This window comes from Oenanthe melanoleuca, chromosome 14, assembly GCF_029582105.1.
Source record: "Oenanthe melanoleuca isolate GR-GAL-2019-014 chromosome 14, OMel1.0, whole genome shotgun sequence".
Taxonomy (NCBI): domain Eukaryota; kingdom Metazoa; phylum Chordata; class Aves; order Passeriformes; family Muscicapidae; genus Oenanthe; species Oenanthe melanoleuca.
The window spans coordinates 2,087,047-2,321,600 of record NC_079348.1 but is presented as its reverse complement, the minus strand read 5'-3'; the positions used below and the strand labels follow the sequence as shown (position 1 = coordinate 2,321,600).

The 234,554-nt window shown below is 41.1% G+C and overlaps 12 protein-coding genes and 2 non-coding genes across 25 annotated transcripts; 4 read left to right on the top strand and 10 right to left on the bottom strand.

Moving 5' to 3' along the window:
* The first annotated feature begins 6,491 nt into the window (after positions 1 to 6,491).
* LOC130259143 (ras-related C3 botulinum toxin substrate 1) lies at positions 6,492 to 20,630 on the top strand. Its single transcript, XM_056503142.1, has 6 exons — positions 6,492 to 6,962; positions 13,120 to 13,191; positions 14,157 to 14,274; positions 18,006 to 18,068; positions 18,772 to 18,931; positions 19,091 to 20,630. The coding sequence occupies exons 1-6, from the start codon at positions 6,928 to 6,930 to the stop codon at positions 19,219 to 19,221; spliced, it is 579 nt and encodes a 192-aa protein (XP_056359117.1). The 5' UTR covers positions 6,492 to 6,927; the 3' UTR covers positions 19,222 to 20,630.
* A 475-nt stretch (positions 20,631 to 21,105) lies between these two features.
* LOC130259142 (diacylglycerol lipase-beta-like) lies at positions 21,106 to 33,373 on the bottom strand. Its single transcript, XM_056503141.1, has 15 exons — positions 33,144 to 33,373; positions 32,568 to 32,719; positions 30,236 to 30,410; positions 29,473 to 29,731; positions 29,272 to 29,397; positions 28,170 to 28,297; positions 27,125 to 27,251; positions 26,707 to 26,790; positions 26,181 to 26,258; positions 25,733 to 25,813; positions 25,517 to 25,644; positions 25,024 to 25,092; positions 24,856 to 24,928; positions 23,611 to 23,864; positions 21,106 to 22,187 (listed from the first exon to the last, which is right to left on the bottom strand). The coding sequence occupies exons 1-15, from the start codon at positions 33,236 to 33,238 to the stop codon at positions 21,995 to 21,997; spliced, it is 2,022 nt and encodes a 673-aa protein (XP_056359116.1). The 5' UTR covers positions 33,239 to 33,373; the 3' UTR covers positions 21,106 to 21,994.
* Positions 33,374 to 33,911: 538 nt separating this feature from the next.
* Positions 33,912 to 46,598, bottom strand: LOC130259148 (ER lumen protein-retaining receptor 2). The gene is made up of 5 exons (XM_056503155.1): positions 46,360 to 46,598; positions 39,715 to 39,815; positions 37,207 to 37,365; positions 35,903 to 36,155; positions 33,912 to 35,129 (listed from the first exon to the last, which is right to left on the bottom strand). Exons 1-5 carry the CDS (start codon positions 46,448 to 46,450, stop codon positions 35,095 to 35,097), a joined length of 639 nt encoding a protein of 212 aa, XP_056359130.1. The 5' UTR covers positions 46,451 to 46,598; the 3' UTR covers positions 33,912 to 35,094.
* An 8,583-nt stretch (positions 46,599 to 55,181) lies between these two features.
* Positions 55,182 to 87,360, bottom strand: OTOA (otoancorin). Its single transcript, XM_056503663.1, is given in 28 exon segments — positions 55,182 to 55,306; positions 55,892 to 56,084; positions 57,961 to 58,058; positions 59,036 to 59,172; positions 59,557 to 59,699; positions 61,121 to 61,276; positions 65,205 to 65,392; positions 68,815 to 68,944; positions 70,042 to 70,135; positions 71,541 to 71,731; positions 72,580 to 72,715; positions 73,955 to 74,028; positions 74,572 to 74,689; positions 75,057 to 75,112; positions 75,708 to 75,848; positions 76,157 to 76,324; positions 76,833 to 77,048; positions 77,411 to 77,534; positions 79,961 to 80,100; positions 80,556 to 80,662; positions 83,055 to 83,158; positions 83,358 to 83,593; positions 84,181 to 84,312; positions 85,730 to 85,817; positions 86,682 to 86,709; positions 86,803 to 86,833; positions 86,924 to 86,952; positions 87,282 to 87,360. Coding segments are annotated over 28 exon segments (3,462 nt in total).
* A 4,999-nt stretch (positions 87,361 to 92,359) lies between these two features.
* METTL9 (methyltransferase 9, His-X-His N1(pi)-histidine) lies at positions 92,360 to 109,409 on the bottom strand. The gene is made up of 5 exons (XM_056503517.1): positions 108,972 to 109,409; positions 106,412 to 106,602; positions 103,998 to 104,207; positions 103,410 to 103,594; positions 92,360 to 93,088 (listed from the first exon to the last, which is right to left on the bottom strand). Exons 1-5 carry the CDS (start codon positions 109,143 to 109,145, stop codon positions 92,883 to 92,885), a joined length of 966 nt encoding a protein of 321 aa, XP_056359492.1. The 5' UTR covers positions 109,146 to 109,409; the 3' UTR covers positions 92,360 to 92,882.
* Positions 93,120 to 100,164, top strand: IGSF6 (immunoglobulin superfamily member 6). The gene is made up of 6 exons (XM_056503518.1): positions 93,120 to 93,904; positions 95,496 to 95,843; positions 96,739 to 96,845; positions 97,894 to 97,947; positions 98,527 to 98,610; positions 99,717 to 100,164. The coding sequence occupies exons 1-6, from the start codon at positions 93,838 to 93,840 to the stop codon at positions 99,753 to 99,755; spliced, it is 699 nt and encodes a 232-aa protein (XP_056359493.1). The 5' UTR covers positions 93,120 to 93,837; the 3' UTR covers positions 99,756 to 100,164.
* A 2,974-nt stretch (positions 109,410 to 112,383) lies between the features above and the next one.
* Positions 112,384 to 130,265, bottom strand: LOC130259082 (transmembrane protein 180-like). 7 transcript variants are annotated; one of them, XM_056503031.1, is made up of 8 exons: positions 130,058 to 130,209; positions 129,271 to 129,298; positions 126,634 to 126,812; positions 124,451 to 125,185; positions 121,405 to 121,559; positions 119,989 to 120,072; positions 118,835 to 118,978; positions 112,510 to 114,520 (listed from the first exon to the last, which is right to left on the bottom strand). In XM_056503031.1, exons 1-8 carry the CDS (start codon positions 130,136 to 130,138, stop codon positions 114,391 to 114,393), a joined length of 1,536 nt encoding a protein of 511 aa, XP_056359006.1. In that variant the 5' UTR covers positions 130,139 to 130,209; the 3' UTR covers positions 112,510 to 114,390. The 7 variants fall into 7 exon arrangements, with proteins under 7 accessions (XP_056359002.1, XP_056359005.1, XP_056359006.1 ...); XM_056503027.1 differs by lacking the exon at positions 129,271 to 129,298 and having other exon boundaries at positions 112,384 to 114,523; positions 130,058 to 130,265; XM_056503030.1 differs by lacking the exon at positions 129,271 to 129,298 and having other exon boundaries at positions 112,384 to 114,520; positions 130,058 to 130,265.
* A 211-nt stretch (positions 130,266 to 130,476) lies between these two features.
* CDR2 (cerebellar degeneration related protein 2) lies at positions 130,477 to 145,839 on the top strand. The gene is made up of 5 exons (XM_056503035.1): positions 130,477 to 130,561; positions 135,628 to 135,740; positions 140,189 to 140,337; positions 140,520 to 140,684; positions 141,804 to 145,839. The coding sequence occupies exons 1-5, from the start codon at positions 130,483 to 130,485 to the stop codon at positions 142,669 to 142,671; spliced, it is 1,374 nt and encodes a 457-aa protein (XP_056359010.1). The 5' UTR covers positions 130,477 to 130,482; the 3' UTR covers positions 142,672 to 145,839.
* On the bottom strand, positions 145,358 to 173,252 carry POLR3E (RNA polymerase III subunit E). Its single transcript, XM_056503026.1, has 21 exons — positions 173,131 to 173,252; positions 169,052 to 169,133; positions 167,884 to 167,934; positions 167,129 to 167,206; positions 165,503 to 165,618; positions 165,143 to 165,225; positions 164,299 to 164,406; positions 163,801 to 163,850; positions 163,384 to 163,503; positions 162,761 to 162,846; positions 161,699 to 161,743; positions 161,523 to 161,614; positions 160,699 to 160,819; positions 158,993 to 159,074; positions 156,740 to 156,799; positions 155,625 to 155,782; positions 155,285 to 155,349; positions 153,313 to 153,809; positions 149,301 to 149,378; positions 148,365 to 148,490; positions 145,358 to 146,182 (listed from the first exon to the last, which is right to left on the bottom strand). The coding sequence occupies exons 2-21, from the start codon at positions 169,085 to 169,087 to the stop codon at positions 146,126 to 146,128; spliced, it is 2,109 nt and encodes a 702-aa protein (XP_056359001.1). The 5' UTR covers positions 169,088 to 169,133; positions 173,131 to 173,252; the 3' UTR covers positions 145,358 to 146,125.
* A 90-nt stretch (positions 173,253 to 173,342) lies between these two features.
* Positions 173,343 to 173,424, bottom strand: TRNAL-AAG (transfer RNA leucine (anticodon AAG)). The gene has a single exon. It is a non-coding gene; the product is annotated as a tRNA-Leu (tRNA).
* A 2,946-nt stretch (positions 173,425 to 176,370) lies between these two features.
* Positions 176,371 to 202,598, bottom strand: EEF2K (eukaryotic elongation factor 2 kinase). Of its 3 annotated transcripts, XM_056503436.1 has the most exons (19): positions 202,419 to 202,598; positions 198,165 to 198,489; positions 196,334 to 196,384; positions 194,538 to 194,638; positions 193,131 to 193,191; positions 192,265 to 192,302; positions 189,924 to 190,095; positions 188,673 to 188,822; positions 187,092 to 187,224; positions 186,304 to 186,431; positions 185,693 to 185,894; positions 185,370 to 185,422; positions 184,569 to 184,646; positions 183,725 to 183,787; positions 182,364 to 182,498; positions 181,225 to 181,413; positions 180,750 to 180,874; positions 179,996 to 180,174; positions 176,371 to 179,354 (listed from the first exon to the last, which is right to left on the bottom strand). In XM_056503436.1, exons 2-19 carry the CDS (start codon positions 198,405 to 198,407, stop codon positions 179,245 to 179,247), a joined length of 2,211 nt encoding a protein of 736 aa, XP_056359411.1. In that variant the 5' UTR covers positions 198,408 to 198,489; positions 202,419 to 202,598; the 3' UTR covers positions 176,371 to 179,244. The 3 variants fall into 3 exon arrangements, with proteins under 3 accessions (XP_056359411.1, XP_056359414.1, XP_056359412.1); XM_056503439.1 differs by lacking the exon at positions 183,725 to 183,787 and having other exon boundaries at positions 202,419 to 202,508; XM_056503437.1 differs by lacking the exon at positions 196,334 to 196,384 and having other exon boundaries at positions 202,419 to 202,506.
* Positions 202,599 to 206,465: 3,867 nt separating this feature from the next.
* TRNAL-UAG (transfer RNA leucine (anticodon UAG)) lies at positions 206,466 to 206,547 on the top strand. Its single transcript has one exon. It is a non-coding gene; the product is annotated as a tRNA-Leu (tRNA).
* An 861-nt stretch (positions 206,548 to 207,408) lies between these two features.
* On the bottom strand, positions 207,409 to 217,281 carry LOC130259335 (putative short-chain dehydrogenase/reductase family 42E member 2). 4 transcript variants are annotated; one of them, XM_056503550.1, is made up of 12 exons: positions 217,082 to 217,281; positions 216,300 to 216,687; positions 215,681 to 215,776; positions 214,662 to 214,719; positions 214,245 to 214,363; positions 213,376 to 213,451; positions 211,868 to 211,950; positions 210,499 to 210,636; positions 210,278 to 210,343; positions 209,582 to 209,645; positions 208,855 to 208,928; positions 207,409 to 208,287 (listed from the first exon to the last, which is right to left on the bottom strand). In XM_056503550.1, exons 2-12 carry the CDS (start codon positions 216,519 to 216,521, stop codon positions 208,039 to 208,041), a joined length of 1,245 nt encoding a protein of 414 aa, XP_056359525.1. In that variant the 5' UTR covers positions 216,522 to 216,687; positions 217,082 to 217,281; the 3' UTR covers positions 207,409 to 208,038. The 4 variants fall into 4 exon arrangements, with proteins under 4 accessions (XP_056359525.1, XP_056359527.1, XP_056359526.1 ...); XM_056503552.1 differs by having other exon boundaries at positions 217,202 to 217,275; XM_056503551.1 differs by having other exon boundaries at positions 217,115 to 217,272.
* A 1,395-nt stretch (positions 217,282 to 218,676) lies between these two features.
* On the bottom strand, positions 218,677 to 228,237 carry SDR42E2 (short chain dehydrogenase/reductase family 42E, member 2). The gene is made up of 11 exons (XM_056503549.1): positions 228,007 to 228,237; positions 225,867 to 225,962; positions 225,031 to 225,091; positions 223,877 to 223,995; positions 223,452 to 223,527; positions 222,985 to 223,067; positions 222,339 to 222,476; positions 221,228 to 221,293; positions 220,360 to 220,423; positions 219,977 to 220,050; positions 218,677 to 219,774 (listed from the first exon to the last, which is right to left on the bottom strand). Exons 1-11 carry the CDS (start codon positions 228,235 to 228,237, stop codon positions 219,571 to 219,573), a joined length of 1,212 nt encoding a protein of 403 aa, XP_056359524.1. The 3' UTR covers positions 218,677 to 219,570.
* Positions 228,238 to 234,554: the final 6,317 nt, after the last annotated feature.

The window sequence follows — 234,554 nt, the reverse complement described above, 5'->3', positions numbered from 1 at the left end:
CATGCTCAGTAACACCTGCACGGGGCATGGATGTAGAATCATAGGGTTGGAAGGACCTTTCAGACCACGGGCAGTGTCGCCTTCCTCTATCCCACATGGCTCCAAGCCTGTCCAACCCTTGACACTGCCAGGGCTGGGGCAGCTTCTCTAGGCCTCTGTGCCAGGGCCTCACCTGCCTCACATGGGGGAATTTTCTCCAAACATCTAAACCCACTCTCTTTCAGTGTGAAATGTCAATCATGGTTTCTGGGTTTGGTGCGTTTTATTGTGATTTTTGTTGTTTACACAGCCACATGAAGAATTCAGTGAGCCAGCTACTGTCACAAGGAAATGCTTTGCTTTGCCTTTCAAGCCAATACTTGAGTTACATAATGAATTAAAAATACACTGTTCAGGTCTGGGTTACACACAAAATTTTAAAAACATTTTGCAAACATTTTCTAGAAAGGTCTTCGAGATAAATTCCCATTATGACACTTTTCAGTGGCAAAAATGTCCCAAAATGAACAGTTGACCACTATAATTTTTGGACACAGCCCCATTTTTTTCCTCTTGAACTGTTCTTTCCAGTTTCCATTCAATCAGCTTCAATAATTGAAATGAAACAGAAAAATCAATAAATTGATCTAAACTTCTTATAAAATACTATTATATTGACAAAGAATCAAGCTGATGTACAAAGACAGGACAATTTCCAGAACAGCACATTTAGCAGCTTTCCATTATTAATTGGAAAAACATGTAGGATACAGAAAGGTTAAATCAGGAAGCTGATTAACTTTGTATTTACCAGTAGATGTCTGCCAGTCTCATTAGTTCTGGCTTATGTTGCACATTGCAACAGATGTGAGACAGTATCAATTTTTAAATCTTGATTAAGAGTAAATTACTTTCTACACTAAAATAGGCAATATAATTACAAAATTAGGTCATAATAACAAGTTAGCGTCAGTATTTATTTGGATCTAATGATTTCATTAAATAGTGAGATTGAAGAAACACTCTTTAGCTTTCCAACAAAGAAATTAGCAGATAATGCAATTCAATACCAATTGAAGAGATTTACCAGAGATTTTGTCACATGAAGGTTTGGAAATTAGCTAATTATTTTATAGTGAAACTAAACCTCAAAGCATCCCACTTCCTCTTTTGATTTCAGCTCTGTCATGGTGGTAAAATCATTTTCAGTTTAGCTAAAACACTGATTACTTTGGTATGCAGAAGTCCAAAACTATTGACATGCAATTTGCAGCCGATGCCTGTAGTGATTATTTTCCATCACTTAAATGCCATCATCTCACTTTTGCTTCTCAACCCTGACTTGTGTTTTTCTGTTTGGATCAGAGAACATATTTTCTAAACTGTTCATGTTTTATTTCATTTTACTTAAAATTTCTTCTCAGGTATTCAGATATTCCTCTATTCAAAGAAAAAACATTGTGAGTCAACATTTCTGAGGTATTACATTTTCAAAACATTTCTTTAATCTTTCTCATGGGGAATAAATCAAATATCTTATTTTGAGAAGTTTTCCTCTTCCCAAAATTATAACTTAGCATCTTATCTGTATAATATCACTGGGGAAAAAAACACTGTAGGTTTTAATACAATTTGTATATTCTATTTATGCTAAAATAAGCTATTTTGCATTTATTTGTTATATCTATTACTCTTAAAAGTTCTTCAGAATTTCCACAAATAATCCCAGTGAGTAATAGCTTCCAGAATATATCATCATTTTTTGACAATTGTCTTATTTCTGCAATAAATGTGCATTTCTGTTTCAAATGTTGGCCATGCTATATGATGAACCCCTGATTTTAATTTCCGGCTTTGATCTAATGTGTCATTTGAAGCTGTCTGGTTTTTGTCTTGCTTTCCACTCCAAGAGAAGCTGTTCAGTTGGATGTGAGTCACAGCTGTGCAGCATGACAGGGGGAAGTCAGCTCCTTCCCATTCCATCTGTTCTCAGACAAACCGACCACAGAAGGTTTGGTCCTTTTTTAGGTCCTAGCTCTGCTGAAGTCCATAAGTTTGTCTGCAAGTCTGGAGCAAAACAAACACTAAATCTTTCTAAGGAAAGCAGGGGCCAGATCACAGCTTGTGACTTTCAGTTTTATTCATGTGAAAAATGACTGGGCAATGGAAGGCAGCAAAACTAGTAATACCAAATGGGCTTATGTCATGGTTAAACCTTTATATCCTTTTTCTTGATATTTTAATGCTCATTTCTGTGAAATGCTTGATGTCAAGATAGGCAGAACTTGAGGGCACTTGCAGCTTACATGTGTGTGTGTTTCAGCAATGCCTCACTCAGGGCATGATGTGATGCCTATAAAAGGCTTATTCCAATATTTCTGCTGAGGGAGTTAGGATGATAGAGACACAGAGAGAAGTCTCAGGTCCTTGTTTATAAATATATAATGATGCCTCTATTCCAAAAAGCTCGCAGTCATATACAGGGATTACTGTTGTGTAGTCCCATGGTCTTCAACAACAGTGGAAGCACTGTCTGTTACTGCTTGCTAAACCTGAGGGTAGACATCAGTGAATGCAAAGCCTTATGTGGTTTTTGTAACTGAAATTCCTGAGAGAAGAAAGATTTGTCAGAAGCTACCTAAAGAAATACAGGACTTGTTTCTGTTTTATACATATACCAGAGACATCATCTATGCTAGAATCACATGAATAGGATGCTTTTATTTTACAATGCTTTATTAATAATGTAAAGATTTACATTATTTCATTTTATTTTCACGCTTCTTTAATCTGTTCTCTCTGATGCAGCAAATGCTGACATTTAAAAGTTGTGGTTCCTTTTTTATTGCTGGCTTTGGTTCCTCTAGAGCAGACTGACTGCTATATTTGAACAGCATACATATCACATGCAAGTACAGGGTTTTTTCAACACTCAGGAAGCTAATCATGCTAAAGCTGTTTGCCTGGAATATCTATCCATTACTTGTGGATTAGAATATTTTCTAATATTAATTTTATGTCAAGGTACCTCCCCAAGTTCCAAGTGAAGATAACTGAATTTCCTCCACAGCAATAGTGTCACTTTCCCCAATTAAAAATCTGTGGTCCATTAGCTTGACAAAGATATATCAACTAAAGAATTCAAACATCATTAAGCAAAAGACTTGGAATCTCAGGCAGCAACTGTTAAGTGAGAAGCTTTAAGTGGCAGTTACTGTCCAAACAGCTGGAACAAGTACTACTGTCTGGATTTAAAAACAGGGGGGCAGAGGGGCTCAGGGAGTGACAGGCCAGAAAGATGGATAACACCACAGCTGGAACTAGAGTCCAGGAAGGAATTTTGGATGCCCACTGCTGTCTGACATTGACTTTTTTCTACCAGTTACTGTGTACCTAATACTGCATCATTAAATTCCTTACTTTTGCCACTCAAATTAGGGCCAAGCCTTAATTACAATTCTAAAAGACAACTATGTCAGCTATTTTAAGATGAAAAAGCATCTGGAAACCCTGTTTTCTCTTGTAAGGTAAGTCTCTGCTTCTTGTGATGTTTGGGGGATTTTTGCTGCTGATTTTAAAATAAATTATCTAAAGAGAGAAGAGTGCAATATGCTGAAAACCTTATTCCACCCTCTGACACTTCACACCTTTGCTTCATGTAAAATTGGCTTTTGCACTTCAGTCCAAGGCCCAGTTTCCAGTGATTGTGAATTACAGTTACAGCTTTTTACCCTAAACCAGTTTTTCCACTATCGTTAAGGACAGAAGGTTCCTTTTGACCTCAATGCTGTACATGCTGAGTCCTGGAGGCAACTGAACAGAACTGCTGTCAGCAGGAGGTGTCATCTGTGAGAAAGGGAGCACACCTATGAATCACTGCCAGGTGTTCTGGTTGTTTCCCTGTTCAGAGTGTATACTGGGCCTTCTCTACTCCTGTGGCTTCATTAATGAGCTGTCAGTTACAGAGCACAGTAATAGTTGGGGATGAAAGATATAACAAAAGTGCAAATAATTATTGTCTCTCTAATGTTGATAGTCTGTGTCATGGTGAGTAGAACTTTCTAGACTTGCATCAGCGTCTAGATTTGCACCCTGCCACTCCCCATCCACAAAGGAGAATAATCCTGCCTCATTGCCAGCACACACACAATACACACATTCAGGCACTATCCCAAACAATCTTAAATAATGATTTCTTCTTGATGTCTAAGAAAAAGGCTCTCAACAATTGTAATGTGAGAGAAGACAAGGTGATAGAGCGTGGAATAATATTAAGACTGATCTAAGCCTCAGCTGTATGATTCATGGTTTTATCAGAGGTATGGAAAGATTTATAATGTGTTATTGTCACTGCCACTCGTTATTTACTTCCATCCTACTCCTCTGAGGTGCATTTGTAACTATTCTGTATACAACTCAGCACTGCAGTCATATGTATCAAACTGAGAATTCTAATAAGTTGTCTGTTGTTAACTTCTCACTCCTTTGCCTGTAAGCTTATTTTGTTAAACTAATGTTTCAAAGTATTCCGTATTGCTCTCTCTTCTCATTCTCAGGGGAAAATCCATACCTGCAAAGTGTTGAGTATTTGTAGCATGATGCGAGTTATCTTTTTCTCTTTAAAAACAAACACACTGCATCTAGGTAAACCAAATAGATGCAAAATAAAATAAAATGTAGCTGAACTATAATAATATTTCACAATAGAATATAACATCATATATTTTAAGGAGAATACACACAATTGTCTGCCAGGGCAAATAAAGCTACTGTAAGAGAAATATCAGGTATGATTTCAAATGCAAAATCTTAAAAAATTCCAAATGGCCTTTTTTATAACATTTGAGGAAATAAATATTCACAAATGTGTGGAGGACAATTGTCTAAATATGTTGCCATTATTATAATCTACCCAACCTGTAATATTGTTTTTAATGACTAACAGTAAATATTCATCTAGGCATTTTCTAATGTTGTCAATTATTTACCAAATTCAGTATAAAATTGTCAGTTTAAAACCTATTTAAACCATGCCCTGTGGTTTAACTTAAGTATTTTTGAGAGCACAAAATAATTGATCCCAAAACAATAGGGTGGATGAGCACTGAAAAGAACATATGTAAAAAGATAATGCTTCTCTCATGACAGGATCATAAAACAATTTGTGCTAAAGTGTTTTGTCTCTTACAGCCTTCATCCTTGTCTTTATGTGCTATTTTGTAATTATATTGTAAATGCTGTTGTACCTCTTTTTCATAGAAAAAGCTCTAATCATCCCTCTGTTATACACTGGATAAAAAAAGAAACAGTGAAGGAAGAGACAGGTGGTGGAAAATGAGAAGCAGTTTTACATGTCCCTCGAATCTCCCCATGTGGTGGGTCTGACACCAGTTAGACACTGGTGGTGCTGCTGTGTTCCTGTGCAGGATCCCAGAGGCCCAGGGGCTGCTGCAGCAGCCAGGAGCAGCAGGAGCGCAGAGATCCTGCAGGGATCCTGCCCCTCCCTCGGTCCTGCCCACACCTCCGCTCGCTGCGCTCCTGCTGGGCACAGAGCCGGTGCCAGCTCAATGGCAGCGCCAAAGGCTTGGCTTTAAAGATATTTAGCTTAAGTGACAACCCATTCCAGCTTCCATCTGTGTGAGGGAACACGGACATACAAGTGTTGCAAAAGTAGCCTTTCGGTTCACAGTGACAGGATTTCCTCTCTGATGGGAAATATCTGAGAATTATCTCTGCTTAATGAAAGAAAAATGAAAGGAAATGAAACTGTCTTGGAATGCTCTGCTCACTGATGAAGTTGCATTGTGTGGTATCAAAATAATTTAGAAATGTTCTGAAATTAAGAGAAGACCAAATCACTGGAAAACCACCCTCTATGGTGGTTTTGTTCATCCTCACTTTGCAGGATCAGTCTGTGCATGGGTCCCCTCTCCACACTTCCTTTAGGAGCAGATGGCAGTGCAAACAAAGGAACAGTGCTTCTGTGCATCAGCTCAACCAGGACATGCTCTGGCAAGTACAACTATGGCAAGAACTAATTGTAGAAATTAAGACTCTTGGGATCATCAGACCTTCTCTGCTTGACTTCTGATTCACTATTTCATGGAAATAACTGGTTTGCTTGAGGGAAAAAAGAAACCCAAAGCTCTGTGAGGCCTGACAATCTCTGAGTTGTCCCATCTTGAGAAGATTGGATATGTACTGATTTGATCTGATCTGAAACTTGCCAGCACAATTAATGTTACACACAGCTTATCACGAGGAGGAGGATAGTGTGAAGATCCACGGATGAAGTGAAACAATCTGGCTCTGCAGAGGTGGCACTGTGAGAGATGGTCCCATGGCACATGCCTGGCTGGGGAAAGTGGGCACCTGGCCACAGGAGCAGAGGGGGAACGTTGCGGTGACCCGAGTTACACGTGCTGAGTACGTCTGTGGGGTAAACACAACATTAACATGCTTAAGAGCTGCCAGGAATGAGGTTTCTCTATGACAGGTGCCAGGCGTGATAGACGGGACACATGGTGGTGTCAACGGCAGCTCTGTGTTCAAGAGCGACTCGTTAAGACGCGACAGGGCTGCTGTGGGACGATGCCCAGCCCCTTGTCCCTGACCGGGCTGCGGGCTTTTGCCAGCAGTGCCAGCGCCGCCATCCCCGCTCGGAACGGCTCCGCCTGAACACAGCACACACGGATCAAGGGCCGGGGCTGTGCTACTGACCCCGTGCAGGAGCGGGGCCCCGGCCCTGCGCCCGCTCCCGCCCCGAGCCGAGGCACCGCCCGCGACGCGGCCCCGGCGCGGCCCGGCCGGATGTGAGCGCGGCGCCGCTTCCTGCGCCCGCAGTCCGCCCTCTCCCTCCCCGCCTTGGGTGGTGCCGCTGCTTCGTCCCCGCTCCAGGCTCAGGGCGGAGGCGGCCGCCGCTCCCTGCTCCGCTCAGCAGCAGCCCCGATGCAGGCCATCAAGTGTGTGGTGGTGGGCGACGGGTAAGTCCGAGGGACCCTGGGCCGGGCCCGGCGCTCCGCCGCTCCGGGGGGATGTCGGGCCGCGGGGCGGGAGCGGCTCCGGGCCCCGCCGCGGGGTGTGGGCGATCCCGGCGCGGGCGCGGCCCGGCCTGAGGGAGCGGGGCTGGCCCGGAGCGGGGCCGGGGCCGGGCCGAGGCGGCGGCCGGGGCCAGGGGCGAGTGGGTGGGTGGCGGCCGCGGCTTCCTGCTGCTGGTGCTGCCGGACGGGGCGGGGAGCGCGGGCACGGCGGGCCCGGAGCGGGGTGTGCGGGGGTCGGCAGCCGTGCGCCTCCCCAGCCGAGCCCCCATCGCCGCGGGGCTGCTGCTGCGGGGCCGGGGCCGGGCTGGGACCGAGCGTTCCGCCTTGGTGCGGGCAGAAGCGGCCGCCTCAATGGACGGGGTGTGCTGGGCTGTCCGGGCCGCTCCCTGCACTGCCACTGCTTGCTGCTGTTCTTGCATCACCGGAGTCGTCCAAACGTGTTAAAATATTTGCTGCTGTTTTAATTATATGAGAAAATTAATACTGATTTAAATACTTTTTGTGAAAGTAACAAACTTACTGCCTTTTAAGAGATTGATTTTTGACGTCTGACTTTTGCAGTAAAACTGAGTGAAATATACTTAACTCCATGCAGATCATAAATGCTTTTGGGCAGAAACTGGTTTTTTGGCCGCAGACAACTGGTCTTGTAAGGCTCCTGTCTAAAGGAGACAGATAGGCCCTTGAAATACAAATAGTTAATGATATACTTGTCTGTGAAGAGCTCTTACACCTACAGTATCTTAATATGGTCTAACCTATATGTGAAACAAGTTGGGAATGCTGTTTAGAATTGAGTTAACCCATAAGTTTAGCAGTTGGATTTCAGTGTGAGGAGTGCTGGAATTGAGAAAAGAGTTTGTGTGTTTGGTATTTTTGAATATTCTCCATGATACTGTTCCCCTCAGCCCAGAGGGATTCTCTCTCTTACTCGATGTCAGAGCTCAGGGGAACATCACGGGCCAGCTGGAAAACAAGACTTGTCTTATGCAGTTTGAGTTTTTTTGGTTTTTTTGTTTTTTTTTTTCCTTTAGGAGAAACAAAAATCCCAGTGTAGACTGAGCATAATTGGTATCACAGCAAACTTCTGTAGATGACAGAGGAGTGAAGTGTAGCTAAATGGACTCACCACAGTGGTCTGTAATTTAACATGGTGCCTTAATTTTCAAGTTATTTGGTGGGAAGGAGTTGGTTTGTTGATTTGTTTTTAATGATGTAGAATTCCTTAAAAAGGCAGCTAAATATGGCTGAAAGATGAACCTTACATTGTGCCAAATTTGTTTTGACTTGCTGTGTAAGATTTGGAGTAATATGAACATGAAAGTGGTATCTCAATAAATCATTGTCATAGTAGTGTAATTCTTTGATACCAGATAGGATAACTGCGGACTGCTCTTTTGGTTATATTAAATTTAAACCAAACAAAATTGCTTTTTTAATATATATATATATATATATTTTTTTTTTTTTTTTTAATTTTTTTTTAAATTATCTGAACTCTGTATTTACAGTGCTGTAAATAAATGTGATGCATCATGTTTGGGTGGGGATAAGGCTCAGTCTACTTCCTCCTCTAGAAGTGAGAACTCAGCACAAACCAGCTGTATAATGTTCAGTAACACATTCAACAGAACAGTTCTTTGGGTCATTTGCTTTGTAAACCATCCCTCTTCCTAGCATTTTTGTTTTTCTTTGTCTTGGAAATGTAGGTGGTGTAGTTCTACCTGACTTTTCTACATATGTGTGAACAAAATACAGTAGTTTAATTTATTTTCCTTCCTCTTCAGTTAGAAGCAAATTTTTCTTAAGGTTCTTTTCAGATACTGTTGCTCATTTTTGGTAGCTTTGTATGAGAATGCTCTGTTCACTGTTTTGTTAAAATGTATTTAACTATTTGTGTTCCTTTGTGCTATTGATCCTTCAAGAGCTCCAGCATTGCAGGTATTCTAGGAAATGTCGTGTTTGGCTTAGATAAGGCCAAAGTTTTAGTGTTCCTGTAAAACAATGCAGGTTAAAGATTTGCTTATGTAATATAAAACTTGGGTATTGTTTTATGTACCCTCAACAAAGATCTGCTAGGAACAAAAATAAACAAAGCTTTAGAAGTACCTGTGGTTATTTTTAAAATTTGTTAATGAGGAGGCTGTTTCTCATATGTAACTCACGTTTTGTCTTTAGAGTTTTCATTACTGGATGTTTAGACAACTAGACTAGAAAAGTGTGGCATGTGTGCTAGTTTGGGCTATTGTATTTTCCTCTGGTTTTTTTTTTTTTTTTTTTTTTTTTTTTTTTTTTTTGGTTTTTTTTGTTTTTTTTTATTTCGCTGTGGGGATTGTTTGGGGGAAAATAAATGACAACTGTTGCTTTGAGCTGTCATGACAGAGAGCAGGAGGAATGTGCAGGACAGATGAAGAGCAGCCGCTGGAGTAACTGCAGGAATTGCTGTTGATTGACACTTGAGAACAAGCATTGGTGGAAGTTATTTTTAGCAGCTTTTGTTTTCACTCCAGAAAGGCAGCTGCTAAGTGGTACAAAATCTCCAGTGATGTTGTGTAAGGCCAGAAGAAGTTCTGTGTTTTGGAGAAATTACCAATTATTAGATGCCACAGAAGTTGTTGCACTTCATGCTCTTTTGTAGGCATCTTTTAATTGTGGCAATACTGTAAGAGCAGTAATTTAGGAATCCTTGTTTGAAATTTTTTTTTATCTGAGGCCTTGTCTGCTAAAGCTGTGCTTTTTTTTTGTGTGTGTATTTGCTTTGATGACTGGGAGAAGGGAAGGGCATGTGTAGGGGGATTGGCTTTTTACTGAGGGTAGTGCAGTGTTCATGTGAGACTCTGAGCACCTCGGGTCCCTCCCGTGCCGTCTGGAGAAAGTGCAGTGACGTGAAGTTTGGTAACTTGTGTTACTAAAAAAGTGATTTAAAAAGTAATTGTTTTATAAGTACTGAAGAGCATATTTGGGAGAGGGTGTGGCACAGTGAGTAATAGAGTTTATCTGAGAGCCTCATGTAGCTAAACCTCCTGTAGCAGCAGCACTGAACTCTTGATCTGAGGGTGGTACTAGGGAAATCTCAGTTACTCCAATGTCTCACCAAAGACCTGGGCTGTTGGGCATCATGTCTGCCAGAGAGTTTGCTCATGTGCATCAGAGAAAGAAAGAAATGGCTCAAGCAAAGCCTTTTGTGAGGGTTACCACCTGTTTGCAGGTAAAAAATGGCTCCAAGGAGCTCTACTGTGGGGAAATTTCATAAAACTTGTTAGCATAACTAAAGAGAAGATATGTTTTGTGTTTAGGAATCAATACATATGTGGTTATATAAATACATTGATTCCTGCGTGCTACTTGGAATCAAAAAGGGACTCAGTGCTGTCTTTTGTTAAGGTAGTTTTGTTAAGCATTTAAAGCTGGATTTCTGTAGGCCATGTTTTTAATGACAGTCAAATGTTGCTAGCTTTATTTATGTAATAGTGGGTGGACAGAGCTGTGATTAAGTAGTTGCTAGAAATCTTATGACTAATCTTGGTGTTATTTTAGATTCTTAGTCTCAGCCTTTATGTACAAGGATTTAAACTTTGCCAAGCAGTTGGAATTCTCTTTAGGGGAGTTGCTATATTACAGAAATTAGTAGTCTAAAAAGTTGATAAAGCACTTAGAGGATGTACTTTATAAAGGTAGGCATTAGTGTTTATTTTTAAGACTGGTGACCATGATGATCTGGTTTGTGTGGCAGTGAGCCAAAAGGCAAGGAAAGCAGGAAACCTGGATGGAGTAAGTCTGAAATGGGGTTGTTGAACGTGTTTTCTCTTGTTTAAATGACTCTGGCTGATTGGTGCTGCAGAAACACACTACAGGCACTTCTAAACTTGGAATGAATTCTCTCACCACCTTCCTGTGCTATTTTGATTAGCCAGAGCAGACCTGGGAGTTTCAGTGCAAGGTGGGCAGAGGAGCCTGGATTCATAGAACAGTTCTCGATCCACTGCTGAAAGTGTTGAGTTCAACTTTAATTTTGTGGAAGCTCAAATTACCTGTAATGATTTTAATGGAAGCTGAAGAGTCAGCCCAGACAGGTTCCAGAACGTGTCTGTGTGCCTCGAGAGATTTCCCAAAGCATTTGGCTGTTGCTCTGCCTGGGATCCTGAAGGTTTTCCCACCTGTCCTTTGTGAGCTGGCCCTGCACAGCCGGCTGTGTGGTGATGTGAGAGCAACTCAGCAGCACATCCAAACTGATCTAACTCATCAGCAGGCAGCTAAAATAGCAAGTTGTCCTTATGGGGGAGGAATAACTTTCCTTAACTCCTTGTTCTGGCTTGTTAGAATGCTAGTTCAGGATCTAAGATGGGATCTCCTCTTTTGACAGCTGTTGAACAGGTATCTGTGTGGTGAACTACTCCTTGATTGTTTCCCACACAAGTTTTTTTTAAGGGTAAATCCATCTACTTTTGAGCACAAGTATGTCTCAGACCTTTTACAACAAGGGAATGTTCAGAGATTGTCCTTAATGGGAACAGAATTAAATGCCTCCTTTCATGATGCTATTATAGCTTGGTAAAAAGAGTGTGTGCTGAAAGGAAAAATCCCTCAGACTATGTGAGGCTGGTGTCTTAGAAGCAGGTGTGAAAAGCAGGGTGGAAAACTGCATGGTATGATCAGGGTTGCAGCAGATAGGGTGTTATGCCAGGTATTGGCTCAGAAATGTAAAGCAAATTACAGTTAAAATGATATGGGGGACAAAATCCCAGATAATTTTGCACACTGAAGCATCTCTTCCATAGCTCAAGTGTTTCAGGTGCTTTCAGAAGCTGCTGTCAAATACCTTCTTGGGCTAATGCAGAGAGGAACTGCTTAAAGTTGAATGGAGGTACTTTAGTTCGAGATTGAGCTGTGACTTAGGGATATGACACAGCTTAAATTCACTTGTGAAAGATTTAGTTCAGGAGGCTCGTGAGTCAAACCTCACACTAATGGCACGATCATACTTGTAGGTGCAGCAGGATTTCAAAGTTGCTGCTGACTGGCTTTGAGCAAATCGCTGTAGTGATAAAACATCTGCAAGACAATGCAGTTTGCCCTGCCTGGGAGCAGGAGGGGGTCGGGCTGTGGGGCTGTCTGGCAGCGTCCTTGGAGGAGCCAGCGCACCCCTGGAATCTCTCACACTCTAAGGATTATGCACTGCAAGTGGGAAGCCTGCAAGGGAACCAGGCTGCAGTGTCACGAACACTCTTTGCAGAGGCTATTTTAAGAAAGAAATAAGGCCCAATCTCAAGTTTTCCAACACTTAATTGAAACTGTAACAAAAATTGAATGCTGTCCTTAATCATATGTTTGACTCCAGATAAGATGTGGGGAGGAGGGTGGAGAAGGGAACGAGCTGGCTGCCAGAGTTTTGAAGGGATCCTGGAACAAAGCCTTGTCCTGCCCTCATTTGAGGCTCCTGTGAATTAGATCAGTAGGAAGAGGTTTGGTGTTCCAAGTTTTCCACTACTGGAATGTAATTTATCTGTAAATCAGTTAATGAAATGTTTGAGTAGTGGGTGCACACATGTGGGGAGTCGCTTTGCAATAGCAGTAAATAATATGAGAGTTATCATTTGTATTCATTCCTTAAATACTCAAAAGTAATGATGTGTTGAGAAATTACACTTTTCAAGCTTTAACTTCACTTATATGCAAGTATACATTTTTCTGGAAAATATAAGAGTTTTGGAATTGTGTAAGGGTGTCTGGAAATTCTTCTCAGGTTTTTTTAATTTCAGCATTGGAAGAAGGCCATCTTTCTGAGTATTCAGTCAGGTGACTAGGGGATGTTAGTAGTCTAATTAATACATATGGATTTGTTGGGGGTTTTTGTGACTAAAAATGAGCAAAATTTGGTAATTTATCACTTCACAAAATGGATGTTTATACTAGGGTTTTTTTTATTGTCAGTAATTTTAAAGCTGCAGTCTGTCAGCTGTTTTCCTGCACAGTAATGACTGGAGATGTTCAGTTGTCCTTGGGTGTCTGGATGTAATTAGTCTTCTTCCTCCTACAAGGTATATTATTTCTCGTTATTCAAGATGAATGTGTTTTACATGTGAACTTTCTCTTTTTGCAGTGCTGTAGGTAAAACATGCCTACTCATCAGTTACACAACCAATGCATTTCCTGGAGAGTATATACCCACGGTGTAAGTACTTATAAAATCCAAAAAACTCATTTCTTCTTCAGCTTCTCAATGCCTACTGCCATTTCAGATTCCTTACCTGAATTGTTTGAATTGGCTGCAAGCACCCCTCAGGTGTCTGTAAGGAACACTTTGAGCTTTTGCTGCAGCACAGTCACACCAGTGCTTGCTGATGGTCCCTGAGTTTTGGCTCTCTGTACCCTTTGGGCCTGGCAGATTAGGGACTAACATTTGCTAACATTTTACCAGATGTTGTTCTCTTCCAAAATAGTGTGTTTCTGTCTCTAATGTCATTCATAATAAGCTGTCCCAAGGCTGAACAGCTTGTAAAACATTATATCATAGTCAGAAATAGTTGTCTTACATGGCTGGTGATTTTTTGTTTATTTGTTCCTTCCACTTTTTGTGCTACTGCCAATCCTGTGCTAAGCCAGCCACGGCTCTTTAGCTCCTCAGGCGAGACTGTGGAGACTCATTTATTCTGGTGCTTCCCTTTTTCTTTCACATAAGGATTTGTCAGTATCAGTATTAGTGCAGTTCTCTTTTCTAGGGCCTGCTGAGGGTGTTTTATACATATGCAGCTTCTTTGCCCTTTTTAGAGATGTCTCTCTATTTTCATCTGGTTATGGTGCTCTCTGAAGTATTGATGAGCTTTTCAGACAACAAAATACATTCTAGTGAGGTTTGCAGATGAGTTTTGTTACCTGTCCAAGGCCTTGTTGCCTTAGTTACTGTTGTTTCCTTTTTTTTGGTCTTAAATTCGAGTCTGTTGTGTATAATTTTTTATTCCATTACCCAATATCATGCTTGTTAGGGGAAGAACAACTTTGCTGTCTCTGGGGAGCTGGTGGATGCAATGAAAATATTCCCTTCCCCAGTTTTCCCAGTTTTTCGCTCTGTGAGGGAAAAATCCTCAAGTGCCTTATTTTACTGCAAGCTAATGCAGTTAACTCTCTCTTTATTTTTAGTTTTGACAACTACTCTGCCAATGTAATGGTTGATGGAAAACCGGTCAACCTGGGTTTGTGGGACACAGCTGGTCAAGAGGACTATGACAGACTACGTCCACTCTCCTACCCACAAACAGTAAGAGCTGCAGGGTGACACCAGGAGCAGTCTCTACAGCTTTGTCTAACATTAGCATTCTTCCTTTTCAACATATGGCCAACATTGTCACACCTGGAGCTGCATTTATTAGTAACAGTGACCTCTTTCATTTCATGTGCTGTAGCTGTAATTTATAATCTCTGGGGTGTGTGCAGTTGTAAAAAAGTTAAAATTTGCATGCCCTGTGTATTTGTGTGCACAAATACACTTGTGTTTGTACTTGCTGGGTTTTGTGTAGTTGGAGCCTCAGAATTGTCTAGAATGCTTGATTTAAAATTAAAAAAAACACTCCAAAACTATCTCAGAGTATCTTGGTGAATAGTCCCATCAGCTAGTCCATTTATTTTAATGTTAGCATGCCTGCCAAAGGCAGAGTTTGTTTTTGGTTTTAGGCGATGTTTGGCTGCAACCTGACACTGTCACTGCTAAGCACTTGATATTGTTTAGTCTATGTGAAGATGTTCTACATGTGAAAGAGGCAGCACTGAATGAAGAGATTATTGATATTGACAGAGGCTGTGGTGTCCCAGCTTTCCAATGTAGTTGAGCCCGTGGTTATTTTATTGCTTGCTGTAGTTTGTGCTGTGACATCAATACAAATGTGCTTGTCTTCTCCGTGTGCACCTGGTAAAGTCCTGCCTGCATCCTGCATCTTTCCATGTTCAAGGAAAACACTGAAGTGATCTACTCTCTTCTTTCTAGTGTGACTTCAGCTATAGTTAATCTTTGTAGAGGTGTTTTGTAATCTGTTTAGAGCAATGGCTCTTACCTGATGGAGCTGTGCTATGAGTAAAGAAACAGTAATTTGCAGGAGTTTTTTGGCACTGAATACTTTTGCTGTTGACTGTCAAATATGTTAAAATGCTAATAATGAAAAATGCAAAATTGTTTCACTCTACAGCATAACTGCTCTCTTGAATAATGTGAATCTTATTTAAGGAATTCTATTGCTATTTTCAGTAATCTGTCCTTTATTCACAATTTTCCTTAATTCACTGGTCACTAACTTACAGTCATTAGGCTTCCCCATCAGTTATGATACACAAGATTGATATGAATTTACCAGTTGTGGGCAACTGTAGTTGAAATCTCAGAAATACCTGTATATTTTAGAATGAGAGACAATTGAAAGCTGTTTTTCTCTAAGACTTAGATATTTATAGGATACTTCAAAGTTCAGTTTCGCTTAACATCATAAAAGTAAAAATATTTTCAAAAAAGTAGAGGAAGGTATGATGGAAGATCTCTAGTAGGGACAGAGTGTCTGTGACAAAGGGACAGAATGCACATGCATGTCTTCAGCCTGCTAAAATTGTGGCTTTCTGGTAGACTGCAAAATAATTCCATTGTCTGTGCAAGGATGTATGACTGTGCAGTACAGGTTTGGAGTACTTTCAGTCATTTGGATTGCTTTTTTGCAGCAGTAAATGAAACAGGGTGGTAAATCTTGAAGTGAAGAATTCTTCAGATTTCAGATTCATCACCCCCACAAAACTAACAAAAAGCACAGAGGAAGAGAACAGTGGTGCTGACGAAACCTGACTTTTTTTAGGATCTGTGTTCAGCCTCCCTTTTCCTTCACTTGCTATTTAAAACTCAGCCCCTGCATGTTCCTGTGGCCCTCCTTTCCCTGTTTGTGCACCTGAAGGATGTTGTGGGCGAGGTGAAAGCAGCAGGTGTTGGTTACTTGGGCAGCGTGTGCTGGGATCAGCCACCCAGCAGTTAACAGCTGGTAACTTCACAGTGAGGGCTTGGCATTAATTTGTAACTCTTTCTCATTCATGTTTTTATTTTATTCCTTAAAATATGCAGGAATTTAATATCTTCCTTAATGCATTTGAAACCTACTACTATTTCCAAATATTTGGGGAAGGAAAAAGTTGGGACAGAAATGGTGGTCAGGTCTGTTTCCTCAGGAGACCAAACCAAAGAGAAGTTGTTAGTTGGGTGCTTTTCAAGAGAGGGTTGATCTTGCAGGTTTCCCCTGACAGTGCAGAACTGGTTTCTGGGGAAGGCTGGTGTCTGCTCTGGGTGCTGTTGGTTGTGCTGAATTACAGGGCAGCGTCTCTCTTAAGAAGAAAATCCTCCTTGAGAATATCTGTGAGCAGAAATTGCTGACTGAAAACATTTCCCTTAAATCTGTTTGAGGAGTAACTTTATCTCCTACTGTTATTAGGTTGGAGGAACCAATGGTAAGAATATATCTTCCAGTCTGACAGATCAACCTATTGCCGTATGTAAAACTTTAAATAAACTTCAGTTCCAAGTTCTGTCATCTTGTCTTGCCTATGATAGTGATAAATTGGCCCCTATTTTTTGAACAAATACTTCTCTTGGAACTATTAAATTGCTAGATCTGAGAACTCTGTTACCAAATTTATATGAGTTGCTAAGATTAAATATTTTCTTGAAAACAAATAGCTTTTCCTACTAGTGTGCAAGACACCTGAGATCTTCCAGTAATTCCTTGTGGTTACACCAAATCTTTTGATCTCTGGAGCTAGTGGAGGACAGAGTCTCCTCAAGTGCAGCCCTTGAGTCCCCACAAACCTGCAGAATTGGAAAACAGAAGTAGTGGCCATAGTATCACGTTATTTGATGTTGTTTCTTTCTTCTTCTGGGACGCTGCTACGGAAACTGTTGGGGTGATGCATGAACAACTGGGTTGCAAGTGCTTAGCAGTGAGATGTCAGCTGCTGACCTAACAAAATGCCTTGAAATGCAGCACAATCAACTAACACACTGCAATGCCTGATTCTGTAGCACGTTTGGTACCAGAATAAGTACGGATGCAGAGGTAGGTTGGGGAAAGTTGGGCTTGTTCAGGAGACACCTACCAAGTTTTGGGTCATACAGCAAGTTTACATCAGCACAGACAGAGGAAATGAGTGTTCTGAATGCCTGAAGAGCTGGAGCTTGTCATCTATGAAACCTGAATTGTATCCTGTGGTTACTATAAACATGTGATCTGAAGTGTTTTTACCTGCTCTTACTCAGAATCTTTTGCCTTCAGTTGAAAAGAAAGATGTGCAAGATCCCTAAAAATGGCCATTTTTCTTTCTGCTTTTTCATTATTTAGAAAGGAAAGGGAGGAGCTTTGAGATTTTTAATGACCTTTTCAATCCTAATTTGGTTATAGAGAAGTTATAAAATGTTTTTTTTTACTGGCATTCAGTAGGAGTGAAGTTTTATAAAAAGTTCAACAAGCTGCTTGTGATTTGGGTATGGAAACAATAATTGTAGAAATTCTTGTGTGGGGTTTTTTTTTGTTTTTTTTTTTTTTTTTCATACCGTTGAAATTGGCCTTTGCAATTTAAGGCTACTTTAAAGTTGTGTATTAATTGTTAACACTTCGCAACATCCTGTGCTGATGAGGTCAGTGAAGAAGAAATGACATTTAGAGAAAAAAATCCTTGAAAGGCAGTGGTATTAGTGTCCTAGTTGCTGGCTACTGCAATAGCTGATTATAAATTTGACTGCATTCTATTTGTTATTTGTTTCCCCCTTTCTCTCTGGCTGCTTGCAGCTGCCTGGGAATGGATTTCCCACTGGGAAAGCTGCCTCTGATTGTCATGTGCAATGTGTAGCTGACCTTGCCTTTTGCAAGTCTGGTAGAGCTGGCAGTGTCATGGAGGCACTGGTGGTATTGGCCTGTTATCACACTCTGCAGTGGTTTCTGTTGGGCTGACCTCTGTCAACTTGTTTTGTAGGATGTCTTCTTAATCTGCTTTTCCCTCGTGAGCCCAGCTTCCTTTGAAAATGTCCGTGCTAAGGTAAGGATGAGCTGGTACCATTTTATTTCTGAATGTTCATCATACTGTTCACTTCACAGCAGAGCTTGGAAAATATTAGGTGCTTTTTTAAATTGTTTTTCCCACGTGCCCCATGAAATGCAGTTTGAAGAAGCAGAAATCCATTTGCCTAACTTGTGAGTCATGGAAGTTCAGGGCACATGACACACTTAAGTGCGAATTGTTCCTTGATGCATTGATAACAGTAATTTAAGTGTTCAGCCAGCAAGGTGCTGAGATCACAAACAGGAGCTTTCCTTTTAGTATAGTTTGAAACAAATGAGTTTTAAAACAAATGCATGTAAAAATTGGGTTGGTAGCACTTGTTCCTTGCATCAGCCATCCTTCTGCATGTGCTCTGTGACTGGGAGTATTCCCTCTCTTGACAACTCATCTGCAGAAGGAGGTGCCTCCATGGGGAAGGTGGGGTCAGGGCTCTTCTGGTGTGTGAGGAAAATACATCCCTTAATGGGCTACATTTTAAAATATATGGAAATAGCTGTTGGCTTCATTAACAGTGATGTGACTTTTCTAATCCTGCCCTGATGGGATCTGGATCGTCCCTCTACCCCGACTGACTGACTGACCAAAAGTGAAGGCCTGGGAGCCTTCAGATGTGCTGTTCCAGGGCCTTCAGGGAGCTCTGCCCCACACAAGAGACACCATTTTGTATTTGTCTTTGCAGTGGTACCCTGAGGTGCGGCACCACTGTCCCAACACCCCCATCATCCTCGTGGGCACCAAACTCGATCTGCGGGATGACAAGGACACGATTGAGAAGCTGAAGGAGAAGAAGCTGACTCCCATCACCTACCCCCAGGGCCTTGCCATGGCAAAAGAGATCGGTATGGCAGCAGCAGGGCTGTTGTGGGCTGGATCTAGGCTGTGTTTGTGGGAGACCTTGTACCTTAATTAAATGGAATGCCTGGCTTTTGTTGTGGGGCCAGCTGGGAGCAGTGCTGCTGGAGCTGTAACCTCTGTAACTGTGTCTCTGCTTCCCCCAGGCGCAGTGAAATATCTCGAATGCTCAGCACTTACGCAGCGAGGCCTCAAGACAGTGTTTGATGAAGCCATCCGAGCAGTGCTGTGCCCCCCTCCTGTAAAGAAGAGGAAGAGAAAATGTCTGCTGCTGTAAACGTTACCCTCCCCCACCCCATCAACCCTGTGCTTTGCTCAAACAATGGAGCATTCACATGCCAATTTTTTCTGTTATAAATTAGTTCTCTTCCATCAATTCTTGAATCAGTTGACAATTTCATGGTTTCATTTAAAGTCTGATTCTTACCTTGCATCCTTCTAAGAGTAAACTGAAAAGACACACCTATGTAAAGCCTTATTTTTAAAATCCTCTTCTTGCTCAACTAAATGTTGCCAAACTATCTGCTGAACTAAGCCGTATTGTTGTGCTACAAACACTAAACTGTTTTTTAAAGATTCTTCTTGAAAATGACTCTAATTTCTGGTAGGAAATGCAAAATCTCTTTCTAGTTTTTCACAGTAAGTAACAGTACCGGGGAATTAGCAGAACACTGCTCTAATGTGTTTTATTCTGAACTGTTTTCCCAGCGCAGCCGTTGCCTGTGGTGCCTCCAGCACCAGCTCTGGCAATGACTGACACCCCTGAGTCACAGTGTAAATGCTTTATCATTGGTAAGGGCTTGGTTGCAATCTAGTTCTTGCTGCTGTGATTGAAAAAAACCTATTCTTACTGAAGTGTATCTAGTCCTTTTGACAGCATTGTATTGTGATGAATAAGTGGAATATTGGGTTGGATCAGGAGATAGTGCCAGACAGTATTTTGACACTGTACAGCTGACTTACACTACACTGCCAGAGTAGCTCAGCATTTTCCCAGAGGTGCAGTGGTGGAGAGAGGTTGGTGTTCATGGGTAAATTCCTTTGAATTTCAAGTAGGGCATTCATGTAGGTACAATTCTGCATCAGTCATTCCCACTTTTATGTAGTAAATGCTTTTCTTGTAGAATCTCTTCTTACTGAGCAATATAACTTGTATTTTAAAACCTTCTGATTGATAGAAGTTAGCTTTTTTTTTTCTTTTTTTTTTTTTTTAGAGTAGAATGTTCAAGCATATCCTCATTTTCCTGTTATTTCTGACCCAGTAAGTTATGCTTTCTGAGGAGCTTTTAGTCTATTAACTAGGTGTAAAAATCATGTGAAGCAGCTTTACACATTTTAGTAATTTTTATATTTTAAACCTCTGTAACTGACAAACCTTTCAACCATCACTATCTGCAAGGTCCCCCCACTGTAACATGACTAATGCAGCCAAGTGTTCTTTCTGTCACTCCATGTGCAGCATCGATTGCGTAACAGTAACTTGGGTCTGTGAGGTTCTGTAATTAGTGCTAATGTTCTGTACCTTCCAAACTGGCAGGAATATAATGTTGAACTACACCCTTTCAACCACTAAAGCAAAATTTAAAAATAAAAGTTGCAAAATTGTGAAGTTTTTACATTGATCTTTTGCTAATGCAATTGGCAGTATGTTTTGCATGTATGACTTAATAAATCCTTGAATCACAAGTGTGGTAATGTTTGAGTTTCTGAGTGAGTCTCATTCTTGTGCCACTCTGAGCACACATTTTTGTTCCATGCCAGCAGCCCTGTGTGGCTTCTCAGGGGCAGTGTGCAAAGCCCAGGCTGGCAGTGCTGCTCTGAGAACCCAAACTAAACACAGCACTTGGCAACAGCTCTGCAGAGGCCCTGCTCTCAGGGCAGTTGTTACAGCTCCTGCTGTTGCCTGTGCACTGGTTAAAGCTGCCAACAGTGGGGGGCAGGTTCTCTGTTCCACTCCCCTCTATGCAAACAGAAATGCTTTTCCTCTGAACCGCTCACAGTTTGTGCTTAAATGCCCCAGATTCCAGGCTTTTATTGAAAGCCCTGCTCTGTGTGTTGCCTCCCCTCCTCCAGAGTGGCTGGTGCCCTGGGACCCACAGGCCTGGAAAGCAGCTCGGTCCCTGACTGACTTCTTTGCTCTGACAGCCAGCACTGGTACCTGTCATTGCACAGGAGCCACGTTTTTATTCTGTATTTAATTTTGTCTCCATATCGAGTATCACAGCAGGAACATCCACACAGTTAATTCTCAACCACATCATATTTTACTTACATCAATTTCTTTTAAATAAATGCTGCTGAGCCTTAAAAAGGAAAAAAAGAATTAAAATAGTTATACACTAGAAACAAGGAATCCACTTTTTAAAAATTGTTACAACTGGTTACACATTCTTGGCAGAATCAGAGTGGTGCTCACTAGCTGGAGCTAGAGCTGGTGACCAACATGATGCCATGGTCTGTATGGTATGTTTTTCCTTCTCATTAAGTTGTTTTAGTTTCAAATCAATAAAAGCAGTGATGTAGATCAACACATACAAAAGACAGGTAGATTAAAGAATATTGCACATGTATATCCAAGCAGCATTTAACCACAACAAGCCCTCCCCCACACCCCGGGATCCCAGCACAATCTGTAAGGAAACAGTGCAACGACCGAGGCGGATCGGGATCCAGCCCCGCCCGGCCGGGCTCCCTCGGCCGCAGCCCGGAGCTGCAGCGCCGCCCTCCCTCGGCTCTGCCGCGGCCCCACGTGCGGCCCCACACATTCACTTTGGTCAAGGGTTCGGCTGCTGCGCCAGCGCACACGGGCTCGGCTGGAGCTTCTCGTCCTGACCCGTTCTGGAAAAGCCCAGCCTTCAGCACAGAGACACAGTCTGTGCTCTCACCAGCACAACAGTCCCCGAGGTCACTGCAGAGGCACGGGCACTAAGACCCTTGTTCATTTTATGCAATGTGAGAAAAATACTGAAATCCACTTATGCATGAAAGTGGAATGTGTCCTGAATACCTGAAACCTGCAAAAAACCTCCCAGGCCGTCCTGGAGCTGTGGTTATACTGCACTGGGGTTGTATCCTCGCGTTTGACACGACAGACACGATCCATGTTCCTGAGACAAACTGTTCAGAGCTTTGAGCACAACATCTGGCATGTGGTCTGTGATCATCTTGGGACTTATTAAAATGCTGCTGAAGACGGTTTCGTTTGACCACCTTGCCGTATATTTAATATCTGAAGAACACAACCTAGGGAAAAAGCACACCAGAAATGCAATGGCTCTGTCAGAACTGCACAGACAACATGGAGACTGGACATGGCTCAGGGAGGAACTGGAACCCTCTCACAGCAGCAGGAGGGATCCCAGAGAGCTGCAGCTCTGCCCTTCAGCAAACAGCTGGAATTGCTGCCATGAAATGTCCCCAAGGGCAGAACTGCACCAAACTACCCTGTGCTTTAACAGGGAAAGGAGCCATCAAAATTCAAATAATCCTGCTCCCAAAACCACAGAATACAGCCTGAGCAAGGAGGGGGAGGGCATTAAACACTGCACACTCACATGGTAAATGTCAAATTTAGGGAGCAAGACACAGTGGTATCAATAGGAGACAGGCAATATATTTAATGCTGCACATAGGATGCACCATTCTTTAAAATTAAATCCCAAATACATTATGGGGGCTCTTGTGTGCTAGGTCTGCTTAGAAAAATCTCTCATTATTAACTGCTGTGCTGTGGAGTAAAAGACAGAAAAGAAATTAACTCAGTAAAGTAGAAAAGCAGCCATTGGGAAAACCTGTCCAGGTCAGAGGTGTTCAAGTACCTAACTTAGAAAACCAGTATTAAAATTGTTAGAAATTAAAGATGTGAAGCTTAAACAAGACACTGATCTTCTGAATGGGAGGAAAGAAGTTAATTTCTTCCCAAGTCTTTTCCTCTTTGTAAGGGACAAATGCAAGTTAGAAATGCCCTTATTTCGGTTTCAGAACATGAGAGGATATCAGGGCCTGCCTGGCTTATGGGCTGTTTCAGGTTGCTTTGTCTAAAAAAACCCAACATCAACAAAAAAACACACAAAAAAACCCCTGAACACAACATTGCCCCAACAAAGCCACAATTCTCACATTTCCAGCACTTTCAGCTTTCTGGTGTCTTTGTCTCAGCTTCCTGCATCCACAGAAAAGTGACAGGAAAAGCCACAGAATGTGTGGGCACACTCTGGGTGCTGGGACAGCTGCAGCTCTGGGTCAGCATTACAGGCACTGTTGCACATCTTTCTAATCACCAACACTCATGGCACTGCTCAGCAACAAGGTATTTTGTTAGCACTTCACCACTACCAGGACACTGCAGATCTGCAGTCTTGGGCAGAAACTGCAGCCTGGCAAAGCTGAACTTGCCAGTCTTGGTGTTTAAAGTCCTCATTCAGCAACTGCAATAAATGGGTGGGATCAGGCATAAAGAGAAAAGTGCTCAGGGCTTGAAGTGAAACAGAAGGAAGCTGGGAGGGACAGAATAGAAACTGAAAACTGGGCAATGTGCAACAGCCAAAAAACTGGGTACTGGAGATGCAGGTAAGTCACAAAGTTGGAAATGTGTACTTCAAAAGGGACAAGGAGCTGTAAGTAGATTTTAAGGAGACAGGAGAGTGGAATTCATCTTTCCACTTACCTCCTAGAGCTGCATTCTTCAATAATGTGGATAATCTTTCCAGGCAGGTACAGATGAGGATACTGAGGGGGTGAATTCAAGTGTGGCTCCTCCTCCAGGGCGTTGTAGGAAGGCGACCGATGAACCATCAGACTCTCCTCGGCCAGGAGGGGCTGGGTCAGGGCATCCTGGCTCCTCCCATCCAGCTCTGTTGGGAAGTCATCAGGATCTCCTCCAAACACCTCGTACCAACACCCCCTCAGCAAAATCTGGTACTGAAATCAGAGAGAAGAACAGTCCAATTGAGGTCTGGCATCTCTTCAAGTAACTTATTCTAGTTGTGTGCTTGCACACACTTCCTCTGAAAATACAATTAAAAGATAAAAGATTACTTTATGCACATGCTCCCCAAATTTTGTTTGGTAATTATCTCCTTCCTGAATTTTTCCCACAGTTACATTCATTTCAACAGTATGGATGCTAAGCCTTCATTAATACTACAGAAAACATTACTATCTTTATTAGCTGAATTACTCCATGTGGATTCTGCTCTGCAGGTTTAACTTTTCTTGCACCTGCAACTTCTAAATGTCCATTATCTTATTCTGGATTTATGATGTCACACAGACCCTCTGCTCATCCCTGGGACATCATGGAAGCCTTGTGGGTGTGGCAGATTCAGATGTTCAAAAATGGCAGTTCTGAATCTCTAAGCCACACCTCTGTATTCCCAGTACCATCCTGCTGACACCACACTGATCCAGCCTGTTCAAAACTGCTTCCCACTCACAGTAAAAAGAGGTAAAGAATTAACACTGTTACAGAGAAGTGCTTGCTTCCCAAATGAATTCTAACAGTAATATATAAGTAAAAATAATTTGTTCACCTCCTGGCAGTAGTTATTACACTATTAAAGGAAGTAATCTTACTGACTTTACACAATTTAGCTGTTCAGGGTTTTGATTTTTTCCCATTTTTTGCTTTTATCAGCAAACTAGCAAACAGATAATTTCAAGTCTTTGATGTTGTAAACTGGTATACTGGGAGGCTTACTGAATCCTAATTTCCAACAACACAACCTCACAGGACAGGAGAATAATACAAATGTCACTGAATTAAAAGCAAAAGATTTTGTTCTGAAACAGAATTTAAGCTCTCAGCTTTAAGATCAAAAATACACACACCAGCAGTTACTGCATTAAATTTGGGCATGGCATAACCCAGGTAACAATTCCACAATTTAAGCCAGGAACTGCACTTGGTTACCTTGGGTCTGTTGCAGTTTGCCACAATTCTCACTATTCTTCTCTTTAAATCCTCCATGTTGGGCATACTTAACCTGTTTAAACACACAGAACAAAGTGAAGCAAAGCCTCCCATTGTCTGCTATGAAACACATCTCAAAATATCAGTTTAAAAGTATTTTCATCTCACCTTGCAACAAGGTCTTTTCCAACAATGACTGAAACAATGAAATGCTTAGTGTAATCTGCAAGTGATTTGCTAAAAAGAAAAGAAAAAAGGCAGTTTAGATGCACTAAGGAGATAAAACTTTAGTTTTTGATGATCATTTATCGTAAAATACAAGTATGTGACAGCACCATTTGCAGTGAGTGCCTCAGTGGGTGTTCAGACCTCCTTGCTGAGGGTGACAGAGTACTTCAGTGTTGTGAGATGTCACAGGCAAGCAGACAATCAGGTCTGGAACATTTATTTTAAACTCTTATATACTGAATGACAGAATTCCCCAATGTGTTTCATTCTGCAATGCTCTGCCAAGACCTCGACTGTAACTCCAGATGGAGCAAATTAATTTGAGTGGAGAGTGGCATACAAACTCTTCCCACAGTCAGCCCACAGCTACCAACTAACACAGCTGGCAGCTGTCTTGACTTTTAGAGCTTAGACACAGAACCAAGTGTCTCACCTTAAGAGCCCTCCTGGGGGAGAGAAGGCATAACACCTCAGTGTGGGGAAGGAGTTCCTGAGCATGATGGCCAAGATAGAGGCTGTCCCACCACCCAAACTGTGACCAACGATCACAAGTCTGTATTCCTGCAGACAGAAAGACAAACTTAGATGGACACAGAAAAATCTGTGGGTCATTTTTCTGACAAATCAAATTATTTGGAAGGTAACTTACAGGAGCAATTGTGAAAGCCTGGTTTAAAATTCCATCGTTTATCAGTTTTCGATAGATGTAATTTGCAGCCTGAGTGATTCCCTACAAGAGAGCAGCTCAGGTTAGAAGGGTATCTCATCTGAGGTGTGATACATGTATAGTTTAAATACACCATCACAGCAAAACTTCTTTTTGCAAAGCTGGTCTTCTCCTGGACATCCTCCTGACAGAGGTCTGTATGTATTGTACATATGAGTTACAAAGGTTTTGGGGTATTTCATGAGGATATGAAGTCTGACAAGAGGATCAAATATTCTACCTTGCAGTGCAGTATTTGATACACCAAACACTCAAATAATTTGTGCAATCCCTCTGACAAGAAGAATATTCTTCTGTTTAACTAAGGATCCAGGTGTTTATAGCTTGCTGCTGCTGAGCTGATCTACAAAGAGCCACAGGCTGCACACACCTTATGCACAAACCCATTTTCCAGAACCTCCTCCAGGGTCAGGTCTTCGCAGTCTGCTGACAGATCAGTGAGAATGTCCTGTGAACAAAGCCTTGGTCAGAGCTCCCTGCAGGGCTGTGGGGCTCATGGCTTGTGCTCTGCTGCTCAGCCCTGTCACAGGGACATCACCAGCTGGCTGCCAGGTGTGTGAGCAGCACAACACATCCCACCACACAGCACCAACCCCAGCAAACACACAGCAACCACAGCTCCAGGCCTGGCAACTACTTCCAACTGCAGACACCCATTATAGATGCACTTCCACTCACAGTGACTTGAAATTACCCCTGCCTGTCCTCCCCTCTCTCTTCCAGTAGCACAGGGAATATTACTCATCCAAGGGCAGAGGGGCTTACAGCTTAAACCTGGAAGACTCCTATCTCTGAGTGGGTTATTTTAATATGTGTCAGTGTAACACAATTTCCACTAGGTACTGGGAGTTCACTCATTTCTATGAAGCTAATTATTGATATCAGGTGGATGATACCTCAAAAGACAAGGTTCCTCTCACTGCGACCACAATAGCTTCTTTTTTGTGATCCAAAGCAACAAAAAATGGAATCTCATAGATCTGGAGGAGAAAAATGTAATTAGTAAAGGCACCAAAGTTTTGTAAGGGCAAGCACTTGTTCTCACCTTCTGGAAGCTCTTAAAGAGCTCCATACTGTACTATGGAACGAAGCTGAATTGTCTCTTATTTAGTTAGTCTAAGTGCCCTTTTTCAATACTCAGATTTACATCAATGGTTTTGTGGCTGTTCTGTTAAATTAGAAAAGAAATCCAAACTGAATGTTTTCATTTGGCTTTGCATTCTTACACTTCATAAATACTGAAGGCAAACTTCACCCCTTGTTTTCCCTGAATTAGTCACTACAGCTTGCTGAATGCCTGTCCAGATTGTTTACCTTGTTATGAAAACTGATATGGATGAAATCTCTGTACTGCAGTCCTGTTATTTTTAGGATGGATCCAAAGTGAAAGTTATGACGATCACTGCCCGTTATATCAGAATCTGTTGGTCTGTTTCTGCAACTAACAAACACAGAAGAGAAAAAACTTTCATGTTTGGTTTCCTTTCAAGGAATCAAACTCAGTTAAATTTGCAGAGGGCCTTCTGCCAGGAATCAAAACTGCTTTCATTTTGCAATAGCACCAGTAAAAATTCTGATGCAAGATGTTGCCTCTGCCTTGTTATAGGATCATTGGCAGAGCAAACAGTGCAGTAAGATAAGAATTCTTAAGATTACAAGCCACTGAGATAAAATACAAACAAGGAAAAAGGAAATTCAACCTGCACAGCAATCTTATCCTCATGTTTTACCCACAGTATTATGTGATAATTTTTTCACCAAGGAATTTATATTTCAGTAGACTATGTGAACATTTAATATTAAGAATTACAAAAATAATTATTTCAGTCACAGGTATCAGTGATCACATAGAGTAATCCTGCCTAGCAATATGCAAAATTACATACTAACCATAAATATTTTTGAGTGAAGGGGTAAAAAGGAACAAAAAGGAGGCTGGAGGGACAGAGAACTTCTGCTAATTCCTTAGAACAGAGAAAACTATTGATAAACTTTTATTTCTATATGTAAATTTGTGCCCAAAAGGCACCTCTAAAAAGCCTCATTTTAAAACATGTTTTATTTAATTTGAATTCTGTGTCATTTTACTAAATGACTTTTTTTATCTCAATCACAAACTTTTCCCATGAAAAAAGCCAATCTGTGTGAGGGTAGAGAGACATTGGAATTTTGTTTCTCTGAAATTCTGAAAGATAACTCTAGCAGTCAAGCTCATGTACTCCCAAGAGTGATATAATTTCATGCAACAAAAATAATGCTATCATATCTCTATATATATATAATATAACTATTTTATTTCTGCTAAGACTAGTTAAATAGAAGGCAGCTATTTGTTTTTAAGCTCTTGGGTCAAACCTACCAGTCACCATTGAGCTTACAGAGTGCAGTATATGGGTTGGTGTACACGTAGTAGGGCCAGCCATAGGCAGCTGCAGCAAACAGCATGTAGTGAGCAGCATTCTCCAGCTCAACATCCAAATCATCCGTCTGGAAGCACACAGGGAAAGAGAAGGAAGCAGAGAAAGGGAGGAAGGTGTATTAGGCAGCCACAGAATAAAACTGAACACAGGCTAGTGAATATCAAGGCATGATGAAATACACACTACCCAAAAGGAAAACCTCAAGGTCTAAGAGGAACTAAAAATAGCCACTCTGTATTTCAGGAAAAAGTCTGTGTTTATTTATGTAACTACACAGCTCAAGGATCTTGAAAAGCACTCACTGAATCAGTTTCTTGCAATGCTGATACATTGATAAGCTCAATGCTGAAAACATTCACTCAAATATGTTACCTAAGGATGTCCAAGGGAAGGCTAAAGAGTCTGCAGCAGATCTCTCTGGTACAGACTTTTAAAGCACAACCCCATGACACTGGCTGGATTCAAAAGGAAGTTGACAGAGATGCAACTAGCTGAGGTACAACTACACACATCTATGAAACACAGGCTAAAACGAGGGGAAAAAATTTACAAAGGCACTTTTCCACTGAAGACCAGCAAAAACCAGTTAGCAAACTAACTCACCACCTGCAATCATTTAAAAGGTGCTATTTTTGCTTCTTACCTTGTCTGGGTATTTGCAGCAGACAAACAGCCCACAATACATACTAGAATATTACCTTCTCATTTCTATGTAAACAGCATGAAATTATCATTCTCCCTCTGTTCCCTTTCTCTCCCAACTGTTCAGTAATAATCAAATGTCCTAAATGGTTCCTTTTTTGCACTAAATTCCCCATTCAAAGTTCTACTCATGCAAAAGCAGAAAAATGTTTTTGGCCCCAAACTTGTTTTCACTGCATTTATTAATAACGTATATTGCTATGAATTTTAATTGCAGTGTTTAATTTTATTAGAAAAATAAACAAAACAAAAAAACCCTCCCCAGAAAGAAGTGTATTGCAATTTGATCTGGCACCATTTCCTAGAATTACACCAGTGGCTGCACCAACCCTATCTTACCACGAGAGAAGATGGAGAATGACACAGGACTTCTTCAGGCTCTTTGGGACAATTTTCCATTTTATCTTGCTCTTGATGGAGCAGAATCAAACCAGCTGCTATGTCACTTGGCACCAGATCAGTGTCCTGTACAAAGACATGGAAGATGTGAAACCATCCCACAGCTCAACGTGGCAATCACGAGCAGGGCTGTCCCCTTACTGAGAAGTAGCTGCGGAAGAGCTCGGCGATGCTGGTGAAGGCCACCCTGTGGTCATCATCCTGCACGATGCAGCAGCACAGCAGCCTGATCCTCTTCTCCCACACCCTGGTGGCAGAGCTCTTCACGTTGTACAGCAGCTGCCCCGACTGGCTGCTCTCCAGGTTGCGGCTCACACCGTCCAGGTAGAAAGTCTTCTTCCCCCCGAGGGGGTCAAAGACAATGACAACTCCAATGACGGTAAAGACGATGATAATCCAGCTGCCAGACAGGAGGGAGTGGGATAACAGACTGTGAAACCAGACACTTCTGACAAGTGTGCAAGAAATCCCAACTACAGATCTTGGCAGACTGAAACCCAAGCTGGGTATGGAATTCTGTATGGAGGCCTCTGCTGCTGTCCTGACGCTGCAGCTCTTTGGACTGTGCTTGCAATGCTCTGGGCACCAGAACAAGGCTTTGGCTCAGCTCACACAGGGCATCAAACCTGTAATCACAGCCCAGTGCTTTGGAAGCAGCAGCACAAAGGAGTGGCAGCTCCATTTTTCACCACCAGCTAAGTGATCAGGTTACTACTCTCTTCATATTTATCCAGTTTTCTACACTCCCATTGCCCCTCTTACCCTTTCTGACATTCACTTCCTTTCCTTCACTGCAGGACATGCTCTCTTTTCCAAGGCAAGCAGCTTTTTTAGGGAAGGATCCCAACTCGTTTTCCTTTTCCCATACACTGCCAAGCTCAGATTTGTGGGGAGGCACCTTTACCTTGCAATAACTGTCCCAATGACACCATTGATCACAGTCTTCTCACACTGCACGCTGTTGTCTGACACCCACACAGCTCCTACAACAGCCCAGATGAATTCAGGGAAATAGAGAAGCAGGCGAGTATAAAGTATTTTGGGAAGTGATTTTCTTGGGCCTGGATTAGAAATTGTTCCTGAAATTAGAAAGAGAGTTTTAAATAAGAACTGTTCACGAATGCACCTCGAGTACATGAAATCCTGTCTGGAAACAGGAACTTTCTGCATTTTACAGAAAGTAGGAAATGTAAGTGAAACTATGAAGTTCTTTCATACTAATGAAAAGCTATAATTGAAGCTAAGAAAAACAACAATGGATTTGTAGCTGTGATTCTTAGAATATATTCTGCTAAAACCCAAAACAACTCTAGCCAGAGACAGTTCTGCACTGAACTTGAGGCAGCAGTGCTGTGCCTCACGTAAGCCAAAGCTGCATCCAGGAGCACTGGCTCACCTACAGCTCCCTGTGACTCTTGGGGACTGCTTTTATTATTCCTTTTAGCTGGTTAATATTTCATTTTCAGATGCTATTTTGCTGGGCTACAATGAAGTTTTTTTAATAGAGTTACTAAATAATAACAGGAGAACAAAACCAGGACCATTACCAGGACAAACACTTCTCAGACTATTTTCTGTATTGTTAATTTACTAATAACCTCTCATTTTAGCACTCTAAGGCAATAAAAAAGGGAGTAACTTTTGGCCAGCTCATCTCCTTAAACCAGTCTGCTGATACCAGGGCAATGAGGTAGTGGGGTGTGCGTGCTCAGGTGTAGACAAGTAATTTGGAAAGGCTGCAGAAAAAAAACCAACTTTGGGAACTGCTCTCCAATTACAAAGTTACAGTTCACACCCAGTGATAAAACTGTTTCAAAAGCCCTTGATCCAGAGTTTTCTTTTTCCCATTCCCAGGTTGCAGCCTGTCCTGCAGCAGCGTGCTTGCTTACACAGACACAATTAGATGGAACTGTGTGTCCTCTAAACAACTTTTCCTTTCTCAGCACCACCCCAGGGTGTGAGGCTCCAGCCAGGTTTCCTGCTGGCATCACCAATCCTCAGGACAGCACAAGGGCTGCTGCAAGCACACCCAAACCCACACGTTCCAACCACAGTCCAACACACCTCAGTCTTTGTTTTCCTGGAGATCTAGCCTCAGAATTCTTCCATTTCTTAGTTACAGTGGCCTTATAGCTGTACTTTCATACTGAACAAGGTTCTTTTATCACTGCTATTTACAGTTACATCTCTCACCTCTGTAACTTTGGTTAGAGCCTGGTGCTGACAACACCAAGGACACGGGTTTGACCCCTCTATGGCCCATTCACTTAAGAGCTGGACTTGATGAGGACTGTGGGTCCCTACCAACCCAGACTATTCTGTGAAACTTTGATATAAACATCACAGTCTGGCTGATCTTACTTCTCCTCCTCTGCAAACTCTAAGAAAAACAGCAGTCAGATTCAAGGCCAAGATTACCATCCACACCTCTGCTCTGTCATAGTTTCTCTTCATGCACTCTTAAAATTTCTTAAAGGGAAAGAAGTATAAATACTTATTTACAGAAGCATAAACACTTATTTTCAGTGAGTCATGAGAACCAAGATATTAGAAACTGTGGAGTTTCATCTGTAATTCCAGAGCCCACATATATTTCAAATTAATCTTCTTAACATTACTTCGATGATCAGGTGCCTCACCAGAAAAAAGCTTTCCTAGCAATTTTAACCCAAAATGAACCATTTCTAAAAATAATTACAAGTTGCATTTGGGTCCTTACTTCTGTTCAGCCATTCATTTCAAGCTGTCCTGCTCTATTTAACAGTATTCATTTTCAGTTTCATGATGACATTTATACAATTCACTTTTCTGTGCGTTTTTCCCCAAGCAGCCCTCTGCAGCTAAGGGACTTTCACAAGACATGAATAAACCTGCTTATGCAAGGCAGAACTAACAGGATACTTCAAATGATTCTGAATACACTTCCCTAAATTCCTGTCAGAGAGGTGGAGCAGTGTTACATCAGAGATCGTGCACAGAGAGTTTTCAGGATGCTCTCATGGCAATGAACCATTAGCTGCACTAAGCTGCTCTATCTATTTATTATGTGAGGTTCCAGGCTAACAAAGGTAATACTATTAAAGCAAATATGTTAATACTGATGGAGTTTTTCAAGTCTGACTGCAATGAAAACAATTCAAATTTTTTGGTAGCTTTTAATGTCAGCTCCGGATTAAAAACACACATCTGTTACAATCCTACTAGATAAACACAAAACATAATTATTAACTATTTACCTTGCATACTGACGTATACAAGAGCAGACAATGCACATATTATGGAAGCCAGAAGAATGATGAGGCCGAGCAGGTAGCTGTGCAGCAATCCTCCCCCGGGACAATTAAACTGCCCCTTGTGAACCGTGTAAAGGACAAAAATCCCAATCCACCTGCCGGGAAGGGAGATAACAACAGTTACAGCAGGAAGGGAAAAGTGCCTTCTGCGAGGTGATCACCTGATCGGCAGCAGCGTCTTAATGAAAGCACTGCACAAAGATTACCACCGAGGGACCTGTTACATAAGGAAAGTGTCAGGATGAAAGCACTACACCAACACTCAGCAGGAATTACACTTCAGCCGAGTGCAGACCGAGCCTGCTGCTGCTCCCTCCCTCCCTCAGACCCCAGAGCACCGCGGCCGGAGGATACAAAGCAGTCACCGCATTAATTACGAAACCACACGAGCGCTACTCGCAGATTGAGCCCGGCGGGTGGCGGCGGCCCTGAGCGCAGCAGCACCGCGCAGGCACCGACAGCGCCCGGGCCGCGGGCACCGCTCACCCCGCCGGGCAGCGGCCCCGGGGCGCGCCTTACCACACCAGCCTGACGAACAGCTCGAAGGCTCCCGGCAGTACGAAGTCGTCGCTGCCGATGGCCCAGCGCCGGCCGAACAGCACGAGCCCCGGCATGCTGCGGGTCCCCCGGGGCCCCCGAGTCCCTCACACCCCGCGCTGCCCTCAGGCCTCACCGCCCGCCGGGGCGGGCACGGCCTCACGGTGCCGTGACGTCACCGGGCCAGCTCCGCCCTGTGCACATCGCCCCGCCCCGATCGGGCCGCGCATGCGCCTGAGGAGCCCCGCCCCCCGGGGCGCGCGCACGCGGCAGAAAAGGGCGGTGGCGCCCACAGCGCGTGCGCAGTGCGGCCCAGTGGGAGGGGGCGGCGTGGACCCGGATGTCAGTTCCCCGTGACGTCACGCCGCCCCGGAACAAGACTCCAACAAGGCCGCTGAATGACGTCACAGAGCGAGCAGCGGGCAGGGCGCTGCGCTCCCTCCGCCGTCCTGCACTGACCGAACCAGCCCTCGCTACCGAGATAACGACGGCAAATTAAACCGAAGATAAAACAAAACACATACAAGCACTGAACCCTCTGAACCAGGCTGAAGCCTTCAGCTCTTACCAGAGCAGAGCTCAGCCATCATTGCTTCCCTCAGTGATAATGCCCCTCAGAGCCTTAAAAACTTTTTATTTCAATACAGCAATGACATTAAGCAACTCATGCTCACCGCAACTTTTCATCCAGCCCCAGGCAAACAGAAAACTCTCACATTCAAGAAGGAAAAAAAGAAAAAAAACTCAAAATGTTTTCACCATTTCATAAAGTGTTTATTGAGGATGGTAACACAGGATAAATCATGCAACAGCTCAGTAAAAAAAGGGAATCATTTAAAGGATGAAGAATGGTAACTGGTGCTGCTGATTCCGAAAAGTTTATAAAAAAAATATTAATCGTCCAAAAGTGACATCGAAAACCACTTGAAGCTGAACATGGAAGTTGCTTATAAAGCATTCATTAATAAGAAAATGTAGATATTGTTTAAAATGATCACCCACAGATTTCTGTAATCAACAACTCACAAATGTCCCATTCCTACAGCTGTAATGGTGGAGCAGGGCTGGACATTCAAGATATTAAACCTTCTCTTCCTGAACAAACAGCACAGTCACAAGCATTTGCCACTAATTAACACAATTGCATCTCTTACCCCTCATGGCCTGGGCTGCCAAGTGCTTTCATTATTGGGAATATCTTCCCAGACACCATAGCAGAACAGGGAAGGGCCCGTCCTTGTGGCCTCAAGTGATTTCCTCACTGCCCTCTTGCCATCAGTCTGTTTTAGAAGGGGAACAACTACAAGATGTGACTGTTCCCCTCCTAGCACCAACACATGTTTTGAATAAGGAACTCCATGTCAGCAGATGGCACAAAGACTGGGCACCAGCACATCACATCAAACATCGGTGGTTTCAGATTTAGAGTTGACATATATTCGCCTTTTGGAAAAAAAAATAAATATAGTGGAATGAAAACTGAATCAAAGGGAAAGAACAGATAACTACCATCCATCAAGGATGCACATATTTGTGCACTGAAAAAAAAAAAAGAAAAAAAATCAGTCATTTCAAAGAAAATCTTGAAAATTAAAAAAAACGTTTGCACTTGTTCCTGGTCATAAACAATCTCACAAAAATCTCACTTTTGGAACTATTCCAATTGAAACCATACACTGAATTTATTAATACAGTATAAGTTTCTTTATGTAAAAAATCTTTATACATAGTAATAAAAAAGATAAAGGCAAGATGCATCAAACAGAAATCTGCTGGTTGTTTTTCCTCCGTTCTTACAGAGCCGCTGATGACTACCTGCACTATAAAGAGCTGTGTTTCTGACTTTCTGTCTCAAGCATCTTCACCTTTGCTTGTGATACGGATTGTTCTGTCCAAGCATCCAAAAGGACAGATGCTGGTGATGTTTTGGCACTTACGCTGGCAAACTGAGCTTCTTTCCCTTGAGAACTGCAAGGAAAAGCGGGAAAGAAAACAGTCAGCAAAGCAAAGTTGTGATGCAGGAAAAACAAACACTGTTAAAATGTCAAAGGGACCAAAACCTTTCACACCAAATGAGTCCACTGCAGACAATCCTCCCAGGCTGCCCTTCTCTCTTCAATACATACTGGTAAAACTAGAATTAACAATTCTAACCTTGCCCTCTTGTGGCACCCTGGAGTTTCCACTTTTCATCCTCATAGGACATACCAGCCCCTCATCACAGCCTCTAAAAGTTATGACTAAAATAATACAGCCCCATGCAGCTTTGTGGTTACATGATGGAAGGTGAAATGTGAGTAAGGGCAGAATTATTAATGCACCCAGCAGAAGTGCCTGCTTTTACACTCAGCATAAACAGAAACATCCAAAACACTTTCAACTCTTATGGTATTTAAATCACTGTAGGCATGGGACTTACATGTAACAGTGTACATGGTCAGGGGAAGCAGAAGGATCATGCTTATCCATGGAAGGCAACAACAATATATACTTAGCCATACTTAAGTTTTTCCAAAAGTTCATCAGACCACTTATAAATTTGCATTCTACACATCCCCCCCCAAAAAAACCCCTCAGAAATGCCCCACACTAGCAGGAAGTGTAGTTGATAAATTAAGGATATTTAAGAACTAATTTGCATACAGAATTAATGAGCTCGTAATGCTGATGTAGCAGATCCCTATGAACCTGTTTACTGCTACATTCCACAACCTGAAGCTGGAAGTTACTGCATTGCTTACCTTTTGTAACATACAAATAGAAGAAGTCACAGTACAGAACGGTCTGGACCACACCAGCAACAACAGCTATGAGGTCAAAAAATCCCTCAAAGTAGTAACGCCAAATCCAGTTGACTAAGTACAAGGCACGGTACAGACCCAAGAAGAAAAGATAGTGAGTAGTGATGGTCTCTGCTTCCCCAGTTTTGCTGATCATAAAAAGCTGAGGGAGAATAGCAACCGATTCAAGATAGATGGAGAAGGTCCACAGTATCTGAAAGGAAAAAGCCACAGGTATATCCAACAGTCTTACTGATAATAGCAGGACAGAAAACATTTGACTTGGCTTGACTTTTTACTCTCTAACAATGTTATGGATGAATTCCTATTCATACAGGTACAGCATTTTGGCAAACTTTCCCTGGTACAGGAAAAACTAAGTTGAAAGCTTCACAACCAAGCAGCAGATGGGAGGAGGGAACTCTCCTGGCAGACAGCAGACTCTCCAAACCAGATCTCTGCTGAGCTGGCACACACAGGTTTACTTGAGGGAACTTATGTGCAGCCAGTTCACATTAAAATGAAATGCAGCTTACAGAGTCCATGCTGAGAAAGCTGCAGGGAAGATGAAGTCTATTCCCTCCTCCTAATGTTCTTCCATTTTCTATCTATTTGATTAAGAGTGAGTTAACACAGAAAAAAAAATTTAAAATCTGTCTCAAAGTGTTGCAACTCAAATTACCGTATTCTACAATATCAATCCAAACATAAAATGCAGCTCAGCTGACGTAAGACAACCATGCAAAGTTACTTTCTTTTTTATAGGAAAAATTACCAGTTTGAACTGTCTATAATTACATTTTTAACATATTTTATCTGCAATTAAACACATAGCTGCATTTTAAATATAATGCAATTCCTTTTAATAGTCTAGATGATTTGCAATTCTATAGAATTAAGTAGCAGTATAATTCCTTTTGTTTTCACCAGGTGGCACCAACTATTCCCAAACTGCATTCCTAGGGATTTCTTTAACAAACAGAACAAAAGGAATTCTGAATTAATACAGCCATCAGAGTGTACTGGGAAAAACAGAGTCTTCTGCTTAATAAAATAATCAATGCTGGTAACAGTGCTGGTCTCCTGAGGTGCCTTAAATTTGCACAAACACCTGCATCACACAGATTCACCGAGGAAAGGATCAGCCTAAACCTACTAAACATAAGACACCCTTCAACCATTCACTGGTCAGGCTAAAAATGCTCATGCTAAGTATTTTAGGGGAAAAAAAAAAAAAAATCATCTCCTGCCCACAATCAACTCACCTCCAGTGGAGAGAAGTCATGATTGACAAGAAAAGAGAGCCCACCAACAGGAACTATCAGGAACTCCACTCGGAAGGTGTCATGGTTTCCATCGTAGGTGGCCTTGAACTTCATGTAGATCAGGTACACGGTGGCGTACGAGCAGGCGATGTAGATGAGCTGGGGGCAAGGAAAGAAACAACCCCAAAACAATCCACAGAGGCTCCAGGATTAAATCACACTCCCTGAATGAGCACTAAGAGGAGTAAGTGTGGCCTTTCTGATTCTTTGCACTGGCTTTGCAGGCTGTTGGGCTTTTGTCAGCAGAGTAGTAATTCCAAATCAGTGATTCTGGGCTCTGCTTGTTTTGTTGCTTTAAAGGAATCACATGCCCATGGTTGAAGTGACTGGCCAAAGGTGAAGACCCTTTCCAGAACTAAGGAAGTGACTGAAGAAGGAATGTTCTGCAACTGCAGGGGAAGCACTGGCCCCAAACATTTGGGTTAAAAATGTGCAGGTGCATACACACAGTAATAATGGAAGGGGCCTTTCTACATCCAAAAAACCCAGCATGGTGTGGTTCATGTGGAAATTAAAAAAAAATATTCAATAAGCCCCATTCAGACAACCATATCACAAACTGATTTGCTTTGGACCTTTAAACATCTCTAAAATCTGAGGACTGGCAATTGGACATTGTTCTTCACCAACCAAAACAAAACCTGCAGGACTAAGAAACTGAGAGAAGCAATGAACCAGAATTCAATTTGAGCTGATGTCTAACCATTTTGAATGGTTATGGCACAGCAGACTTTATAGCTATTCCCTGTGGAATAAGCAAAAAACTTCATTTTACAGGTGAGAAAACAGAACTAGAGAGAATCTAAGACTTTCTAAAGGTCAATCTGCCATCATCAGGACAGAGCTCATTGTCCTGGAGTCAATACAGTACAGCAGACTAGACAAATATTTCAGCTTCAGCCAGTTTCAGCACAAAGATTAAATGTTCCAAATCATTTATCACATTAAAAAGGGTTCTTTGCAACAGAGAAGTAACAGATTAAAAATCCCACTGTTTGCAGATGCTATCAATCACTGAATGCTCTGCTCACAAACACAAAATCCTACGAATACTGTATTAAGGAGCTCAGAATGCAGTGGCTCTGCTACACAAGCACCCCAGCTGAGCAGAGATAAAGAACCACAGCAGAGGATACAGGGAACCTTTACTATGAGTGTAAACTAATCACAGCAGGTGTGGTCATAGAAGACACTAAGGAAGTGTGAATGAATCCAAATTCCTTATATTACAGATTTCTTTGTCTCAAGAATCAACTTCTCAGCTAAAGTTCTCAACAATTGCAACATTATATACTCCTACATATATATAAATATAACACAAAATTGTGTTGGGACACTCAAGCAGCTTCATCTTGACACTGTAACAATGGGCTGAAAAGACAATTGCATCCAACAGTCTCTCTAAGCAGTAACCTTTGAAATTGAAATAGAGGCTACCATTTTGAAAGTATTTCCACATTCATTCCTTTTCTGATTAGGAGGGCTGCAGAACACAGATGTGGTCATGGCCCTGAATCAAAACCAATAAATAAATAAATGGCAAAAAACCCCTACCTGCTTCTTTAGTGCACCTGATGGTACTTTCCAATCAGGAATTACATATGGAAAAAGCTTCTGTTTCAAGAATATTTTATTTAATCCACTCTTCATCTACACTGTTAATATTAAAATTTAAGCACACACATTTTACTTGCTGGAAAGCAAGTGTGAGTTTAAGATACAAAATTTTTTTTTACAGTATTATTTTGCTAATTCTTCAGTACATTCTGCATTATTGATTATTTGGTCTTTCCCCTTGGCAAAGTTATGCTAGTCTCTAAATTAAACCTGAAAAACATCAAGAAAATCCAAGAATAAAGTAACTGGATTAAAAAAGTACACACATACTGCCCTCTCCCAGACTACTGCTTTATTTTCTTGTACTCAGCACCAGAAGTTGCAGGAATGAATAAGTAACAAACTCAAGTTCAGGCTCACTGACATTCAGTGGCCAAGTGACAGGGATATAACTCACAGAAGCTACATTCCTTAGAGTTTACTTTTGTCAGCTTTAGATCAGCCTCTGACCAGACAGTAGCTGCAATTCTGGCAGTGCATCCTGAATACTGATTTAGCTTGTGGTGTATCAAAGGAGATTTACTTGAGCTTTAATGTCTCAATTGAGAAACACCGTTTATTTGAGCCATTTTTCCAAATGTTTGTATTTTCAATAACCAAAATGCCACTTGTTCTAAATGTCACAGTCCTGATATAAACAGTTTTTTAAAACTGCATGTAGAGTACAGAGAAAAAAAGCAGGATTTTGAGTCCGTCTTCCACATTCTTTATCTAAAGCCCATCTAGAACTTGCTCTGTAACAACTGTGCCATTCAAAGTGGCTTTTATTAATGAAATTATGTACTCTGCATGCAACATCACTAGCTTTTCTAACTCTCCAGTATACTCTACCTTCATAGATGTGTTATACAATGAAATGAATGAAGTGAAGAGGTCCAGGTAACGGGTAGTGAAGACCAGTGCAAACAGAAGCTGGCTTTTCCCAGAAATACCTAAAGTGATAAAGGAAATAATTAATTATTTAGAAAGTGATGAGGTGCTTTGAAACACTTGATGTCTGGGATGAGAAAGGATATATCCTTTATTTTTAAGCAAGTTGATGATAAAATTAGTACAAATTCCAAGTTCTCAAGCTGCACAAACAGAATTTTAAGCCCATATAGCTCAGTAGTGTGAACATAAGTTACCCTGTACTGGAAGAGGTGCTGGCACTACACAAGGTTTAGAAGCTGCTCACAGCAGGTAGTAGCATCTCCAAAAATATCACCTGCAAGCTATGTGTTCTGTATTAACACTGGGCAAAACTGCACTAGCTTTCAGTTCTCAGAGTGCTGTCACATGCCTCAGTACAATCTTTAGATGCTGAATAGCTGGAAAGGTAGAAGGGCAATAGGCAGACTCAGTGACAAGCAGAAGGTATGCTGGCACCAATAATGGGATTTTAGAGGAATTAATAGATTTTAAAACACAAGGCAATTCAATACACAGACTCAATTTGCCACATGGTGAGAAAAACATCAAACAATCAAACCCATGTGTTATTATGTACTAAAACAAAATTTTAAAAAGAGAGGGAAGTGAGATAAAATGTCAGACATCTACACTGCATCTTCAAAGCAACTTTCGATTCTAGGTCAAAGCCCCAATGTCAAAACGTTTGTTTGTACTAAACTTCAAGCACTAGAGCACAGTTAGAAGCATAAAAGCTTTGCACAGTCAATCACTAAAAGCTTCCCAAGACTGAGGTGAAGCATTGCTCCATAATACTGATGTGGTGGTGTGTCACAGCAGGGGACAAAACAACCCACTCTGTGCCTCTATCTTGTTATTCCAATTATTCTTGTTTTCAGTCATCCAGGGTGAATATAATTGAATCTGTTCAGCTAAGCATGAAAGTCTCGTTCAAAAAACAAGAGGGAAAATACTCTGTAGGAGAGGGTTATGATGCAAGGCTGAAAATCTCTGTCCCTTTATACAGAGATATTTCTAGAAAAGCTTTTATTAACAGTGCCATAAAGCAATTAGGACAAGGCAATCTGCTATGGCCATTGAAGTCCTTTTTCACTCCAGCTTAAGGAACATGGAATAAACTGCTCCAGATGAAGGAATTGAATCTATGAAGTACAAGAATGGCTGAAAGAGTAACAATTAGAAAGGGTGGTGTTTGCAACTTTCATATGTGAAATGTCTGCAAGATGAGCCTGATGTGCCACCTACAGAACAACCCAAAAGCAGTACAGGGAATGTAAACCACCTCAAAACCTGCAGGCTGTAAAGCTGTAAAATACAAGCTGCAAGTATTACAAACAAAACACCCTCACTTCCCAGAAAAAAAAAAAAAAAAAAAAAGCCAACAAACAAAAACAACAAACCAAAAAAACAAAAACAAACAAACAAAAAAAACCCCACCAAAAACCCACAAACCAACCACCTCCCAAAATTTAGAAAAATATACATTTGACATTTCTTGAACTACAACCACATTGCATAGACAGCTGAAGCAGGACTCTGGGCTCATCCTAGGTGTGCCTGCTGGCATCACAACTTGATAATAAAACCCTCCAGCAAGCAAAGCTGTCCTAAGGTCAGAATCCACAGGACAAAAAAATCCACCTGGACAAATTACAGAACAGCATCACCCTACAGAATATAATTAAGCTAAATTATTTAGCATGCTATTTTCTTTTAGCAAATAACTGGGAACAGCAAAAAAAAAAAAAAAAAAAAAAAAAAAAAAAAAAAAAAAAAGAAAAAGAAAAGCATATGAGAGACATTAATTATTGATAAGAGCTATAAATCTGGATCTGGATATACTGTCATTAATACATATAATATACTTGACAAATTCTTCTAAGCCACTGCCAGTCTCACCTCCTTAACCCCAAAGTTGTAATTTTTATTAAGGCTTATTAAGGCTTTTCAATCTCATTGATTTTTGAATCTTTAGAATAGTTGCGAAATCCCACTCTTGACCCAAAAAGAAACTAATTTTCATGTTAAGTAGCCTAGACTAGGCAGGGTTTAAATTGTAAACCAAAGGCCCATGAAGGGACAGGCAAACTGGGAGAAACATCTAAACCATGAGCAAAAACAGGGTGAGAGAACAGGTAAACACACAGCTGTATGACTCTGATGCACTTCAAAACTTTAGGAAATGCATCAATACATCACAGCACTGACCCTGCCTCACTGCTGGGCAACCGCAATACACTGAGGCTACTGTGATGTTATTCTCATCCTTCTCCCTTTCCTTTTACTCCCACAAACACCAATTTGTTTTTGAACTAAATAAAAATGTTTTTATTTCTTCTTCCAAAGCTCTGGGCTTAAATTTGGAAGAGCCAAAGCTCTCAGTTTTGTTTCATCCTCACATGTGGAAAAACTTCAACCTCTGCACTCCAGCTTGGCTGAAAGCCACAACATGAAACTTTAATTCAGGTGATTTTCACAGCCAGGCAGGAGGGCAGAGCTGAAATTGCAGCATTTTTTTATCAACTTCATTTTGCTGTGGTGAGTCAGGTAAGGAGTAGCAGGCAGGAGCAGAGGCATTGAACTGTGGAGTGTGTACAGCACTTGCCAACTATGAACTGCACATCACAGCCATAAAAGCTACAAACAAAAGTCCTTCTAAGAAAGGTTGATCCATACTTTCCCATGGAAACTTCACAGACTTTTTAAAATAAAGTAGTTTAGTTCTGTACCAAGTCCACATCAGCCACAGAACCACTTCTTTGGTTCTGCTAACAAGTACCAGCATTAAGACTCCAGTGCTTCCAATTTAAAAACCCAAACTAATTTTAAAGACAAATTTTCCAACTGAGAAAGGAATACTTTCCTTCAAAGAGAGAGAAAAAATTTGAAAGCTACCTAAAGCAGCAGTTTTTGAGAAAATACAGACAAATTAGCAGCAGCCTATGGCAAAGTACTGTCAGAAGCCTTAATTTAGCATATTATCTAGTCCATAATAGACACATAGAATTGAATTACAGCTATATCACCTAGCAAAAGTACTACACATTTATTATCTACACTACTTTTTTAAGAGTATAAAGCATGTAATTTGACAGCACTGGAACTGCAGGTCACCTTTAACACTTGATAAATGGCACAGAGAAGTGGGAATCAATTTTCAGGCAGTAATTTGCACTGCAAACAATGTAATTTGACTTGAAATGGGTAAGAAAATACAGACTGAACAGCACAATGTTTGAAAGCACAGGATTCCTCAAGTCTCATGAATTTCCTAATTATGACAGGATGTCAATAATGGAGTTACCTTCTACATTCTCCACGGCTCTTCCTAATGATTTTTGAACTGTTATTTTGAGTGGCCAACATTTTTCCAAATTCTAAATTTGGAAACTCAAATAACCAGACATGCAAAAAAACCATTTCCCTGCCAGCTCCGAAATTTTTAAGTCATGATTTGGATTTGCTTTCTCCTTTGCTGTCTTTTCAACCAAGTGACTAACTAAGTAAGAAAAAAAAAAATTAAGTTTTTCAAACACAGAAAACACAGACTGTTCAAAGTGCAGATGAGCCTAGCCTTACCTATCTTCTTCAATTAGAGGAGTCACTTCTTAGGATAGAAAATGGGGACTATGTGTCTCCAAAAACAGCAGGTTGCAGCAGAGGTGCACAGGCTGTGTCCCTCATTTCCAGCTGCTTTTACAGGCCTCTGAGCTCTCATGGAACAAAGGCCTCACACACAGATGCAACCAGGAGAGGAGTCGGCACCATGTGCTTTGCCAGCTCTTCATGGATCACAGCCTGCAATCCAGTCAGCAGTTAGAAGCCCTTATTTATTTTCAAAGCCTCTACTGCTTCAAAAGTGCACAGTACAGTAGCAGCTGGTTTGCCCGTGTTTCCTTAGTCACCAATAACCACGAAGTGTAAGTTTATTTAATTTACAAATGGCTCTAATAACCATACACTGTAAAGAAATAGCAGAAAGCCCTCTAATAAAAGGCTCTTCATAGCTGCTCAACATTAACTGGTAACTACTTAGGGGTTATTATCATGTATGACTTTACAAACATATGCAAATGTATATTTACAAAGGTTTCATCAATAGAAATCCCAACTGACAACAATGAACCACTAGGAGGAATAGAATAGAGCCCCCAAAATAAAAGTCTTTGCTTGTGTTCCTTTGAGGTATTCATGTTTTTCTCATTCTAGAGAAATTCTCATTGTTAGGCTTCAAACACCAATATGAATCTGGATTTACTCCTGAGGACTCAGGCAGAACTAGAAAGCACCAAAGAAACAACTCCTGACAAACACATCCCTGCTTCTTTTTTTTTTCCTCAGGAAAATGAATTAAGCAAGTATTTTCTACTGAAAGAGCTCATGCATGTGTGTGTGTGTCCAGGGACGCTGGCTAATTTGGGAAAGGGTGAGCTCCATCACAATGTGATACAGGCCTGGGTTACTTTTCTGTCTTGGAGAAGGCTGTATCAATGATTGGTGTGAGCTTGCTTTCTTATGAATAAGCCCCTAGTATTACAGATTCTTAATCACAACTGGCTTAAGGAAAGCAACATCAGATCACTTTTTTAAACAGAAAAATGGGACCAGGTCACATTGTACTATACTGTGCAAATAACCTTACATCCAAAGGTCACTTACGGATCTCTTGGCTCAAACCCTATCTGAATTTCACCTTTGCAACAGAATTTCTCATTTTCTTCCTTCAGACAGTAAATGATATTCAGTCTTTAGATCATTAACCCTCCTGCTGTATGTAATCTCAACTGCATTTCTCAAACACAGGACTAAACTCTACACAAGAGCTGGAGGAGGCAAGGCCCTCTCCTGCCAGGTCCAGGCAGGATTCCTGTGATGCACTAGAGCCTGAGCCAGGTGAGTTCATCAGGAAGGTGCTCTTGTGCTCATGACCCCAGGAACAATAATTCTGCACTACCACTGAAAGCAGGCCATAGAGTTACTTCTTTTGTAAAGTTAAGAATAGTTTTTACTTAAAGTCTGTTAAAAAACCAAAGCTATTAGTTTATTTTTAAAAAACAAAACTATTAATTTACTTTTCTTTTGTGCTACCAAATGATTCACCAGTGATTTGACACAACAACATACAGAACCTGTACTTCCTCCTACCTGCAGTGTAAATCTCTTTCATTTCCCCATTCTCAGTTATTTCAGGGTACAACTTAAACTAATTCTTCATGCTTTTTAACTGAAAACTTTACAGATACATCTGTTCAACAGTGCTAACCCGGTATTTGAACATCAACACATGGTAAACTGATTTCAAGAACAACCACCCTCACTAAAGAAGGAGAAGCTCAGTGGAGAGAAGGCAAAGTCAAGTTCACAGTCAAATTCCTGTGCACAAATGCACCGGTATTCCCTGGTCCGATCCACATAACACACACCGCAAGCAAATGTCCATTTTGAATGACAACAACTCCCAGTTTTCTGCAAGAAATCAGCTACGCTGCAGTTATGGAACTGCCTGCAATTCCCTCCAACCACCACTCCGTACAGCCGAAGGGGGAAAGCCCGGCCCGGCCCGGGGAACTGCAGCGCGGCGCTCGGAGCGGGGCTCGCCCGGCCGGACCCGGCACCGCTCCCGCTGCCACGTCACACGGGCCCGCGGCTCCCGCCGGGAATCTCCCTCTGCCGCTTCCTACTGCCGGCTGGCCCTGCCGACAGCCCGAACAGCGGCACGAACACAGCTCGGCTCCTGCACAAAAGCCAAGGAGAGGGGGAGCGGGAGGCCACCGCGGAGGGAAGCGGAGAGCGGGGAAACTTCAGAGGTTGCGAACCGCGAGTCAGCACCGAACCGGCGCTGCCGAGCACACCGGCGGCACAGGCCCGGGCGCGGCCAGGGCAGGCGAGGGAAGGGATGGAGGGACAGAGGGATGAAGGCAGGGCGGCTGCCCGCCCCGCGGGGGACGAATTCCTCCCCCTCCTCCTCCAAACCGGCCTCCCCATTCATTCGCCTGCCGCCGGGCAGTTACATAAGGAAGGAGCGACCCTCTCGGACACAGCCGAAGCGGCGGTGCACAGGGATTAAAGTACAAATAATGGCAACCGCAACACTTCTCAGGGAATGGCAGCTCCCGCCGGCGCACCCCCACCCAGGAGCGGGGATGCGCCTCCTCCTTCCCCCTCTGCCGGCTGCTCGCCCGCTCCGCCAGCGCTGGATGTGGAGGGGGCCGAATCGCGGGGAGGTCAGGAGGAGGGCAGAGCCCCTTCCTCTGCACGGAGGGGAGCGACCATCCCTTTTCTCCTGCCCGGGTCGAGTTCTGCCCGCCCGCCCCGGCGGGGTCAATCCCCTCCCCGCCTTTCCCCGCTTCACCAGGGCCGCCTCCCGGGCCAGAGACAGGCGCGACCCCCCCACACCGCCCCGGCTCGCAGCGCTCTCCCCGGGCGCGGTCCTTCGGGGGCGATCACAGCACCCCGCGGCCCCGGCGAGCTCGGGGCGACGCCGCCCGGCCCCGGAGGGGCTCCCGCGGGGCTCCGCGGCCCGGAGCCGCCCGGCCGGTCCCGCCCCGCGGCCTCCGCACGCACCCGCGCAGGAGCGGCTCTTCCAGATCTTGAGCAGCAGGATGATGATGGCCGCCAGGTGGGACAAGTCCCCGGTGAGGCGGAAGATGTTCATGGCGGCGGCGGCGGCAGAGGCGGCGGCGCAGCCGGAGCCGGGGAGCGAAGATGGCGCAAGCTCAGCGGGCACCGAGCGACGTGGCCCGGGGACGTGGCCAGGCAGCCCCGCGCCGGTGCACGCCGGGAGCGGGGGGAGCGCCCGCCCCGCCCCGCCCCGCGCCGCCCTCACAGCGGGGCAGCCCGGCAGCTGCTGGCCCGTGCAGTGGAGGGGGCGGTAGCGGGACTCAGCCCTTGGGCGGCTGAGCAGCTGATCTGTATATGTATATTTAATAGCGAATATAATATATGTTATATGTATATTTTGTTATGTTTTGTAGGTCGTGTGAAAATATACATCAGCTGCTAGAGAGGGTCCAGCGGAGGCCATAAAGCTGATGAGGGGTCTGGAGTGTCTGTCTTAGGAGAGACCGTGAGGGCTGGGCCTTGTTAGTCTGGAGAAGAGAAGACTGAGGGGGAATCTTATCAATACATATACATACCTTAAAGGTGGGTGCCAGGAGGGTCCCAGAATCAAGGAATCACAGAACGGTTTGCGTGGGAAGGGACCTTAGGGATGATCTCCATCCATCCCCTGCCATGGGTAGGGATGTGACTCACAGACCAGGTTACTGAGGGCTCCGTGCAGCCTGGCCTGGAACACTCCCAGGGATGGAGCAGCCAAAGCCTCTCTGGGCAGCCTGTGCCAGGACGGTGCCAGACTCTTTCCCGTGGTGCCCAGTGACAGAGCAAGGAGCAATGGCCATAAACTAAACCACAATTAATTTCACCACGAGGAAGAACTTTTTTAAATTGAGGGTAGCAGAATACTGGGACAGGCTCTTCAGGGCAGTCAGGGATTCTCCCTCCCTGGAGACATTCCAAACCCATCTGGACACGTTCCTGTGTCACTCCTCCAGGTGACTCTGCCTTGGCAGGAGGATTGGACTGGGTGATCTCCAGAGGTCCCTTCCAACACTAACAATTCCATGATTCTGTGTAAACTTCCAAGAAGAAGAAAAAAAGGCAATTATTTCTTCAACAGTCATGCCTTGAAAGTCAGCACACTGCCACTTCAGAGTCCTGAATCCCTAAAACACGACATGGCTAGCATAGTTTAGTGGGCAGTTCAAAAGAAGCATCTCCTCTTAATAACTCTCCAATGTTATCTGCAAAAACTCCCAACAACCCAAACAATAGCAAAGAAAAGTAGGAATAGCTGCCCAGGAATAGGATTTCCAGTGGTTGTAGAAAATGGGTAACAGCTTATTCCAGGTGAACAGTGGTGCTTTGCTGGGTAGCTCATTTCTTTAAAATCTCTTGGTTTACATTGTTTCACAACCTGTTTAAGGAAATAGCATAAAAACTTAACTGTTACAGAATGATACACTGAAAAGTTCCCACAGCAGAAGGTTTGAAATTTATGAAAAGGATCCTAACTACAATCTTTAATTTTTCTGTTTAAAATGTGGCACAAACATTGAAAAAGTTTACATAATCCTGAAAAGAAGAGAGAACTCATTAGTACCTGCTATTATCTTTTTTAATAAGTACCTAGCAGTGTGGCAAAATCAAATTTACTTGTTTTCAGAGATTAGAAATCAAAGCCTATCCTCTTATAATACTGTGTTTACAAGTACAGCAATACAACTCCTTGACAAGGTCCATAGTATCTCTTTATCAGTTCCTCAGAGAAGAGGTTGTGTGTTGCATTTGAAAAGTTTTATAGATCTGAACTCTAACAGAATAATTATTTTAAACACATGTTGAATAATTTTTGGCATCAAATAATATTTGATGTAATCACCAGTGAGTTGCCTACTTGAGGATACATATTAAAAAGCTAGATATAGTACTTGGGGAATTTGTACTGAAGATGACAGCATTTGGTAGAATTCCCCAAATCTGTGGTACCAACTGCAACAGAAGGGGAGAAAGTGCAAATTCATAACTACAACATCAGCAGCTGCAGTGCTGAGGCACTTCTGTCACTGCACACACATGTGAGGTTTGGAAACAGACCTGTCTCAGAGCACTGGCTGGACCAGCCTGTTTGACACAGGCTTGATTGAAATATGTACATTTATTATGTCAGATCTCAACAGTTCTGAAAGTAGCTAATAAAAACACTGACAGATGCATATCTGGAATCTATTTGATAGATACATTAAAGGCAGAGAGCTGACATCCATTCTCTCAACCCCCTTCTCAGTTCATGCAGTATATATTCAAAACTTGTTTGTGATCTAAGTTGTTTTCTGACATCTGATTAAATGTTGAAACATGTCAGGCCCCAATTAAAGATGACCTAGGGCAGTTTCAGCCTGTGCATCAAACCAATGTGATTTTAACTATAGCGATGGCTGTTCCTTGATAAATCAATACAGTTCACTTCCATATACAATGGTTAAAAATTATTGAGAAAGCAGTACCAGAAAATATTCCTCTGCTGTATCTGTGACAAATTAGCATTTTCCACTGTTTTCATATTTCTCCTATAGGAATTTACTTTTGAATTCTCTCCTTTTCTCTTTGTCACTCAAAGAGAAGTTTATAGGTATTAGGTGAGATGTTGTTAAGTAAGGCTAATTATATCAGCTAAAACATTAGATAAATGTTACACTGTTGCCAGAAAAGCAAGAAATCCATCAATCACAATTTCTCCAGTTAATACTTCAAAGTTCAGTCACTTGGACTGTGAGCTCTGAACCTGCCTGTGTTCCTGCATCATCAGGGCAAGAAAATCCTCTCATTAATCCGGATTGGAAAAGCAGACTGATGCTGAACAGAAAGGGACAGGAAGAGACAGATGGACATTGGTTACTTTCTGCTCATTGCAGGAAAAAAAAAGTAAAATGCATTTTGTGGCTGTGTATTTTTGGGTACAAATAAAGAACCAGATGTGAATTTTGATAAAAATATCCTATGATGCAAAACTCCTACATATCCTGATGCCAGGCAAGGTCTGGTGGGGTTCTTTGAGGTAGTCTCATAATTTCTCTAAGGACTGAGTAGGTAGTTATGGAAAGATGGTCTGATAATGGATCACAGTTTTAACTAAGATATGAAATTAGGATATCTGGATAGTTCACAGGTCTGTTTTGCTGTCTGACAGGTTTGTTATTTATCTGTTATTTATCTCCAACAGCACGTTGCATAACAACACAAAAAATACTCTTTCTGAGGAGCAATTCCAAATGTTTGGGGTACAAATAAAAGATATTTAACTTATAGTGGAGTTTTTGTTTATTCTTTGCAGACCTGTCTTTTCTACCCAGTTTCCCTCCTGCCTTACTGGAAAAGGAAGTCAGATCCCTCCCCTCCAACAGCACTGGAGTAAACAGTCCCCAGGCCTGTCCCACATCATATGGCATGCATGAAAATATTTTGCTAATCAGGACTATATGTCCTGAGAGTTTTTAGCTCTCCTTATCCCATGTCTACAGGTTTTGCTTTAAAAAAACAAAAAACAACAAAAAACAACCCAAAACACACACACCAAAAAAACCCACAAACTTATCAAAAACATTTTCACTCAAATAAAGAGAACCTATTGCTTAAAGCTGTGTACCAGCCTGGAATATCAACTTTTTAGAGAAAAGAAGAAAAAAAAAAGAGGAAGGGATTATTTGAAAATTGATGTTTACTTCTAAGGAGGACAATATATGACAGGTGACCGAGGTGCTGCAGCTTGATGGCTGTTCCTCGACTGCCATGGGGGAACTGGCAGTGTCCCATTGGGAAGCAGTGCATGTATCTATAACCACAACACAGCATGAGCCAAAATACCAACGGTGCCCTATGGCCAGTTACCTGCTCAAGTGACACATTCCAGGTGACTGTTGATTCCTTGCTGTTTTCTGAGTGTCATTGGAATGACTCACTTCTCCCTTAGCCCCAGGTGCCTTTGGCTGGCACACTTGAGCAATGTCTCACAAGGGGAGCAGACAGTGGGACTCTGACAAGGTCCCAGCCTAATATGATGTGGCTGCAATTTGTGTTACTGGAAAGTAAATAAGGGGGTGATGATCCCTAGGCACAGCAGTGAAGTGATAAGCTAAATCTGCCATAATGCAGTACATAATTGCCTCTGGAATATTTGAGCAGATTATACAGAGGCATAAAGGGTTTATTAAAATTAAGGAAAGATGCCTTTTTTTTTTTTTTAAATAGCATCTTTAGAGGCTCACACTGAGGAGCTGGTTAGCTCTGATGTGACAGATTGAGATCACTGGGAGTCAAACATTCCATGCACTGTACAAAACCTGACAACAGCCATAATGCCAGCTTTAACAGGGACACAGACACTGTGGATGGGTAGTTGTTTTCTTCCTTTCAGGGACTTAGAGATACCACAGATGTGGCATTTATCTCAGTACCAGGTCATATTTTCTCTCCTGCTGATCCAGAACCAGTAGCCCTTTTCTCTTTTCTAAACACAATTCTGAACATAAAGGTATCAGGCACTGAGATAATAAGCCAACAAAAGTATTTCTTCCCATATGTTAACTCCTGAAGGAGTTCAATCACAGGAATGAGATGAAATTCTTCCTCTCACATACTGCTGGACAGGGTCACCTGTCACAGGGCTCAGAGCACTCAGAGGAGCCAGGCCTACACCAGAGTTGTGACTGTCAGCAGCTGGATGGCTGGATGCACATCCCACAGGATATATGGCACTGCCCAACAACCATCAGAGAAGTCACAAGTGGAGAGGAGAGCTGCAACTTTCATAATAAGCAAATAAAATTATTATCATGGTCTATATTCAATAGCAGATTTATGGAGGAATCCTATTTTTTTTTCTTTCTCAAAAATCTAAAAGAACTAAAAAGAATGTAGGAAAAATTAAGCTTGGTTTAAACAAATGTTACCCACATCTACTAACAGCAACATTTCTTTAAGAATCAAATTTTTATACCACATTTCTCTGTAGTTTATTCTTCCCAAAAAATCCTGATGATGCAAAAAGAGAGGGACTGTGGGACATTTTTCCCATGAATGCATTCCAGTGAAAGTGATCACGTGCATGTTGTATGCAATACACATCTGCAGAGAGGACAGATGCCTGCACTGAGGGCTTCTGTGGTTTGCTTCACGGAAGTGAAGAGCACACCTCTCAGTTTCCTCTGGCAGGGGCAGTGTGCAGGATTATGAATGGGCAGCAGGTCACACACAGATTACATACCATGCATACTTGTGCTCTCCATGCCTTTCTCCCCTTTCCATCTATTCTTCCCACAGAAATTTAGTTTCAACAGTTTTGATGGAGGTGTCTCAATGAATCCTAGATTTTGTAGAATGGGCTTTTCCATTGGTGACCTTTACAAGAGGTACACTGGCAGGAGTAAAATTGCTTTTCTGCAATGCTTGCCATCCAAGATGCTCACACCATCTCACGAACCAAACAGGATTTCCAATCTCACCATGCAATAAGTTCAACATGAAGTCAGTGCTCCACACTTACTCCTCCCACACTGCTCTTGTAAGAAATAGATAAGCATTTGACCAAACGTAAATGTAATGCCAAAGTTCTTAACATAATTATTAATTTAATAAAATATATAAATAATCAAGCAGTTTAGCTACTTAAAAGCACTTGTGCTTGAAAGAAATTACACCACAGATGGCACAAAACAAAGAGCTCACTCCTGCTCCAATTAAAAGCTAAACTCTGACTCACATAACTGCAAACAGAATCACTCCCAGGTATATTGACAGAAGAAGATCACTTTCAACTCATATAGATTTTTGAAGGGCTTGGTAGAGCTAAGTCATGTATCTGACCTAAGCAGCTGAACTGGAAATGCTGACTGTCTTCTTGACATGAAAACACTCTCCTGCATCTTCAGAAGTGCACACAGAATTCAAGTCACGCAATTTTTAGAAATCAAAAAGCCTTTTAGTATTTTCACATCTGAGTGAGGCAGAACTTTCTAATGTGAAAACACAGATAAATCTTTATAATGCATTTGATCCACTGAAGCATTTCTTGGTTTTAGTGGACATTTGCATGTATTTGCTGGGATTAATTAAACAAACTTCTTTCTATTTAAATATAAGTCTCAATCTCCTGTTCACATGCAGAAAAGGAAACACAGCTGGAGAAGCTGGAATCTTACCGTGAGGATTAGAGAAAAAAGTGCCAGGCAGTTTGCAGCAATCATAATTCTTAGCTTATAAAATGCACGTAGTATTATCTAGAACATTATATCACTCATGCCAGGGTTAGTTATAGGCAAAGGCAGCTCCCAAAGCAGAATATTGCTGAAGAGGGAAGAGGGAAAGGAGGGGGTGAGAAATGGCTCTCACTGCCTACTTTTCCAATAACAAAGCCCTGAGAATCAAGTTAGCCCCTGCTGCTGCAGGAATTACAGAATATATGGGACTATGGTAGGAACTGTTACTCCCAACTGCAGCAAGACCTCACATTCACCTTGCCCCAGCAGCAGCTGGGCTCTTCCCTCCCTCCCTCCCTCCCTCCCACTTCTATTGCTTCCCCCCTGAGAAAAATTTCAATTCTACTTTCAGGGCTGAGAAGCCAGATGTAATGTTTGCCATAAAGAAATACAAATTACAGTTTGAAGGGCATTTACTGCAGTACAGCCCTGAATAAAAAAGCTGAGCTTTTCAGTCCATGCATTGCCTTTTTAGTCCAGAAAAAATAAGACTTTTGCAATGGCAAAATGGAAAACTGTGCCATGTGCTCACGGCCTAAAATCATGTTGAACAACATCAAAATATATGTTCACATGCAGATGATTTTTAATATATCTTTTTTCCCCCGTTGTTTAAAATATTGAGGTGTGGCATGAGAAGCTAATATCAGACACTTAAGTCATATGCTGATAAAACACAGGAAAATACTTATGGTTTATAATTATGAGAAATTCCTTATTCTAGGTCTTGTGGAAGTCCTAGTAGTATGTAGGCCAAGTGAACAGTTTCCCCTTAGTGTTCCCAGGTGTACACTTCAATCCCATCTGGAATGAAAGGACTGTCTCTTGATGAACATAAGCAGGTTTCCATGGTGCATTTTGTCACATGAAATACTCATAGTATTGCCAATGCCCTCAGTGTCAACAGTTCTGTATTGAATACAAACAGCCACAGGGAAACGACGTTTTGTAGAGGTACTCAAATCCTAAGAGCCTGTTATCACTTCTTGTCTGAGCAGGATTTAAACCAGCAGACCTGAGATGAAGCTATTTTATTACAACAGCAGTGACTTTTAGTGCAGTTTCTACTACACCACACAGAAGGATAGCCCCTTTCCAGGGAATGTACACTTGAAGTAAAAGAAAACCCAGTAAAAGGACACAAGAGTGTGACCAAATTAGCCCATATAAAAAGCACTGGGTATCAGACATCAGCCTCCAAATAACAGTCCCCTGCTACCTGTCCCCCCTATAATTGAAGTTTCTACCTAACACACAATCCTACATTTCAGTGATTTTCTCATGAGACACATAAGCCATTTTTAAACTCAAAGTATTTGCAGGGATACTGCATTACTTTGTAATGGTAAAGCTATGGAAAGGAGACATTCTCACAGTAACAGCAGATGTGGGTCTTGCTTGTAAGAATTTAACCACTCTGCACTCAGAAATCTCAGAGCCTCTTGATTCTACTGTTCAAGCTGAGCTGACACTCTTTTATCTCTAGCATCTCTCTTGTTAACTCCAGGATACTGAAAATCAAAGCAAAGAAAAATATTAAATCTTTTGACATGCCTTGCTTTGCAATGTTAAAGACTAAGTAGAATACTTAAGCAATTAGTTTGCCTTAAGTTTTAAATTTGCCCCACTGGAATCTAAATTTCAAGCCCAGTGCTCTTCTTAAATATTAGCCTGTCAAAATGTTAAAATCCAATGCAAGTTAATGGCAATATTCTAAATAGAAGTGTTTGTGGAATAAAATCTTATAAAGAGCCTGGAACAGGCAAAACACAGAGTAAAACCAAGAACATTTTCCAAATAACAATGCAGTAATTGATTTGTGTTACATGGAGTTTTAAATATACCTTTGTTATGTTTGGCTCTACAATAAAGATAAGATAAAGTGTTTTGCCCTTGATTAGATTCAGAGATAGTCTAACCAAGGTACAAGGCACCTTTGTAATACAGAAAAATTATTCAAGAATTGTTATCTTTGTATTCAAAGCAGGAAGAGGGTCCCACAGTCCTTTTCTGTTACAAGTGATCTGTGCTTCTGTTATAAAGTTATCTCTAACTGAAAATATAACTTACCTCAAGCTCAACCCTTGAGGGTTCAGAAAGGCAGGTGCAGAGTAAACACAGCACACAGCCAGATGCCAAAGCCACTCAAACAAGGAGCACCTGGAAAGCAGAAGACTTTATTTCTTAGTGTCACGCTACTGCTTAGGCCTAGAACTTTTATCTACACCACCCAAAAGAGGTGCAGCAAATTCCAACAGTTGAATCCTAGTTATATTCAGCTCTCAAGAGATGTCACTTCCAGTTTAACATACACAGCTCCACAGAGAAGCATTTCATAGGGAGACAGGAACAACGGACAAGAAGCTCAAGAACTCAGGTGATCTTTACCTGGAAAACTCCTCCCTTTGGCAGACCTCCAGAAGGAACAGGTCATATCTGAGAGGCAGTGGGTTAAGAGCACTTCCCAGGTGCTTCTGGGAAGGTCTGCTCTAATTCCAGCAAGGGCATCATAGCAATTTAGTTCTGCTTACTCCTATTTCAGCACTTCAGCTTCCCTCTCTCTCCTCCTACAGCTTACATCTCACTGGTGTCACTAGAAGCAACAATATTTCCTGTTTGAAAGGAAAAAGTTCTCAACATTGTCTTGACTATGTGCAAACTCTCTCACTTTAACACATCCATTGACATTGCCAGTGTGGCTTGCCATTATAAGCTGAAATATGAAGAGATAAAAGATTAAACCACTGAAGTACAGGTACTAATAGGCTTTAATTCCAACTGGGTGGGAATGGCAGGAAAAAAATATTCAGTGGTCCTATAGTGGGATAAAGATGCTAATCCACCCCAGTACTACCTGCTTTCCCACTTGCAGCTCTGCAAACATTCTGCTGCACATAAAAGTTCTGACCTGAAGGTCCAGAGATGGAGACCCTTGCCTTAAATTTAGGCAAAGGATATGGGAAAGAAGGAGAGGGAAGAGCTCAGTGTTTCAGACTACCTTTTACACAAGCTAGTGCTTAGCACAGTGTAATGCTACTAGACAGCTGCTAATGCTAATCTGACAGTCTTCCTCCATTACTTTTTGCTGTGAGTAAATCCAGCATCCTCCTTGCTGCTTGTCTTGGTCAGGAATGTGATTTGAGGCATGACTACAGAAGTGGATTAGTAAATTCACTGTTACCCACCCTCAGAATAGAGACCCGACCCTGGTGCATGCTGTGAGACCTCACAACCCACTGCTGTGTGCCCTTCCCCTAGGCAGGAGCAGGGAGTACTCCACTCACTGCTCTGAGCTGGGGTTTGCCCCTCCTGGAGAGATCCTGCAGTGCTCTGTGTCCCTGGGCTGCTGCTCCTGGCTCCATCCAGTGCCAGCCCCAGGCTCTGGAGCTGTGCTGCATCCAGACGCTCCCGCTGCCATCCTGTGACCATGGCAGCGTTCTCAGGGCCCAGGTTTGCTATTTGTTCTGGGGACAATGCCTGGGAGGAACAAAAGAAAGAAAAATTGGTTTAGGCTGTCAATTATAGAAGGCAGGTAAGGAATCAGAAGTCAGCACTGCCTTGCATTTGGAATGAGGGACAGAAGCCTTCAACATTGTGTTGCTATAAAAGAGCTCAATAGAGCTTAAAAGAATCCTCTGTATTCATTTACTTCCCTGACCACTCATCTATCTGTCACCTTTCTCTTTGATGCTGGGAGCTGACAGCTTGAGATGCTTTCTATGTCAGCACTGTATTGTACATTTATTCAATATATTGTTGGAGTTTAATTTTCCAGCCATTTATTTTCTGATTTGTTCAAAGACTGATGATATTGTGCAACCTCCTGTGTTTTCATTTATTTCCTCTTATATCCTCTTATCTGCTCCCAAGCAACCTCACTTGAACTTACATTTGACCTTTGATTATAGTTAGCAGTAGAGCAATGAGATGAAAAGACCCCATGCTTTAATCTTATTATTAAATTTTCTCTTTTAGATTGAAAATCTTCCCAGTTTGTTCCTATTAAATTTAAAAATTAAACATGACAATCATAATCTTACAGTAATTATTGTAAATCACATAGCAATTAACCAGTTTGTAAAGCCTGCATTATTGGGCAGGCTGAATTGCTTTAGTTCTAGTTAACATTCTGCAGTCACAAGCACTTTAACCCTCCTACACATCAAGCTTTTTTTTCTTGCAACAATTCTGCATCCAGGTTCTACTTTGGAAAGACAAAATTCCCCTTGCAAGTAGGTCAGATGCTGGAGTAAACCCTTGCCCATTTTTCATTGTCTACCAAATGGTGTGCTGGTTTAAACGAAGCAAACTCATGGAAATCCCTACAGGTTCAGACACTTAGAATTGAGCATGTTCTTAACTCACTGGAAGTCCATAATACAATGTCATTTTTCATAAATCAAAATCTGAATAATTTATACAGCTGCAAAATGAGGCCATAAAAAACCTGTGCAAAACCAAAATCTTCTCTGAATCTTTCAAATTCAGAAAACTCTTCCAAAGAGGTGCCCTGCTTTTTGTCAATCACTTTTTGTAGTATCATTACTGCTCTTACTAACAAAAATGTTGTTTGATAGAAATTCTACAAGATGGTATAGAGCTCTTTTTCAAAGAAATCGTTTCTGAAGGACATTTGAGGCTTATCTGAACTGTCAGTGGTACTATGCACTAACAGTTAGTGCTCAAAGAGTTTTTTCATGGGAGCTGACACAGTTAACTCTCTGTTTAGCTCATCTGTCCATAAGTACACTGCTTGCCTGAGCATCTGAAAGAGACCAGCCCAGGCAGAGTATTAATCTTGTCACTAAGTCAAAGAAAGTCAGGGGCGATGATCTAAGGATCCCTGTTCTAATTTCTGGTCCACATTCAGCACTGCTGTAATTAGATGTAATTCCTTTCTGATCTGTATCTGCCTGCACAATCTGTTTTTCAGAGCTAACTCAGGAGAATGGTGCCAGATTTTAGGTTAATAAACCAGCTCTTGCACGGTCAGCAGAGAAATCTGTAGCTATTACAGCATCCTTGCAAATGTTAATAAACAAGAGACAAAAATTCAGATCTGAATAAAATGTTAGAAGTTACAGTGTCCATCTCCTGTTTTGTGACACTTGCTTTTTCTTTGGGATGCATTCTGAAGGATGAATAAAGGTTGTCTAGCATATTTCATAGGCATCACAAATACAGATGATACAGCTGAAAGTTAATGTTCCAGATCCTTGATGGCCTCTCACTTAACATACCACCAAAATTTTTTAGCAAAAAACCCAAAACCTATAAATTAGTGCTGCAGTTTATCTATACTAGAGGAAAAACAATAGAAATTTAGTAACTTCTTCAGTAATCAAGCTCTTACTTGGAAAATTTCAGGAGGTATACGTCTTACTGCTGATGGCTGGAAATATGGCATCAAGCTTTTATCAAAAGCTTTTAATTCATCCTCATTCAAGCCACCTAAAAAATACACATAATAGAAACAAAACTCAGTTAATGTTCTTTTTATTAAATTTATTTTCAAGGTAATATAAACTTTAAGCATTTATTAAAAATACATAATATATGGTTTATTCTAGGGTGTTATGTAAGAGAAAAGCTGGTTCTTTCTATGTTTTTTTTCTTTCATTATATTTCAGCATTACGAACCATCTGACCTTAACCATTGACATGGAATGTACTCTACCCAAATTACTTTATCTTGGAAAAGAGAATTATAAAAACCTATAAAATCATAAGCAATGTTATTAGAGAATACTCATTCACAGTCTCTTCTGATCCACGGTTAAGGAGCATAATCATGCAATGGGAGTGACTTCTTCACCACTTAGGTGGTTACAAAATTATTATATGTAATAAATCCCCAAATTATTACAGTTAATAATTCAGGGAATTATTGCCACAGGCATTTGGGATGCTAAAAATTATGAGAGTTCAATGTGCAGTTAAACGATAACAGGGAAAACAAATGCAGGAACAAAACTGGGAGTGACTTCTGGCTCAGGAGATCTCCAAGGCTGCAAGAGCACTCTGGAGAATCATCACTCCAGGCCAATCCTGCCCTTGTGCTCTTCCCTGGGCAGCCCACTCTTTCCAGGCAGGATGCTTGGGCAGCCAGAGCACAGCTCCTCCCACTACAGCCTGGTTCACAGAGAGTGACTGGGTCTGGAATCCTGATTGGTTTTGCCCTCCTTGATTTACCCTTTCCAGGACCCAAGTAACTTCAGGCTGTGCTTCCCAAGGTCAGTTTGACCAGATTTACAGAACCTTACAGAGAATTCCATGGCTTTTCCTTAGTGCTTCTGAAAATGCTAGATGTTTGTCCCTGCAGGTGACTCCCCTCTGGAAGAAATGTCTTTTACCAGTCTAGAAAAATCCCCAGCTAGGTGAACGCAATGCTTCACAACTACCACCATCTGGAGTTGTAGTTTTGTTACCTGCTATAGTACCAATGTCCTGTAAAACTGAGCCATTCCAGCTGGTAGCAGCACCAAACACGGATTCTGTCATCTTCTTAAAGTGCCTCAGAACAGGGGTGGTACAAAACAACAGGCCAATTCTTGCAATTGCAGCACTGCAAAAGGCAGCAAGGTCATCATTACAAGCTGCATTTACATGCAGTACTAAATAGACCTGGAATATGCTTTGCTTAGCCTGCTGTAAGAAGACTGTAAAACCCATTTTTAATTTAAAATATATGTACACAAATTGCATACAAATATTTCACATTTTGAGCAAAAATCTGGGTTTCTCAATGCAATACTTAAATGGTGGGAAATAAATGGCAGAGGAAAACTATAAAAGAACATGTTTTAAACAACTGCTGCATGCCTTCTGCTTTTCTAAAAGCATTTTAAATGTAAAAAGGAGTCCTTTAGGCTCTGAAAATCTTGATGGCGCAATAAATTTTATCAATAGAATTATTAATAAATATTTCATTAGATATAAAATTAAGTACCTGAATTCAGCAGTCCTTATGGACGTGATTTCTGTGGAGTTCAAAGCACAGAGAACAGCTCCTAATCCAACTAAGTCAAAGCTTTTTAGTGTGCTGATGGTCTGGCCAGAGTCATCTAGAAAACCTTGCAAAATAGCTCTTGCCTACAAAAGCAGTAAGATAGTATTCATGAACAGGGTAAATACAATTCAAAAGTTTTCTGCTAGAGGCTTAAAATCTTAGCAGAAGCTATGGAGCATAAGTATGTATCCTGAGCCTCCCCAGTGTGTGGCCATGGCCTTCAGGAGGAGCACTGTCACCACCTACATGTGACACCAAAACAGGGCACTGTTACCCAACCACTTGCTAAATGCAAATGGTGTGAAAACACTCTGTACTTCTTCTGCCAGGTCAAAAGGAAAGCCTTCACCAGAAGTAATAGTGCTGGACTGCCTCACAGAATTGTTAAATTGGTACAAGGAAACATAAAATACCTAAGAAGATCAATATGTAATTTTTATTATTTTTAATACTCATGATGACTTGTCATATTTAAGTGCCATATATGAGTGGTGACCTGTGTTTAGGATTAATTAGGATTAATTTTCATATATGAATGGGATATTTGTACCAAAGTGCCTTTGCAAGCCAAAGTAATTTATGACGGTGCTCATTTTAAACTTACCCTTTGAAAACAGAGTCCATCTCACGCATGTCACCAAGGCATCCTCCAAAGCCAGTGAAATAAACAAACATCTTCCAAGATTTCCTAATCTGTCCACAATACTAGGCTTCAAATAACTAGTTTACCTAGCTGCCTAAGTTTTAGACACCTGAAGTTCAGCATGATGAATCTATTTTAACTAACTACTCTTACTGACAGCAAGAAACCTCAAAAGCAAACTGGTTCTGTGTAAAACCCTCCCAAGTACTTCCTTCTCCTGGTGCCCTTCAGAACATGAATCTATTAAACAGATTTGTGATATTCTGCCAGAGCTGCCACCATGCCAGCATCTGTGCAGCCACAGAGCCCTGATGGTATGGGCCACAAAGTCAGAAATATGCTGCCAATTGCATATATAAATCAATGTTTTAAACTCTTATTATGCAAGTCCCATTGACATAACTAGAAATCATTCAAGGAAAAGAACATGAGAGGAGTGTATTTGCTAATAATGGGCTTCTTAGAGCAATGGATGCTGGGGTTGGGGCACACTACCTATTCTGTGATTGCCCTTAGTTAGGAAGGACTAGTACCCCCAGCAGTAGTGTCTATTCCAGGGACAGTGTGAGAGGAGCTGCTGACCTCTTTCCACTACTTAGTGGGCAAGTACTAAAGAACACACTCATCCCCACCACAATTAACAGTGACTGATGCTGTCTTGGCCACCTCCCCAGGGAAACCCCAGCCAGGCAGACACCAGTGCAATCTACCTGGCCACTTTCACTGGAGTCACAGCTGCAGAAAAGCAGCAGGGACTAGTGTGGATCTCTGGATCTGTTTTCTAGGCAGTTCCAGGACTTGAGTCTCAGAGGGCATGAATCCAGAGCCTTTCACAAGGAGTCCATTCAGTAACTCACTCACCTGGGTAAGAGTCCACTCTGTTTGCTGACTAAGAACAGCAACGGTGTCGATGGAGTGCAGGTCCAGCTCTGTGATTTCCTGCTCAGTGAGTGCCAGAGCAATGCGGCCCAGGGAGATGATCTGGTAACTCCTCCAGTCTGGCAGCAACCCCCAGACCTTTAGATGAGAGTCATTAATATCTGTTAGATCATTATGACTCTTCCTCTACATACATCATTCTCAAACACCTTGGTTTAAAAGTCCCAAAACCTGAATATTTCTGTTTGCACACAAAAGGCAGAGCTTAGGTATTGTGAAGGTTTTTGAAGTTCTACACCCATAATGATTAGTTCATCTAAAAATGCTGCAATTTTTACAGCTTGTTGATGTGTCAGAATAGGAAATGCTGGAAGTATGGCTGTATGAGCAAAAGCACTAAGAACAATAAAAATGGGAATCTGTGCCTAGATCCACACTGTTATGCTGCCAAGAAAGCAGCACCTGGACTACCCATGCTTCTACCCAGCTGCAATTGCTCCAGGGGACTGAATTTTTGTGATCAGTAACTCTGTCTCAGTCACTGACAGGCAAAGACAAAGTAGAGAATCAAGTAATACAGACAAAGAACCAGTTCCTGAAGTTCTGATTTCTAGACTGTGTTCATACAATGTTAAAATATAAAATAAGTTAAAAGTGTTTGTACAGATACAGTTAAATTTGTAAAGCTTTGTAAAAATCCCAAAGAAATAAGCTGGGCTCTTCTAAACCAGTACCAATGTATTTAAACTGACAACTTCCCCTGCTTTTAACTTTACTTGTGATAAACTAAAAGTGATTGAAAAGCTGTCACCAAGCAGCCTGAAGAATATTTTGGTATGAGGAAAAGTTCTGCCTGAGTAAAGAATAATAAAAGTCCATCAAGACCTGAATTTTCAGAGGCCAGAACTGTCAATTACATTTAGCTGACAATGGTAAAAGACTGTAGACAATGGTCAGTATCTCCCCAGATGTGGCCAATTGACCTTACAGAAAAAGACACTAGGTTTTGGCAGGAAGAAGTGACTTGAACAAGACAGGCACACATTAAAAAAAATGCTCACTTTAAAGCTCTCATGTACTTCAGCAACTCTGCTTTGTGTCAGTGAATACATGACAGGTTTCTAGTATAACATTGTGCTGCTAATTTCACCTAGAATATTAAAACTAAAAGCCCAGAGCTAGGCTACCATCTTAGTCAGAAAAACATTTATTCCATTTTTGGGATAGCTACAATTTAAGTTTTGTTGAAAAAGTTAGAAAGGACAAAGTTAGTGGGGACTTGCTGAAGAGTCTCTCTGCAGTTGCCTACTATATAGTGTTTGCACCATCAGATAGACATGGAGCTGTACAATCTCCAGAAAATATAAAACTGGAGCTCAGGAATCTGGATCTCTGAAATTAAATACTCTTTACACAGAGCTGCAGGCTCTCTGCTGTGCACATCCAGCACAGAGCAGCCTCAGAGGTGCCAGGGTGCTTTTCCCAACTATGACCCTCGGGTTAAGGATTTGTTTAAGAGATGCATTGCTGGACTTATACCTCCCAACTGAGTTTCCACCAGATCTTTTATGTTGGTTTTACAATGTCATAAAGGGTCTAAGTCTGGGAAACTTCAATCTTTTCCAAAGAAAATAGATAGTAAAAAGCATTAGCCCAATTTTAAAGCTTTTAATTCTCTAGCTTAAGAGATACATGAAACACGTGCAGGCAAAAATGCCAAGTTTCTCTTTCCTGATCTAGGCCATAAACTACAGCATTTGAAGTACTTCATAAATAGTATTGTCTGATAGTGCTGGCTGAAATCTCAGGCAGAATGACATAAATAACACAATACATGAAACTGAAACACTCCTTTGACCTCATTCACCTAGAGACTATAGATCCATACAGCTGTCTCTGCTGCAGAGCTGGGAGACCTTCCACTTACAAGTGAGCTAAGCTTCTTACTTTCATTAAGACACAATCTGATAACTAGACTTTTTGAATTAGTTTGGAACAATGAGTAGTTCAGGCTTAATGAAACCCTTAATCAAAAATGTAAATAACATAACAGTATCTATGCACATAATTTTAAAGAGCTTTGCCTGTTCTGTCTCATTTCTCATGCTTCATGCTCACTGTAACACCACATTGCATTTTGAAATTAATATACAGGAAGTCTGTCTTTGTCTAGCAGAAATTTGTACAAACACTCACAGACAGAATATACTGTCATTCAGTGTACAGATCTGTGTCTTTGAATACAGCCAGAAATATGAGTGTATCAACCTTGCTGGCAATTTCTGATATCACTCTGTAAGTACACTAATATGTAAAGAATACTAGTTTCCACTATGTCAGGGGAGCATTTTTTTTTTATTTTCTTCTAGGATTACATTTTTCCCCTTTTCCTACCAACCTGACATGCTGACAGAGGGAAGCTGACTTGGGAAGAACACATTTGCTGCAGTTGTCCTCCTGCAACCAGGCAGCAGAGACACAACTGCAGAGTCACCATCTGCTTTCAGAAATGTGGGCAGTGCCACTTCTCTCCAAGCACCTGCAGTTGTGTCACACTGCAGCCAGCCTGAAGCTGTGGCCCCAAACTCAACCAGCTTAGAAATACAGGTCCCTTGGTGAGGGATTAAAGGATGGATTTGAACACATACAAAGGATCCCAGGCAATTCATTGAACCCTAAGTGCAGAGATACCATTGGCCAGAGAAATGGGCAGTCCAAACTCCCAACCAACCAACTGTCATGAGCTGGGGAACTCAAACCCTCTATTTAAGAAGGGTTCAGAACAAGAAAGATCTTGTCACATGAATCTTGGAGAGTTGTGTCTCTGTCCCCAGCCACAAACCCATTTAACGTTATACTGTTAAAACCCTGTTTTTAAAGCTGAGCTTCACTGCTAAAAATTGCACAGTTATTTACCCAAAGTCCATGGTCAAGTCCACTACTGGCTGCAGCTGCAGTTTTAAGGAGATACTGCCCAGGCCCACGTTGTCCCCTGCTCTTGCTTTCCTCCAAAGGTCACAGCCCTCAGGTCTCCAAGCCTCTTGCACTCTGTACTACTGCAGCCAACTGCAACTTGTAGATGCTCCTAACCTCATTCTGTCAGAATGATGTGATGTAACCTAAAAAGGACTTTTGCATGTTGGATCATTTTGACAGAAGGGGATTACAGAGATGGAAGCAGAGAACAGATAACCTCCAGCAGATGCTGCTGTCAGGAAACTGAAGCCAGACTGGGGCCAGTATCCTCTTCATCTCTGAGTTTTCTGCAACTAAAACAATTTGTCTTCCTGCACCCTAGGGCTTTTCCTTGCTGAACCTAAAGTATGTTTGGGAATTTGCCCATTCTCTGGCAGTGCAGGCAACCACAAGGCAGCAAGAGAAGGTCACCTTCAGGGAGAAGTGCAATGGCAACAACAGGGATGGAGCAGAGTTTGACTTCTCTGCCAGCCCACACTGGCTCTGGCAGGGCTGCTTAGATCTCTGATGATGAACCAGACCCAGCCAGAGTGCTGACCTGCCCCCAGCACAGTCCTCTGTCCAACTGTGCTCCTGGTAAAGACAAAATGTAGGTAGGTTTTTTCCTCCCTAAAATTTCCCACTGATGGGGCTGTCCCTGCCTGTGAGAAGAAGGTGGAAGAAGGAGCTTTATTCAGCCAACAACTGCCTTTCAGTCAGTTTGGGTTTACCCCACTGTAAGCTATATTTAGCATCCATGTAGACAGTTTAACATGCCAAGCTTAATTCTCAGCAGGGCAATCAACAGCCCCTAGTACTGCTTGCTGATTTTTTCATTTATGAAAGGAAAGTGAGAAGCAAGTAGAAAAGCAATTCAAAAGTAAAACCACTTCACTTTTCCAGCTGCCAATAGCTCAGAACTACTTGCCTGTTGACTCTAAAGCAAGGGCAATAGTCTTCTATCACCACCTCACATTATTTTTCCAATAAACCATAGATATTCTTGTGGCAGTAGTGACATTGATATAGCACAGTTATTTTAGAACTGCATAGTTCAATAACACCAAATCAAATTACAGATTTAATTTTCCTTCCCAGACAGGATAGTTACCTGCTTGGCTTTTTCCTTCAAGGCAGTCAGCTGGGAGCTGTTAAAACCTGAGACAGCCCCAAGAAGTTCCACATTTTTGTCAAAAGTCCCTGGGTCCATGCAGTTCAGTTCCTGAACTGACCAAAAGACATTTGCTTCTCCTAATTTAATTATTTCATTTGAAGAAGGAGCTCTAGTTCTCAAGCAATCTGAAAATGGTCAAATAACAAGAGTTTTCATCAAAGAGACAACAAAATAAATCAAAGCAATATTGATATTTAAAAGAGCAACAGACTATAAAAATTAACTGCTGCTGATGTGATATTGATAAATTAATTCTTTTGTAATAGAAGAATTTAAAAAAATATATTATTCATGTTCTGGATATAAAACTAGAATTTGCCTAATTTGCAAGACATTGGTTACCTTCTTTGTACTCCAAAGGCAGTGCATGTTGGACAAGAGCAGACATACATTTCAGAACAGTTAAACAGTTACAATGCAGGATGCTCCAATAAAACTAAAATATGCATGTGTGTAATAAGAACTACCAGGATCTTCCAAATTTCTTTCAAGTTTAATTCTCTAAAGGCATCAAAATCCAGTCAAGGACTTGCTCTGAGGTAAAGCCACCATTTGCTGGGAGCCTTGATTCAATAGGAGTGAAATGCCAATGTTTGCATTCCTGGTGGAAATTCACCAAAAAAAGCTTCAGCTGAATAAACACCACATTCAAACAGTGAATCCAACTCAACAGGAACACAACAGACATGAGAGGTCCTTGCACTCTGAGATGCCTGGTAGAGATATATGTCTTGTAAGACTTGCCTGACATTTAAACAAGGTGAAGAGAGAAGCTGGATGTGTCAGAGAAGCACGGTGCTTGTTCCTTACGTCAAGCCTGTTGTTAAAATGTCAGGATCTAGAGAGGGCTGTTCACTTACCACAGCACTGTTTGGACAGACAAACTGCCTTTAAAAATCTTATTTACAGTCAGGTTCCAGGCCTATGCATTATCAAGTTTTCATTGTGTGTTTTAACAAACCCTAGTCTTTGTTGGCATAATCTACCTCTAATGTTGATGAAAAGCAGAAATAAGAATCCTAATGTGGTTGTTTACTGCTCCCTCTCCTGTCACTAATTTAGGAAAACCTTATTAAATAATTACCTAAATCAAATAATCCCTACATGTCTTTGGATATGGTCATTACCAGTAAAAAGCACGAATTTCACAGATGCTGTGCCTCAGCTAAGCTCCCCCAGATAAATAAATTAAAGTGAGGATGTACAAAGTAGATTTGTACTTTGAAAGGAGGCAGAGGAGGGATTTATTTGCATCAAAGGAAGCTGCAGTAGTGGGTGGAACACTGAAAAGATTGAATCTGTTGAGCAAATGAAAATGCTGTTCAGCTTCCACTGTACCAGCTGATCTTCTGCTCTTCCTTTACCTCCCTCTTGTGAAGCTGCATTGTTTCCCTTTCTCCTGCTGCAGAAGGTCAGCTTTTCTCATGTAAATACTGCCCATGCGACACAGTGCAGCTCCCTTCCCCACGTCATGAAAACCTAAGACTTTGTGTCCTTGAAAAAAACCATTGATTTTACAATTTTTAAGACACCAGATATACTGATGCAATTAAAGAGAGAAATACTAATTAGATTTTTGACCTAATGCCACTTTGCTCTTCCTTTTGCTATATATTTAATTTGATGAAAAACATATATATACATTATAACATCTCAGTGCTTGTGAGAAATGTGAATTCTTTCTCCAGCACTGCCACTGCTCTCTGGCAGCATCTCAGACACAGTTCCCAAGTTTTGCTTTTCATGTTCCATCTTGCCTAAAGCACCTTAAAACCTTTGTTTTAAATCTTGATATAGACATAGATGCAAGAATTCTGCAACTGGCAATTGCTACTGTTATTCACATTAGCTCACAACTGGTCTGTCAGAAATGCAAAATAGCATTGGTGGCATGAAAAACATCAATGTTATTCTGGAATAATTTTCATAATACCCAATTTTTTAGTGATTTGCAGTAGTAATTAAACTTCATTCCTTACTGAAACCACTGTTTAAGTTGTGTAGAGCTGCTGAGATTATGTTTGGTAACAGAAGTTCAATACCATGTTTGGGCTACAGAAGCACTTCCTGGAGTAGCACAAACAATCATTCAACTTCTCATATTCCAGATTCCCCCCAGCTGAGCTCATGCACCCCAAGTGAAGACTGAGGAGCCTCCACAGACTTGGAGCCACATTATCCTTTGAAAAAGACCATCAGCTTTGCTGGCAGGGTTGTACTGGTCTTGCAATGCAGATAAAGAGCTCTGCAACTCCATGGGACATGAGCTGGGATGATTAGAAAAGTATCTGGGATTCATGTCGATCCAAAGGCTTAAAAAAGCACACATAAGCACACAGGCAGACTGAAACACCTGCTCCTGAACCTTTAGTCCTGTGGCCCATGTCTAAAGAAATATGGCTTATGATCTGCTGATTACTTGTTGAAGGAAGAGTGAATTTCATGGGTACAGGTGAACATATAACAATAACACCCTGCTATCTCACCAGCTCAGTCCTGCTGTTTTTAGAGTCTGATGATCGTGAAATGAATGACTCCTCTGATCAAATGAAGTCATGTTTTGTTTCAGGCTATGAAAAAACACAACTCTTAGAACTCCCTCCACCTCTCTCTGCCTGAATACAGCATTGTAAGAGGCAAATTCATTTCCAGAGACAAACAGTCATCATTCAGAGTTCCTGCTACAAGCAGATGGATTTCCATGGTGGCCCAGGGCTTGCTGAAAGCTTGAACCTCTGTTCTGCTAGGCAGAGAAGCAAAGGGGAGATTTTCAAAGACATTGGCAGACAATATCAAACTCCTTGAATATGTTTAGGTCTAAATTCCCATTGGTGCTTTTCAAAAGCTTCCCCTACAGGAGGATTGTTTTCCATGGCACAGGATGGCACAGCTTACAAATTCTGCCTGGGTGAATTTCAGGTAAGAGAAAGAATAGTTATTATAATAATAGAATATTGTCAGAGTATCTATCTTATACAAAGAAAATTATTGATTTGGCACCAGAGATTCTAATAGTTTGGTTGCTAATTAAAATATCTTTTAGACAATTATAAACTTTTTCCATTTGGACAGAAAAAACACAGTGCCTCCACTGTCAGACTTAAGAACAGATCAGTCACCATATGCTCCTGTCTGGCAAAGGATTAACTACGTGCAATCTTTTGGCACAACGGTAACTTGTCACCTTCACAGTTTTTAATTCAAGGGGTTTCCTTTAGTTTACAAAGCAAAAATAAAAAAATTAAAATAAACAAACCCCTCTAATTAAAATCATTCATCTTTTTCCTTTGTGCACTCAGAAAGATATCAGGAGAAGCTTAATTATGCAATCCTGTAATGAAAGTGTTTCAGCATTAGTGCATTATACAACTCTGATGAGCAGCAGAATAAAGACTCTCACTGCTTTTCGCTGAAAGTCTTTAAGTAACTCAGTACTGTTTGGTTTCTCAGAATGCATTTGATGACAAAGTGAGACAAAGTCTGTTTGAACTGCACCATCTGAGCCCCAAATGGCAGCACTTTGCAGAGGCCCCAGTGCAATACTGACCAGCTCTGCTGAGAGACAGGCGGGTGCTGCCAGTGCCGTTGGAGACTGACTCGAACACAGCTGACAGAAGCTCTTCAGCTGAGGAAACTGGTCCAACTGTCTTTGCTATTTGTAAAATGATATCTGGGAACTTCAAAAGGAAAGAAAGAATAAATAAGACTTCTCTCTCTTTTAAAACAAATCGATTTGTGGAGAAAGACTTGTGCAGACCTTAGCAAAGCAGGGGTTAGTAACAGCTCAGTCTCATCCCATTGTGCAGATGTTTCAGAAAAGAGTAATTGGCTGCTACTGAAAGGTCATTGGCACATGTTTGAGTGAGAAAAATTAGGAACAAAGCAAATTCTGAGTGGTTTTCCCTCCAGTATGCCCTCTCAGCTTCTGACACACCTGAGCACTGCCTGATTGGTGTCTGTGTCCAGCCCCTTCTGGATCAATGAGTTCCATCATTTTAATTCGGGCTTCATTTAGCTTGTCTTAAATTTGCCAAATAAGTATAAGAATTAAGGATAGGGACCCAATTAAATAACTTTGGCCTGCTTGCCTTCTTTAGGCTTTTCTGACCTCTCTTCTCCACCCTGCTAGACACTTTCTTTTCCTTTGAAGAGTCCTATTCTATCTGGTCAATTGTAAGCACTACCTCCAGTGGAAAAGATGCTGACTGTGTTCACATATTTCTGCTGAAGAATGACTCCCTCATTCCAGTTTACTCCTATGCACTAAAAATTAAGATTATATGAACTAAAGAGGGCAAGAAAACTACAAAGTACAATGCTGAGGCCATCAGATATTGTAACTTGCGCTATGCTGGGCCCAGGGCAAAGGGTCACATGAATAAATGCCAATTTGATCAGTATGATCCCATTAATAACAGGATAAGAAACACAACTTTTATGGCTGGAAGGCAGGAGGATGGAGTAAAGAGCACTCCAAGGTGCAAAGTACTAAAAATAATTCTGCATCATTATAAATGCCCCTTTTTTCCCAATGTGACAATGTACAATTGTCATTGTACACATGCAAGTAATTGTTTATAGTAACATTACTCTCAAGAAGAAATCTCTTCGATGGAGTCAAGAATATGTGAAACATTAACACAGGGTTCCCTGACAAAATAATTATTTACCTAGTTCAGCATTCAGGTTACATAATTCAGACTGCATGACAACATTCACAAATCCAAGGTCTAAAATATCTGTTACAAATTAAAAAATTTTAATAAAAGCATACCTTTACAGTAAGGACATTTAATTCCTCTTTTGACAGCAGAGCTATGAATGGTCCAACATCTAATGTTGTTTCTGCTGTCCAGTTGTTTGAGGAGCTGAAAAAATATTTTGAAAAATTATATTAATAAAGAACGCTACAATAAAAATAATACTAAAACTTCAGTGTTTTTATGATACTTTATCATACAGAAAACACAGTTTGCCAGTGTGATGATTCATTGTTACAAGCATCAGATTGCATTTTCTCATCTCTCTGGGCATAGGGCATTAGTGGAACTCACAATACAATCAGAAAAACCCTTTAAATATGGTGGTGATGGAGCTCTCCCCCAATAGTCAAGTGTTCCTAGCATTACAGTGTTTGAACAAGGAGAAATAATTCTTTATTTGAAATAAAATTTACCATTTTCTGTCAGTTCATATTGCAATAGTAGTCTGCAAAATGGTTGTCAAAAGAGTAGTAGAAACATCATCCAAATCTGACAAATGTTAGTCAATTCATTTGGTGGGTGACTTAATAAAGTACTTAGATAAGTTATTTTCAGCCTGACAGAGCCTATAGAAGCAGGCAGTAACAAATGTTACTAGCTCATGTTCCTACAAACAACTTTATTTGCTTTGTTGTTCCACCTATGAGGACATTTAAATATCTTCAAAATTAAATTATATAAAATAAAGTAAAATCTTATTTAGCACAGTGTGCCACGATATAATAAAACTGATTTGTATCCAGATCAATGCAGCGATGGAATCTGCTGGAAAATATGGCTATCCTATCACAGAAAATGCTTACTAGCAGGAAGCTGAACAGCATCTAACATGATTAGATGGATCAAGTGATTGATTTTGGGGAGAAGAGGTGGTTAGAAGCTGTGCATCCAGTCTCCCTGTTCAAATGCAAGATACTCCCAAGGAACAATGCAAGACAGAAACAGTATATTTCTACCAGCTAGAGGATGGCTTTGCTCTTTGCATGACTGGTACCAGTGAGGTTTCCATTTGCCCTCCTAATCTGAGTCCTTAGTGACACCCAACACACTGCCCACTTTGCTGCTTCAGATGCTCAAACTTTATGTCCCTCTGCTTCTTCTCTACTCTCTCCTATTGCCACAGGTGCTTGCAGTCTTCTTTACAGGTCTTCTTACACCAGTACACCAAGTATCCCACTTCCATTTTTCCATTCTTTGTGTCCCTGCACCATCCTCTGCTTGCAGCCCCTTTCTCTTGCCAGGGCAGTGAATCTATGTGCCTGCTCCCACTCAAACATCAACACTTTCTCTCCTTTTCCTCTGGGACTTAAGTCATGCAGGGTGTCTCTGGGATTGTATTTTGTTCCACAGTTATCCCATTACACACAAGAACAGAAATGTCATTCTAGTGGACAAGACCCTGAGGCTGGGGAGTGACAGAAGCTGCTTTGTGCATCTGGGCAAAGCAAATGCTTGGTGTTTGCACGGCCTAACCACCAGCATGACCAAGGTGGTGTATCCAATATCTTACCCATATAACTGAAGGAGTTTGTATTTAATTTCAGTCTTCTGCTCATGGTTGAGCTGTTGGCAAAGCTTGAATTGATGTAGGGCAGCTGCCATTGCCTTCAGGGACATTCTGCCATGTAGAAAGGCTGGAGGTAAGTGGCAGATTAGATTTCCAAGGAGATCAACATCATATTCATCAGCAATGGAGCTGTTCTGAAACAAGAAGCATTTGCCCTGTTGGCAAAGCTAGCCTTGGCTCTTGCCCTGTACCACTCCCCTGCATCACAACTCATTTAAGCTGCAAGGAACAAAATAACAGTTTGCACTGGCAACTTAATCTACAATTTCTGCTGAGACTGCATTAAAGTTTTTTGTTTTACCAGTCCAACTGGTGATATTTCATAAGCACTTTTCAGAGCTTTCAGTATTCTTTATTCCATATTGAATCACACATGAAGAATGTGACCACCCAGCACCTGCAGAGCTGGTGCAGTCCTGTCTGGCAGCACAGCCCTCATCTGGCCCCTTGCAGCAGAGGGGCCCCAAGCTCTTGCTGGTAGAAGACTGAGCTCTGAGGGGTTTCTTAAGCAGCTGCCAAAACACTGGGGATTTTACAGCTGGTGCTGTGTGTAAGGACAGGAATAGCCACAGCTACATCAAAGAACTAGTTTCCCCTAAAAACTGGTGAGTGCTGCAGCTCCCAGATAGCAGAAATCACAAAATCCTCCTGGTACCACAACTTCTCCCATGGAGCTCCCCTGTACCACAACAGCTCTGCTTGGACTGGCACTGCTTGGAGCCAGGGGAACAGCTTCAGGTGCAAGCTGGTCAGCTCCAGGCTGTCCTGGCCAGCAATGACATTTCATGAGAACACTTTGTAACAGGCATGGAGACAAGGAAAATTGCTAAGCAAGCTATAAAAAGGTTTCCTTAAGGAGCAAACAATAAAATGGAAACAGTACATAAACATCCCAAAAAATACAGATGGATGGGTAAAGAACACATGTAGGTCCACCTCCATGGTGTCTCCTCCTCTGCTGACCCCACTCAGCCATACCCACCAAGCACTCCTGTACTTTTTGCAGAACAGCATCCCTTTTGTGATGGCTTGGGTTCAGAAGGTCCATTCCAGTCTTCCCCAGACGTTCAAGGAAAGGGACACACAAAGGGCCTGTAACATACTCCAGGTACTCAGAACTGCAGAAAGAATTGGGAAGGTCTCAGAATGCAAACCTGACCTTCATGCACCCACAACCATACCCATGAAATCTGTGATGACAGAAATATTTAGAGACAAGACTTGAAAAATCATAAACCAGACAGGCCAAAATATTTGCAATTAACCCCAGCCTTACTTCAACATCTTCTTCCAGTCCACCAGGACATGAACTGAACTTCAAAAAATGGCTAAAAATTATAAATAGCTGCAAGTGGATGAAAGTGCTCTGAGATGCTTTAACACTATATGAAACAAGACTGTCTACAGGTCAGAAGCTTTTCCCCTTTCTCTGTTTTATTAGGAATAATTCTCTGATGAATGAAGATACGGGTGGCCTAAGGATCACAAATAGTTTTAGAGTAGGTTTCCTTTTTATCAGAAAAAAAATCCTTCCACATTTAACAAAATTATGCTCTTCTCCCCAAAAAGTGGCAGATAACCTTTGCAAATAAAGCCACAGCCCACATCTGCACAGGCTCAGCCTTGCCAGGGTCTGTAGGCAACAGCACCAGTAACTTTTGATGGCCCTGAACAACCAACATGCAATTGTTGCCAAATAACTGAGTGCTCCATTTTGTAGGAAGCCTTGCATTAAAGTCTTTTATTATTTTATAGTTGTTAAATAGAGCCTTTTCAAACTGAATACTTTTCTTACTTCTTTCAATTCAGAAATATTCCACAAAAATGAGGGTTCTCAGTCCCTTTTATACCTTAGGCACATAGAACAATAGAGAGAAAGGGTGGAAGAGACAGAAAGAGAAAGTGAGAAAGAGACAAAGAAAGGAGGGAATTAAAAAGTTTTACAAATCAGGAGTTCTCATCAATACACAAGTTATTTTTCCTACGAAAAAAGTTGTCACTGAAAAGTTTTGCTAACTTACACAAGTGTCTTGAAACACATTGGAATGTTTCTAACCACACAGAACACTAAGCTTCAGCAGAATCCAGTGGTTTTGTCTTATATACCCACTCTCAAAAAGACCCCTAAACAAATAAGCAAACCTAAACCAAATAAGCCTACCTAGGAGGAAAAAAATCCACAAGTGTGACAAATGTGCCATTCTAAAAGACACAACTTGCACTTGAGACAGATTTTGCCTACAATCAGTGATCACTTTTTGATAAATTACCATTTATTTGAATAATCAGTTTTCTTAGGACTGTAGAGATTATTTGAAAAGTGCTCAGAAGTTAAGATGGACTAAGACATAACTCACGGAAGCGCCAGTAAGAGGAAGGGAGGAATGGATGCATTGGAGGCTTCCCAAAATTTCCAAGCCAAACAATTAACCTAAAAGCAACAAAAATTTAGTATCTCAAACCTCTAGCAATTTTGAAGAATAAAAAATACAGGTTGTTTATTGCAGCATATATATAAATTAGCATATATAAAACTGTGCATATTATCTTCAGAGAATATTTTTATCTTTTTAGTTTTAGGTTTTTTTTAGTTTTCTTTTTGTAGACATCAGAGATGAAACATTCTATATTTGGGAACATGAGAACATTGGTATGTTTCTGAAACTTCTATGTATTTCTAAACAGATTATTCATGAATTAACAAGTCAGAAGGGCTGTAGGAATTTCTTCCAATTTGTAAGTGACAAATGAAATGGCCAAAATGAAGTACGATAACAGACAAATTCACACATAAAAGATTAAAATAAAATATGTTAACAGACAAATTGAGACATACAGGATTGTGAGAAAAAAAATCCTGAAAAAATCAAAGACAAAACAGAATGACCCAAGTTCTAATCTACCTAATTTGGATAGGGTAGTATGTTTATGTACATAAAGTTTTTTTTTTTTGTTGTTGTTGTTGTTTTTTTACCTGATATGGAGAAAGCAGATAAAGATTCATTTCAAAGAATTTAAAATTGTTTAAAAATATGTCTGTGTCCATACTTTCAATGAGTTGACAAGTAACTCCTTTCACAAGCTGTCCTGTGCTGATAGGAAAGGCAAATTTCAATTTTTTGAATATTTAAGCAGGATCTAGTCCTTATTCCCCATGACCCCATCCTAAGACACAGTTTCTTCATCTCTCCCATTTCTTTCAGTTAAAAGGCTCTTGAAAGTAAAAATGCAAACAAATTGAAAAATATAAACAAAGACTTAAAATACCCAAACCTCTGCAATGCTTTGACTCTGATTTTGGTTTTGAAGACCCTTTTTAGTAAGGAAGGTGAATTATCCTGTGATATCCAGGAATGAATAAACATAAAGTAATTTATAATAACCACATATTCTTTACCTCAGAATTGCTGTCATCACAAAACTAGTCTTAAACCCCATTTCAAAAGATATAGTCCATACCTCAGAAGGTCAACAAGATAGTTTTCCTTGGACAGTAATTCATACAGATACAAAGCCTGAAAAGAAACCCACTATAATTAAAGGTAGCTTTAGTTAATCCATTTGTAAGAGACAGCAACTACTGTCTCTGTAAGGCTTTTGTACTCTGAGCTCTCTTATGTACTCTAAAGGTACTTCTATAGTCTAGCTTGAGCAAAAAGGTTTGGCATCCAGCCTGGCTGAATTTTTTCCTCACAACACAAGACATCACTGGCTGGCACTATGGAATTATGTTAAACCTGCACGTGGCCCTCAACCACTGAAAAGTTTAGGGCTGAAGGGAGCTCTGGAGATCATCTGATCCAACCTTTCATCCCTCTGGACAGAGTCAAAGGCTTTACATGCAAATGTCTAATATACAGTACTGGAAAGAGAAAATTTACATGGCAAAAACCTGGGGGCTTAAAATCAGCATATTAATGCTTCATTTTCCATAGCATTGTGTCATAATGGCTGGGCTCTAAATGCCCTTTGGTGTTTTTGTTGAGATATAATTGGGGCAGTTTCTTCCTTTTACCTGTGTTCCTTGAACACAAATATATTATACCACTTTTCCAATTCTCCCATCACACAAAATTGCAGCAGAATGGGAAATGCATAACAATTTTTTACCTGGCTGCTTCTTAGTTCTTTTTCTTTCAGCATTGAAGAATTACATCCAGTTAGATTCCATAAACCAGAAAGAGAGACTTCTTTAAAGAAAGCTCCTTGTATATCTTTGACTGATGAAGAAAAATCTCCAGATGCAGCTATCTAAAAAGAGGAACACAAAAATACATGGCATTTCTGAATTGATGCTTAGATTTACAGGATTTGCTCTTCTTTCTACTCTGTGTAATATTTCTCTTAAGAGGATAAAGGAAAAACATGATAGTATTAAAAACACAATGGAAATAAGTAAGCAAAAGCCTTCAAAATACACCTGGTGTTCAGAAAAAAAAGCAGTAGAACCATTAACCATTGAGCTAAAGGACACATCTTAGTTTAATTCATGCTCTCCAGTTCTGGTTACTGTGCTCTTGTGCAGAGAGAACCTGTCACACTCTGAAGTTTATAATCACCTTCCTGAGGATGCCCTGTTGCTGTGCAGGAGATAAGTCAGACAAGTACTGGGACATTGTGCCTCGAATAATGTGAGCCAGCTCCCTGGGGTTCATGCTGTGGAGTGACTGGGTGCCAATTCCTGTCACCAAGGCTCCCATTTGGCTCACGTTATAAAATGATAAAACCTGCAGGGAGAACAGTGCAAGCAAACAGGAAGTATTATTGAGAACAGCAGATATATTTAAAAGCAAATGTCAATAAATAAAGCAAAACCATTCTTGTTAAATACTTAATACATTTCTTGCCTGAGAATGAATTTTCTGTGTCTGTCTATGGATGAAGTTTCTCAGAAGTTCATTTTTCTGAAACTTCAACCAGGACCTGATTCCTTGCACTACAGTATATTTGAATATACAGCCTGGGATCTCTGATCATGCAAATTCTGCTTAGGGCAGTGACACAGACAAAATAATATATACAACTGCCGAATCCAAATATTCATCCTCTCTATTACTAGAGAATTACTTTGGGATGTACAATCTTGGATGCTTTTATTTGATCTAAACACATTTTTCAGGTAACTAACTAAATAGAATTCTTGTATACTAAACTTTCCAAAATATTCAATTACTGTTGGGAAGAAGCCATTCTACTTTTAAAAACAGAAGGTAGGAAAACTATTATTAGAGGTACCTTTTCATAAGAGAGATATTTATTGGCTAAAATCATAACTTGGCTCTTTGCCCACCCAGAGACTTGGTTTAATGTTGCAACAGCATTATGCACTGCTTCAGGTGAGAGAGATTCCAGCTGACTTGAAGTTAGTCCAACCACAGCATCTGACAGAGATCCAAGGGTATCATTCAATGTCTGGTTTTGCACAGCAATGTTCAGGAGTTGAGATTTGAGCTAAATCAAACAAAAGAGAGCAGATCAGAAATATAAATCTGCCAAGAACCAATTTCCATTATCACCCAAAAACATTACCTGGAATCTCTGGAATAGGCACTGGCAAATATTCACACACTTCATAAAATTTCAAGAATAGAACTACAGTTGTGAAAGGAATATGGAACAGGAATATGAAACAGAATGAGAAAAGAATGAGCACCCAAAATTAGTTTCTATTCTTTGCATTCTCAAGAACTATTTTCCCTTATTTCTTAAGTCCCAATAATTTTTCACTCCTTTCTTTCCTTATTTAAGAAGCAGATTCCTCCTCCTATGTTTACAGGATTATGTCAGGCAAGAAGAACAAGTGCTGTACACACCTCATGAACCTCTGCCTGGAAACCTCTCAGATGATTGCATTTAATCATTTGATGAAGGAGAGTCCGGGCCACAGCTGCATCCATCTGTTCCAGGTCATCATAAAAGCAAACCAACAAACCCAGTCTATAGAAAAGAAATACATTAGCTCCCTTCTGAGATAAAACTGTCACTTTTGGAAAATGGAAATACAGCTTGGTACCCTCTCCTTGTGATAACAGCTTGAGCCATTTCTGTTTGTTGTGAGTGCCTCAACCTGAAGTTTTTAAAACTTAGCCTATAATGGAACATGCACTGGCCTTTATATTCAGCTGAATTCTGCCTGGATTGCTTGTGTTTGAGAATTTACCTGTCCTGGTTCCATTTACCTGTCCATGGCTGGATTGTTCCAGTTTATGACTCCCCTTGACAGGGTAATCTTGAAAATTATGGAGGGCTATCACTAAGTCTCTAGAAGAGGCTTGCTGAGTTCTTATCTGTTTTGATTGGATGTTTTAAACTGTAAGTCCTGCTTGGATTTCACATGTAGCACAACTCATGATTCAGAGCAGCAGCTGGGGCACGACATGGTATCTTTGTCATTTTAGGATTAAACAAAGCCTGTTGTATTTCACATCAAACACAGGAGTGGCCAATGGATGGAGACCTGTCCAGTTCAACACTGATTAGGAGAAAGCACACTGAGGCTCACTGCCCAGTTGTGCCAGCACAGCAATCTGCAAGGCAGGGTTTTGAACAGAGCTCGTTCTCCTTCACAGTTCCTATGCTGTAACATTTAAGTCAACATTTCCATTAGCCTCTATAAAGGGCAACCACAGCCATAGTTTTTGGAGACGAGGAGTCACATCACCATGGGGAAGTGCCTGTTGCAGATGTCCTTCTGGCTTTTAGACCTTGTGTTTATGTACTTCCTTTACTTTTGCAGCCCTGTAAAGAAAGAGCTCTGAATTGTGCATCACTATGTCTGGACTTTGAACTTTATAGTGATGGGGATTAACTAGTTTGTAGGAAGCCTGAATCAATTCCCTGTCCCTGTAAACCCTCAGCCTTTGTTTTATTATTTACACAAAACAAGAACCTCAAAGATATGGCCAAAGCCCAGCTTTCCTGCTACAGTCCCTGGTTTTTCCCAGTTCAGTGAGACAGGCACAAGCAGAGTCTGGGCAGTAGTGTCCAGATGTGAATGGAATCAGCAGTGGACAATGCTGCAGCACTACCACAAACTCAGTTGAATTCTGCAGCACAGAAAGTCTTTTAGTTCCTCCAGACCCTCAACAACAACCTGCCAGCAATATAACAAAACACTGCTTCTGCAGCACATCTGAATTCATGGGAGATCATCAAACCAACATACAAATCAAAGAAACATCTCTAAGAGCATTTTTATAACAAATAATTACATTCTGATGCATTATTGCATAGCTGCTGCTCTTCTCCTTTGGGATTAGCAGAAATGAATAACACTACTTCTTAAAAGTAAAAGCACATTTAAATCAACAGTATGGTTAAAATGAGTAACATAAACTAAGTGTGTTGTAAAAATGGAATATATTAAGGATTATGGAGCATGACATTTCTCTCATCTGTGAGAATGTAGCAGCTCTCATGAGTGACAAAATCATTTTTAAGATTTCTGACATTGAAATTTAGAGCGTGGGCATAACTCTTCTCTCGCTTACTCCTCCGACAGGAGCAATGCTTCATGGAAGTCAGCGAGCTGCACTGCAGCAATGACAGGAGCTCTGAAGCTATAAAGCATATTCTCCATTAGTTTAAAACTCCAAGGTATCCCCCAAGGAGACTACAAATTATATCAGACAGCATTGTCTAGGGACTAAATCCATCCATTGATATGATAGTGTAAATGTAAATGTGGAGTGCAGAGTTTTCTCACGCTCGCTGCGTATTTATGAGTAACAGCAGCTTGTTTTGGTTTTTTTATTATTGTTAAAGTTAGTTCAGTGCAGATTTGACAAACCTGAAAATTCAGTTTCCTGTGTACACACCTAACATTCAAATTAAGCACGGCTTATGTCTGTGCTGCAGGCCAAAGAGGACAGCAGGGCAAGCTTTACGCTGCTTCACTTTGTGGCTTCTCTGGTGACACTCAGGTCAGTTAAAACCCACTTGCAGTCCTGGCTGGCAGGAGTTGAGATTTCCTCCTTCAGTCCTAACTTTAACATGATTTCCATCAAACATCTCCATGTTCTGTGATTCAAACAGCCAAGACAACTCATTTTCTGCTGTCCCAGTTTATTTTATTGCTCTACAATGTGGTGGAGTTCTGCCTGGGTCCCTCAGATACTGCTGCAGACTTCCTATGAATGCTACAGGCATCTCCTCACTATGGAGCAGGAGACAAAGCATTAGCTAATTAGGCACACCTCCAAAAATTCATAAAGTAGCAATTCTTCACTGTTGCTAAACAGGGCTGGATTTCAGCCTGAATTTTTCTGCTGGAATGAAAAAGCTGTGCCACGCTATTCTATTTTCTAATTAGTTAGTTGTTCCATCCATTCACAGCCATAAAAGAAAAAGCAAAGAAGCCTTGCCTGTAGATAGTTGAAGTGTTCTTCATATCAAATCCTGACGAGTTTATCCTTTCCAGGAGGGCCTGTGCAAGCTCTGGTGTGATATCATAAACCGTGTCCAACTGCTTTGTTGCATTGTCGTAGCTAATGAACAGTCTGATCTGACCAGCACAAACAAAACCACACATCAGCACTGTGAGACAATAAAGACTGTCTCTGACACTCAAAATTAATTGAGCCTGTTCATGTTATAGAGAAAGGAAGATTTGGATCAACCAAATTCTGAAGGCAAAGCTGAGTGAGTGATTTGAGCGATTTTCTGCCAAAATGTCATATAATTTGAGGGTGTTCTACATTGTTTCCCTTCAGCAGAAGTCACAGAAGTCTGATACAGATACAGATAAATAATTATGTATTAACTCCAGACACTTTAAAATTAAAAATACAGAACTTTGTAAAGAATACATATATATTTCCCCCTTATATTTTCTCTTTATATTCAATTAATTAAAAAGATATAAATTTATTTTTCATGTTTAGATTTGCATTTGTGTTCATATTGTTTGTAGCTGACATCCCTTAGCAATAACATATCCATCCACACTTCGTTACTTACTTCATTGAGACTAATTTTCAGAATTTCTTCTAATGGGAGATGAACCATGTATCTTCCCAAAATCCATAAGCTCTCTGCACTGACCCAAGAAGTTGATTCATTGAACTCTGTTTTGTACAAATAAATACTCACTATAATGTTAAGAAAGTAATTACTTTTCAAATACATTTTACCCAGTATATTGTTATTGGTAAATAATAACAAATCTGCAAATCAGAAAAATCCTTAGCAGAGGGAGTCAGATTCCCTCCATTTGCTACATTTTAGCACCACACTTTTATGAGTCCATAAATTTTTTAACGAAAATGAAATAGTGTTTCAAGTGTCTCAAATTTTCTCATATAAAAACAATTAATGTTTTATGTTGCTGAAATAGAGAATGGATAAAGTGTGGGACAGGAAAAATTTACCTGAAAGTATTAAATATGGAGCAGTGTTTTTAAAATTCACTTTTCCTAATCAATTGTATTATTTAAGAACATCAGGAAGGCATAATATCTTATATATCTTATATATTATTATTGATGATGCCACTTATTTCAGCAATATGCAATAGCAATAATGGAAAAATGAAAAACTGTTCAAATACCTACATAGAAATAGGCTGACAAAGCCACAAAACACTGCATAACAGTTAAAAAATGGCATTCATTTAGTAACATCCTCCTAAGGACTGAAAATGAAATCAAGATCCAAATATCCCTGAGAAAAAATATATTTATGGACTCTATGGGTACCCTGAGCCACAAAGACTCTTTTCTTCAGGGTGTTGTCATTTGGAAGGCTCAGTGTGTGACACCTCTGAACACATTCCTCTGCACTGCTGATACTCACAACTCTGTTAAAATAAAATCATCACTTTGAAGAGTTTCCAGTGTTGGAAAAAAACAGCATGCATCTATCAGAAGCTGAAGGACTCCATTAAGTGATTTTTTTTGAAAACACAGATCTAAGCTCCTTAAGAGAGACAAGATGATGATCCCAGCAGACCTGTCAGGCCTGTGTTTTTTAAAGTGATATTACCTTCCATTACCCAGAATATTACAGGAGTTAAAAGACATGACAAGAGAGCTAAAGACAAATCAGCACCACTTAAGGATGTTGATTGTGACCTTTAGAAGAACAGACTTGCAGTTACCAGCCATGGCAGCTATGATCCCCACAAACTGAACCCTATCCCAGGTGGTCCCAGTGCTACCCACATATAAAGTGAATAAATCACCCTCCTGCAGGACTGTTCCTGCACTCTGCTTTGGCCTGGGGAGTGCAGATAAACATGAGGGAGCTTCAGACTTCCAGTCCAAGTGTGTCTGCCCAGGGCTGATGGTTCACACTGCCACAACCAGCTGTGAATCAGCCCACACCTGATGCCCTGGTGGGGGATTCACCACATCTGTGCTGCTTTTGGCATAAGAAGCAGCAGCCAGGGAAGAAAAAGAAGCACAGGAGCTCCCAGTCCCTTCCAAGCTGGATGATCTTCCCAGGGTGAATCGAGGGTTCACCACTGCTTCAGACACAGCCCAAGATAATGCTGAGGGATCTTCCCAGGACAGCTCAGTAGCACCAGGCAAATTCTGCATCTTTGCTTCCCCAGCAATGCACTGGCACTAACATCACCTCACAGCAGCAGCATGAACCTCCTCTCCACGACTTACTGGTTTACTCTAATATTTTGAAATGGCAGGAGACCCAGGAGGCAAATTTAGCTCCACTGAAGCAAGTGGGCATTTAACCTTTGATTTCTAGGGAAAGAGGAAGAGCAGACACATCTATAAATCTAAAGTGCTCCCAGGACAGCTGTGCTGGGATGTTCAATGAAACCCAAGCACCAGCTCTGATGGTTCAGTGCCCTGCACAGCCCCCTTGTGGAGCCCATCCTGCCTGTTCCAGCTATGGAACAGCTGTTTCAGGCACATTAACCAGGCAAACAGATGAGGGAAAATGCATCCAATCAGGATTAATTAATTTGGTTTTATCTCATCCCTTTGCTGATCGAGTTGGTGCCATGTGCTTCCACAACATCCTGCATTTCTTTTGTGTTTTTAAACAGTGCAGTGGATAATGTATTCTGAGCCAGAGCTGCTCTGCTCCTCTGAGCGGGAGTTCAGACGAGAACAATACAACTTGGCAGAGCACCTGGCCACTGTATCCTATTTCAGACTCAGAAACAGTACAGAGAAAAAAGACTGGAGTACTAGAAAAAGACTTTGTGTATAGCTCTGTGCAGAACTGAGGAAGAGTCCATTGGTTGGATTTGATGATCCTGGAGGTCTTTTCCAGCCCTAACAATAGCATGATTCTACTCTATAAGTTCAAGCATCTTGGAAGAACTATTTGTTATGAGTAACAAACACATTATATTTACTGTGTTCTGCAGTAAAGGTATTCCAGACAGCCACTCTGACACAGACCTGGGGAAACAACTCAATACAATAGACAGGCCTTTTGTTGAGTGCTTTTCTCTTATGAAAAGCAAGAAGAAAACACTTTGTAACATACCACTTATATTGTAAGATTTCTGTAGAATCTGCTTCATCCAGCCATAGAGAGCTCTCTGAGTGCTTGCTGAGGTTCTGTCATAGAGGTCCTTGAATAATGATGATCTAAGTGATACAGGGGCATGTTAGTTCACTAACTCTTTTTCTTAATGACACATGGACAAATGATTTCAGAAACAGCATTCTTTACACATAAGCAGAAAGCTGCATCTGGAAAACAGACTGAGACCATATAGCAACCTCTTTTAAAATAATCAGCAAATCCAACATAGTATTAATTGTGTCTAAAAAATAAATGGCTTACAAGTTTCTGAAAGCATCCTCCAGCAGAAGGTTTGGGAGACTCCCAATGACATCAGGTTGGAGATAGCTCCCTGCTGACACACGCAGAACCTGACTCAGGATATCCACACAGTCCAGGGCGCTCAGAACCAAGAAGCATTTATCCAGTGTTACGAGGAACAAGGTCCTGTTTACTCCTGGGCTTTGAAAAATTATCTCTCTAGTCTTGCCCCAGTCAAGAATAATATTTCCCATTTCCTGCAAGCAACAAGGTATTAAAATAGCACCTCTGATTAATTCAATATATTTTTCATTTTGAGGCTGGACAAAGGGCTCTACTAAGAATATGATGCCGCTCTCATGAAAAACACCTGAAAACTACTGGTTGTTTGCATTACTTCAGATAATTTCTTTCTGGTAGAGACCAGCTTGAATTTTTTTACAAAACCAAGATGAAATCCAGAAAGGTATTTCAAATGATTGATTATCAAAATCACTAATTTCATCTTCTTTAGCCATTTTGGCTCTCTTTCCAGCCACTGAAAAGAAGATACTCCCTGAGAGTAGCTGGCCCTACCTACCTTAGGTGTTACTGTAGGAGGGTGAACTCTTTGGAGATGAGTTTCTCTCTACTGATCACAGCGAAAATCCAAATGACTGACTTGGACTTGCAACAACTTCTAGACAGTAAGAGTTAAATGAACTAAGTCTAACCTAAGAGGAAAGGAATCCAATCCAAGCCAGGTAAGTAACTGCAGTACCTGCACTGTGAGCCCTGCAGTCTGTCCCCTTCCATTTATCTAAACCACTGACAGCAGCTTTTCCTTTCCACAAGTGAAACTCACAAGATGCTCCTTTTTGCTGTTGAAGAGGTACTTCATTGCAGTTTGGAATTGATGCTGATCAAGCTGTTGCAATTCAGACAGTAGTTGCCTGGGCTGGTATAAAAGGTTCTTCAGGTAACTTTTTATAGACATCTGAAGTATAGAAAAATATGTGTAATATACATAAAACTCATACTATTGTACTTTTACTCCCTGAAAATCTGTGCTCAAGGAGAACTAAGTGCTTAGCTCTGTATTGTCTGTGCTGCCAATGATCAAAATAACTATTCCCCACACAAACTGAAAAAAAAAAAATCTAAATGCATTCTGAAAGACAGTAATTTTCAAACCCTATTCGTGGCGTCATGACAAGTCCTCTCGAGGGAGCTTTTTAACAAAGATGCCTCAGTTTCTCACTTCATAAAACAAGAGTAATAAAGCTTTTCTGCTTCACACAGCAGAGATGTGAAAATGAAACTTTTAACCGGGAAAAAAACCCAAACAGATACCATGAGCATATTACTTAAAAAAAGGAAGGAAATGTGCAATTAGATGGGAGGAAAAGTCTCTACCAGGTCATAAGCCAAAAATATTCTCTCTCTCACCAATCTGCATTACCAGTTAACAATCTCATGCCTGTTTTGGAAATTTGAAGGGGAATAATAACATTGGGACAGAAATAAATGTAAAGCTCATTAGCAGCAGACTGGAGTAAAATACCTTGTATTTCCTGATATTATTTCAGAATTTGTTTGGAATTTGAATTGCAATTGTTCTTGCTGCCTTTGATTAATTTGCATTGCCACCACCAAACATTAACACAGTTCCTTTATGCCTCGGGGTTCAGCCTGCTGAGAGCCTCAGACTGCCAATAAACCTGCCAAAGGGAAGGGGCAGTGGCAGGAAAATGTAGGTGAGGACGAGCTGTGACAGCGACATGGAGCTTGGGACAGGGTTCAAGTACTGTGGAGCTCCTGGGAATGCCTGAGGCTCAGGAAGGCACAGCTGACACTTCCCTGTTTCAGTGTAGGGACGAGGGAGGGGCTCAGCTGGGTACAGCTCCACGTAAAGCAGCTCATCACTAATTCTCAGCAGCAGCAGGAGGAGGAACATCAACTCCTTCCTGCATCACTTCCACATCGATAATTTACAAAAACAGCATTGAGAGGAACTTTAAAAGGTGGAGGCATTTTGTAGGATGCTCTGGAGCCTCTCATTCCATAAGGAGCAGTTTGAACTACAGCCAGTCAAAATCTGAGAGAAACCTGTTATTTTCTGGGGAAACAGCATTTATATACACTCAACTCAGAAACAATGAGCACGAAAAATCCTAATTCCTGCTTTCCATCAGAGGAAGAGCAAAAAAGATTGTTATTATTATTTATACCTTGCATACTCCCACAGTCTTCAGGTAAAAAGACAATCTATTCCTATCTCTTATTTAGCTGCTACAGTGTAGATGTGTTAATTACCTGTGTCATTGACCACCTAGCTTTGGCTACAGAAACAGGTTGAGTTTTTAAATTTCGTTTTCAAATAAAAATTTTCATGCATCTTAAATGTCACCAACCTGGAGGCTGCTAAGAGTAAACATAATTTCCTGGGCATGAAAATATGCCATGATTTTTGTAAGCAGATCTGCTGTCCAGACATTAGAGCTGTAACAGAAAACAGGACCAAAAATGACAGTAAAATAATATAACAAGTTAAATAGCAGATTACAAGAGTAAAAAAGAAAAAGGGAAATAAAGAGTGATGCTAACATCATAATGACAAAAGTATTCGGTTTCTCCCTAGCCAGAGTAATAGTTAATCTATTTAATGAAATGAAAATACCTGGTTCATTGGGGAATGGAATTAATTAGCTTTTTTCCATCTAATTCCACAACCACCCAATAAACTCAGTTTTCCAAGGTGTTGCCATTAGTACCATCTCCAAGGCATGTGCTTTCTGGCACTCCATTATGCCTGTTCTGATCTGCTTGCAGAAAGCACAGGGAGTAACTGCTGTCATTCCTTCAGCACAGCCATTAATTTTACTGTGTCTTCCTTACACAGCCACTGATTTTCTCAAAATAGGTGTGGAATGGCCTTTGAGGCTTATACTGCTCTTTCAGATTTGGACAAAATTAGCAAAATAATCCAAAAGCCACCAGGAGCTGGAGGATGGGGGATGCAGTAAGACTGAAAGAAGGAGGTGGACAGAAACCTGGAACTGCACCTAATTTCTTTAAGCAGACATTTGGACACATGTGAGCAAAGTTAATTATCAAAACTTCTGAAAACTGTAGCAAGTACTTATTTTCAGCCTCATTCTATAATTTTTTTTTTTTTCTTTTTCATGACAAACAGGTTTTTCCCTTTTAACAGGAAATACTCCTGCCAGGAGACCCAAATCCAAGTAATCATATGTGCCAATTTCCTTCTATGCATAATGTTCCAGTTTCTGTGGATATGAAACAGATCATATCTGAAATGCAAGACAATATTGAAAAATCAAGACAGGGAGAGCAATACATTACCTCTGAAAATAAAGTATATCTAGGAGGGCTGCACATGAAAAATGGAACATAAAAAGTTATGGTGAGATACTGAATTTTAATTCATTTTAGAAGCATAAGTGGGAACAACTGTGTACATTACCATTCAGATATTTCCCAGCTATTACTTCCTCCTAAGGAAAAATTATAAATATATGTAATAAATCATTATTTTTAGATTATAATATAAAATGTTAGTAGAGAGATCAAATAAAAATACTAACCACAGCTTTGTGTAACAACGGAGGCAAATCTGTAAAAGATTATCCCGTTATTAGAAATTAATTTAATGTTTTATCATTCAATTGTGTTACACAAAAATACATGTATTGTACAGTGATTATATATACATATAATAATTTATTTTCAAACATTTTGATTAAATTTATTTACAGAAAAACCGTGGGGGAAAAAAAGACTATTCAATTATAATCAGTCTTGGTGAAATTCTTTGCTGGCAAAGCTCCATGAAGTCGAGAGAGCAGAGACCATGGTCCCAGTTACTAAACAGCACCTAATTTATTACACACAGCTTTTTCCATGCCACAAAATAAACCCCTCACACAGGAGTTCTGCTCTTACCTTCAGAGTTCTGACTGTGAGTAATCTCAGCATGATTCATTGATATCAACAAGAAACACATCTTCAAAAGCCTGGACATTTCTTCTGGTGTTTTTTAGGATAAAAAGATACTTGGATTGAAAAGGAAAATAGGAAGAACAGAGTCAAAAGGCAATATTCACCCAAATTTTCATAACTATAAATCAGAGACAGCCTACACTATGGAGTACAGATAGAAATCAGAACAATCCAAAGCTGCTTGCTCCCAAGTTTTTAATTTAAATCTTTTTCTAGGATAGAGATACACTTTATGCAAACACAAGTCCACCAAGAGTGTGTGTGCAGCTAGATTTATCTCCCTACAGTAAATGGCTAATTTAATTTTTTTTCCTTGTAGCACCACTTATTTACCAAGTTACACTGCACCTAAATATGACTTCAATGCACTTTTGTTAAAACAGGCAAACAAAAAGCAGATATATACTTTTAAAAGCAGATAAAAAAGAAGAGAAATGAAATGAAAAAGGAAATTATAAAGAAGCTTCAAACAAACCCTAAACTTCTCCTAGCTGGTTAAGTTGGCTGCAGTATCACAGCAGACTTGGTCTGGGACCCTCCATTTGCAGATCTTTGAACTCAGGGGTGGGACAGTCTGGCCCTGGTCCCATGTCCCTGCAGGGTGCTTCAGGCAGGGAAGGGGAAGGAACACTCCCCTTCCCTGCTGCCACATTTGGCAAAAAAGGGAAAAAATGTCCTTATGCTCTTCTGAAGCAAAGTCACACATTTGGGAAACAGAAGATGTCACTTCACCTGCACGGATCAAAGCTGTGGTCTTTGTACTCACAAGGAGTGTCCCATCAATGTTCCACCACCACCTTGGACACAGTTTGTGTGGAAAGAGATGTTCTGGTAGCTCTTGCTATCCCTGCTGCCCTGTGCTATGCAGCACAAAGATCACTGAAAGACAAACTGTCTGGAAGGGCAGTAATGGGATACCCAGAGCTTTTCACTGGGTTGTCACTGATTGCCACCAGAAAGAAATTGAGTCTCACAGTTGTCCAAAACAAAATTAATGTGTTGCTTTTGGTCTAGTTCTTGAAGGACAAGGATACACAGAGCAGCAATGCAACGGGGTGGAAAGGAAGCAAAGACTGGGCAGGTTTCACTCACACAGGAATTTCTGCAGCCACATCCTCTCCACAGCTCTGAGGGCCATCACCTGCTTCAATCCACACTGCAGAGAGAATTTTCTGCCTCTGCACCCTCAGCCTGGCCCTCTGTTCAGCCTGAGAATCACCACCCCCACAGGTAAAAAACCTAATTAATCTGAGATATTAGATGATGATCCACATCATCATTTAATCCACAGATTGCAGCTTCTTACACTGGGATTAGTCCCTGATTTTAAAAATGACACGGAGGGTCTCACTGGCCAACACAGCTCTGACCATAAAGAGACTTTGTTAGGTTTTGTCTCTCCCTCATCTCAAAGGCTCATTGCAAGTCACTGGATTTCTGCATTTCTTTTTGTTGCTGGATTCTGTGCTCAATCTCTCTTTTTTTTCCCCTCGAAGTTCTCTGCCATGGCTCAAGTTACAGATCTGAATATCTGATAAATGACACCTTTTTTGGACTGTTTAATCTCATGTACCAAGGTACTCTTTTATAAAAATATCTTTCAACAAGTCTCCAGCAATATTTCAGTCTATTGCAAACACTTAACTCCAGTCTTGTAACAGGAGTGACTCAAACTGAGAGATGATGAAAAATCTAAACATTACACTTTAAGAAACTGTCACCTCTGTCCTGTTCTTACACACACTGAAACTCCTTTCAGCTACTCTTTTGGGAGCACCACAGTAAATGTCTATCATTCAGATGTATCTGGTTTCCCAGACAATGGACTTACTTGTGTTTGTTTCTGCCTGTGCCTCAATCATTTTGCAGTAAGGTTTGATTACTCTGCATAGGCTAAACCATGCTTCCAATGTCAGTCCTGATTTGTTTATTCCAATTCATTACATTTGATCAGAGAGTGTATTTTAATTAATGCACGCTACCTTAATACATAAGGAGATGAAATGCTAAGGAAAGCGCTTTTTGCATCAGGACTAACTCGAGCGGACAATGAGCAGGTGCACAGAAAGGTCTGCTGTGAAACAGCCCTGCTTGGCAAGACAATCTGTGGGATGAAGCAGTTCATTGGAGTGAAACAGGTCGGTTTGCAGCTCACACCAACTTCCAGACAGTCCCAAATCCTGCTGTGGGGTTCTCCTGCACATCCCATCCAGCATTTCCCCTGGAGATCCCCTTGCACATGTGTGATGAAATCTCTGACAAGTCATCCTTGCTTATGACAAACTCTCAGATTGCCTTCTCCTCTCACTCCCAGAACAGCCACCCTTCCATGTACAGAAATCCTAGACATTTTATCACTCAGTCCATGCAGTCGCTGCCTTGTCTGAAGCTCGATAACCAGAAAACTGACCTCACAATGACAAGCCTTGCTGATAAGCCCTCGCACTGCCGGTGCCCACCTTCCTCCTCGCACCAAGGCTCTGAGAAAAAGCACCACATGCAGTAGGGAAACCCTCAGGAGGTGCGGGCAGGAGAAGAGGAGGAGAGCCAAGAGCCCCAAGCACTTTACCTGCCTCAGCCGTGTGCGCCTCTCCCTTCAGGGCAGCAGCTGCGAGAGGGGCCGGGCCCAGCGCCGCCTGCGGGCCCAGCGCCGCCTGCAGCCCCAGCGCCGGCCCGGAGCGCCCGGCCCTCAGGGCGGGGGGAAAGGCTCCCCCAGCCTTAGGGCGGGGGGAAAGGCTCCCTGGCCCTCAGGGCAGGGTGAAAAGGCTCCCTGGCCCTCAGGGCAGGGTGAAAAGGCTCCCTCAGCCGCAGGGCAGGGTCAAAAGGCTCCCCGGCCCTCAGGGCAGGGTGAAAAGGCTCCCCCAGCCTCAGGGCGGGTGAATAGGTTCCCCCAGCCTCAGGGTGGGTGGATAAGCTCCCCCGGCCCTCAGGTCGGGTGAAAAGGCTCCCCGGGCCTCAGGGCGGGAGGGAATGGCTCCCCCGCGGGCCCGGCCCTCCAGAGCGGCAGGAGGGGACACTTCTGCCCCGACATGGAGAGAACTCGACAAACTGTGCAGGGGAAACACAGGGCTGCCCTGCTCCTCCATCGTCCCAGCCCAGGCAGAGTATGAACTGACTGTACCTGGGATCACCCCATGGCAAAAGGGTTTCTAAGGGATGAAGCTGTCCCAACTTTGCTTCAAAAGCTTCTAGCTAAATGGTGCGCTTGCACAGCATCGTTTTCCTGCAGTGCAACACACCCAGGCCACCCTGACGGAACAGAACACAACACAACACTTCAGCCACTCCAGGGCAAAACACAGCACTGAGAGCACTGAAGTGCAGCTTGGATGGACAATCACCCACAGCAGGACAGAGACAGCATAAGGACAAGGCAGGATTCCCAAACCCTGGAATTGCAACCCTTGTTCCCTTAGATAGCATCTTAGACTATTTGGGGCAGTTTAATGAACTGCTGGACTCGTGGGCTGAGAGCAGCACTGACTGCACACAAACTCTCTCAGGGCCTGCAGGGAGAAGTCCCTTCCCACCCAAGGAACTCTGGATTTAGAAATTCAGGTGTAGGTACAGTCTGAAGGGTTATTCTGTTTATTCAACAGGACTAAGCACGTGTTTGACCCTGCTGAATTTAGGCTTTGTAGAAAGATTTTCTTCATTAGTGGTCTTGTTTTAATTCCTCATCTCAAGTGTAAGAATACTTGGTTAAATAGAGTAAACAAAGTAGAAAATCATAAGAAAGTGGAAAAAAAAACCCCTATTATTTACACTGCATCTTCTGTTCCCAAACCTCTCAAAGCCATTACAGACTGAAATCCTCAGTGGCAGGACTAAAAGATGAGAGACATGAAATGCAGTCAATTGTGTGATTTTTAACATGTGGGATTAAAACACTTAAGTACCTTTGAAGAAGTTTGTCTTACTACAGATTTGCTACCTTAACCTAAATTCATGACACATTAAAAACATTTTCCCACTATTAGATGAGTACAAAATGAAGGTAGCAGAAGATAAATTAATGGATTCACTCCACAGCATACACAGATCATTTTCCCAACAGACAAATCTGATTGCACTATACACCAAAATGCAACAGCACATCCTGAAATGAGAATCACACTGAGACTAAATTACTGCTGAAAATGAAAAAATAATTTGAAATCCCTTGCCCCATACTCTATAATACTATTCCACAGAAATGACTGACAACAAAAAGCTAATAAATTGGCAGGAGCAATCATTAACCATCAGGCAAACTGAGTTTGAGGTAAACTTAAAATACATATGAAGCATCCTACCTGGCATAAAATCACCAATAATTATAAAAACCACAAAAAACCTACAACAGACAACTTTTTTAGACTCCAAAAGCAACAGAAGTCAGTTCTTGCTTTACTTACCTGAGGTTTCTCTGCTTTCTCACACTTGCAACCCAAGCACTGCATGACATAGACCTGCCAGGTCTGTACTACTTATGGTTTTTCTAGTTGTTTTGAAGAGAAGCTATATCCCAACTGCCAGGAATTATCCACTCAAACAGTTTTTAAAACAAGGCATGTTAAAATAAATAGCATTTATTTAGTGAGGAAAACGTCTCAAGCTAGCTAAACTCTCAAGCCCCTACAGCCTGATCCTCACAGCCAGTTTGACACAGGAAATTTGCAAGAAACCACTAGAAACTTTTTAAAGCCAAAAACATTTGGCAACAACTTGCTTAGAAGGTTTGTTTTTAAATCCATCAATTTAAAGTGCAGTTTTCAAAGTTCTACCCCTTTAGTTGGAAAATGGCAAATGCAAAAGCAATGAGGATTTATGAGGCTTTGACAGGGAAGAACATGAAGGAAACCCAACCAAAAGTGATACATTTTTTGTGCACTGTTATCCCATTAAACAATAATTAAATGCTATTTAAGTAAATGCAAGGTTGTGCTGCTACTGAAAGCTTGATTCTCAACACAAAGAGCAGTTGCTGCAGACAAGCATGGCTATAGTTAGAAAAAAGAACACAAAAGTTAATTCAAAAGTCATCTCAAAAAAGTTTATTAGCATGATTAAAAATGTGAAGAATGACAGTAAGAGAGTAAGTAACTTAGCATGGAAGATTATCCATTTCAACAGTTTTATTCAACAAGCTTGAACTGAATGGATAACTTTATTGCCAGATTTTGGTGGATTTCTTTCACAACAGTTCACACTGTATCAGTTTCACCATTATAAAGACTATTGCTTTTGTCTGGATATGATCCCTGTTGCAGGTAAGTATAAAAAAATATCCCCCATTGCTGCTGGATTGCAGAATGCAATGTTGGTTTAAGAGCTGGTAAAAAAGAAATTCTCAGCTGAAAAGTCCATTTAAAAAACAACCATTCCCCCTCCCCTAATTACACTACAAAGAAATACATTAGTATTTTGGCCTTTAAATTTCTTACATGATATTTACTTAGCATGACAATCCCAAAATTCCCTCCCTTTAAGTAACCATAAATCAAAACCCTCTTTCAGAGGCTGCTTCTTGGGTTAGACTGTGGGGCTTTACTTCACACAGGCTTACACTGGCTTGAGGACGAAGACAGCATCATCCAGCACGTAGTAGTCATTGTACATGTCACCTTCACAGAGGTAGGGCAGTCTGGTGAAAGCCTCAATGGCAAAACCAGCTTTACTGAAAACTTCTGGCAGGCTGTTCACCTGCTCTTCCCAAGTGTGCCCTTTGATTTCCAAAACTTCTGAGGGCTTTTCCCACTTGCCACCTACTGAGAAAACAGAACAGCTTTGTTTCAATTATAAAGAAAACTTTATTGTGTGCTGCAATTTCTTACAGAAAGCATAATTACACTAATTATGTTCCATTCCACTCCACACAGAAGGTTGTCATGCCACTTGTAGACCTGTTGCAAGACCAGTTCCAGTTCATCCCTGCTGTTCAAAAGCAGCTTCTTTATGGTTATCTTTTGTTACATTTTTAACTAGAAGTGCCAGGAGTGGCTAAAAGGAACTGCCATTAGTAAGGCTGGTGTCCAGCAGACAGGCACAGAGTTAATTACAGAAATTAGAGCCAGCAAGTTGAAAATTGTGATTTGCTGTGAAGCTTTCACAAGCAGATCACCACATTACAATGGATGGCTACTTTGTGCCTTCAGTGGCCACCTACCAGCTGATATGCTAAAGGCTGCTTAGGGTCATATAAAGAAGCTGATTAAGCAGCATGCTGGAAAATGTCTTGTTATTTGTTCTATCCAATGAAATAATCTGAAGGATTATAGGTACAACTCTTATGAGTTCAATATTTAAAGTTCTCGACTCATTTTCCAAGTAATAGCATCCACAACAAATAAAAGGTTTCTGGCTTGGTCTGTACCTTTAACCAGTTTGCTAAATGCAGTAGTAAACACCCTTCTAAACAGGAAGCTCTACATCTTGTGATTAAGACAGTTCTGCAAGTCCAAACATTTCCTAAGTTCCTCTTCCTTCAAGAAGATTCATTTCCACAGAGATACAAGAAATGGCATCTTTCAACAAATTAAAAAACGTGCTAATGCTGGCGTTTGACTGGATCTTGTATGGGGCTGGTAAGACTTTTAAAAAATTTCTTACATTTTCTCATTTAACAGCAGTTATACAAGACTGAGAATGTTGTGGTTATGATTTGCAACACAGTTAGAAAATAAAAGCAGTGAAAAGTTTTGCTGAAAATCAAGTTAATTTCTGCTATCTTGATATAAAACTGCTAGCAAATGCTTTTTACTTCCAAAAGTCTGAAACGCTGCTGTAACTTGTGATTTCTGGGTCAAATCCTGCTGCACTTCCCTGCTTGGAACACTCCAGCAGCAGCCTGGTTTCAGACCAACTGTGTTTGCTTGAGAGGAGGGTTTGGGAAGTTCAGCAGGCAGCACTCATACGACCTGAGGCCATGGAGTTCAGCTCTGTAAGGACACCAGAGCCTGTGGATAAGGTGGGAAAGAGAAGGGGAGCAGCTGCAGAAGCACAAGCTACTGCCTTTCAGCACACAGGGTGCAAGTACACCCACAACTTACAATCTTCAGATTGCTGTAGCACTGTGGAATGGCTTTGATATGGACCTGACACAGAATCAGTTTTACTTTATTCCTGTAAAAGTCACAGACACTGAATCTGATTTGATTTAGTGAGAAAAATGGTGAAGGACAATACTAATTGTTCACCATGGACACGTTTATGGTTTATAAATTGTGTATCAGCAGTACACCAAGAGATTTTAGTTTATATATCTTCTAGTTTGTTATTTTCTGGCAAGCAGAAAAGGATGTTATTTAGATACTACCTTTATTCTCACTGCAATAACCTCAATGCCATAGTTAAATAACTATACTATTTATTTGGATAAAATTAAATATACTAAAACAGAATTCACATGGATTTCAAAAAGGACTAAAAAAAAAACCTTTCAGACTAGTCATATTAAACCACACGTTTTAGTTCCTTAATTAGAATGCTATTCTCTGATTAACCTTCTTGTTTTCTCTGCACACATTTTAAAATGTCAGAAATAACAAGCACTATTATTCTCAGAAACCCAGAGTCAATATATATAATGAAGTGAAAGAATGTCTAGGAACTATTATGAATTCTAATCAATGTTATGAAGATGCTAAATTATAAATGTCTTGATTTGACATTTCCACTGCCTACCTTCAGCTTGTCTGGCTTGACTCAGACCAGGAACAGTGGAGTAGAGAGAAAGCCCTGCAGAACTGCTCCACTGAGCAACTGCACTTATGTCACACTACATCCACCCCCACTGGCCAATACACACACAAACATGCAGGACTAAATATCAGGCTGAGATCTGCACAAAGTATTCTTCTGGTCTTCTCCAGTGCCAAAGGAAACATCCACATTGCTTCAGATCTATCAATGTTCTCTATTTTGTCACAAAATAGAAAGCCAAGTGCATTACCCTGTAGATAAAAGTGTTAAATGAGCACATGTACAAGCTGTAGGAGCTATCTAAAAACAAAGCTAGCTGAAACCAATCTTAATAATTTCAAGTTTGAAACACAGTTTGTTTCCTCCTTTCCTCCCACCTTTCCCTGAATGAACCAGAAGTAGTTGTTTTCTCTTTTCAGACTGTACCTTGCTTTTTAGCTGTCCCTGACATCACCAACTGTTCCTTCCCAACAGGTGTTGCAGAGCAGTGCCGAGTCACTGTAACACAGCCCAGGTTTCAGCAAACTGACTCCTCCATGAACAGTGTGTCCCTACCATGCACCTTCTCTGCCTCCGGATGCTCCTCGTCCCCACAAGTTCTGTGGTTTCGCTACTTAACTAATACACATCAGGATTTGTGTACTCCTGCATGCACAGACAATCAGAAGTACAAAGTACAGTCATCAGCAAACAACATCTCACTTGAGATAAAAGATCTGACTGTAAATGACAGCGCTGTTTATATCTGTGGAATAGCATTTTCAGACTCAGAGTCACCCCTTTCTAAACAAACAGGAGATGGAACAGTACTAACGGTAACAGGTCAGTTGTTCATTCCTTCTTAATGAAGCATCTTAGAAGAAAACAATTATCTTTTCTAAATTCTCTATTTATACTTTCAAGAATGACATTTAAGATGGAAATACCAACAAATCCATTTGGAGTAGTATAGCTATATTAAGATGTGGTTAGTAAAACCAGAGGGATTCCACAAATAAGCATATCAACCTCATTTGCTAATTAGGCTGTTCTGTCATATGATGAAGATGACTTTAGAATTCTACAAAAGAAAGAAGTCTTGCACTTGTGCTGTCTAACCACACTCTACATCCTCTTACATAGAGACTTTTGTGGCTGTCAGAAAGAAGTATCAACCAAAAAATGGGAAGTAGAGAAATCAACATTTAGTAGAAGTACATGCAAGAGAGTGCAGGGCCTTAGACCTGGGGATTCACTCTGCCAGCATGAGAAAAAAAGTTCCAGACCTTTGTATCCCTTCCCCTTCTAGTTAGAAAGTGATGAAACTTCAGTAACTACATTTCAGTTTTACATGCCTAAAACAGAAAAAGGAAAAAAAAAATACCAGAAACACTCAGCTGGATTATTACTTTCTTTATATTCCTTCCTTCCTCTAATTCCATTTCTGAACAGAAGTCTATGAGCTTTATTCCGAGATACCTTTACAGGAGCAGAAACTCTCTACCCCTAAAGGAAAGGTTTGTGATCAAAACTAACAGGTCTCCATTGCCCTTGCAAGCATATGAGTGAACAAAAGGAAAATTATCTCACTAAGGAATTTAGATGGAAAATTAACCAGAAAAATACTGATGGTATAAGATTTTTTAATGCCTCAGAGAAAGGGAGCTGGAATGTAGAGTCTTAAAAAAATTATGTGAATCAGAACTGCCCTTTATTCTAACCCTATTTTTTCATAAAGGACCAGAGAAGCAGCACAGCAATGGGAAACTCACCTCCATGATCATTGTCTCGTCCTTACTGTTCCTGTACAGCTCTGCTGTGCTCACTTTCTTTGTGGTCTACAAGGTAGGCTCAAAGAGATTTTTTTGGTTTTGTTCATTTTGTAAATCGATGGAGTTTTAAAATCTCCATAAGGAGAATAAAAGCACACTTCTAGATTTCATAACTACTATGGTTAAGTTTTAAAGAGGAGGTTGGTTGAAGTCCATGTGCTGCACACACACATCTGTAAACTCTTGTGTGGCACACACCTGGACTCTCAACAGCAACCACATTTTCTTTTTTTCAGTAAAGTGTCTAAATAAAAAGGTATTCTGAGGTTAAAATCATCCTGAGAATACAAATTTCCAGTAAAAGTAAAATAATTTAAATTCATATAAAAGTATTTGTGAGCTGCAGTAAAGTTACTGCAGACTGACTTGACTTGTCTACTGATTCTCTTCATACATGTACAGAAGAGAGACCTTGGTAAAATTTAAAAGTATCAGAGATTTGGAAGAAGTTTTATGCTTACAGAAACAAGCCCATTATGATGCACATAGTTAAAAGTTATGTAATTACTGCTTTTTTTTCATCTAGAAGAAAATGTGTGTGTAGATAAAAAACACACAGAGCTATAAAAGGAATTTTTACACAATAATGAGACTTTGACAGGAGAATCAGGACTTCACAGTCCTTACTGGCATGATATGATGAAATGGCTCTTTCCTGTAGTGACTACTGTCTATGCATAAAGACAGGACTGGCTTTTTTCATTTTAGTTTTTCATTAGAAGTGAAGGTACACAGTGAAGAGTACAGTGGGAAAAATTAAACAAGCCTTCTTCAGGGGAAAAACTGGATCTGTGATTCCACTGGTTTATTTTTGAGAATTAAGTAGTGTTTCAAGCAAGTCCCACTGTGCTCAAAGCAAAAACACTTGCAGTAGCCACCACCAGAAGCTGAAAAAGGCTCCCCACATGTGAAAACCTCTCTGATTTTTCCAATGGTATAAGCTGATCTAGTGAAACATTTACCTACAAACTGACACTGCAAAAGAGCAACAATTTTAACTACTCTGCTAACTTCTCACCTTATATTTTAATTGCTTTTTCATTTATTTTCCCTCCCTCCAGTTAAAACCAAAGCTGCTGAAGAAGTGTGGGAAACACCAAACAACTGAGAACTGTGTATGTTACCATGTTATTTGCTTTGTCTGTGATTCAGAACTACTTCTTCTTCTTGTCTTTTTAAAGTACATTTGACATAAAATTTATGATTAATTGATTATTCTATTACAGAAACATTCTGAGCTGCTAATGGTTCACTTTAGATTTGTACAAAAGTTATCAATTTATATTTAACTAATTTTAACATATCAGGTAATTAGTTTTTACACGTTGGATGCATGGTGAAGTTAATCTCTGTAAAGGTCATCTCTAACACACTGTTTCTTTTAGGTTTTAAGTAAATTTTGTTCAAACTTCTGACAATAACAGGTTTGACTATTAATTAACAACCTCCACCACTACTACCCTTGTATGAAAAGGAGCCATGCATTTAAAGATCCATTAAAGAAGGTGCATATTTTAAGCAAAGCAAGAATAATGTAATTTAAAACCCTTCTGCTTGCCAAACCACGTTTTTAAAATGCTACTTAATAACAAAGACATATCCAGGTAAAAAACCTAAATTAGGAAAGGTAGAAAAATAAGTTTCTTCCAACTGAAAATGTTGCAGTGAACCAAAATATTTTAAATAATTTGCAGAAAATAAACAGCGGCCGAAAAGTTTTTCAAGCAATTGCTCAAGAACTTCAAAAGCAGAGATATGCTCGACACTGCCAACAGCCTGTGAGTATCCACCTACAATACCTACATTTATGGGGGAAAAGAGAAAAAGGTTTTAGGAGTTTACTGTATCTATTTCCTTTAAAGTTGATAGAAATGTAAAAAAGAGTATTCTGAATGGCTGTCAAAGACATTATAAAGCATTCTAAATTGCCACATGCAGACAATTACATATATATATATTTATATATGTGTATATACACACATACACCTTTTTAAATGTATGCATGTACATTTAAAATTAAAACTGCCATAAATTTGTATTTTATCAAGAAGAGGTTGAGGTATTAAGAGGTTATGTTTGCAAAGTACTGCTTTTTCACTTCCTCTTGCTCCATTAACTCAGAATAGGGGACAGAAACATAACAAAACTATTATAAGTGCTCTGTAATATATTTAATGTTATTTCCCTTCCTCCAGCACACAGAGCCTAAACTAAGTATTCAACATCACTTGGTAAAGCCACAACTTATTTCATCATTCCAAATTTATGCCATTAAGTCTTATAAGACAATTTTACATGTGCCATGCAAATTATTTAAAAAAACCCAATCAAACAAAACCAAACCACACATCTTTAGAAAACATACATATTTGCAAGCAAAGAAAATTGCTTCAAAATCTTGCTTTCAGAATCTTGCTTCTTCTGAGAAACAATGTTAATTCTTTCCTATTCTGAGCACAGAGATCAGTCAGAGATGCAAGGAGGAACCAAATGACACATTGACCAAAGTCAAGCACTTCTCCTATATATACATTTTACTTCATTTATTTCCATACAGCTCCAAACATTTTCCTCTGTAATTACCCTTTTAAAGCCTTCAAGTCCCTGCTGACATGACCTGGTGCTTGGTTTCACCATCAGATATAAAAATATGGGCTATGTTTTACTGCCCCTGTGCTCCCTGGAGATTATGAAAGGCCAACAGGGTAAGAAACATTTTCTGAAGCCTGCAAATGCCCCATGGACAAAAACAACTGGATAAGAGGGGAGAAAGGATTTTACTGAAACACTGAAGGAATAGAGTTTGCCTCAAAAAATAAATTCTACCTTTATTTAAAAGAAAAAAAAAAAAATCACCTCAGTAACAAAACACTTCTTTCCCTAGGAGGAATTGGAAGATGACAATGTTTATCAGAACAGATGAGCACGTGCAGCACTTCAGATTTGTTCAACAGTTCTCCTGCAAGCAAAGAAGCAGGTGAGGAAGTTAAAACTTCTTCACAGACTTCCTTTGCTTTAAAAGGAGAGGAGAAAACCTTGCAGAGCAGTGTTCTTCAGGAGTATTTTCTAAACAGTTCACCAGAACCAAGTGCATTGTATCTTACATGTGTGTTACATATTCCATTTTCCATTTCAAAGAACCTGGGAAAAGACTTCATCTTTGTAAGACAACTGCTGATGCTTCATATAAGTTTCCATTTTAAATTTAGATTTAATTCTTTCTTATTCTCTTTACATAAACTTTTATGTATTCCTTTTACACAAATTGAGCAATTGTGAAAGATGCTTGATAATTGACAGCAATGGAAAATAAACTCGTTTCATGGGTGAAATTCCGGATTTGCTCATGTTAATGGGATAATTATTGATGTAACATTTACAGACCAACAGTAAATGAGCCTTAGAACAGTTTAAACTTAAACAGTTAAACAGCAAAACCTGTGCATTAGACAGGCAAGCAGAAAAAAATGACATTATAAAGACATGCACTATCCTGGCAAAGCTCATTTTGGATGGGAGCATCTTCCAAAACTATTTAGGAAAGTAACTGTCATTGTGAAAGCACTGCTCCTCCAATACTAAAACTCACCTGCTAGGCTGACACCCCCATCTCCCAGTCCCACCACCCCAAGTCAGGAATATCTGGAGCATCACGTTTTACATTTACAAGCCTGTTCAACAGAGATACAAACACAAAAAAGAACTACACTATCCAGTAAAAGGCAGCATACTTTTCTTTGAAAGTACCTTTTTCAGCAGTTACTACCTAGCCAATCTGCAAAATCAGCACTTTTACAAGATATCTGTTGGTATCAGGCATTTTCCCTTCTAAAGAACAGCTGCATCTTTTGTCATAATTTAAATAAACCAAGGCTTTGTTTAACAATAAAGTGGCATTTCTCACTTCTGCAAGATGAGAACTGACAACTGAGACAAAGCAAGGGTCCATCTTAAACACTACTGTGTCTCCAACTCAATTAACAGTATTTCAGGAGGACAGAATACACACCTTTGCCTTCTCATCCCAGTCAATCAATCACAAGACATTAACATGTTCAACAAGGAAATTTCACACTCCCAGGCTCCCAGTGTTCACTACTTCTGAAGTATGGCATGACATTTTTATTTTAGGGAAACTTACACCAGTCCAGTCATGTCCAGTCTACTAATGACTTTTACTGTCTGTATTAGGTAATACAAAGAATTCTTATATGACTCTATGAAACACCTACTAAAATCAAAGTTGTGGTAATACTTGTTCTTAGTGACTGGTCTAATACCTGATGATTCACCAGGCTCTCTTGCCAAACTTAGACACCTGCAGTAATTGCATTCCTGGTTGTTCTGCATGTTGAAATAAAACTGAAAAAGCCCCAGAATTTATGATTGAGCTCCTCTGGACTCTAGGTGTCACTATCAATCCACAAACAGTGAGCACAGATCTGTATTTTAATTCCTCCTCCACCTTGCTTTGTTCTCTTAGATCAGGTTTTATGTTAGTCACATAGACAGCTTCCACCATTACCATCCCATTATACTGCATGTAATAACCCAAATAGCTCATTTTGATTAAAATAATTTCTCCACTTCTATCTGTGGATCTATCACTGGATCTTACCTGCCCCTATGCTTTTCCATTTGTTCTCCCTCTACAAAATTAAGAAGTTTCACTACATGGATCCAAACTGGTTTTAAAGAGCTGCTCCAAGAAGTTACTCGAGCCATGGAATGTTCTCCTCTTTGCATGTTCCAAGTATAATTTTGTTATATATAAAACATATGTACATATCTATTTTTAAAATGCATCATCATGTAGAACAGCTGAATGAAAATACTGAAATTCTAAAATGGTTTTTACATCATGAAGACAGTCTGGCAGTTGTCTGTTTCTTTAGGCCACAGTTAAATTGATCTTTAGTGAGAAAGCTATTAACTTTTGTGTGTGCTAACCTGTCCTGTTAACAGTATATATGGGTACATATCCATAATAGTGGCAAATATACAAACTGAGAATGTTTTTAAGTTTCAAACATATTAAGAGAACAAAACTGCCTTCAGCAAAGTGACTCATCTACCAAGTCACCATAGCGAATAAAATTATGACATTGGTTTACAACTCATCTTACAACAGCATTTCAACTTTCAACAAGTAGGAATGACAGCATTCAACAATCACAGAACAGGTTTCCAGTCCCTTGGGATTTATAAACTTACTTGTCTATTGTTCTCCCAGTGTATGGTAGGAGATTAATGATGAAGAATATAAGCAGGCTTAGAATAGTTTGCCCCCTTCTGTTGAGCCAGTTGTACATGGTCTGTTAAGGGCTACCCAAAAAAATTCAGGAATATAGATGTGGAGTGCAACAGTGATTGCCAAACACAATGGCACAGAGTTTTGAAGGCACACAAAAAAAACCATTTCTCATTTTTTGGTTCCAGTATGCCAGTGAAAGCCTGTGAAAGGTATTTGGAATTTTAAAGGACTCCTACAAGGGGAAGCCATATTGTTCTGCATTATAGGAACAATAAGTTGTAACCAAATTATGCTTGAAATACTTTACAGATGCCTAAGTCAAACACCAAATCTAATTTAAGACACACTACTTTTCAAAATAGTTACAAAATTACAAGCTGAAATATTGTATTTTAAGTAATTCTTCATCTGAAGGCATTATTCCTTTTACTTGTTTTTTCCCCTTCTCCCATCAAAGTATCACTAGCATGTAAAAAGAGAAATCCAGATTCAGTTTGATGCATTTGTGATTGCCAGAACATGATCCATGCCTTTACACAGACAAGTCTTAACACTCAAGGAGAACCAGAACAATGGGATGAACATCAGCCTCCTGGAATTCAAACCACCTTCAGGGTGCTTCAACCTGAACCCACAATCACAGGCATGTAAAAAGGCTTCTAGTCTCTTTAGAAGTTTAGTCATAAGAATGGATTCATCTGAAAATCTCTCATATATTTCATTAAAATCCAAGCAGGGTAAATAATTTAGTTTTGGCACTGAATTTTACTTTTTTATTTCCATTTTTATTACAATGTAAATTAATACACTACTAACAATTGTTGATACTTCTTATTTGTGGGGGTCCATATTTTACTTTGAGACCTGTTGGAAAGAGAAAGTTATCTTCCTATGAATTTTTAGGTGGGATTCATCTGAACACTTGAAACAGCTTGATCTGAATGGCTCTATTCAGCATTAGATAGTTCTGATGGTTTTGCTCAACTGATCACTGGAGACAGCTGGGGTCACCTCTAGGCAAAAGGCCCTAATCAGGGACCAGTTTTCCCAAGCTGCTCCAACACAGCTGAAATGCTGTAACTTGCAAAACGGATCTGTTACTTCAATATTTGAGCTTTTTGTTGGTGCCTACAATGTATTCTGTGGAGTTAACAAAACAGCTTACATCATGTGGCTTATTTACCTATGATTTCATACTTCTGAACATGCTCTCTACTAGTTATTTGTAAAAATTCAAATACAAACATGTCATTTATTAAACATTTAATTTGGGATACTAGATCCTACAGATGTTTTCTTTACCTGTCTAAACAGTGAACTTACCATTTTCCACATAGGGGTGAAATGGCAGAACCAGTGCTAGGATGACTCTGCCTCTGGTTGGCTCCAGTACACTTCTAATATCTTTTAATACAGTCAGTGGTTGATCACAGCGATCCAGCAAATTCAAACAGCTGATAACATCATAATGAAACCCTGTGTTTTGCCATTCATTTACACCAAGCACCCTGTGAAAGGAAAAAGAAAGAGATACAGTCTGTTAAATAAAAATGAGCTGATTTCAGACAGAACTACTGAAGACAAAAATTTCCCATAGATGTGTTGATAGTGCAGGTAAGGTCACTTAGAGAAGAGACAGAAACAATCCCTTCTGGTCTTTTGGAAAAGAAAACTGAATCAATGATCAGCATGGCTACATGTCCAGCTCTATGAACCTTTATACTGCCAGATAAACATCAGGTAACAGAGAAGACAAAAACCAACACTAGTAAGAGGGATCAGGTTAACCTTTTCCATAAAAACCAAATAATAAAGGAATTGACAGAAAATACTGAACATTCATTAAATTACAAGTAGATTACTTTGCTGTAATGTCTGATATAAAGGATGTAGGAATTATTCAGCTGGTACCTGTATTTCTTCTTCTGAAGCTGCCATATCATAGTTTCAGACAATTCAGTGGCATAGATTTCTTCAAAGTGAGGACTCATAACTTTAGTGACTTCTCCATCTCCAGCCCCTAAATCAAGAAGTCTGTGGGATTTCCATTCAGGATTTATTTTAAGCAGTCTTTGAAATTGTTCTGGGGAAAACACAAACATTGAGCCCCTTCCCAGAAGCCTAAAATGTAAAAACAAGAAATGACGAATTTTATAGAAACTTTAACAGGACAGGAAGTGAAGAAATTTAGAATGTGCTTTGGCAGGAACCAGTCACACGTAATAGTAGACAAGGTCACTGCTCAGATAAATTTTAAATCCAGTTCAACTTGCCTTGCACTTGTAAGAGATCAAACCCAGAGCCACATGCAGTTACAGTGGTTAAGACTCCAGAAGGAATTTGATTAGGTAAGGAAGAGCTCATGGGGTGCAGCTCAAGAAAATGATTGCATCAAAAAAAAAAAAAAAAAAAAAAAAAGAAAGAAAGAAGGGGAAGAGAAAGAGTAGGAAAGATAAAGACCGAACTTTATTTGTCACATCTGCAGATTTGAATCTCTGCCACCTACCTTAAAAAAAAACAAACCCAAGATGAAATAACAGAGGAAATAAAATGGCTGCAGACACAGAAGTATGTACAATGAATGAGGAATAGGATGTGGAACGAGGAGGGAAGACAGGGAACAGATTTAAAGAAGCATGGGGGTAACGCTGCTGGAGGGGCAAAAGAGATTTTTAAAATTCTATGTTACAATGGCTTTTGCTCCTATCTGCAGATCCTGCATTCAACATGAAAAGCTGTGGAACAGAAAATACACAACTCATTAAGGAACTGGGAAGAGGTGACAGTTGGATTCCTTATGGAACAAGTCAATGCCATACCCACCCATAACTGTTTGAAGACTACACAGTGACACAATTCAGCTGTCATAGCAGAATTCAATGATGAAACAGTTAGAAGAACAGGCAGAGGAAGAAGAACTGGACAGTAATAGACTGCAGGTAGATAAATACTATTCTTTAAACTCCTGTAGGATAGCAGGTTAAACTTAGAGACAATGAACAGGAAAAAAAGATAAACAGAAACAAAAAGACTCAAAGAATAAAAAATGTGAAAAGGAACTGGTCTAGGAAAGACTGACTAATAAAATCCAAAGAAACAAAAAGGACAGAGTACACATAGTCATAGATAAGAAACTAAGCAGGATATCAAATGTATAAAAATAAACAGACTACATCCAATTTAAGTAGAGCCTCCTTGCAGCACACGTGTCAGCCCACACTGTGTAATTGGCTCGTAGCTATTATTCCTAACAGCATTATGAGGTGTTATTCAAAGCCCTGAAGAGCCTTTGAAAAAAAAATGGAAGAGAAAGGAAGAAGAGACCAAAGGAACCTTTATATAAAGCTACACATAACTAAGAACACCACAGGGAAGCTCATAAAGTCATCTGTGTAGAAAATAAGGGAAAAGACTATTTTTCTAGCCTCAGTAGACAGCTTCTATCTTGTATCAGACTGTGCAGAAGTATGTAGCAGGTGCAGAGGTGGGGATATGGGAGAAATTGGCTAAATGTAACAAAATGCATTTTTCATAAGGTCAAAGCTGATAGTTGTTAAACGTGTCTGAACAGAGTAAGGTGAGCAAAAAAAAAGCACTGCCTTGTTTGAAAAAAATACTAAAGCACCATGAACAGCCAAACTCCCCTGCAACTGATGCAGTGGGAATAGAAGAATGCTGTTCTATCACCTTATGCTTTTCTGCTTTGCTGATGGTTCATCAGAAGTTATCTGTTCCAGTGCAGCTTACACACAAATTGAGGTGGAATTGTTTTAGAGAATAAGAGAAACAACAATATTCCATATTAGTGTTACCAGACACAACACTTGGCCAGCTTTGCACTGTTTAGAAATGTGCCATGATTTGCTGTGGGCAGGTAAACACCCTCTAGAGCAGGAAGAGTTTTAGGTACAACACAAAACTGTCTGGATCCAGCTACCAACCAGCACAATCACAACAGTAACTGATAAAAATGTAGCAGTAGGGAAAGGGCAAGGTGGAAGGGGGGAAAGAAAGCTAAGGGAAGAGACACAAAGAGAACGCTCTCTTAGAAGAAAATTAACACAAGTAATTGTTATAAAATGCAATTAGAATCCTCTGTCTTTTATTAATTGCAATTACCTTCTCTGTCCCCCCATACTGCAAATGGTGTTCACCAGTTAAGAGGGCTGAGCATGATGAACACAGGAGGGCATTTCACATCTGACTGAGCAGCAAAGGGAAATTACACATTTTGAAAAGCTGGCAGATCAAGGGGTAGGGCTGAACACTTGGAAACTCTAAATCCAAACTGTATTTAGCTTACCCAAGATCAACTTTTCACTTACCCGTTGATAGATGTTCTAGACATAAAAAGGCTAAAAATAGAGGACACAAAAGAGTGATAGAGCTGGATAAACAGCCAGCCTGACTTCTCAATGCTGTTGTTTAAGAAGATCTGTGTTCCTTGGTCAAGGTAACTCTGGACAAAAATGGGCTGAAGGGATTCAGACAACTGTTCAGTGTTGCAGACATACCACTAGAGAAAGAGATATAGGATCATTTTAAAAGTTCAGTAATGTAAACCCAGAAGTAGCCAAAATTAATACATACAAAATTATTAACAATGTCCATAAATACAAAAATTTTGCTTTTCTTTCTGAAAAACCACTAAAGCAGCAGCTTGTGTACTCTTTCCATTTAAATCCAAGAGTGTGGCAGAAGCAAATGAACCCAAGAAGCTGAGGAGCAGGCTGGGATGTGTCAGGCTCACTCACAAGGCTGCTGCCTCACTCCACTGAACAGGTTTGGAGAGGCTCAGATGATTTGCCTTTTGCAATGTGTTGCCAGTTTCAATCCAGAAAAAACATTTTCAAAGCCTTGGGAAACAGAGGCTTTGTTCCATAAACAGTGTGACTACGCCTGAGCTCATACACCTTGGGGTTCTGCACTGAACTCTCACCTGCAGTTCCACTGAAAAACAACAGTCCTGTAATTCTTGTCTTTAAGACTTGTAAATATTGACATAACCACTGGCAGGATGATGGTGACAACTAACAGAAGCTTGTTTCCAATCTCCAATTTTTTCTTCTCAATATGGTTTTGTGGGTATGGTGGTATTTGGTCAAAGGTTGGACTTGATCATCTTAGAGCTCTTTTTCAACCTTAATGATTCAATGACTCTATGATCTCTCATGGTTAATCTTGCCACTAAGGTTATTGACAACTACCTATATAACACTGGTGAATAACAGAAATTCTAACACATTACAAGAGAAAAAAAAAAACCAACCCCAAAATGTCAATCTAAATTTCAAAGCAAAAAAAAAAAAAAGGTGAAAAACAGCTTAATTCCAAAACTACTTCCTCAGAACTGAAACTGCTTTTGTTTTCCTCCATGTACAACATATGAAAGGCCATTACTTAAGTGGCAGAGTGTGTCAATCTCTTACATATTTTCATTGTTGTGCTAAGACCTTTGTTATAACAAACATTATTATAAACATTGCAACTCTTGCCTAAAATAAGTAAAAGGATGAAAAACTTCTTTTAGATAATTTACATAAAACTAGCTAAGTCAGTAAAACTGCAGAGTCAAGTACCAGGGTTACATGCAATCCTTGCTCACCCCACAAACTCAGTAATTATAAATATTACTAAATGTACTAAATAATCAATACCTACATTTAAAATCTAGATCTATTAAACTAGAGATGGAGATTATCCACTGCAGACCATCAACCTGTGAATGACACAGGCACTTCCACAACACATTTCCCCGACTTGCTTTTCTACTACAGCTTTTAACAACACAAAAGACTTCCAGATTTTCTTTGTTCACCAGAAGGAAGTTCTTCCTGTAAACCTGAATTCTGCTTCTCTTTCTACTTATGTCCTTAATGATTCCAAAGGCATTAAATTCCAGGGATACATCCACCCAGCAAGACTCAGGATGTCAGCGCCCGCCCAGAGCACTAAGAAGGCTGCAGTGATGGATCAGCAGGAAGAATTATGGTCTTCCTTTGTACAGCAGTCCTCAAGTGTTTACACTACATCTTCTTCGTTAGTTCGGTTCTGCATATTGAACCTAGACTAAACTGCCAGCTTCCTCCTGCACTGAGTTCTTATTAGTCCTTCTAACTCCTGTCGGAATTTCAGCAGCATTTCACCAAAACATAGTGCGGATCTGAACACATTCTAAATTAAATCTATCACACAACCATTGCATTGCAAGGGCCCTTAGCTCCTCCACAAGGTACCGACCCATGTGGCCACGCTGCACAAACATAGCACTAACCTTTTATCGCAGACGGATCACATTGCAACAACCCATTCCTACTCTGCCACCTCCTACGGCTCCAAGGCCTCTGCGGGAGTTCCAGTTTCCCACTTTTTGTTGTTTTCCTCTACACTCACCGGCACTAATTACAAATCCACCTCCATCACCCCCACCTGCGAACTTCACTGGAGCACCCTCACAGGGCTCACCGGACAAACGGGGGGTGTGCAATGAAAAAACGAGGGGGCACATCCAGGAACGAGGGGTGCACATCCAGAGCCCGGGTGCACATTGAAAAAACGGGGGTGCACACCCACAGCCCGGGTGCGCCTCTCCCGGGAGCAGCCCTGGCCCCGACCCGCCGCGGGTGCCGGGACAGGCGCTGCCGCCCCGCCGGTACCGCCGGGCTCGCCCCGAGCCCGCAGCGCTCCGCAGGGAGCGGGCTCGGCAACTTTCTCCCCTCAGGACAGAGCGGTTCCCTCTCTTTGTCTGCGCTGCCCGCCCGCTGCCCCTCAGCTCCCCGCTCCTCCCGCCGCTCCCCTCAGCGGAGCTCCCCGGGACCGGGGGTCCCTGTGTCGCCACCCCGGCACGATGAGGGAAGGGAAGGGAGGGGCGGGCAGCGCCTGTACCTGGTGGTTCTCCCTGGCGCCCGGGGCTGGCTGGCGGTGGCTGCCCATCATATTCACGTAGAGGGACCTGGATAAAGGGCTCCGCAGGTACCGGGCCGGGCCAGCCCACATCGTCCTCCTCAGCACCCACAGAAGCAGGGTGTAGCAGCCCAGCCAGCACAGCCACAGTCTCATGGGGAAGGGGCGCGATCAGCCCCGCGCGCCGCCGCCGCCCCCCTGCTCCATGGCAGCGGCGGCTCCGCTCGGGGCCCGCGCACTCGCTCCGGGCGGAACGCGCCGCCGCGGCAGCGGGGCCCGCCCGGACTCCTTGGCTGCGACACGCCGGGGCCTGGCGAGCACCCGCTCCCTCCCTCTCCCTTGGCAATGTCCGGGCGGGGCCGCGCCGCGTTCGAACCGGAGCGGGACCGGGCAGGGCGGGCTGGCCGCGGCTCGGCCGGGCTCCTCCTTCGTCCCCGCCCCGGGCACCGCCGGCAGCGGCGGGCGGGCGGGGCCGCCTCGGCGGCGCGGGGACACGTGCTGGGCGGCGCCCTGCCCGCCGCGCGTGCGCAGAGCGGGGCGCGGGCCGACGGCTGAGTGTGAGGGGCGCCGGCGAGCCGGGCCCTGGTCCCGATCCCGGTCCCGATCGCGATCCCGATCCCGATCGCTTTCATGGCCGGGAACAGCCCCTTCTCCCAGAAGGGTGGCACTGGCAGCCAGAGCTCCCCCGGGATCCTGGCTTTTACCTGGAACCTCCTCTGATCACAGCCATGAAATTTGCTTGTCCTGGGAAATCAGCAAAACCAGAGCAACGACAGAATATTGTCAGAGGATTGTTGTGTTCAGTTCATGTTCACTGATGTTTAACCCCCTTGAGGAAAGTTTTTGACTTGAGAGCTTTGGACAGATTTCCACTGAAAATTATTTTGGTTTGTTTTTCCTCTCCAATAGCTAGATGGGCTACAATGCCTTTTTGGTCTGTTTTTATTTGGCTTGGGATTAGGATGCTCCTTTCCATGCCTGTTCTTATTTGTAAAGAAAGACAAGTTTATTTTTTCCCTCCAGGAATAAAGCAACTCTGTAATCAAAATTCAAAATGACAAAAGATAAATTTGATGCTTTTTAAACAGACGTCTGCTCACAGTATTATACACCAGTAAACAAAATTGCTTTAGGTTAGTTACATGTTTTTCACAGGAAAACATATCTGTGTTTTATCACATAGAAAATACAGATAATTAATTGCATACCAAATAAATTAAATGTACTAGCTTTTGTCTTTGCATTGTTAGCATACAACCTGGGTGCTAATGGAATTTTTCAAAATTCCTACCCCGTGTTACATTTGTCATTATTATTCTGATGCAGTAGTTGTACACTCAGCATATTTTTCTCTTGACAAGCCATAAAGAACTCACTGTTCATGCATATTTAGGTAATAATTTTGATGTACAGTCATTTGCATATGAGCTGGTGGAGCTGTAACCAGCTGCTGGACAATCTCAGCAAATTACTTACTTTTTACTTACTTAACTTACTTACTTTTTTATTACTTACAAATTACACCACCATTTTTTGTGGTGTAAGCAAGCTTTGTCATTCAATTAGTGTGCTGGGAAAGGATTTCCAGAAATAATGGAATAATCACTGTTTTTCCTACTTTCTGCTCCACTATTTGGAGAGCTCTTTTCCTTTGTCTTGATGGAAAATTTCTATAATCAATTGAATCCCTGGAGTGGAAAAGGTCCCAAACACACCCAAAGGGTTTAACACAGCTGTTGTTGCTTTGTGGTCCCAATAAAATGCAGTGATAACTTTCCCTTCTATTATTTGAACATTAGCAAGAAAGGGATTACCAGAAAGAGGTCTTTAAGGTAAACACAGATATCTAAAATCCTCTGCCCCAAAGGTAACCCAGGAAACCCAGTTATCCAGACCTTCAGGACAACTCCCCCCAGTCTGTTTTGTGTTCTTGTACCAAACCAGCTGGAATTTTTTTCCCCTGCATGTACTACTGAGCCTTTTTCCCCCTGAGCTGGCCTAATTATGCAATGAAGTGCCCAGAAGTACTGGTGGAGATGTGGCTTATCTGAAGTATTCCTTCCCCTTCCTGCTTGTCTTTCCTGCCAGCACCCAGTTAGGCTGTAGAGCTGTATTCAAATGTAAACATTCCTACCAGCCATGTCAACACAGTACATTCATGAATTACTGAGCAGTTCCAAAATCAGGGCACCAGGAGGCTGGGAAGGTGATTTTGTACAAGACCAGAAGAGTTGGGCCTGTAAGCTCCACAAAACATCATTTTTCCTCACTTAAAATTAAATATGCTTTGTTGTCATTTATTCAATATTTTCACTCTATCACTGACTATATATTGTATTACTACTATATTAGACTACCATTCTTTAGTGTCTATTGGGCAAAAACCTTTTAAGTCTAGCAGACACTACTGCTTATTGATTTTCAATAAATAAAATTAATTCAGTGTATTAAGTTCCATATTCTCAGAATTTATAGAGAACAGGATTCAAGCATCACATTTCTCCTCTGAGCTTACCACAGCATTTCATATTTTATACTATACACACACTTATAGCCTCTTTATCAGCTATGAGACCATTTTAGACACTCTTAAATTATCAAGATTAAATTGAGGCATTTTTCCATCAGTGGGAGTTCAAGCTCAGATACTGTTGGCTAATAAGGAGAGAAAGCAGGGAAACCAGCTGTTGCAAGACACTGAACTTTTGCCTTTGATCATCCTTTACTTGATTCACAGCCAAAACCAATCATGGAGGTTTAGCAGAAGATAACAGTTTAGTGGGTGACAGAGAAATAGAGAATAAGCAATGTCAGTCACACACAGTGCCAAACTTCTATTCCCATAATTCCATCCAAATTTAAAGCACTCTTCCAGTCCTCTTTGAGATTGACTTTTGATGCTGAAAAGACATTTCTCCTGCCCCTATAGCAAGGGAAATAGGACAGACAAATGAGAGAATAGTGCATAATAAATTTGGAAAATTATTAATATTTTACGTATTAAATAATTTTAATTGTATTTCTCAGAATTTTTTTTCTAAACTGGTTTGGTCTACAGTTAATGTCTTCTATCTTCAGGCTGTCTTGCTTAGAAATCTTAGATTATGTACTTTTCCTGTAGGAATTATAGAGAATACAGCAAATGGTAAAGCCTATTTAAACAGTGCATATCACTCCTTACTCCTTTCTTATTTCAGCAAATTAATGGTAACTTTACCATGTACTTTCCAGAAAAAAAATAATTCTGATGATTTCAAAGAATTCTTGATGTTATTTTGACTCTTAAAACCACTTATTAGTGGTTTATAGCATGGTACTCTTCCAGTTGTACACTATATTCTAATAACTCACTTTTAGAAATAACTAACATAGTCACCTAACAAACCCTATTTCTGGTACAATAACATTATTTTATTGTATATGTAAAAATATATATTCCATGAGGATAGGATGAACAAGGGAAATTTAGGAAATACAGAAATAGTAAAGAAAAAAAGAGACTATTTTATGTCATTACTGTTTTGAAGGAACTGTCATGGAGAAGACTTTCATATAATGCATCAAAGATTATATTAACTTAAGTTCCTTTGACTTCTGCTTCTTTCTTTCAGACATAAAATAAATACATACAGTGCAGGAAATCTTTTCAAATTCCAAACCTAAACACACAGGCTGTATCTGCTCTGGTATTTGTATTTACCTATCCACAGAATATTTACACAAGTGATGCTGTATGTTCACAAAATGCTGTTAGCTTGCACAAGGCAAATAGACAACAGTGTTTCCAACAAGATAGATAAAAAACAGATAAGGTAACTTCAAACTCTACCACAGGTCTGGCTACTTACATTTTAACATAAATCTTCATATTCCTATCAAAGGATTCATTTGGATTTCTAAATATTTAATGATGATCTCCCACTTTTTCATTCATTGCCTTGAAAGCACTTCACACAAGGAAATGATGTTATTTCTGCTCTGCAAATGGAAAAGTCAAGGCACAAATGAATGGTTTTTTTCAACTCTGGTATTTCAGATCTCCAGCTTCTTCATTAAACTATGCTGGTGTTCACCAAAATGCAGAGCTTTTCTTACAGTGCTTTATTTTCCAAGTTACCTGTCACAGTAAGTGCAAAGCCTTGAAAGTCAGCTGGCTCAGCCCTTTAAAACTGGGATCCACCCAGTGCTCTTGGACTTTTAAGTGGCACTCTCTAAGAAAGGTGCTACTAAAACTGTGTTTGCCCAGGCACAACAAAATACAAAAATGCAGTGATTGTATTATGCTAAAGGTATTTATCACTGCACAATTACAGCATGGATATATCGGAGGAAGAATAATATTGATTAAATGGGAGTACTGTACACATGCTAATGTGTCTTATCACTACAGTGTGTGAAATGAAGAGGACTCAATGTTTCTGAAATTTTGTCAAAAACCCTTTATTTTATAAAAATCACAGGATTCCATGAAAATCTTAACTGATAAGAATTAATCAGAAATTAACTAATTTCAACTGGATGATTCAGAAATTAAATTGTCACACACGAAATGAGTTTGTCAACGTAACACCACTGAACAGGTAGAGCCTGGTTTAGTAACTGTGTGTGCTTACATTTGTCCAAGAGCTGAACCCTACAACCACAGACTAATGCTGTCCTTGCCACAATGACATTCTGTATGAAGCACTAATTATAGAATACCTTCAAAATTATTTTCCCATTTAAAGCCAGAAAACTGCACTGACCTTCCATGAACCAGCGATTTGGAAAGCCAGTGAGGACTTATGGAACTTTTTCCTTATTGAGCAACACTGAACAGCACCTGAATCCTTTCCTTCTTTAGCTTTACACAGTCTTTCAAAGGGTAGTTCATTACTCTTGGCTCTTCCCATGGTAGCTGTCAGATTTTTCTTGATACTGGCCAGCTAGACACCATCTCAATTTTTCTCTTCATCTCCCTGCCATCCACAAGGAATGTCCACTGGGATCTTCCAGATTAACTTCAGAGATCTGCCATTTTATCAGTATGGCAAAATCAATCCACCAGCAAGCTTCAGAAAATACAGTTCCCTTGAATTCCAGGTGCTGGGTTGGATCCCTTTCCCTGATCTGCCATATCCTTTCTTCAAATGAATTAAGAAGAATCATTATATACCCGAAATTACTTTAAATTAAGTAATTAAGGATGAAACCCATTAACAGAAAGCAACTAAACTAGGAAAAACTTCTGTAGGCCCAGCATAAAGGCTGAATGTGACTCTCAGTCTTCAGAGACTGAAAATGCAGCTTTACTGACACAGCTCAAACTGTGTTTCACAGTGTGATTTTGCTTTTTCACATGAAAAACTTACTGAACCCTCCTGTGGTTCAGCAGGAGATGCACTGACCACTGGTTCCATATTTACTGTGGAGCTGCCAGGTGGCTGTTCTGGATGGAAAAGGGAGTCCAGGTCAGGATCTGTAGGACTGCAATGCAGAAGGGAACCAAACAGACCAGGTAGAACATGGCATCATGGAGATCTAAAAATGACCTGCTGAAACAAATGAGAACACAGCTTTCAATATGAAGATTAACTTCCATGGTCACTAAACAAGTTATTTTTAAAGCATTCCTATTATAAACACATAGTCATGCTACTGTACAGTCAATTCTAAGCAAGAGAAATAGAAATATCTTGTGTATTTTCTAATTCTACATACAGATATGTATTATATATTGTTTTCTCTAGCTGGGAGGAATTTAGACAATTAGCACACAAAGAGTTAATTTTAATATAACCTAAGAAATCCTGTTCAGGACTTTCCTGATTATGTAATATACAAATCAACTTAAGGAAATTTCATCCAATTATAGAACAGAGCATCCAAAAAGCTTCAGTAAGACTGAAAAGTTTGGAAGAGAAAGAAAAGTAGAAAACAGAAGCAAACATCTGAATATGAAATAAATTTATTTGAGTTGAAATCCATGCTACTAACTAGCCACATAGTGGGTTGTTTTAGTTGCTGAGTGCTAGACAGAAGTAATGATAATTGCACAAAATTCAGGTGTGGTTTCAAGGGCTGTTAGAAATATCAAGCCTTATTTCATTTGGTTTTAAATTATTACAAGATAATACAAGCCATAGAAGGAATACATGTGAAATTAACACTAGTATTCATTTTTTCTAATGAATGCATGGCATTTCCTCATCTAAATCTTCTCTAATGAAAAATAAATAAAAGCATCAGCAAATATGAATGAAGAAAGAAAATACAGGAATTAAATGAGTCTCTTCTATGAGCAGTATGGTTTCTGACAGCTCAGAGCATGCATTTTGGCATTCATTTAGTAGCTGGAATCATTATCTACATGCATTCTGTTAATTATGGGATTCTAATTACTTAAATATCAGGAAAGTCAACTCAAGCTGAGAAACAGCCCCTAAGTGAACTTTCTCTCCATGAGGCAGTTTATGTTCCTTTCTAATTTTTTTCCTTCGCATTCAGGGATAAGAGACTCACAGAACAGCTATGGACATGGTCCAAAACCCCTGAAATCTGCAAAAAATACCCCAAACCTTGAGCAAGTTTTTGAACAAAACCTAAGAGTTCCTCTGAATCATGAAAGAATCATGTCTCACTGGCTTTAACAGAAGAAATGTTTGCAACCTCCAGCAAAGCCCTGATTCTGTCCTTACCACAGAGACAGGCTCATAAAGGAGCACAGTTTATCTCACATCATGTACATGCTAATGCTACACAAGAAAACAAAAGCCCCCAGGCTCACAAGTGAATCACTTCATCACTGGGGCAATTGCATTTCTGACTGCAAGTGTTCACTAGCAGGCCACTGGTCCATAGCCAATGTTTATTGGCAGTGACAATAATTTACCATGTGGAGTTGTTTCCTGGCCTGTACCCAACTGCATTTCCAGTGCACCTACAGGGGAAGGAGCCCACAGCATGCACAGCTCTGGCACAACTTTCCCCAGGGACTCCAGGCAGGAGCAGTGCCAGCAGGAGGCCACAGCCACATTATTTAACCACCTAACAATGAGAACAGGACTCAGACACAGTTAACAGGATGTTGGGGCTTGCATTTGGCCTGTTCTGCACACTAAAGAGCATTGCAGATTTCAGTACTAACATTATTCCATCTTTACACAAAGAACATCTGCAAAATCACTCACACTCTGCAATCCTGGTTTGGTTTCACTGGAATGATGCTGATTAAAGAAAATAACATTACCTATTGTACTGTAAAACTTTAAGTTATTGAGGGAATTATGAAAAAATATCTATAACACACAAAACAAGGAATGGGAAAATATTTCATTAAGTGACTGGGATAAATCAAGAGCAGAGCTTGGATTTTATCACAATTACAGCTGAACAAGCAACTACAGAAATTTCCATTTCTACCTTTTTTTCACATGCACAGGAATAAAACATAAAATGTTTCCCTAAACAGCCCTAAAATCACTCTGAACAGAATATCAGGTAGTTCAGTAATTCAATATGAAAGCATTAACAGTTTAAAATGCCTTCAATAAATAATAAAGAATTGCTGCCAAATAACTTTATTCTGAAGAACGAATTTGAAAAGCACTCTCAAGAGAAACTGGTGGTAGTTGCAGTGGCTCTCCAGAAGAGGGAGGTTTTAAACTAGGCATCTTTTCCATAGCAAATAAAAAAAAATCAAGCCAAACTAAAAAAACCAAACCCAAATAAGAACAAAAAACTTCAAGAAAAAGTGATAATTGTTAGTAAAATAAATTATTTTTAAAAATTCAGAATGCAGCAAATAGTGTATAGACTGCATATTCTGCCTTGTCCCAGTTAACAACATTGCTGGAAATTCTTCAGACATATTTATTTAGGGCCCAAACATTTTGTTAATGCAGAATAAGGGTCCTCTGTGCTATCTTCACAATTCACTGCCACTACACCTAATAAAGCAAATGCTTTCCAAAACACTTAATAGATATTGCCAGCTTTGGAGGAGGAGGAAGGACAGAGCTGAGATTGTATTGGCATGGGACATAATACTTCATTTTATATACTTCAGATGTGTGAAATGCTTTTTATTCCCCAAAACAGTTTGGATAGATTTTAAACAATCTCTTGTATTTTAATTCCTGTTTGTTCTCAAAACAACTTTTTCCTGGGGCAAGTGTACTTTAACTGTCTGCCTGTGGCTGAAAAACGAGATCAGCCAATAGGTTTTTAATATCTATAAGTAATTTTAGCTCAGTCAGTGGTCTGAGTACATTGCCAAGGGCAAACTGACTCCCTAGAAACAAATTTGAGATTTCTGGTCTTTTTGGGTTGTGTATCAACCCTGTAGTCCATTTGCAAGCAAAGGAAAACCCATTCTCACACTAAATATACAGAAAATACAGGCAAACTGCTTAATATTTAGGAAATTCTTTTTGAAAGGATAGGCAAGGGAAATACACAATTTATTTCAGGTGCTCTGATTCACTAGTCTCAGCTTTGTATGTTTTATGCTATTCCTGGCCCAAGTGAAACAAATAAAATTTCAGTATAACTCAAGTGAAAACACATATTTTATAGATTGAACATTCCAAGTATTTCAACTCTCTATAAAATAAATTTATTGTTGCTATAATCCAGGGGCTTTACCAGGCAAAAATGATTTATGACTGATGTGATTTAAAATCCATCCACAAAGGGATCATTTCTCTGATTGAAAGGGATCACAACTGCAGTTTTTATGTTTCAAATCTGAATTTCTCTGGATCATCAAGATGAATAAATTCAGCCCTCTCATATCCACATCCAGTTCAAGCTACCACTCTTCTGCAAAAATCACTCATCTTATTATAATGAAGTTCATGTCCTCTTCACATCATCTCACTATCCACAGAATGCATTAAAATAAGCTGTTCTCACACATAATCTGAAACTTAAGCTGCCTTTGCTTCTGTCTGGATGCATTTTGAAGACCACCTGTTGTTCTTTTATGTCATGCTTGTCCTCATACATTTTTTAGAAAATTCCTCAAATACAAAATGTTCTTCTAACCTTAGGTGATACATAACCAGACCTCTCTCCCTCAGGAACTATCTCCACAAAAGCTCATATAAAACTGTGTTTATTTGTTCCTTTAGGTTTTTACTAAAAGTTTAGGAGGGCTATGTAGCTCTCAGGATTTGCATGTTGTTCCCTCAAGTAAATCCTAATCAGGACTGATTTTTCCATTTAGCCCTGACTTCTGTTATTCCTTATGTTGCCACTTCCTCCTCATAGTCATAAATACAGCCTGTGACCCTTTCAGTGTGGTTATTCCCTCTAAATTTATTTTTATAAAAGCCAACACATGTCCAAGTAACCAGCAACCACAGCTTTATGCTGTATTAAGGTCTCCAGGGACTGCAATGAAATCATTAGCATTAGAATGGTAAGGAGCACTGGAGCCAAAATTATACACTCCTACTTGAGGCAAAAGAAGATCTGATTAGAAATTATATATATTATATATTTAAGGAAGTAGGTTTATGAGGTAAACAAAATGCAGATGCCAGGACAACATGTATCTTAATAAGAGCTATTAGGTGATCTCAAACATTTTTTTAATTGAAAAAAGCCAGGGGATGAAAGGATACATTTCCATGTATCCTTTGCTTTCCAAAATTAGGTAGATACCCTCATGTATATTGTTTAATAAATTATTTACTCTTTTAAAAACATTTGTTCTTCTACACAAACAAAAACAACTGGTAAGTATTTTTAAAGTGTTTATGTTTTTGAAGTGCAGTTGATGCAAACTAATTGCTGATTAATTTGTTATTTAGATTACAGGAGTATTTAATGTTATTTTCTAAGATATAAAGTGAACTCACCTTATATCAGGATGACCAGGTACATTATTCAGGTTGTAATATCCATAATGATTCAGTATTGTAACCACAATCATTGGAGCCAAAGATTGGGCAGGCTTGGTAAACAAAGCATTGGTACCAAAAACCATAGAGGAAAGTGGTAATCTAAAATATTTGGGGAAAAAACAAATTAATGCACAACACAAACTTATTAGTATATTAATTACAATTGTGATTTTAGAAAGCTTGACATCCTGTTAATATGCAAATGCTAAATATCATGATCCTTAGATTTATCTAGTTCATACATTATAGCAAAGAGATCTACTCTCATAATGAAATTTAAATTTAGAAATTACAGGTTTAAACCTCTGTGGGGTGTGTGTATGTATAGATATATATACATATGTAAGTATATATACAGAGACACAGCTTGGCTCCAATTCTGATGTGACTTGTACTTTAATTCAACTTTGTGCTCTTTGAGTAATTACTGAAGTAAAATTAGACTGAACAGTGCATGAAGAATAAATTACAACTGAAGATTTTGCATGCATAGGCCAGAAAATGAGGCATTTTTTTCCTCATGAAAGCAACAGATCTTCCCTTTGAGGGGCAAGTTCTTTAACAGGACTGAATCTACACTTACATAACAGTTGATGGAACCAACAGGAAGTTATGTGCACTTTGATAAAAATCTAAAAGATCAATGAATTGCAATATGCTACTCTGCAGCAGGTTTTATCACTTTTATTTCAGGGAGATAAAGGAATCAGTTAGACTTTGAAATCTGCCCTTTACCTAGCATAGGCAAAGCTTTCTTAACACCTTTTCCATCTTGAAAAAGCCTTATTCAGAAAACTCCATACATGATTATAGATGTGTCTGGTTACAGTTGAAGCCAACAAAAATAAAGCTACAAAATTTGGAAGGGCTTGGCTTATATTATAGTATAAAAAAAAAGAGAAATGACCTAATAATCTGTTGAAATGACTCTGAAGTAACTGCAGGAAACTTTACTCAAGTTCTGATCTTCACTTATGCTAAGTTGGTCTCACAAAAAGTACTTCTGTATCAAGGATCCATATCATTTACCGTCTTTACTTTGACATAATTTACTACCAATGAGTAACAAGGCAAACAGCATGTTTAAAAAATGGAAATGACTGACATACCTCCTCTTGTGCTTTATTAAATCTGCATCAACAATATCTGCCAAAGGCAAATTGAACAAGCTAAATGAAGCTTGCACAATTACCCTAAAGAAAAACAAAATATTGAAATGTTCATAGTTCTTATATTCACTTTATAATGAAACTGACATTCTAACACAAACACACCAACACCAATATTCTGCAAACACACAAAGCTGAGATGTTCTTTAAAACATGGTGATCTATCTTAAAGCTTTACCAGATCTGTTCTTAGTTGAGAATTAGAAATTAATATGCAAACCTAAAAGTAGGGGGGTTTTCTTTTCTTTTTTTTTTTTTTTTCTGGACATTGGTATAAAATGTTGTGAATACTTTGACAATAAATTTACATTATCAGTAAATGTCATTTTAAATGATCAAAAGAGAAGAAACACCTCATAAAAAGGGAAACTGTAAATTTGCTCCTGAAATCTGGAAAAGGCATGACCATGTGGAAGATAAACTTCAAGGTGGAAGAATTAGAAGAGAAAGAATAATTTACATGCATTCCTGTATATGTATTTACAGTGTATATTGCTGTATATAGATATGCATTAAAACACACACATGCAAAGCTGATTCTCAACAAATAGCCAAATGAAACAATAAACTCAATTATTACAATTTCTGTGTCTTATTAAATTTTGGGAGTGATGAGCTTTTACTAACAAGGTACTTTGAACAACTAGCACTTTAAACATACAGTCTTTAGGTACCTCAGAATTTTTTCTTGGAGAAATCAAAACACATCTTCATCATTTAAAACATGCAGATAACGAAATTCAATTTATTGTTCACACAATTCAGTGTTAGAGTAGCCCACAACTGCAATACTGAAAATAAGAATGAAAACAGGGTGGAGAGGGAAAGACAAAGGAGGGCAGGAAAGAACATGTGGAAAGACAACAATGAAAGAGAACATGAAGAAATAAAACCAAACTGCTGTAACAATATTCTGATACAAACAGCTCTTTATCTTGAAATAAGGTTTTCCATGTATCTTTATATACTTAGGTGAAAACACTACTGCTTGGCATCTTACTACTGAGCACCACTGGAAATGGGACTCAGTTCCTCTGCTGAGCTCTTCCATGTCTGTGGAAAACATGAGATTCTCCTTCCTTTGCATCTCAGGTTAAAGTTTGTGCCTGCAAACCATAATTGCTGTTTGCATTTTAGGCTTTTTTATTTCAAGCAGAAAATAAAAGCTGAAACAGAATAAAATGAAAGCTGGGAGAAAAAAAAAATGCTGTAACTGGAGTTTCAACTTTTTTGAGAAGTGAAACAGAATGAAAACCATGAAAGCAGAGGCAGAATCTTCATGGTAATAAAAGCAAGTGTCTACTCTGCTAGAAGTATTTCAGCTGTGTCTATGAACAGGGGAGTGGATTTACTCACATGTTTGTTGTGACATAAAATGCCAGCAGATAATAGTGTTCTTGCCCCAGAAGACACATGACAGCAGCAGCTACTCCTTCATAGTAAAACGAAAATAAGATAAGTCTGTAATAACCAAACTTCTTCAACGAAGCATGACTGAGAAGAACAAGGCACTGAAAAGATAATATATACACAACAGGATGAAAAGATACAGTACAGTGTCTCAGCATTAGGAGAGCTATAAAACACACACCTGACATAATTAATACCTTTAAGGAAACAAAAAAACCAACCAAACAATGACCCTTTTTAAGAAGTACAATAAAAAAAAAATAGAAATTGAACAAAGACAACTCTCTGCTGGCTCATTCTATGCTACCTCTGCTAGGTACAGTCTCCTTTCACTCAAAAATTAGCCACTAAGAACTGCTATATTCTGAGGGAAACACTGCTTCCCACAATGCCTAACTATTATTTAATGCTCATGATCTTTACTTTTAAACATCCCTTATATATGCTGCTTTGCAGTATGATAACTGTAAATCAAGGATCTTGCCATTTAACTGCTGATAAGATGTATTTTCAGTAATTGCTTTTTCATTAATATTACTATTTTCATTGACATTTATAGAAATCAAGCATGACTTTTAAGTTGGCAAAGCAAACTCACCAGGACAGCTTTAGCTAAGCAAGTTAGAGAGAGGCTTTCCTAGCAAGCAGAGAAAGGCAGAGGCCAGTGCTTGTGCATGGCTGAGTTTTAATTTTGCCAGTCTTGGCAAGGAGTAGATTCTGAGAATCTAGTGACTGGCTAACTCATGAAAATGATGTTAAGTGCTGATTATAGTATGAACAAAATTTAAATTCTTATACATTATTCCTCACTTTTCACTTTCAGTAGGGCATTCTTTAATGAATTATGTTCTTTTTATTATATGGGCCCTTGTCACCATTTGCATGGTCCTCATCTCTGTCACAAATATACAAACTGTATAAAGATCCACATTTTCTCCTTTCTTCTGTGTAATATTCAGATGAAGAACAGGAAAGAATTTTCCTTGTACAATTGTTCCCACACTGAACTGCTTTAACATAACAAATAAAACCAGGATGCTATGGTCAGACAAAGATTACCATGGCAAATGCTATTGTAAAAAGCTCAAGATTTCTACTTGATCAAGGAGGTAAAACAAATCTGGAAAGTTGGTATAAGAAAAACATTTTGTTATAAGAAATTTAAAACATATTCTTCCCCCTGGCTGTTTTCAGAGATCTTGCTGAAAAGTGCCTCCACTAGAAATACTAAGAGATCATTTAAGGCCTGCTGTTGTAAACACCATGTTCCTGTCTCCCTGTAATTGCAAAATAACCCTGTCTCAGGAAGTACTTATGACTTAGAAAATTCCTCACTACTTGCACGTCTCTAAGACTGTGTGTTTGTAAGGAAAATACTAACAATGATGCAAATTCAAAGTTGTTTGTCTGTTACAGCAACGTTTTCCTTGTGGGCAGGTTGTACTCCTCACATCCACTACTAGAAGGAACCTAAGTCAGAAGCTGAATTCTAGTTTAGCAGAGGCCACTGAAGCAGAGTTCATAAAAAGGAACTTTATTTTACAAGGGTCGGGTGTTTTTCCAGTAGGTGAAGTTCAGGACATTGCCATCAGAGAATTCTCTTATTGTATCTTGAGCTCAAAGGGACAAAACCTGAGAAAAATAAGGTCACAGCAAACCCTCTATGGTTCAGTGACCTTCTAGACAAAGAGTCTCTGGGGACCAGGCAGAGACGCATTTTCTGAAAGATTGTTCTTTTCACACTGTCACACTGATTTTATCAATAAAAGTGATTGCTATATATTAAATGTAAAATTATTTAAGCTTTTCTAGCTTCTGATTTATTTCCAAAATTCATTATCTAACTGCCTGAGGTACAGGGGAAAACCCCAAACTATTAAACCTGTGATAAGGACAAAAGTTAAAATTATAGATAGTTAGGAGTTAGGAACAGAAGGTATATTCAGGATCTGTATGTTTTATATGCAAAAGCCAAAATGGGAACTGAAACTGAGCTGTAAATTCCACTTGCTCACTTTTATTTATCTTCTTATACATATTACTTATCAAAATCCACAACAATTTAATGAATCTATAGTCCGATTTTAGAAAATTCTGAACACCATCAGCACCTACAATGAATGTCAGGATACTCATATTTTGAGTATCCTGACTTTCAACATCCAAGGAGTAAACACAGAGAAAGTTTTTAAGAATCTAGAGAAAGAAGTAAGAAGGCAATGAACAGAGGCAATTTTTATTTACTGCAGACAAGTAAGGCCACATTCTATGGGATATACTTTTGCTGCTTTTCTTGCTCTCACATATTACTCTTTTGGGTTCTCTTTCTCTTATTAGTTCATTACTCCTCCCCTCATCCCTGACTAGGCCCTTAAAAGCATGTCTCTCTTTCCTATAAATACTGCTCACCAAGAGACCACACAACAAAATAAATGGGAATTTATTATTCTCCAAAAGCAGCTATTTAGAATTTTGTTTGGTTTTCACGACTTAGATGCCACATATTTTAACAATGCTTTTCATACTTTATAGTTTTTTTCTGGTATTTTGTGCAGCTTATTTCCTGAAGAAGAGCTTAGTCTTTAATTTGTAATACACAGTATTAGAAAACAAAATAAAACAAAAAATAATTCAGAATTCTGTGGACTTTGCTTTTTGAAACGTTTGATCTTGGCCATGTTTTTCATTCCTTTATGCTTAGGTATTATAAGCACTGGAGGAGGATACAAAACATTCATTCCTTGCTACTCATGTCTCACATTGTTTTAAACAGATATTCTACCAGCCTGTCTGTCTGCTCTCTACCTCTTACACTTGGTCAGCCTGCACAAAGGTACTTTCTTCTTCTAGAGAAATGGGGAGTGAGATTCAGTTCTCATTTTGGCCAAGGCCTTATGCCAAATACAGCATTTTTTCAAGTGTTAAATGGAGACCGTGAACTACTAAAACACCAGGTTTTCATATTTAGAAATAAAGAAGCATAACTGCCTACCTGAGGACAAATAAAACCCGCTCCATACATGATACTTCTTACTGAGGAAGAAAGGACATCCTTAGGAATAAGATTATCCGCAAAGATCATCATAAAATTGTTGTAGAAGGCTAGGTGGAAGACTTGGAAGAAGTTCATTGTTACAAAACACAGGAAGTTCTTCTCTGTCATGATCTGTTTGGTCAATGAGACTATTGAGGCCAAGGAGAAAGCTCCATCACTGGTTTCCAGATTAGCATCCTCTGCGTGAATTTCTCTGTGCTCATATTGACTCGTGCTGTATTTACCTGTGAAGCACATACAGGCCGTGGCCAGCGCCGCGATCAGAACAGTGAAAGCCTGAAAATAAGTGAACTTTTCCATATTATCAGACACCAGCCCACAGAAGAGAACGCTGGTGGAGCTGATCAGCGTTGCCACCTGGCTGTACTGGATGAGCTGCAGCCTGCTCTCGTGCTGGGGCGAGCTCTCGGCGAAGAGCGCGCACTGCGCCAGCAGCACGAAGGTCAGCAGCCCGTCGAAGGCGCAGAGCGCCACGGTGAGGTGCAGCCCGCTGACCCAGTCCCCCTCCTGGTAGTGCCTCCAGGGGAACCAGGGCAGCAGGAAGGCCAGCCCGTACAGAGGGGCTCCGTACAAAATGGAGAACTGGCGCCTGGCGCAGCACTTCAGCCTGGAGTTGTCCTGGATGTACCCAAAGAGGGGATCGTTGATGGTGTTCCAGATCATGAACACAACCTGCCGCGAACGAGGGAATTTGTCACTGCTGTCATTCTTCTACAGAGGTTACACAAACAGCAGTTGTTTAAAATAAACCTCTATGTTGGAGTCAGTGAGTCAGGGGATTCTCTGAATCCTTCAGGGAGGAATCAAGGAGCAGGGATTGAATTAAAGCCTTTGGATGGACTGAAGTATATTAAGCCACTCACACATAAAGTAGATATTTAAGTAGAAGTAAGTTAGTAGTTTTAGGGTGAGTTCTAATGCTTTTAGTAAGTGAAAGGTTTCAAATGCCACAGTAGCAGTGAGTGTTCTAGTGAAGCTTCAAACACACTGGTATCTCCAGTAGAGGCTCCAGGCCCACAGTTGTACACAGGAGTTAGTCATAATAGAGCTATAGTAAGAATATTGCTTACATTTCTTAGAACAAGATAAATTGTATGTGTAGTTCTATGTGTAACCTGGTGTGCTAATAAACTGGAATTCTAATAGGTTAAGGAGTGGTGGTCCAAGCTTGTGTCTTAGCTTGTTGGAAAAATCCTATATAAGAGTTTGTGTTGGGGAGAGTTGGTGCTTTTAGCAATTCTGGCTTCTAGCCATTTGCTTATTGCCACTGCATTTGCTAGCTGCTTTGCCATTGCTTGTCTGTGTACTGTTGAGACTGATGTGCTTTGTAACAAGATATGCTTTGTAATAAATAACCTTTTTAACTATTATCTGCTTGCTTATTTAAGTTAACCCGACGAAGTAGGAGCCTAAGAGCTCCGGAGTTTGGTGCCTATAGAGCACTGGAGGTCAAAGTACCTCACACCTCTGTTCAGACAATAAATAAATAAATACATAGAAAAGCTATTCAGCTCAAAACAGACTCCAAAACAAATTCTTATCGGTATTCATAGATTCATAAAAATTCTGAAAAAATAAGATGAATAAGCAGGTAGGTGACCAATTGCATGTGAAAAAAACTGTCTCTAAGACTCCACTCTTTCAAAACCTTATATATCTGAGCTTTCATCCTGCAAAGCTCAAATATTATTCTCACAGCAAGTTCATTCAAAACATGAGCTGGCCCATTACTTTCAGGAGACCATTTACAACAACAGTTACTCACATGGATAATGACTCACAGGATAAATGCTGTATTTAAGGACTTTTAACAGTTCATAGGAAAGGACTAATGTCAAACTTATCTATGGAGCTGAGGTGCAAGATCAGTTCAGAAAATTACTTCAAGCTATCAAACATCTTTTCAGCAATTAAGTCTGGAGATTTTTACTTAATAGACTGTAAACGATGTGCTTTATGTGTAAGTTCCATTGCTTATGGATTAGCTAAAGTCAAAGATAATTTACTGTTAATTAATTGCAATGATTCCAAAATTAATCTGTCATTAAAATAATCACTTTGTTGTAATAACACTGATGTATAGCACAACATGGTAATCAAAATATTCCATTGTACATTACCTGTGCTATATGAAATGCTGTTTCTGAAATTTTGTATCGGTTTAGGAAAAGCTTAACATAGTAGAAATTAAAAATACTGTTCATCATTCCAGCACCTAAGGTAGTCATGGAATATGCCAATGCATTAGAATGAATTCCCCAACGAATCTTCATCTTCCAAGAGTACAGCTTTCTTCTTCCTCAAGTTTCAAAAGAGAATTACAACAATTAGTAGAATATTTTTTCAAATTAAAATAACATGGGGGATTTGCTTGTTTTAGAGGTGCAGAAATGGATTATTGGAGGAAAATTTGCCCATTTTTTAAAATCAGAAACACATTTTACTGAGTTATAAGACACTAAGCCCAAAATAATAAGTTATTAGGTGACATTTCTAAGTATAATCAGTACTTAAAAGTCAATGGAGCAAGTAGACAAAAATTTAAAATAAACCCTTCCTAGCTTATTTATAGACTCCACTTAAAAACCTGCTATTGCAAACACTCATCTTGGTATAGAGTTCAAAGTAACTGCATACATTTTAGATCTTTCTTGCTAGCTATTCTTAAAATTATGGACTGTGTTGGAATGAAGTGACTCAACTCCTTATGTATTCCAATGCTATGAATGTCAAATGCAGTGTGCACATAGTTGAATATTTATTTCAAAACTAATACCAAGTTTTGCCCTTCTGTTTTAAGATACTAACTGTTAAGTAGTCAAAGAATCAATATTTTCACCTAATAAACCATAAAACAATTAAAACAAAATACCTTGAAATTAAGATTTTGATGGTATGGAGACTGAATGCAAATAAAATGTAGCAAGTGGCACACACAGCATTTTATGTATGCCCAAATAACAGAGACTCAGCCCAAGAATACAGATTTTTTTAAACAATTAATCAGATATTCAGCCAACAAATTGTTAAGATGCTGACCTTTTCCATCAATTACCTTAGCATGTTTGGTGTAAACCATGCCATGCAAAGAACCAGCTCCAGGGAAACTCTACCTTTTAAATCTGTTTTAACAGCTCCCTAAAAGTAGCCCTTAACTATACTTGATTCTATAAGCCCAATATATCATTAATTCCAGGAATCTGTTTTTAATTTTTATTAAACTTATTTTTAAATTTTTATCTGTTGAAGGAAGCTGCCTGCTAATAATTTTGATACCTCAAGTTCAAATTTCAGTCTTACTATACAAAGGTTTACAACCTGCTTTACGTCAATAGTTCACACTTTGCTCCTCTGCATATTAATAATTTTACCCTAAATGCAATTTTCACCTATCCATCAAAATATCTAGTTTGAATATCTGCTTGATCAGCAGCTCTTTAAGCAGCTCCCTGAACTCCTCATAAAAATAACCATGGAAGAAACAGGAAATGAAAGCCAAGGCTGTTTCCAGCCTTCCTGTGGTTTACAAGGCAGCTGAAGAGAGGCTGCAGTACAGGAAGGGAGGAACTTCCGAATCACCAGGCAAGGACCACACAAAAGCCACAAACCAGGTAGGGACTGGGGAAGGTGGAACAGGCAGCTTTTCCATCCCCCAACACAGAGAATCAACTCTTGAAGAGCAAATGAACTGTGGATGCACTTTTCAAAATATATGTAAGATGCTGTGATATGAAACATGATGTAAAAAGTAGGTAACTTCATTCTGTAGCACAGAATCAAGCTGACAAACAGCTGGAACCCTAGGATTTGTTTTATTAAAGCAAATTTAATTCTAAGAATAAGACTGATTTTTTTTTTTAATATTTGAGAATGACCATAATGTATATCTTCAAACTTATTTTTCTACATTTGTAAAGACACTATGATTTTCAGGGGATGAAATTTTGCAGCAAGTTTGGTTTCATAATCTTTTACTGAGAAACCTAAAATGAAGAAAATGTTGAATTATTGAAAAGATGTACAGTTGAAATATTTTTAAAAAATAAGTTTGATACTAATATGAAAGTCATTACAAGGAGTATGTTATTGACAAGAGTCACGTTTGTTCAAGTCTTTACAAATATACTTAATGAAATTATTTATATAGTGGGTATTAGGGCTTTTAGAAAGGCAGACATTTCACCTCTATTTCTACCTGGAGCACCCTGCACAGGTTTTCAAAATGGAGAATTGGGAGACTACTTTCCTTCAAATTCCACAAGCACCAGAAATAAAAGTGCTTCACACTAACATTGCCAGCAGTCATTTCTAAATTGACTCAATTCCTTCTGACACAAATAAAAAATGGTCCCCTCAGTTTCAGAAAATTTGAAAGATATTTGCAATTTCTTCAACAAAAATCTTCTAACAATGCACAAACTGGCATCTAGTACCATGACTAATTGTAATATGCAGGATCTGACACAACTCTGCCCTAATTGGTACATCTGCCCCTGCACCTTGTTTATGAAATAGGTTCAATTAGAAGTTGAGGTACCACACTTCCTTCCCCAGATGTTCCCTTTAATAGCACTACAATGAAATCATGCATGAGCATCCTCTCCCTCTTCTTAATAGTCAGCCTTTATATTGAGCAGGTTAAAGCACAGGTGCACATTTTGTGACTCACAGAAGGCAAATCGGTTTCAGAAATTTCTAATGGTTACAGCTGTGTTAATACTCAGAGGCCAAAAGTTCGAGATGCAGTGTGACATTACCTGCGCTTCTCCCAGAGCAGGATGACAACTGCTAAGAGAAATTAGAACAAGAGCTTAAAGAAGAAAAGTGGTTCCGAGAGATAATAGCAAACGCTGCCTGAGGCGCACTAGCTGAGATCCTGCTCTGCCGTTCTGGGTCCATCCCGCTGTGCAATGCTCACAGCCCGGACTGGTTGGACACACGGCTCTTCCTCATCCTTCTGAGGTGACTGGCACCACATGAAGAAGGAAGGCAGAATAAACGCGCTGCTGGTCCCGAGGGGAGCGCTGAGGGGAAAGGCTCAGGGTGCTCACGGAGGAGCAGGGCTGAGGCACCGGCCGGTGCGCGGGGAGCCCGCAGGACTGCACCTTTGGAAGGGCTCGTCTGCAAAGAATGGGGAAGTTGGGTTCGTTTTTCTCAGCAGGACAGGAAACACGGCTCCCTCCGCTTTGTGTGGAAAAGAGGCGAGAGCGAGCGGCGGCCGCTCGACCGAGGTGCGGGGATGGAGCCAGCCCTTTGCGGACTGCAGGCGCCCCGCTCCGCCCTCCCCTCCCGCATTCCGGGGAGAGGCGCCCCGCACCTGGACGCCACACCGGGTCCCTCCTCACGGGCTCTTCCCTCAGCGCTCCCAACGCCGGGCAACTACGAGCCCCGGCTTTCCCTAAGCCAAGTCCCACTTGTCCCACTGTGGGCTGCGCCAGCCCTACTACGCCGTAAGCCGCAGCCGGCATCTCTCAGCAGCCGCTCCCCGCCATCACCGCTCCCGAGCGCCAGCGACCACCGCCCCTTCCAGCGGCACCGACCCACCTCTTCTGACGGGAGGCCGCGCTCCGCGGGCGGGCCGGGGCGGGGCGCGGCTTCCCGGGACCGCAGTCTTCTCACTCTCATTGGTCGCTTGACATGAATTCGCCTCGTGATTGGTGCAGCCTCCTTTCGATCTGTGCGGCGGGCGGCCGCCCATTGGCTGCCTGCCGGCGAGGCGAGGCAAGGCGAGGGTTCTGTGTTTGAATCGCGGGAGGCGGGGGCGGGCGGCGGCAGCAGTTGCCACGTTGCCGCCGGCGCAGCCCGGCCAGAAGGGGGAGAGGTTCGGCAAAGTCCGGAACCGCTCGGCAATGGCCGGAGGCTGCTGCTGAGGCGGGGAGCGGCTGCCGGCTCCCTCTGCCCCGCTCGGCGCAAGGGGGATCGCGGGGTGGGCGCCGCCGGCTCAGCCGCCCGTGAGGGGAAGGGGCGCGATGCTGGCCGACAGCCTGGTGGAGGAGTTCGAAATCCGCGAGGATGAGCCCTGGTACGACCAGCAGGACCTGCAGCAAGGTGAGCCGGGGCGGCGGCGGGGGGTGTGTGCAGCGAGCCGGGTGTGTGTGAGAGCAGGGGCCGCGGGGAGCCGCGGGGGTGCGGGCCGGGGCCGCGTTGGGCGAGGGGCTGTGGGGAGGCGCCGGGCGCGGGCTGTGAGGGCAGGGGCTGCGGCGGGCAGGGCGTGTGAGGGAAGGGGCGGCGGGAGGCAGCGGCACCGCGGCGATGAGGGGCGCCGGGAAGGGCGCTCGGGGGCGGCGACGGGCTCGGTGCTGCCGGGCTCGGAGCGTCGGAGCCCGGGATCCCCGCACGGCCGCGCTTCCCGCCGCCGCGGGATCGCTGTCACCGGCACGGCTGCCGCCGTCTTTGTCTGAGGGAAGGAGGTGCGGCAGTCGAGCTGGATGGGGCCGGGGTCTCTCTCCGCCCGGAGCGAGGGAAGCGGCTCTCCGAAAAGTTGCACCTTTCACGGAAGGTGAAGGTGCCGTGTTCGGGGCAGGTGCTGGAAGCACCGGGGTAGGATGCGCTATTGCGCCCTGTTGAGTTCTTTGTAAGGGCTTCCAGTCGATGAAGTTGTAGCCGTAGCAGTGCTCGATTAGTTGCAGATTCCTTATTAAAAACTCTTCAGGTTTTCTTAATAAAATATCAAATCACTACACCTCAGAAATATATATGTATAGCTTCTGTATGCAATTCCATCAATATTTCTTAAAACACTACACGCAAGAGGTAAATGCTGTTCATTTCGCAAATGAGAAAGGAGACACAGGAATATAAGTATAATTGCACTAAAAATCTTTTAACAGGCATGATATGGAAAGAATGTGCAATTTCCTTAAGAGCTTAGTGGCATTTATGACTGGTATTTACTTAAGTTACTTAGTTCTACTTTTTGTTTTTAATCCGGAGTTTGTTTTGAAAGGCCAGCTCAAAGCTGTGGCTTCCTGCAAACCTGCTCCAGTCTTGCACGTTTTCTTTTATATTGAAATACATTAATTCCTGGGATTGGGGGGTGCTGCTGTACTGTAAACCATAGAGAAAGCTAAGCAGTATTCACACAGATTAAATATCTGACAGCAGAAACTTTTTGAGATGGGACCAGGTTCACTCTAATTGTATGCTATATAAAATAGCTAAATGAAAGCTATATTTAGGTACTCCTCGCCCAAAATTGACTTTTTCCTGGCTCTAGGATACAAACAAATCAGTTGAAATAAGATCCTGAAATTAGTTTGCTGTCAAAGCAAAGAGAATGAAAAATTTGAAGACATGATTCAATAATGTTTTTACTTTGTCAGTGTTTACGGATTAGAATACTTACAAAGAGACTTCACAATGTATAACAACTGACTTCTTGCCTTCTTGATGTTTCTCTACTTTCATCTTTTAATTAAAATGGGTGAAATAATCACCAGTTGCCTCTGCTGTCAGCTTTTAAGAAACATTCCATTCTAGAGGTTTAGCGTGTTTTGGGAGTTTGGTTAACATACTCTCAACATGTGGATGATCTTCTGGGGATTCTTTCTTTACAAGCCTGAATGGAAGCCACAAATAGCCTTGCCAAAAGGAAAAGAAGGAAAATAAAGTGATGGGCAAGTTGAAATGCAAAGAAGAAATTCCTTACAGGAATGTTTTTTAAAGGTTGTGCTGTACTTTGTTTCTGGACTCTGAAGGATACTACTCCTCCTGCTGCTGAGGCTGAGACACACGGGTGTGTGTAAACAGGATAGTAAGAGTGCTTATCAAACTTCTCACAACCCAAACAATCAGTGCATGTTTAAAAACTGATGAGTATGATTATGAAAACCAAGGTTGTAAAACGTGAGAAAGCACCCTGAAACAAGCTTGAAGTCCTTGTCAGTTGGTCTTTGAAACTTAAAATTAGGGTAGGGGTTTTAGAAAACCTTCATATGTACCAAAGATTTTTGCCTTGACAACAGAGATGGGCTTTTCTGGCATATTGCTCATGCATAAAGTGCTCATGGAATTCTTGTAAGGATGGGAACAGCCATCCTTCTGCAATGTTTTGCTGAAGTATGCTGACCTTTAAAAAAGAATTTTTTTTATATGGACTGCTCTTTTTGCATCTTGGTGTTACTCACTTTTACAAAACAGAGGATATTCTGAATACAGAATAAGAAACTAAGTAGGAAAAGTTTTCATTTTACAGTTAAGTAAACTTACACTAGGCTTACTTAATACATCTTGTGCAATTAGTGCCTTTTGCTGTTCAGAAGAATAGGCTTAATTTTAGATTGAAAATTCTCTGAATAATTTTGTTAGGTAGGTTATGAAAAAGTGGAAGAGAAAGATTTTGATACTGTTTTATGTTTTTTTTCAATGACAGTAATGCAGTCAGAAGAGGTAGTGGTGAGGGCTGTTCTACATCACAGAAGACATCCTTGAAGTCTTATTTTGGAGGTTTCTGATGGTGCTGTTAAACACCAGTACAACTATTCAGATTTACTAAAATGAATGTCTTTAGATCTGCACATAGGCATTTTGCATTATTAAAAACCTCTCTGCTTCCATCTTTATGGTGAAAAGGAAAAATGAATGTCTGTCAGAATTTAGCTGTTGCTTTACATAAATTTACAACAGAAAATGTAGTTTTGCTTCTAGTGTTCTACTATAACTCTATCCAGAGAAATGCAAATTAATACTTTCCATTTTGTATGTGAAAACATACATGGCACATCTCTGTTGTAAAATTTGCTCATTATAGGGCTTCCAGGTACTTGACAATTTAGAAAAACAGATGCAAAAAAATTTCTCTGCTTTCTTTAGAGTTAAGGTTTTATTGTATGTTCCTGAGTGCTCTCACTTGTATTCTCCCCCTCAGAAACAAATTGCCTTAATTATAAAAGTGTTTCTCCCATAGTAACCCATTAGTGCTTTTGCTAGTCTAACAAACAGAGTGAGTGTGAAGTATGACATGAATTCTATTATTCACCTTGTATTCCAAGTATTGTGTGGTATGTGCTATTTGATTTAGTAGATGAGGGGGCATTAAAGAATGAAGCTACAAACTCCTAAATGTACTTAAACATGAAACTTTCACTTTGGGCAGGGAAATGGTAGTAATTCCATTATGCATTATGTCTTTAACATAATCCTAAATCCTCTATAAAGCTCTTATTCTACTCTATTAAAATAAAAGTATAGACTATTTAGTCTTTGCCTTGAATGATGCTAGTATTGTTTGAAAGATGGTGATTCCTAGTAAAGATCTGTGCAGTACAAGAATTTGTGAAGCAGGACTCTATTTTCTATAGGATAATGAATTCATTGAATTTAAAGACTACAGTATTCTGTAACGAGATAGAACAAACAGCTTGGTGTTTGACTGGGAGTTATTCTGTCCATGGATAAACAATGTGCAATCTGTTTACCAAATGGGAAAAATTTAAGCAGGATGCCTTAGGTTTTTCTTATCCAAATACTTTAAATCCTGCTTTGTAATGAGTGGTACTACAGTGAAGAAGTGATGTGAAGATAAACTCCTATGTATAGACCAATATGCCTTGAGCCTTCTAATTGTACATCTTTTCAAACTGAAGAATTCCCATGCAGTGGGATTTCTTTTAAGTAATTTTTATGGCATTTATGCAAAGAATCTGACCTTAAGGTAGGAAACAATGGATTGTGGCTGTAAAAATGCATGAAGAATAGCACAGCTGTTGTTTTGCCAGAATTGGACATCTACAGCTTCATAGACAAATGTTTGTACTGACTTGTCCTTGTAAGTTTGAATTTGGTCTTTGGCTTATGTGTGGAGATGGAGTAATCATTTTGGACAGGCTGCCAAACTGAAGGTTAGCACAAAACAATTTTGGAGCAGTATTGTATGTAGTACAGTTCCTAGCTGATAAGATAACTGAGAGGGGGCAGGAAGGAGGTAGCATAACATATTAAAAAAAGGGCATCACAGTCAAATGAAAGTGGAAATAATGTGTTTTCTTCTCTGGCTGCAACTACTGATGATGCAATACATGTCTGCTATTTATTGGTTTAAGGCTTATTGATATGACTCAAAGTTTTTCTTGACTTTTCTTCTCTTTCTGATTAATGATACAAATTCTATGTGAGAACTAACTAGATGGTATTGCATGCATGTAGGTCATGGGTCATGTGACAGAAGGAGGTGGAAAATAAGAGATTTCTAGAAATCTGTTGGATCTTTGATGTGTAGTAGCCTCCACAGAGTAACTACAATTTCAGCCTTAATACCAAGATTTATTACTTTGTCACATTACATTAGCTTTTAAATTACTTGTCTTTCAACATAATAATACAGAATATGTAGCACTTCTGATGCTGTTGAGCAAATATCAGGCTTCCCTCTAGAATAGAGCTGAGTGTTCAGGTGACTTATTTCTTAATTTGCAACAACTGCAGTCACTGCACCCCGGAGGTGATTGAAGATGACTGAAGTGAAATTGAGATTAAGTGCCTGAGAACAAATGACATTTAAAGTGATGTTTTGGAGCACACGAAACAGTTCTTGTCACCTGGGTTTATGAGCTTGAAAAGCAGAATAGCTGCAAGTCTCCATCAGTTTTATGTCTTGATATTATTGTTTCACCATAAAATGCATCTGAAACTTTCGCTTAGCACTTGGATCCTAGTCACCTGAACTCTGGTAGAGGGGCAATGGGGAGGAACAGTCAAGTCAATAAAGAGTTCATCAGCTTTGGCCTGGGTCTAGGCTGATGAACATTGACAGGGTCTGCTATGCTTATTCTTCTGAGTGCTGTAAAGAGGGGGAAGCCCAGGAGACCTTGGGCAGAGCAGTGCAGGCTGGGCACAGTGTGGGAGGGGGACATGCTGGGTGTGTCTGAAGGGCCATGGAGGAGCTGAGGAAGCTTCATGATATGAGTGTCTCTGGGTCTCAGGGCTTAGACTTGCTTTAGAGATGGTAGATGGATATTCCACTGAGGTATAAGCTAACTTCCATGTTGGGCACTGGAGATAACTTGGTACAGTTACAACAGCAATAAGAAATATGTCAAATATTTGATAACAGGCTTTAGAATTACATTACATCATTGTTTCTCTCACTTACATGCAAACATGATTTCTTTGTTTAGATCTTCACCTTGCTGCTGAGCTTGGGAAGACACTACTGGACCGTAACACTGAACTAGAAGAATCCTTACAGCAAATGTATGCAACAAACCAAGAGCAGTTGCAGGAGATAGAGGTAAAATATCTAAAGGATCCCCTGTGAATGCATCTAGACCTGCAACATACAGTGTATAAGTTAAGATCTGAATTTCTCGAGCTCTAATGGAAAATACTGAACAATCTGCTCTAATGGAAAATACTGAGCAATCTTTCACCACTTCTGCTATTTTGAGAATTTGAGAACCTGTATAGGTGGCTCATACTTAAAACTGTTTCTCTGTTTGCCAGAAGCTTTGTGCCACTAAATGTTGGATTTGGTTTGTTTCGTGACAAATGACGGGTATTTTTTGGTTTTGTACAGAAAAAATACTTCAGTTATTGTTAAACTTTGCTGGTCTTGCCAGGTAAAATAACATTTAATTATATGATGATAAATACATTAATAATTTAAATATTATGTGAGGATTTTAATGATTGCAGCACTGAAATTTAAATGCTGATAAATGCAGAAGTGATATTTAAGTAAAATCTGAAGATACATACTTCCAGTAAACTGAGCTGATGAAGGGAGCTGAAGTCTATTTCAATGTAAAAGAAACCCTGCAAGGACAAAAAAACCCAACAAACAAACAACAAAAAGTAGAAAAAAAATCCCACTTAAGTAGTATCTAAATATAGGATATAGTGGATATATTGTTCCATATTTTCCAGGGAAAAAACCCAAAAACATGACCATCCTTTCAAAACCACTCATCTTTAGATAATAGAGTGGAAAAACCTGGCTATTTTGGCAATTTTTCTTTTTTTTTAGTATTGCCTGTGTTCTTGCAGACCTAGCATTTGTCAGCATAAAGAGATTTTTTTTCTGCTATTAGAGGGCAATGCATGGTCTCTAATAATTAAATTATTAAATATTCAGGACTTTGCTGACTGACAATATATTGAAAACATAGTCAGCATTTCAGTTTGGTTCTGGTGTGAATCACAGGGAACAGGCTGTGACTGGTAAGTACCAGATTTTTACAAAATCTGAGTTCCTTTGTTCTAGCAGTCTTGCAGTTAGAGATGTGCATTTTGTACAGCTGCAACTTCAGACTGAAAATGCTCACTAATGTAGTGGCAACAGGTAACTGAAAGAATCCTAAGCTTAATAATTACAGAATTAGAGGTGTCTTTAAACACAAATGCAGCATTTTTAGTAAGTGTTTAGCGATTTCTGAGTGCAGGTTTGATTTGTGGGTGTGTTTTCAGAAGTTTCTTTTGTTTTGTACCTCATCTATTGGCTCTTTCTTCTGTTATGTGCTAACTATAATCTTTGTTATCCTGTTCATTCTGAGATACAATGGTTGGAATGGCTGATATTTCTATTACTGCCACAGCATTAGATGATGTATTTACTTATGCACAGACTGAAAATACCTCATTGCTATAAAATAGTTTTTATAAGAAGATCAATTCTTGAGGTGTAGACAGGACAAACACTTCCAAGGTGCTATATAAATACTGTACACAAGGTACTTGTATGAACAACATATTTAAGAAGGTGTTTAGCAGAGTTACAACACACCTTTTGAAATAACACACCAGAACTTTGTGATAGGTAACTAACCTGGCTGATTGAGTGTAGCTACTTAATAAGCAGCTGTATTTTACCCCTATCTAGAAATGTGGAAAATACATTATTGCTAAGCTATATTGATTTACAGAAATAGTCTAGTGCTGTTAAGAATGCAATATTCTATTGGTTTAAGCCAGTTTATTTGCTTAAGCTGTTTTGGTGGTTCAGTGTTTATAGATAACATAACAGAGCTTCAGCTCCAGAAGTGTCACAAATGTCCTTCCAGCAGTGATCTATAGTTGCTGTGTTGCAGGGGCAGGTACATGTGCAGTCAGACAAACTCAGACATGACAGATTAATTATCTTTCCTCCTCTCCCTCAAGGAGCATGGGAGAACAACCCCATAACAAGAGATTCTGTGGTGCCTCTGACATAAATAGTGCCTGCACCTTTTCTTTGCCCAGCTTGTTGAGCCAAAGACTGTATTTGTGTCTGCTGTAGTAACATGCTGTCTTCTCAGTCCTATCTCCTATCTAAATCTTTTCTCCTTATCCAGTGCCATTTAAAAGTGTAATAGCAGCACAAAATTTTTCTTCCTCCGAAGTTTCTCTTGCATCTGGATTTCTGGCAGAAAAGGGAAAATGAACTCCTTGTTCAAATACCCAGAGAAAGTCTCCAGTTGATGAACTGGATATATTGGCTTACTGGCATGAGAAATTGTTATATGAATTCACTGAAATAAATGGAAATAAAATTTGCATATGCAAGGTGTAAAGCAGTTCAATCTATTATTTTCATACCAGCATTTCTGTCTCTTGTGGGATCACAGGATACCCCGTTGCACAGGATACATGTGCAAATGGCATATTCAAATCTCTATACTTGATTTTTCCCAATTTTCAAGTGTTTGTCTCAGTACAGAAATTCAACAGAACAGCTGAAAGATCACATGTAGGTTACAATCTTTTTCAGTGCAGTATATTCAGGTAAATCTTTGGGGCCTTTTTCCTATTAATTTGGATCTTCCGTGTAACAAAGTCTAGAACTGGCAGAAAATCATTCTGAAATATGGCACTGTCTTGTCTGCACTGGAAGGGAAGGGTCAAAGGCTGCAGTGTGCTTAAGATTACATCTCATATATTAAATACTAACACATTAAGCATTTTACAGCTTTGGATCATTATATCTGACCTTTGTGCTGACACGTGTGCCACTAACTAATCGTTGTAGTAATAAATAAATAGTAATAAAATGAAAACTAAATGTAATAAAGGCCACATGGAAACAGCAACTTCCTTCCTTCCTGAATCAGTTCTCAGCACTCAGGCATTGGAAATCCTGACACTATCCAGTTTTCATGTGCTAGAATGCAAGGTGCTGCTTCATGTTAGCTGTTGGGTTGTAAGGGACATAGATTAAATGTGAACTTCTAAAGTATTTAATACATCATCTTTGGTGGTCTGGTTATACCAGGTTATACCTGGTATCCTGAAGATACTGGAGATGGAGGAAATGGTGCTTCACCCCTCCCATTCATCTCAAACATCTGCAAAAGCCCACTGTAATAAGAGTCAACATCTCTTCAGGCACCAAAGCCTTGGCTCCTGTGCTTAGGCACACTAGTATTGCTGAAGAAAGTCTGAGGATCTCCAGCTCCTTCCTTCAGCTATAACCAATAGGGAAAGTTAATCTGAAATGGGTCACATTGAGATTCTACTGCTAATCTATGTTCTATTTTTGTGTAAATCCTCTGTCATGTGTGCACAGGCTACAAAAGGATCTAGCCAACAGCTATCATGTTGATCTTCTAGAAGTCTGTATGGAGCAGTTACTAGTCCTAGATTAACTTATTATGTGTTCTTAAATTGCCTAAAATGTAAACCTACCAATCTTTTAATGAGGTAAAAGGTTAAGTAGAATATTAGAAGTTTTGAGTATGTAACAGGCCTATGTAAAGAGAAGTAATTCTGCCTAGGAAGTTTGCTGGATGTTCCTACTTGAAGCTTAGCTTTAAGAAAGTAACATGTAGCAATACAGAATATATTGTAAAATACAAATACTATATAAGAAAAAAATATTTCAGATTTAAGGGGTTAGACTCAAACAGAAAAGAACTTTCTCATGTAAATGCTCATGTTCTGGGTGGGAGAATATAGTATTTTTTATTTTTTTTTAAGAGATTTAGGTGATTGTGAACTGCTTAGACTGAGAATTCCAAGCTTTCTGATGCTATTCAGGAAACTAAACAGTCTGTGTAGTTAATTGTAAAACCCAAGAGGATTAAATTGAGAATACTTCATGTGAGGCTTTATTTTTTTTAAAAAGTCTAGGAGACCTTTGTTTGGGATTACAGTAACTGGAATAGGTCCTTGTGAGTAATTAAAGATTTAAATTCAATAACTTGATTATACTTCCTGACACATATTAGCCCACATACTGTCTTAAGAGTGACCACAACCTAAATTCTGCTGTGCTGAACCTAATGATGCTTCAGACTGGAAGAACTTAGGCCAGTTGAAAGTACATTTCATTATGGATGGTGCTACTCAATATTTCAGTTTTAATGCTGAGAAAGTTGTAGGGTCAACACAATTTAGAAATTTCTGTTGGAGCACAGTACAACCTTTAGGACATAGTGGACAGGTTAGGGCTGTGTTGGAGCTTGAAGGCTGTATCAGTGCTGAGTGCAGCACAGCCCCATGCAGAAAGAACAGATAAAGAGAGCTGGCACCATCAAACCCAGCTCCTCCAGGTAAGGGCTGCTTTATCAGCCTGGGGTGACCTCCCTGACAAAGGCAAGCTGCCTAGCAAATTACTGATAAGTGTCTCTTCAGCTTGCCAAAGCAAACACGGGAATTCTGATTTGGAAAACTCAGGAGTTTCTCTCTGAATGTGAAGAAAAATGCAGTGCAGGACTGTAGCTGGTGTTTCAAGAGCAAAGCAGTGACAGCAGAACTGTCTTGCAGTACCTCACAAAGCAAGTGGAGCTCCTGCGGCAGATGAATGACCAGCATGCAAAAGTCTATGAACAGCTGGATGTGACAGCAAGAGAACTGGAAGACACTAATCAAAAACTGGTTGCAGAGAGTAGAGCTTCACAACAAAAGATAATAAGGTAACAAACTCTTACAGATTCCCTCCCCCCAGCTATTAATATCAATAGGAGCAGTCCAGGTGTATTTGTGTGGTTACTGGGTGTCTGTCTCTGTCTAGTGGTGTTCTGCAATACTGGCAAATTGAAAGGTTAGTTTTATTTAAAGGCCTTTTCACCTTTTAGCTTTTTTTTCACTTTTTTAGCTTGACAGAGACTATTGAAAGTCTACAAACACACATAGATGACCTGCAGCGACAAGTGGAAGAACTGAAGAAGCCTGGACAGGGCCGGATGAGCCAGGAGAGATCTGAGCAGCCCAGATCAATGCACAGCTTCTCATGTCTGAAGGAGCTCTATGACCTCCGCCAGTAAGACTTTTCCCTTGCATACTAAAGAACACTGAAACTATTTCAAGCAAAACTTTAAACCTAAGACACAAGCACAGATATCAGACAAGCTGGTAAAAAATTACCTGATGTTCACACAATTAGCAAAGCATCTCTGTGGTGTGGTACTTCTGGCCTGCTTCTAGATCACACCAGTATTGGTGTTCCACTTTTTCCCCAGAGTCAGCCATATAAAATGGTACCCTAGGAAGCTTACAACAGTTTGCACCCCAGTGTTTTCAGTCAGATAAAAATAAGCACACAGATAATCTGAAAAATAAACTTACTGAACACAAAATATTTCTTGTAACTTACTCTTTCCTTGCACATCCATGGATATTTCCTTAGATTTTTTGAACTTAAGCTGGTTAAAATGACACCTAAGCTGGGAAAATGGTGCCTAGACTTCTGGGCTGTCTTTTAACTGTAGAGTCATTTGACTCAGCTGAACTGCATTAGTGGGGCCAAAGGGACAATCACCTGGTGTAAGCTCAGACTAACTGCAAGCCTAGAGGGCAATTTTGTAAAGGAAGCACCTCCACAGACAAAACAGGCTCTTGTACCTGCATGAAGGTAATACTCCAGAATAATTCATAAATCCAAAAAGAAGTTATTTCTTGACAATTCAAAGGATAAGTGGATCCTTCAAGCTGCCAAGGGCTTGTGAAAATACCAGCCTCCAGCATTGCTTTGTCAATTATGAAGCTTGTTCCTACATCAATAGTGACAAAAGTTACAAGAGTGGAGTGCTGTAGACAAAATTAGTGCTAGAAAGTACTGCATGGTACAGGGAGGCAATGTGTATTTAAACTTAAATTATACTTTAAACTTTTATAATTCAGTGAGCTTGTCTGTAACATGAATTTGTTAACAAGCTTCCATTCTGCCTAAGCTGTGAGCTTGGTTCGATGGCATGTCAGTCCTTACAAACTCTGTTCTGATTACTGAATTGGCTGACTGGTTAATGCAATGGCCCCTGTTAGTGCTCTGAAGTGTGTTAGTACACAGTTTAAATATGCCATTAGTTACCCAGGACAGGAAAACTTTAGGTGTGGTCAGCTGTACTTCCTATGTTTGATAATCCTTATTTTGTTTCTGCAGGTATTTTGTTTACGATCACGTCTTTGCAGAAAAGATCACTTCGATGGATAGTCAGCTAAGTCCTCTAGAAGAAGAAAATGAGAAGTTAAAGAAGGCAGTGACAGTTCTGCAAGCCCAGCTGAACCTAGAGAAAGAGAAGAGGGTAAACATGGAAGAGGAATATAGTCTCATGGTGAAAGAGAACTGTGAGCTGGAGCGGAGGCTGGTGGACACAGACTTGTATCGGGCTCGTGCGGAGGAACTGGAGGCAGAAGTAGCTGAAATGCGACAGATCCTTCAGTCTGAAAACACTCTCCATAATGCAGAGAAATTGGTGCCAGAATCCTTTTTCATTTCCTTCAAGGAATCTCTAGACAGGGAGCTTGGTCAGAGCCTGGCAGATGATGGACTTGTGACAGTATCAGAGCTTGAGAAGAAGGCACTGAAGCGGAGCAGCAGCGAAGGCCTCCTGAGCAGCGCTGCCGGGGCAGACATCCTCAGGGGCCATGAGGAAACCTGCATTAGGAGAGCTGAGGCTGTGAAGCAGCGAGGAATCTCTGTACTCAATGAAGTTGATGCTCAGTACAATGCTTTGAAAGTGAAGTATGAGGAGCTTTTGAAGAAGTGTCAAATGGATGAAGATTGTTTGAAACACAAGGCTGTACAAACACTGAAGCAGTATTCCAAAGACCTAAATGTGGGGAACACCCAGTATGATCTTTCAGCTAGCAATCAAGAATTCACAATTGCTGAGCTCAGTGACTCTTCCACAAATGCTCCCCCTGAATATAAAGCACTATTCAAGGAGATTTTTAGCTGTATCAGAAAAACAAAAGAAGAAATAGATGAACACAGAGCCAAGTACAAGACTCTGTCCTCTCAGCCATAACCTTCTGTGTTAGTCAAGAACACACTTCCTATGAATGTCAGAAGACCCCTTAAACGGATGTGTTTCTTGGGCACTCAAAATGAATGTTTTGGATTGGCTGGTAGCCCTGTAGTTAACAAGCTAGTTAGTTATCAGCTAGAGTCCCTGTTCCTGTGTAGCAGTAGATTTAATGTTTAGCACTGTCGCACAAACTAGTGGTTGTAAAGCAAACAAACATCATAGCTTAATGCTACACTACTACTTCATATTACACTTCATCTCTGGCCAGAGCAGTGACTGACACCTGTTTCCTTCGTCCACTTCGGAAACAACAGAGCTGAGAACTCTGAATCTCTCACATGAACCAGACTAAAGCTTTCCTTTGGTTCACAGGGATGATCTAGGCCTGTGACTGCACTGATGCAGAAAATGAACAAAAGCCCCACCAGTCCCAGGGGCAGCATCTCCTCAGCTCCAGGAGGGGAGTGGTCCAGCTCATCTTGCTTTAGCAGGGTGGTGGAAAGCTGTCCTTGCTTTAAGCCAGTAACACGTTTTCACAATCACTAAACTCTCCCACAGATTAGTATAAATATCTTCCTACTAAGAAAGGATTTGATGTAAAGTTTGTGTGGCTTTTTAGATATGGTTTCCTTTGTAGGGCACTTTGTCTTAAGGCAAGATACTGTGAATTGACTCTATGTGTTATTTGGGACCTACGGTTCTTTGGTGGAATGTCTGCAAAGTCCATTTTATGTGTATTTGGAAAGTTAGAGTTGTTATTTAGCTATTTAACTTTAGAAGTAGCATTGACATACTTGAGTAGCTTTTAATGTTGCATATCACAAACTCCAAGTGCTTGAAGAGACAGGCCAGGTAAAAAACCTTACATTGTTCTGTCTGTTGCTTCCAGTGTCGGCCTCTCTGGACATATTCCATGCTGCCTGGGGGGTGGGAGGATGAACACTATTGCCAGCACATATCCTACTGAAAATGGGACCACACTCGTGTTCTCCCTCTCCTTTTCCACTCCCTAATAGTAATTCATACAATACTTAATTTCTGAAAAACAAAGAACATGGAGAAGGTTGTTCTTTGGAACACTAAGAAATTAAGAGGAAGAAAAAAGGCACAGTGTGACATCCTTCTCCTTGTAAAGGGTCTCACAGCTTAATGTGGCCAGCAGTCCTTGGGAAGCAGCATCCTGCTGAGTTGCTGTGAGGTACCAAACCCTTGACCCAGAATGTTGACAGTTTCTCAGCTTTAGTCCAGCTGCTGCTGCTGCAGCTCTGCTGCCTTATGCTGTTCTCTGTTCAGCTTGTCCTTCAGGTGCAGTATTAAGACTTCATGTTGTGGGAGTTTCTCTAAAACATGTATTGCAGTCTGAAAATTATTTAAAAATGGGAATCTGAATCTTCTGAATATTTTTCTAAGCAAATAAATAATCCAGTCAAGCTGCATGTGTAAGTAGTAATTATATCCATCTGTGCCAATCAGGAAACTGAACTTGGTGCAGATTGCACCTGCACTATCTAGTCTTGCCATCTTTCCTACAGAGCTCAGATGGAGTTCTCATAAAATTTGTATATTAAAAAAGCTATTCTACATGGAAAAGAACAGGCCTGTCTAGGACAGAAATCCAGATGGAAATAAGTAGTTTTTCCTCACTGTTGTGGTTTTTGTCAGTTCCGTTCAAAAATGAGGCAAGGGTGGGGAAAGCAGAAAAGCTGCTCTGCCAGGAGGTGACTGTCCTGTCACTGTGTCCCACCCCAGTCTGGAGACTGGAAAGCAGTAACCTGAGAAAGGCACAAAGTGTTCACTGCCAGTGTTCCTTACCACTTTAGGGACAGGGGCAAACACAACTGCTGAGCAGAAGACATGTAAAAGCAGTTCCAGATTTTTGGTTAAACAGGTGATCTTCAGTGGTTTATTACTTTTGGCTAAGTTAGAGCACTTCGATAGGAGCAATTTCTATGCTTTAAAATACCAAAAATATTTCTACAGAACTTCTTGATTCTTCTGTACTGTACTTCCCCCTTGGCTACCTGTGCCATTGCCAAGCTCTGGCTGTCCTGCAGCACTTACCTGTCAGGTGTGCAATAAATCCTTCCAGGCTGGGCTCTTCTTAGAGCTGCTCCTGGAGGGTGGCTTTCCCAGAGAGCTTTCCAGCCACAGCCACTGGGTCAGTTCCAGCCAGGGCTGCCTGAATATAAAACACATCCCAGTTTTATTGATGCAGTTAATAAACTACACTAACCTATTAAATAAGGGAGAGTTTTAGCAGTTCAAAAATAGCCATTTTCCACCAAAATGTGAAATGCTGTAAGTATGGTAATATTCTTAGCCAATATTCTTACCTGGATTAACTACCTTAATCTTCTTATTTTGGTCAACAACTCAACTCAGCCTTTTCTGAGCATAAGTAGATGAAATCAATAGAATCCCCTTGAGCTTCTCATGTGCTGGAAGCTGCAGCAGTGCCTGTGCTGTGCAGTGCCCACAGGCTCCTGCTGCTGCTGCAGGTGAGGCCAGCTTGGGATGAGCCACCAGGGCTGGGTCCTGTCCCTGTCCCTGCTGCTGCACAGCCCCGGGGAGCTCAGGGACTGCACTCACTTCACTTTCCACCTCTGTCCTTCCTCCCCAAGCCTGCAGGATGTAAAAGGAGCAGCTGCAGCTTCTGTTTCTTGGACAAATACAAGGCAGGGTAGAGTTGACCTTTGAAATAAACTTTTATTTAAAAATTACACAAAATAGAGGTTTTACATGGTTGCTGTGTGGTAACTACAGCTGGATGCCTTCCAGAGGGTGCCCTCAGTTACTTACCTTGCTCTGTCACATACAGTAATGCACAAAGTCCCTCAAACCAATCCCACATAAGTAGAAGAAATCCAGTAGTTGTTCCCCATGTTTCAGATGTAGGTACTTCTCCAAATAACTCATTTCACAGATAACAGGTGAGAACAATGGTTATGTAGTACAGAGTTCACAGACAGTAATTTTGTTCCCCCCTCCCAGGCCTGACATTCCCATGAACATGACTACCTGCTCTTTGTGAAGAGGGCTCAAGGGCTACGACAATGCTCAGACTAGTGTGAGCATCCAGGGATTTAACAAAAACTGGGATGATTGTAAACAAATTTAATTTATTGGCATTACTTACAAAATAAAGTTTTAGACCATGATTTTCCATCATGTCTGTGTCACTATATTGTTTTATTTTTCATAATGAAACAGAAGGAGAGTTGCAATACATTAGAAATCCCAGATTAATCAAGCTGCAGCCAGGGTCCCACGGTGCCTTCCCGGCGCTGCGGCGCCGTGCAAGCTCCGAGTGGGGATGGCAGCGGTGCCCGCGGTGCCCACGTGCCCAGAGCAGCTCAGACCCGCCCTGGCTGCCAGGCCGGGCACTGCTCCAGCCGTGCCCCCGCTGCGGCTCCCTCCGTGTCCCCGAGATCGCCCGACACCGCTGCCACCGCTGTCAGGACTGCACCGTGCCCTTAAGGTACCACATCCCACCGTAGCTCACACAGCAGTCCTGGGGACAGAAGGGAAAGGAGAGGCTCTGTCAGGGCCTGGGGCAGGCACCATCCTGTCTGGATCTGGTGCTGGGTGAAGCTTCATGGTTACACTGGTTCTGCTGCTTTGATGGTTGGACTGGATGATCTCAAAGGTCTCTTCCAACCTTGAAAATTCTATGATTCTAAAGTTCATAAAGTCTTGGGGAAACAACTGGCAGGCTCTGGGACAATAAATATGATCAGTACCAAGCCCTTCTCCAGTGCACAGGAGAGAGCATGAACCCAGGGCACAGAGTATCCCCACCCTGAGGGACAGATGGCTTCAATGGAGGGGACACACGAGGGGAAAGGCTGAGAGCCACAAAGGGACAAATGACACCAAGGCAGTGAGGAACAGCACTGGCTCCTGGGGAGAACCTGGGGCTCGTGCAGAAGGCAGCTGAGGGAGGGAAGGATGTGTGAGGGCTGGAAGAGCAGAGCAATAGAGGGGTAGAGGCTGAGGGGAGCAGCAGGACAGAGCAGGAGAGTGAGGGCAGCCACTGGATCTGAAGCTTTTTACGAAACCCTTTGTATGATAATGAAGTGTCAAACCTCAGAGCCCTGCTGTGACCACACGTGTGCTGTGCTTAGGGCAGGAGAGCACCTCAGCAAAGGGGTGCAGGAATTGGGGTGTCTTGGGGCTCATTTCCTTTTTTCTGTTAGGTGAGCACACTGAGCTAACTGCTTCCCTTTTGCTCCAACTTCCCTCCTAGGTAATTCAACACAGGTTCAATACTACTGCAGAACTCAGGCTGTGGAGCTTGAATGTATCTTTGTTTCTGAAGTCTTGGGGCTCATCCATAACAAAAACAAACCTATAGGTTAGAAAGGGGGTTTGCAGACTGATCTGCAAATGTAAAAATACAGACCCTGTCAGTCTGCTCCTCTGTGTATAAAAATGAGCACAGGCAGATGGGGAAATACGAGTCAATAAATCCAATTTCACTCGAAGTAGAATCCAATCTCTTGTGGCTTAAAGAAGCCAGAGAATCTTCCCATTCCATTAAATCATACTTCTAAATTTTATTTCAGAAACAAAGGTGATTTCCCCTATTCCTGTGACAAATGTATTCAAGGCAGTAAAGCCTGCCAGAAAACAACACAAGGCTGGTCACCCACTGACTTAGTAACTTACATAAAAACAGTGCCTAATGATTTAGGGACAAGTATTTTTTCTAGAAATAGGTTATCTGTTAAATAGCAACAGCATCATGAAAAACTAATGCCAGAACATTGTCTAGATGTTCCAGGGGAGCTGATACTTGAGCTCTGTAGTGGCTGACAAATCCCCCAGCACAGCAGCCAAAGGAAATACTGTCTAGCAGGCAGAAATGTCTGAGCTTACTTTACTGCTAAGATGACCTGGTTCTTTCAAGCAAGACCAGTTTGCTTATTATCACAGCAACAGATCTGTAGTTCTTCAAAGATGCTATTATTCATTTGCAGATCACAATGTAATAAAGTACTTAAGCACTTGTCTTATTGAAGTGGGTGACAGTGAGCAAAGGCCTAGCCACAATGATTAAAGTATTACATTAGTTGGCAACTTTCTGCTTGGCCATCCTGCATCTCTTTTAAAGTCATGGCCTGTGTGGTCTGTACTTTATACCTTAAACTTCTTGAGCAAGTAAATGGTGCATCTTCAAAGAGAGATGAAAGGATTCAAATAAACATTTGCAATGAGATGCATTAACTACTACTCTGCCTGCTGGTTTTGGCTCTGTGCAAAGCTGCACATCCTGCTAGGAATAAAATGCACTTCCTTCTGAACACGTGGCACTTGTGCTCTTCAGCACGAACCAGCAGCAGTCAGTTGGTAACTCAGAGCACCTTAATGCTTAATTTTGCATTATTTAAAAATAACTCAAGTATTGCATTTACTACACTCTATTCTCTGCTGCTCGAAGATGACAGAGAGATTTGTTGCAATAATACAAAATAATGTGTGAGCCATTGCTCCTTGGAGAGAAAGAAGATAGAATGAGACAAGTGAATTTTTAAGAAAACAAGCTGAAACACGGGCTTTGTCCATATCCCAACAACAACTGTTCTATCATCCTTATCATCTGTCAGTTCAAGGTAAAATATAATCCTTTGCTCAAATCAAGCATTAAAACTCATGCATTAATTGGATCAAACCCAAAGTGAACAGAAGCTTACCTTTAACACTCTATCCACCTCCTGCTTGTTGAGATCCTCCCCACACTCCTGACTCAGCTGGTTCTGGATGACGTTCCTGCGCACTCGGTAGTTTTTCGAGAAGAGTTCAAGCAAAACCTGGCGATGCTTTAAAAGAAAATGTATCATAAGTACACAGAGAACAATTATTTCTGTCTTTCCATCAGAACTGCACGTGCCTCAGTCTGTACAAAACATTCCCTGAACTACATTAGAGGATTCTTGCTTCATAATCCTGAAACCATCCCATGTATTCCTGCTTTCCAGCAGTGCCTTATCCTTCAAGGGCTCTGCAGGGGTCCCTCCAGACCCTGTGGTCACACCTGCACCTGTCCTGTGACCTGGGGCACCCCCAAAGGTACAAAAACACACTGAAGAATGCCTTGCAATGTATTCCTCTCAAATGCTTCCATGGGAGTTCACACCACTCCAGGAAAGAGGTTGGCTAGTGTTTGCCTCTTTCTTATAAAGATGTATTCAGTTCATGGAGCTAGGAATTGCACTGCCCATCCACAGGTCATTAGGCACCTTCCCTTTCACCTTGTTTACTCTGACAGTAGCTGGAACTCAGCAGATGCTCACATACACTCTAATAACTTCCTACTCAGGTAGAAACAGATATATCTGTTAATCTCTGGTTAATGTTGCATTACCATCAAAAGGAAAAAATCCTAGGACTGGATCCCAGTCTGAGACCTGCATTGGAGAATCCTTTCTTCTCACAGGTTCAGAAATAGCCACTGAGCTGGTTACTGACATGATAATCAACATGTTATGAGCTTCCTTTCAGCTGGAAACAGGTTGGTGTTAAAAACACCAAGAAAGAAAGAGGAAAACTATCTGCTGTACCAGGTCCAGAAACACGTATGCAAATGATGTCAAATGTTCAATAAAAATATAGTGGGGAATGTCACTTACCTGATCATAAGTGTCACCAGCTTCCCAAAGTGCATAGACCTTGAGCTCATCTGGTGAGGCAGCAGTCTGTGGAGGAAACTGAGAACAAGAGGCTGTTAAAAATAACCAGCTATTTAATGAGTTCTGCCTAATGATTCCATGATACTATATCCCTGGACACCCATTACTGAATCAAAACCCTGGCTCCCATGGAATAATAACTGCTGAAACAACCCAACTACCCCAAGAGGTGCCTTGGCTCTGGCAGCCCTGTGGCTGCTCAGCAGCTTCTCACAGCCCCAGTGACAGAGCAGAAGAATGGTCTGTGTCACACCTGCTTCACTAATCCCAAGTCAGCATTACTGAGAAGCAGGTGATTCTGGTATATTGCCATCTCTGTTTTGGGGCAGACTACAGAACTGCAGAAGACTGAACACTGATGGACAGTGAATCTGAGATTTTCTCATTTCAGGCTCCAAGTTTTTCCATGTTTTGTTTTTCTCCCCATGTCAAGGTAGAGAAACACATTCATTTTTTCTGAAGCAGAAGCCTCAAACCCCTCCAGACAGGAAGGAGCACAACTGCCTCTCCCCTCAAAAAAATAAAATACCATCCATTTGTCTTAACATTTCCCCTTGGAGCAGTGACTAATGAGCACTGCTGGAATATGCCTTCACTCCTGACATGTCTCTTCCTGGCTGTCACTAACGATTTTTTCCTTGCTAACTGCCCAGACGACCTAAATCAATTATCTATGAAAAGCTAACAAGCCAGTCCCAATTTTTCCAGCATCCCTCAACCCTGGCTGCTGCTACAAACCAAACCTTTCTTCCCAGCCTCCCTCACACCAGCCAAAAGACTTGTGCATCAGAGTGAAAAGATCAGCACTTCCTTTCATGCTCTGCCTCTGATCTTATTGCAAAGGGGAAGGGTTTTGTCCAGTGGGAGCTGCCTAGTGGGATTAGCAGCTCTGGCTTTCAGGTTAGTCCAAATGGCTGGAATACAACAAGGTTTTACATCTGGTTTAGAGCCAGGGTTCAGGTTGACTAAGCTCACAGCACCTGACATAATTCCCCACCATAAGGACACTTGCTGAGGAATAATCTCTCTTTTAGGTTTTCAGCAGAGATAAAATCAAATACTCCAGCTTCCCTCCACACAACAGCTGCAGCAGGAATGGCAAAGTGCAGCAGGGCACTGGGAGCACCCAGGCACTCAACAATGAGCCAAGCACAGCCCTGGAGTGCAAACTCCTCCAGCCTCAGCCACAGGGCTGAAACACAGCTGTGTTTATCCAGCCATTCTGGAGGAAACAGCTTCCAAACAAACACAATACTTAGTTGGGAAGAAAAACACACAGAATCTCCTCCTTCCAGCCTGCCTTCCTCTGCAGACTGCTGCAAGCACTGCTGCCAACAGCTCCCTGCTTGCTTGCTCCTGTCACACATCAGGGTTTCTTCAGAGACACAGCCCAAACAGCTTCACTGCCTTCCCATCTGCTGTCCCTTTGCTGGTTTATGTCACCTTCATCTCCCCAGCCTCACCTTGATACAGCTCTCTACTACCTTAAAATCAATTTTCAAATATTTGGCCTGTGCCCTTTCCTGCTCTATGGCCCTGGAGCAAGTGCAGGGCTCTTGTGAGATGAACTCCCTGCTGCCCCAGGTCCCAGGGCTGCCACGTCCAAGTGGAGCCTCCCAGGGAGGAGCCCTTGGCTCTGGGAAATGTCTCACTCCAGCACTGAGCCACTGCCAGGCAGCCTCATGTTACAGCAACACCAGATGGAAGGGGCTGAGTGTGCCAGAAAAAAACTTATCAGCTGGAGTAATGCTAAAGGTAAACTGTTGATCTCACCTCTCAGGGAGCCTGGCACTGGCACCAGGGCTCTGTGTGAGGGCAGGGCTGCACTCCCCTCCTGTCAGCCCAGCCAGGCAGGATGCACACAACACTTACATCATTTCCCGAGGCCTCAAAAACATCCTCAAGTTTTGGGCAGAACCTTGCCACTCCACAGGCCATGGGAAGGGAGCCACAGCAGGAGCCAGTCCCCCTGAGCTGCAGGAAATGGGTGCAGATCCTCAGGAGCCAGAGTCCTGCACTGACACCTCCCATGGGCTCATCCTGCACAGCTCAGGTGCCTGCCCAGGGCTCCTCTCCCCTGTGACTCTCCTCTTTCCTCACCCTGTCCCATGGCAGCACCAGCCCAGCATTTGCTCTTTCCTGTGCTTTTCCCTCCTGCTTGCTGAGGCTGAAGCACAGCAAGCATAGCACCCTGCAGCCATCCCCTGTGGCCTCTCCTGGCTCCCCACAAACACTGTTTATCTCATGCCCCAGGTGCTGTTGGTCAGCTCTGGAATACATCCTGCATTCCCCTGCTAAGGTTTCAATTGCCATTTTCAGCCACATGTTTTCTATAATAGGTAAGCACTCAAGCCAAGAGTGTCTTCACCCCCCACAGAATATCATTTTAATTACCTCAGATCATTGATTTTTATCACCAAAGCACTTCCAATTACAGAAAACTAATGAGTAACTATGAAATCCCACACTGAACAACCCTCCAGGCTTTCCCTGAGCTCAGGCGCCCTTGCTGAGTTCTGACAAAATTGTCCAGGGGAACAATCAAGAAACACCAAAGTGTGGGAGCCTATGCAAAGAGAAAACCCAGCCCCAGCACCTTTTCCATCTGCACAGAGAATCAGGGAGCCTCAGGGGCAAAGATTTACATTGACAGCAGTCCAGGCTCATACACGAGAGCTCGAGGTCTGCAGTAAATTCTGAGTCAGCAGAACTAAAACTTGCAACAGTCTCCCCAAGAGACATTCCAGGGACCACATCTGCACCTCTGCAGGTCTCCTGTGACAGGGTTTCCATACAGAAGGAAGTTCCTGGCCACCTCTCTTCAGCAAGATTTTATTTTGCTTTTTGAAAAGAGAAACAATCTCACTTTCACTTCTCACGTGGATTTCCAAAATCCCCAAATTTCCAAAGCAAACAAGCCCCAGTCCCAAGCAGCAGAGCAGGAATGAGCTCAGCTGTTACCATCAGAGGCAGAGACACACATTACACCAGGTGCAGGGCAGAGAGCCTGGCCAGCACTGAGACAGTTCCAGGTAAGCACCACCCCAGGACTTGGAAACTGCCAGGAGAGGAAGCAGCAAGCACCACCATTGGAGCTCTCCCTAGTGACATTTCCAGGCTTTACTCAGCTTCCAGGTGCTGCAACATGTACTTTGCACACGACTGAACATGTTCCTGCTGCCCCCCAGCAGCTCCCATGCTCCAGGCTCTCCCAGCCCTCCTGCTTCCTGCTCTTTTGAGCACTTCACATGCTCCTTCTCCTCTCTTCCAAAATGCAGCTGCTCTCAAGCTCAACCTTCGGGTTGTAACCCAATCAGGAGTGCCAGATGTCTTGTAAAATTAATTTCCTTTTAGGCTGTTTCCCATGGTGCCAGATTCCCTTTGCTCTCCTAAGCAATCCACTGTCTCCCAGCCCTGCTCTGTCTCATGCAATCACACACGTCATTTCCATACAAAGAAACAGACACCTCTGCACAGCCTAGGAGGAAACAGAGTGGCCAAGGAAAGCTGCTGCAGATGGGTTTTGTCGCTTCCCAGAGGCTCTGCTGGGTGTGCCCTGCTGCTCCCAGGCAGCCAATGTCACCTTTCCTCTCTCAGCTGGTCCCTGTCCCTGAGGAAAGGAGCTTGTGCAATTCCAGGAGAGCTGATGGGAATCTGGGCCTGCCTCAGATCATGTTAACAGGAGCAAGTTGGGACAGCAAATCACTGTGACCCAACACCTTGGATGTGGAAACAGAGTTCCAAGGACAACAGGGCAGGGAGGGCAGAGCCTGCCAGAAGCAGGACCCCAGACAGAATTCCAGCAACTTCAACACGTCTAATATTGGATAGTTACTCCAAGCACATCTATCCTTTTGGTCCACCAGCACAAGCCACAAATATTTCACATCTCAGATGTTTGACTATCCCCCCATCCCTCCCACAAAGCACACCAAGGGACAACCATACTTACAGGCACCAGAATCTGTTTGCAGCCAGTGTCCAACACCATGTCCTGTAACATTTTGTCTGAAATGCCACTGAACAAGGTATGTCCTGGGGGCAGACTGGCCAAGTGAAGGTTAAATAACCGTTTAAGCTCACTCAGGGTGAGTACAAATTGTTTCTTAAATGTGGCCGACACAAAGGCCTTCAGTTCCTGGGCCACCCTGTCGATGCAGCCCCCGGGCAGGTGGCCATTGAGGGGCTCCAGGGAGCCCTGGGAGGGGTGCAGGCCATTCAGCAGCCCGTTGTTCAGGCCCTCCTGGCCCGAGGTGTCCATGGGCTCCTCCACACTCACGGGCTCCTCTTTAATGCGGATGTTGGGAACATCTGTCTTGGCCGAGGTGTCGTTTGATTTCATCTCTGCCTTCTGCTTCTGGAACTCCTTCTCCAGCTGCCCATAGTTCTGCTTGACTTTTGCTTTAGCCATGTTGACCCTTTGCTCCCCAGAAACCAGCAATGGATGAGCTGGTAAGAAACAAAAGGTACCATAAATCACAGCAAGGCTCACCAGGAAACATCATCTGCTTATAAAATCTAAGGCATAAACCCAGTCTGTTGAGTAGATTTTACATTAGTTTTGGGGGGTTTTGCTGGCTTTTTGAGGGCAGTGTGTGTTAGTTTTTCTAAAGCCTAATGCTTGGAGAAGGGTGTTCCAGTCAAGGAATCTGAAGCAAAGTGTGTTTGTTCAATCACCAGGGCCTTTTCCACAATTCAGGAAACCAGGATACAGACTGCTTACACATCTCTGCTTGTGACCCAAATACTTCTCTGTCCAACAACTCTTCTTTTTGTCTTTTAGATTCTCTAGTGGGAATCCTCTGCCAGAGGCAGCACCAGGATGTCAGCAGGCACAGGGGGGAGTGGGAAGAGTTAACAGTGAACCTGAACACCCTTGCAGCAGAAGGTGCTCAGCACGAGAGGCTGAGACCCTCTGCTGAGTGTTACTACCCAGGAATGGGGAGAAAGGGACAGGAATGAGTTCTTTCCCATAGAACTCTGCACTTCTTCCCCTCTCCATACTCAGCCACCCAAAGGTGAAAGGAAGGGGTGTGTTGGCAGCAGAGGAACCAGTCCTTGGCAAAGCAAGGAGTGCAGTGTTTGAGGCACACATGCTGTTATCTTTTCTGCTGTTAGGCTCACTAATCCTCTCCAAATAACCCAACACATAATCCTTCTGAGCAGATCAGACACAGGGTATTGAAATGGATTCATATCCTCCTTTGTCAGTTCTGCTTACATTCCTCAATTGCTCCAGTGTGTGGCACTGAGCCAAATGTCCAGTTAAAACTCTGGAATCTCAAGTTTTCACAATCTTTTGGGATTTTGGAGCAGCTACTTTAATACTCTCACTGGCACCCACAGGGAGAAGGATGCCAAAAACAGACAGCTTCATACCTCCTAACAGCCTCCTGCCATTACACTCTCAAGCAATTGCTTGGCCCTCAACCACACCAGAGAGTCCAGTGCAAATTGGGAAAGTAAAAAATCACCTCATTCACATTAAGCTGCATTAACATTCAATTGAGAGGTAAAAATTATTTGTGCACTGGCCTTGTCTGTTCTCCCTTCAGGAGCTGGTTACACCCCACAAACTGCCTTAAATGAGCAAGTGGGTAAGAGAACCAGCTGATTTTACAGCATCAAGCAGTAAGTCCCCAGGGCCAGAGACTCTTCCTGGCTCTGCTACAAGGATGCCACAGTAGCTGGCATCACTCCAACTTCAGTGACATTAGTACAGACCAAGATCTGTCTTAAATATTCCAGAGGAAATAGTAAGAAAGAAAAGACATTAAACAAGACCAGTCTCCACCACATTCAAAACAGAGAAACTCCAAAACATCACTCAGGAATATGGATGGATGGATGGATGGATGGATGGATGGATGGATGGATGGATGGATGCAAGTGCTTCAACATGATCCAAGCATAATTCCATTTACCTGATTGTGCCTCTTGTTTCTTTGGTGTCAAGTGCTCCTTTAAGAGATTATAGACCTTTTCTAATCTGAAAGACAAAGACACAATATTCAGGACAGTTTTAGTTGTTATGTCTGCATTCAGCCATGCCAGCTTCAGCCATTAGCTAGAACATTCCAACTCTCCAGGGAACCAAGAGCCAGGAATGACCTGAGTGATGCAGTAACACCCCCTACACACCTCTGCCTGGGCACTGTGAGGGAGAAACTTGGAGGCAGTACAGATCAGATTATCAGTGTCTACAGAACCTTGGTACTGTTCTTTGCTTTTAGCATATTCCCCAAAATACAGTAAACTATTTACTTAGCCTGAATGCCCATCCACAGCATCTGTTGTCTCTGAACTATATCTGGATGTTTCTTGACAAAATCTTCATCATAAGGGAGCATGAACTCCCAACCTTTGTTTATTCTTGCCACAGACATGTGTTCTAGGAAGTCTTTCACATCTTCTGGGCAAAGCTAAAAGAAAAAGGAAAAGCATAAGTACCATGGAAGGCAGTTTACACAGGAGAGATGCAGCAATGAGCCTTGTGCATAAACAGGAGAGCTGGGCTGATTTGGTGTGTAGGGAGCTCCATGGGCACACACCCAGTTAAGTCAGAGATACTCATCCTGCTCTGCAGCACCAACACTTTCACACACTGTTAAAAGCCCAGGACTTCAGAGAGCAGTGGTGATTAATCACCCCAAAGTCAAATAGCTCATGGCATGTTTTGTGAAGAAAAGGGAGTTTCCAAATTGAGATGAAAAGGCTCCATGGGGAAGAGAAGCATATTCTACAATGTTAATCTTATGTTAATCAATGTTATTTTAGAGCTGCAGGCCAGACATGCTGCACCTACACATGCCCAGCTTTTATGCAGCACAGGTTCTTACACTTCAAAAACAGATGGTCTGTGCAAACTGACTCGTGCTTTATCATTTTAGTGCATTTTAAAGAATTTGGGTTTTGTCCTTTTGACTTAATGTTTCTCATTTATTTGCCACTTTTAACAGAATGTTCAGGTGCCTGAGTTGCTTTAAAGTTTTTACTCAATATTGTAATGGCAAATGCCAACAGAAGAGTTGCTCTTATGACTCCCAAAGCAGAGCAGGTACTCTGGGCTGTGTAAGCACCTTCAGTCAGCTCAGTTCAAACTGTGCCCAGCTTTCCAATGAAACAAAAGAGAGAACATGATGAACTCCAGTGGCTCAGCTACAAGGTTGTCTTGGAGTTGTGGAAACTTGTGGGAGCTGCTCAGAATGTTTTTCTCTAGAAAGAGTATTATCTGTACCTGCTCCAAATGGAGAGCAAAGCAGGCACTGTGAGAGGAAAGGCTTGCAGCAGCATCCACTATCTGCACCCACACAATGCCCAGCAGCATTTGGCCAACTTATCACCACCTTTGGATTTAGGAAGAAAAGGAATCCACTCACTTTTGTAACAGCTGCTACCTCCTTTCTCACAACCCAGCGGTCCTGTGTGAACTTCCACATCTAGGAAAGAACAAAAGAGGAAAACCTAGTAACTGCATGTAGCAGTGGCTTTACTGAAGCTGTAGCAATGACCCTGTTCAATGATGTTACCACAAAAATAGAACCTCCATTCCTTTCAAGAATGTAGAAGTAAGTGATTCTCAGCCAGCTAGAAGAAAAATATTTTCTGGCTCCTCCTGTCTTCAAACAGCCATGAACACAGGACCAAAAGCTTTGAGAGTCCATGGTGTACCTTGGCAAACCTATGACTACAAAAGCTATGAGGAATCTCTTGAACTCACACTCCATTTAGTTTCAAAGCAATAAAAAAACAACAAACAACAAAAAACCCAACAAAACCACTGCAGTGATGTTGGGACCCCAGAAGCCACACCTGAAGCCCAGCTTCTCACACACCTCCTCATGAGCCTAGAGACACTCTCACATAGGGACCTGTAAAGGCTGATGACTGTTGCCCTTCAGCAGCACAGAGCCCCTACAAAATGCCTGTTCCCTACTTCCACCCCCATCACAGTCACTTACAGTCATGCCAAGATGTCCTGTTCCTCACACACTTGTTCCCAGGTAGGGGACAGCCAGGTGCTCTGCACAGCAGCTCCTGAGGTCCAAATCCTGAGAGGTGGCTGCTGAGGGCAGGTTGACAGGACTTGGGCAGAACACTACCTGAACATGACCTTTCATTTCTTCCTGTCTCCATTTAAATAAGCTACAGCCTCTTTTAGTCTGTGTGCCTTAATAATGTTAAGAATCCAAAATCTCATTACTGACAATTTCTTCCTGCCCTACGACGTCATCCATGCCTCCTTCTCTCCCATTCAGCTTCTCTCTGCCCACAAACACACAAACCCAATCCACTCACTTTAGGGAACAGGGCATTTCTGTTTTAAAGCACAAGAAGAACATAAATGTTTTCTGAACTTATTAATTACTTTACACAAATATATCCAGGGAAATAAAGTTCACTTTTTAAGTTAGAACACAATTTCTCCACAGTTGCAATACAGCATTACATCCTGAGTTGTAAAACCAGACATTTCTCTTTGTCTGAAAGCCAGAAATATCAATCCTTTCTATTTTCTAATATTGGAACTTTTTCCTTCTTGTATTATTAATCAGCAAATAATTTGCCTTTAAGATCAACAGATCCATTTCCCATGGAAGCTATATTTGACAAAATTCATATGAAAATAATGTATCTTTTAATCCAAAACATTAAAACAGTATCCCTTACTTAACTGAGCATAATAATTCTGGTCCCTGAACTTTACACATGACGTGCCACCTAATCTGCTGTGTCCTAAACACTTATGTCACTGGGTCACACCTGAATCCAGGTCTCCATATGGCAATGTCCTGGGCAGACATCAAGAGAAAAGTCAGCTTCAATAACCATCAGTTTGATCTTACAGTAGTACTTTAATACCCTTAAAATCTCTTGCACAGCATTCTCCTGTTCAGAGCTAAACTTTATGAACAAACTCTGCAAAAACAGTCAGGTCTAACTGAAACAAATGAAAGCTGTGCACTCATAAGATTTGCTCTAGGGGCGGAAGCCATAAACTGATTACGAACTTAGGAACCACTTAGGAACTTAATTCTTTCCATGGTCAGTGAAAATAAAACACAATGCAGAGGTTGCTCCTTTTTGCTGTGGTTACGTGTGTGTTTACAAGACCTGTATTCATTTCAACTTCCATGTGCAGCTACTGCTCACAAAAGGTGCCTGGGAACAAAGTCCTTTCACTGATTAGCAGCCCTAGGGAATAAAGTCCTTTTAAAGATCAACAGTGCATGCTCAGGGAGCACAAGGCTTACCCACACTGCCCTCCTGAGCTCTCAGTCCTGAGCCCATGGAAATGGAGCTGGAGAAACAAGCACTTCATTATCTAGTCCTGGCTGTTCTGCAAGCCCCACATTGTGAGGGCAATGTGATAGTGCTCAACAGCATGTGTTAGAAAGGGATGAATGCTGCTAATGACAGATGATCTGAACCTGCCAGCCAGACACAACGTGAGCCTACACCAACACTCCCAGGGCAGACTTGTAACAACACCTTCAGGATTAAAGCACAAACAACTTCCTTGGAGGAAACTCCTCACTGCAGTAGAGCAGAGAAGTTTTGCAATGCTGCGGCCTCCCAGGCAAGCTTCACCTGTGTTTTCCTCTAAAAGCAACAAACACTTTTATACTTACAACAAAATCTCTCCCTCTACAGAGCACTTCTGCAGGAACTCCACTGTGGGGACTAGAAGTATCTTTCGGGTAGAGAACATCACTGTTAATTAAAAAGGAAGAGAAATTAGTTACTAGGTACTCCAGAAAAATAGTATTAATGAAGATTAACATAACAAACATGTTCTCCCTGTTCTGCAGTTAAATTATACCTTTATCCAAAGTATGGTTTTCATTAAAGGAATTAATATTGGTGTAATTACACCACTGCAATTACACTAGTGCAGAAAGGCTTAGACAAGCAAAGCACAGACTTGTGGCAAGCAGGTGTGTGCAACACAGCTACAAGCTCTGCTTTGTTCTTGCAAAGCCTACCCTCCCTTGCATCCATGTAAACAAGACCAGAATGATCCTAAGAAGTGCTTAGGCTAACCTGGTATGCAGCCTTGAAGGCAGCATTTAGCCAAAATGCTGATGTATGGGAAAGAGAGTTTTTTATTTCCTTCCCAGCAATCAAGGGTTTAACAGAACAATATTACAAAATGCCATACTCAGACCAACAGCCCCAAGACCAACATTAGTCTGTGTCCCTGTCTGCTTGCAGGGCCAGCTGATGATGTGTTACCAGGCTCTCCAAAACCCCACAGCAACTCAGGCTCATGATCTTGATCCTAACCAGAGCAAAGAAATGGCTCCTCACTCTGTCCAAAGCTCTGATGTGTGCTGCCCTATGCCCAAACACCCCATCCACTACAGATCCAAACATCCTCCTCAGACTAGTAGCAAAGAATCAGCTATAACCTAAGAACAATCTGAATGCTAATATACTGTCTTTTAACTTGCTCCCAGCTTCCCCCTGTAACAGCTGGAGGGACAGCAGGGTTGCTGTAAAAGCTGGTCACATTGCTGATACAGGCATGTACCACAAGAGCTGAAACATCCTGCTAGCACACTTGGACTGGCAGCTGATGCCATTCATCTTAACAAAGCTATTCTAGAGATTGTAAATCTCTGCATGCAGGGCTCTACCCAGGTAAAAAAAAAAAATCATACCGCATTTTAGACTTCAATTCCCAGGGTGCTCTATCCTAACAGAAAGATGATACAGACTGCAATTCACGTGGTACACTTTGTACCCCCATGAGTTATTGAACAATGCCTTCTAGAGGGCTGTTTTCAGCTGACTAGAGCAGCCTCCACTGATGAACAGCAATGGAACTGCACATAGATCCTTATAGAACTGAATTTTGCTAAGAAATACTATAGCTGATATTGGTTTAATATTCTGTGTTTCTATTTGACACTAATCTCTGGAAGAATTCAGAATAGCTTTCTCACAAAAGAATGTGAGTGCAGACATCCAAAACCTGTCATAACTCAGATGCAAACACAGATTACATCACTGCTCAGCCACAATCCCACATGGGACCGGTACTGAGGCATTATATTCACAGCAACCCTTTGGATATGGAATAGCTGATTGCACTGAGACACAGGTAACTTGAAACCAACGGTTTGGAGAGTTGGGAGTGCGGGGATTTTGGGCTGAGTGGTTCTCGAAGCGCTGCCGAAGCAATGCCCGAGCGCTCCCGAAGCGGTGCCCGAGTAGTCCCGAAGCGCTCCCGAAGCGATGCCCGAGCGCTCCCGAAGCGATGCCCGAGTAGTCCCGAAGCGCTCCCGAAGCGACGCCCGAGCGCTCCCGAAGCGCTCCCGAAGCCCGGCCGTACCTCTTCACCACCCAGTTTCCCTGGACCAGCAGCGCCACCTGCTGCACGCAGCGCAGCACGGCCGTGGGGTCGGTGCCCGAGCCCAGCAGACTCAGCAGGTTGGCGAACGGCATCACCTTCACTGCAAGGCAAACACAGCGTCAGACACCACCCACACACCCAGCAACGGGGATGGGGGGCGTGCACGGACAAAGATTTATCTCGGGGAAAGAAATAAAGCCTTAGCTTTACCCCCCGATGTCATCTGTTCTGAGGAATACCTGCTGGTGTTGCAGCAGAATTGACTGGCTGGTCACAAATTAATGTATTAATAAAATAATAATTAAAAAAAAAAGCCAACCAACCTGTGCCTTTGGCAATATCTGTAAGCAGAGATACCTGACAAGGTACACTGGACACTCCTGAGGCAAAATCCTCAGGATTTGCTCTCATCAGAGAGCAATCCAGAAGAGACAAAATTCCTACGTGACACCCATGAAGTGGGTATCATTAAAAACTTCCCAGAAAATACCAAAGTGCAGGCTGTACATGCTCAGACCCCACATTCCATGAGATATTTGCTGAAATAAATGTATACAGAAAGCTATAATCAAACTAGAAATTTTTCTAATATGTGTAAATTGATGACAAGTGTATCAATAGCCAGATCAATTGTCACTGCTCTTTTTTAGGGAAAGACTTGGGATTTAGATTCTTGAGAGAATCAGAGAGCCAAACAGTCTGTCTGGTGGGGTGACAGAACTGGTAATACTGGGGAAGGTATCTTATCTGACACAACTATAAGTCGCAAAGGGAAGTGCAAATGTATTACAAAATCTACAAACCGTTCTTCATCAGGATCTTGATCTGATCAGCAAGGGGTAAAGTTCTCAGCTGAGCCATAGACAGCACATTGCTTGGAGCCATTGGTTTGTCACTGCAGATAAACAAACAGATTTGCAGTCCATGAAAAAGAGAAAACAGCTAAAGTGAACTTTGAACATTATGGACAAATACTTACTTCTCTTCCTCTACGCTTGGAGGCATCAGCATCATTAAATATTCACTAGAAGAAAAGGAAACATGTTATTTCAAATGCTTGTCTTGGGACTTGCCAGACTTAAGTACAGTAATTTTTCACTTAGAGTAAACCTGCTTGTGTGAATCTGCAAAACAAACATCAGCCTGAAAAGAGCTCCCCATTCCACTCCCATCTCCTTAGAACATGTACAAGCTACTGACATTCATCTGCCCAAAGAGGGAGTATGAACTAAATGTGGGTCAGAATCCCAGCTCTTTTGTACAGCAGAGGTGTCCAAACAGAGGATCTGTACAAGGAAATGTATTAAACACAGGTGCTCTGACAGCCATTACTGGGATCATACAAAACCCCACAGACCAAGAGAATCAGACCAACAACAAGCAAAACTTCTGTCCCACCCATGCAATTTCTGTGAGAAAGAATCAGATCCAAAAGACTCTTCAGAACACCTACCACTGACTTACTGATGCTAAATGTTAAGAAAAACACACCCACACCATTAACCAGAGCCAGACTGTGCCACTTCACTGTTACTTGGGCCATGGCTGTCCCAGATGATAGGGAAGCACTGACTGCATTATGGAAAGCTATGAAGAGCTGCAGTCACCAAGAAACAGACACAAACACCTTTCAAGTAGTTTCAGTTGTCCCCACAAATCATAAAGGGAACTTTTGTAAGATTTGCTAACAATAGAAGTTACTGCCTTCAGAGTATTAATTTACATTAACCAGAAGAAGCTTTTGTTTTGACTTTCCTTCACAGTATTCACAGTCCAAATAATGTAGGGTTGTGATAACGTACAAGAAACTACAACCCTGAGGAAAAAACAAGAGGTTTTAATCTCAAGGGTAAAGGGAAACAAAGAAAGCAACCTCAAAAAGATGAGAGCTAGTTTGTTTCTGTGTTTTTTAAAACAATTCAACTTTTATCATGAATAGTATTTTCAAAGAGCAGATTTTTAAAGAATATATCTGCTTATTACTCTGAAAACAATCCCAACTAATTAATGCCATTTCTATAGGAAACCACCAAACCATTACCTGGGAGATTTAATTAATTCTGTGTTTTCAGCAAGGCCATGACCTTGACTAAATAAATACTGGCGCTCATGTTCAGAACGGCTGTCCTGGAGATGGGGAAAAAACAAAAGTCATTAGCACATCCTGAAAATATACAGAGTGCCAGAGAGCTGGATTTCTCATTCCAAACTATGACCACCCTGTCATCATTACATCACTCAAGTGTTCCACCTCCCTAACTGATGTTCTGCTTTCACTTCCTTGTATGATGCTCATGTGATCAGGGAATAGCTCCCTTGCTATGCCATTGAAAGCTCCTGACAGACATGCACAAGTCATCCAAACAGGATTTCTCACACCTGACTGAATGGGTTTCTCAAGTCTTTCACAAAGTCCAGTTTATAATCCAAGATCCAAGAGACTCTTACACTCAAACCCCACCTTCTTATTTGTCCAGCTCTCAGTTCTGAAGTGTGGAGACCCCAAAGCATTATCCTGCAGAGGAGAGGGTCTGTTCCAGCCTACAGAGCTCTTCTTCATTATCTTTTGATGATCCTTGATTCCCACGGGCCCAGATTTAAAACCAGTTCTGGACTTGGCTGAGCCTTCAGGCCCAGGCATCTCAGGAGGCAGCACACACCTACCTTCAAGCCATAATAATGTAGGTGAACCCAGTGCTCTTCTGCTTGTCTCTTCTGCAGGAACTCATAGGACTGAACGCGTCGCTGTCGAGCTTGCTCAGTTTCAGGGCGGGAGAATCGGACCTAGAGGATTTGGGCATCATTAAATACAGCCCTAAAACCCTTGGAAAAAACCCAGCTGCATTATTGATTTGGTGTATCAGTAACAAGCTAGGGGCCCTAGCTCCAATGAATCATCCCTTGCTCTCAGTGCCATCTTTATGCCTGTGCCATACGGGCCAGGGCACCTGGTCTCTCCCACCCAAGCCCAGGGGCAGCAGGACTAGCTGAGGTTTGCTGTCCTTTCATTTCACTCTGAATTGTCAAGCTTTCTTGTGAACTGTTGCCTGAACCAGTACAAAAAGGAAAATGTGGACATACAGTAATTTGCTTAACATCATCTTCAGCTTCATCCTGGGATGAATCACCACCTGCCAGAAAACACAGAAATAAACACACCACTGCAGTGAAAGAACCCAAGCCAGTCTGGGGGCCCATGTAGGAAGAAAGCACACTGAGAACTCCACGTGCATGGATTCAATCCCAGCCTGCCAAACCATGCCATGTATGACACCACCACAATGCTCCTGTGACAGGACACCCTGTTGCCATGACCTTTCCAGTGGCAGTGGTGATGAAGTCCCCACCACTACCCTTTGCCACTACCCAGCATCTCCCATCCCTCTGCCAATAGCCCACATTGTGCCCATAAAAGCATTTAGGTAAAAAAACCCCAAAATTGGTGAAAAATCTGGGAAATGGCCTAATGATGACTGTGTTGTTAAAATAAACACCTTCAAACAGAATGACTCTTGTCAGTCACATAGAGAGAGCCTGTATCTCACCTCGCCTAAGAAAACACAATTGAGGAGAATTTACCTTCATTAGCAGCTTCTCTTTCTCGATGTTTTGCATCAGCCTTGTCCAAGTAGGTAAAGCTTGGCCTCAGCTGAAGAATTCCGTGTAGTGGAGTCAAGTGAAGTTCACCTGAAAAACAGAATTAATGTTGGTTAAAATTGATTTTTTCACTGCACAAAAACACAACTTTTCATTATCTCCCTGTCTCTGTAAAGCCACAGCTTCAATTGAGTATAAATATTTAATACAGGAAAATGTAAAAAGGGATTGAAGTGAAAAATTCATCCAGTGCTCAGGATTTCAAGGGAATATGAAAGACCAAGAGCTGTTTCTGTTATTATGCCTTTTGTGTTGAAACCTGATCTTGTAGAGAGCCACATTCTGGCACATGCCTGACCCATAGTCCAGAAGACCCCCAGTAAAATAGTCATCACTGAAAACAATGTACATATTGTCATCCCAAATGACAACCAGACCAAAACTCTGTGATGGCCTGGGCAGTCAAGAGAAGGACAAAAAGTGCTGAACAGGAAAATGAGACAGACAAAATTAGATTAAGAAAGCAATACAAATAATGATAATTTCACGCTACAAGTGTAGCATGCTACAAGTGTATTATTTCAGGCCACCAGGACATGTTAAGATTCTGGAGACATTTACAAACCCAGGGTGTTCTTACATGATATTTACAATTTTGCTACACCTACTCAAGGACACTTGAGACATTGATAAGGGAAGTTTTCCTTTCTTAAAAGACCCATCAGTAAATTAAAACCTAGGCCAAAAGTAAAGATCAAATAGGTCTTATCTTAACACTGAAATGAGTATGTTTCACTGATGTGAGGGTTAAGCAAAAGAAATTTACCTTTTTTATAAACAGCAGCTGCATAGCGGGAAACATTACTGGCAGCTTGGGAAGAGCAGAAAGTTTGCTTGTCCATCAGCTTCCTGCAGACAGAGGAGGGCAGTGAGATGGCATTCCACAGGCAATCTGGCATGCAGGTGCCAAAAGTCTGAAAGCACCAATTCTCAAAATGGACTCTAAACAACTGCACCAGACAAATACCCATCACTTCTGCCTGCATATCTGAATTCATGATGCACCCTAGAATATGTAGGTTAATCTCACAGAGTCCAAAGCAGCCTCTGTAGCTGTACAGCCACTGGTGGACACACAGATATGTGTGCTCACCCAAAAGGGAAGGAAGACAAAGAGGACACCTACGAGGAATAGGTGCTTGTTTCATCTGTGCATGTGCCATCCACGTTGAGAGCGATCTGCTCTCCCTTGCTGCGACAATAGTTTGGGTTCAAAGTATCAATGGCCATCTCGAGTTCAACCTAAAGAATAGCAGGGAAAGACAGCTAATTACATTAATTACCATGGAACAGCCCCAAACACATCAATTAAAACCCAGCCACACACTTTCAAACATTCACACAGTTTTACAGCAAATTTAAGTACATAAGCAGCACCATTCAGATCCATAGGGCAAATCTCACACAGAGCTGAACAGCACACAGATGGGTTTGGTACAGTGAGGTCATTTAAACAAGCTGGAGATACATAAACTTCCATGGACATGAGTGGGATCAGAAAAAACAGAGTTCTTTGGGCAGCCCAGAAATACATATTCACTTTGCTGGACTCCTTCCATGACACTATCAGTCTAATTTACTTATCAGTACAAATCAGGAGCACAAGCAACCTCCCTCAAGCCTCTCCATTACCCAGGAGCCATTCAGAACCTCTCCCAAGATGGATTTCCTTCTAGTTTGGCTACCAAGAACACAAAGTAACTCAGTCCTCTTCAGAGGCAAAGGCCTCCATTCTGCTAATTTGAGACTACAGCACTTAGCATTGACTTCAGTTACTCCTGACTTTCACTTGTCAGAGCACTGTAACAAACTCCAGATCTTTAGTTATAAGAACTATTCCCCCCCACTTCAACTTTAAATTTCAGACAAATGTCCAAAAATAAGCATTCTTCTGCATAATATTTCTATTTATATACTATGACAATACAGCACATATTCTTCTTCAGGGTGTGTCAAAGCCTTTGTAAATTTGTGTATCACAGCTACCATCTTATTTTTTCTTTCCCTTTATGTTATTCATAAACTGAACTAGTTTCAAGTTCTTGGATGAGACAGCATATTTACAAGGGTTTGCACAGGGTTTACACTGCAAATGTTTGCTGAATTTAATAAAAGACTTCATGAACACAACATGCATTCTAACTCCAAAGTTCACTGAAGCACTTCCCTCAACCATTGCCCAGAACCAAATTCTAGTAACACAGACATCTACTGCTGCAGTTTTTAAATAACACATTGTAAAATAACAGCCAGAGTTCTGGGATACATTTGCAAGCAAGTGTAATAACTTTGGCTTTGGCTATACTTTACCTGTAGTGATTTAAAAAGGACTCCTGATGATTCACTGGCAGGCAAGACAGAAATCAAGACTTGCTCTGACACTGAGAGACAGGGGATGGCTCTAAGGCTCAATCCTTCTTCAACCCTTCTCTGAATACTGTAAAAACCCTTTCATTCAAGCTCTTTTCACACAAGCATCCACAGACTGAATTAGCATTAGTAACTACATTTCCATGAGTGATTCTCTTTTCTATTAAAATAGTGGCTTTCCCACCATGATTTATAAACTACCTTTACTCTAAACTCTACCTTAGAGACACAATAAAAGACTCTTCATACCTTCAAGCACATACATCTGGTCCTGCAAGTAGCTGCATGGTTAGAACAGCTCAACAGCACAAGGTGCTTTTCTAAAGTACATTCAGTACATCATAAACAAACTTTTACAGACTGGACTCGAATGATGACCAACCTTTTGCTGCTTTGGTTTTATCTTCGCTGATAAATGTGTAACATCATCGTAGGTCATGGAAGCTGGGCGAATGGGATACTGGAAAACAGATCATTTCATACACCCCTCTTCTTTTAAAGATCAAAGAATTTCACAGAATGTAACTCAATTTCCCCTCACATGCAGATCCACTTGCCAGTTCTCAGAGACAAGATACCAAGAAAACACATTAATTGACTGATTTGTGAGTCATCAGGGAATTTGGGAGCATGACCTAGAAAGTTTGTTGTTTTCCTCCCAGCCCTCTGCTTTTATAACTTCACAACCCTCTTCCTGCCCCTCACACACCACAATAACCTGTAGCACAGGAAAATTGTCCCACATATTTGTCCAGCAGAAAAATAAAATCTTATCACTCAGCATTAACTCTCTGTAGAGTTATTAGAAGTAAAATATCTGTCATTTTATAGAAGTAAATGCTAGCTTAGAAAGTACAGGCCACATGTTGCTGATCAGGAGAGCAGACCCAGGTTTAGCCACATGGATGTCTCTTCTGAGCCCTCTGGGAATCACTCTGAGAGGACAGTGTGGTATCCAATGAAATCTCCCAGCCACAGCAGCATCCTGCTAAAGCTACCAGGTCTCCAGCACACCCACAGGCCCCATCACCAACCTGCCTCCCTCCTGCCTCCAAGTGAGACACAAACAGGTTCTCTATACCCAAGATCTTGGCAGACTGAAGCATTAAGTTACTGCATGAAAGTTAACTGCAATACCTGAAACAGATAGAGCTTCTCCAGTAGACTTCTGGCCAGGAACACATCAATCTAAAGAGCAAAACAAGTAACTTTCATTAGATGCCAACTGTAATAAAAGTATAAACCTTAGAGCTCAAATACTGACAATATTAGCATTTCATTATGAACTCTAATACAAAACAGATTTGTGACTTTCCTGTCAAAAGTTTCCTCTCTGCTGACTTTGACATGAAATTCTGCAGTTGGTCTTTTTAAAAAAAACAAACCTAAAAATCCCACTATAAAGAGGCAGCAGACAGTGGCTCTAGCTGTGTTTTTCCTCTCCAAGGAAACTTAGCAAACAAATGTGAAAGAACAATTTTTTTCCTCCAAGGATCTAAAGCAAATCTGTTATCACAGTTATAGAAAGATGAGGAAGTTCTCAGTTTGGCAGCACAACTGAAAGGTAAGTTTGTTACTGGTATTTTGGCATAAAAATCTTTCTAAATTAGACAAGAGACACCCACACCCTCAAGCTGATTCAATACTTGCATTTGGCCATCAGAACTGAAAATGCCCAGATGTTCCATGAATAAGACATATGGAAGCTGCCATTTCAGATACACTCCTGACAATTGCCACTCCTTTTCTCATGGCTTTTCTCTTTCTATGGATTTGCCCTTCCCTGTGCTTCTGGAGTGTAAACTCAGATATCAAGTGACAAGACACTGTGGCTATTTCTTGGGACACAGCAGTCCTTTACAGAAGTCCAGACTCAGAACACACCTCCTTATTTCAGCAGAAGGCATGAACACTGCAGATTCATGTTTAACAGATATTAACTCATCAAAGCCATTCCAATTCTTTCAGCTCCCAGAGACATGCAATGAAGTTCACTGAAAGCACACAATGGTAGAAGCAAATTCCCCACCTTCTCTTTTGCCATGGACAGATTACAAAGGGTGAAAAACCTGAGCTGCATCTGCCAGCATGGACAAGACTACTCTGACAAAACAGGTCCCATGAGCCATATATATACTTGGCCCACACAACATCATTCTTTGTACAGTGCCAGCCATTAACCAATAAGACAACCATTGACATTGATGACACATTGTCTCAGCAATTCAGGAACATTGGGAATTGTAGTAATAAAAATAATAAAAAATTCTTATGTACAATCACTGTTGCCACAATGCACTTTTACCTCTTGTATAATTGGATCATCTTCTTCATTTGCCATGCTAGGATAAAACAAAGCTTTTTCTTGGCTTATTCCTTGGCACAACCTGAAAGGAAACAGGAATGTCATATGAATAATTTCATCTGTGTCACATACCACATGCAGCTTAGAGTATTGTTCAAGTTAACTTGGTTCCTTTCAGTGATAATCTGTTTAGTCTGTATTTTGAAGGAATGTATGTGCTTGCATGAACAGGTCTCTGATACTCAACAATCTTGACCAAAGACCACAAAATTATAGAGACAAGCAAATGTCTCAAAAATAGGTAAACTGCTACAACTTTTGTGGAAGCTGCAGTTATTAAAAATGCCCTGAACCAGCGCCATAGGGAGGGGAAGCCAGCCTTTTGTATTTGCATAAAGTGTATCTTTTCACACCATGTAACAGTAACACACAGGCAGAAGCTGTTTTCCAGCCACAACTGGCCCTGCAGGGTCACTATCTCAGATATTCCAGTCTGGGAATACCCTGATTTTTATTTCACCTCCCTGACAAGCTGCAGCCTTGTCTCCTGACCTGCCACTCTCTAGACTGAACTACTAAATGAGAGCCCCTAAGCACACTGCTCTGCATTTCCTGGAGTCCTCCAAAACCAGCAGAACAGCAGATTTTTCTTTATAACTATACCAACTCCAACGAAAATAAGACTGATATTAACTGAGGACTGGATACTCTGGAACAAAAGTTCATTATGTTCAATCCAGTGCCGGAGCCAATGTCATGCCTGGTTCAGACAGCTGAATAAAAAATGATCTCTCAGCTAAAGCAACAATAGTTTTCCCTGCCGAAATCAAACAAAAGGATTTACAAATTATTTGGGATGCCATTGCAACAATGTTAAGACACTGTTAATCAACCAACACCAGTCAAGATAGGCATTTAAAAAAAAAAAAAAAATGACCTCTCACAAACTGACCAAGGAAAGTTTTAGCAACAAAGACGATTAGGCAAAGAAAGATCTGTCTGTGTTCAGGAACTCTCCCTCACTGTCCTTGAGGACAGCTTGCTTCTTTGCTGGACCTCCTGTGGATGAAGAGAAAGAGAAACAAGTAGCATCCAGGATCAGCTGGGAACCAAGCAGTTGGGAAAGAAGGAACCCAGCATCCCTGTTACATCTTGAACAATGTCATTTTTTTCAAATACTCAAGCCACCACACAATTTAGGCAGCTCAGTATATTTCAGCTGACATAAAGGCTTCTCAAATATCACACTAATGTATACACAGTTATCTAAGAAACCTTTCAGAGAGGCTAGACATTCTGGATAAAAAATTCAAGCTTACAGTGTTTTTGGCATTCCACCTAGAAATATAATTCCATAATTTTCACTTAAAGACTCTCTACTACCAAAAACGTGCCCCTCCCAGTACTGAGCTGGCATTTTCCATTTCCATCCCAGGGTCTTTGTACCATACATATGTATTTGAAAAATAATGATTTAGTATTTCAGATTCCTGTCTGAAATAATTTTGTAGAAATGCAAAACATCTTCACAGCAAGAAGCCAGTACCTTAACACGGACTGGGCTGTGAGCAAAACCCTGAGTATGTGATATCTGACTGATATCAGTGTTTTCTGTGATCAGGCACCCAGTTCCTCCCAGAAATACACACTAATATGTTTTAAAGAAATGAGATTTATCAGTTCCATATCCCCTGGGTGGCCCAATACCTGACAGCTCTGTATACATGGAACAACTGCAGTTTGCATTCAGCACAGAGCTGATGGTGGGAGGATGCCCCAGGTGTGTGAGGACATGTGGGAACACCCAAAAGGTGGAACACTTGGGTCCAAACCCTCCTTCTTCACACCCCTGAGAGAACCAGGAACCACCCTTCCCTTCCTGACAGCCTGCATGCCAAGTACTTGCTAGGCTTATTCTCTTTCTTCTGAGAAAGTTATTTCACTTTTGAGAAGAGAAATTAAGATTCCCTGGGCTAAGAAAGGACAGAGAAATTCAGCCTGAAGGACCTGGTCTCTGGTCCCTCATTGAACACTGCTTATGCAATTACACACAGAATCTCTTTGTGAATCCACCTGTCACTACTCAGGGGAAATGCTGTATTACAGAAACTACATTTTTTTTCTTAGTCCTGTAAAGACAAAGCATGACTACAGATCCTTTTACAGGAAAGTGAGACTGGCACATCTATAAATAGGAAGCAGTGTGTCCCAGCACAACTTATAATACTCATGCAACTGGAAGAAATCCTCTGAATCAGAATGAAGGCATGCAGACACAATCCTATGTCTGATACATATATATACATAGAGTGGTGGTTATTTCCACATTACTCATATACATATATTTATGATACCACAAGAGAATGGAATCATACACTAAGAGAGAGCACATGGTCAGCAGGTTCAAACTTCTTTTGGTAGAAGCATTTTCTTTTACAAGGTAAAAAGTGCAAATCAAAGTATAATATGAGTTATTAGTGTGAGTTATTAGCTCACAGGCAAGAGATATAAATCTTCTCATTTCTCCTGCAGTGACCAATGCAAGGACCAATCCATGAAACTGCTCATTAGCTGACCATAACACCATGGATGTAGAACCAATGAAGAAAAATGTTGTGGTTAAAGAACTGTAAAAATCAGTGATGAAGCAACTGAATCCTGCATCTCACTCTGAGCTTAGAAGGGCATTTGAGTATTAGAGACTTAATTTTACTTTACTACCAAAGACTTCAATGTAACTTTAGGAAGGTAAATTGCAAGCCCACACATCATTTGACACACTGACTTTTAGTCAGGCCTGCAAGAAATGATCCAGTATTTGATTTTTACCTAAATTCATCAGTAATAATGGACCCTCAAAGTGCTAACATTGAAATGTGAAATATTCTTCATATAATCATGCACTGCCAAGGAAAGGCCAAGGATTCCTGCTGGACCAGTGCCTGAAAGTATAAATGCTGAAACAACACCGTGGGGAAAGTGCCATCTTCCTGAATCACTACCACAGCTAACTCTGGAAAGGGGTTCTGAGCAACCCTCCTGCTCAGGGTGACCCAGGGCACACAGCAAAATGGAAGCTGCAAAAAGAAGCTGAAGCACCTTCCATACATTTATGATAACTATAATTTTGACCCAATTACTTGCTTCATTTCCTCCCTTCCTACAAGCAGCTTTGCACAGTCATCTTCTGGCAGTGAACCCACGAGGGCTCCTCTGCACAAGGACCTCTCTCTGGAGGTGATGTCACTGAAGCAAACCTTTGGGGTTTAAGAGATTATGCATCAAGCACAAACCTTTCTCTGCCACCTCACACGTGTGCAGCGCGGGATGAGCCAGGGGCAGGGGTCACTGCCGCCGCTCCGGGGCACTCCCGGGGGTCACTGCCGCCGCTCCGGGGCACTCCCGGGGGTCACTGCCGCCGCTCCGGGACACTCCCGGGGCAGGTCGCGGTGCCCGTGCCGCGCTCCCCGCTCCCCGCCGGACGCGGCCCCGCTGTCCTGGGGCCGCCCTGTCCTGACACAGCAGCCTGGCAGCGCAGGGCTGCGGGCAAAGGGGGCCCGCGGAGAGGCCACAGCGAGCCGCCCAACCCGCCCTGACCGCGGGGACGGAGCGAATCCCCCCGGGCGGCGCGGCTGGGCTGGACTGGGCTGAGCCCTGCAGAGCCGGAGCCAGCCAGGGGCAGCCGCTGCACTTCGGGGCGGGTGCGCTGAGTGCTTCCCGGGCTGAAGGCGCAGGGTTGCGGGCCCCCGGAGGACCGGCCGGAGCCGCCGCTCTCGGCCCCACAGAACCGGCCGGAGCCGCCGCTCTCGGCCCCACAGAACCGGCCGGCACCCGCCGGTGCTGCTGCGGGAGCCGAGGGCCCGCGGCTGCGGCCGGACCCCGCCGAAGCGTCCCGGCCCGTGCCGGGTCCTGTCAGGGCGCTGCGGCCCCGCTGCCCCCGTGATGCCGACTCCTCGCAGTCTCGGCTCCGCTGTCCTCCCCACCCCTGCCCAGGCCGCGCTCCTCCCCCGCCACCGCCCGCAAGGCCCTTGGTGCCGGATGCGGCCCCGGGAGGCGCAAAAGCAGCACGACCCGCGTACCTGAGTGCGGGCCGGGCGGGCGGCGCGGCGCCGCTCCCCCGCTCCGCTCCCCGCGACGGTGGGGCAGCGGTCAGGCAGCCGCCATGTTGGTGGCCCCCCGGGCCGGCACGTGGGGACGCGGCGCCTCCTCCTACCCACAATGCTCTCCCGGCCGCCGCCGCCGCCGCCGCCAGGGGGCGAAGGCGCCGGTTTGAGGCTCAAAAAAGTAATTCTGGCAGCGGTGGGATTCGAACCCACGCCCCCGAAGAGACTGGAGCCTTAATCCAGCGCCTTAGACCGCTCGGCCACGCTACCACCCCGACAGCGTTCCGTTTTGGCAACACTTTTAGCCAGACCAGCTTTTTTTCTTTCTTTCCCACACCCGTCTATGCCTGCAGCCTCTGTGCCCACACCCCCCTTCTACCCGAAAAATAAAACGCGGGGGATCCTTTTCAGCCCGTTTCCAAGCAGCGGCACTTGCAGCGTTGCGATGCACCCAGGGACGGATGGACGGACGGACGGGCGGGAGCGGCTGTGCCCGAGCTCCCCTCGCCGCGCCCGCTGCCACGTGGATGCCACGGAGCAGCACAGCCGCCTGCGCGCTACGCGTGGCATCGCCCGGGCGCCTCCTCTGAAGGCCGATAAACAGTTCTAAAATTCTAATTTTCCCTTGCGAAGCCACTGCTCAGTGAATTTACAAAGTCAATAGTCAGTAGTTTATGGCTGGGGGACTGTTCTTTTGCTTATAGCAAGGCAGTACTCAGTACACTTGTGCAAACGGGTTTGTGCACTCAGCTGCTGATGCTCCATGAATGTGCCCCTGGGAGCCTCTGCCACATTTTGCCTGAAAGTCTGGTGAGTTTTCTTAAATAATTAATGTTATTTTCACCACTTAATTACAACTGAAAGGCTGTATTTTGAGAAAAAAAAATCAGCTTCTCTAGGGTAAGGCCACAAAGCCTTAATGCAGCTTAATTCTGTCCTTGTGGCAGTTAATTTAAATAGGATAGAGAAAATAAACCTGCTGGAGCCCAGCATCATTCAGTCCTTTTCCTGGCACCTCCCACAGCGTGTCCCTCCAGCACACGTCAGTGCCAGCTCTCTTTTCAGGGAGCTGCTGAACATAGAATCAAGGAATAGTTTGGTTGGGGTTGGAAGTGTCTAAAAAAGGTTGGATAGTCCAACCCTCTGCATTGAGCAGGGAGATCTTCAACCAGATCAGGTAGCTCAGAGCCCCATCCAACCTGACCTTGAATGTTGGTAGGGATAAGGCATCCACCATCCACTGTGCCAGTGTTTCAGCACTCTCATTGTGAGGGGCTGCAGCATTGCAGTCTTGCTAAAAATTTCATTCACTGCCTACAAGTACTGAGGAATAACAGCACACACATGTAAATATGAATAAACCCTCTAGTTCTGCTGCAGTTTCACACCCTCAGTTCAGTGCCTTTTCAGGATGAAGGGTTTTGTAAGAACAGAGGGAGCTGACTGCAGAGCAGCAGGAGGGGTTCAGGAGGGAGAGAAGGTAGGCAGACCTGAATGGGCTTCATACATCAAATCACCTGTACCTGCTCAGGCAGAAAAGTTTAGGCAGAGTCAGCTTTAGCAGTCTCCAAGCATATATATGTGTGTGTATGCAGGAGCTGCATGGAACACTCATTACAAAATGTTCCTTACTGTGAAGGCTGCTCAGTCCCACAGATTATTTTGCCCAGGCACCACAAGGTACCAACAGCCTCCTGAAAAGTGCTTTTCTGCCCTGTCACAGCTGAGCTCAGCCTCTGCCCCTGAAATGTTTCTGTGCCTGGCCACAGAGACATTTCTCCTGAGCACCAAAAGAAGCCTGTGTACCCAAGATCATTCACATCAGCCATGTGTCACACAGACAGGGAGTAAGAGCACAGCCTGTCCCTCAGCAGTGGCAGTTGGGTCACCAGTTTTTTCATCTCACCTGTGCAACACCAGTTATAATGACAGGACCTTTTCCAAAATAAAAAAGAACTAACGTAGAGAACTCAAACTATAACACAAGCTACCAGCCTCATTGCATTGTTTTCCTGACACAGGATAGCCAGAGAAGAGCAAGGACCCAACACTTGTATTGAACACTCCCAGACTAAGGGCCAGGCACAAAGGTTACAAAGCCCTGAGCTGTCCCCACACAGGAGTCAGGTCCATCAGCAGGACCAACTCAGAGATATCCCTGAACTTAAACCTGAAAATACCCTGACTCACCCCTGGCAGCACTGCCCTGCATCCATCCTGAGAGGTTAAGATGAAATTCTGCCTGTCCAAATTCAGATGCAAGTTCTGGTTTGATCCATTGTAACTACACCTGGCTCTGTCAGCACTCATTCTACTCTGAGTGAAATTATATCTGTGGGGAAGAATGAGATTCAAATTAGTCCCACAGACCAGTAACTCAGAAACAGGCAATATACTTATTTATACTTTATAAACTGTAAGTTTGCTGTCTCCATGGTTTCTGAAGAATGCTATTCTTACTTTGTTACACTTGCCAAACATTCCATCTCTGTGACAGCAGCTATATCTAAAAACTACACAGGCTATAAAGTTAGAGCAGTGCCAAATTTCACCATTTTTCATCTTAGTGATTCTTCAGTGGAGAGGCCCAGATGGTGCTTTTTTGTCAGGAAATTTTGCTATTGCACAGTGCCTTTACTAGAGGCATTGTTTAAACTATACAGGTATAAGAAATTCTACCTGTCTAAATAAAGCAATAAAAAAGCAACAAGAGCTCCCTTTTTAACAGTTTGAAAGGACCTGTATCAGATTATTCTGGCACAAAAAGGGAAATAAATCATAGCAAGATGACAGTGTATCATTAGATGCTGTATCCCACCTCAAATTACAGAGCCCAGGAATTTCCAGCCCATTCTCAGAACTAAACAAAAGCTAAAAGCATAGAGAAGCCTCTGTGGCACCCTGCAAATGAACCCTCCTGCCCTTTTATTTTATCTTTATTGGCTACAGACACTACATGTGTAATCAAATGCAAATCAGAGAGCACATCAACCGTTTTGTTTTCTGGAGGAAGACAGATTTTGTTGCTCCACATCTAATAATTTCCTCCTGGTTAGTTACTTCTGACTGTTGAAAGGGAATAAAATCAGGAATGGAATAATACAAACAACAGAGAGGATTTCTGGAAGCTTGCAATAGTAGGATTGGATTTTGGCAATTTATAAAGAAAAAAAAACAACAAAAAAAGCAAACACCCACAAGCAATGAGTATAACTCTACTGAGAAAAGTGACAAAAAGAACAATTTTATTGACTAGTCAGAATGAACCCAGACAAAGTGAATGAAAGGACTAAGTGATGCAGGCAAACAGTATTTGCTTGTCTGACATATAAACAAAGGCTTCCATCTCAATATCCCTAATCAAGCAATATTTCCACTGACATCTGGAAACAATGAACCCAGGTAAGTACTAGCAGGCTGAGCCTCAGATTTATTTTCACATTTTTAAAAAATACAGATTTTTATTTATTCATTGTGAATAGATTAAAAATATAGCATAAAGCAATATCATTGCAAAAGTCTTTAAAATATACAGTTTTTCCCTTCAAAAGAATGTCACAGAATAAGTTGCAAATATTTCTGTAAACAATTTCCATTTCATATTATTGACAGTCCCATTTATTGAATGGCCAAATCATCTGATACACCTTAGGACACAAGGAAGTCTTCACCACCAAAAAGTAGTATTTGCAAACTAAGAATTAATAAGCATCATAATTTTTGCACTGAGTTTTGTGCACATTTACATACCAGATCTACAAAGAGCTGTCAGCAACTACGGAATTTAGCAAATTAAACTACACCAAAAAGTGTCAATAATTACACTCTACATCCTTTGCATGCACATTTTGGACAGGCACTTTCCATCTCCTCCCTATAATGGGTAGTGGTGTTGTGACACATGCTTCCTTCTCAAGGAAAATCTCAAAGATTTGGCATCAACACCTTATGAGGGAAACAAACCCTTTTGTCTGATTTTGCTATAGTCCCTACACTGGATAGGTTCTACACAAAACAGACTATTTAACTGTCTTCAGAGGTGAGTGGCTCCACCTTTCATTGACAGCTGATACCTTAATGTTATGAACTGAAATAGCAAAAAATGCCACATTCCAGAGAGGCTTTAGGCATCTAAAGCAGAACTTTGGATAGGCACTGAAAACATTCATCTGAATTGCACTTCTCTGGTTCAATTTCAGCATGTTAGGTACAAAAAATATTAGGTCCAAAAATCTGGTAATTTTAGTACCTCACTACCTAAGACCAACTGAGTTTAAGAAATAAGACATTCCTTCATTAACAAGTGAAGAGCTTCACCCTCATCTCAAAACAAAACAAAAAAGAAAAAGGCCATGGGCACTACTTTCCCACGACCTCTGCAATTTACAGCAAAAAGATGTTGCCATGTGTTGCAAGGCTGCTCACAGCTGGTTACAGCACCAGCCAGAAACACAACATCCAAGGGTAACTTGCCCTTCCCTCCCAGAAAGGATTAAATTCCTCCCTTAACCACCAGGAGTTCACCTCTTTCAGACAGTGGCAGCTGTTACTGACATCACCCTTGGATACTGTCTAAACAGCAATTCAAGATCCACTTGCCATAAAAAAGAGAAAATGGGAGCACAATTTGATTCCAGTGGCAGGAAAGGAAGAACTGCTTTCTGTTCCCTGAACAGTTTCTGCATTTTACAAGAAGTTAATATTCCTTGGCTATACATGCAAGAAATCCTAATCAATCCTGTATCATCTCTTATCCTGCTTAGCTTTACACCTGCTTTTAAGAGCATTACAGCTGTCCTTTGTGCACATCAACTTACACCTCAGGAGACTGCAAGGCCAAGGAGACAGAAGCTTCCAGCTTAAATCTCCTGCAAAATGACTATTAACCACAACCAAGGAATAGGAACAGATACTATACTACTAGCCATATAGATGGCACAGGAGCTTTGGAATAAAACACTGGATTTGAAGAAACTTATCTCTATGCAATCATAATTCAACCACCACCAGGTTAGGATTAGGCAGAGAGGATATGAATTTAAGTGTTCTGGGGTAATACCGTTTTTCCTTTCTAATCACCAATTCTTCTCTAAATGGCATTTGCAGGTAAAATACCATTATAAAATAGACTTAAACCATAGAAATTGTTTTCTGTACATGGAAATACGTGAATCAACAATGTCCTAACCTCTTCAACATCCATCTGGAAATGGTGGAAAATGTGGTCTCATTTTAAGTGAGATAATCTAGTTTCACTGAGATTTGAGATGCCACTGTAAAACTAACTTTAAATTACCATATATTCCAAATCTTGCTGCTTTATGTCATTGGACAAATGTAAGATCAGTAGAATTTTATACAACTAAACTCTTATATGATGCAAAATGTGAAAGTGAGAGAGGTACCCGGATGCCTCACCTTATCAGGAACATGAATGATTTTCTAATGCTATAATATACAATGCTGGTAATGAATAAAACATTCCAGCCTGAATATCCTCATTGCCAATCTGAATCATCTTCCCTACCCCTCACCAAAATAAGGATTCCATCTGAAATTCATTTAAGTGTCCAACGATGTCAGCAAAATAGAATGGGACTACCTATTAACATCAGTAGCTGCATCCATAAACTGAAAATTTATGTTCATGTGCAAATTTGGTGAGATACACCAAAAATGATGAAGAAATGCTGAGAATTTAGGAAAACGTTTTTCTGTATGTGGGGAAGAGAAGAAAAATGTAAACATACTGATCATTTGCTGTGTAAAAAACAGGATATGTAAAGCCTAAATAATAAGGCCACATTTTCTTTTGTCAAAAAAACTAGGCCCTTCAGTTCTAACAGTAAAAAAAGTACAAAAGATCCAAGTATGTGTGTGTATTACAGCTTTAAAACACAAACAGAAGTATGCTATGGCATATTGCACATACTACTTGCATTTAGATTCCTACCCTCAAAAAAAATTATAAAACTAAAATATGGAACAAAACAACCAACCTGGTAACATCACATAAAAGTACATCTTTGTAGCTGCAAATGCAGCAAGTGTATAAAAATATTTATATACAAGAACTGTTTAATTTCAGTGTCATTCTTCCATCATTGCCCAAGCCTCTTCTGCTTTTTGGTAGTACTGATTTGCCAGTCTGCCCTTCATGGCCTCCATGGCTGCTTCTGCTGCTTCTGTGTAAAGCTCACCTAGTGAGGAAACAGCATCAGTTATGTTGACAGAGTAAAGAAAGAACATGGCTTTAGCCTGAAGCAAATAAAGGACAAAGGGAGAATATGAGGCCAAACTGCAGGGCCGGATGTGTGGGTGTGTTTAACAGTGCCAGAGTTGCATCAGCTGGGAATATGCCTCTGCTCTTCAAGTTGAAAGTTATATAACTGGGTGCTGATGGCTCCCCAATGCATTTGGAAGGACTAGGAACAAGACAAGCCTGCAGGAGCCCCCCAAAACACATCTAGCATGTAGGTTACAGAGCGACTAAGAGAATGTTGTGTAGGGCCTGGGAGTCATGGGTGTAACTCAAACTACAAGCAGCAACCTGCAGCTCAGGGGAGTGACCCAGAAGAGCAACCTCAGAGGGAGTGAAGGTTGCCTGGCAGTGACTCAGTGTGCCACAGATTGCACCTGGCACCACCCACTACCCTGTCCCTGCCAAGATCTCTTTCACTGTTACCAGCCTCGTTACACCCAGCATCGTTAAATCTGAAGGTATTGACCCTCTCTATGTTTTGCAACAGCTGAAGCAAGAAATCTATTTTTGAGGTACATGATGGGGGAGAAGGGAAGAAAAAGTAAGATCATAGACAACAGAAACAAAATGAGGCCTCACCTGATCTCTGTGGATCCTTCTCCAGGTTGAACCCTCCCATCATTAACATCTCTGCCTCCCTGGCCAGGAGCAGGTACCGTGGCTCATCCTGAGTGCCATCATATTCACCTCCCTCATCATAGTCTGTCATGTTCAGTGCAGCATTGTACCAGTGCAGTGCCTCCTTCCAATCCTGGGATCTGAAAACAAAAATAATCTTTGAAGATGGTTCTCTTAGGAAACAAATGTACTTTGCATTGGAGGTTCAGCTTCCAATTTTGTACTGGCTTCTCAGAGCCTTGATGCTCTCCAAGAAAGCAAATGGTTTCACAGAGAATCACTAACTGCACTGCAGCATTAGGTCATTACAGCAAAATGAGGCTGGGGTCACTTTATGCAGAAATTACGGGAGAAAGTATCAGACTGAAGTGTTTTGCTGAAGTCCAGAGCCTGAGCTTCATTACCAGTTGTATGGTTTTGGTCTGGCATTTATATTTGTGAGAGTAATCAATTTAGGAAAAAAACTGAAGTTGTAGAGTCTTCTTTCATAAATACTTTAAAATCAGTTACTTTTCACTGAGAATACTCAGTGAACTTCAATTAAAAGTTTAACATTATTTAATAATGGGAAATTTAAAGAGTATCATTCTTGTGCAAAACAGAAAACTCATGTAAATAACAAAGACATGCTAAAATACAAAAGCAGAAAAATCATTGTCCCAGCCTTGCCTCAGTGAAGTAGCACCAAGTTAACTTACTCAGCCATGCACAGTACCTGTCTGCACCAAGATTTACACCGGTATCATATGCTCTTGCTACCAGAATCATGGAAGGCCGGTCTCCAGCTTCTGCTGCTCTCAGCAAATAATTAAATCCTTTATTTCTGTTCTCCTTTGTATCCTAGTAAAGGAAACAAAACCTTTAAAATGCATGTTTCTAAAACCATCCCTTTGCCCCTCTACCATTAAACGAGTTTCTTAAAGTCAGCAAGTATTTAGTATGCCTGAGAAATTGGCACATCTACAAGAAACAAAGAAGCTGATCAGTAAAGGTGGCTTCAAAAGCTTCTCAAAGGCATGCAGTAATTTTCTGGCAAAACCAGAAAGAGGCAGCTTAATTATAAAGTAATCTATTTTCTCTGAAGAGGCTACAGAACACCTAACTACAGTTTTTGTTTCATCACTGTTTCCTGCTGTTCTTATGTTATTTTTACAATGGACCACAGTTCTGCTTTCTGGCATTTTCCATACCTCAAGAGTGACCTCAGAAAGGATGTGATGTGGCAGCTGAGAGCACATGAGGCCCAAGCCCACGATGGCTTCCAGCTCCCCACAGTCTGCAGCCTGCTCCAGGTGGAACAGGGCTGATTCCTGATCCCATTCCTCGTCCTTCTCACAGAAGCGCCCGGCTTCATGATAGCGAACCATGGCCAGGTGAACCTGGACACAATTGCACAGGAGAGAGGATGATGTAGGGATCTGATCCTTCAAAACCCTTCTGCTCATATTTTACCAGGTCCTCTGACTCCTTGAGTAAGGGGGGAAACCTTAGCACATTCTCCAATTGTCTGAAAGGAGGTTCTAGCAAGATGGGGGTCAGCAACTTCTCCCAAGCAGCTGGTGACAGGATGAGAGGACACAGCCTCAAGCTGCACCAGGGGATGTTCAGGTTGGACATCAAGAAGAATTTCATCATGGGAAGGGTTGTAAAACATTGGAATGGACTGCCCAGGGAAGTAGTGGAATCACTGTTCCTGAAGGTGTTCAAGAAACAGCTGGGCATGGCACTTAGTGTTATGGACTGATTGACAGGGTGGTGATTGGTCAGAGGTTGGACTTGATGATATTAGAGGTATTTTCCAACCTAAAAGATCCTGTGAAAAATAGGTTTCCTCCCACATCAAAAGGTTTGAGAACATCTAAGGCTCCCAGGATGTTCAGAAAGATTTACATCATGTTTTAGGAGTACGCTTAAGGCCATACATAACCCCAGACTTAATTCACATTTGCATTATCTGGAATAGTCTGGAGTAAAAAGAGTCAATCCATGCTACCAGTACTCAGGAGCTCAGCTTTGCATATGTGCAAAATATGTGGGTCAGGCACACACACCCATCCCAGTATCTTCCCTGTGTGATGCCCCTGGAAAGGCAGATTAACAACAGCAGGGTTCTTCCCAAAGGAGCCCAGATGTTGCAAGGCTAAAAGCAGATGGCATCCAAGGTTCTTGAACTCAGATGTCCCTTACACAACACAGGTAGATGACAGAAAGGTATAGGTGTGTTATTTTCAACTGCACAAACAAATGCAGGCAGGGCAACACTTCCATATAACTAATAAATACAAGATGTTTCTTGTTGGATAAAACAGTATCAGCAGACACATCCTACCTTTCCAAGGATTGACTTCCCAATTTTCTTTTCAAGTTCTAGTGCATTGAGCCTCTGAATTTCTTGGGCAACACAGGATGGTCTGTGGATGTGGACTCTGGAAGAGTTGTAAAGATTCCATTTCTCCACACTGATCTGAAATATGAAATATACTATTATTTATATTCACAATTAAAATTCCCATCCATGTGGATTACCTTCCAGGAATCAAAGCTTCTATCAATATTCTTACTTATTAGTAAATACTGTATTTTAAAACCCAGCTTTCAAAAGTCAAGTTAGTAGCTGAATAAATGGTTCTTATTCTTCATTAAAGAAAGAGTAAACCCCTCAATTTCTAATCTGACATCATCACTTTGAAGAAACATCTCAAAGTTCTGAATCAGAAGAAATTACTTACAAAAATAAGCAACTGAATAGTGATACTGCAAGCACTGAAGTATGCATGCACAAAAAAATTGAAACCCATACTTTTCTGTCCAGAATTTCAGTTCCCAACACTTTAAACACAGCTTGCATTCTAGAAAAATGACAGGTAACAATGCAGAAAATGAAAGACAGACACATGCACTGTCATTTCTCAGGAGGAGCAACCCAAATGAAGAAATTTTTGAACATAATGGATTAGTGGGAAACAGTAGCTGAAAACAATCCTATCACAATTAAGGCCTTTGTGGGTACACAGAGAAAACACAATAGAAAATGTTACTGGCATAGAACTTCAGTCTGTCAAAGCTGTTTCAATTTTCTGAAACAGGAATTTATAATAATTAAAATGAAATTCTGAAAATTGTATCTAAATTAGTTATTGATTGTTGTCAAAGCTCTGTTTTTTCTTTCCTTTCATGGTAGTTATTTGTTTAAGCTTATACCCAAGACCAATTATCACAGAAGTTATATTTTGTAAAAGCATACAAGGTCTGGTCTTTCCCAAGTCAGTTAGGTGACAGCATCTCTCTTCACTGTGTATGTGTTTCAAACACTGCACGTTTTTAAGAAATCCTACAACTACATACAGGATGGAATTTCAAAGGTAAGGTGCAAAGAGGAAATATAATTTAGTTAGGCAGAAAAGAAATCCACAGAGCTGTAATTTAGAAACCATACATAATCACTAATTTATGACAGCGATCAGCTATAGAAGTGACAATTTATTTCACAGTACTTCTTCAAAGAGGAAACAAACACAAAACATAAAAGGAAATAACAGAGAGGTAAGTTGGTATTAATAAACATTTTCTGTAGCTGAAAAGGAAGGGAAACCAACATCTGGTTCAGTGATGTGGTTAGGTGGCAGATGAATGGAACAAAGGACAAGCAGAGCAGCAAACCCAGTCTGTGAATATTTCTGCTTTATTTACCCTTGCAGAGCTTCCCAAACTGTCTTCATCAGACTCCTGCCTCCGGTTGCTGTTTGAATGGCCCTATGTTAATGTAAAGGTTTGCATTATTCCATCTGCAGGAACTGATGGGTGACAGTTACACCTCTAGACTATTCCTACCCTGCAGAATTAATAGTGACAGTGACCAAAACTGTTTCCATGAGATCCTTTTCTTTCAGTGATATCACAATATATTAAGAAACATATCAAAATTATAAAGAACTTGGCACACATGGGTTTTAATCCTGGAGATGCCAGGACAAATGAGGTGACAAAAAGAGTGGTATCTCTGGAAGCAGTATTCTCTTTCCTGTTTTTAATTAAATATCTTGTTAAAATCTCCAGGTCAAAAAGTATTTACTTAAAAAAATTATATTTTAGAGGAGTAATCAACTAACCCCCAGAAATTCTAAATTCCATATTAGTACCTGACAACAACATTAAGTTCTGTAGTATTTCAAGCCATACAAAGTAGAGAGGGTAAATGGGTCTGAAAGCAAGATCATATTCATGGATTCCACATGACAAGAAGACGGCTACACCTCCTAAATGAGTATGGAATACTTAAAAAACCCACACAACATCTAATTAAATACAATCAAACTACTAATTACAATTAATCTTTTTCCTGTAAGAGTGTCATTCCCAATATGAATAAATAACTTTGCAATATAGGGTAATTTCTTCATTTCCTCGTTTCCTCTGTTTTCAAAGTATAGAATAGGATCAGATCTAGATCAGAAAGGATAAAAAAGAAGATTCTTCTACAAAAACAGTTTAAGTATGAACAGACCAAACTCTGCTACACCAGTCAGGTTCTTACCCTCTCTCTATGATCCAGATCTTCTGTCTCACTTCTTTTTTCACTCGGATATCCACTGTCTCCACCATTTTCGAAGTCCTACAGAAGTCAAGAACAGAACAGCATTAAATACTTTGTAAGGACCTCAGCTTGGCATTTCTCACAGAGCAAAAGGTTTGCTCTTTCAATGAAAAATACTGGATGGTTATACTGTATGAAAATAATTGTGCTACCTCTGTCAGAAGGAGCAGGACTTAATGATACATAAAGCAGTCTAAGATTGTCTTCTCTCTTACATACATTAAAACAAATCAAGGACTTGCATACTTTATCAAATCAAGAATCCAATAAATATAGTTTTCAGCTTCAGTGATAAACTGAAGTAACTGACAGCTCCTGGCACTAAGGCCTAGCACTGAAAAATGCCCATTGCAAACTTCTTGCACCTCCTCAGGCAAGGTTCTCTAACATTCCACGGTACCATTATTTGCACAAGGATTCTTTAGCTCTACTACCACAGCAGCTGGGACAAGCATCCAAGACACAATATGCTGGCAAGGGAACAGGCACATGCTTTAAGCACCTGTTAAAATACCCCAAATGCAAATAAGTATTTGGCAAAATAATGAATACTAAAATATTAAAATAAAACTCTCTTCCTTTAGTAGAGACAGAAAATGCACAGAAGTAACATGATCTTCAACAATAAAAATAGGCAGAGCATCTTTATGTGCTTTTACTGAACAAAATCTTTGGGAAGTTCTATAAAGACACATTTCATTAGGCAACTGCAACCTCATTTTTTGTTGAAAAGACACTCACCCTTTTGTTGTCAAGCTGATCCAAGTTATCTACTTCACTAAACACAGGCCAATCTAGGAGAATAAAAAATTGCTGTTACTATAAGGACAGCATGCTTGAGGAAAAAGCTCTAGATATCATCATTTTATTGCTGTTTTTTTCACAGAAACATCTAGTGCATTAATTATCTACATAGAAGTACTTTCAGTTTTATTTCTGCTCAAAGAGGAGCACTAGAAACAACTGTTCTGGACCAAATCAATACTGTTGTGCTTAAAAACAAAGTCAGACCAGTCCAAGGTTAAGGATCCCCCCCCCAGAGGTGATGTATGAGGCTCACTCACTAAGCACGTCCACCTTGTGGCTGTGAGGGGTTGCAGAGGATGGAGAGCAGGGCAGGGAGTCAAAGGCCACATCACTCATGCTTTCATCGCCCGAGTTCTCAGACAGGCGGGAGAGCAGCGGGGGCCGACTCCCCGACACCGTCCTCACGCGGCTGCTGCCGCATCTCTCCTCCGTGCCACGGAGAATTGTCTGAGCAGATTCCTTGGCAAATCAACAAGAAAGTCCTGTCAATAATCCTTCTGTGTATTCTAAACGTGCTATGCAAGCCAGTGTGAACATTTATTAGGAGTTCTCTATAAATATACACATGTATACAGAAGTATTTGCTTTGGTAAGCTCTACACTGGAACAAAATATCAAGCCCTGACATTTTTACTGTTAGAAAAAGTTTTGTTTAGGACTGAGTTTCATTCCAAGTGTTACACCAAGTCCCATTCCCACCGAACTCAGCTGAAACTGAGATCAATTTGCAACAAACATTGAATCAGGTTTGTGAGATCCAAAACTTATAAATGATTTCAGCATTCAAAGATCTACTTGGTCCCAAATATACACTGTGTTACACGGTTCCCTGTTAGCTACAGCTTAATTACACTTTTTCATCACTTACAAGCAATTTTTTATTGTAATTCAAGGCATCTTTCTCTTTGGATGAAAGATCAAATGGTGCAAGCCCCATGCTTTTGCAGATGTTGTTGCAGAAATGAGAATGAAAGAACAAGGCCATTCCTCGAACACCTAAGGCATTAAAAAAAAGTTTTAAAAGGGTCAAATTTCATATTACTATTTACTTATTAAAAACTTTTCCTAAAAAGTCAAGAGAGAGAAAATGGTTTGTAGCACACAGCCTAACCCATTCCACTTCAACAGCTGTAAGGGCTATTCACTCTCTCTGCATGAGAGAGTGAAAGAAGTGCAAAAAATCTCAAAAAGCATGTATGAACAAGATATACCAAAAACCTAATCCAACTGCATCATTGAGAAACATGCCTCGATTTAATCCTGCTTGCAAAACTTGCAGTGTCCTACAAACAACTTCATATATAGACACTTGGAACTTCAAAAATAAACAGTGCCTATCTCTCTGCATTCAGCTATATCCATTCCTGCAGTGTAGCAAGGAACTCAAATGCCATGATTATTGCTCTCACAATGCAGAAACTACTTAATTCCATCACTTGTTTAGGAGTAGGCCAGGAGATGTGAGTTTCTCATGTGAGAAGATCAGCTCTCATTTTAAGACTGCCCTTATATGACAGCTGACCTGTACAGGACTCCTTACAACGGGACTTCCCCAGACCCCCAGAAATGTGCCACCTCACCCATTGCAGTGCCTACTCAGCAGAGATGGGAAGGAAAGAGAAACATCCCTTAGTGAAACAGAATAACTGATTTTACCTAGGTTGCCATCTCCAAAATCTGTACCACCCTCTGTATGGATCTGAGGATCTGTGTAAAGATCTCCAACTCCCTGGATATCAACAACAATGAGCTGGTGTCCTGAACGCTCAAAGGTGAAGTGACTGAAGGCCTGGAAAGAACCATAGAAGATGTCTGAGAACACTCTCCCTTCATCTACTGAAAAGAGCAACACATATTCCTCTGTTATAAATGGGAAAAGAAGTCTGATAATCCTACCAGTGAAATACAACGGGTACAAACATCATGATGAAAGCAGCAAGAGACTAGAAGGATGTAGCATCTCCAACCTGCTCCAACTTGCAGAGAGGCTATAAAAAAGGAGGGTGAAGAGCAGCAGTGGGCACAGGCAGGGGAAAGGAGATGGCTTTGTACTAGAGATTGTTTTTCACTATAGTCTCCACCTTATGTGGTGGGGAGCTGGCTGGCAGAGAGAAAAACATTGGGCTCTGGATCCAGTTCTGCTTAACTTCTGTATAAACATTCTGGCTGTGCCTGTAAACCTGCAAGCTCTGCACCTCTGGGACACTGCTTACTTCTGCCAACAGGCATTAGCTCTGCCTGTTGATAAACGTGAACATCCCCACAAATTCTTCTTCCTCTTTGAGCAATCCCCCAAGCAACTGCTCTGTGTCTACATTTGTGTAGCAGATAATGAAATGTACATTAATGCTCTCAAAAAAACCACATTCCAAGAATCAGGTATGAAAAGCCTTTCTCTTCAGAATAAAGCTGAGACACTAGGAATCTTCTGGGAAGGCCTCCAAAAAAGCGTTGCCAGGCCTGAGGGAGGTGGCTGGTGGTGACAGACAAACATTTTAACTGCAGCAAACTCCAGAGAACATTTCGTTCCCAACCTGTGAAAGCACAGCACTGATTCAGTGCACAAAAAACAGCCCAGAACATAAACTCTCTGCTTACATTAAGCCTCATGACAAATACTTTAAGAATAGTGGAAAAAATGTAAAGAACAGTCCTTTCAAGGCCCAGTAAAATACCTCTTTGTTACATTGACAACTTTGCATTTTTCAATAGTATTTTAAATTTATTTTACAAATTCAAGAATCACTTGCAATCTGTACTTGTATTTCTTTATGCAATCTCAGATTCAGCTATTCAGAGGCTGCAGCTGGAAAAACCTACATTTTTATATGCAAATGGACTAGACTTATTTACATGAATTGGATACCATCTGTGTATTACGTGAGGCACCAAGACTATTCAGTACACAGTGCATGAGAGATCTCTCTCACTGCCTCAATTTGAAGGAAGTTTGAAATATTTTGATGCCTGCAGTTTAATTAGAGTCAAAGGGCTTTAGGTTTCCAGAGTATTAACCCTGTTCAACTCAACTGTAATCAACTGAAATCCAATAAAGCACTCAGTGCTTGAAAGAGCAGGCCCCAAGTAAGGGACAGACAAACTGCAAATAGAGAAATTAATCTGGCATTGTACTGCAGAGCCTGCAGTTTCCCTTCTTGGCAGTAATGCAAGACCTTTGGAGAGAGCCCAGAAATTCCCTGCAGCAGACTCCATGGAAAGCATTAAACAAAGCCTCACTTGAGGAGTTAGACGAATGTTGTCGTCTCGCACAAATCCAGAATTTGAGTTGTATTTGATGTATTTGCCCTCAATGTAATGTTCCAGATGAAAGAGAGGCTTTCCAGGCCTGTTCTTCATTTCAATAATACAGGTCTGCACTATATCCACCTGGGGAGGGAAAGAAGATAAACAGTGACTAACAGAACACTGACTTCAGATCAAAGTGTGTGTGAATCCTTCAGCTGTGAAAACTTTCCCAATGCAAGAATCTGAACAATTGCAAAGATCTTTCTGTTTAACAAGGGGGTGGGGGAAGAGTCATGTCCTTCTTGAGTTGTTGGAGGAATTCCATAAATTAAAAGCAGTCACTTCAAAACAGCTCATTTCTGCAACAAATCCCTCTGAAAAAATTCCTAGCAAGTGCTGGCTTTCTATTTTATCTTAAGGGTACTCTGCAAGAGTCTGCACCCAGAGAGCAAAACATACAGCCACTACTACACAGCTCAAAGAAATGTGTTTTCAGAGAAGGACTGAGGGTATCTACTATTCAGGTATCTCTGTATCCTGCCTCACCTTCTCCTTCTGTCCTACACACATTGCTAAAGCAGAAACCATCCCAACTCTCACTCTATATATTTTCTCCATTTCTGGTATTTAAAACTTCTAGATTTGTAGATTTCTCTCTGCATGCTTCACTGTAGACCTCATCTTGTTGTTATGAGTCAGGCAGTTATTAACTAACCCTTATATGGGAGGCAATGCAAATATCCCACATATCAAAACCACTCATTTTGGCCATTAAAATTGCTAAGGCTTCCAGCAGGTTTCCAGCTCTTCTCAAAAATCAATGCTAGTTACATGTTTGGATGGGTGTGCAAGATTTAAGCATCTACCTTCCTGGAGCACTGCTTGCTGAGACTGCTGCTGGCAATAAATTCTGTGACATCTTTGTTTATCACAAAAGCAGCTGGGCACACATCAAAGAGAGCAATACAAACATCATTTTATTTTGGTTTTCAGTCAACCACTGAGGACAGTCAGACACTCACAAACACACAGCCCCTAGTCCTGAAATATAAAGCAATTTCTGTATTTACTCCACTCAAAATCAGCTATCATTTAACAGAGAACACTGAAGGGCAAAATAATCTATCCAAGCATTTAAATGTGATGGAATGTGAACAAGCAATTCCCCCTAAATTATGCTTGAAAACTAACCCACTAGAAGGACAACATTGCATTTTTGCTTAGCCAGATCTTAGAATGCACCTGTTTTGGTGGCTTGTGCCGGTTGTACTCTTCTCCCCAGAGTTTTGCTTCCATCTGCAGTCGAACATCCTCAAAATAAACATCTCTGCTTACACTCTCTATGTACTTCTTGGCAACATAATTATAGGCACCTTTCCAGTTCTGAGTGTGTAAGAAGTTGGACAGCTTTTTTCTGAAAGACAAATCAATCATTGGTGAAAGGAAACCCAAGAATTTTAATTCAGTTTTTTCAATTTTCTTGCCTGCATGGACAGAGTCAGGCTCCAAGATGAGCATTAACAACAGTCAATTACCACGTATTCTACTTGAAATGTGAAGCACAGGAAGGGACAAGGCAAATGGGAACACCCCATGGGAATGGCTGGGATGTGCCAAACTGTTTGGTTTAGCTGCAGCTACTTGTGCTCTGACCTTTCTCCTTTTCTCAGTTCCTTTCCCTTCCTGTTCCTCTCAAACCTGAAGTATGAAGGGTTGGTGCCTGGTCAACAACCTGTTCCAATGTCAACAATTATTTTATGCAGAAATTAACAGGGAGCAGCCTTTCAAACATGAACTGAGAAACCTCTCCAGGGATAAATGCAATCTGCTAGCTCTCAACACACAGCAGTGACTGCTCAGTAACCCACATACTCCCAGAAGGAAAACTGCACCTGACAGTTCTCAGGATGCAGCTTCTCCCTTTTGCTGATGTGCAAATCTTTAATCCACAGATCCCTTCAAAGCAGGGAGGCTGGGACAGGGGGGTGGTAGACTGTAGCACAGGAAAACTTTGATAAGAAAGGATCTGTTGGCTACCAACAAATGCATTAAGCAGGTGCTTTAATTAGTAGCAGTATTAAAACTCTCAACCCTTCCTCCTCATTCCTTTTCCTCTTCCTGCCAAAACCTTGGTGCAGAGGTCTTGGTACAGGGGACACTCTGCAGGCAAAGCAACTTCATGCTGCCTGTCCTCCTGCAGGGATGGGCACCCAGTCACTGCAATGGAGGCCTTGGAAAGAATGAACAAGGAAATGAGATAAGAATTTTAGCCAGATCCCAAACCTCCCCAGTTCTTGAAAGAACACACTCCTCTGCATAAAACAAGCCAGCTCATGTTTTTCTAAAGTCAATATCCTCACATTGGTTCACTGGGCTATGGGCAGCTAATGTTGTCACTATCTTAACTGAACACTTGCAGAGTTACAAAAGTCTAGGAGAGAGCTCCAGATGGGAAATATCACTGTACCACTGACACATATGGGAAACCCAGCAGTAGGAAGCTAGCATTTAAGTTATGTTTTTTTAATACCAGAGGTTAACACAAAACTGCTAATAAATTTCTGTTTATGGTATTACTCAAAAAATATTGTGTAATGGGGAGTTTGCTAAGCAACAAGAACTAAAAGCATTGTCAGCAGGCTGAGATTTGTTGCTTCCTAGGCTTCATTCACTGCAGTATCCTGTAGCTGGCTTTGCAGGAACAGAGCCACCAGCATGAACTGATACTGAAACAATGCCAAACTGGAGCACTGAGGAGTTACTTTTCTTTCTTTTTGCTCAAGTTCAAAACATCACATTTCTATCTTTCAGGAGTGTCTATCTTTCCAAAGCTGAAACCACACAGGAAGTGCAGTTTCTCTGGATTCCACACATGGGAAGAAGGGGGAATGTTTTTAAACACGCACACATGTACATTTTCCAGGAAACATTCACTTCCAGAGCCTGGAAGGGTTGGGGTAATCTCTTAGCACACACCAATTTATAGCTGGAGGCTGATCCCCACAATAACATTTGATAACACCCGGCAGGGAAGGAAAAGTTCCTCCTCTGTCTTCCCCCATACTTGATCCTTCTGGGAAGCACAACTGTTAGTGCTCAAGTTCTGCCTTACTCAGAACATTATTCTGGTATATGAGATCCAAAGCAAACTCTAGGAGGATAACCCTCTTCACCAATGGAGGCTTTTCCAACTGCATCATCCAAATATTCTTTCTTCCTTTTTCTTTCTCTGCCTAACTGCAGGCCTCAAGCTGGTCTCCAGGCTGTAACACCTCTGACCTCATATCACATTTGAAGATATTTTAGCACACAGGGAACACAGAAGTTAAGTGGCTGCTACTATATTTCCATGAATATTTTCCCTTCCAGGGATGGTTGAAGTAGAACATTTAGAGAACATTCTCCTTTCTGAACTCCACTCCCTGCAGATGGAGTCACACAAAGAGGGATAAACCCCTCAGCAAAGCCTTTTGGAAAGGAGTTGAGCTTTACACAATTTTCACTATGTCTAAGTGAAATTCCAGGCACCACAGAAAAAAATACTGCAAGGAGGCCAACAGAGATGAAGTGGGCAGATACTCACGTTCTGAAACACTCTCGCATTGCACCACGGCCGAAAGGCTGGGGAAAAGAAAAAACCAAAAGCTCAGCATTGCCATTTCCACAAAGCTGATTTCTAACCAATAAGAGACACAACCATGACTTCCCCTTCATACCATGCAGAAAGCAGTTTTCACACAGGCTTTATAAAATATTTCCTCAAGGAAAAGTGAAAACACACCAGTAGTGTAAGCAGGTACCTGGGGAAAAGGCATTTGGATAAACTGCCTCCACCATATCCCATGAAGAAGAAATGGTATGTCTCTTAAATGAGCTATTTGAATTTTCTCCCCATTAGGTAGTCAGCTCTGTGTGACTGCCTAAAGAAGCTTCACAGACTTCATGCTCTCTACATTTAGGCTTCTGTATAGGATGTGCCAAAAAGATCATCATCTCCCCAGATGCCAGATACTTGGCTAGCAGCACGGAGCAAGGCAACCCCAAAACACAACCAACCCCAGGACTTAACTGGAAATGACAGTGCCTTCTATCCTCACATACAGAAAGTTCAGTTGTTTTTCATTCTAAGAACAGAAATTATTTGGGTGTATGCAAAATAGTAGAACTACTGCCAGCCAGGGAAATTATGCCAGAAGGAAATGGGAGGGGTGACATGGAAGGGAAATCACTGGGAATGGAACAAATGCCTCATGTTGCTGACAGGGAAGTTCTGAGTCCATTTTCTACTCTATTCTGGAGAGAAGGATACAAAGAAAAAGAGACAGGAGAAAATAATTATACTGAGACTTCAAAATTTCCATAAGGAAAAGATCTTGCTGCCACTATTCAGGAACAGAAAGGAAATGACAAACTTGCTGTTAGTAAACATGAAGGATAGTGTGATCTTACTTGAGAAGCCATCTTGATAAGGACTTCATCTTCAACCCAGTCCCCAGTAACTGCATTGTACCTGCAAAATCAGGAGCTCCTGTCAATGAGCAGACTCCAAAGCAGAATCTGGACTTCTGTAACAGTGCAAATCAGGCTTTATCTGCTTTGAAGTTAAACCTCCTCTATGATGCCTGGGCAGCACAGTGGGGGAAGAAAGGGCCTCCCCAAGCTCTACATATTGGACAAGTTGTCTCCCCCAGCCCTGAGCTTGCATTAGCCAGGTTCTGGCTGGGTATTTCCCTTGGGGCTGTGGAGAATGTGAGCAGCACCAGCTGTGAGAAGCAATGGGGCCAGGAACTGCCCAGCACTGCACTGACAGAGGAGCAAGTCCCTGCACAACCCTGTGATAATACAAAGAGTATGACTGTAGCTTCTCATCCCAATACAGTGAAAGCAAAATTGAGAACCACAGCAGCTGAGTCATCAGCACATGATTGTTTCCAGCCTGGTTCCCCCAGCCTGCACAGAGTAATTCATGCATGTAGACACTCCATATTCTCCCTTATGTATTACGTATCATTCCAGTTTGCAGCAAACAAATAGGTAAAAATAAGACTAACAGAGCCATTTCTTTTAAACAGGATATTGAGTAGCCCTAAACCAAAATTATCATTTATTTTAAAATATGCAAACTATTTCAGGACTGTGTGGCTGACCACAGACAGATGCAGTCTATGGGGAAGAGCAGCTCTGCATGACTGATATGGGATTGGAAGCAAGGCCTCCCCAAACACTGATGCTAAGTGGTGATTAACTGGCCTCTAATCCCTAACCCTTGCTCCTAGAAACCTGTGTCAGTAGAGTAAATATTTTGGCAAAGCTCATGTTAAAAGCACTGAAAGCAGTTCAGGGCCAAACTCCCTTTTAGTACGTAGACCACACTGAGCTATTCTGGGCTTCATAAGGACTTAAATTCCAGCCACATGCAACAATACTTCATGTACTAGCAACACTGAAACTGCTATTTTGGGCAAGTTGTGGAGGGCTATGTTGCTTTCTTTCTCAAACTATTTAAACTAAGTATGCTGCCTCTTCGTTGGGATTAATTTCCTTATTAGATTACATTTATGGCATTAATAAATCAACCAGAAAATATTTTACAGCCTTGTTTTCTGTCTACAGAGTGAAAGTTCTAGATACTGCTTAGGTGGGAGAGAAAGTGTGACAATGATTTGCTGAAAGGTTTTGTTTTTTTTTTGATGATGTGCAGTATTTACATATTCCTGGGAGGCTGAGTTAAGACCCACTCACTTTGGGCATTATGAAAGTTCTTCAGCCAGATATTCTGCTCTACACAAACTCAGCCCTTGCACAAACCACCAGTCCTATTTAACAGCAGCATCCAAAGCAGGCAGAGCCACAGACCTGTAACGAGTGGCGTGTTCCATCTCAACGTCCTCCAGATGAAATTCTGCCCAGGGATCAGGCATCTGCTTGGCTTTCTCAATGGCATGTTTCCAGGTTTCCTGAAGAAGTTACAGACTGGCACTTTATTTATAATCAGCAGCAGCTCACAAAAAACAGCACTTTGTAGAGCACATCAGGATCCCAATGCTATGGAGATGTGCAACTCCACGAGCCCCCAAAGCACTACTCAGAGCAGAGACCAGGTAGTACCAAAGACCACTCTGACCTTCTTATAGTTTCAATTATAATGAAACCCAGCTCAGATATATAAAGCACAGATTTCAGTTCAATTTGCACAGTACAGTGTGCCAGATACAATTTACAAAACCTGTGGTAATTTGCAGGTATCTCTCTAACATGCTCTACAAATGGCAGTAAGGCACACTCAGATGATATTAATTCACTTTTTCTGGTTTGATTTTTAGCTTTTCATACGTAGCAGCATATGCTGGTTTTGCATGCATAAGAGTAAGTATAAAAAAAGTCCATTAAAGAAACAATTAATATTGATAAAGTAAAAAGTTCTGTGAACCCAAGGGTCCCAGACGGTGCTCAGCATGAGAAAAAAGAAATTAGAATGTTGTAAAAATTGATTATTATAACCATTCCAGACAAGTAGCTATTTCAATGTTCACCAAGTCAAGAGTAAAATATCAAAGCAGTTTTCTGGAGTACAAACAGCCTCTCTCTACCAGCCAATTTGGACACTGTACTCTTAACATTTTGTTCTCCCTCTCTTAGATTGTATATTTCCAAGAAAAATGGAGATATGATCCTGTGATGTGCCAAATGCCTTCTGCAAAGTCACTGAGCAGGAGAAAAAGCACTCTGCACCCTGCCAATAAAGAAGTATTGAGTTTTGAGATATTATTACTGCCTCTCTGACTGAACTCCAAGAGTGCAGAAACAGTAACTTTTAAAGTTTTGGAATTATTTTGGTTTTTATCTTCAGGAATTAAAATTAGTCTTTTTTAATAAAAAAATACACCATAAATTTGTGTCAGCAATGGCATCAAGGAAGTTTTTGAAGCAGCTAAGCTTTAAACATTCATGTTTAGTTTGAATTTCAGCTTTAAGCATTCATACCTTGCAAACAATTTAAATGCTCCCCTTTCTGGCAAGAACAACACAAAATGAAAACAACACTACATTAAAGAAAACTACTTTAAAGGACAAGTTGAGTTACATGTTTCATTAGAAAATGAAGTTGCCTCAGGTCATGCAATGACAGCTCATATAGACCTGAGAATTTCCATACTTAAATACCTATGACAGAAATAAGGAGAGACAGCAACAAGAACTGCTTGGTTGATCAGCTGCATCAAATATTTCTTGTGTAGATTTCCTCTCCAAAAGGTGATTTGTGTTCATGTTAGATGATAATTAAAAAAAGTTAATTACTTGTGCTTGATCTCTTGAGGTGCTTTGCACAAAAGCTGTATCCTAACCTTCAAACAAACACTAGTTGGATTTCATGGAAATGGTGCTAGCAGTGCAACTTTTCTCCTGCTGGAGGCACATGGCTGCCATACAGTGAAATTTCAGGGTAGAGAACACAGGATGGATATTACTACATTTAACAGGTACCTCTTTTAGTTTTGACTTGATGACTCTTATGGGCTGAGGCAATCAGTCCTCCCAAATGATAAAATAATGAACAAAAAAAAGTCCATAAAAGGAAAAAAAAAAAAAAAAAGCCAAAAAATCATAATGCATCTATTAGATATGGTGTTGACATTTTCTTTTTAACCTACCCGACCATGGTCAACCACAGAGCCATGCTTAGAACGATGTTGTGTGTCATTCTAAGGGATCCATGAGACATGAAAGCAGGAAAATACATGTGATAAGACAAATTATTGACAAAGAGTCTTGGTTCTCTTTGTTAGTAAAAAAAAGAAACAAAACAAAACAAAAAACTTTCAGTCAAAAGCCACTCTTCAATTTATATTCCCAATTTAAGTTCATTCTTAGAACACCTGTGAACAAACCTATTGATGTAAGTTAGTAATATTTTTTTTATTGGAAAGTATTCATTAAAAGAGTCTTGCCTACTAACTAGCTATTAAACATTGCTGAGTCTTGTTTAAAGCAGAGAGTGAACAGCAACTTCTAAAGGCTCTGCCTTTCATTATCAGTAGCCCACACTGCCTTTCTTTAGCTTTGAGGTCTGACAGAGAGACTCTGATAGGCCAGGCTGTGGGGTTTAGGATGTCCTCAGCCCTGGCTGTCTGCTTCATTGTTGGAAGTCACCATCCCTGCAGCTTAAACAGGAGATGGAAACTAGCTTGCTCCACATCTCAACACAAAGCTATTTATCTGTGATAGGAGCTACAATTGCAAACTAGACATTGTGGAGACCAAAACATGGGTACAGACATTCTGCAGAAGCAAAATGACAGCTTAGGAAGGAGGAAATAATTGCAATTTCTGAAGTCCTTATCAGTTTTATCTCAGACCATGACTCAGAAATTGCACTGCAGACCCAGAGGCGAGTGTTTAGTACATGTTAAAATGTACACACAAATGAAAACTAAGCTCCCTATCAGGTCTTAACTTGCTTAATTTAGCATACACTAACATCTGTCCCATTTCTATACTAGATTTTGCTCCTCACCTCCCTTAGGCATATGTACCTTTTAATGTTTCTGTTAACTAGCTTTGGCAAAAATCTTCCTGCAGACAAGCCAGCTTCACTTTCAATGTGTCACTCACTTTGTTATCTGACTGAAATAACCCCCAGTATTTTTTCACAATTAAAGCATGCATTAGGCATAACTGAGAATTTTGAGTATCTATTAAATAAATGTTAATAATTATAATAAGAAATGTGTTAATAAAACACATTAAATACAGGAAAATATAAGATACATGCCAGTGTAGCACAAACTAGGTTTATTTAAAATATCTAAGCTACAGAGTGGATGTCACTTGAGGCTCCATTGCCTGGCCTGGTCTGTGTGAACGGAGCTGAGTGAAAAAGGACACACTGCCAAGGAAGTACCAGCTACAGCCCCTTTGACCTCCCTGCAATGTTGTAGCTGCTGTTCATCCCAAAAAGGTCAGATACTGCTTGTATACACTGCCAGGAACTACTGCTAGTGTGATGCTTCATGGCCAAGCATGAAACTCAACACGTCAAAAGCTCTCTAAGAAGGAATTATAATATAAAAACTTACCCTTACAATTATAATTTACAATTTTATTTGTCCAATTAAAAATATCATGGACTAGCAAAATTAATAATAAATTATATTCTGACAGGCCCCAACTTCTCTTACACCAATTGTATTATCTTTTGAATTTCCCAGTCAACATACTGCTTTGTAAATGGTTTGATCCTAATGGCAGTGAATTGTTCTCCTGGACTGAGTGGAGGAACATCTCCCCCTGAACTGAAAGGGACAGTAAGCAATTCCATGGCAGTGTCAGATTATTGGCTTAATGGAATTAACTGCAGGTCTGGAAAAAACAGATGAGTATCTTAATTGAAAAGTGTTAGTTACAAGAGATGAAGTAGTTAGAAAACGTCTCATGCCAACTAAGTAAAACCAAAACCTTAATGAAGACTGGAGCAATACTTACCTTAAAGCTAAAGCTTCTGGGAGAAGAGCTTGAACTGTACTGCTCAGTTTTTGCTAAATTGCTGTAATAATTGTCTACTTTGGTATTGGCAGACTTGTTAGAAACTGGATCATCAGTTATTGGACAGATAAAATAATTGTCTTCATCATCACTATCAGCATCAAGATAATTCCCAGAGTCTGCTGGAGTGGTTCTGGCATTATCAATGCCTTCCATACGAAAAATAAGGTCCTCGTCTGCCATGACTGCAGGAGGTTGGTGTCACTCCTGCAAGGACTGCAACACCCACTGCTCCAATGCACATGCAAACAGGGAAAGAAGCTGGCTGAGAGAGGAAAAAAGGAAAAGGTTGTTATTAAAAGAACAAATAATGCACGACACTGATATCAGCACACTAGCAGAAAATAAATATATTTGCAACTGGCTCTGTAAAAGTAATCCTCAAGTACCCATATGTATTTGGAACACCTCTGCTAGAGCAGCTGAGAAGCATTCTACAGGACTGAGAAGATAGGAGCTTAGTTATTAGGATTATTCTATCCTTGGCTATCTCCTCCTCCAAATGTTTTTATTCATCTTTACATGAAATGCTGAGTTTCACAACACTAGTCTTAGAAATTTGAGAGAGTTTTACCTCGAACACCACAGTCAAATTTTAAATCTTTTCCAGACAAGTCTTCTCAAGGATATTGTATACAAACGATCAGTCAAATGAATTAGAGAATATTGTAAGAACAACACAGAAAAATTTTCCACCATCCACAAGATTTAAGTTGACTTTTAGCTCACGTACAGCCAATGGCCCACAGGCTGCTGAAAGTGTAGCACATTGCACAAAAATGAGGTGGAGGAATGATTAAAGCCCTTGGAAGGAGGTTTACACAGATATTCTGGAAATCCTGACATCTACAAAACAGATGATTAGTGAGAATATTCAAATTTGGCCTTGAGGCTGGCTGAGCAACAGGATGTAATTTAAAACAGACACTTCTAAGTGTCACATTGTTTAGTTCTTCACCCAACCAGCAAAATCGGAGATTTTCACATAGCTAGTCTAATAAAACAACCACAAACCAAGGTTTTCAGTTTTTCTTTACAGTTATTCCTCAGCCCTTTGCATTTTCAGTCTTCTTTCTGCATGAAACAGGAAGATGAATACACTCCTACAGAAGTATTCACAGCTGCAGACCTTACTCCCCAGTTACTGAGAAACTGGTCACCACAGAAACAGTGCCTCAACATCTGGCAGCTTTCACCAGCAACATTATCTTGTTGGTTACTAATCTTCTGATGGGGGCAGCATTCCCACACTTCAGCTAGCAACACAGGTAATTCCAGCATTCCATCAGGCAGCAGCTGCTCTGGAAAACCATTGCTGGAGGAGGTCTCAGCCAACGCACCTCACTCTGCACTGGAGCAGCTCTGGAGCGCTCATCTACTCTTCCAGGAAAGATCACATGGGAGCTGTCGATTCTGGAAGGGGCAGTAACACAAAGCTGGTGGGGGAAGGTGTCCTCAGCTGCCACTGCCATTTTTACTGTGATCATCTTACCAGTGTGCACTGAGTGCTGGAGAACCTTTCCTGTCTGTCACACAGACAGCCAGCAGCTGTCAACTGGTGCTTCAGGGACGTGACTAACCCAGGACACAGCACAGCACTGGACAGCCCCAAAACACCCAAGTGCTGTCCTGCACTCCCTTCTGCTCCTGCTGTCACACACATCAGCAGATCCATGGGGTTCAGGACAGTTTGAGAAGGAGCAGCAATGCAGGAATGCAGGTTTGTGTAGCAGTGACTGTAAATATTCTGATTTCTGTGACTCGTGTAAATGAAATATCACCGCACAAATCAGTTTTTATTTAAAGCTAATGGTGTTTACAAAAGTCTCTTGGTTTTTCTTGGAACTGTATTTCTTGTAAAGTACTTGTGATGCTTACTTTGGAAGTGTATGTACCAAGAACCACACTCACATAAAAAATGCTCTCTAAAACAGAATTCAATACCCACACTTTGAACTACATAAACACTGCTCTAAACCTCACAGTTTGCTTGACAAAAAGCCTTATTAAAAAGCCTGAGCTTCATTCCAAGGCTTATACTCTGTGCTTTTGCATTATAGCACACAAGTTGTACTATATAGAAATTTCTGTACTACTGCTGTTGTGTTTTGATCATTTAATCTCTAATATCCATTACAACATTCCTAAGGCTAAGCAACAAGGAGAGTGAGACTGCACTGAACCAAGCCTGCCAGCCTGCATTATCACACACAACCTGTAATTTTAACTACCCACTCCAGCCCACTTTGAAAATTTATTCCATTTTTATCAACCTTGTACTATGCAGACAGACTCAAAATGCAGACAATTTAAAACTCAGTTCTTAATCTGCTCTAGTCTGTACGGATTTTTGCTTTTCCAATGCCTGTTTCAAGTGTTTTTTCTTCTCTTGCCTTTATATCCAAGAGCCACACAACCAGGAGGGGCAGGTGAGTCTCAAGGACAACATGCAAATATGTGAACACAGATAAACAGCAGGGAAAATTCACATCACAGGGTTAAAGCATGACTTGTTTCTTGTAGGTGTCTGTCCCTACAAAGCACTGCTGGGTTTAGTGAGACTCTTGACCAAGGTTCTACAGTGGCCTTAGCATCTAAACCTGCCTTAATTAACCCAAAAGAGCTGAGTGATAGGAATGCTCCAGCTACCAAAAGAAGGGACAACTGGAGCATCTCCAGATGCTTCTAATTCACTGTTTCAGCTCAGACACCCTGCAACCTTTTAACACAGGACAGGGGGCCAGGAACTGCCCTGTAACAGAAGTCCCAGCTTGTCTTGTGGAGAAGCATTAAAGCAAGCATGACCCAGCTCTCCCTGATATAATACTAAATCCCTTTTAGTTTAATACCACATCAGTTAAAGCCATTTAACAGGATACCTGTAAGAGTAACAAATAGTTTCTTCTTAAAAGAGAGAAGTCACCTTTTAGATTAACATTCTTTTAAAGCACACGATTCAAAATTTAAACTAAGCAACTATACAGATTATGCACCTTAAAAAGTATTATCACCTTTATGAGCTACAGACCCAAAGCTACATAAACTTGTCCAGAACAATCCCACTAAGCTATGTTATCCTGTAGCATATTACAGAATTACTGTGCTTTCCAAACACCCAATTGACCCCTACAAAGCAAATGTCTATTCTCATCTGCACCGTACACCGCAAGAAAACAGGTTCAGTGAGTCTAGGCAAGAGCTGTGATAAAAAACAAGATAAAAAAACTTCAGAGGTACCTCAACTCACTGTCTATCTTTGAAAACCTTGTCTTACCAAAGACAGATTTCTAATGAGAAGCTTTTAACACAGGTCCCTTCCAGTGTATCATTACTGCAAATATTATGGCACAAATCCCATTCAGTTTGCCTGCAAACACAGCTGGGATAATCATGGATGTAAGCCTGAGTATTAGAGAGCAACGACGCAAATTCATGAAGCAAAGCGTTCAGCTGCACCAGCCCAGAGTACGAAACACTTGAGACAAAAACCTGTGCAAGGAAACACAGCATAGGCTACAAACACACAAATGGCTTTTGAGCTGCAGGCAGTGAGGCAATGAACAGCCCTTCCGAGTCAAGTGCACCCTGCTGCCAAACACGCAAATAAACACCAGGTAAGAGTATTCAAAACAGAGTATCCAAAAGGACAGAAAAGGAACTTCCAAAATAACTTTCAAACATCCTTCCATTGTCATTATTAGACCTGTCATTTCAAATGTCTTTAAATACACTGCACGACTGCCTATCGCTGACCTTTTGCAAGCATTTGCTCAGTACCCCACGTTGTTAATTAACTTCATGCTTTATACGCATTGAAGTATTTGAAGAATTCTCCGAACACGAACAGTCCTGGAGCCCAAGGACGTGCCAGGCTGTCAGGGCGGGCACACAGCAGCTGCTCCGCGGCCACAGACAGCACTTGGCACCTTTGATCAGCGTAGGCACCAAATTCTGCGCACTGTCGCGAAACCATAAATGCACGAAACGCCAATCTTCAGGTGTGAGCGCAACACTGCTGCCCAATACCACAGATCGGGTTATTTTTCGCCCGCCGGCCTTTCGCAGGCTCTTACCGCCCCACGGATCATCATTTTCCGCAATTAAAAACGCCCTTCTCGCGCTTCCCGCCGCGGGCGGCGCTGAGGCAGCTTCCCGCCGCCGCCGGGCCGGGCCCCGCACCGCCACGGGACCTACCGGGTTCGGAGAGCCCAGATCCGCCGCGCAGCCCGGCACGGAACGACCCCACAACCCCACACCCGGCTCCAGCCGCCGCCTGGCTGAGGGAAGACAGGCGGAGGGAGGAGAAGCCGTCCCGCTGAGGGGAGGGAGGAGGCGGGAGCCGGGCAGCGCGGCCGCCCCTCACCGCCCGCGGCCCCGGCAAGGCGCCGCCTCCCGCTCCCTCAGCGGCCCCTCACGGCTCGGTCCCTGCCGGAGACTTGATTCCTGTAAGAAATGCGATAAAAATCTGAGCAGAACCCCCAGCTAACACCGCGAGGTGTTAGGGATGGGGGAATCCCGGGAGGAGTGGGGACAGGAAGGACAGCGGGTGTGCCGGTCTCCAGAGCTCTGGTCACAGCACAGCCGCCCAAATTTGCTTTCATTTCTGTTCCCGTGGGGAACTGGAACTTTGGTGGAGCTGAAAGGAGGGGGTGTCCTGGGGCAGGTGCTCCCATGGGAAGCCCCCGAAGATCGCAGCCCTGAGGGAAGGCACAGGGAGCAGACGTGGGCAGCGACCACGGGGCCTGCCTGCTCTTCAGGTTGGTCTTTTCAGCCGAATTAAATTGCACTGTTGCACATTTCCCCGTAAGAAATGGCAGTATTATGCACTAGATTTCATGTTCTAAAGACCACGTTTCCTCAAAGCACCCCCATTTGCATTTTTCCTAAAACTCTGGCTTTCTGGGTTGAAAATACCCATGTTTAAGCTTTTCCTCAAGCTAGAATTTGTGGAAAATTTAAACAAAACTCCTTATCCTTTCATGAGTTAAATGGAAATTAATGTAAATAGGTTCTGGCTTAATTGTATTACTTAGCAGCATGCAAAGAGTCTTTTTTTTACTGCTGTTCAATCCCTTTTTCATGTAAATAATCCTCATTAGTGCTTTTTCCATGAGTAGGTAACATAACTGAGACTGGAAGATGTGAGTATGTCCTTCATGACAGATGGATGATCTCCTGCAGCACCACAGACAGAAAAATGCACAATCCCCGTGCTCTCTGAAAAGAGCAGAAAAACGCTGCTGAGATAATCTTCAGGAGGAAGATTACCAATATTTAATTAAAAACACACCGAGCAGATGCTCTGACACTCTGCCAGGAAAACCCGCCATTACTTACACAACTTAAACTGTGCCTCAGCATGGGGACTGGAGGGAGCAGCACACGTGTGCAGGAACACCACCTGCAATTTGAGGGTACATGTAATTTTATCACCAATTTCCAGCTCCATGCTGAGGGTGCAGCCCTGGTTTGAGAATGTCAAGCAGACACTTCACTGAGCCCCCATTTAATGCTGCTTCCCAAGTACACATTTTTTCTTAAATTCGTGCAGAGTTTAAACTGAAACACATTTGCAACGTTAGGGATTGTGCAGAAAAACTCTTGAAGTCCTATTAATCTCCCCGCTGCAAATCACTATGGTAAATATTAGCAGTTATCAACAATGAGCACTTTTGCCCCATGAGCACCAGAACCTGCCTCTCCTCATTTCTCACTGCTGTCAGCCCAGTTGAGCATCTGAGGAGAGCAGCAACCTGAGGAGAGCAGCAGGCTGATGTTGGGGTGCTTCATGGCAGGGCCTGGGAAGAGCACAGACTCATCAAACGAATTCTGAAGGCTTAGGAGAAGCCAGATGTCTGGTTCCCACTGAGTGAAAACGTGTTGATAATGGATAAAAAATCAACACCTGCCATGGCAGGTGACTGATAATGGTGGAATACTGTAAGTGGTGTGATACATGAGCACAACTGAACACGTCATGAGAGTAGCTCGCTTTGAACTCAGGCAACTCATGCAATCATTGAGGTTGCAAAAGACCTCCAAGGTCAAGATCAATCTTTTACTAAATCCCACTATGCTCGCTAGGCATCACAAAGTGCCACGTCTACTTGTTTTTTGAACACTTCCAGGGATGGTGACTCCACCACCTCCCTAGGCTCCAATGCTTAACCCCAGTGAAGAAATTTTCCCCACTATCCAACCTGAACCCCCCTAGTGCAGCTTGGGGCCATTTCCTTTTGTCTTGTTACTTGGGAGGAGAGATTGGTCTCATATTGCCACAACCTCCTTCCAGGGAGTTGCAGAGAGCCTCCTTTTCTTGAGGCTGAACACTCCCAGCTCCCTCAGCTGCTCCTCATAGGATTTACCCTCTAGACCCTTAACCAGCTCTGTTGCCTTTCTCTGGACACAAAATACTTGGCATCATTTTGGATTAAAGGGAACCCCACAGCTGCCTGCTGCAATAAATCCTCGTGGAGAAAGTTCTGCTCTATCAGGAACATAGGTTATGCCTTCTCAAGCTACACATTTATCATGCTTTTAAATAAGCCAGCTCTGCTACCCTGGTGCAAGGGTGTACTTATTCCCAGGTTTAAGCCTGGAGCTTCTCTTCTATTGTCTATAACATTTCCTTAAAAGAGCAGTCATAAAAACTAAAGACATGTTGAAATCAGGCATTGGCCCAGATATGCTGTATATTCTAGTTTTAGTTTTCTATTTATACATTATGTGTTATATCCTTTACACTTAAAGAGTTTGATTTACTTCTTTTGCTGTTTGAAAATATTAAAAATTAAATTTGAAATGGCAGCCTAGGAAATCAGTGGCCTACAAGTCTAATATGTTATTCTTCCATTGACTGTGTTCAGCACTGCATGTATTTTTTTCCAAGAGCACTATAGCTTGTAAAGTTTCACTCTGCTCATTTTAAAAAAGGTTCCCTTTAGAAAACATTGTTCCAGGGAACCATAGTTTTAGAAAGACAAAGGACACCCCATATGATGTTAACTTTCAGAGCAATTTTATTCTGCATTTGGTAAAATCTGCAGATTTAAAAACTGCCTTTAAATCAATCAGTTTCCGGACAATTTGTGCCCTCATACTCCTATGACAATCTGGTCTTACAAGGTAAATAAACCTCACTCCAGTCATATGGCAGATGCATGTAACACATACCTAAAACTTCCTGGAGCACCAATGCATGACTTTCTATGGGATTAAGGGCAATGGTGGACATAATTTCTCCATGTTGCTTTAATTGCATTGCATTTCGTCTTGATATTTTTAGCTCTGTCCACAAAGTAATTATACTAATTTCTCCTGCAGGCCTCCCAGAACATGAGAATTCGTCTCTCTGCTCACCAGTGACCGAATCTGGCTGTGGTTGCCAAAGCCAGCTCTCTCATAGAGGTGGACAGGGGAGGCACCTGCTCACACCGCGCCCGAGCTCAGCAGCAGGTAAGCGAGCTGCCAGCGAGATAAAGGCGGGGTGGGAATGGTTCAGCTGAGGACACACCGCAATGCCAAGGGAGCAGCTGCCTGGGAAGGTCACTGGCCTCGCAGCGAGCTGGCAGCTCTTGGGCAGCGCATGTGCTCTGGTGGGCCGGAGGCGACTCCAGCGGGCAGGGAAGGTGGTGGGTGCAGGACGGACCCTCTTTCTGTGCACACCGACTACCGCGGCTGCCAAGGCACCAGCCAAGGGCTGCCCTCGACCCTGCGTGACCGCGGCACGGCCACCGCTGGGGCTGCGGATCCGCGCAGCCGGGCAGAGCCCGCCCGAGGAGCAGCTAGAGCTGATCCACCACACCGCAAGGGAGCGCCTGCCGCGGACAAAGCGCCCCGAGGCGCAACCAGACGGCCGGAGCCCCTGGGGAAGAAGGGGCCAAGGCTCGAGGTCCGGCCGAGCCCGGGAGACGGAGCCGGACCCCGCGGCGAGCCCGGCCGGCAGCCGCAGCTCCGTCTGAGCGCGGGGCCACGTGCGCAGGCGGCGCCGGCCGCGGGGCAGCGGCGCCACCTCCCGGGCGAGGGCGGGAACTGCGCTGGGCCCGGCCCGGCGGCGCCGCCGCAGCCGCGGGCACGGAGAGCGCGGGGCCCGGGCCGGCGGCAGTGGCGTTCACGGGGAGCGGCTGGCGCCGCAGGCGGTGCGGTGCCGCAGACGCGAGTGAACAGTATATGGAGATGGCTAGGAAGAATTGCGGCAATGCTCTCGTCAAAGAGGCCTGGCGGGCGCATGAGCAGCCAGGCGGTAGCGTGGCCGAGTGGTCTAAGGCGCTGGATTTAGGCTCCAGTCATTTCGATGGCGTGGGTTCGAATCCCACCGCTGCCAAGTTGTTTTGCCCCCGCGGCGGCGGCTCCTTTTCGCCACCCGATCAGCGGGAGCGGAGGATCCGCCGGCGGCGCGGCCCGGGGCCGGAACGGTGCGAGCGGCGCGGCCCGGGCCGGGCACGGCACCCAGCGGGCCGTGCGTGCTGCGGGTTGTCGGTCACAGCCATTAAAATCAATATTAGAAAGTTGTGATATGAACTAAGGAAAAAGGATAATCGGCTGTGTCATCAAGTGTCTCTCGGTTCAAGGACAACACGAAAACCACTGTAATTTTCAGTGGTTCTGCCTTTCCGTGCTGCTTTTGGGTTACAGCACCCCGACCTGCGGGCCTGGCCCCTGGGAGGTGCCAGTGTTCGCACCCTTTCCAGAATTCTCCAATCCATCCATGATTACTCCCCGCCAGACCATGATTTCTTAAGCTCTCATCCTTAGTCCTTTCCCAAGCTCTCTAGTGATTGCATCTTGCTCTTGGTTGTTCCATCTCCATGTTACAGGTTGGAAAGATGCAGAGGGGAAGGAGATTTCTCTGAGAAATTCTCACAGTGAGTGGTGGATGGGAAGAAGCTGGAGCCTCCCAGAGCTTTAGCTGAACAGTAATGTGAAAGGCACATTGTTCACTTCAGCTGCTGCAGGGATTTGCTCAGTACAACTTCTGTACTTAACAAATTTGGCGCCAAAACAGACTTGTGCTTTAAGTTCAACTGGGGAGCAACTGAGCTGTGTTAGTTGTTGCCCTTAGCTATAGGAGGTGAAGGAAGCTGTACAAAGATCTGTGCAACCCATAGTGGCAGATTCCTCTACTGTGACATAAATACACTTAACTAATGTAATTTACTTAGTAGCTTCCAGTTTAACTAAAATACCCAGTTTTGACCCATGAAAAACCCCTACCAGCACATACCTGCAGCTCTGTGCCAGGGGCACGGTAGGGAGCAGTTTTGGGACATTGTGCAGAGGAACAGCAGGGACTTTAGCAATGTTTCAAGTACACTTTTATTTTCCCTTAGATGTGGTGCTAGAGCTAATTCATGAAATCAGACAATGTGAAGTCTCTGTAGACCTGGTGTGTGTTATTTGCAGTAATCTGTTCTCTCTGTGCCTTTGCTTGTTCCTCTGTTCCCCAAGGTAGTGAGCCATGACAGAAGCTGTGGTCAGTCTTTCTCCTTATTTCAGCCATTTTTCTTCACTGGTGAAGTACTGCAGGCTGTCTGCAGCTCTTGCTCTTTCTGCAGGTTCTCAGTTACTTCAGCAATCAATTTGAAAGTTGTTGTTTTGGTTTGAAATAGAGGCAACAATCTTGACTCTGGTTGTGTTTTGGTGATTTGGCAATTATTGTTTACTGTATTTTTATTTCTCAGGTCCAGCCACTCATCTGTAATGATTTTGTTTGCATATTTAAAAGTAGCTACCTGTTTGTTGCACTGTGCCAGTAATTATTGTGGAGGTTAGAATGATCTGGGTAGCAATGCTGTGACTGTGCAGTTTATGCAGGTCAGTGTTGTCTTTCTTTTAAAAAATGCAGAACTGAAAGGCTATCAAGTTTTAAAGAAAGAAAAAACAAAATTAAAGTAATAATAAAAGTAAGCAAAATATTGAGGAAGAGTTGGTAATTCGAAGGCTGTGGTCTGGAGTCCATGTAGTGGTCCACAGAATCAGCAAAGTTAAACTTCAGTGGGCGGTACCCCAGCTGAGCCCGTGCCTTGTCTATTTTAAATGTGTGAGTTACAGAAATGTTCATAACCTGCAGGGTAAAAGAATCAACATACAAAGGTATGACTACACAGGCAACTGGAACAAACTGTAAAGCAAAGACACTGTTAAAGGAAATGTAAAATACAAAAAACCCCACAACATTATATCAATGTCCCATAAGTATTGCACACATTATTTTTAAAACTGTCCACTAAAAAAGAGATTCTTGAAAGCACAAAGAGACATTAAAAGATGCAAAACAGAATCTGTAAATGTCCACAGAAATGTTCTGCAAATGTTCTCTTGCTTAGCTACTCAAAGAGGCAGATCAAAGCCTTCTCGTAGGTGCCTAAAGGCCCAGCCAAGTACAGGATACTGACCCTTGGAAGAGAGGAGCTGAAGAAACCTCTCCCAGATTGCAAACAGCTTTTCAAAAATCTTGGCAACCAAGCACAATACATTGCCTAAATTGTACACAATGCATGTATTTGCCCTGGAAACTGGAGGCTGAAGTAGCACTGGGTGGATTTTACGTTCAACTGACTTAAAGTCTCCCTCATATTAACATATAGGGATTCCATGGGAATTAAGAGAACTTTACAAACACAGACTTTACCTCATTTCTGGTCAGCAGAGGGGGCAGGTCAACAATTGGTCTCAGAAGTGAATGAAGGTGTTCCATGAGTGTGGCTGCATAACAAAAGAGGTAAGAACAGTGAATTGCTTTGCCATTGTGACTGTGACATATCTCACACTGTAAATGCTCACAAAGGATAATCACAGACCTGAGAACTCAGGGCACATTACTAACACCATCAGGACTACTGCTCACAAGGGGCTGGATTTATTCTTAATTATTGTGCTTGTGGGAAAAGGATTTGGAAAAGGGAAAAGGTTGGGCACAGATCTAGTGAAAAGGTCAGTGTGGCTTCATAAAAAATATGGCAACCGAGAACTCTTGGATTCTGTCTGAGCTGTATGGGGGGGTTGATTCTGGAGAGAGCAAATAATTTACCTGTGCAGCAAAGCAGATACTCTTCAACATGTTTCATAAAGTCATTAACTTTTACATTTAACTTTTTGTGTCATTAACTCCACAAAGTTTTACATCTGTTAGGTCCTACATAAAACCTGTTTTAGTGGGACTTGAGTAAGAGATATCTGATTTCAACATACTGCACAGAGGTGAATTTTACACTGCTGAATGCTAGGTGAGCACACATCATGTTATTTTTATACATGAAAATTAAAATTGTGGGCAAATAAACTAAAACAATATTATATTACAGATAGAAATGAGGGTAGCATGAACAGGAAAGAGAAATGTTGATAAAATATTTTACCTGATGCATAGACTAAGCAAGTAGGAATGCGTATCCATGGCTTACTGCAGCCTAATCTTTCAAACTGAAAAAGATTTAAAAACAATGACAAATCCCAGAAACTTCAAACAAGTTGTAAGTTTCAATATAGAAGATATGTATGGAAATATTTACTGTTAAAACAGAAAAATCATGGCTCTTAGTATTTACTGTTTTTCATTTTTAAGGAGATGCCAGCTAAATGTCACCCACAGATACTATGTCATTTTCCTATCTTAAAAGAAGGAAAGAAATTATAATAATTAATCAAAATGTCATGGTGTGCTGATACCTAATTTAACATCATGACGTGTTTATGGTTTTGAGCCTATCATTAACAACAACATACTATTTTTAAATAATGAACAGATGAATACTTGAGACTTATATTTTATGTCCATTATTCCAATCTGCAAGCCCCAAAAATGAAGACAGTAACAGGTCAGGACAGGGTGCTGATGTAGATTGTCCTTTGGTCTCAGGGAAGGCAGTTGCTTTAATGCAGTATTTTGGGTGGGATTTGCTATGCTGAAATTCAAGCAGGAATTAAACCCACATTCTGAGAGTTCCATGTGGAACTCTCACACCCAAAGCAAACATACAAAATGTAGCATGCACACAAAAGCTGGAGTTGTATACAGTTAAATGAATGTACTTGGAAATCAGTATTGCACGTACAAGTGGAGTTAGCCATTCAAAAAGGTTGGATTTTTCACCATCATGGATGAAATACACCTGGCCACTCTGTTAAAGAGGTAGAGAAGAGACAAGTCAGTAAAAATAGTACTGCATATATATTGACTTCTTTTTCTTTATCTCACCCCTAATGAATAGCTTAAAAATAATACAGCAATATCCACTGGCAAATGAGATATGTGGTGGTTTTACTGTGTACTTACAGCTCTGAAGTTCTTTTCAGGGGTGAGAGCATCAGCAGCTAGAATATGAGCTTGTACAAAATTCTCTACATGTATCCAGTTCATTTGAACACTAGGATCTGCAAACTTGAAGCTAAGTAGCCTTCTCTCAATAATCTTCTGTAGATATAAACAAACATGAAACCATTAAAAAATGGGGTTTAGAATGAGGTAAAGTGTACTTTCTTGTCCAGCTAAATGTAGGTTTAGCTCTATTTCAAAAAAATGAAATACATAAATAAATTAAAAATATTCAAGGAGCTGCTCATGTGAAAATGTCAAAAGATGTATTGCAAATATGTCCTGAATTTATAAATAAATACAAGTACATTCTAGGGATAAGTAAAATATTGTATGGAAAGGTAAGATACAGTTCTGAGTGGCTCAAAAGCATTCACTAAATTGCATCAAATTTATCAAATACCTTTGGCTAGGAAATCAAATGCACTCTGGCTGGAAGGAAAGCATCCCAGTTTTCATTGAGCAAGTAAATTTTAGAAACTACTAAATATGACATTTACATAATGCCTTAAAATTGGCTCAAAACAAATAAGCTCAAAATCAAATAGAAACTTTAAAATATTATATTTTTAAAGGGGCTAAAAAAAAAATCTCAGATTTAACTAAAATGACATTTTCCATTCTCAAAATTATTTACAAAATGATAAAGTATATTTTGGCTAACTAGTATTATTTCCTACCTCAGCCATAAACCAAAAATATCTATTATGTGGTCCACTTGAATCTATTATTTCCTGAAAGCTGTGTGTAACTTTATTTTACCCTAATTCTTTTAAAATAACTGGCTCACAGAATTCTACAGGGATCATGTTCTAAATGTCATGTGTTAGCCCTGCAGTTGAAAAGCAAGAGAAAAAGGGTAAAAGGTGAACACCTCAGCTGCTGCCCTTCAGTAGCCTGTTGTACCAGAGGGTGCTTCCAACTCTGGAACCTGCTTCATTTGACAGTGAAAGCTGTTAATAGTTGAGACTGGAAATAAGATATTTTGCTGTATCTCTTTTCATTAATATTTAAAACCATTTGGTGTAAGTTGCATGTAAACAGACATTTGAAATACCATGGATTGGCCTGAATCTTAAAGTAATCATTGAATTATAAAGCTGGATTTTCAAGTGTTTGTATTTAAAAAAAAAAAAAAAAAAGCTTTTGCATCTACATTTTACAGATATGCTTGTTAAAAAAAGTTAAAATATCCTCAGCAGACAATTGAATTGTTGAATTGCTACCCAATAAGATCAGTCAATTTATAACACAAATAAGTGATGCTCCTTTCAGCTTTTTACCCATATCATAGAAAACTCTGCTGGTTAAAAAAATTCAGATTACATACTGCTAGCCTTGGCAAGTGTCTCTGCTCTTCTGGTCCATAGATTCCTGGTGGGCGAAGAACACACGTGTGGAGTATTCCACCTCCTAGAACATGGGAAAAGATCATTCTTAAGAGACCTTCACATCACTACATGGGATCTTTGCTTGGATGAGCCAAAGGCTGCAGCAGCAGAACTTACTCTAAATTCATTTTACTACCTTAAGAAACAATACATAACAAAAGGTGCTGCATTTGTAGTTGGATATTAACACAGGAGAATCAGAGCATGAAAAATAGCAAGATAAGATTCAGAGAAGTCCTGCAAGCATAGTTGTGTTCATAGAAAATATCAGATATTTAAAAACCTCTTTCTAATCAGTCCTGTGTCCCTGTGCCAGAGCAGTGAATGAATGTGTTGTCTGTGGGGATGAGTTTGCTGAAATGAGCAGGTTGTTTGAAAATATATTGGATGGTGGAATGAAACCAACTAATCCCACACAGAATTATTGATGGGAAGCAGTGACCTGTTAGCAGTACAAGGTGGAGCTGAAAGGTTCCCTCAACAGCAGGTACAGTTCCCACTGGAGTGAGGTAGGAGCTCTGGGCAATTCCAATGGGATCATAACAATCAAATCTTCCCATGTACATTGGTTGGCTGTTTCATCATCTGCTAATAACTGTTATTAACAGTAATTGTAAACATTTAAAATACTCAGTCCTGTTATGGCACAGGCTCAAAATGGGATATTTGGAACACTGACTAGTTCTATTTCTTTGACAAATTGCTCCTGAAATTAGGAGGGGCTTTGATGTGAAGAGGTGCTAAGGAAATCAAGGGGCAAAAACCCTTTTCTTATTTTAAACAAAATAATTTTGTTGGGATGGAGTTCCCACCATGGATTTTCTATCTGTTACAGCCCTCTGCAAGTATCAAGTGAAGAGTCTTTTCTGTAAGTTCTCCCCAGCTAAATTTAGCTCAGTATCACTAGGTCACATAGAATCATGTTGCACTTTACATTAATTTGTTTTGCACTGGCAGTTATAGTATCTCACAGGTGAGTTTAAGTATTCAAGTGTATAACTGGCTTCCTCAACATGGAAAACTTTGGGAAGCACTAATAAATAATTCCAGGCTCTAGGCTCAGGTAGCTACTTCAGATTTTAATATATAACTTGAGGGGGTGTGTGGTATGTAACAATCAGCATTTGTCTTTTACTTATGTTGCTGAGACAGTGACATTAAACACTTGTTTTTGTTTAATTTATAGATGTCTTAATATTTTTCATTAACATACTGAACTTACTGCTACCATGCTAAAACCTTTTACAGACATTGTGGAAACTTAAAACCAATTAAAAGTAATTTTAAAATGAAAATACTTAAATTTATGAGAGGGGGTTGGTAACTTAATTTCATAACTGCTGGGCAATCTTGTCCACAAAGGATTGATACAAGACACAGGATTTTAGGGAGGAACAAGAAGAGGAGGAATAAATTCTACTATGAATTCATACTCAGACAAAAGTACCTGCTAGGGAAGCTCCATTAGCTGCTAGTACCATTTGTTCTGCAATTGATTTGGTTCTGGAATAATGATCAACAAGCTACAGAGAAAAAGCAAACACATTTGTATCAGTTCCTGGAATGACAGGACAGAGAGACATCTCTTCTTCAATAGATTTTACTTAGCAGATGGCAACAAATACCTCAAAATACAGAAGTTGTGGGGTATTAGGTTCAAGATAAAACACATGAATATTGCTAGGATAAGGAAGCATTTTTGTGTATGCAAATCTGGTTAATGTATTTCAGCACATTTGAGAAGCAATAAATATATGTATGCTTTAAATGCTGCCAGGAATGTAATTGATCACTACCTTGTAATCTGGATTTCTTCTTCAGGTAACAGAAAAGTCAAACACCAAGTTTTGAAGTCATTACACTGAAGTATCTGGTCTAAAGTATCCTGCTCACTTCCATGTGGCATTGTCCCAGAGAAAATGTTATTTTTAAATGTTATTTAAAATATTTATATTTTATCTCCATCTCTACTTCTTGAAAGACTGTGAAGTACTTGATGGAGAGAGGAGGGACACAAAAAACAACGTGTATGCAAAGCAGCCAGAAGTACTTTCTCTTTTTAAATTAAATGCAATAAAACCATATAAAAATAGGCTGCTTTTCTAGATCAACTCTACCTTGAATATATGTCATCCTCTAAGGGAAAACCAGAAAAATCATGTAGATAATAAATAGCTAAAGAGGCACTAAGCCATATAACAGAATCTTCATGTCCAGATGGAATATCCTTGATGTTAATGTGTCATTAAAACTCCAGGCTTTTTCAGAAACATGGAAGTAAACAGAGGAATTTGAAAATACAATACAACAAAATACCTTGTCAATTGGGAAATATTGCAAAGATTCCTCATCTCCATCTTCAATAGGAAGCCCTCCAAACACCACATTCACTGAGCTGGTGTACACCAGCCGAGGGATGTTTTGTTGTTTGCAGGCTGTAGCAATGAATAAAGTCAATTACTTCAGTGGAAAATTATCTGGGAAAAAAAATTTGTGTGACATTTTTTCTAAAAAGAAAAAAAGGTTAAAAACTACAGTGCTGGCTCTCATATCACAACTCGTAGTAGAATTGAGCATAAACCCCCCCTGGGATGTAATTCCTCATTTTCTGCCTCAATGTAAAAGTACTTGGTAACAAATGAAGTGTGCCAAAAAGGCCAACTGGCTTTCTCTAAATGGGATGTGATGTTTGATATGCTGTACTAACCCCCAATGGCACAATTAAATACCTACCATTAAGGATGAATCTTGTTCCATTAATGTTTACTGTTTCAATCTCTTTTTTATGCAACTAGGAAAAGAAAAAAAATAATTTAGTGCATTTTTTAGTAATATTACATAGTCAGTTCAATTGGGGGATGTTATAAATGTCCCCAAATAAACATAATTTATTGCTTTAATTGTTAAAAATGTCATTTAGACTGCTGTTTCAGACTTAAAGAAGTCTAATCATTAGTTTTAAACTATACCTGTGTTTTTCTTGTATTTTTACACTAGTCTGCTTGAAGCAAAGAAAACTGTAGTGCTTCTAAAAATATATGTCCAGTTATTATGTATCTTGCAGCAGTGTGTTAAATATCTGTATTTCAGTAGCACTTTAGTGACCAGTTGTGTCTAATCAGAGCAATTCCAATTATGCATTGCTCAGTGGCAAACAACTTTGAGTAAGCTGTTCTATCCAGACAGAGTAATTACTAAAGTTCTTCTTATTAAATAAAGTAAGAAAGGGGTGTGTATGTTTGTGGATGTGTGTGTGTGCACTTGTAACTATAATTATAAAATTGTGACTCAAGAGTCCTACATCAAGTGCATCTGTACAGCTTTTTACCAAATGGCAAACAATTAAAGACTTGAAATATTGTTATTGTTATAATTCAGATATATGAAATAATTTATAATTTCATTAAAGTTTTATTCCTCCTAGTGACCTTACACCTAGAAGATCCATGTGAATGTTTAGGGAAGAATCAGGATTTTGGGTGAACCAGCCTCCCATGTCCTTCCTTTTGTCTTCACAGTATTTCAGAACATTTCAATGCCATTTCCATCTCAAGCACCTTTTCAGGGTGCTGTAGAACCTCTAATGGAGAAGAAATCACTCTGCAGGCAGCCTGCTTGCAGCTGGCACTCCAGTTTGCACAGAGCAATTTACCAAAAGACCAGGGTAATATGAAGAGATGAAATCTGTCATGCAGTGTTACAGCATCAAAGTCTCTGCAGTCACAGAAAAAACCAAAACTGTGTGGGCTCACCTGCTCTGTTCCTGACATTCCATATGAAGCTACATGAAACACACAGTCAGCTCCTTGAAAGGCTTCCAATATGGCACTGTAATCTCTGATATCTGTCTGTAAGACATAAGAAAAGATATTTGGACATGAAATCAAAGCTGCAGGTGAGCATTTGTCATGCAGTGGGTTACCACAGAAGGAATCCATATATATATAAAGCTTATATAGAACTGTACCTGCTGTACAAATATCCTGGGACTCAAAACTGGGCACACCTCACTACTTGCTGATAATTATACTTTTCTTCCATAGAACCCAAAAGACTTTAAAGACATTCATTAAGGTTCACAGTAGTCCTGTGTTTATTCTACAGGTGGTTAAACTAAGGTCTGGATGAAGGCAGGATCCTGAGGAGTCAGGAGTGAAACTGCTTAGTGCTTTACAGGTTTCCCTGGCTTCGTCATTAAAAATCCTAAAATCCATTCACCAAAACTCATGTGGGATATTCACACAGTTAAAAAGGTTATTAAAATTTGAAATAATTGGCAATTAGATATTTGGATTCTGTGAAAACCAGTAAGACATTATGGAAAGGCAAATGAGCTAACTTAGACTGTTGGGAAAATATTATTTATCATACCTGGATCCACACCACTCCGTTGGGAATCATCCACAAAGGCTTGTGTATGTCACACAGAACAACAGAAGCTCCTATGTTTGCAAGAGCACATCCCAGCTTGTATCCACAATAGCCTCCCCCTCCTGTCACCACGGCTCTCATACTGATCTGATGGTGTGCTCTAGGGTGTTTGCTCTGTTTGGATTCAGAGTTTCGGCGATTGGGTGCTGCTGCTCCACTCATTTTTGGTTTTGTGTCAATGAAATAGTGCCTGGCACTACCAGATGCATGTAAAAATTCCTTCTACATGGTGAGAATTGCTCCATAGCACTCCTGGATGCAGACAATTTCAGGGAGTTTCATGTTGACAAGATCTATTCACAGCAGTAAAATCTGACTTTAATGCAGCCTGTTTAAGAGAGATAAAGACAAAAGCAAACCAAAATTTATAGTCCCCAATTTACTGCCAAGACAGACATCTGAGAGAAATGGTATTTCCAGCTTCTTTCTAAGTACCAGCAGCTGAACATAAATTAAGAATACACTGAGTTGTTATCATCGGCAGAGCTGGAGTTGAGATAGATGAGGATTTCATGAGGGAAGAGGGATGCCCGATCCTCTTGTTATAACTTTAGAAGGTGTATCAGAGAACAAGGCTATCAAATCCCTCGCTTTCAAGGGGAACTCAAATAAAATAGCTGCTATGCTATAGAAAGGGTAAAAAAACTGCATTAAGGAAAAAATAATAGTGAATCACTTATTTCCTGAACGTGGGGGTTCTTGCCCTTCCAGGGGCTCCTCACCGGCAGTCAGAACATTTCACAGGCTGTGCCTACCGACTCCCTCCGACACCTCGTCCCTGCCCCGGCCGCAATTAAACATTTAAAGCCACCCGAGCCCCGCCGGGGCTCTCTGCATCTCACTTGCAAATGGGCCGGGCGGCAGCGCAGGGACTCTGCAGGGCCCCGGCCCGTGCCCGGCCTCGGGCGGCTCCGTTGGGGCCGTTGGGGCCGCGGGCCGGGCACGGGCACCTCCAGCCTCCCCTCGGGGATCCGCAGCATCCCCGGCACCTCTGACATCCCACCGCATCCCCGGCACCTCTGAATCCCACCGCATCCCCGGTACCTCTGACATCCCACCGCATCCCCGGCACCTCTGACATCCCACCGCATCCCCGGCACCTCTGACATCCCACCGCATCCCCGGCACCTCTGACATCCCACCGCATCCCGCAGCACCTCTGACATCCCACCGCATCCCCGGTACCTCTGAATCCCACCGCATCCCCGGCACCTCTGACATCCCACCGCATCCCCGGTACCTCTGAATCCCACCGCATCCCCGGCACCTCTGACATCCCACCGCATCCCCGGTACCTCTGACATCCCACCGCATCCCCGGTACCTCTGAATCCCACCGCATCCCGCAGCACCTCTGACATCCCACCGCATCCCCGGTACCTCTGAATCCCACCGCATCCCCGGTACCTCTGACATCCCACCGCATCCCGCACACCTCTGAATCCCACCGCATCCCCGGCACCTCTCAGCCCGCAGCGCCTCTGACATCCCATAGCATCCCCACAGCACCCCTGGGTTCCACTCATCTGGCAGCAGCTTTTGGGATTGCACAGCTTTCCTGGGATATTGCCCATCCCACAGCATCCCTGGGATTCTGCTCATCTGGCAGCAGCTTTGGGATTGCACAGCTTTCCTGGGATATTGCTCATCCCACAGCATTCCTGGGATTCTGCTCATCATGCAGTATCCTTGTAGCCCACAGCATCCTGGGGATCTCACAGCATGTCGTGGTATTCCTGGGTTGCCAGAGCATCCCTGGGATCCCAGAGCATGCTGTGGTGGTTCTTACCTCCTGGTGTCTTCACACAGCTGTGACTGCTGCACAAGAGCATCCTGTCGGTAGCGAGGGCTCTGGCCACACTGAGGTACCTGCAGAACAGGTTGTTCAGGAAGAAAACACCACCTCCTGCCTACTGGTTGGACAGTCGGTGGCGGGACATTGCTCATAGAGATGCAGAACTTCTGAGACACCTGGAAAAACAGCAGAGTTCCCAAAGAGGCACAAATAAACCAATAATCATTAAGGTCCCTTTCCACCTGAGCCTCCTTGTGGTCATTTGAGCCTAGGAGGGTGTGAAAAGGGTCAGAAGCTGCCATTCCAGGCAGAAGTTAGGCTTTGAACACGTTTACCTCTTTTGTTACAGCTTTGCTATGTCTGAACATTCACATTAAATTTTAATTGCTTAAAGACACACTGCAGTTATGTTAGAGTAGGAGTAACTCAAGAGTCAGCTTTAACTGAGACTCAGTAAAGACCCACAGAAATAAGAGAGCTGGCTATTCCCAACTGGTACTGATGATTGTTTTAAAATCTCAAATACTGCATCTGTAAGAAAGATAAATCAATGTACTGAAGTCAATTATTGTTAATCAGTGCTGTTATAACAGTGATGTAAAAAGCATCCTACTCAAAATACCAAACCACAGGTTTGGTGTTACAGGACTGAAACAATGGGACTCCACAGGGACTTATAACCACAAAACCAGCGAATTCCTTGGTTAGTTCTCACTGAGGAGCATCCAAACAAGGTCAGAGACAGTATTTGGTTCAGATATTATTTATTATTGCATTGAAAGGATATTTGATTTACAAACACACATAATGATATTTATTACATTTTTAAAAAAGCTTTAGAACAACAAAACTACTTTACATAAATATGATTTTCATTCCTCTAATCACCTATTATTTATAAATATTTAATTTCCATATTTTTTGCACTGTTTCCCAGGTCTCTGTAATTCCTCAGGGTAACTGACAGTAGCTGTAGCCATGGCTTCATCAGAAGAGTTTAGGCACCCTTTTCTTCATTGGAGCTACTGGACTTGTTGCAGCACTGTTGTCCTGTGACAGTTCCTCTTCTTCCATCTTCTCACCCTCCTGAATTATCATTTTTAGAAAATGCTTCCCAGCATGAAACAATCACTTGATGAAGATCTATTAAAACTATTCCTGCACCCATTTGTGGTGAACTCCTTTGCTGTGTTGCTCTTGGGGAACATTTCCTGATACATCCTGTGTTTTCACTTCACTAGTTGTTTTTTGTTTGGGTTTTTTTTTCTTTTTCTTAACGAGGTCAGACAGGTGCCATCATAGTAATATGAATTGCAAAGTCCAGAGTGGCTAAGGAGTGAGGAATGTACTATGACCAAATAGTTAATACTCAAAAACAAAATGAGGTTTTCTGGAACAGATAAGTGGTTATTTGATTCTAGAAGAAAGAAAGAATGATCAAACTTAACAAACTGCCAAAAACAAGCGCCATTTTAAGGAAAGTGTGATCTTCTTGGCAGGTAGGTCTTGTTTTTAGATAATGATCCACAGAATCAGCAAATGAGAATTTCTTTGGTTTGTAACCGAGTTGATTTCTTGCCTTGTCTATTCGGAAAGTGTGAGTTACAGTGACATTCCACACCTGAAAGTCAAAAGGACAGTTATGGCAGTGACTTTAATATCTGATTTTCTAGAACTTGGATGAAAATACATCAACAGTGATACTACAATGGAAACAGAACAGAAAACAGAGCTGCAATGTAGACAGTCCAAACGGTGTATCACGTCCTTAATGAGAATTTGAGTCAGAAATATATAAGCATTATCTTTTTTTATATATTTACCTCATTCCTTGTCAAGAAAGGTGTAAAGCTAAAAACTGGCTTTAGTATCAGGTGCAGATATTCCATCACAGCAGCTGTGAAACAGAAATTACTTAATGAGACATCTGGATAACAATAAACTGAGACAATTCTGACATTATACATCCTGTAATTCCTACTGGTAGAAGGCACTGTTTAATTTATAAAGTACATGATGAGGCCTTTAAACTTTATCTTTATAATTAATACCACATGGCACAGATGATTATTCTCAATTAAAATGATGTTAAGTTAAATAATTCCTGCAGTTTGGGTCCCTCCATTTTATAAGACTATATAGCTTCATAGGAATAAAAAAAATTAAACAACCCATCACAATAATTAAGAATGTGTTATTTTTTTACCTGCTATATGAACCAGGAGAACAGGAATATGTATCCAAGGTTTCCTGTAGCCTAATTTTTCAAACTAAAAAAGGGTATATAAAGAAAGAATAACAGACAACTTATACCAAATTGAGGGAGTAAATGAGGCATGAAAGTGAAAAAAATAAAAGTGTTGATAAAACTTGTGTCTAAACTTTTTTTTTCCAGCTAGCCTTCCAGTCAATACAGGTAATAAGAAATGCAATTGAAGCCCACTACTCATTCTTTGGTGTCCACCTCCCACCCTTCATCTGCAATTGGACAGTAAAGGGGAATAAAAGGCCATTTCCAAGCGGGAAGTGACCCAGACTGGAATACTGAACTACACTTAAATACAGGCTCAATTTTCTGTCATTTTCTATGGTGGCATTGCAGGATCAAAACTTTGGTATGCTCCTAGAATCCCAGCCTGATATTTCTGAAAATATAGTGTTGTCCCTTTTTAGCTTCTAAGATTAGATTGTGAATGGGCTTCCCCTCTGTGCTGCAGCTGATGTGGGGACAAGGGATAAGCAATGGCTGTAAGAGTCCTGCCAGATGCCAGTGGCAGAGCTTGGCATGAACTGTGGGTTTGCTTCATGAAATGCTCTGTCCTGCAGCAGGTTCTGGACTTCCCAGCTAAATCCTCTCACAGCAATATGGCCAAACTCCACAGTTACACATACCCAAAACTTCCCTTAACACCAGTGGAACTTTGGGAAATGCAGGGAAAACAGGAGTGAGTTTAATGTTCAGTAATTCAGTAATTTATGTGCACTGAACTCCATTTAGTGGGTCTGGTGTGGCAGCCAGTGACAGGACTTGTGCCCACGTGGTGCTGGGAGCTGCAGGGCTGTGCAGTACGTACCAAAGGCACAATCCACTCAGAGAAGATGACATTTTCACCATCGTGGATGTAATAAGCCTGACCACTCTGGTAAAGAAGCAGAGAAAAACAGTGACAAAACTGTGCACAGGATGGCATTTTCTGTCTGTCTCATACCTACCTACCTGTCATGATTTTGTGAGCAAGTGCACAAGGTGAATGTACACAGAGGAGACTGCCCTCAGTGGCTTCACTGTGCTAGCCCACAGTGGTGGTGGAGCTCATGGTGATTAACCATGGTGTAGTGTAGATCAGAGCTCAGTTTCCCTGTGTGGTAGCCCAGCTGTTGGGGCATTATGTTCTTCATGATGTGCTGGGCACAGATTTATCTTTGTGAGTCCCACAGAAGGGGCAGCACTGATGGCATTTAACAAAAACAGCTCTGAGGTCGAGCTCCAGCTGTGCTCTGGATGAGGAGTCTCAAGCAAACCCGGGGCTCTGGGAATGACATCAATCTGAAACAGCAGCATGATTTCCAAGCACTGAACTAATTGAGAACACATGGAGAGGTGTTCACCTGTGTCAGTACCTGTTGTCTGTATGTTCCTACCAATCTAAATTAATTGGGACCTTCAGGAATGTGAAACATTGTCAGTTCTGTAATGCTTCACAGTCCTAAGACTGGTCTTGCAATTATTAAAAAATTGCTAAAACCAGTAGAACAAAAGGAAAAACCTCTAAAAATGGTCCATTAATTTTGTACATCTCTTTTTGGATTTTTCAGCTCTGAAAATTCAACTGGAACGCCTCAGAATGGTTGATCTAAATTTTATGCATCTAGGGTCAGAACCTATTTTGAAGAGAATAACAGGATATATAATTTGCATAATGGTGAATATATTAAGCTAGTTAAAAATACAGTTTTCTCCAGTAACCCAGAAAATTATGTGTTTTCAAACCAAACAAAAACATCATCAAAATATGAGTCAAATAAATATACTTGCATTTGCACTGTCTGTGTGCTTGTGGAACTACACACAGTTTTAGAGAATTTAGCATATGACTCTTTGGACACTCTTTGATCTCAAAACATCAAAAACTAAACCTGTTTGAGAACTCAAGCTAGGACACAATGATTATATTGTTTACTTACAGCTACATAGCCCTTCTCAGAGGTGAGAGCCTCAGCAGCCAGTAAATGAGCTTGCACTAGATTTCCTATGTGAACCCAGTTCATCTGAACTTTGTGATTCCCAAACTTGAAGTTAAAAAGTCTCCGCTGGATATTTATCTGTAGAAACAGAAAGCATGAGATAACTGCATTATTCCTTTATTATGCACTATAATATTGATTCTGTCTCAACCCAAATATTTGGAATTTGCTGTATTTGTGTACAATTACAGCACAAGAAACGTGTCATGAGAAAAAAACCAACTAGTAGGTGGTTTTGGAAATCAAAGATGGTTGCACTGATAAGTAGTGGCAAATATATAGTGACATTATATTTTTTGGCAGAAACTAAAGTGAATATTTAAAAGACAGTATTTCTATTAAATTATAGGGTTGCAAACCTAGTTCATTTACCATGGCATTTCAGCCTTCCACTTTTCCATTTCACTGAGAAGCCCAGCTCGATCCTGGCCCGCAGTGCTGGTTTCCTGCTATTTGTTACCCTGTCCCCAAACTTTCACCAAATTCCCACAGGAATGGTTAAGAACTGCAGTCAAGGTACTACCACTTGTGTTATGCCCTTACAACCACTTGTGGTGTCCTCCAGAGCTGAGTACAAAACACATACAGCTACTCGAGGCAGGTGCCGCTGCTCTTCTGGTCCGTAGATGCCCGGCGGGCGAAGCACACACGTGTGCAGCTTGTCCCCTCCTTGGAGAGAGAGCAACAGGTGACTGTCACACAGCTGGGAGGCAACATGTGGCTGACACATTCTGTCTGAATTTACACTGGCAAAATTAAGGCTCATTTTGACCATTCTGTGTGGTTCGGCTTCCTGGGAACTTGATTTGATTTCTATGTGACAGACCTGAGCTTAGCAGCCTGAAAAACCTCCCTGGGATTGCAAGAAGATCCCATTGGACAGTGCTTACAAATTGGTATTATCAGAACAGCTAATTATTCACAGGAGACAGGAATAGAAACAAGTAAATCCTTATTTCAGTTGAAATATACTATTGATAAATGAGCAGCCAGAGAAAAGAATGCCCATTAGCAATCCTAATGATAGAAAAGCCCCAAATGTTTTACATGTACCTTGGAGTAAAGTTCCATTAGCAGCAAGAACCATTTGGTCTGCAATTGCCTTGGTTCTGGAATAATGATTAAATTGCTATAAGGAAGCAGAATAAGATAATTATTCAATCTGTAAAGGCAAACTTACTGTTTATGCCTGACATTTCAATCTAGCCAACTCACAGATATCAGCTGAGCAAAACAAAACTAGAACTAGTAGGATTTAGTAAATATATAGTTTGTTTATCACAAAAACCAGACTAACACTTTAGTGGCATGAGTTTAGCTTCAGAGTGAATTTAAATCCATTCATATTTCCTTAATTCACTTTTAGTGCTGAATGTACTGAGAACAGTACAGTAAAACAACTTCTGCTCTCAGAACAGCCTTCACACAATCTACCCTTAGGGCACAGTAAATGCCACACCATCCCATGGACAAAGTACCTTTTCCAGTGGAAAATATGGTACAGTTTCTTCATCTCCTTCTTCAATAGGATTCCCTCCAAACACCACATTCACTGTACTGGTATATATCAGTCTGGGGATATTTCTTTGTTTGCAGACTACAGTGAGACACAAAATAAATTATTTTACAACAAAAATAAAGAGGGAAAAATAACTGAACTGGCAGATTTTCTTCTTGAAAACAAATATTACAATTATAGAAAAAAAAGTAGTATTTTAATTTTAATGTTACCTTATAATTTAATATAATATTATCTTCCATTCAGCTGGAATTTTTCATCCCAAATATGTGAATATTACACATTGTGCTCACCAAATGTTTCATGATGAGGTACCTATAACTATCATATCACTGGATTGCAGTCATAACTGGGTAGAGGAATTATCTTGATGGGGTAAAAATTCCTGCTTGAGAAACCTTTCTTAAAACATGTTCATTTTACAAATTGAATATAAAGAGATGAGTAAGAACATTTGTTGTGGTACAGCCCTTGGGGCAGTGCTGTGAGAAGCAGCCACTCCAGGGCTCCTGGGTTACCCTCAGTTCCATGAGCTGCCTCTTGCACCTCACTTAGAGGGAACACAAAGTGACAGGGGAGCTCTGCCCACATGCCACAAAACTTCCTTTGTCTCACTCTGTTCCTAAGTGACAAAGGATGTGTTAACAGGAAAACACACCCTGCTGGTGTACAACCAGCTGTGCTTTAAATACAAAGGAAATTAATGTTATTTGCAAAGCAAAGACTTAATTATGAATTCCAGTCTTGTGTAGCTAAGACATTGTAGCTAAATTCTGCTGCATATCTGTCATTGCAAACTTTAATAATGTAAATTTCCTTATAATTTAACAATATTCCTAAAGCTGAAGTAAATTAAAATGCAAACTCAGGGATTTTTTAGAATCTACAGAGCAGTCTGTCCTGCTGGTTCATTGGCTCATTTTGAAAATAATAAATGTTAATTATTGTTGTAAATATTTGGGAAAAAATACAAAAATAAGGTGTATTATTAAAATGATGATGAGCAGGTTCATGCTTTTCCCAGCATCTTGGTTTGCTGGGAGCCTATGGAAATGTAACATAAGTTTCTGTGGGTTTGGATCAGATGCAGAGAAAGAAAATCTAGGTACCTACCATCAATTATTATTTTTGTGCCTCCAACATTTATGGATTCAATCTGATCTTTCTTTTGAAGCTAGAAATAGAGTTTGCACAAGATTTAATTAATCAAACAAGTCACATTTACTATATGATTGTTACAATTGCCAGATCTAGAATAGCTGAGGTCTTTTTGTGATACATATTACAGTTTTGTCTGTCTGACATACAGTGATTTCTGGCAGCTCTCATTTTTATTGTCTTGTTTGGTGTATGAGCAAAGAAAGTTAAGTGAAAGATAAAATGCATCTAAAAGGAAATAATAATACTTCAATATTTTGTCACACCCCGGATAATTCATGATATAGAAACAAAAATTCTGGGCAGGGATTGTACTCCCTGGAAGCTTTCATGAGTTCTTGTTTCAGTGGCAATCTGTCCTGTTCCTAGAAATAAATTAGTAGCTTCATGACTTCTTTGATAACACCTTCTGTGACTATCACTGTCATTCAGCATAACATATTGATTGTGGTCTGTCTCCTCATGACTGAGTTCACAAGAAGAAAATGCATCAGTATTAGTTTTGGAGCAATGCTGTCCCTCTTCTTCAGGTCAGAGAAAAAGGCTATACCTTCTTATCCAAGATCTTAAAACTGTGATCTCATTTTTTAGAATATTTTGTAGTACATTACTTCCACACTTTGACTTTATTATTTAAGGAATACCTCCATTATTTCCTGTGTGGATGATTTGTCCTTTATAACAACTTCTGTCTGACATTAATATTGTAAAATTACATTCTTTGTCAAGTGCAGACAATTCTTTTTGTTCTCAAAAATAACCAAAGAAAACTTCAGGAAAATGGTACTTGCTTGTTCCAATCCTGACATTCCACATGCAGCTACATGGAAAACACAGTCAACCCCTTCACATGCTTTGAACACTGCTTCATAATCCCTCACATCACCCTGTAAAATGAGAAAAAAATGGATTTTTGACAGGGAGAGCTCCTTACATTCTCTATAGAACTGTATTAACTATGGCTAGTAAGGGAAATCTAAAGGTATTTTGGTCTGTTTTTCACATACTTAGCAACAATTAAATAAAATATTATGGACAGGAAGGAAAAAGCAATGACCAGGAATTTTGCCAGTATTTTGTTGCAAAACAAAGATGACTCTTGTTGGCTTTAATTATAATGCATATTTTCACACATAGTCCTGCAGCCTCCAGGCTGGCAAAACTTGTTCTACTTGAATGGGAGCAGCAAGTGCTCGAGGGCTGGAGAATCCAGCCCCAGGGACAATAAATCACAGCAGGAAGGGTTCAGCTCTTTGCCTTGGAATCACCAAATAATAAAACCCCGTTTCTGTTGGCACCTTGAGACATGATCTGTGCTGTCTTCACAAATGTCTTTTTATCCATCTAAGGATTATTTGGTGCACTGTATGATAACTTAAATTACAGTTTTGGACAAGGGTAAAAAACTCAGCACAATCTGTATGTATTTAATACTTTAGTGTACATTAGTGTATACTGTAATCACATTAATGAAATTCCATGTATAACTGAGCACACCTGTGTCTAGTATTAAATCCTGTGATGGGGTTAGAATATTGTATTGCATTTTTGTATACCAGGTGATACTGCATTAACAGTACTCCTCATATCTACATAACTGATAAAATAATCCCAAAAGAAACAACTGAAGGTAATATTAAAAGCTAATCTAATCAGTCTTTAACTCTCAATGTTTTTCTCCTGAGGTTGCCTCCTCTCCTAAAGCATTTCACAAAAACAGCTGCACTCCCCACCCTCAATGCAATGCTACAGGAGCTAACCAGTATAAACAATATTAGCCTTCTCCAATCACTACTCAAGGCTCAAACATCTGAAGTCACTTATTAATTCATTTACTAGAATTCCATAGTTCAGTTTTCCATGTAATTCTCCTACACTTTGTAATATTTATTCTTTTTAAATTGATTTATAAAAAACACTAGAAGTTTTTAGAAGATAATTTGAGAGATCTCAAGTCCCCTTTAGAAGATGTAAATTGCCATCAGTCCACAAACTTAAATCAAATTATGTGGACTTATAGCATTAACAAATCAAGCTTATGATGTTTGAATGGTTCCTCAATAATACTTTATCCCTCTTCCATATTCTGTAGAAGTTGTTTATGACATTGAACTTAAAAACATCCTGGATCAGACAAGCAGCTGTGAGAGGTTCTGGGAAATGTGTCCTCCACACATGGCAGTGAGCTGTCAAATCCTGGAAACCCCTTTTTCCAGACACAGTAATTCCTTGAACCGTTAAAATCAAGAAGAAGCAGGCTCATAAATGGGGGCTGCAGGAAGAGTGTGAACAGGGCAAGCAAATGTGATGCTTTCCCCCAGAATGCTCTTCTAGTCTTGAAGCATTTTCATTCAGATGATTTCTTAAGTTCAAATTAATTTATCTATTCAGCAGTCTCCAATGAAGGTAATTTTTTCTTGAGGCTTTGTACATGCCTTTTACCCACTGTATGAAAAACCACATCACTTTGTACTGAACTGGCTCCTCATTCCTGATGGCCCTTCCTTCCTGTACTGGAAGTGAACAATGCCACTCCCAGCCTGCAGAGCTCTCCTGCTCCTCACCTCTTTCCCAGCCTAGAAATCCCAGTTTTCTCAATCATTCTCTGCATGGCAATCATTCTGCATTCGTGATCCCTTTTACTGCCCTGTCTTGGCTCTTACCTTTTTACTTGAAATAATTCCCCTGAGCAGGAACCTTTGTCCCTTCACTGTTTCCATGGGGGCTGAATGGCACCTCTCAACAGAGCATCACCGGTGACCCCGAGACACTGGGACCCTGTTTGTCATCCCTTAATCTGGTACTTATGCATGCAAGGACCTTTTACTGCAGCTTCTTCTTGTCCTGAAAGGCTTTTCCATAAATGTATTAATCAAAGGTCCTTAAGAGGAAGCCTTGATAATGAGCATTAGACATGGAACTCCACCATACCTTGAAAAAATCCGCTCCGCTGGGAATTTCCCATTTAGGTTTCTGAACATCAAACAGCACAACAGCAATTCCAGAGCTAACGAGGGCACATCCCAGATTGTAGCCCAGGTAGCCTCCACCTCCTGTCACCAGTGTCCTGCTGCTCCTGGGAGCCAGCAGCCCAGCAGGCTCAGTCACTTGGCTCTCACAGGGTTGGCTGCTGTGGAGCTCTTCTGTGGGTCCCTCTAGCATCACGACTGCAACAGAGAAAATGTCCTGAAAATTCCTGCACAATGCTTTGAGGTCTGGGTAATTTCAATTATTTTCAGATTACAATACTCCCATACTAGCTTTATTATGTTAGTATGTTTAAAATGTATAAATTCATAAGTGTGATGATGGGCTTTTCTTTTCTTTTCCTCATATCCCTAGACCTCATATATAGAAATGAAATTACAGGATTTTAGAGCTGTTATAATTACCTAACCTTAACAGCTATGTTGGCATTTTTTAATACTTGGTTTAATCAAACATTTTATCCTTGAAAACTCATTAACTTCTGATATATTAATGCCAAATTGATGTTATCCTACTAGTCAGGAAAATAAGCCAAGACATTAGATAAGGAATATAAGAAAGAATTAATTCTATTTTAAAAATCAACTTTATTTCACATTTGGGTCTTCAGCAATGACAAAAATTTGTTACCATTTTAAGCTTTTCCAGTTCTATATTAAATATATTTCATTTTCTGTCCAGTTCTCACTAACTTTTGACCATATTATTCTCTGTAGGGCATTCATAGACAGCTAAATCAACAAGGGCAGAGGAGATAAGCCATATGTCCTGTGGGTTCATCTAGTTGGGAAAATTGATTAGAATACCACTCTAGGATAACAACTATTTGTGATATTCTTGTTATTTCATATGCTGGGTTTTAGATTTCAGACACAGGAAAGGATCATGGTGTTACATGGTTTGAACACCAAAGTCAGTTCACTCAGTTCAGTAAATTAAATGACATAACAGTGTAAAACACAAGCTCCTCATGTTGAAAAACATCCTGACATTTCAACAATGAAAAATAATCAATGTTTCAGAACAAAATTTAAATTACAACTAATGTAATACAACTAAAACAAATATGCTGTCCTGTTCAAGCAAGGAAACAAATTTGTATCTCAAGAGTATGCTATGCAGGAGTCTTAAGCCATATAAAATTCTTTTGCCTTGTGTTCTGAGAAAAAGCATCTTTTTATACACTATAAGGAGAAACAAAGTCAAGCTTATCACATATATTACAAAAAGGCTTTTGATAAATGGTATATATTTGAATACTTGTCATTAATATCTTCTTAGTTTTAAGTAAACTGGAGGTTGCATAAAAAAGTTTAAAGTTTTCTAGAAATCTCTTTCTTAAAAAGCACTAGTAACATTAGTATATTAATCTGCTTCATGGATTTAGAAAATTGTATTCAAATTTTGAACATAAGCAATTTTCTTTTTGAAAACGCTTATTTTCAGAATCAGTAACTTTCTTTTTTCTCTGAAATTTTAGGAGCTATTCTTATTTATCAATGCATTCTGCATGGTGAGCATAGTCACATCTCATGCAGCACATGCAGTGTGAATTGCTCTTAGTTCCCCTACTGTCATTTCAAATATCAGAAATGTTCTCATTACATCCCATAAAAAGTTAAAGCCAAACATATCAGGTTTTTAAAAATAGCTAAAGAAGTAGTAAGTACCCTTGGTAGAATGCTGCTGTCAGTGCTCTCCAGGCCTTCCTGTGCAGGTAGGAGGTGAGATGTCTCTGCTGGACAATTTGTGACTCAAGGGCATCAGGTGCTCTCGGGCAGACAGAGAGCTTCACGTGTGCTCAGGCCTTTTGCTGATCCTGCTCCTTTGTAGCTGCTGCTTGGCTGGGAGCCAAAAAAGGGCAGGGCTTAATTTGTACATAATTTACGTTCCATTTCAGGAAAAAAAAAATTAAATTCTGCACATCAGACCATTCTTAACAGGATGGTACCTCTCACTTACCTGGTAAAAGTGTAAGACACTACACAACACAAATACACCACTGGTACCATCATTCTGTAGATAAACTGCTAGAGAAGAAACAAAAATCCTGTTTGGCTGTGCAACTCAGCACTTTCATCCTGACTTCTCTGTCTCCATCCCCAACCCAATTTTGTATTTGCAGAGGGGCTTAACTGTAGGCACAAGGGTTGTTCTCTGACTTCCAAGATGAATGGAGGTAATAAACTACCTTGTACACAACAGAACAGGAAAAGGTGATGTACTGTTAAATAATGCATTTAAAATGAATGATGAATTAATGAAATGATTAATAATTATATATGTGCTCTGTCCTAAGATTTTAAAGCACTTTAAAAACATGTATGCTTTTGCAAATGAAACAATGAGAAGTCAAAGCCAACATTTTTAAATGGGTGTGTCTAAAATTAAGTCTCAAAACAGTAGTTAAGATGCTAAAGAAACACTCCCTCATCTAAATATAAATTACTACAATTTTCAGTGTTTGCATGTTAGAAATATCTCAAGTTCATAGGTAACCAATTACAATTTAAATGTAATTTAATGTTCATGTGCTGACAAGAACTCAAACTGACACCTAGGCAAATGTATTTTCATATATAATGTATGTTGTAAAGTCCCTATCACCAGAACCAGAATATTGTGCCTGTCAAATTAATCTGCACTTCTTGGATTGCTGAGTGAGTGACAAGATCAGCTCACAGTAAAATCCCCAAGAACACCAAACTGTCTGAGCTGTCCACAGCTTTTACCATTTAATGCAAGAAATAAAGTACCCATTCTATCCCTGAACTATTCCAGAACTCTTTCACAAGTCAAAGCAGCTTGTCAACTTATTCAAAGGATATCAATCCCCCACTCTTCAGTGAAATTTAACAAAGAACATTTTAACTTGTCTTTGGTTTCCACCTTGGCAAGTAGGGGACACCTCAGAGGAGTTTTCAGAACTATTTTGTACCTCTCCCGTTGTGCTTATTGTCTTACCTTTAGTGAAGAGGGATGGTCACATTTTATTCAATGCATTCTGCTAAGTATTTCTGAAAGAAACAGAAGCTAAAGTTACAAGGAGAAAAGCTGCTGCATTAAGATTGGAGCTTGCTTTTGGTCTTGAGTCACCACTCTATACTGCCTTTTTCTACTTTTTCTCCATTCATAGTTCATGTAGGCACATAGGAACAAACAAAACATCCAATACTTATAGCAAATACAACAGAAGGTGTCAGGGAGTTTATCCATTTATTTACAAGGATTAGGTCCACATTTCTGAAATGCTGTGTTGGCTTATCAAAATATTACTCACATCCAGACTGTAGAGCAATGTTGAAATGCAATTGCGCTGTTTCATGGAGGAACCCAGTCAGCTTACACAAGTTCATTTCAAATCACAAGCTGCCAGAGCCAAGCCTGAATTGAGCAAGGAGGATTTGGCATAAGGCAGACAAGACAATCTCTGTCCCCAGCATACAGAGCCTGGTCCCTGTGCTGGTTCTGCACACTGCTGGGCACTGGAGCCAGAGGGGATTCAAACCATGGCCCAGAAGGCAGATGTGTGAGACCAGGTCATTCAGGGGTCCTGTGAACTTCACAGCTCTGCACTCTCAGGGCCACAGAACAGGAGCTGTGCTCCAGTTGTGGGGTAACCTGAAAAATGGTTTTCAAGATCCTGTGCAGAAAGGAGCCTTTAACAGACTAACCAGAGCATGAAGATGTCGACAGAGGTGTGAGTTAAGATGACAGCCAGATATTTGGGGTGAGTCACAGGCAGGATGGGAGCTCTGGAGTGCCCAAGGGCAGAGGAATAGCAGAAAATCAGACTAAGCTCTCTCTTAAACCTACTCAAGGACAGGCTTTTGCTAATATACCTGCCATACAAAAAATACTCTCTCTTCAGTTGACTTATTAAACAATTCTGTATCTAAGCCCTACATTAGTAGAGTTGTCCAAGCTTTCTGTTGCACTTGTTCACACGCAGATGCCCCATCAGAGGTGCTGACACAGTCTGTGGTCTCAGAGTGGTAGGACTCATTTGGACAGTACACAGCACTGATCCCCTCTGCAGCCCCAGAGAAGTCTGGGCAGAGCTGTTGTGGGCTGTAAGTACTTTTGACTAAGGGAACTTATCTCTTTGTCACTACAAAAACAACTACCTTCATAACAAGGATGTCTAAAATGACAGAGAGTTGAGAGAAGGGAAGTGACAACAGTAAGATATTCACCCTTTATATGAGAAAAGACAGAAAATTTTAAAAAGCATTTAAATCAGGTTTCCAATGTTAACAGAAGAGAAAAAGAATAGACCTCTTCTCTAATTATCTTTAGCTGGGCATAGAATTTTTAGTCAAAAAAATAAATGATGGGATCTGAATTTAGGAAACAAAACTTCAGAATATGTTTCATATAACCAAATGCTAAACATTGGTAGATATCAAACATTTCTAAGGCATGAAGTCATTCTTAAAAAAGTTTACCAATACAATATTGATACAACAATATGCAAATGCAATATAAGATATGATAACAACATTCTTCACATTCCTTGCTAAGTTAGAGGAGTAGGACAGAGAGGCAAAGCAACTTACCCTTGTCATGCTCTAAGTCCAGGCCAGAAGGGAAAAGAAGATGCAGATCCTTATTCCTTAGCTGCAAAGCTAAGAGATCAGGTTCTTCTTAAATCCCTCAATTCTTCATTAACATACATAAATATTCTCACTCTATCCTTCCTTTTTCCTGTTTCTTTGTGTATTTGTGTTACAGTTCTGCATATTTCACTGTTTTCTCGTGGAAGGAGTAAAACACACATAAATAGACCCTTAGAATGTGCCCCATAAAATGCTTTTCAAATGACTTTGTTCTTATTTCCTTTGCATTCGTGGTTACTTTGCATGTTACACAGATTGATTTACAGGTCAAATGAAATGATAACTCTGAGCCTGCATTGCCAAGTCAGGATGGAATTACAGGAAGAAACAAAGCAACTTCTCACAGCAGCAACAAACATCCCTGTATCAGGCCTTGGGTCTTGTTAAAGAAGAGGACAGTTTATGCAATATTTGAAGGGAAGTAATACAAATGCATCATAAGTAAAAATACTGTGGTTACATTGTACTGAATAAAGGCACATTTCTATACAACTAGCAGGGATCACGGCTTGGCTTGCTACACATGGGAATCACAGAGAAAACAAAAGTGTTGAACAAACTATACAAATGCATGTTTGAAAGAAATTATAACACCAATTCCAATAGGTTTGTTATTTGCTAATTTTTACTCTAGAAAAGCCTTGGTACCAAGTTAGGAGTGGCCAGGGTGAGAGAGGCAGCCCATGTCACTGAGAGGATATAAACTTGTGGCTTACAAGGTCTGCCTGAACTACTTCCCAAATTCTGGGTAGAATTAGAATTTAAGATTCTAACTGAAGAAGTCTCAGTCAGAAATTATCAGACTCCTTATAAATTGCTTCTGCCAGCATATTCACTACCTCAAAGCTAAATTATCATTTTTGTAACAGAGACAGGGAAGGAAAAGGATATTTTCTGATACTGGCGATTTTCTGGAATTGTGTTTTCCCTTCTTCCTCTCTCTTCCTATTAATTATTTATTTAAACTAATCAGCAAGCAAACATCTCATAAGCATCTGTTTGAGATGGTTTCATAAAGGACCAAAGTTCAATGGAATGAAATATACATCTGATAAACATCTGATTTAGACTGCATTGAAGTGATTCCGTGAAAATTCCAGTGACTTAGTTGTATTAACACGTTTGGGTGCCTAAAGTCTTGGAAGTTTGTAGTTACAAATCTAGATACATGCTAACAGTAGCCACATGCTTATAAGGCACAGAGAAATTCGAACTGAACAGAATTCTAGAGGACACAACACACATTGCCATTACCTTCCTTTGAAGCAGCATGAGCTGCTGGGGGTGACTCAAATTCAGGATGCAGGAAATTGTTTCTATGCCAAGCTGTCCCCTGAAGCAGCTGTGGCTGAACCATGAATGAAATGAAGGAGTTCCTGAACTGCTAAGAGTTATGAACACCTGCACCAGTTAAACCTAGCTCAGCAGCTGCAAACTGGGAATTTTGACAGCACATGAGCTGCTCCACATGGAAGTTCCAACTCCTGCTGTGAAAGCAGCACTCTCCTGAAGGGGGTTGCACACCCATGTGGAGATAGCAACTAGTTCAGCCATTTGTCTTTAATTCATTGCACACAAATCAGCATATTCAGTGAGTCACAGCAATGACATGACTTACAAACAAGCTGGCAGAAAAGTATGCCTTTGGTCAATTACAAAACTCCTCTTTTATTATGTCTTGAATACAGTGGGTTGCATTCCAGCAGCACAAACCAGGAAAGCAAATGACACAGACCTGACAGATGGACAGCTGAATTCATTAACTGAGCATTACTCAGGTCCTCCCCATTGAGGCATCTCCTGAAAACATCTTCCTGGCTGAGCAGCCTGATGAGAGCAGGGAGGATGGGAGTTTCCAGGTAGGCAGTAAGG

What these genes read in the sequence shown, in the direction of transcription:
- CDR2 (XM_056503035.1), top strand. Translation starts at nt 130,483, where the DNA reads ATGCTGGCCGACAGCCTGGTGGAGGAGTTCGAAATCCGCGAGGATGAG. An exon ending in CCAGCAGGACCTGCAGCAAG is followed by an intron (nt 130,562 to 135,627) that starts GTGAGCCGGGGC and finishes TTCTTTGTTTAG; the next exon opens with ATCTTCACCTTGCTGCTGAG. An exon ending in TCACAACAAAAGATAATAAG is followed by an intron (nt 140,338 to 140,519) that starts GTAACAAACTCT and finishes TCACTTTTTTAG; the next exon opens with CTTGACAGAGACTATTGAAA.
- SDR42E2 (XM_056503549.1), bottom strand. Translation starts at nt 228,237, where the DNA reads ATGCTAGAGGGACCCACAGAAGAGCTCCACAGCAGCCAACCCTGTGAG. An exon ending in TCTCCTGGTTCATATAGCAG is followed by an intron (nt 220,051 to 220,359) that starts GTAAAAAAATAA and finishes TCTGTTTCACAG; the next exon opens with CTGCTGTGATGGAATATCTG. An exon ending in CTTTCTTGACAAGGAATGAG is followed by an intron (nt 219,775 to 219,976) that starts GTAAATATATAA and finishes TTTGACTTTCAG; the next exon opens with GTGTGGAATGTCACTGTAAC.
- LOC130259148 (XM_056503155.1), bottom strand. Translation starts at nt 46,450, where the DNA reads ATGAACATCTTCCGCCTCACCGGGGACTTGTCCCACCTGGCGGCCATC. An exon ending in GAAGAGCCGCTCCTGCGCGG is followed by an intron (nt 39,816 to 46,359) that starts GTGCGTGCGGAG and finishes TTATCACTTTAG; the next exon opens with GTATTTCTGGGAAAAGCCAG. An exon ending in CTATTTGTATGTTACAAAAG is followed by an intron (nt 35,130 to 35,902) that starts GTAAGCAATGCA and finishes TTTTCCTTGCAG; the next exon opens with TTCTCAAGGGAAAGAAGCTC.
- EEF2K (XM_056503436.1), bottom strand. Translation starts at nt 198,407, where the DNA reads ATGGCAGACGAGGACCTTATTTTTCGTATGGAAGGCATTGATAATGCC. An exon ending in GTTTGGGAAGCTCTGCAAGG is followed by an intron (nt 182,499 to 183,724) that starts GTAAATAAAGCA and finishes TTCATATTTCAG; the next exon opens with ATCAGTGTGGAGAAATGGAA. An exon ending in GGAAGTCAATCCTTGGAAAG is followed by an intron (nt 181,414 to 182,363) that starts GTAGGATGTGTC and finishes AATTGTGTCCAG; the next exon opens with GTTCACCTGGCCATGGTTCG.
- IGSF6 (XM_056503518.1), top strand. Translation starts at nt 93,838, where the DNA reads ATGGCATCTTTCAACAAATTAAAAAACGTGCTAATGCTGGCGTTTGAC. An exon ending in CTGGATCTTGTATGGGGCTG is followed by an intron (nt 93,905 to 95,495) that starts GTAAGACTTTTA and finishes CCTTCCCAACAG; the next exon opens with GTGTTGCAGAGCAGTGCCGA. An exon ending in ACCAAACAACTGAGAACTGT is followed by an intron (nt 97,948 to 98,526) that starts GTATGTTACCAT and finishes AATAATTTGCAG; the next exon opens with AAAATAAACAGCGGCCGAAA.
- LOC130259143 (XM_056503142.1), top strand. Translation starts at nt 6,928, where the DNA reads ATGCAGGCCATCAAGTGTGTGGTGGTGGGCGACGG. An exon ending in GGAGAGTATATACCCACGGT is followed by an intron (nt 13,192 to 14,156) that starts GTAAGTACTTAT and finishes CTTTATTTTTAG; the next exon opens with TTTTGACAACTACTCTGCCA. An exon ending in TTGAAAATGTCCGTGCTAAG is followed by an intron (nt 18,069 to 18,771) that starts GTAAGGATGAGC and finishes TTGTCTTTGCAG; the next exon opens with TGGTACCCTGAGGTGCGGCA.
- METTL9 (XM_056503517.1), bottom strand. Translation starts at nt 109,145, where the DNA reads ATGAGACTGTGGCTGTGCTGGCTGGGCTGCTACACCCTGCTTCTGTGG. An exon ending in GCGCCAGGGAGAACCACCAG is followed by an intron (nt 106,603 to 108,971) that starts GTACAGGCGCTG and finishes CTCTTTCTCTAG; the next exon opens with TGGTATGTCTGCAACACTGA. An exon ending in TCTAGAACATCTATCAACGG is followed by an intron (nt 104,208 to 106,411) that starts GTAAGTGAAAAG and finishes TTTACATTTTAG; the next exon opens with GCTTCTGGGAAGGGGCTCAA.
- POLR3E (XM_056503026.1), bottom strand. Translation starts at nt 169,087, where the DNA reads ATGGCAAATGAAGAAGATGATCCAATTATACAAGAG. An exon ending in GAAACAAGCACCTATTCCTC is followed by an intron (nt 165,226 to 165,502) that starts GTAGGTGTCCTC and finishes CTCTGTCTGCAG; the next exon opens with GAAGCTGATGGACAAGCAAA. An exon ending in GGAAACTGGGTGGTGAAGAG is followed by an intron (nt 159,075 to 160,698) that starts GTACGGCCGGGC and finishes TTTAATTAACAG; the next exon opens with TGATGTTCTCTACCCGAAAG.
- LOC130259335 (XM_056503550.1), bottom strand. Translation starts at nt 216,521, where the DNA reads ATGAGTGGAGCAGCAGCACCCAATCGCCGAAACTCTGAATCCAAACAG. An exon ending in ACGGAGTGGTGTGGATCCAG is followed by an intron (nt 215,777 to 216,299) that starts GTATGATAAATA and finishes TATGTCTTACAG; the next exon opens with ACAGATATCAGAGATTACAG. An exon ending in TAATGGAGCTTCCCTAGCAG is followed by an intron (nt 211,951 to 213,375) that starts GTACTTTTGTCT and finishes CCCATGTTCTAG; the next exon opens with GAGGTGGAATACTCCACACG.
- LOC130259142 (XM_056503141.1), bottom strand. Translation starts at nt 33,238, where the DNA reads ATGCCGGGGCTCGTGCTGTTCGGCCGGCGCTGGGCCATCGGCAGCGAC. An exon ending in AAAATGGGTTTGTGCATAAG is followed by an intron (nt 25,814 to 26,180) that starts GTGTGTGCAGCC and finishes GCTCTCTTGTAG; the next exon opens with GGAATCACTCAGGCTGCAAA. An exon ending in CAAACTGCAACAGACCCAAG is followed by an intron (nt 23,865 to 24,855) that starts GTAACCAAGTGC and finishes CTCTGATTTCAG; the next exon opens with TACCAGATTTTGCTGAGGGG.
- LOC130259082 (XM_056503027.1), bottom strand. Translation starts at nt 130,211, where the DNA reads ATGGGCGGCCGCCCGCCGCACAGATCGAAAGGAGGCTGCACCAATCAC. An exon ending in GCGGCCTCCCGTCAGAAGAG is followed by an intron (nt 126,813 to 130,057) that starts GTGGGTCGGTGC and finishes TTGAAACTTGAG; the next exon opens with GAAGAAGAAAGCTGTACTCT. An exon ending in CAGCATTTCATATAGCACAG is followed by an intron (nt 125,186 to 126,633) that starts GTAATGTACAAT and finishes CGTTCGCGGCAG; the next exon opens with GTTGTGTTCATGATCTGGAA.